Below are 288,358 nucleotides of genomic sequence, written 5' to 3'. Positions count from 1 at the left end.
TTCCACCCAGTTGAAAGTTCATGATCTTATCCCCACACCCATAAATCCATCACATGGTCCAATCTTCTTCGGCCACGCTGGCATCTTCACCCAGCTGGTTCTGGTGAGGTGCAGAGATGCGGAGACAAAAGATGACCTTGGCTTCTAGAAAAGAATGACAACAACACATTCTACAATTCTACTCCTTACTATTCCCCCTCCCAATTACTACACTAATGAAACCGCATAGGAAAATAAAAGAGAGTGTGGCAGGCCAAAGATCCCAAAAGGAATATAACTGCAGGCCTGACATCAATGATAAAAAATTAGATGTGCTATTCCCCCTCCCCACGTGAAAGGAACTCTGTTCCAACTGCCAGTTGCCTTATATTAACACGCTCTGATACTGCCCCTTCGCTTGACCAGGCATGAGCTTGGGCATGGCCAGCACATGACTCATCTGGCCTGAGGGTTGGGAGTTTAGACATTCTACTCCCCCTCCCCCACCTGAAAAGAGCTCTCTTCCAACTGCCAGTTGCCTTATATTAACACACTCTGATGCTAAGGAGTTACACATTCTACATTAATTTTCACGCTTTAAATATCAAGCCCAATCACATAGTTTCGTAGCGAAGCACGAGTACCCAGCTAGTATTGTGTGCAAGTGAAAGGAGAACTGCATGCCCTATTTTGCTGCTAGAATTTCTCTAAGCAGTTACTGCAATTTTTTACTTTGCCAGAATAAGCGTGTCCCATCATCAAGTCAGCAATGAAAAAATGTCTCTATGATTTGCCAGCTCAGCCTTGCTCTTCCTAAAATCTATTACAGAAAGGTAAAAAAAAAACAGAACTAAAGGAAAAAGTGTTTTTCATTTATAGCATTTTTCACTTTGCGTCATCCTCAATACTAGCAGCTGAATTAAGATTGCTTTCTCATAGTTCACAAAGGACTTTGAGCTGTCAGATTTAAGCAAGTCTTAAAATCCTTTTTGCAAAATGAGTTTTACTTAAAGGCTATCATCTGGTGACAGATGCTGGTGGAATAGAAATATACTTTAAAAACCCAATGTCCTGCCTCCTCCCCATTTATTAATGCTCATCTTTTCTTACAATTCAAAAGCACATCAGTGGCCCATGCTTAATGCTTTCCTTTATTAGACCAAAACAACACCTCCTCCTATTTTTCTTGAAGCCATCATCTGACAAAAAGAAAATCACATGAACTGCCAATGCATATTTCAAATAACATTTCTTAGCTTCACAGACAATAAATAAATGGCATTGACCCCCCAAAAACTTTAATTTTTTTTTTTTACCAAGACTCAGATATACATGATATCTACTTACATGATGGGAAAATTTAAATTAAAAGAAGGAAATTAAAATCTCGAAATGTAAGGGAAACTACCTCAGCTTGTTACAGCCTTATTATATCAAGCAAATAAATAGGTAAACTTTGCTTAGGAGCTTATTGAAAATTAGACCTTGTTTTATCTCTGTCCAAAGTGATATGGAAGTGATGAAACGCAGAATTAAGTAAATGTTAAACCTGACGTTTGGGATCCCTTAACTCTTGGCCATGAAATCCAATATTTGAGGTATGAAATCTCAACTTGACATTAGAATGTGAAATTCTACTGCTTGGGGTATTCTAACCCTCCATTTAAAGGCATACTTTCATAGAATAACAATAACAGTGGGAAAGAATCTTGGACGACTTCTAGTCCAATGCCCTGTTCAAACAGGAGACCCTATACCAGTGATGGCTAATGTTTTTGACGCCGAGTGCCCAAAGTGCATATGTGCGAAACCCCCAAATGCATTGCGACCTGCCCCCTGCATGCGCCCCACCCCCACACATGCATGGGGCCCCGCACATGCACAATCCCCCCCCCGCAGCCCGTTTTGGATTTCAGGTTGGTGCAGGAGGCCTTCCAAAATGGGATGCAAGGAGGGTGCACATGCATGCATGCAAAACTTCAAAATGAAATGTGAGCACCCCCTGCACATGCCCAGTGGAGACCTGAAGAGCAGCTGACCGGTGGGAGGCGTGTGCGCAGGCGCGGTGGAGCTGGGCTGGGGCGATGGCTGGTGTGCCACCTGTGGCACGCGTCCCATAGGTTCCCCATCACAACCCTATACCATTTAAGACAAATGGTTGTCCAGTCTCTTTTTTGAAAGCCTTCAATGATGAAGCATCCGCAACTTCGGAAGCCAAGCTATTCCATTGGTTGATTGCTCTAACCGTCAGGATTTTTTTTATTTCTGCCCGATAGGCAGCAATTTGACTTTTTTTAAAAAAGGAGAAAACGCAAAGCTAAAGAAACGGATGCCTTCTCTTTCCTACTATAGACAGAATTAGAGATAGGCAAGTAAGAAAGATTACCTAGCTATGAATCTTCCTTCCTGGAGAGGTATGATATGAAGCAATTGAAGCTCCGTGGGAATAAGTTAAGGAACCATCATTCAGAGAAAGTTGGATGTAGTTGCGGGTTCATTAATAACGGCTAGTCTGCCTCTGTTTTTCTGTCTTGATTGGGTTTTTTTCCATATGTCTCAGTCACAGCAACGAAATCACTTGATTGTCCTGTCGCAATATTATTTATTTATAAATAAATTTGCATAACCGTCTGTTTCACTAGATGTGACTCTGGGCAGGGTACAAGCAATAGTTAAAACAATGCCGCAACGATTAAAACAATTTAAAAATGAATTAAAACAGTCATTTAAATGTATCAGAAATATAAAGGTCTTGAATAATACTTGCATGAGATATGTATATACAATTGTAATTGTTTACAGTTGTAAAAGACATATCATATTACAGGTTCTACCTATTACCCCTGCCTACTTACTTTATGTGATAGTTCCGTGATGGCGAACCTATGGCATGTGGGCCAGGGGTGGCACACTGCGCCCTCTCTGATGGCATGCGAGCCGTCACCTCAGTTCAGGTCCACCGCGCATGCACGCATGCCTCCCGCCAGCCAGCTAGTCTTTAGGTCTCTGCTGCGCATGCGGGTGGGGTCTTGCACACATGCATGGGGGCAGGATGTGTGTGGGGGTCCCATGTGCAGGGGCAAAGGGCATGCGGGGGTGTTGTACGCATTGTATTTGGGGGGGGGTCAGGTGTTTTGGGCACTCCGACCAGAAAAGGTTAGCCATCACTGTGCTAGTTTGAGGATTCTTAGCAACTTGTTTTCCTTTGGTAAGAAAGTTAAAAAGGGGGAAAAGCAGGGTAATAGAATATTAATAATTACATCTTAAATGACAAAAGTTTTGGATCAGAGGACGCATGGCTAAAAATGAAGTTTGCTGCTCAAACACACAAGTTACAGCTTTCCTGAAGCTCCACGGGTTTTCAGTAAGCCTGATCTCCCTTGGATTTCAAGTCCTATTTGAATAGGCAGCAGTTGCAGAAGCTGTAAAATAAGTCTTGCATTTAGTTAATTAATACACTTTCATGCCTCCGCCCTTGGTTGATCTTCTAAGAGAAAGTGGCCCAGGGTAATTTGCAAGAGGCATACATTTGAATCATGCAGGTCATCTTTCTCTTGCATTCTTTCACATTTTCACCTCAGAAAAGGGAAATTGCAGACTTGGAAATGGGGTTAAAATTGAGCCACTGCTTCCTCTTTAATTTGTTTCACCCATTTTTCCCTAATGAGGTGTTCTAGAGAATTCAACTACTTATTAATGTAATGCACTATTCCATATCTCTCTCTCTCTCTCTCTCTCTCTCTCTCTCTCTCTGTCTGTCTCTCCCAGTATGCGTGCCTGAGCACATGTGCATATTCTGTTTAGGGTCCTAATATAGCTTTCCCACTCTGTATTTGCACAGACCTGGGCTCCAAGAACATCATAGATGGGGTCTGCAGCCAAGAAATACTCTTGGGGAGGAAAGCGATGGCAAATCTAGACAGCATACTAAAAAGCAGAGACATCACCCTGCCAACAAAAGTGTGTATAGTCATGGCGATGGTTTTCCCAGTTGCAATGAAGGTTGGACCATAAGAAAGTTGGACCATAAGAAAGGCTGAGCGCCAAAGAATTGAGGCCTTTGAACTATGGTGCTGGAGAAGACTCCTGGACTGCAAGATGATCATACCAGTCAATCCTAGAGGAGATCAACCCTGGCTGCTCTTTAGAAGGCCAGATCCTGAAGATGAAACTCAAATACTTTGGCCACCTAATGAGAAGGAAGGACTCACTGGAGAAGGGCCTAATGCTGGGAACGATTGAGGGCAAAAGAAGAAGGGGACGACAGAGAATGAGGTGGCTGGATGGAGTCACCGAAGAAGTAGGCTTGAGCTTAAGCAGACTCCAGAGGATGGTAGAGGACAGGAAGGCCTGGAGGAACGTTGTCCATGGGGTCGCGATGGCTGGCCCACCTGCCCCGCCCCTCCCACCTTGCCCCACCCCTCCCAGGAGTCTCCATGCAGTCCATTTTGGATGCAAGGTAAGTGCCAGGCCTGCACGGAGGCTCGGGGAGTGGAGGGAAACAGGCCTCTTGGAAGTTCCGGAAGGCTGGAAACGGGCCCATTTTTGGCCTCCAGAGAGCCTCCAGAGAGCCTCCAGAGCCCAGTAGAGGCAGCTTTCGCCCTCCCAGAGGCTCGAGAAAAGCCTCCGGAGGCTAGGGAAGGCAAAAACATCCCCCCTGCCATGGTGCAGGAGGCAGACTAGGCCACGCCCACCATGACTACACCCACCCAGAGAACTCATTGCTGAAATTTTTGAAGCCCATTGCAATTAACCTCCAAGGTGGTTTACAATAATCAACACTAAAAAAAAATCCAAATTGACCCCAAATGACCCCAACAAAACCAGGAAATAAAACAATCACAATAATATAAACAGTTCCTTTCTGTCCATAACAGAAAATTGAAGTAAAACGCAGCAGTTGAAAATTACCCCAAAACTAATATAGAAACAAGAAAAAATACAATTCAAATGCCAATTTGAACACTTTAGGACAGTGAAGAGGATTCTCCTCTTAGGGCAAGTTACTCTTTAGCTCAGAGACCATAATGGTCTTCAGGACTTCAACTTTCCTTGCCTAGACACCTGCGTAAGACAGGCCAAAACAATAGTTCATAAGGAATATAGGCTCTACTTTAACAAATGTGGGACTTCTATAAAATGATAGCTTTTTAAATGATAACCCTGAAAAAGAAAGACTCATGCTTTGCAACTTGAAATGAAATGCAAATATTTTAAGTTGCATAGTTTTCAATTTATGAAGCTGGCTAGACTCCTTTTCAACAAATAAGATAAGTAAATTGAATTTAAATCTGAGCTCCTGCTGTAGAGAATCATGAGCATAGCAGGCAATATAGAAATATTTTTTCCTGCTTGGTTACACCCAAAACAATGCATAAGGGTGCTGAAGTAATTTAACGTGTTGACTCAGTGGGATTCCCTCTCTGTTAATGTTAGATACTTGTTTCAACTATAGTGGTTTCCACCAAGGTCCTCTGTCCGGCAGGAACAGAGGTTTAATCTCATTGGTCAAAGGGTCTGACAGCTCCCTATAAAAGGGCTGCTGTCAGACTCAACCTTCACTGGATTGTTCTTACTTGTTGTACTTTAATAAAGAACTGCTGTTGCCTTTAGCCTTGTGTTCCTTTCCATTACCCAATCTAACAGTTAATATATTTAGAGCTGTGTTTTTCAAACCAGACAACTTTAAGATGTCTGGGGGTTCAACTCTCAGAGTTCCTCAGTCAGCATGGGAAATTCTGGGAGTTGATGTCCACACAACTTATAAGGTTGTCCAGATCAGAAAATCATAGATACAGATTTACAGAGTTGGAAGGGACCTTGTAGGTCATCTAGTCGAACCCCCCACCCAAACAGGCCTTACATCATTTCTGACAGATGGCAGTCCAGTCTCTTCTTGAAAGCTTCCAGTTATGAAGCTGCTATGCTCTAGTACAGTGTTGGCTAACCTTTTTCCCATCGAAAGCATGTGCATGCGCAACAGCGCGCACACATGCATGCCCAAACCCATAATACAATGTGCGCATGACACACATACCTGCATTCCCTCCCCCCATGAATGAACATGCGACTCCTCTGCACTCTGTTTTGGGCCTAGCAGGCCTCCCCAAAAACAGGCCTTGGAGGGGGGGACACACTGAACCCACCCACGCTCCCTCCGCTCCATGCGCATGAGCACATGGACCCCCCACATATGCATGCACGTCTCCCATATGTGCCCCGCCCCCTGTGCATGCGTAGCAGATATCCGAAAATTAGCTGTCTGGTGGGAGGTTCACACGAATGCACAGTGGAGCTGAGTTGGGGCAAAAGCTCACATGCCCACAGAGCATGCCACTTACGTCACGTGTGCCAGAGGTTTGCCATCAAGGACCTATGATTTTCAAGAAAACATTATTGGATTCATTTTATCCATAACAATTTCCTGAGCATCTTAGCATTTACTTTTTTTTCATGGTGACTACCTTTGAATAACCCTAAGTCAATATAGTTAGACAGATATTCTTTTTTTTCTATTTCCCCAAACACCCATGAAATCAGACATAAATTTATTATACATATTTTGACTTTGTATTAAAAATATGTTATTCTTAAATAATTTATAATCTTCTAGCCAGGCTATTTGCAGGGTACAGTAAAAGATCAAAATTGTGGCAAGACAATTGGCCTTTGTCATGTATTCCAAATGTGGCACTAGTAAGCAATAGACTGTAAATAAATAAGTACATTCTCAATAAACATACAACTGTACTGCAGTGGTGGGCTGCAACAGGTTTAACAACCGGTTCGGTGATCACGCACTTTGCGTGCACATGAGTACTTCACATGTGCCTGTGCGCTTCAGGTGCGAATGCACCTAATGCGTGTACACGCAGGGTTCAAAATACAGCAATTTGAAGCACAGCTCCTTACATTCTAAGTCTGCTCCGGTAAGTAGAATAGCAGAGGCGCAGAAATCAGCTGTGCCGTGCGAATTAGCTGAGCCAGAAAGAAGGAAGTAATAGGACAGGTTAGGGTGGGGGCAGGTGGGTGGGGCCAGCAGATCATCGGAACTACCGGTTCGCCCGAACTGGTCCGAACCGACAGCCACCCACCACTGCTGCAATGAATGATTATTTTTAGGGCAGGAACGTATGCTCCCATTTTGCAAGAATTGCTCCCTTGAGCTAATATGAATCTTAAGCAAGAGAAATATGTTGGCTTTGGAACTGTAATTTTATGACAGAAGTATCTGCAATGAAATGTCATGTTCCAGCTAATGTTTTCAGCCAGCACGTTAATATTATTATATGAGCAATTACTGTGGAGCAATTAACAGTGACAATCTGACAGTGGAAAAGAAACTCTCTTACTTACATAATTCCCTTAAAATGTAGTTCCTGGGGGTGTTATCTAGAGATGCTGCATTCTTTCCTGCCTAAACAATGGAAATGACCAATTGGGAATAGGGTACAACAATGATTTAAGAAGACTTATTTCCTGTGAGAAAGCAATGAGGTTAAGTGCAATTGAGTTGATCCTGACCACTGGATTGATTGTCAATGTCCATCATCTCTTTGTGACAATAATCCATAAAACTCCAGAACTTTCCAGTGATTTCCTTGTCCATCCATTTTATTTTTCTTTCCAATTCTCTCTGCTTCTCGATCTTGCTAAGCACAGGTAGTCCTTAATTTATGACCACAATCCAGCCCAAAATTTCTGTTTCTGAGACAATTGTTAAGTGAGTCCCCCCCCCTGTTTTATGACCTTTCGTGCCACAGTTGTTAAACAAATCACTGTCGTTTTTAATTTAGTAACACGGTTGTTAAGTGAACCCGGCTTCTCCATTGACTTTGCTTGTCAAAGGATCGCAAAAGGGGGATCACATGACCCCAGGATACTGCAACCATCATAAATATGAGTCAGTTGACAAGTGCCTGAATTTTGATCACGTGATTGTGGGGATCTTGAAACAGTTGTGTGAAAAATGGTTACAAGTCATTTTTTCAGTACTGTTGCAACTTTGAACGGTCACTAAAATAATTGTAGTGAGTCGAGGACTCCTTGTACAGTTGTGTTATCTACCCTGTTTCCCCTAAATTAAGACCTCCCTGGATAATAAGCCCAATTGGGCTTTTGAGCGCATGCGCTAAAATAAGCCCTCCCTGAAAATATTGCAACCCATCAGCAGCCATGAGGTGACCATGCTCGCTGCTTCCTGCACCTCAAAAATAATAAGACCTCCCCGAAAATAAGGCCAAGTGCTTATTTTGGGGGTCAAAAGAAAATAAGACCCTGTCTTATTTTCGGGGAAACACTGGTAATTTCTCAATTGCTTGCACTACATGCACTAAAGTATATCCACTTCTTGCAGCTGTGCCACTGTACCAGTCTCACCAAACTATCCCATCAGGGCCACCCATTCTACCCATGCCATAGTAAACCCTTTATTAAAAACCAAAAGGCACCTGAGTATCGTAATGACAGCCATTTTATCAACAGACAAACATGGCAAGCTTATAAGTTGCTCTCAGAATTCCAAATACCATATTTTTCAGACTATAAGACGCACCAGATTATAAGACATGTCTACATTTACAGGAGAAAAACAGGAAAAAAATAGTTTATGGCCTCTATGTGTTGGATTTTTGCCCTCCCAGGCCCCCAGAAGCACTCTCCAGTGCTCCACACAGCCCGTTTTTGCCAAAAACAGACCTGTTTTCATCTGTTTTTGCTGTTTTGCTTCTGGGTGCTGCAGAGAGCGAAAAAGCAACCTGTGGATGGCTTGGGAGTCTGAAAAGGAGCTTATTTGACAAAAATGGGCCATGCAGAGCTCTGCGAAGTGCTTCTGGGGGCCAGGGAGGCCAAAAACACCCATTTTCGGTCTATAAGGCACACCTAAATTTTCACTCACCTTATACTCTGAAAGATATGGTATACGCTTTGCCTGTTTCAAATTAAAGGATTTGGGTGGGAAGTGCTCTGTTCCTTTGACTTTGGGCATAGGTACAAACCTGCGGTAGAATTCAATTCTTTTTTACTACCGGTTATGTGGGCGTGGCTTGGTGGCCATGGCAGGGGAAGGATGCTGTAAAATCTCCATTCCCTCCCAATCAGCTGAGACTTGGGAGGCAGAGAATAGATGGGGGCGGGGCCAGTCAGAGGGGGTATTTACTGGTTCTCCGAACTATTCAAAATTTTCACTACTGGTTCTCCAGAACTGGTCAGAACCTGCTAAATACCACCTCTGCTACAAACCCTCTAAATTCCTAGTTGTAAATGAACAGCTCACTGGCTATTAATCAGCCATGAGTAGATGCTATCCATTTCCTCAATCCTTTTTCTGCTACAAGAAGAGAGGAAAGAATTTAATGAATGATACGTTGGTAACCTGAAACATTCCCATCCCATCTCCTGCTTTTTATCATCTTGTCTGAAAATGTGAGACAAAAGCAAGATTCCATTACAGTCAGAAACAAGTTCTGGAGACAAAATATATGCAATTACCTCCCCTCCTTACTGCAAAGTACTACTAATAAGGTAGGCATAAAGACCAATCCCCAAAGCAATGTTTGCAGAGGCAAATGGACAGGCTTATATTTTGCTTCCATTTCAACATGTCTGCCTCACATCACTATCCATTCTTCACCTGTACATCCTGCAGACCTCAGCTGCCCTCATCAAGTGTCCAAGACAAGAAAAATCATATTAGCAGTTGGAATGAGCAAAAAAATGAACCCTAGAGATCTTTTTCACAAAGCCACGATGTTTTGAGCATCAAGCCAACATCAAACTGATTGATGGAGCCATTTTTACATAGGATTATTAGGTAGGAAAAACAAGCAATAAATGCACTTTAAATGTGTTTATGTTGCAGAAAATGACAGGCATTAGACTTCTCAGGATACAGGAGGAGTTTATTTGGCAGCCAGGTTCAGAAAAGTTAGCCTATGGCTAACGTTGCGAATTTCTGAACAATATTTATTATTGATGCACGCATTCTTATACGTTCTCAAAGACAGCATAATACGGAAACACTTAACTCATATCTTATTGGTTACCTTGAGGAAAAAGCCTTATAAGGAGATGCGGGTCTTACTTCTCCTTTTGTTACAGGTATGGACTACGTGCCATTAACGAACTTTAATTTGACCTTGTGGTTTTGGACTTTTGACCTTGGGACATTTGCTAGAAAATGTTGTGGTTGATGGCTGATGACATTTCCCTGTCCCTTTAAGCAAGCTTCTAACTGTCCCTTTTATGCCACGTCTTCATTCTTATATTTAATCCATATTTTACTCTACTTTATTTCCCCCCTTCTAGACTCTATTAATACCCACAATTGAGTCTAGCCTATTAGATTAACAATATAAGCATGCAGAATACAGAATAGCGAAAAAGCAAGGATACAAGCAATACACATCTTAGGGCTTATCTTCCAAAATCACTTTCTCTACTTCTAAGAGTGAAATTTGAATATCATCTTCCTTGAGGGTATGTGGGATTAGGCTTTCTATTTAACATTAACTCCTTTTCAGCCTGTGTTTCTTTTACAGACCTCATAACGAGTTGTTTAAGCAAGGGTATTATGCAAGGGAGGAAGGCTAAACGTGATTCCACATAATAAAAGAAATAGCATTTGCTTGATCCAACCTGTTCCCGGTAGCCAAGAGAACCACACATCTGTTCCTTGTACTTTTTGACTAATAGAGGAAGCTCGAACTCGTAGTTCTTGGACCAACCAGCAGACTGCCCCTGATCTATTCATATAGAAACACAATCTTTTCCCACATAAGAAGAAGACTCCATTTTCCCCTACACACACTCCTATGTTCATAGAAAAGGCATGGGCTCAGAGGTTCTTTTCATTAGTCCAGACCTGTAAGGTTCTTGCCAAATACATACCAGTCAGGGGCTGTGATGGAACTTCTTGGTTAGGGTCCATTTGCCTATCCCTGAGAACTGGTCCTTCAAAGAGATAGTGGGAACTGGTATTTCCAGGGGGCAAGGTACATTTCAGATGGGCATTGTTCCTCTGATGACTCGATTGGTACTGCATGATGAGGGTCCGGCAGACAAATATAACCAGCATTTCTGGCCCAGGGCAGGGTCAGACTGATTAATTAGGCTTTGACGTAACTCCAGCACTCTTAACATATAGCTCCCTTTTCTCAATTGTTGCAGGGGCCCGTTTTCCCTATGGTCTGCCCTTTTCTTACAAGATTTGTCAGATAACTGACTTTAGGTGTTGGGATTGGCTTACAGCTCCGTCCCCAAGCATAAATGATGCACTGTGATGGGAGTGGACCTGTTCCACATCCTATAACTTGATTCCACCCTGTTCTCTGGGATTTTTAACATCCTCTGATCTTTCTTCAAGAGCAAGGGGGGTTGCTCGGGTATTTTCACAACATTCAAGATGTTATCACTTAAAGAGCTCGTTGCCAATAACAGCCAGAGCCACAAAAAGCTCATAATTGTCCCTCACACAAAACTTCTCCTAACACAATTCTTTTATCCTACTGAATCACTGCATCAGGGAGGGTTTATATATAGTTTAAGGAATGGCAATATCAGCTTTGGGCATTCCACAAAACCAAATCTTATTTGCTAAACATATCACCCACAATCCGAAAACTCCTATTACACTACAAAGAACCCATTCCCACGGTTCCTCAAACATAAGTGTCATCAGATTATTTGTTTTCCTCTTGATTACAATTAATGATCTTAGCCTCAGCACCCATCTTCCTCTGGAGGGGACAATTCCTGAGGGATGAATATGCAATACAACAAATAAGTACATTCACTAAAGCGAGAGATAGTACAGTTATGAATATGAATACTTGGCTTGCCATTTCCTGACAGGTGCTCAAACTTTCTAATACATCTTATATCTAATAAATGGAACGTTGTCCTCCTCCTCCAAATCTTCAGCCATACGTCGAGAAGTCAGTTTCCAGGGGGTGACTTCAGTAGGGACTCTTCTGCCCCATATATTCTGCCCATTGCCAGTAGGGCAGTTTTTAGGGGGCGTTTCTTTAAGCATATCACTTAAGGTTTTTAGGGGGCATTTCTTTAAGCATATCTTCCTGGTCTGCCTCCCAATACTCATCAGCAGCTGGCGTAACTCGAGTCCAGTGAATCCAAAACTTGGATTCCAACACTTTTACTGCAAGTGGAGAACACATGACCACAGTATATGGGCCCTTCCATCTAGGTTTCAAATTCTTCCCTTTCCAGTGTTTTACCACACTCTGTCCCCCATCTGAATATTATGACTGGAAGTTGTTAAAAATGGTGGGGGTAAGGGAGACACAATACTGTTGGATTTCTTGTATTTACTTATTCAATTCTCCCACCATTTGATTCACCCATGAGGACCCCAGCTGTCCTAGGTCCCTTATATGATTTTTCAAATTATGGCTTATAACTGGTGGCCGTCCAAACATCATTTCAAAAGGAGATTATTTAAGTTCTTTACATGGAGTATGTCAGCGTTCCAAATATCATGCAGAATTAAATCATTGTCCAAGGCAAAGTAGTCCTTAAAACTCCAATTTAATAAGACAGGCATGTTGGCATTATGCTGTTGAAATTTCAACTCTAAGGTACATCCGGTGAATTCCCCAAGTTAAAAGTTCATCATCTATCCCCACACCCCATAATTCATCACATGGTCCAATCTTCATCTTCCACGCTGGCATGTACACCCCTCTTCTTCCGGCCAGGTGTCGAGGTGCGGAGACAAAAGACGACCTTGAGCTTCTAAGAAATCCATAACAATACATTCCACAATCCTACTCCTTTCTATTCCCCCCTCCCAACTACTATACCAATGAAACAGCATAATATATATGTTTTAATTATGTGGCAGGCCAAAGATCCTAAAAGGAACAGAATTACAGGCCTGACAGGCGGCCTCTCCTCAAGAGAAAAACGTTTCCTGAAAAGAGAATAACATAAATGTTAACTATCAAAATTTAACCACCTCTTCCTCCCCCAGGGGGACCCTTTGGCTTATCAGGGAATTTCTCATGGAATTGCTTCACTAATTTATCTGCTTTCAGATCCCAACTTTTCACCCACGTAGGGACATGGATGAGGGAGGTTCCTTAGGTAGTTCAGGCATGGGAACGAATTCCATGCCACTGGTAATCTGGAAAGGAGTTAATCCGGTACTGCTGTGAACCGTATTATTATATGCTACTTCAGCGAAAGGCAGCAAGTCCGACCAATTGTCTTGCTGATAGTCCACATAACACCGGATATACTGTTCCACCATCGCATTGGCCCTCTCTGCTGCCCCATTTGTGCTGAGATGAAATGCTGAGCTGAGTCCCTGCATGGACCCGATCGATTTTAGGAATTCTCTCCAGAACTTGGCAGTGAATTGAACTCCGCGATCTGAAATGATCCTTTTTGGAACTCCATGTAGGCGATAAATGTGTTTCACAAACATTTTCGCTAATTTCTTTGCGGATGGTAGGCTTGAACAAGCGATAAAGTGTGCTTGCTTGGAAAACAAATCAATAACTGTCCAGATTACTTTATTACCACTGCTATCTGGAAGTTCGACAATGAAGTCCATTGCTATCTCTTCCCATGGTCGGCTAGGGTTGGCCACTTGTTGTAGTAGTCCAGGGGGCTTTCCCGGACGGGTTTTCATTGTTGCACAAGTAGCACAGCTTTTTACATAATCTTCCACCTCCGACCTCATCTTTGGCCACCAAAATTGACGTCTAGCGAGGTGGAGAGTTTTCAGGAATCCGAAATGACCTCCTAGTTTCGCATCATGACTCCGCTGTAGCACTTGCAATCTCATTTCTGCAGGGACGTACAGTTTGGATCCCTTCCAGGCTACACCATCATTAATCGTTAGGATGTCTTTGTTGTTGTTGAACCATGGGTCTGTCTGGAGGGCTGCTTTCAGTTCGGTTCTCAGTTTATCTTGGCTTCGACTGGTGACTTGAGCTGCCTTTTGGTGAGAAGGAGATATGATGGGGTGGAAAATTTCTTCCTTCTTACTGTCAAACTGGGGTTTTCTCGACAGTGCATCTGCTAACAAGTTCTTCCCTGCGGGGATGTGTTTAATTTCAAATTTGAACCTTTGGAAATATTGGGCCCAACGGACCTGTTTGGGGGATAACTTTCGATGGGCAAGGAGAGTTTCGAGGTTTTTATGATCAGTCCATACCTCGAACGGTATATCCCCCCCTTCCAGGAGATGCCTCCAGGTGAGCATGCTCCACCTGATCGCGAATGCCTCCTTCTCCCAAATGGGCCACCTTCTTTCCATAGTGGTGAGTTTCTTGGAGATGTAAGCGCATGGTAAGAGGTGGCCTTCTTTATTCTTTTGTAGTAGCACCGCGGCTATCGCGACATCACTGGCATCCGTTTGGATTATGAAAGGTCGCTCTGGATCGGGGTGTTGCAATATGGGTTCTTGGGCAAAGAGCCGTTTTAATTTCTCAAAAGCCTTTTGACAGTCGATTGTCCATTTTAATGGTTGGTTTGCTTTTGGTTTAGTAGGGGAAGGCCCCGTTCTTAATAGGTCAGTCAATGGTAGGGCAATTTCAGCAAAGGTTGGAATAAACTGCCTATAAAAGTTTGCAAATCCAAGGAAGCTTTGTAATTGTTTGCGAGTGCTTGGAGGTTTCCAATCTAACACCGCTTTCACTTTTTCTGGGTCCATTTCTACTCCTTCATTGGAGATACGATATCCCAGATAATCTAGCGAGGTCTTGTGGAATTCACACTTTGACAATTTTGCATAAAGTTTGGCAGCTAGAAGTTTTTTCAGGACTTGCCGTACCAGTTTCACATGTTCTTCCATGGTCTCAGAGAAGATCAAGATGTCCGCGGTACAGGTGGTCGTGTAGCACTTCATTTATGTACTGCATGAATACTGCGGGTGCTCCTTGTAGTCCGAAAGGCATGACTTTATATTGGAAGCTGCCTAAGGGAGTATTAAAAGCGGTCTTCCACTCATCCCCTTTCCGGATTCGTATACGGTAATACGCCTCTCTCAAATCCAGCTTGGTGACGATCTTGCCCTTAGCCAAGTGGTTCAACATATCTTTCATGAGAGGGAGGGGATAGGTATTCTTTTCGCATACCGCATTCAAAGCTCGTAAGTCCACACAGAGGCGAACCCCCCCATCTTTCTTTTCCCTGAAGAGCACTGGGGCCGCTACTTTTGATTTTGCTGGTTCAATAAACCCTCTTTTCAAATTGGTGTCGATGTACTTCCTCAATTCTATCATCTCTTTAGGCGTCATAGAGTACATTTTGGGCTTTGGTAAGGTTACCCCAGGTTTGAACTCTATGGCACAATCTGTGGCGCGGTGAGGTGGAAGGTAGTTTCCGTCTTCCTCACTGAACACCTCCGCCAGATCCCAATAGATCTTTGGGACTCGTTGGATTCCCGGAAGTTTAGTGTCTGCTGCGGTTGCTGCAGGTTCTGGATGGGTTGGGCTGTTAGGTTCCAATGTTCCTGGGTGGCCTTTTGGTTCCACTGGTGGTAACGGCCCAAGTCCAATAGTCACCTTTCTAACGCCATCCTCCCACTTTATGGTAGGTTCCCACTTGTCCAACTATGCAAGCCCTAGGATAACTGACTCCTGCATTCCAGGGGCCACGATGAATCTGAGGAACTCATAGTGGCGGCCTATCACCAGTTTTACTAACTCAGTGATCTTTGTAGCCGGAGCTCCCCCAATTAGGGTTCCATCCACTTGCTCAAACAGAATGGGTTGTTTCAGGGGTCTGGTGCGTATACCTAGTTGCTCCACTATTGACATGCTGATTAAGCATCGGGTGCAGCCGGTATCTATAATCACCCCAACTTCTCTTTCTACCCCCGTTTTCGGTATTTGGAGTTTGGCTTTTATTTGGAAGGGGCGGATAGGTGCACTCACCATTGGGTCGTCTTCTGGGTTTCCTTCCTCTTCCTCCTCTGAAGTGTCCAGGGCGTTTTCAGTGACTCCGCTCTCTGCCCCTGCTGGCTGTTTTGCCAGACGACTTTTTTCTGGTGGTTTTCTGGGGGTTTTCTTGACTGTGCTGGCAGGTGGTTGGCGTGGTTGTGGAACTGGAGCTGGAGCCCAGCATGTAGATGCCCAGTGGCCAAGCTGACCACAACGGTAGCACTTTATTTTGGGGGCCCAGGAACGAGGGGTTGGCGGGAGCTTTTCAGTTTGCTGCCTCTGCGTTCGGTGGGCTAACGTTTTTTTTTCAGGGGTTCTGGTACCAGGCTTTGGATAGGTATTAATCTCGTGGTCCAGTATGATTGCAGTGGTGTACCATTCTTGGATACGATCTGGGGTCCCCCTTACGGCACAAGCTTGTTTCAGTTTGGGATCTAAGGCCTTTTTGAACGTATAGACCAATAGTCTCTCTGGCCAGTAACGTAGTCTTCCAGCTATTCTCCGGAATTCCCAAACTAATTCTTTGACCGGCCGACCCCCCTGTCGTAATTCCTGGATCTGGTCTTCAGCATCTACCTGTTGGGCCACATCGTAAAATCGGGCCCGCATCAGTTGGATGAACCCCGTTATGTCATCTAACTCAGGAGCTGCTTCTTCATGGAGTTCCGCTATCCATTGTGCTGCCTCTCCTTCATTCATCCCCTCTGCTATTTCTTGGATCAGTTCTCGATCCGTCAGGTATTGTGGGCCTACTTGGTCAACGTATGCCAACACTCGATTCATAAAGTAAGCTAGTTTGTCTCGGCTGCCATCATAGGTTGCACGGAACCTTGGGGGTGTGGGAGGAGGAGGGGGTGCTGGTGGTTGAACCGGAGCAACCTGTTGGCCTGCTGCTTGGGGTGGTAAGCTTCTTTGTGGGGCCACACCCATCGGTTGGGCAAAAGCCTGCTGAGGCATTGGTGGGGGGGCTGGGCCCTGTGGTGGTCCCATTCCCTGGCTCTGCCTCTGAGCAGCTATTTGGGGTGGCGCCATTGGTTGGGAAGGGGCAGGCGTCCACTGGCATTGAGCCCATCCATGACCCGGGAAGAAAGCCCAACCTGAATTGGCTTGATTGATGGGTCCAGAGCCATCGCTTTGCAGAGGGGGGGAGGTGAAAGTGTTCCAGGCCCCTTTCGGCTGGTTAAGTTTTACTTCCCAACTTTTTTTCACTCCAGGAGGGGGGGGGTGCTGATTCGCTGATGGCTGTGTGGAAAGAACCAAGGTCTCCGCTCCACTGCGCAGCCGTTTCTCTGCTGGGAAAGGATAATGTGGGCTTTGCTAGGCTCCACCCGGGTGGTTCTGGGGGCCCCAGGGGTTTTTGTTCACTCACATTTAGGCGTCGGAATTGGTCCGGAAGGCCTATCAAAGACTGGCTGCGTGATAGCGACTGAGATCTCCATTCATTTGCTCTTCTCCCCATGCTCCAGCCGTCTGTCAGAGTTCCCTTGGGGGGGGGGCCCTCCTTCCAGCAAGCATTCCTGAGAAGCAATAAATCCCGAAACTTCCTCCCACAGATCAAACTCAGTCTGTGAGGGAAATCTTGGTTTCGGTTCCTTTCGCCGGGCGCCCTGCTGAAGCTCCCTTTGCTTCGCCTCTGCCTGTTGAACTATTTCTTTAGAAGGTGCATAGATGGTTTCGACAAACATAAGTGATCCATCATCCTTAGCTTTCTCTGCTGCATTCTTTCCTTCCTCCATCTTCACTGAAATTTCGTCCTGCCCAGGGTTGGGTCAGAGCTGGGATTCAGTACCCCGATGAAAGAAAATTTTTTTAAGGGAGAGTTGAAATAATGTCAGCGTTCCAAATATCATGCAGAATTAAATCATTGTCCAAGGCAAAGTAGTCCTTAAAACTCCAATTTAATAAGACAGGCATGTTGGCATTATACTGTTGAAATTTCAACTCTAAGGTACATCCGGTGAATTCCCCAAGTTAAAAGTTCATCATCTATCCCCACACCCCATAATTCATCACATGGTCCAATCTTCATCTTCCACGCTGGCATGTACACCCCTCTTCTTCCGGCCAGGTGTCGAGGTGCTGAGACAAAAGCCGACCTTGAGCTTCTAAGAAATCCATAACAATACATTCCACAATCCTACTCCTTTCTATTCCCCCCCCCAACTACTATACCAATGAAACAGCATAATATATATGTTTTAATTATGTGGCAGGCCAAAGATCCTAAAAGGAACAGAATTACAGGCCTGACAGAGTACATCTCACAGACCAGAGAGCTAAGGGAAAGGCATCTACCCATTTAAGGTGGGTTTCAAAGCACACCTTATCTTTTCCTTAACAATGCAATTCACACATTTGCTTAATTTCTTTCCTGAGGCCGTTAAAAGACCTCTTTCCCTATAATCAGCAGTATTGATATGCAAAGTAAGGAAGGCATACAGAGTCAGTTCAGATGTTCACCTTTTCATTCTTTGCCCTCTCTAATGCACGGATTAAAGCCCATAATTCTGTTACTTGGGCACTAGTGCCTTTTGGGAGAGGTCCACTCTCAAAGACTTGGGCAAGAGAGACTACTGCATAGCCTGCATAATGTTCTCCCATAGTAATGAAGCTTGATCCATTATTGAACAAGTTATAGTCTGCATATTTCAACGGCACGTCCGTTAAGTCTGGTCTGCATGAAAACTGACTCTCAATGGTTTTCATACAATTATGCTCAATTTCAGGTCCTGGTATTGGCAAAAGGGTGGCAGGGTTTAGGGCATTTGTTTGTTTCAAGTTCACTTGTGGATTTTGAGTCAGGAGTGCCTGATATTTGTAAATTCTAGGGATTGTTAACCATAAATGTCCCTTCATTTCTAAAATTCCTTGAATTGCGTGGCTAGTGTAGATATTGGTAGGCTGTCTGAAAGTTAATTTATTAGCTTCCTCCATTAGGAGAGCAGTAGCAGCCAGCCTTTTGCATCAACTGTTCGGATAGATAAGCCACAAGTTGTTGCCAACTTCCCTTTTCTTATCAGAGCCTGAGATAATTCTGACTTTAGCGCTTTGTACGCCTGTTTCTGCTTTAAACCCCAAGCAAGGGTTCTTTTTTTTCCACCACCACCCCCTTCGTAGATGCGTAAGGAGGTTTGGCTAGAAGCGTGAAATTTGAAATCCTCATCCTGCAATATCCTGCTGCACCCAAAAGTCCCCGTTGGTTCCGCAATTTGGCACACAGCTTCTTTTCGCTCATGTCCTATTGCTCTCTATCCTTGACTTATGGTGTACCTTAAGTATTTAACTTGGGGCTTTTCCAGCTGAGCTTTTTGCCTTGGGGCACGATGTCCCTTGTCCATTAACAGATGAAGTAATTGATTGATTGGTATTTTTTTTTCTTCAACAAATCTCCTTCATCTGTTTGGTTACTGAGATATTATCTACATATTGGAGTAGCACATTTCCATCTTCGCAAGGCTGGAAATTTTCTAGGTCTGAGGCAAAGGCTTTGCCAAAAAGGTAGGTAAATTTTTAAATCCTTGGGGAAACCTAGTCCAAGCAAACTGCCTCTTTGGCCTGTTACTGGGTCTTTCCTACTCAAAAGCAAACATTTTTTTGTTGTCTCTATGTATTAGAGATGGTGAAGAAGGCATAGGCGGACAGGCATGGCTAGAGGCTTCACTTGTATAATTATTGGTGCATGATGATACGCATGGCCTGGTGGATTCTTGAACCACCATTACTCACCATATCTCATCTGGGGGAGTGCCTCATTATTAGAGCCATTTTATCTTCCTCAAAGGACAGTGTAGCTCCGATTTTGCATAGGATATCATGACCCAAAAGAGGAACTGGGCATGCAAGCATGTCTTGGGACATTCTTGTAGCCAGTGGCCTTTTTTTCCTTACACCAATTACATTGACCTCTGCTTTGGGCTTTGGAATTATTTGACAATGCAACTGTCAGCAATTCAGCTTTACGTTGCATCCTGTCATCTCTCTTTCTTTCTTCTACTTTTCACAAAGACCTTTCATGCAATTTCCATTTTATTCAAGCCACCCAGACCTACATGCACAAATACCCTGAAACAACACTTTCAGGCCTGGGGAAGAGTCTGTCCCTTTAAATCTTCAATTTTCTTTCCTTGGGAAACATGTGGCTCATTCTCCAAGCAGTGGGAAAACTCAGAGAGCAGTTTAAATCCTATCATTCCCAACAGCTTCAAGCCCCAGCTGAAAAGCTTAGTTATTTTGCCAGCTGGTTAAACATATCAAAATCAATCGAACGCCATTCAATTCTACATGTTATTAGTATAGATACACACCTAAGAATTACATCAAATAAATCAAGTCCAATTACCTAGATCTTCCTATTCAATAGGCTTTATCTTTTTATGACCTGCTAAATTTCTTACTTTTGCTTGAAGTTATGCCCGTTGTTCTATCTCCTTAAGCACTAGATTGTTAATACCTGTCTCTGCCCTGGGTGTTCTGTTTCTAATTTGGATCTCTAATTTTTAAAGATTGAAACCTTTCTATCTTGATCTCCCAGCCCGCGCTGGCATATTTTTAAAGATCAAGATGTATAGAGACAATGTATAGAGATGTTTGTCCACACATTGTTTGCATTTGGCCAGGGTTCTAGGTTGGATCTTCCAGCCCGCGCTGGCATATTTTTAAAGATCCAGATGTATGGAGACTTTCATTAACACATCGTTTGCATCTGGGTGGGGCTCTTGATTCATTTGATGGTGGCCAGAATCTAAGGCCCTATTCAAAGGCACCCCAAACCTTGGCACAATGTCTTTTAGTACACACAAAACCAAGAGATTTCTAAATCCCACTTTCTGGGAAAATTGTGGGGACATCTATTTGCCACACAGCATCTGGGAGCCCTGTAGAAGGACTTCCAAAAAAAGTTTTCATCCTGTCTTTGGGTTGTTTTGTCACAACAGAGACAGGCTGCAGCAACCTGTTTAACAACAGCATGTGTGCCTCTAACTACTGATCCCCGCAACAACCTCCTCGACAATTCTTCCGGCAGGTCCCCTTGCCTCCCACTCTATTTAAGAGCCTTGGCAAGAAAAAAATGTTTCCAAGTTTCCTTTTGCCTTTTGAAGTTCCTTCTTCTCTGAGGTTTTGAGCCCTAATTAATCTACGCTTTGTATGCTCATTCCACAAGTTCAGAGATGCCTTTCCTGGCCACCCTTTTTTCCCTAATGTCATCTGCAGAGTGACCAATGAAGATACAACACAATGCAATTGCAGAGTTGGAAGGGACCTTGAAGGTCTTCTAGTCCAACCCCCTGCCCAGGCAGGAAACCCTATACTGTTTCAGACAAATGGCTATCCAACATCTTCTTAAAGACTTCCAGTGTTGGGACATTCACAACTTCTGGAGACAAGCCATTCCACTGATTAATTGTTCTAACTGTCAGGAAGTTTCTCCTCAGTTCTAAGTTGCTTCTCTCTTTGATTAGTTTCCACCCATTGCTTCTTGTTCTACCCTCAGGTGCCTTGAAAAATAGTTGACTCCCTCTTCTTTGTTGCTCTTTTCTGCATTCTTTCTAGAGTCTCCACATCTTTCTACATCGTGGTGACCAAAACTGAATACAATATTCCAAGTGTGGCCTTACCAAGGCCTTATAAAGTAGTATGAACCCTTCACGTGATCTTGATTCTATCCCTCTGTTGTGCAGCCTAGAAATGTGTTGGCTTTCTTGGCAGTTGCTGCACACTGCTGGCTCATATTTAAATGGTTGTCCACTAGGACTTCAAGATCCCTTTCACAGTTACTACTGTTGAGCAAGGTACCACCTATACTGTACCTGTGCATTTCGTTTTTGTTGCCTAAATGTAGAACCTTACTCTTTTCACCATTGAATTTCATTTTATTAGATAGTGCCCAATGTTCAAGTTTGTCAAGATCCTTCTGTATCTTTAGCCTATCTTCCGGAGATCATACTGACCATTCTCTTATTTTCTTCAACCTCAGGATCTAATGTGGCATATTGCCTAAAGGTTTGATAAATGCATTCTAGGAATTCCCCTGGATTTTCATCCTGTTTCTGTTGAATTTAACAGACCTTCCCTAAATTCTTAACTTTTGTTTGAATCCTAACAAAACTAGGGTCCAATAGTTTTGCAGCTGAATGTACTAGGTTCCTAATCTGGTTCCTTCAGTAACCATGTCCAGTCTGGATTTTTTTTACATGATCAGTCTGCAAAAGCTTATTCATGGTTACCTTCACCAGCCTTCTTTTCTCTGAGGTTAATAAAATTTCCATCAGACTTTGTATGTCAGCCGAAGCAGACAGGTGAGTTCAGAAAAATGGATGCAAAAAGGACATGCATCTCATCTGGATTTTCTCTATAAGCAGGAATTTGATTTTTCCAATTACATAAATCAGCCATTGAGAATGGAGCATATATCCACACCTTACATAGCTCCCCCTCAGCTTCTGGCAATAAAATTCCCTTAGGGGCAATTTGAGGTTTTTATCTCAACTGCTCCCTTGGACCAGGTTTGTGGTCCACTTGATCTGTCCCTTCGATAACCTTTTTGGTTTTCTTTCTCCTGGCCCCACCTAATGGGACCGTTTGTTCTTTCTTTTTAACAAAACAAAAAAACACTTAAACACATCATCAAGGACAACCGTGCAAGTTAAAACAGACAGGAACTAATTGTTTCTTTGAGACTCTCTTTTTCTTTTTCTTTCCTCCTTGAGGCTTGTACAATAGGGGTGAGGATAATTTCTCTGCCAGGGACTTTACTAAAACTCTCTCAAACTTTTTTTTTTCTCAACATGCATTGGAGAGGCATTTGAGGAACGCTCCCCACCTTCCCATGTTCTATTTCTAAGACACTGTCACCGACCTGGGCTGCCGGAATACCACGGTCGCCTTCAGGAATTGTGATGACTTAACCACCCACACAAACCTAGAGCCTCATTAGGATACACCGGTTCCATTTGGAAGGGACGCTATCCCGGGCTCAGGGGGGTGATCGGGCCCCCTCTTCCACTCCTAACCGAGTGGGTCTACAATTATTTTGATACTTGCCTGCAGGCATCTTCTTTCTCAGCCGGCGTAATTTTTATTAACTTGTCCTGACCTTGGTCAGATTCTTGGATCGGTGGTGTCCTCCGGATGCCCAAGAGGGGTCATCGGCCCCCTTCCAGAGAAAGATCTCTATGGCGCCTGAAGAAGGGCGAGATGGCCTCGATGGGGCACCAGTCGGTCCATTCCATCCTCAGCTAAATATCGCTCTAAGTCCTGCCCCACGGTCGCCAGAATTGTTGCAGAAAATGACAGGCATTAGACTTCTCAGGATACAGGAGGAGTTTATTTGGCAGCCAGGTTCAGAAAAGTTAGCCCATGGCTAACATTGTGAATTTCTGAACGACGTTCATTATCAAAGCACGCATTCTTATACATTCTCAAAGACAGCATAACACGGAAACACTTAGCTCATTTCTTATTGGTTACCTTGAGGAAAAAGCCTTATAAGGAGATGGGGGTCTTACTTCTCCTTTTGTTACAGGTATGGACAACGTGCCATTAACGAACTTTAATTGAACCTTGTGGTTTTGGAGTTGACATAGGGACATTTGCTGGAACATGTTGTGGTTGAAGGCTGATGACATTTCCCTGTCCCTTTAAGCAAGCTTCTAACTGTCCCTTTTATGCCACATCTTCATTCTTATATTTTAATCCATATTTTATTCTACTTTATATTGTTGGAAGAAATGTCCTTCTGGGTTCAGCTCCAAGTGGGGAAAAAGACACTGGAAACATGGTGGCTGCTTGGAAAGATGGTTTAATGGTGGACAGGATCACATGGCTTGAGCTCCTGAAAAGAAAAGGGGGATCACATGCTTCCAGATGTTGGGTGAAGAAGAAAAAAGAGACTGAGATGCTGAAAGATCCTGGTTTTATGTCCTCTCTGGCCTTTCATCTTGAGCTTGTATTCTGATTGGTTGTCAGACTCCCAGGGTCTTAGCTAACTTTGTAGGTTGTGTGTCTTTTGAGTCCATGTTTGGTTGAGCATTGCTTCTGCCCAGGTGCCCTGTGGTGAGATGGGTAAAGGGCTAATACTATCATACCTTAATCCCATCACCCTGGAGCTGAAGGGGGAGATCTTCGTTATGTAGAATAGACAGGCCCAGGCTTTTTAATGGCACATTGACAAAGGTGGGGGCTACGAAGAGTGAGTCTGCTTGCTGCCTAAAAACATGTTTCTCCATTTCTCATCCAGGGAAATACAATATTCTGCCTTTTCAATATTTCCCAGGATATTTCATTTTTCTAGTAGAGGGGTGGGTTTTAACTTCCTACAATATAAAGCACAATGAGTCCATCAGTATTTTTAGAGAATAGCCGTGGGAGTACTTGGGAAGGGGGCTATCTAGACTACTGGAAGTAACGGAGGAGTAAACTTTTAAGAGCAGAATAGAAGGAAGATCTGAGAGGCTCTGCTCATGGTCACTCATGCCTTAGTCACCTCCAGATTGTACTCCAGATTGTACAAAGTTAAATGGGCATTTCCTTATTAGAAAGCAGCCAGAAAGCCAAAACAGAGAGTGAAGGGAATAAGGAAACAGAGAGAGAATGGATAACCTAAAAAGAGAGAGGAAAAAAGGAGATGATTGAGATATATAAAACAGAAGAGAAACAATGTCTGACCAATGACACCCAGCATGTAGCACTCAGAGTTTCAACAGGCACTACTGCTGGTTTGCTCGTGTGCACTTTGTGTGCATGCGCAGGGCAATAAAAATTGTTCTGCGCAGAAGCAAAAAACAAGGCGGCAGCGCCTATGGAGGTGCCCGGAGAACCGGTTCGGGGTCGTGGCAGGCCTGGGTTGCTTCCAGTTCCAGCGACCCAGGCCGCCAAACCACTACCAGTTCGCCTGAACTGGCCCGAACTAGTAGGAACCCACCACTAGTAGTACTCAATGGAACTACATCTATGGAACATCAGCATGAAACTTGATTGCCCCACTTGATTCTCTCTTGCTATTAGAGGAAGGGGAAGAGAAATTATCTCGGATTTTCAAGATTCCGATATTATTCTTTATAATAATAGAATAACAGAGTTGGGACTACATCTATGGATTCATGGCTGGTTGATCAACTGTACTCCGTGTGTTGTCCTCAATGAAGTTCTATCTAAATGGAGGGAAGCCTGCAGTGGGGTACCCCAAAGTTCTGTCTTAAGCCTGTTACTTTTCAACATCTTTATAAGTTATCTAGATGAGGGGATAGAAGGGGAACACATCAGACTTGCAGATGACACCATGCTGGGGGAAATTGTTAACACCTTGCAAGATAGGCTCAAGATTCAGAAGGACCTTGATAGATTTGAACACTGGATCCTCTCTAAAATAATGTTCTACTCTGTCAAGATCCTTCTGTATCTTGAGTCTCTCCCTCTGGTGGGAAGCCCCCAGCCGCCACCACTACAATGCACTCTGGCTACCTGATCACTTGTCTGCCTGCCTGCCTGGCTCTGCTTCTTGCTACCTGTAGCAAATTGTCCCTGCAGTGAATTGGCTATGTTGAGTTGTGCTGTAACGACTGGGTGGTGAGTCGGCAGAGGAGGGTTTCCCCCCCCCCCAATTCAATTGAATCAGAATAGAGTTGGAAGGGACCTTACAGATCTTCTAGTCCAATCCCCTGCTCCAGCAGGAGACCTCGTACCATTGCAGACAACTGGCTGCCCAATCTCTTCTTAAACTAAACCTAGACTAAAGTTGCAATTTTAAAGTTGCAAAACATTTTCCCAGGAGCAAGCCCCATTGAAGACAATGGTACTTACTTCTGAGTAGACACGCATAGGAATGTGTTGTAAATATGACCTTGAGGTGAGCTCAAATCAGTGGTGGGTTTCAAAAATTTTTGGAACCTACTCTGTGGGTGTGGCCTCCTTTGTGGGAGTGGCTTGCTGGCCATGTGACCGGGTGGGAGTGGCTTGCTGGCCATGTGACCAAGTGGGGGTGGCTTGCTGGCCATGTGACCGGGCAGGTGTGGCTTGCCGGCCATGCGACCGGGTGGGAGTGGCTTGCTGGCCATGTGACTGAGTGGGGGTGGCTTGCCGGCCATGTGACCGGGTGGGAGTGGCTTGCCGGCCATGTGACTGGATGGGAGTGGCCAAGACGATGTCACTGAATTCTTTGCCCCAATGGATGATCTACAAAAAGAAGATATAAAAAAGGAAATGTATTATTTTGTGCACTTACTACTTAAATAAGATTAAAATAAGTACACAAAACAATAAAAGAGCTACTTACAGAAGGTAAGTAGCTTACTACTTACTACTTGTATTTCAAAGGGAATAAATACATATTTAATTTTACACATGTTAACAGCTGTTGGAATTGTGTTTGCACAACAGTGGAAAAAAACAAAGATATGAAAACGTATAAATATTAGAATGTGCAGGAATGAATAAATTGACAATTAAAATCAAGAAGGCTTCAAATACTTTTTCACGTGGGATTTGTTTTATCAATTGCTAACAGAAACATCAATTAGAAATCTAAAAGTATGAAAGAAAACACCAATTATGTAAGGAAAGGTCACTAAAATGTATAAGGAAATATTATTAGTACTTGATCATTATTAATGTGTAGATAACTGTGGGACATTACATACCCACACACACAAACTATGACAGTGCCAGGAAAACACCAAAAAATAACAATTTCCCCCCAAAAGACTGCAGATGAAACCAGTTTTTTCCCCTAACCCTAAGAACAGGAAAGACAAAGCCACTGGAATAAAAACCATCAAGGCACTGTGGGAAATTATAAAGGACAGTGCCAGGAAGCTCACAGAACCAGCAACCACCTCACAATTACCTAAACAATGAGGTATCACACAGAAACACACAAAATCTGGCAAAGCTGCCTTGCACCAACCTGGCCTGCCCATAGAAAAGCAGCCACCTTGAGACACATAAACCATGCACCAGCCTGTGCACTTAAAAGCAACATATTGCATCATAAATAAAACATTTGCAAAAAGGAATAACATTTCTTGTAATAAACATTCTATAAACAATAAATAAATAAAAATTCCCTAAAAATAATTAAAAACCACCAAACTCAGGGAACACCAAGGACCCCACTGTCGTCTCCCCTCCCCCACTCCTCTTCCTCCTCTCAATATATCCCACTCTTTCTAGCACTGATGATGATGATAATACCTGGTTTGGGTAATGAAACGTCTGCAAGAAAACAAGCAAGCTCAGAGAGCACCAAGGACCACCACACAGTCATCGCCCTCCTCCTCCACCTCCTCCTCTCTGTATGCCCCATTTTTTCTAGCACTGATGATGACACCTGGTTGGGTAATGAGATGCCTGCAAGAAAACCACCAAGTTCAGAGAACACCAAAGGACCCCACAGTCCTCTCCCTCCTTATCTTTTTCCTTTTTGTCCTTCGACTTCTCCTCCTCCACCTTTCCCCACAACCCCATTCCCTTCTAGCACTGATGATGTTACCTAGTTTGGTAATGAAATGTCTGTAAGAAAACCACCAAGCTCAGAAGGCAGCAAGGATCCCACTATCCCCCACCTCCTCTTTCTCCCTCTCTTTCTCCTTTTTGTCCTTTCTCCTCCTTCCCCCCCTCCCTTCTAGCACTGATGATGTTACCTAGGTTAGGTTACTGGGCAATGTGTGTGTGTGTGTGTGTGTGTGTGTGTGTGTGTGTGTGTGTGTGAGGCTGGAGTTACGGCCCCCCCGCACCCTCCCTCCCGGGGGTCAAAGCACCTCAAAGGGACAGGCAGGCTGCTACAGCTCCACTGAGAAGATATTTCTGAGAAGAAAAACTTCTCTGGTCGGGCTGCACTGGAGCTGGTGGAGCGCCGGCAACAGCCTGCCTGTCCCTTTCAGGAACTCTACTGAGAAGACATTTCTGAGAAGAGAAATTTCTCCGGTCGGGCTGCGGCCGTGCGATTGGAGCAATCACGTGGTTCATCTCACTGACTGTCTCCCTGGCGACGGGCCGGCGATTGCCGGTGCTCCACCAGGTTGGGCGCGACCAGAGAAGTTTCTCTTTTCAGAAATGTCTTCTCAGTGGAGCTCTGGCAACCTGCCTGTCCCTTTGAGGCGCTTCAACCCCTGGGAGGGAGGGTGCGGGGGAGGGCATAACTCCAGCCACAGACACACACACACACACACTCACATTGCCCAGTAACCCTAACCTTCATGCTCTTATCCGCGCTCTCCTTGGCTCCTCACGACTGCAATAGATGTCCAGAATCAGCTTTTGGGGCTAGGGTTTCCGGCCCTTGCCGCTTCTGGACGTCTATTGCCATCGCGAGGAGCCGAGGAGAGCGCAGAGAAGAGCGCAAAGGTTCTTGGTGCTCCGGGAAGCCGCGAATTGGCTGGGAGAGGCGCGGGGCTTGGTTTAGCCTCCCTGGACATTGCAGCAGCAGCCCCAAGTGCGCCGATCTCACCATTTTTTGCATCAGGGCATGCTGCAAGGGGGGGGGGAGTGAAGATCTTTTCCAGCTGGTGCAAAGGACGTCCCCGGACTTGCTTTAATGAGCACGGGCCCGCACCTCCACCACCAACAATCCGGAAAAGGTCTTTACTCCCTCTCTCTTGCAGCATGCCTTGCAAGGTCCCCGAACTTACGCCGGCCGCACTGCGTAAGCTCCCCCCGCTGTCCCCCACCCCCATGCTTTCTGGCGGCCCTGCACTATAAGCGAGCCCGGGATCCTTGCAAGGCCGCAAAAGGTCATAGTGCAGGGCCATGGCAGCCCACCCCCACCCCACACTTAGTTGCAGCTTACTTACCTCCTCGGAGTCAGCAGGCAGCAATAGAGCGCCAAACAGGAAAAAAAGGTAAGTGGGTTTAGATAGGGTTCTTAGAGGCGGGCGGGGCAATTGGTGAGGTAGCCAATTAGTGAGCAGTGGGCGGGGCTAGGATAGTGCAGACGGGTGGGGGAGCGAGCAATGGAGTGGCTTCTGGATGGGCGGGGGTGAGTGAGCGAGTGAGTGAGTGACAGGGGCAGGGCAGGAACTTACTTCCGGGTCCATTGACCATCCGGTTCACCTGATCCGGTGCGAACCGGCAGAAACCCACCACTGGCTCAAATTGTATTTTGAATTTGTTAGGTGTCTTTATTTTAATATGTATAGTAATTAATAGGATCAAAGTATTACAGAAAAAGCTTTCGTTAAAAATTATTTTATATTTATGCATTTCAGGTGTCTATTATATGTTTTGAAACTTTATTTGCTGTTTTTTCATATCCCTTCATATTTTTTTAAGTTCCTCAGTACTTCTACTGTCTTTCCTTCTTTTATGTTTCTCTTTCATGGCTGCCATGTTCTTTGGAACCTTCGTTTAAATCAAGTTAATGGCCTTTTAGGCTTCCTCCGCATGAGTAGGTGTTCACTTTTTGAATAGTAAGAATCATAGGTCACAGAGGGGGGCATCAGGATTTTAGAGATGCTTAGGTGGGGCATGGCCAAAATATGGTTGCGAACCACTGCTCTAGAAAAAGTGCAGAGGAGAGCAACAAGGATGATTAGGGGACTGGAGGCTAAAATATATGAAGAACGGTTGCATGAACTGGGCATGGCTGGTCTAGTGAAGAGAAGGACCTGGGGAGACATGATAGCAGTGTACCAATGTTTAAGGAGCTGCCACAAAGAGTAGGGGGTTAACCTGTTTTCCAAGGCACCTGAAGGCCAGACAAGGAATAATGGATGGAAACTGACCAAGAAGAGCTTCAACCTGGAAATAAGGAGAAATTTTCTGTGAGGACAATCAACCAATGGAACAAAAGTTGCCTTCGGAAGTTGTGGGAGCTTCATCACTGGAGGCTTTTAAGAAGAGATTGGACTGTCAGAAATGGTGTAGGGTCTCCTGCTTGGGTGGGGGTTTGTGAAGGGCTGAAAGGGTTAACTTCTTTATTGGCTTGCTTTTTAATAATAACTTTTTTAATAACTTTAATTTATAAACCGCACCCTTTCCTAAACAGGACTCGGGGCGGTGTACAGTCATGTTAAAACAGAATAAATACACAATATAGATATACTTAATATACAAATAGTTAACAAATAATTAAACAGAGGAGGTAGGATGTGGATTGTACAATATTTAAATTAAAATACAAATAAACATTAAAAATACCCTTAAAATACCCTTAAAAACTACCCAATAAGATGTTTGCCAGGAGGTTGAATGGGACTATAAGTCAGTTAAGCCAGCTAATTGGAACAGGTGGGTCTTAAGCTTCTGTCGGAAGGAGCGGAGGTCGGTGGTAGTTCTGATATCGGGGGGGAGGTCATTCCAGAGGGTTGGGCCCATCACAGAGAAGGCTCTACTCCTGGGCGCCGCCCGTTGACACTGCTTCGTGGACGGCACCTGGAGGAGTCCCTCCCTGTGAGAGCGGATTGGTCGCAGGGATGTATGAGGTGAGATGCGATCCCGCAGGTAACTAGGTCCCGTGCCATGGAGCACTTTGAAGATAGTAACCAACACCTTGAAACGCACCCGAAAAACCACAGGCAGCCAGTGCAGCTCGCGCAGGAGCGGTGTTATATGGGAGTATCTTGTCCCTCCCATGATGGCCCGCGCGGCCGCATTCTGAACTAGCTGTAGTCTTCGGGTGCATCTCAAGGGGAGCCCCATGTAGAGAGCGTTGCAGTAGTCCAGGCGAGACGTCACCAGCGCGTGAGTGACCGTGCGTAAGGCATCCCGATCCAATAGGGGGCGCAATTGGCGCACCAGGCGAACCTGGTGGAACGCCCCCCTTGCCACGGCTGCCACATGGTCATCCATCGACAGCCGGGCATCAAGGAGGACGCCCAAATTGCGCGCCCGTTCCACGGGGGGCAGTTGTTCGCCCCCTATGGCCAGCGATGGAATCTACTGGTTGAACCGGGGCGCCGGTAGCCACAGCCACTCAGTCTTGGAGGGGTTGAGTTTGAGTCTGTTGTCCCCCATCCAGACCCGAACAGCTTCCAAGCACCGGGACATCATTTTGACGGCCTCGTTGGGGTGGTTTGGGGTGGAGATGTACAGCTGTGTATCATCAGCGTACAGATGGTATCCAACCCCAAAACCACGGATGATCTCACCCAGCGGCTTCATGTATGTGTTGAACAGGAGGGGCGAGAGAACCGACCCCTGCGACACCCCACAAGTGAGTGGCCTCAGGGTCGATCTCTGCTCCCCTGCCAACACACATTGCGTCCGGCCGGAGAGGTAGGAGCAGAACCACCGTAAAACGGTGCCCCCCACTCCCATCCCCTCCAGCCGGCGCAATAGGATACCATGGTCGATGGTATCGAAGGCCGCTGATAGGTCTAATAGGACCAGGATAGAGGAACAACCCCTATCTCTGGCCCTCCAGAGATCGTCCACCAACGCGACCAAGGCCGTCTCCGTGCTGTGACCGGGCCGGAAGCTGGACTGGCGCGGGTCTAGATAGCCGGTTTCCTCCAGGTGACGTGGGAACTGTTGTGCCACCACACTCTCTACAACCTTCGCTAAAAAGGGAAGGTTGGAGACGGGACGGTAATTAGCTAGCTCCACCGGGTCCAGGGAAGGCTTCTTGAGTAGGGGCCTCACCACCGCCTCTTTCAAGGCGACCGGCAAGGACCCCTCCCCCAATGAAGCGTTCACAAGACCCAGGAGCCAGCCTCGTGTAACCTCCCAGGATGCCAGTACAAGCCAGGAGGGACACGGGTCCAATAAACATGTGGTGGCTCGCAGTCGCCCACGTAACCTGTCCAAATCCTCGGGGGCAACAGAGTCAAACTCCTCCCAGCGTGGTGCCTCAAGACTTGCTTCCGACATCTCCCCTGGGCCACTGAAGGGGGCCCATCCACTCCGGATCTGAGCGATTTTGTCCTGCAGATATTCCCCAAACTCCTCTGCTCTACCCTGCAGAGGGGCTTCCCGCGGCCTCTGTGATAAGAGGGAGCGGGTCACCCGAAACAGGGCGGCAGGGCGGTTATCTGCGGACGCAATAAGAGCGGCACAGTGTCTACGTTTGGCCGCTCTCAGTGCCACAAGGTAAGTCCGTAAATAGGATCTTACCTGTGTTTGGTCAGATTCGGAGCGTGAGGACCTCCACCTGCTTTCTAGGCGTCTCTTGTGGCGTTTCATCACCCTCAGCTCCTCGGTAAACCAAGGAGCCAGGGTGGTTCGTTGCCGCAAGAGAGGCCACAAAGGCACTACCCGGTCCAAGGCCCCAGCAACCGCCCTATTCCAAGCGGCCACTAGGTCCTCCGTCCGGGAGTGGGACAGGGCTACAGGAAGTGGCCCAAGCTCCGTCTGGAACCTATCCGGTTCCATCAGTCGCCTGGGGCGGAACCATCTGGGACAGTCAGGTTCCGCCTCCCCGCGGTGGGGGGTAGCGCCGGGGAAGTCGAGCCGGAGAAATGAGTGATCTGACCATGACAGGGGTGTAATAACCAAATCCCCTATTCCCAGATCACTCGTCCACTGTCCAGAGACAAAAACAAGGTCCAGTGTGTGCCCACCTTCGTGTGTGGGGCCCTGAATTAATTGGGTCAGGTCCATGGCTGTCATGGAAGTCATGAACTCCCGAGCCACCTCGGATGCTTCACCCGTTGACGGCAGGTTGAAATCCCCCATAACCACAAGTTTGGGGGTATCAACCGCCGTCTCCGCGATCAGCTCGAGGAGCTCAGGCAGGGCCGCTGATGCATAGCGAGGAGCCAAGTATACAATCAGCAAGCCCAACTGCCTCCCGGGGCCCCATTTCACACCAAGGGACTCACAACCGGATATCTGCGGCACAGTGAACTCCCTCGGTTCCAGCCCTTAAACTTTTTTAAACTTTTTTTAAAAAGCCCTTAAACCCCAGATTTTAGAACAAGCTTTGAACTGTTAAAAATGTTGATTCCTATTTCTACCTATGTTACTTTTTGTCCTAGTTGCTATTTCAATACAATACAATAGTAGAGTTGGAAGGGACCTTGGAGGTCTTCTAGTCCAACCCCCTGCCTAGGCAGGAAACCCTATACCGTTTCAGACAGATGGCTATCCAACATCTTCTTAAAGACTTCCAGTGTTGGGGCATTCACAACTTCTGGAGGCAAGCTGTTCCACTGATTAATTGTTCTAACTGTCAGGAACTGTCAGCTGTCTTTAATATCTTGGTTTCCTTCGTTTTCCCTGTAATGACTGAGTGACTTTAGTAGCCAGTGGTATATAAATAAAGAAATATTTGTAAGTATTCTGTAGTGGGAACTGTTAAGTGAGATTTATCCAAGTGCTGAACAATTCAGCTTCATGGTAACAATAAGCAGTTTTAAAACCCTCTGTTGAGCCATTTTGTGATCTAGCCTATCCAGTTATTTTTAAACATATCTGAAAAATGGCAACCAAAATGCAATTAAGTGCCAAGAAGTATTTAATTCAAAGCAATATATTGAAGTACATTTCTGCACCATTTTAATTGGAAAATACACTTCTAGTTATGTTTATTGCACATTTGAAGCTGAACTTACCTGAATAAAATATTAAGTATATTGCTTTGGAGTGCAATGTGCCTAAAATAATGGCAGACATAATATTTTAAACCTTTACACACACACACACACACACACACACACACACACACACACACAGTCATCTGTTTCGGAGAGTTAGTCACATAGAAATGGCACATAGGTTTAAGAATAAGGTTATTTTCCTTATTATTTTCCTTACTAAACTACAGGTGCAACATCTGCTACTGGAGTAAGATCAAGATTACATCGACTGCAGGCCAATTAGTGGCTGTGAGTGGTATTTCTCATTCTTTCTCCTTTTCCTGTCACTTTCAATCATTTAAGCCCACAAGCACATGGGCTCATCTCGTTATAGTATGCTTTACCATGGCTTGTGAGGAGGCACGGTGACTGAGTAGCTTAATGGTGCTGGGTATGGTCTTTGCTCCAGCAGTTGAAATCCAAGCACTATGCGATGGAGTGAGCTCCCATCACTTGTCTCAGCTTCTGCTCATCTAGATGTTCAAAAGCATGTTCTATGTGAGCATATAAATAGGTATCACTTCAATGAAGACCAGTGCTGGTACTCTGTGCAGGCAATCAGATTCCTGCTGGGTCTGAACCTTCCCGCGACGCCCATTTGGGCTTGGATCATGTCACACCTTTCAGACCTGGAAGCCATCTTTTACATCTGGGCCTTCAGGCCTGCCACATTTTCTACTATGGTAAAATGGGAGGGGGGGATTATATAGGGCAAGGGTAATATGTAGTCAAAATAACATTCTTTTCTCAGAGAGTCAAGGCCACGCCCTGCAGCTGCGATGAGGTGACTGGGAGGTATCTCAAGTTTTGGATGGTGCCTGATTGGGCCATGTGATGGACATGTGGGTGCTGGGCAGGGACTTGAACTTTCTTTTGGGTGGGAAAAACCTGGAAACTTTCAGATTCGGGTTTTCCCAGAGGTGCCAATATGACACCTCTAAAAAAATGGAACTTTGAGGAAACTCAAGCCTCGGAGTCTTCTTTCATTGGGGCTGCTACTTGGAACCCTGACAACACCCACCAACTCACAGATTTTGACCACCCTTCACAGATGCCTTTGAAGACGTTATTAATCACCAACCTATATCCAGCTGCCGCTTTCAGTCAGTTCCTCCTGACATGCCAAAAACTCTTCCCAAAATAATAGCTGAAACATGAATTGCAAAGGAACATTAACAACAGTGACAGCCATTTCTGTAACAACAAATCCAGTGGTGGGTTCCTACCGGTTCAGACCTGTTTGGGCAAACCGGTAGAGGATTGGCGGCGTTGGTCGCTGAAACCAGCAGCAACCCAGGCCTGCCACGCCCCTGAACCGATTCCCCAGGCGGCGCCATAGTTTCCCCGGGGCGCCATCTTGTTTTTCAGTTCTGCACATGTGCAGAATAATTTTAATTGCACTGTGCATGTGCATGAAGTGCACACATGAGCAAACCGGCAGTATTGACAGCCGAAACCCACCTCTGAACAAATCTTATCTTAATAGACAATACCAAAATCAAAGTTTCTTTTCTTTTTTTCATCACAAGCACAAAATCCAGAAATGATATCCAAAATGCCTACTAGACAAACGAGTATGCTTTGTATTCATTTATTACTTTTTGGCAGAGAGAAACCTGAAGGCACCCTAGGTGGTTGCAAAATATGCCTTTTTTTAGCATCAGTGACTTGTGACGTGCGGTAGAAAAACAAATTTAAAAGCTGATATCAATCCTCTGGTGCAGTTAATCCTCGACTGACAACTTTTTGTTTAATGACCACCTGTAGTTATAATGGCACTGGAAAAAGTGACTTACAACCATTTTTCACATTTGCGACCATTGCATGCATCCCCATGGTCATGTGATCAAAATTTGGTTGCTTGGCAACTGATCGGTATTTATGACAGCTGCAGGGTCCCAGGGTCATCTAATCACCTTTTGCAACCTGACAAGCAAAATAAATGGGGAAGTCAGATTCACTGAACCATCTTATTACCAACTTAACAAATGCAATGATTCACTTAACAACTGTCCCAAGAAAAGTCGTAAAATGGTGAAAAGCTCACTTATCAGCTGTCTCATTTTGCAAAAGACATTTTGGGTTCGATTGTGGTCATAACTTGAGGCCTACCTGTACTTCAAATAATTTTTTTTTTAAAATTATATCCTACTGAATTTTAGTTTTACAGAACTGTAGCTATTTCTGGGCCTCTTGCACAAAAGTGTCAATACGTCTGTCCACTAACTTCAGAGAAGTTTGCCTAATTTGCTGGTCTATTTATAGGCCATCTCATCCTAGGGCAGCGATGGCTAACCTTTTTGTCGTTGTGTGCCAAGTGTGCCTGCGCACACCCATAATGCAATGCATGTGCAATCCCCCCCTGCACGTCCCCATGCATGTGCACGCAACCCCCACATGCACCCCACCCCCACGTATGCACGTGGGACCCCCAAGCATGCACGTACAACCTTTGCATGTGCACTGCGCATGCATACACAACCCCCACGCATCAGAGGTGGGTTCCTACTGGTTTGGACCAGGTAGTCATTCGGCTGCCCACACCTCCGAAACAGTTCTATTGGCGGCGCCTTAGTCAACACCATCTTGTTTTTTGCTTCTGCGCATGCACAGAAGCAATTTTTCACTACTGCGCATGCACACAAAGCACGCATCAAGTGAGCGTGCACCCAAAGCGTGTCCCTGAGCAAACCAAGAGTAAAAGAATCCGGAACCCACCCCTGCCGTGCATGTGTGCAAAGCCCCCTGCGCTCCTCAACCCCCCCACACACACACATCTCCCACATGTGCCCCGCCACCCGCACATGCGCAGCAGAGACCCTAAAACCAGCTGGCCGGCAGGAGGCATGCGCACATGTGTGGTAGAGCTGAGCTGGGGCAACAGCTCGTATGCCCGCAGAGAGGGCTCTGCATGCCACCTGTGGCACATGTGCCATAGGTTCGCCATCACTCTCCTAGGGATTCAGAAACCATTAGAAGGTTTGCTACACAAACCTCAATCTGTCTATTCAGTGTGCCTCCAACGGAGTCTTTCAAGGGGCTGTACCCAGGCCAGAGTGTCTCTGGAAACAGCCTTGGTTTGCTTTCCCTGCCTTTCTTTTGGAGGAAGACTTTTTTTTTTTTCCACCTATCTTTTTTTTTTTTTTATAATAAAATTTTATTGGGTTTTCAACATTTATAGGGAAAAGGGTAAATGGACAGGTCTACAAATTTTGGCAGTTGCAAAATGTGAAAGGCGCCCCTCCCTCCATACCCATAGTATACATTTATATATAATGCATTGGTATATAATTGATTACAATCAGCATATTAGTTCTATTACTAAATTCAATCAGATTAAACATTACAGTATAAAATCCAAGTATAATTCCATTATCACTTTCGGTCAATTTATAATAATATGATTTTCTTGTTTATTTTTGTGATCTGAGTCTTCTTGCTATTGCCCCATCTCCCTCCACTGGCAGAGCTCTGGCCCCTCCCGTGTCCTGCGTGTCCGTTGTAATGTCTGGTGTTTTCTCTAGGAGTGTTTTATTTTTTTCCATAAAGGCCTGCGCCTCTATGGGTGAATTGATTCTGATTCTTGTCTCCTCCCAGAATATCAGCATACCTTCAGGCATCAACCATCTAAACCACACCCCTTTCTGGTATAATTTATTCGCTAATTGCGAATAATTCTTCCTTTTTTCTCTAATCTTCTTAGGGATCTGCTTCAGAATGGTTATCTCCATATCATGGTATGTCAATGCTTGCCCCCTTTGTACACCCAGAATTTCATCTCTTGTGCTTTTTCTAAGAAATTTAATGTGAACCTCCCTGGGTACATTGTGTGTTCTAGCATAAGCTGAGTTCACTCTATAAACCAGGTCTATATCCCACCCCATCTGTTGTTTTTCTTTGTGTGTGTAGTCAGCCAGGATGTTTGTCATGATGTCCCTTATGTTTTCCCCATCTTCTTCTATAACATTTTGAAATCTAAGATAATAGGACATTCTCTCAAATTCTAATTTCATCTGTTGGATGTCAAGATCTTTGTTCCCTTTCTGCACAGCTTCTACCACCCCCTTCACCTCCTCCACCCTCCCTTCCACAAGGTTCAGTCTTTGTGAGTTCTTATAAATTTGGGCTTGATTTTCTTTAATTTCATCTTTCATTTCCCTTAGCTGTTTCTTGATTTCCTCCTGGCCCTGTAAAATTTGTTGAAGCATTTGTTGAAAGTCCATCTCTGTAGTCTTGGGTTGCATCAGTTCTGTTATCTTTGACTGTGTGGCTGGACTGGATGTTGCAGATGTTGGAGCAGACGTGGCAAAGCCAGGTTTTCCAGGAGGTGGTCTTTTGGATGCCATCCTTTATAACGTTAAAAGTTCAGTCCATATATAAGATAAACAGTTAGAAAAGAAGGGTAGCCAGGTGAATTCCGGGAGCAGGAGAACCAGGCAGAAGAGAATCTCTCTAATAAGTCTGGCAATAGATGAAAAGTTTCCCCTAGAAAGTTCAAAAAATACCAATCCACAAGAGTTTCCTCTGGGAGACACGGAGACAAAGACCGGAAGCCTGAATTTTAAAGGTGGAGTCAGGTTTCACAGTTCATAAAGACAACGGAAGTGTGCCATCTTGCCCTGCCAGTTTTGGGCACAGAGGCATAACAAAGTTTTTAAAAAAGTTCCAGAAGTCCTCAAATCACAGTAATATATAAAATTAAATTGAAAAGAAAATCATCTCAACCTGGGTGAGGCTTCATTCGTTGGCTCTCCCCCCTCCTCCTCCCCCGGGGGCTGAGAGCAAAATTGTTCCTCACCGCTTGTCCAAGGGGGGGGGGAAACCCCCCTCCCTCCAGCCGCGCCTCCAACTTGCTCCGAAAGTTGTTTTAAAGAAAGCTGAATAATCCTTCGTGCAGAATAGGGAGTGAAGAGAGAAGCAACCTCACCGCACCGCAGCTGCGTCCTTCTATTGTTGCATTCTCCGGTCGGCTTTAGCGAGGCGCGAGGCGCAGAAACGCGAAGCGCCCTCCGATCTTGCTCCCCGGTGCCCTGGGCGCGCGAGAGACCTCCCGCCGGCCGCCGCCGCTGCAGGAGACCCCCGCGATGCCGCCCCTCCGGCAGGACCCCTCTGCGGGGTGTCCTGTGCCCCCCAAGGAGTGGGGAAGCCCACCGGGGAGCCGGAGCGGGCAAAGAGCTGCCCGTCGCCGCCGCCGCCGGAACCGGAACCAGGAAGACTTTTATTAATCATTTGGAATGAAATACTTTTGAGCTCTACTTCCTGGTGTCTTTGAGTCACAAGAGACAATCTGTCTTAGAGCAGAAAATACACGTAGCTTAAATGCTCATTTCCTCAATACAGCCACTGTGTGACTGGGAAATATTGAAGTGCTTCAGTAATGCACCAGAGTGAAGGCCTGTCATGACATTTCCTCCTGCAAGAAAAAAAAATCGGCTTTTTCTTCGGATGGTGAAACAAAGACTTGTCTTCCTGCATCTTGGTTCTTACATTTACCAGGTGTTGCCTAGACTGGCATGATACAAATGTTTGTTTTTCTCTTTCTGTCACTGTTTGTTTGTTTGCTTGTTTGGTTTGTTTATTGAATTCATATTGCTGCCATATGAAGAACAGTTTCAGGAATTGGGTATGTCTAGTTTAATGAAAAGAAGGACTAGGGGAGACATGATAGCAGTGCTCCAATATCTCAGGGGATGCCACAAAGAAGGAGGAGTCAAACTATTCTCCAAAGCACCTGAGGGCAGAACAATAAGCAATGGATGGAAACTAATCAAGGAGAGAAACAACTTAGAACTGAGGAGAAATTTCCTGACAGTTAGAACAAGTAATCTGTGGAACAACTTGCCTCCAGAAGTTGTGAATGCTCCAACACTGGACGTTTTTAAGAAGATGTGGATAGCCATTTGTCTGAAGTGGTGTAGGGTTTCCTGCCTAAACAGGGGGTTGGACTATCAACACTAGCTACCAGAGTTTTCACTGTGGTCCTCTGTTCCGGCGGGAACAGAGGTTTAATCTGATTGGCTAAGAGGTCTGATAGCTCCCTATAAAAGGGTTGCTTTCAGACTGAACAGTCGCTGGATTGTACATACTTGTCTGTCTGAATAAAGAGCTGTTGTTGCGTTAAGCCAGTGTCTGCCTTCTCATTGCCCGATCTAACACTGGCGACGAAGATGGGATCGAGAGGCAGATAGGCGAAGAAACAAACAATGAAACATCCAGCAAGTAAATCCAGCCCGGAGCTTCGGTGCAGCATCGAGCTACCATTTTGAGCGGCAAATTCGAATCGCCTCATCCAAGAATGGCCATGCACGCCCCGCCACCTCCGTATGACCCAATGTCCGAACACTGGGAATCGTATATGTTACGGTTTGAATGCTTCCTCGAGGCAAACGACCTTATGGGCGTCCCCGACTCCCGTAAAAAGAACCTCTTCCTAGGATACTGCAGCAGAGAGGTCTTTGAGACCATGAAGGACTTATCGGAGCCAACTCCGATGCAAGCGGTTCCTTGGGCAGTGTTACAACAGACTCTAAAAACTCACTACGCACCCAAACCATCGAGGCACGTTCGCCTCCATGAATTCAACGTGCGAAATCAACAGGAGGGAGAATCCATAAACCAATATGTCGCAGCCCTGCGAAAAGCAGCAACATATTGCGAATTCCATGACCTGGACGACCAAATTTTAGACCGCTTAATCTGCAGCATGCGGGACATTAACCTACAGAGATGTCTGCTAGCCAGATCAAATATGTCTCTGCAGTTTGCACTCGACGAGCCGAATCTGCAGACAAATCCACGGAAGCATTACAGCAGCAACACAATGCGCCACAAACCGCGCAGAAGCAAACGTGCGTACATCACGGGGCCACTGAACAAGAACCCTCTGACAGCAAAGAAGATGACAGCTACCGCATGCGCAGTAGCTGCACAAAACCAGCGCAAAAATTTAACTCGTGCCTACCGCCCTGCGCTAGCTGCGGAGGGGATCATGCCCGGTCTACCTGTCAATTTCGGGACGCGACCTGTCAGCATTGTGACAAGAAGGGGCACACTGCCAAAGTGTGCCAGAGCGAACTCCCTGCCACCGCTTGGCAGCCAAAACCCCATCCAAACCACCAACAGAGGCCCAACCCAGGGGCCTGGCAGAAAACTCAAGGGTGCCCAGAAAGAGAACCTAAGGTAACCTATCAAACCACGATAGAGCAAGTCTGTACTAGGCGGCCAAAACAGCTGAAGGTCACAGTCCTCATTGAGGATGCTCCCTGCGAGCTTGAAGTCGACACTGGATCGTCCCTAACGATCATATCCTGGTTGACCCTGAAGCAGGCCATCCCGAGCCTGAAAAGACAGCACCTTCACACCCCAGACATCAGTTTGCGTGACTACCAGGGGAACCAAGTCCCCGTCGTGGGCCAAGGCACCTTCCGAGTGCAGTTCAAAGACATCAGTGCCAAGCTTCCCGTGACCGTGGCCAGCGCACTGCTACAGAGCCTCCTGGGGCTCAATTGGTTTGAAGCCCTGGGGTTGGAAGTCACCGGAATCAACTCCGTAAAGGACGGCGGCGCCGAGGCGATTTTTAAGGAGTTCGAGGACATCTTCGGCTCCGGTCTTGGTAAGCATGTGGGGACGCCAATCTCTTTTAACTTGGACCCCAACATAGTGCCTATCAGGCTCAAACCCAGGAGCGTACCTTTCGTTCTCCGCCCTAAAATCGATAGGGAAATTGATAAGCTGGTGAGCCAGGGGATCCTAGAGCCAGTTGACCATGCACGCTGGGACACCTATAGTGACCCCAGTCAAGCCAGATGGGTCAGCCCGCATCTGCACGGACTATAAATGCACAATAAACAACGTGCTACAACAAAGCGCATACCCTGTGCCCATTGTACAGCACCTACTACATTCACTAGGCCCAGGAAAAATGTTTGCAAAATTAGATATGGCGCAGGCATACCAGCAGTTGCCTGTAGATGGTGCCACAGCGGAGGCTCAAACCATCGTGATGCAGAGGGGTGCATTCAAATGCCACCACCTGCAATTCGGAGTTAGTATTGCCCCTGGGCTGTTCCAAAGCGTCATGGAACAGCTTTTGCAGGGGATACCAGGAGTCGTACCTTATTTCGACGACATCTTGGTATCAGCTGCAAACGAGGTGCAACTTTTAAAAAAGAGTTAGGGCTGTTTTGACCAGAATTCGCGAAAAGGGCCTCCGGCTCAAAAAAAAATGCAAAATTAACATGCCAAGGATCGAGTTTCTGGGATACATGATTGATGGCTCTGGGATTCATCTGACATCACAAAAAGTAAAAGCTATCCAGGAAGTCCCTACACCTCGCAATCAGGTCGAGCTGCAGGCATTCCTCAGGCTCCTTAACTTCTACAGTGTCTTTCTCAAACAGAAAGCCACCGTCGCTGAGCCTTTGCATCGTCTCCTGTCCAAGAACGCCAAATGGTCCTGGGGCCAAGCCGAGGCCACCGCATTTGCCACGTTCAAACGCCTTCTGACTGCTGACTCCCTGCTGGTCCAGTACAGCCAGACTCTGCCACTGGTGTTAACTTGCGACGCATCCCCCCTTTGGCATCGGCGCTGTCCTCAGCCACCGCATGCCCAACGGCACGGAAGCCTTTATTGCCTTCTACTCGCGAACCTTGTCTTCCGCTGAAAGAAACTACAGCCAAATGGACCGAGAGGCTTTGGCTGTGGTAGCAAGAGTCAAAAGGTTCCACGAGTACTTTTACGGCCGAGACTTCGAACTTGTGATGGATCATAAACCATTGTTGGGGCTACTGGCTGGGGACTGACCTACCCCGGTGTCTTTGTCTCCGCGCATGACCAGATGGACTGTTTTCCCGGCGGCTTACTCCTACTAACTGGTTCACCGCCCTGGTTCCACATTGGGACATGCTGACGCATTGAGCCACTGTCCCCTACCTGAACTGCTGGCCGACCCCACTCCCGAGACACCGATCCTACTTATTGACTGCCTGGACTCTGGACCTGTCTCGTCCAATGACGTTGCCCGTTTTTCTGCTAAGGACTCCACTATCAAGCAGATTTTGAACTGGGTGTGGAGGGGGTGGCCCAAGGAGCCTGTTGTGGCTGAATTTAAAATGTTTTTTACTAAACGCAATGAGTTGTCAGTAATCAAGGGCTGTTTACTGTGGGGGGACAGGGTGGTCATTCCAAGCAAACTGCAAAAGGCAGTATTGGAGGCATTACATGTGGGACATCCTGGCATTGTCAGGATGAAATCCTGGGCTAGGAGCTACGTCTGGTGGCCTAACATGGACAGGGGGATAGAAGAGTGGGTGGCTACCTGCACTCAATGCCAGGAATCCAGACCAGCTCCCCCAGAGGCGCCCGCTAAGGAGTGGGAGCACCCTCAGGCACCCTGGTCTAGGGTGCACATTGATTTTGCTGGCCCCGTTCATGGCCAAATGTTCCTCATAGTTGTGGACGCATATTTGAAATGGTTAGAGGTAGCCCTGATGACCTCTACCATGGCAGAGGCAGTCATCAAGGTGCTACGGAAACTTTTCTCCACACGCGGCCTGCCCGACATCTTGGTCTCAGACAATGGGCCCCAATTTACGGCCATGCAATTCGAGACCTATGTAGCATGCCAGGGAATCAGACATGCCCTGGTCGCGCCATTCCATCCAGCTTCCAATGGTCAGGCGGAGAGAATGGTGTGATCGACCAAAGAGGCCCTCGCCAGAATGGGCCCGGGAGATTGGCAAACACTGGTTGATCACTATATATCACGCCAAGTGCCACCACCAGGAAAAGCCCCTCTGAGCTTCTCATGGGTCGCCGACTAAGGTTCCACTTAGACCGGCTGCACCCAAACTACTCTGCCACATCGCCCCCAGACTCCACAAGCAAGATTCGAAACTTTAGCGTAGGGAATTCAGTATATGCCCACAATTACGCTGGGGAGGCTTTGTGGATTCCTGCTATGGTGATAGGCATCACCGGGCCTCGCTCTTATCTATTAGAGCTAGACGATGGTAGAAATTGGAGGAAGCATGTTGACCAACTCCGTGGTCACCTCTCCCACTCCAATCTTAAAACACCAGATGAAAATCCGAAACAAATCAGTCAAGGCCCTACCCAAAAGGAGCAAACGCTCACTCCTTCCACAGCCAACTCAAACCCGAGGGTACCGGAAAACTTATTTAAGTTTGTTGCAAGCCCACAGCAAGCTCCAAGCGAGCAAATCCAGGGAACTCCAGCCGCGGCCTGGGGTAAGTTCCAGCAGGTTCCACAGAGCAGAGCTGGAGAGCAGACAGGTCCGTCCGACCTGCCTGAAGAACCGGTTCCAAATGAACTGCGCAGGTCTGGTAGAGCGAAACAAAGACCCGCCTACTTCAAAGACTATGTGACCAATAGGAACATCCCAACCAAGAGGGGAGGGGTGTTAGATATCAACACTAGCTTCCAGAGTTTCCACTCTGGTCCTCTGTTCCGGCGGGAACAGGGGTTTAATCTGATTGGCTAAGAGGTCTGACAGCTCCCTATAAAAGGGTTGCTGTCAGACTGAACAGTCGCTGGATTGTACATACTTGTCTGTCTGAATAAAGAGCTGTTGTTGCGTTAAGCCACTGTCTGCCTTCTCATTGCCCGATCTAACAACCTCCAAGGTCCCTTCCAACTCTGTTATTCTATTCCAGTGATGGCAAACCTTTTTGGCACAGACAGGGGAATTCTGGGAATTGAAGTCCACCTATCTTAAAGTTGCTAAGATTGAGAAACACTGATTCAGGAGAGCTGTTTTTCTCAGGCCTTAACAGATGCCGACATTTGGTCAAGCTTAGAAGCTGAGCCCAGCTGGATCTGGTTTGTGCTGAGAGGCAACACCTCCCATCCCCAGGCTGCAGGCAAGACTGAAAAAAATATTCTGGAAAGAGGAAAGGCAAACCATTTCTATAACATTACTGAGAAGCCTCATAGATGTGTTGAATTCCACTTGTGCACACCTTGACTTTTTCCTGTAGGCTATCTTCTACTGCCCTCTGCAGGTTGGTGGAAACATTGCAATAAAACAGCATTCTGCTGCAGCCACACCCACAATACTGTACTGTAAATATATCACATATTTTTTTCCCCTGCGGGTGAGGAGAGGGGACTGTCATCAGAGAATAACCAAAAAAAAAAAAAAAACCCACCATGTCAGGATGTGGAAGCATGTGGCTACCCACATCCCAAAACAAATGCATGACCAACCAGTCATCTTTGCAAAATAAATAATGCATTTCGAGATATATATTTTTTCAGGACCTAGAAAAAGCATTGTCCCTCATAATCTTTCCTGAATTTCTGTGGAATTCAGCTCGCCAGCTGAGACTACCTGAAGGCCACAGGTGATGTTTCAGAAATTCTTGCAAGTATTTATATATTTCTTCTCTTCGCAGGGATCACAAACACTCCATTCTGTGCAGGAGTATTTGTACATCAAAGTAGATGCAGACCTATGATCATACTGTAGAAAATTAGCACCCGCCCTCTCCTAGAAAAATGAAATATCCTAGGAAATATTGAAAAGGCAGAATATTATATTTCCCTGGATAAGAAATGGAGAAACATGTTTTTAGTCAGGAAACAGACTCACTCTTAATAGCCCCCACCTTTGTCATTACTCTACATAACAAAGATAGGATTAGCCTTCTACAGAAACTCACCAGATGGCATCTGGGAACTCAACCAAGCTTGGGACTGAAAAAGACACACAGCCTACAAAATTAGCTAAGCCCCTGGGAGTATGACAACCAATCAGAATACATTTCTTACACAGGAACAGGAAACAGAGAGGTGGGCCCAAACAGAGAATTAAAAACCCAAGAAGTCTCAGCAAGCCCCTTTTTTCTCTTTTCTTCTTCACCCAACATCTGGAAGCATGTGATTCTCCCTTTTCTGTTCAGGAGCTCAAGCCATGTGATCCTGTCCACCATTAAAAGCATCTTTCCAAGCAGCCTCCATGTTTCCAGTGTCTTTTTCCCCACTTGGAACTGAACCCAGAAGGATATTTCTTCCAACAATGTCATCACAGTCATCTCTTTAACTTTTTTGAACCATCCCCTGCCTAGATCTTGGGTTGGGTTAGATTTTCACATCTCTCCTCCCACCCGTAATAACTGTAACACTCACCAGTAAATGCTTTGGTATTTGTCTTAATAGCTGTGTTTATATCCTATAACACTGTAAATTATTCCTCCTTGTCATTTTCCTGTTCTGCTTTGGGTAAAATGGCTTCAAAAAGCAGCGCTCTTTCCTCCCCACTCACCCACATTGTAAAAATAGGAACATATTTAAGTGAGATGAAAATTATTTTTAAAATATCAATGACCTTCAAATAAATGGCTCTATAATTTTTTATAAACAGTTGTAAGAAAGTTAGCACCCACCCCTCTCCTAGAAGAATGAAATATTTTAGGAAATATTTAAAAGGCAGAATATTTCCCCTAAAAGAGAAATTTAAAAAAAATCTTAAAGGTAACAGAAACAACAGCTCCCTGCCCCCAGCAGATATTTTGGTGCCATCTTATCTGCAAGACAAAAGACTGGGTCAGTCTGTCTCCAAAACAAAAGTCCTTTAGCTCCAGGATGATGGGATTATCCTTCAGGGCAAAGCCATTCAGCCACAATAAGAAATTGCCCTTCATTGCATCACTCAGCAAGATTCAACCAATCCTAGGACACAGCCTACAAGATTAGCTAGATCCCCACATGGCTCCCTGGGAGTCTGACAATTAATAGGATATATTTCTTGCACAGGAACAGTAAGCTCTAGGGCAAGGCCCAAGAGATGGTGTACATATATCCCTTCCTTGGTGTCACTAATTGTTAGTTTACCTTTTATTTATTTTTATTTTTAGCTGGGCCACCCAGGGATGGTCACCCAAGCCAAAAACATATGAGTGAGGCTTTCATTGCACAGTCATAACTACCATCTTGAATTTTTTTTTTAAAAAGCCTCCCCCCAGGGATGGGTTTCAAAATGTTTTACTACCTATTCTGTGGGCATGGCCTATTTTGTGAGGGTGGCTTGATGGTGATGTGACTGGGTGGGCGTGGACAACTTGATGTCACTCACCAGGAGATGTCATGGATTGGGTAAAATGTGGTAAAGCTCACTTACCAACGCTCTTGCTTAGCAAACAAAAGTTTAGGCTCAATAGTAGTCATTAGTCAAGGACTATCTCTGCCTTGCTCTGCATGGCAGCCTTGTCCTAGTAAACTCCTTCTCCTTTCTGGTAATTTTCCTCTCTGTTAGAGGCACCACAATAATCCAGACAATGTAAGGTTTCCTGCTGCAGCAGGAGGTTGGACTAGATGACCTCTGAGTAGCCTTATAGCCCTAAATTGCTGTGGAATTTTTCTTTCTTTCTTCCTTCCCTCCCTTCCTTTCTCCCTCCCTCCCTCCCTCCCTCTCTCTCTCTTTCCCCCTCTCTCTTATTTTTAAAGCTTTTTTTCCCCTTGCCTAAACCAGCAGGGGGAAAAAAACATTTTAAAAAAAAGCTTCTGATGAAGCTTCTGACGGGAGGTTTGGGGGCGTGGCCAGGCCACCATTACTATTCGGTACGCCAAATTTTCACTACCTTTTCTGGCTTACCGTACCAGGAGGAACCGCCTCTGCCTCCTCCCTCCACTTTGTGGATGTCCCTGAGTATAATAACAAATCTTTGAATTTAAACTTTTGTAAAAACTCTCTTGAATTAGAATGTTTGGCAGTGCTTGCAATTTTGATTCCAAAGAACAATCCCAGAACTCAGATCACTATAGCATAGCTTAACATTTTTCAAAAAAAAAAAAAAACAGCACAAGAATATACAACAGCATGTGTCTACTTCGAGACAGTGTATTTTCATATTTTACATTTTCTATCAGGAAATCCAGTTTTGCGAGTAGAGGGGATTTTTAGATATTTTCTGCCATCTAGGGCATCATTCAGATAGTGCACCTAAGATAATTTATATAGATGGACAGATGTCTCCTAAAGACATCTGTATTTGAGGCTTCAATCCAGCGTTTCTCAACCTTGGCATCTTTAAGAAGCATGCTGGCTTGGGAACTCTGGAACTGAAGTACCACATTTAAGTTATCCAGGTTCAGAAACAGTGGTTAGGTCTGTGATAGTGAACCTATGCCACGCATGCCAGAGGTGGCACATAGAGCCCTCTCTGTGGGCACGTGTGCCATTGCCAGTTACTCTTCTGGTTGCCGGCATGCACATGCACACTGGCCTGCTGGTCTTCACGAGTGCAGGAGCACCAGAAAATGACCTGAAAAACTGCCAAAAACCTGAAAATGGCCCAACAAATAGCCAAAAAGACGTTTTCAGGCTGTTTTCAGGCCTTTTTTCGGGCGGTTTCAGGCTGGTTTTGGCTGAAAAACGGGCTGAAATGGCCCCAAAAATGGCCTCAAAAACAGCTCCAAAAAGCAGGCATATGCGCGCTGGCCAGCTGGCCTTCGGGTTTCCAGTGCGCGCATTCATGCACATGCATGCGCATTCAGGTTTGGGCACTCGGTGCCGAAAAGGTTTGCCATCACTGGGTTAGGTCATTAAAATTACAATCCGATATGTGTGTGTCAAAGTTTAAATGCCAATGAAGCTTGGAACTGGGAATCCCAAGAATTAAAGGAATAAGGTCTATAGAAATTATATTGAAAATCAATTGTCAGATTTAGAAGAAAGCTTTTTTTATTCTCTTTCGGTTAGGGCAGTGGTGGGCAACCTTTTTTTTCAACTGAGCCAAATCTCGCCAAAACCACGATTGAAATTTATTTTGAGAGCCTCATTTTTAAAACCGAAAATACATAGGATGGTACACTGTTTTTAGTTTCAATAAACTCTGGCATTTGAAGCACGCAAGTCTTAAAGCTGTCAAGTTACAAGATCCTTGCATCCCTAACCCTTTAGGAAAAAAACCCTAAGGGGTCTTCAAACCTGACAGCTTGAAGACTTGTGGACTTCAACTCCCAGAATTCCTCCTCCAGTCATGTTGGCTCAGGAACTCTGGCATTGAAGCATGCAAGTCTTAAAGCTGTCAAGTTGCAAGACCCTTGCACCCCTAACCCTTTAGAAAAAAAACCCAGGGTCTTCAAACCTGACAGCTTGAAGACTTGTGGACTTCAACTCCCAGAATTCTGAGAATTGAAGTACACCAAGGGCAAAAATCATATTAGCCCAGGGATCTGCAAAATTGGCTCTTAAGACTGGTGGACTTCAACTCCCAGAATTCTGAGAGTTGAAGTCCACCAAGGGCATCAATCATATTAGCCCAGGCAGGGATCTGCAAAATTGGCTCTTAAGACTGGTGGACTTCAACTCCCAGAATTCTGAGAATTGAAGTCCACCAGTCTTAAAACAGCCACCTTTGCAGACCTCTGTGTTAGCCCAAAGCCTGGCGCTGGGCGGCCCTTGCTCCCCCATTGGTGGAGCCCCAGGAAGCGAGGAGGGAGAAAAAGAGACGGAGGCCAAGGAGCTTCTCCCCCCCCCCCCGCAAAAATCTTATCAGGGAGCCAGCGGGCAGTAGCAAATTAGCTGATCATGCGGCGTGATCGGCTAATTTGCTACTGCCCGCCCGGCTCCCCGGTGAGATTTTTGCTGGGAGTAGGCGGGGGGGAAGCTCCTTAGCCTCCGTTTCTTTTTCTGCCTCCTCGCTTCTCGTCCCCGCCTGACTTCAGGATCCTCCCTAATCATTGTGGGTCGAAAAGAAAAAAGGGAAAGGGGCGCTTGTTTTGAAGTGCCCGAGAGGAGTGAGGGGAGCGGGCGCCCGGCACACAGAAGAGCCATATTAAAGTGTGTAAAGAGCCGCATGTGGCTCGCGAGCCGCGGCTTGCCGACCACTGGGTTAGGGCAATCAACCATGCCCATTGTTCTCTGGATTACATCCCAGAGTTCTAAATGAGATGGCTGTCAAGCCTGCAGCCATCTTTTCTTTGGGATCTTTGGCCTGTCACACTTTCTATTATTCTGCTATGCTTTTTCTATTGTGGGAAAATGGGAGGGGTGGTAGTACGGAGTTAGATGATATGTAACCATGACAAAATTCTTTCTAGAAAGCCAAGGTCATCCTTAGTCTTTGCACCTCTGCATCTGACCGGAAATGGATGGGTGGAACTACCAGCATGGCAGTGGGAGATTGGACCATGTGATGGACTTGTGGATGTGGGGGGGAGAGAGATCTTGAACTTTCAACTGGTGGGGAAAACCGGGAAGCTTTCAGATTCGGGTTTTCCCAGATGTGTCAACATGGCTCTCTTAATAAATTGGAACTTTGACCAATACTTTGCCTTGGATTCTGATTTAATTTTGGATGCTATTTGGAACCCTGACACTGGCAGATGTGATCTTGAAACCACTGAACCATATTTTTCAAAGATCCTGGAGAACTGAGGAACTACCAGAGGACTGGAAAAGAGCTCATGTGATTTCCACCTTCAAAAAAAAAAAAAGGGGGGGGGACATAGATCCAGGAAACCACAGACAAATCAGCCTGGGATGATCCTGGAAAAGCTAATCAAGCACACCACTACCCGACTTCTGCAGTCACTTGCTGCTGGACGCTGCAAGACTCACCACACCAGTGGAGCCACAAAGAAGAGGGAATCAAACTATTCTCCAAAACACTTGAGATATTGGAACACTGCTATCATGTCTCCCCTAGTCCTACTTTCTATTAAACTAGACATACCCAGTTCCTGCAACCGTTCTTCATATGTTTTAGTCTCCAGTCCCCTAATCATCCTGGTTGCTCTTCCCTGCACTCTTTCTAGAGTCTCCACATCTTTTTTACATCGTGGTGACCAAAACTGAATGCAGTATTCCAAGTGTGGCCTTCCCACTTGGCATTATAAAATGGTATTAACCCTTCACTGGATCTTGATTCTATCCCTCTGTTGAGGCAGCCTAGAACTGTGGTGGCTTTTTTGGCAGCTGCTGCACACTGCTGGCTCATATTTAAATGGTTGTCCACTAGGACTCCAAGATCCTTTTCACAGTTACTACTGCTGAGCAAGGTACCACCTATACTGTACCTGTGCATTATGTTTTTGTTGCCTAAATGTAGAACCTTACTCTTTTCATGCAGGGGTGAAATGCTACCAGTTCGGGCCAGTAGTAAAAAATACTAACAAAAGTTTTTAAAAACCATTCCGATAATCGCATGTCGCACAGCTGATCCTTGGAACTTTTTTTTTTACTTTTTAAGCATTTTTTTTAAAACTACAGGCTCTCCGGAAATGCGGGGTTGGGGGGTCCGTTTTTGCTCCCAGCAGGCTTCCCTGAAGCCTGCTAGGCCAAAAATGGGGGTGGGTTGCTGAGAAAGAAAGGGAAGGAAGGAAGATAGGGAGGGAGGGAAAGAAAGAAGGGAGAAAAAAGAGAAAGAAAGAAAAAGAGAGGGAGGGGGAGGGAGGGAGGGAAAGAAAGGAGAAAGAAAGAAAAAGAAAAAGAAAAAAAGGAAAAAGGGAAGGAGGGAAAAGACCCAGCTTCAGAGGATAATCCAGGGCTATAAGGGGCCTCGGGGTCATCTAGTCCAACCCTGCTCCAGCAGGACATGGTTAAAGTGAGTTTCTGTTTTTTGATCCCCCAGTTACAAGACTACATAGCCACGCTCACCCAATCACATGACCTCCCACCAAGCCACACCCTCCAAGCCACGCCCACAGAACCGGTAGTAAAAAAAAAAAAAGATTTCACCACTGCACCCATGGGCAATATTGTAAGACAACAGACCAAACATTTCTTCAAGAAAAAAAATGCATAACAGATTAGTTCTGAACCATACAGAATGGACATTTGGTAAGCACACATTTCAAATAATTTAACCCACTTCCCACCTGCAGTGCCTGAAATCATTCCAGCTCTTTCTGCGGATGCTCACGCAGAGCAAAGCTCTCTCAGATCTCATGCTACCACTAATTCAAATTCAAACCAATGCTAGAGGAGAGAGAGGCCTGTGTTTGGCCTTCACAAGGAATGAAGTGTGTTTCTTTCCAGTGGAATGGGGGGGAAAGGGGGGGTTGCAGACCATAATGACTACAAATCAAACTGCCTTACAAGAAGATGAATTGTTATTGTTGTCTGTTTGCATGGGAAATGTGGCTGCGATACTGATAGGATTTGAATGTGCACATCTCATTTTTCCAGTAAAATTAAAAAAGCCAAATTCCCATTGGAGGGCCTTTTGGGACCCAACAGATTCCCTGAGTAAAGGGACGGCTGGCAACTGATCAGACCAAGGCTGGGTCTCCAATGTGCTATTGGTGGGCCTTTCTTGTTGAATGCTTGCACAGACCCATCTCCTTCCTTGTCCAATTGTAGACTCATAGAATTGGACAAGACCTTAAGGCAGGGGTGTCCAAACTTGGGAACTTTAAGACTTGTGGACTTCATCTGCCAGAATTCATCTGCCATGCTGGCTGGAGAATTCTGGTAGTTGAAGTCCACAAGTCTTAAAGTTCCCAAGTTTGGACAACCCCTGCCTTAAGGGATTCAGCCCACCTTTATTTAATCTGTATTTTTTAAACGGTTGGCAGCCAGACACACCACGGCATAAGAAGCCAGCCTTACAGGCACAAAGGGGGAAAAAAATATACATCAAATTTAGGTAAATAAATAAATAGAATGCCTCTGAATCAGGGGTGGGCTTCAAAAATTTCAGCAACGGATTCTCTGCCCAGTTGCTGGGTGGGCGTGGCCATGGTGGGCGTAGCCTAGTCAACCTCCTGCACCATGGCAGGGAGCTGGGGCATTTTCGCCTTCCCCAGGTTCTGAGGTTTTCCTCTGGGAGGGCGAAAACTGCCTCCTCTGGACTCTGGAAACGGGCTCATTTCTGGCCTTCCGGAAGGCCCGTTTTTCCCTTTCCCCAAGCCTCCGTGTGGGCCCTGCACTTACCTCGCATCCAAAATGGGACACATGGAGACTCCTGGGAGGCGGGGTGGGAGGGGCAGTGTGGTGGGAGGGACCAGCCAGCGGTGAGATTTGGAGGTTCTCTGACCTGACCATAACGTTAGCTACAGGTTCTCCCGAATCCAGGCGAATCTGTAACAGCCCATCCCTGCTCTGAATTGCCTACGAACCTCGAGGTATTATCCAGAAGTGGAGATGGCTAAAACCTTTGAAGTACCTCTCTCCTTCCTGTACCACACAAAGACCAGAAGGTCTTCCAAAAATTGCTTAGAGTTTAAAAGCAGAAGAGAAGCCACAGTTTAGTGAGCTGAGAAATTTGGGCTAAGTAAGGGAACCACCAAGAGGGTAGGGTAGAAAGAGAGAGAACTGGGCAGGCAAAAAAGGGGAATAAAGTTTTTTTGTATTTTGGGCAGCATGGTAGGAAGAATTGACTTAGTCTACAGCAGGAGTGTCAAACTCACGTCGTCACCAAGTGACGTATTGGAACTCCCCCCCCCCACTAAACCAGGTGTGGGCCTGGCCAGTGCGTGATGCATCCTGCCTGTGGGCCAGGAGTTTGACAGCCCTGGTTTACAGCAGGGGTGGGCTGCTGCCGGCATTACTGCCAGTTCGGTTTGTGTGCAATTTTGCTACACTCTCTCGCTTCGCTCGCAGGCGCAGTTGCCCATAAATAGGTCCACGCATGTGCTGAACATTAAAAAATGGGGAAAAAAACCATGCTGCGCCGATCGGGGAACCAGTTTGGAGGCATGGCAGGCCTGGGTCACTGCCGGTTCCAGCAAACCACTATCAGTTCGGCCAAACCCATCTGAATTGGTAGGAACTCACCTCGAGTCTACAGTAATAAAGAAACCCTAGACTAGAGCCTGATAGCACTTTTTCCAACTACTGTATTTTTAGGAGTATAAGACACACCAGAATATAAGATGCAGCAAGGTTTTGAAGAGGAAAATTTTTTTAAAAAGTTTTTGCACTCTGCACACCTCCCCAAAACAGCCCATTTTTTGCAAAATGGGCCCGTTTTTCCCCCCCAAAAAAGGGCATGAATAGTTCTTCGAGGGCTTGTAGAGTGCTCCTGTGGGGGGGACCAAAAGCGAGCAAAAACCGGCCCATTTTTCACAAAAATGGGCCAGTTTTTTGTCAAAAAAGGGGATGGATAGCCTTTAGGAAGCTCATAGAGTGCTGCTGGGGGCGGGGGGCAAAAAAGGGGCTGGTTTTGCTCATTTCTGCCCTCCCCAGCCCCCAGGAGCTCTCTGAAAGCCTTCTAAAAGCTATGCATGGCCATTTTGGTGAAGGGGGAGGAGTTTGGGGACGCCAAAAATGCTGTATTCAGTGTATAAGATGCACCCAGATTTTCAGCCTCTTTTTTTGAAGGAAAAAGATGTGTCTTATACTCTGAAAAATACGGTAATCCATTTTATTAAAGAGGAGCTACAGCTGACTTCATCAGATATCTAGAGTGGCAAGCATCATTTCTTACCTTGACCAAGAATTTGGCTTCAGAACATAAAGGTCCTCTGTCAGGAAGAAAAAATCCATTGGAATGTTTTAGGTCCTTTATATTTTTGCCAGTTGGTGGACTAAATTCAAAAGCCCAGAGAGGGTATAAAACTCAGGCACGCTCAGCATATCTTCCCTTTTTTTTTCTTCACCCAATATCTTCAAGGCACGTGGTCCTGTCCACCATTAAAATCATCCTTCCAAACAGCCATCATATTTCCAGTGTCTTTTTCCCCATTTGGAATTGAACCCAAATGGACATTTCTTCCAAGAACATCACAAACATCACAAAAGGGTGATACTACCTCAGGATTTCTACAACACATTTCAATCATCAGCTACCACTGGAGAAAATAAAATTAGAGAAAATGAGAAAAAAAAGCTATGATTGTGCTCTCTAATATGGACTTACTTTTTGAAAGCCAAAGAAATGAGATAGATGGAGGTCTTGAAAGCACCTCTCTTAATGCATGGCACATCAAACATCCTTTGCTCTCATACCAGTGGTGGGTTCCTACCGGTTCGCACCGGATCGCGCGAACCAGTTGGCGACCGAACCCGGAAGTAACCGGACCCGGAAGTAACTTCTGGGAACTGGCACCGGTCCTGTCGCTCAATCGCCCTTGCCGTCCCAATGCAGCTCACTCGCTCCCCCGCCCATCCGCACTAAACTAGCTAGCCCAGCCAGCCGCTCACTGATTGGCTGGAGTCCAGCCAATCAGTGAGCGGGCTGGAGGCGGCCCGTTTAAAAGCGGGTCCTCCATTTCAAAACTCCCTTCTCTTCGCCTTCCAGGAGCTTGCTGCTTCCCTCAGGTAAGCAACTAAGCGCGAGGGGGGGGCGGGAGGCTAGCTTTGGTGAGGAAAGGCCTCTAGGCCTTCCCTCGCTGAAGCGGCGGGCTGGCGTGGGCCTTGCGGGCGGCGGGCAGCTAGCTTCACCCAGGAAAGGCCTCTGGGCCTTTCCGGGACGAAGTGCCGGGCTCGGGTGGAACGCGCGGCCGTCGGGAGGCTAGCTTCGCCCAGGAGAGGCCCCTGGGCCTTTCCGGGATGAAGCGCCGGCGTCGCGTGGAACACGCGGCCGCCGGGAAGCTAGCTTCGCCCAGGAGAGGCCCCTGGGCCTTTCCGGGACGAAGCACCGGCGTCGCGTGGAACGCGCGGCCGCCGGGAAGCTAGCTTCGCCCAGGAGAGGCCCCTGGGCCTTTCCGGGACGAAGCACCGGCGTCATGTGGAACGCGCGGCCGCCGGGAAGCTAGCTTCGCCCAGGAGAGGCCCCTGGGCCTTTCCTCGATGAAGCACCGGGCTGGCGTGGGCGGCAAGCCTCCGCGAGGCTAGGCCAAAAGCCCCCCACCCTCCCCTCTCCAGCCTCGCCTGGCTGGCTAAGCCCTAAGCAGTCTTAAACAGTCTTACCTGTCCTCCTGCCTCTCTGCCTGTCTGCTGCCTGTTGCATCCATCCATCGCATCGGAGAGCTGCTGATTCTGCCTGCTGGTAAGTAACCTGGTTTTTTTTTCTTTTATTTTTTTAATGTATTTTAAAATAATATTTTATTTATTGTGCATAGAATTTTTTTAAATATTTTTACTTAAAAGTATTGAGTGTAGAATATTTTAAAATGGTTTACTTCAATTTATTGTGTATGGATTCTTTTTTTAAATTGTCTCAGACTATTTTAAAAAAGATTCTATCCAAAATAAATTAAAATAAACCATTTTAAAATATTCTATACTCAATACTTTAAAATGTATTGTGTATAGAATTGTTTTAAATTGTTTTATTGTAATTTATTGTGTATTGAATGTTTTTAATGGTTTCATTTTAAATTATTGTGTGTGGAGTAGTTTGAAATGGTTACAGTATAAATTATTGCTGGTGGAATAATGGTTACAGTTGGTACAATACCTTAAAATAGTTATAGTATAAATTATTGCTGGTGGAATACTTAACAATGGTTTTTAAGGATTTTTTTTATTTATAGAATATCTTTTTTAAATTATTGTTTGGGAATTTTTATGTTTTAATTGTTTATAAAATATATTTACTACAAGAAATGTTATTCCTTTTTGCAAATGTTTTCTTTGTGGTGCAATATGTTGCTTAAAAGTGTTCAGACCAGGTTTATATATCTCAAAGTGGGTGCTTTTCTATGGGCAGGCCAGGTTGGTGCAAGGCAGCTTTGCCACATTTAATGTGTTTCACCCTGGTTGTTTAGGTAATTCTGAGGTGGTTGCTAGTTCTGTGAGCTTCCTGGCACTGTCCTTTATAATTTCCCACAATGCCTTGATGGTTTTTATTCCAGTGGCTTTGTCTTTCCTGTCCTTAGGGTTAGGGGGGAAAAACACTGGTTTCATTTGCAGTCTTTGGGGGGGGGGACAAAAAGGAGAAAGAGGGAGGAGGTGGGGGAAAGTGGGATCCTTGCTGCTTTCTGAGCTTGGTGGGTTTTTTTACAGACATTTCACTACCAAACTAGGTAACATCATCATTGCTAGATGGGGTTGTGGGGAAAGGAGGAGGAGGAGAAGTCGAAGGACAAAAAGGGAAAAGATAAGGAGGGAGAGGACTGTGGGGTCCTTTGGTGTTCTCTGAACCTGGTGGTTTTTAATTATTTTTAGGGAATTTTTATTTATTTATTGTTTATAGAATGTTTATTACAAGAAATGTTATTCCTTTTTGCAAATGTTTTATTTGTGATGCAATATGTTGCTTTTAAGTGTACAGGTTGGTGTATGGTATGTGTCTCAAGGTGGCTTCTTTTCTATGGGCAGGCCAGGTTGGTGCAAGGCAGCTTTGCCAGATTTTGTGTGTTTCTGTGTGATACCTGGTTGTTTAGGTAATTGTGAGGTGGTTGCTGGTTCTGTGAGCTTCCTGGCACTGTCCTTTATAATTTCCCACAATGCCTTGATGGTTTTTATTCCTGTGGCTTTGTCTTTCCTGTTCTTAGGGTTAGGGAAAAAAACTGGTTTCATCTGCAGTGTTTTGGGGGGAAATTGTTTGTGTGTGTGTGTGTGTGTGTGTTTTCCTGGCACTGTCATAGTTTGTGTTTGTGGGTATGTAATGTCCTGCAGTTATCTACACATTAATAATGATCAAGTACTAATAATATTTCCTTATACATTTTAATGACCTTTCCTTTCATAATTGGTGTTTTCTTTCATACTTTTAGATTTCTAATTGCTGTTTCTGTTAGTTAGCAATTGATAAAACAAATTCCACGTGAAAAAGTATTCAAAGCCTTCTTGGTTTTAATTGTCAATTTATTCATTCTTGCACATTCTAATATTTATTCATTTTCATATCTTTGTTTTTTCCACTGTTGTGCAAACACAATTCCAACAGCTGTTAACATGTGTAAAATTAAATATGTATTTATTTCCTTTGAAATGCAAGTAGTAAGTAGTAAGCTACTTACCTTCTGTAAGTATCTCTTTTATTGTTTTGTGTACTTATTTTAATCTTATTTAAGTAGTAAGTGCACAAAATAATAAATTTCCTTTTGATATCTTATTTTTGTAGATCATTCATTGGGGCAAAAAATTCAGTGACATTGTCTTGGCCACTCCCATCCGGTCACATGACTGTCAAGCCACTCCCACCCGGTCACATGGCCGGTAAGCCACTCCCACCAGGTCACATGGCTGGCAAGCCACTCCCACAAAGGAGGCCACACCCACAGAGTAGGTTCCAAAAAATTTTGAAACCCACCACTGTCTCATACCATCAAGTATTTAACTTACCAAATCCACACACAATCTCTTCATGTAAAACACAGACATACATTCTGAAATTTCCTCATCTTTAATAAAGCTCATGGAAAATTAACAAATGTTAAGATGAAGAAATGTTTTTTTCCAAGGCATAAATTATCAGTCTTCTGTAGATTTAAAAGAATCTTAATTCAGAGGATACATTCTTTAAAATGTATCATTAACTGTATAGATTTTCTGCCTGCTTTCTGGTTGCTATATACAGGTCTGAACCTAATGAAGCCTGCCCATTAGGTTCGTAAAGATTATTATAAAGGTTATTATATTTTCCCGAAAGGAGAAACATGTTTCTAAAGACAGAATTTCAGAGCCCCAGCTCCCTGCCCCCAAGCAGATACTAAGCTGAGGTCAACCTGTAGAAATGCAGATTTAGTAATCCATTACTACCAGTAGCAAGGTTTGAACAAATATTGGATTAGCCCTCAGCCCCTTCATTGCATCAGCATGCTTCAACCAAACTTGACTTCAAGACAAACATGAACCCACATGGCCCCATGGAAGTCTTACTACAACCACTAGAATACATGACCTTGCCACAGGAACAGGAAGCTCAACTTCAAAGCCCAAGAGAGGATATAAATACCTCTCACTCTCATCTCCATGTCTTCAGCTGCCCAGGACCTCAAGCCCATGTGGTCCTGTTCATCAATAAACCATCTTTCCAATTAACCTCCATGTTTCCAGTTTCTTTCTTCTCACTTGGAACAGAACCAGATGGATTTTTCTTCCAACAACAAATTTTTAAAATCAAATTCATTAATTGATTCAAATGGGTCAATAAATGAACCGAAGATCTAACTTACTATTTCCTCTGATTCATTAATTGATCGCTGCCGTCATTAACTGAACTGAGAGGCTTCCCTAACCGTCACCTATTTCTGGCTGAGGAACTAAATGGCCTCCAAGCAGGCTGACACAGCTCTCCGATTGCAGTTGCTTTTTTTTTTTTTTTTGAAAAAAAAATCCATTTGCTGCTAGTCAGCTTAGCTTCTTCAGAGGTGGGGTAGTAATTTACAGAACTCTCCAACTGCAGTTGCTTTAAAAAAAACCACTTGCTACTAATTAGCTTAAGAGTCTTCAGCCAGAGGGAGATGGTGCAGGGATTTATAAAACTCTCAGCTTGCAAGTAACATAGATGGAAGGGACTTGAGGTCATCTAGTCTAACCCACTGCCCTCACAAGAGGCTATTTTTGATAAATGCCTATCCAGTCTCTTCCTAAAAGCTTCCAGTGCCGGGGCACCCACAGCTTCTGGAGGTAATTTAAATTTAAAACCTACAAACTACTAATATTGTTGTTGTTAGTTGCGAAGTCGTGTCCGACCCATCATGACCCCATGGACAATGTTCCTCCAGGCCTTCCTGTCCTCTACCATCCTCTGGAGTCCATTTAAGGTCAGGCCTACTGCTTCAGTGACTCAATCCAGCCACCTCATTCTCTGCCGTCCCCTTCTTCTTTTGCCCTCAATCATTCCCAGCATTGGGCTCTTCTCCAGTGAGTCCTTCCTTCTCATTAGGTGCTCAAAGTATTTGAGTTTCTTCTTCAGGATCTGGACTTCTAAAGAGCAGTCAGGGTTGATCTTCTCTATGACTGATCGGTTTGATTGCCTTGCAGTCCAAGGGACTCGCAGGAGTCTTCTCCAGCACCACAGTTCAAAGGCCTCAATTCTTTGGCGCTCAGCCTTTCTTATGGTCCAACCTTCATAGCCATACATTGCAACTGGAAAAAGCAAAACCTTGACTATATGCGCTTTTGTTGGCAGGGTGACCCTAATCTCCAAAATAAAAGCAAGGAAACACAACTTTATAGAATGCTTTGTGTAGATGCTGGCTAGCATTTCTACAAGTGGTTTCAAGGCAAATGCAAACAAACTTTATCTTTGCAAAGTACTGCACTTACAAACACAATAGTTTGTGAAGTGTAGTACCCAAAGCGCTTACAAACAAACAGTACAGTACTACAGAATAACAAAAAAGAATATTTTAAAATACTTACAGAAGCAATTCTAGCACTAGTCCTCAAGCTGGTGCAGCACAAAAACAAGAAACAGCTGCAAAAATCATGAGATATTGTTTGGCCATGTGACCAGGGACAAAAAAAAAACCCAAACTAGCGGGTTCAGGAAAGTGCATTCATGACCCCGAATGGCACAGGCAAGTCACAGAGTTAAAAATGGCGGCCACTGCAGCAGTGACTGAATCAGGGGTGAAATTCGACCGGATCGGACTGGATCAGGATGAATTGAATCAGTTCCCCAAACTGGTAGAAATCACCACTGGTTGGCCCTGCCCACGCCCGCCCGGACACCCGCTTGATCGCTGCTTGCCTCTTCTGGCCACTTGCTCGGCCGTTCCAGCTGCTCAACCGGCCCACCCAATCCGAACGTTTCTCCCTCCATTCACAGCGGAGCTGCTGCAGCCCGTCCCTTTAAGATAGGCCCTGGGAGGGGGCCAGGGGGACAATAAAGGGAGCAGCAGCTCTACTTTGAATGGAGAGAGAAAAGTTCAGATTCTCTCTGCCACAGAATTCAATGTTAAATGCAGCAGAGAAAATCCAAACTTTTCTCCCTCCATTCATAGTGGAGCTGCTGCAGCCCGTCCCTTTTAAGATACTTTGATCCTTGGGAGGGAGGGGACCGGGGGGGGGGACCATAAAGGAAGCAGCAGCCCCGCTGAGAATGGAGGGAGAAAAGTTTGGATTCTCTCTGCCACAACATTCACTATGAGCCCTTCTTGTACTCACACATTTTTCCCTACCAGGTTTTGTGAGTGTGGCTAGGTGGAGGGGTGACTGATGGGCGTGGCATCAAGTTGGCCATGCCCACTCAGTCATAGGGCCCTCCTGCCAAGCCACACCCACAGAATTGGTAGAGAAAAAATTGAATGTCACTCCTGGACTGAATCCAAGTCACGTGGCTACAGTGATCACAATTTTGAATTTCTAACGTAAGTATTCTTTTTGAATAAATTCATTCTTGTGAAAATTCACTAAATGAACGTTCATACCTGGGGGAGTAAAGGGATCTGCTGTCCAGCATGCATACACTGACCAGTTTTGAACTCCAGATTCTAACCTGTATTCTTACAGACCAGCTCACAAAGTTAATATCAGGAATTCTAGAGTGAAGTTAGATACTGTGGTGCAGTTAAGCTCCCTTCTGCATCATTGGCTGAAGAAAATGTATTTTGGAGCTCTTTTGGAATCCAGGGACCCAAGAATTAGAAAACATATTTGTGCTTCTGTCCCAAAGTCTCAAATAAATGCCAAATTATATTACGGCTGGCACTAAACTTACTAATTTTACTTTAAGCAAGGGAACCAAAAAAAATGATGTATTTTAATGCCAGTTTCACATTTTAGTGAGATGAATTATAATCATCCTTGACTTGGGTAAATTGTAAATATCCTTGAGAGCGTGAAGATTTTTTTTAACATCAAGTTATGTCATTTTTCCTCAATTCCATTTTGAGCAACAACTATAGTGCCCATATACTTGGAAATTAACATTACCCATTCTAAGTGTATAAAGCAACTATTTAAAAAATAGTAGGCCTCACTCTGGTATTGAAGCATCCCTTTCTCATCAATTAGTCGATTTATCAACTTTTTCTCTCTTTTTTTTCCATTTATAGGCCAACCATCTTCCAGGCTTGTTCACATTTTCAAAGTTTTGCTTTACACTTTTAATTTTATATGCCAGTTGTTCTTTTTCCAATAAATTCATGTTGTGTTCTACTATAGTTATTTGATTTTTCAATTCCTTTTTTTGTGTGTGGTTCCCTCTGTAATTTTATTTCCAATCTTTTTTGTCTTATTTTGTTTCTTTCCCTTATTCTTCTTTCCTATATACATTATTGCTAGTCCCTGTGTGTATGCCTTAATGGTATCCCATACAGTTTGTAGCGAGATCTTTTCCTTCCTATTCTCTTTGGGGTGAAATCCATTTTTTTCTTCGTCTTCTGTGTAAATTATTTTTCATGCAATATTGCTTGGTTTAACATCCATCTTTTATCCCTTCCATACTATTTTCATTGGATTATGATCTGCCCAGACATTGGGTTTTATTTCTGTCTGTTGTACACATGCTTTCAGTTCTCTTCATAAGGCAAGCTGTACTTTTTAATTCTTCATTTGCTTCCCAAGAACATGCTATGCTGGCTGTGAAATCTGGGAGTAGAAGTTACACACAGTTTCATGTTGCCAGGTTTGAGCAAAATTGCTCTAAGTAATTTGCACCTGAAAGAAGCTTATCCTTTATTTTTCTTTACCTTTCAGAATGGCAAAGCAAATTAAATACATGGTTTGAACAAATTATAAACAAGCCAGGTCACTGCCACCAGCCTACTAAAGATTTAGAAAGGAGCCATTCCCCTAAGCAACTCATCATCTATTGGAGCTTTCACAAAAGCACAACTTGATCAATTACACTTGTAATTAGCTTCACTGTGCTTTCTGTGTTGCTATAAATCAATGTTCACACTTTCCGGAATCATCTACTTCAATATTCCTATTTGCAAGATGTATAAAATTGATTAAGTATAGGGGACCTGACCTGATGTAAGCCCATGATTGTAAAGAAAAGTAGCTCAGCCACTTGAAAGGCCATTTCAATGATAAATTCTTCATGATGTACAATCTATAAGCCACTGGAAGGTAATTGCTTATAGGTCCTCGTTTGCAAATTCAGCATTATTTAATTACATTTAATTAAGATTCTTTGTAACTGAAATGATAGTTAAATGTTATCCTATTAAGCTGATTAAGAACACCTGCAAATGTGTAATTGATCCTCCAATACCCAACTTAATTTTAACTAAAACAAAACAACCTCCAAGCCACAAAAGTGTGTTTTCTTTCTTGAGGACTGTTAGTATGTTTTATATTTCACTTTAAAATGTATTGGGATGTGGTGGCTCAGTGGCTAAGACACTGAGCTTGTCGATCAGAAAGATCGGCAGTTTGGCGGTTTGAATCCCTAGTGCTGCGTAACTTGTTATGAGCTCCCGTTACTTGTCCCAGCTTCTGCCAACCCAAGTTCGAAAGCATGTAAAAATGCAAGTAGAAAAATAGGAACCACCTTTGGTGGGAAGGTAATAGCGCTCCATGCACCTTTGCCATTTAGTCATACTGGCCACATGACCACAAGATGTCTTCAGACAGCACTGGCTCTTCGGCTGTGAAATGGAGATGAGCACCGCCTCCTAGAGTCGGGAACGACTAGCACATATGTGCGAGGGGAAGCTTTACCTTTAACTATAAATATATGAATTGCATTCCAATGTATTCTGTGTTCCTCAGCTCTTCACAAAATGGTACCCTTTGTACATCATTCTCATCATTCCAAACACTGTAATAGGCAAGATAAGAACCAGAATATTATGGTAACAAGATTTTTTTATTTTTAAACATGTCTGAAATTGGTTCTGTGAATAAAACAAACACGAGTGAATTTATTATCAGGGGCCCCTCACCACATAACCAAAATATCAAAAACAAATTCAAAATTTTTAAATCAGCTTTTTTCATAAATGAGATATAGTGCAAAAGCTATAAAAGCAGTAGCTTGCTGCAAATAAATCTTTTCATTCTTTAATTTCCAATTTGATCAACAGGAATTCTCATCATTAATCTCCGCCATAGATATTTCGGTATAATGTTCATCAGAAAGCTACATTTATTTTTGTACATCCCCCCCCCCCCCGCCTCCCCACAGGATAAAAGAACTGGAACATCTTTTAATCATCCAGTTTTGGGAAAGATCATTAATTTGTATGCAGATCTTGATGGAAACTGATGCCACCTTGAGTCTTCAGCTTGTTTACTTGTACAATATCAAACACACACCCCTTTTCCCAGTAAAAATAATGTGCTAGGACAGGGCTGTCAAACTCCCGGCCCTTGGGCCGGATGCGTCACGTGCTGGCCACGCCCACACCGTTTAGCAAAGGGGGAAAAGTCCCGATACATCACGTGACGCAGATGTGACAACATGAGTTTGACACCCCTTTGGGTACTTGCATTTGTTATTTGTTGCTTGTGGTCTTGGGATAACAGTACATAATTCGGGCTTTCAACTGTCCATAACAGTTGAGGGCAAGCAAAGAAAACCAAAGGGGTTTGTTATGCAACCAACTGTAAATCAAAACTATTGTGGCACCATGGCCAATTCAGTCAGGGCGTGCAGTTTGTTTTTGAAAAGGAGACACTGGCTAGATTTCCCATCTCCGTTTCCAAAACTGAAACAGGAAAATGAAGGCAGTCTGATGCGAACAAATCACCCTTTCCTGCCATCGTTTTTATCATCTGAATGGTTCTGGATCCCTAATGAACTGCACAAAAATTTTAAGAAAATAAAAATTCTGGGTGGCAACTTAACAACTTGAAAATTACCTGGTAAACCTTCAGTTAGGCCAGGCGTGTCAAACTCAAGGCCCGTCAGTCGCTTAAACCATTTTAAATAAAGATTAACACCACCCCGAGAGCCAGACAAGGCCTGGATCCTTTGACTTCTGCATTCTTTGTCTTCAAAATGATGCCTTTAAATCGGAGTCTAACAATTGGCTTGAGAGGGAGCTGCTGCTCTTTCTACTTGAGTAGCTTTGGGCCTGGATTCTTTGGTTGGGCTGGAGGCCTAGGACCTTCAACCCTTCAACCAAGGACCTTCAACAGTCTAGAGCCATGATGGCGAACCTATGGCATGCGTGCCACAGGTGGTACATGGAGCCATTTGTCAGGGCACACAAGGTGTTGCCCTGTCAGCTGGCCAGCATGCGCTGGCCAGCTGACTTCGGCCTTCTTTTGAAGCTCCTGAAGCCTCCGAAGGGGGCGGGGGGCTGTTTTCGCCCTCCCCAGGGTCCTATAAAGCTTCTAGAGCCTGGGGGGAGTAAAAAAAAGCATGCCAAAATTGGGGGGGGGGGCTGGCTGTGCGCAAATGCGTTGGTGTCATGCCCATAGCATTATGGGTGTGGCACGCCTGTGCACGACCTCCCTGCACTCCTCCCCGCCTTTGGCACACAAGGCAAAAAAGGTTTGCCATCACTGGTCTAGAGAGAGACTGGGACAATCCCTTATAAAGCCGTGATGGCAAGCCTGAGCTGAACTCTGCTCTCTTTGCTGCTATATACAGGTAATCCTTGACTTACAACCATTTGTTTAGCGGCTGTTCAAAATTACGACAGTAGAAAAAAGTGACTTGCGACCATTTTCACACTTACAGCTGTTACAGCATCCCCAAAAGTCACATGATCAAAATTCAGATGTTTTAAGCAACTTGCACATATTTAGGGCGGCCACAGTGTCCCAGGGTCATGTGATCCCCTTTGGCAACCTTCTGACAACCAAAGTCAAGGGAGAAGCCAGATTCACTTAACAACCGTGGTACTAACTTAGCATCAACAGCACTTCTCTTCACAATGGTAGGACAAAAGATCGTAAAATGGAGCCTAACTCACTTAACAAACTGTCTCGCTTAGCAGCAGAAGTTTTGGGCTCATAAAAAGGAGGATCTGATTCAATGCTTCAACCACCAGACAATATCACCTTGGTTCAACTGCTGATCATCTTTGAAACAGCTTGCCTCCTGTGGTTATGACCCTTGCATTGCCCATTAGGATCACAATTTGCCTGGAAAATGACTGTAAATCTGAGGCAAGACAAGAGATCCTTGAGCATTATCAGCAAGCTTGTGTGTTTCAGTCGAGGACTGTCATATCAGTGAGTCAATAAAACAGCACAGCTGAAATCAAACACAGTCTTATTTCATATAAGCAGAGCAGGGGTGGGATTGAAAAACGTTAGTTCTCTGCTCAGTTTCTGGGTGGGCGTGGCCATGGGGGCAGGCATGCACTATGTTGGGGGGGAGTTTTCACCCTCCCCAGGCTCCGAAGGTTTTTTCTGTTCCTCCAGGAGGGCAAACACGACCTTGCCCGGACTCCGGAGACCCTCCGGAGGCCAGAAACAAGCCCGTTTCTGGACTTCCGGTAGGCCTGTTTTTTGCCCTTCCCAAGGCTCTGGAGGTTCTTTTTGAGCCTCCGGGAGGGTGAAAATGGCCTCCCCCGGGCTCCAGAGGCCAGAAACAGGCCCATTTCCAGACTTCCGGTAGGCCCAATTTTCGTCCTCCCAGAGCCTCCGCGTGGGCCCTGAACTTACTTGGCATCCAAAAGGGGTGGTGTGGAGACTCCTGGGAGAGGAGGCCAGTCCTTGTAACTACCGGTTTGGCGAACCAGATTAAAATTAACATCCGGTTCACCCAAACCGGTCCGAAGTGGTTGAATCCCACTCCTGAAGCAGAGGGACAAATTGGATTCGGTTGATTCTTTTAGCAGGGTTTTTGTTTTGTTTTCAAATTAGTGAACCACATTTTTCACTTTGCAGAGTAAATCAACTCCCCAGATTTCTCATTATTAACTATTAGTAGCTTCTGTTTCTGTCAGCTACATTATGCAAAGTGTGTTTGCCCTGCCTATCATTATTACTAACAAGCTTTGCTGCGCAAATACAAACAGCAGGATATTAGCACTACAGACTGCTTTTACCCCCAAAATACAAAATCTTAGCAGGACAGTATGAAACCACAGAATTTATTAGCCATTTTCTACATAATTGAAATAAAAGGGCACTTTTTGTAATAGGAAAAACTACCTTCACAATTCACTTTTGCTTCCGTAGCAAAAATATTCTTTTTAGTATTTCATATTCCATTTCATTATAAAAATATAATTTATAAAGTTTTCCATCATGAGCAATATCAGAAAAAAAGCTAATCATGTGTGTTTATGTTTAGAAGGGCACACATTGACATCTAGAATAATTCCATGAAGTCTATTTTACCTCCAAGTTATAAAAATGGAATGAAGACTGTCTATTTTACTAGGGAGCACTGAAAAGATATAGTTATTTAAGCCAAAATAGGCTGTACTTCAAAAGCCTGGGATGTTTTCTCGTTTCCTTTTAAATTTACTGTAAATTTTAAATCATCACCTGTAACTGCCACAGGAATCTCATCCAGAAGAAAATATGATCTGAAAGAAATTTGTCTGAGTCCTCGAAAAAGCTGACTATGGCCTGGGGATAACAGATTGTCAAAAAATTCATTTTAGCTTCTACATTTTCCCTTATAAATGAAAAACAGACAATGACAAGAAACTGAGTTGGCAAGTGTTACATTCAAGGAACTACACATCAGAAAAAGAGGTATATGTAAGGCCTCAGGTGTTTATAGTGTGCAGGAGCCAGTATAATATTTGATTGTGATCTCTTCTGCAGCATCCGTTATTCACGCTTCTGTTTCTGCAGGAGTTTTTGAAGGGTCATGGACAAATAATTTTTTTGGAACAGTGATGGATTTTTTCCATGCTAAAGGACTTCAGAACAGAACTTTTCATATCTGGCAGATTTTTAGATTCAATGCTTATTTTGTTTTTTAGGGTACATAAAAATGACACCTGCTAAACATAAGGCCTAAAATCTGACTACTTACCCTATTTCTTACAGCAAGTAGGAGATGCAGTCTCTTTAATTTAAATTTCAGATTACATACAGTGTGTATATTATAAAGACTGTTAAAACAGTAACAAATTGCCAGTTCTTTGGCATTTATAAACAGGGTAGACCATCCAAAATTGTTAATATAAAAATATTGGCAACAAGATTCTGTAGAAATTAAGAACCAAAGCAAAATGGCATATTCCAGGTCTGAAAAATATTCCACTCTGAAGATACTATAAGCATCAATGTAATATTAATTCCAATATGCTGAGCCCAGAATATTACACAATTAATGGTCAATTTTCTGACTGCTTATTTAGAATTGTAATCAAATCCCCAATAATTTATACATTTCAAGAATAATTATCCTATTATCTGTTTACTAAATGAAAAACTAAAAGTAATTATGAATGTTTTAAAACATTCCGCATACAGTATTTGAAAAATCGGTTTAGGCCCTTAAATTTCCTCATTAATTTTTACCTCTCCCTCTCCACAGATCTTCACAGGTTATGTTTACGTGAGACATTGATCATTCTGGAAATGGGAAAATAGGTTTGAATGTCGCAATGTGATAATCTTGATGGCAGCATCAACTGAAATTTTCAACCAAGATACTTTTTGCAATACTAAAAGTTTTCTTCTAACTGATTTACCTGTTAAACAGATGAAAAAATCAATTAGGATAGTTGTTATAAGAATTAACCAGATACCAATTTAATAAGCTACAGAAATTTAAAAAAATAATTCCTCCTTACAAGTCCAGACGCAAATTACAAAAAATAATTTTAATGGGTAGCAGATAGGAAAGGAAAAGCATAATTCTTCAAGTTACATATGGTGATTTTGATGTTATCTGATCTTCAAAATTGGGCAGTCATAATATCTAGAATCCAGAAATTCTTAATGGTTTCACAGAAGACACAATGCAAGAATTCAGATCTAAAATGACTAGCTACTAGCACCAAGACACTATTCATAAGCAATAGTTACTAATAAAGTAACATTTTTTACACATGGTTTACATTAAATATTGGTAGTTCTCCAGAGCCATAAATTAATACCATTCTTTTAAAATCAATGAACTTGCTGAAATTTATGATAATTCAGTTCAACAGACACTAAGACACTTAACAATCACAAAAGTTTTTATTAGTCATTTTTCTATTTAAGAATCTTCCAAATAATTAGAAGAGTGAATGGAAATTGGGGGAAACCTGAACTGTTGTGGAGTCAGATACTGAATCATCTCTTGTAGTTAAAGATTATAGATTATTTCAAAGAAGTGAGACAGATTTCCAGCAGCACAGAAGACACAGAAAAATAATTGCGTTTACTCTGCCTTTTTGTTTTTAAGTATCTGATAGACAGGCATCTGCAGATCTTCAATAGTTTCTGCAATTGGTTTGTTCAGGGTTTCTGGAAGTAGAAGAGTCAGAAAACCAGCTGATAATCCACTGATTCCAAAGACTCCAAATGGCACAGAGGGACCAAGAGATTTCTAGAAGGAATCAATTAAATTATTTGTTATGAAATAATGTAATTAGGTAGATAAGAGTTATTTTAAAAATCTTCATTGAATTGCAGTGATATATAAATAGGATATATAAATGAATGAATGCATCACCTTGTTTCCTAATACATGTTTAGCACATACTGTACATACTGTTTTGTGAAGTACAGAAAACAGTCCCCTCCAAAAAGTCAAAGGGACAATAAAGAACAAACATGACAATTCAGTGCCAGAATTCAAAGTGATGAACATATCAATCTCCTTCCTTCTCATATTCTGAGGATTTTTCTTAACTTAGAATAATTCCCCTTCCTATAAACCAGTGGTGGGATTCAAAAAGATTTACTACCAGTTCTGTGGGTGTGGGTTGGTGGGCGTGGCAGGGTGAGGATACTGTAAAATCTCCATTCCCTACCAATCAGTTGGGACTTGGGAGGCAGAAAATAGATGCGGGCGGGGCCAGTCAAGAGGTGGCATTTACCGGTTCTCCGAACTACTCAAAATTTCCGCTATCAGTTCTCCAAATACCACCTCTGCTATACACCATATGCAAATATACTGCAGGAGAAGAGAAAGCAGAACTGGGGGCAGAATTAAGCATATCATCAGCTTAAGAGTTGTTACGTTTCCACATACAGACTAAGTCTGACCCTTTCTGGATTCTGCTGACCCTTACCTGGTGCCAATTTAACTTTAGTTGCCTAGATTCCTATGCATAGGCTTGAATAATGCTTTTACGCTGCAACTTTATGGGATGATCCTTATATTCTACACATGATACATACGTAAATAATTTATGAACAAGAAACAAAGCATATTTCACATCCAATTAATTTATTCAGAAGTTGTGACAGAATAAAGACCAAGTTGCTGGTAATTCACTGCTGAAAAGCAGAGAAATGAAAAGCTCCAAGGGTTTGAGAATGAGGAAAAGATCAAGAGTAGAGATTTGAGGAAGGTTTTCTGCAAATAAATTCAGGGGAAGAAAATCTACTTGCTATATAGAAGCCTCTCCCATCAGCTGTCCCCACAGTCAATTCCTTGCTCAGATCCAAACTAGACTGATGGTCTATAATTGGATATCTTGAAAGGTTCGTTTTTAATGTAAAAAGTAGTCAGAGGGGAGGGGATGTCAAAATTGGAACAAAACCAAAAGGGCAAAAATGAGACATTTAATTCTTTCCTCTCTGACATATCTTCATCTGCCATGACACCTCACTCTACTGTCAAGCCTCACTGGCTAACCCTTTGGCCATACTACGTCCACACCAATGGTGGGATTCAAAAATTTTTACTACTGTTTCTGTGGGCCTGGCGTGGCTTGGTGGGCATGGCAGGGGAAGGATACCGCAAAATCCCCATTCCCTCCGGATCAGCTGGGACTCGGGAGGCAGAAAATAGATGGGGGCGTATTTACCGGTTCTCCGAACTACTCAAAATTTCCACTACTGGTTCTCCAGAACTGGTCAGAACCTGCTGAATACCACTTCTGGTCCACGTGGACTTTCAACTTCCCATAAACATAAGAAGGCTATGCATTTTATATGTTCATCTAAATCTTAATCAGACTTATTCAAAAGTACTCTGAATATTTACCAAAGAAATACTGGGCAAAAATGTATTAGTCACATATATATCATGATACAAATACTGGTAAAAAATATAAGCCCCACAACTATCACATTAGAATTATTGCATGTGATCAATCTTGTTAATTGATTTGAAAGTTTGATTAAACAGGATATACTGCAGACTGTATTACTTACCAAAGAAGGAACAAATGGAGCCAAAATCCCTCCAAACCTACAAATCATTGAGCATACACCCAAACCAGCATTTCTGTTTTATAAAAGAAATACCACAGTTAGTATTTATCCAAAGGAAAAAAGCAAGACTAATCTACAAATTCATGCTAAATAATGCATTTTAGTTCTTAATTGAATTTAGCTTTTAAACTGGATCAATCTCATTTTCTGATCTTATATCGCTATCCTATTATTTCCTCCACTACATAGTATTGTTCAATATTATCAACTGGAAAATATTGTTTATACTGCAAGAATTTCCTTGAATAGAAATAATGAAACTTCAACTCTTCCTCTACAGATTCTATAGAGACGCCTGAGATGGTCTCGCTCGTCTGTCTGAAACTACTAAAGTGAACAGGGGCCTCAGAGTGCTGAGCTCAGCCACCTATCTTTTAGAACAGCGTTGGCGAACCTTTTCGGTGCCGACTGCCAAACATGTGCGCGTGCTGAAAACCGGAAGAGCAGCTGCCCGGTGTGCATGGGTGCATGAGGAAGATGCTCTGACAGGTTTCTGACATGCGTAGGTGCACGGGCTAGCTGGTCTTCATGCACACCAGAAACTGGAAGACCATGTGCACTGGGCAGCTGCTCTTCCGGTTTCCGGCACACACACACGTGTGAAAACCAGCTGGTCGGTGCGCTGGAACCCAGAAGAGCAATGGGCGAAGGCTCACTTGCCCAGAGAGATGGATCTGGGTGCCACTTCTGGCATGTGTGCCATAGGTTTGCCATCATGGCTTTAGAACCATGTCCCTTCTAGCTCTCAAGCTCCATGTGGTAGTAAATGCTTCTTTGTGGGAAAGGGTGATGCCACCTGTCTTGAAAGAGGTGATATACATCACCTCCTCAAGAAGCCATCGCTGAACTCCAATTGATACTCTTTGGCTGATGGCATCTGCGTGATGCCCAATCTGCTGGGATTGTATTGGATGAGTAGAAACACCTAGAAAAAAGGCATTCCTTCAGACAATCAGGGTCCAAGTCATTTGCAGCTCTTGCTTGAGGGGGCGGTGCGGGGGAGGACTTTGTACAGCTTCATGTTATGCACAAATTGTTCCAGTTTCTGGACTGGAAGGTCCTATTCATGGTGGCTTCTCATCTCCCAATTGGTTTAACGTGACATGCTTTATAGCACGTGTGTCAAACTCATCGCGTCACGTGATATATCATGACTTTTTTTGCCTTTGCGGAGCCGGGGTGGGTGTGGCCTGCAGGCCGCCAGCTTGACACCCCTGCTTTATAGGGCGCTTCCCTCAAAATTCATTCAAAAGCTGACACTGTTCCAAAATGTAGCAGCCTTGGCACTTTCATTTCATTTGATATAATACTCATGTGACCACTGGGTTCTGGGAGATGCACCGGATTACAACAGACCACTAGATGGCATTAAATTGCCATATTTACTTTCTTCAGTGTCCTGTGCAATCGAAAAATATTTTCAAAAGAGAAGAATAATTTCAAAATGTCCTGCAATATTACCTCAAACATCATTTTATGAATAACTAACTAACTAACTAACTAACTAACTAAATAAATAAATAAATAAATAAATAAATAAATAAACAGCAGACACCATATTAAGGGATACCGTTAAAAGGCCCATTTATGGTCACAAAGATAATCAGCCAAATTAGATCTAGCGGTGAAGCCACCAGGCTAGACAGCAGGAGACTGTGGATTTTAATCCTGCCTTAGCCACGGAAGCCAGCTGGATGACTTTGGGCCAGTCTCTCTCAACCTAACCCACCCCACAGAGTGGTTGTTGTGGAGAAAATAGGAGGAGTAAGGTGTATTGGATATCTTTGTTATATATCTTTGATGTGTGTGTGTTCCTGCCTAACTCTGAAAGGCCTTGAGCAATTTCAACCAAACTTGGTACACAGATGACATACTCTCTAGAAACAAATACTGTGGGGTAAGACACCCCTAACACCCCTCGGGGTGTGTGTTATGTTAAGATACAGCCTGTTGTGCCTTAAAATGGCTTCTACTGTACTATCGTAAAATGGCTTCTACTGTACGGCACAGTGGAATTGCCAGGGTAACGGCTTCACAGTACTCCACAAGGGGGCTCTCTCTGGTAAGGTGGAAAATCCAACATTAGAAATTACGTTTGGTCCGGACATTTTCCCCCTATAAATAAATACCCAGACAACGCTGGGTTATCAGGTAGTACATAAATAAATGCGGATAATGTAAAACTGGATAGTTTTCTAGAAAGAAATCTGAAAGTACATGTAGAATGAAATATCCTTTCAACTATATTTTTTGTCCTTTCTTTACATCTTAGAGTGGCTTCTTCTCTCATTTCTCCTCCAATGTTTTAACATTAATATGGAAATAACTATGTCATGATTTGCCATCATTCACAAGAGAAGAGGAAGCTTGATCGTTCTGAGACAAGACAAACGATATCCACTGAAGAGCACTGGGCGTTCATCTCTGGAGGCAAGATATTCTTATAGAAGATACTTTTTACAGACAGCTCCGACATCTAATTCAGAAGTGTGAAGGTTTGTCTGCAATATGTAACTGCTGATGTGATTTCAGATGGCTTATATACATTACATATTGTGAGAATTTAAGATTTTGGAAATAAATAGAAAAACAACAATGTTAAAAGTCTGCTTACCTTACGACTGTGGGATACAGCTCTGAAGTATAGATGTATACAATGTTGAAGGCAGCGCTTACAGTCAATTTCCCATATAAAGCCAAAATTCTGGGACTGAAGAAAAATCCTTAAACAGAACGTAGGACAATTAAATAAACATTTCCCACCTTCTAATAAACAACAGTAGAATAATAGGCAGCTCTATTTAATAATAATAATAATAATAATAATAATAATAATAATAATAATAATAATAATAATAATAATAATAATAATAATAATAATAATTTTATCTGATTAGCCGCAACCCTCTCCCGAAGGACTCGGGGCGGCGTACAATCAAAACAGATAAAATACAGATAAAGACAAACATACATACATAAAGAACAAAGACATATACATGTGCATGGAGGAGGTAGACTCATAAGTGAAAGACAATTAAAAAACACAATTTAAAATCCCATTAAATAAATATTAAATTAAATATTTAGAAATAAACCCCTCTTTTTAGTATACCTTTGGTGCAGAGCAACCTGCAATTAGCACAAAGGGAAAACAACTCGTTTTAAATGACACCCTTACTGGTGGGCATCAGGGTGCTTGGCTAGAGGCAAGGAAAACGCCTGCATGTCATCTGGATAATTTCTCCAATGCTATAGTTCAGTGATAGCGTGTGTGCGCTTGTCTGGCCCGCAACCCAGAAAAGGAGCTGCCCAGGGGGCATGTGCATGCCCAAAAATGAACTTCCTGTTTCCAGCACATGCAGGTCTTCCAGTTACTGGCGTGTTTGCGCACACGAAGATCAGCTGGTTGATGCGCATGCTCACGCCGGAAAATGGAAGACCAGCTCTTCCAGTTTCCGGCACTGCTACACGCACTAAGGCCAGCTGATCATCATGAGCGCATGTGGGCAAGAAACTTGGAAGAGGAATGGGCCATGCCGCGGGTGCCAGGGACATGGCCTCACGTGCCACTTTGGGCATGCGTGCCCATAGGTTCGCCATCACAGGTATAGAGAGAAGCTCATGGCAAATATGATCATTTTCCCTGAGATTCTTACTAATTATCTGGTACCTTGGAAAAGAGGAAAGCAATTGAACTGCAGGATACTTCAAAGATTGCCAATGATTAAAGAAAAAAACCCTATTCATGCCTTAGCAGTATACAATACTAATAAAGTAGTATTATTATTTCTCACTGATTCTGTGTAGCAGCCTCTCAAAGTACCATTAATAGCTTTATACACTGACCCCCATTAAATTAAAACTGGGCATGCAATAAAGTATTTATTTAGCAATAATCTTATTCATCTGAAAAAGCTATTCCAGATTTGGTTTTAGTTTATTTTAAGTTTATTTTAAAAATTATTTGAACTTGGCTTGATATTAGCATACTAGGAGCACTTGTCTTTCAATATCTGTGCCAAGGAAAATTTGGTTTGCTTCAGAAAGAACATACTTACTCTTGCTATTTTCTGGTAAGCACGTGGTTAAAATGCAAGCAAGGCCTGCAAATATCAAAAAAGCAGCTGTACTTTTACGTCTTCCTGACCTAGTGCAGAAAAATTGTACAAATTTATATTGGATTTCCACAAAGATACATGTTTTAGAATATTTTTATTCATTATTCCAAACAACTGTTTTAAAAAAAGTGAACCTAAACTGCAGAAGGGCAAGCAGTTACCAACAGAACAATGTAGGCAAATAATAAATATTAATTTCTTTTCACATTTCAAGAGGAGTACCGTATTTTTCAGAGTATAAGACACACCTTTTTTCCTCAAAAAAGAGGCTGAAAATCTGGGTGTGTCTTATAAATCGAATACAGCATTTTTTGCCTCCCGAAGCCCTGCCCCCTTCACCAAAATGCCTGTGCATACCCTTTTGGATGCTTTCATAGAGCTCCTGGGGGCTGGGGAGGGCAGAAATGAGCAAAAAAATGGGCCGTTTTTTGCCCCCCCCCCAGCTCCCAGCAGCACTCTGCAAGCCCCACCCCCAAGGCTATTCATGCCTTTTTTTAAAAAAAAGAACCAGCCTGTTTTTGCAAAAAACAGGCCATTTTGGGGAGGTTTGCAGTATGCAAAAACTTTTTTTTTCCTTTTGGAAAGCTCTTTAACTGATTGATGAGAATTACATTGATCAAGCGCTGTGCCAGCAGAAACAAAGTCTTAGGTGCTGCAGATTGTCAGCGATTTCCTTCTCCAGCGCATAGATAAATACACCTGGAAACATCTACCTACCTACCTACCTACCTACCTACTCTCTCTCTCTCTCCCTACCTACCTACTGTATTTCTCTCTCTCTCTCTCTCCATCTACTTACCTACTCTCTCTCTCCCTAACTACCTACTGTATTTTTTTCTCTTTCCCCCCTCTATCTACCTATGAACCTACCTACCTACTTTCTCTCTCCCCCTATCTACTGTATTTATCTATCTATCTATCATCTATCTATCTATCTATCTATCTATCTATCTATCTATCTATCTATCTATCTATCTATCTATCATCTATCTAACTATCTATATATCTATCTATCCCTCTACCTACCAACCTACCTACTCTCTCTCTCTCTTCCTACCCACTGTATTTCTCTATTTCTCTCTCTCCCTACCTACTTACTGTATTTCTCTCTCTATTTCTCTATCCCTCTACCTACCAATCTACCTACTCTCTCTCTCCCTCCCTATCTACTGTATTTCTCTTTCTATCTCTTTCTATTTCTCTCTCTCTATCCCTCTACCTACCTACCTACACACACACTCTCTCTCCCCCTACCTACCTACTGCATTTCTCTATCTCTCTCTATATATATACCTTTATCTATCTACCTACCTACCTAACTACTCTCTCTCCCTCCCTCCCTACTGTATCTCTCTCTCTTTCTCTCCTTCTCTATCCCTATATCTGCCTACCTACTTTTTAAAAAAATGCCTCTTCAAAACCTTGGTTCGTCTTATACTCCGAAAAATATGGTAATTCATGGAGAAATAATAATTGGTGATCTAAATTTTACTCTGAGATACTTAGCCCTTCGCACAAAGTTAATTTCCTGTACTTGTGAATCCAACAGCTTCTGGGAAAAAATACTGTGAGGATAAGACACCCCTAACACCCCTCGGGGTGTGTGTTCTGTTAAGATACAGCCTGTTGTGCCTTAAAATGGCTTTTACTGTACAGCGCAGTGGAGTTGTCATGGTAATGATTTCACAGTACTCCACAAGGGGGCTCCCTCTGGTAAGGGGGAAAATCCAACATTACAAATTACGTTTGGTCCAGGCTGCTGGCTCTCACTTTCAAGGCCTTTTTGGTGCAGGACTGCAAGTCACCAAACAGCACATTACATAATAAACTCTATGTCTGGTCCAGCCACTTAGGGAAAGCCCATCCTAAGCAAGGGACACATATGATTGGTCTTTTCAACGGAACACTCTCTGCCTGCAGGAGAGTCACTGCAGGCATTTTGAACACTAACCAAAGTAACAGTTTCAGTGGATATTTGGCCATTTCAATTTAACTGAATAGTGCCTATTTCTATTTATAACTACCAACATTTAGTGTCTTATTCCTATTTTGAGTTTTATGAGCCTCGGTATCCTAGTGGTTAGAGTGCAGTACTGCAGGCTACTTCTGCTGACTGCCGACTGCCTGAAATTTGGCAGTTCAAATTTTACCAGACTCAAGGTTGACTCAGTCTTCCATCCTTCTAAAGTGAGGACCCAGATTGTTGGAGAAAATAGGTTGACTCTGTACACCGCTTAGAGAGGGCTATAAGCACTGCTAAGCAGTATATAAGTCTAAGCGCTATTGCTATTGCTATACCCCATCTATAGTCTACAAGTCATGACCACAATCGGGACTGTAATGTCCATCACTAAGTGATGCGGTCATTAAATGAGTTGTGCTCAATTTTTAATTTTTTTTTGCCGTAGTCATTAAGTGAATAACTATGATAGTTAAGCAAATCAATACAATACAATACAATACAATAGCAGAGTTGGAAGGGACCTTGGAGGTCTTCTAATCCAACCTCCTGCCTAGGCAGGAAACCCTATACCGTTTCAGACAAATGGCTATCCAACATCTTCTTAAAGACTTCCAGTATTGGGGCATTCACAACTTCTGGAGGCAAGTTGTTCCACTGATTAATTGTTCTAACTGTCAGGAAATTTCTCTTCAGTTCTAAGTTGCTTCTCTCCTTGATTAGTTTCCACCCATTGTTTCTTGTTCTACCCTCAGGTGCCTTGGAGAATAGTTTGACTCCCTCTTCTTTGTGGCAACCCCCTGAGATATTGGAACACTGCTATCATGTCTCCCCTAGTCCTTCTTTCTAATAAACTAGACATACCCATAAACCGTTCTTCATACGTTTTAGTCTCCAGTCCCCTAATCATCTTTGCTGCTCTTCTCTGCACTCTTTCTAGAGTCTCCACATCTTTTCTACATCGTGGTGACCAAAACTGAATGCAGTATTCCAAGTGTGGCCTTACCAAGGCCTTATAAAGTGGTATTAACACTTCACGTGATCTTGATTCTATCTCTCTGTTGATGCAGCCTAGAACTGTGTTGGCTTTTTTGGCAGCTGCTGCACACTGCTGGCTCATATTTAAATGGTTGTCCACTAGGACTCCAAGATCCCTCTCACAGCTACTACTATTGAGCAAGGTACCACCTATACTGTACCTGTGCATTTCGTTTTTCTTGCCTAAATGTAGAACCTTACTCTTTTCACCATTGAATTTCATTTTATTAGATAGTGCCCAATGTTCATGTTTGTCAAGATCCTTCTGTATCTTTAGCCTATCTTCTGGAGTGTTGGCTATTCCTGCCAGCTTGGTGTCATCTGCAAATTTGATGAGTTCCCCATTTATTCCCTAATCCAAATCATTGATGAAGATGTTGAAGAGTACTGGGCCCAAAACAGAGCCTTGGGGTACTCCACTGCATACTTCACAGTCACACAGTCATTAAATAAATCTGGCTTCCCTGATTGACTGTGCTTGTTGGAAACCCCCTGAGAAGCTCATTAATGATGATCACATGACCTGGGACATTGCAACTGCTGTAAATACATGCTAGTTGCCAAGTAACTAAATTTTGATCACATGACAAAAAAGTCTTTAAGTGTGAGGAACAGTCGTAAGTCTTTTATTTTCAGTGCTGTAGTAACTTTGAACCATTGTTAAATAAATGGTTTTAAATCAGTGACTACCAGTACTGCAATTGGAACAAACAAAAAATGTTTGTATTCAAAAATAAAAAAATGGATCCAGGAAGCAATAAACTAATCAGTCTGGCATCAATACCTGGGAAACTCCTGGAAAATATAATCAAACAGTGGATTTGCAAGCACCTAGAAATGAGCAAAGCTATTACCCTGTTTCCCTGAAAGTAAGACCTGACTGGAAAATAGGTCCTAGCATGATTTTTCATGATGCTTGTAATATAAGCCTTACCCCCCCAAAATAAGTCCCAGTTAAGATTGTCAGCCAGATGGATGCATTTAGTACCACGTTTCCCCCAAAATAAGACCTAACCGGAACCCTAATGCAACTTTTGGAGAAAAAATTAATATAAGACACAGTCTTATTTTTGGTTAAACATGGTACTAGAACCCAAAGTGTATTTGTTAAAAACAGATCATGCCAGGAAAAAAAACCTTATTGCATTCTTTGACAAAATGACTAAATTAATGGATCAGGGAAATGCTATGGGTACAGTTCACTTAGACTTCAGTTCTGCATTTAACAAAATAGACCACAACCTGTTCTTTGGTAAGACAGAAAAATGTAGGATAGAAAGCATCACCATCAGATGGATTTGTAGCTGGCTGACCAACTGCACTCAATGTGTAGTTCATAATGGAACTACATCTACATGGAAGGAAACATGCAGTGGGATACCTCAAGGTTCTAACTTAGGCCCAGTACTCTTTAACTTCTTTATAAATGGTTTAAACAAGAGAATAGAAGGGGAACTCATCAAATCTGCTGATGATACCAATCTCAGGTAGGGTGTGTGGGATAAATTAAAGGTAAATGTTTCCATCGCACATTGTTCCCAACTCTAGGGGGCAGTGGTCATCTCCGTTTCAAAGCTGAAGAGCCAGTGCTGTCCAAAGATGTCTCTGTGGTCATGTGGCCGGCACGACTAAACGCTGAAGGTGCACGGAAAACTGTTACCTTCCCCCAAAGGTGGTCCCTATTTTTCAACTGCATTTTTACATGCTTTCGAGCTGCTAGGTTGGCAGAACCTGGGACAAGTAACAGGAGCTCACTTCGTTACATGGCACTAGGGTTTCGAACCGCCAAACTGCCGACCTTTCTGATCGACAAGCTCAGTGTTTTAACCACTAGCAACACTTTAGAAGATACAGTCAGGTACAAAAGGATCTTGATGCACTTGAACATTGGGCTCTATCCAACAAAATGCAATCCAGTGGCAAGAAAGATTTTTTCCCCTATACATATGCATTTCATTTTGAGAAAATCAAATGCACAAGTATAGAATAGGTGGTACCTGGCTGAAGAAAAGTGGCTATGGAAGGATCTAGGTGTCGTAGTGGACAACCACTTAAGCCAGTGGTGTGCTGCAGCTGCCCCAAAACTATTATAACCCTAAGCTGTATCAACCGAGGGATAGTATCAAAATCAAATGAAGTGATAGTACTGCTTTATACTGCACTGGTTAAGATTACACTTGGAATCATAGGTGGTAATCAGCCGGCTCTGACGAACTGGTAGTGGACTGGCTGGCCCTGCCCCCATCTATTCACTGCCTCCCAAGTCCCAGCTGATTGGCTGGGTCTTTTGTTGCCCTGCACATGAGAATAGACCTGGAAAGCAGGTTAGTGGGGTGGGGTGGGAATGGAGATTTTGCAGTATCCTTCCCCTGGAGTGGGGTGGAAATGGAGATTTTGCAGTATCCTTCACCTGCCATGTTGACCAAGCCATGCCATGCCCACCAAGCCATGCTCACAGAACCGGTAGTAAAAAAAATTGAATCCCACCACTGCTTGGGATACCACATCCAGTTCTGGTAAACCACAATGCAAACAAGATACTAAGACTCTAGAAAGAATGCAGAGAAGAGCAACAAAGATGATTAGGAGTCTGGAGGCTAAACAGTATAATAAATAGTTGTGGGAACTAGGTATGTCTAGTCTAATAAAGAGAAGGACTAGGGATGACATGCTAGGAGTCTTCCAATATTTGAGGGCTTGTTACACAGAAGAAAGGGTCAACCTATTCTCCAAAGCAACTGAGGCAGGACAGATGATTTTTAAAGAGAGAAATTTTGTGACAGTGAGAACAATTAATCAGTGCAATTAATGGCTTGCCTCCAGAAATTGTGAGTGCTTAATCACTGGAGGTTTTCAAGAAGAGGTTGGACAATTACTTGTCCAGAATGATATGGGGTCTCCTGCTCAAGCAGGGGATTGGACTAGAAGACCTCCAAGGTCCTTTCCAACCCTGTTATTCTACATCCTTTTGTAAAATAAAAAGAAGTGTGAGATGTATTAAGTCATTTTTAAAAATCTTCATTCATAACAGAATTTCTGAGCAGATTTGATACATTTTATCTATGCTGAAAATGTATATAAATCAATTAACATATAGAAATAAATTCAAGAGAGATGTTACTCTATACCGTGCTATCTAATATTGATCTTACCAAGATTTCTCAATGAAAAACATGCAGAGTGGAAATGCTGGAACTTCTACGAGACCAGAAAGAGCCACATTTAAATAAAGATTTCCTCCTAATTCACCAGCGTTCAGTGTTAAACCGTAATATACAAAGCTGCACACATACCTAAAGGTATTAATGAAAGATTGGTTATTTTAAACATGTACACAGATTATGCAAACTTTAATTACTTGTATACTAAATGAAGAAAAATATACAATAGTGAAGCAGTGAAGTTATAAATCATGTACTAAGTATGGTATTTTTAATTCCATTCAATTGTGTCCAATTTTTGGAGACTGCCTGGACGAGTCCCTGCAGATTTCTTGGCTAGGTTTTTAATTGGGTTGCTACTGACTCTTTCTATGAGGCAGAAAGTGACTAGCGCAAGATCACGCAATTGGTTTTGAGCCCAAGGAAGAACTAGAATTTAGAGTCTCCCAGTTTCTAGCCTAATGTCTTAACCATTGCACCAAACCAGCTCTGTGAGAGTTCGCATACCTTCACAAAATTTGGAAATTATTTTTCCCACTAGAATTTGGATTAGAAAATCAGTGGATAGAAATCAACAAATTTGCCATACATTCATGTAGGTTTGCTATCATAGACTATTCTGGTTTTACTTCAAGGCAAAGGATGCTATAACATGAATGATTCAGATCATTGGTATTTGATTCAAAATCTGACTGTTTAAAAACAAGTGCAAAATGGTTACACAAATGTTTGTTCACTGACAATGATCAAACAAGAAATTGTTTCTGACTGATTTCTTTTTAGGTGTTTTTAAAATCTGAAATCCATTGACAAAAATGAATTTTTTTCTAGGGTGGTTTAAACCAACATGGTAAGACCAAAAAAGAGGTTTTGACAGCCAACAAATAACAAGTATTCCAACCATTGTATTACTACTTCTCAACTGTAAAACCACCTCTATAAGAATTCTTCAAATACACCAATAAGTGCCGTAAATAATAGCTTTAGACATCCAGTAGAAATTCCGAGGAAATATCAAAATGTTAAGGATACCAGTTTTCATTTCAACCAGTTGCAAAACATTTAGCTCATTCCTTCATGTTTTCACATTTCTGATATTTCTAGTAGAGATGAAGGAAAAGCCTTTATCCACAAAAGGAAAAAAAGACAAGAGTATAAGATAGGTTTCGTTTGGAGTAGCTCAGCAGGGGTAATTGCCTATTAATTATTCTTATGTTTCTGGCTCATTAGTTTAAATTTGTTTTATCTGATGATCCTGGAATTCTAATAAGTCACACTAAGTCCTGAAAACCTGTTTATCCCTTTTATAGCTGCTGCATTATCAGCATACGGTCCTCTTTTCTACCACCTTATTCTGAGAAGAAACCATTATGAAGGGGAGATGGCATTTCCTCCTGTTTCACTATCAAGAGAGGAAAGAGACCAGGAGAAAACCAATCATGGCCTCCAGCTATGGGCAGAATTTTGTTGAGAGGACTTTGGGAAGATGACACTTGGGCACAATGGAAATAAGCAGGGGTGGGCTTCAAAAATGTCAGCCAAGAGTTCTCTGCCCTGTTGCTGCATGGGCATGGGCATGGTGGGCGTGGCCTAGTTGGCCTCCTGCACCACAGGGGGAGAGGGGCATTTTGCCTTCCCAAGGATCCAGAGGCTTTCGTCGAGCCTCTGGGAGGGCGAAAACTATCTCCCCCGGCCTCTGGAGGTCCTCCAAAGGCCGGAAATGGGAGGGCCATTTTTCCCCTCCCTGAGCCTCCGCGTAGGCCCTGCACTTATCTCGGATCCAAAATGGGCCACGTGGAGACTCCTGGGGGGGAAGGGGAGGGGTGGAGTGGCTGGGGCCAGCCAGGGATAGGATTTGGAGTTCTCCAAACCGGCCATAATGTTAGCTATGGGTTCTCCCCTGGAAATGAGTTCAGGATACATTGTGACAAAAGGAAACGACATGAAGATGATTGTCAAGAAATATTCAATCTTGCACAGTGAAATTCGGAGTTATACTCCTTTTTGGGAAGAATTTGGAGGCAGAATGCGACCGGATGCATTGTTACACTGGGTTCATCAGGCACACAAAGCCACCTATTTCTCTAGGCCCTATCTTGTTAGAAAAAGATCTGGGGTACATATACCTGATGAGTCCAAAGTAATGATGACATTGGCCCTATACTGGTCAATGTTTAGTAAGGTGTCATGCAGGGTATAGATAAATTTCCCCCTCGTTAATAGAGGTCTGGAAGTTATATAAATCTTTGTTAATGAAGGCATGACAGATGGAACACCGCATCTGTGTGGCCTGAAAGTGTACAAAAAGGAAGGTGGACCATATATATCATTCTAAAGATAAAGTCTTTGTCGAACAGTATCATTTGATGGTTTTATCCAATTAAAATATTTTTTGTTTTTAAAAAGGGACTCTTTTTAGCTCTTATTCATATAAGCATATAACCTTAGGAATGTACAAAGAGCACAGATCCAAATGAAAGCCAATACAACATTTACTTATTTTTCTTGCTCATGGCAGTCATCTCGGTAAGATTTGTATCATGATAATGAAGTTACCAAAATTTGGAAAATGGAACAAAAATTCTCAAATTCTCTACCTATTTTGTGAAGTGATTCCCAATAGCCAGGAAACAACTGTTTACCATTTTCCCTTAATATTATTCTGATTACTTTGAAATGAATTTATCTATGTGGTCGATAGGACGTGGTGGCTCAGTGACTAAGACGTCAGCTTGTCGATCAGAAAGGTCGGCAGTTCAAATCCCCAGTACCGCGTAACAGAATGAGCTCCCGTTACTTCTCCCAGCTTCTGCCAACCTAGGAGTTTGAAAGCACATAAAATGCAAGTAGAAAAATAGGGACCACCTTTGGTGGAAAGGTAACAGCGTTCCGTGCGCCTTCGGCATTTAGTCATGCTGGCCACATGACCACGGAGACGTTTTCAGATAGCAGTGGCTCTTCATCTTTGAAACAGAGATGAGCACCACCCCCTAGAGTCGGGAATGACTAGCACATACACTATATTGCCAAAAGTATTCGCTCACCTGTCACACACTGATGTTGGACGAGTTTACGTGGCCTACCACTTCATGGCTGAGTTGCTGTCGTTCCCAAACACTTCCATGTTCTTATAAAACAGTTGACAGTGGAATATTTAGGAGTGAGGAAATTTCACGACTGGATTTGTTGCACAGGTGGGATCCTATCACAGTCCCATGCTGGAATCCACTGAGCTCCTGAGAGTGACCCATTCTTTCCCAAATGTTTGTAAAAACAGTCTGCATGCCTAGGTACTTGATTTTATACACCTGTGGCCATGGAAGTGATTGGAACACCTGATTCTGATTATTTGGATGGGTGAGCGAATACTTTTGGCAATATAGTGTATGTGCAAGGAGAACCTTTACCTTTTTATGTAGTCCATAATTATCACCCAAAGCTGTTATGTTTACATGGGATCATTTAAGTCAAGTCAAAATCTCTTTTTATAAATTACCAGATATACATCAAAATGACCGTGCGCCATCGAAGGACGGGATGCGTAACCAGGTTGAGGAGCCCAGGGGTGGAATCGTCTTTCTTTATGGCTCCTTTGCATGGCTTCAGTTTTACCACCAGCCTCTCTTTCCCATTGCGAAGAGCCATGTACTGCAGCACATGCTCTGCTTCTGCTGTTCTGCCTTGAGAATATAACCATCTTGGTGATTCAGGAAGCATGCTGAAAAAAGTAAACCACGAAGGAGAAATTCATACACTTAAAAAGGTTCTTTTTGAATCTGTGTACTGTACTAACAGAAAAGATTATCCAGCAGGGGAGTTTCCACCCCCTCCCATTCCTTTTCCTACAAGCATTTGGTTTTCCTAAAGCCATTTGTTTATTGGTTGGCGGCTAACTGTCCCAGGCGGCAAAAAACCCAGGACAAATCCTCCTTCAGTGAGTGGGCAGAATTGCCCGAAGAGTAACGCTGGCGGAGAAGGAGGTGCAGCCAAGGGTAAGAGATGAAAAGTCCCATTCTGATAGCAATTAGACTTATATACCGTTTTACAGGGCTTTACAGCCCTCTCTAAACAGTTTACAGTGTCAGCCTATTGTCCCCAACAATTTGGGTCCTTATTTTACCCACCTCGGAAGGGCGGAAGGCTGAGTCAACCTTGAGCCTGGTAAGATTTGAACTGCCAAATTGCAGGCAGTCGGCAGGCAGCAGAAGTAGCCTGCAGTATTGCACTCTAACCACTGCACCACCGCGGCTCATGAAAGGTACACAGAAATTTGGAAAAGATATGAAACTTATTTCTCATCTTTTACATTGATTAAAACATTCTATGACCCACAGAATAATAGCTTCAATGTTATTCAAAATTAACTGGCATGGACTTCATTTAATACGACAAGTGTACTACAACTCACATAATTGTTACACTGATTCTGATTGTAATATAATTGCAGATATGCAGAGAAATGGCTCAGTCTCACTCATCCTTGCTCAGTGGTGGGATTCCAAATCTTTTCCTACTGGTTCTACGAGAGAGCAATTCATGTGCGCAGCACTCAAAAAACGCCCTCGGTGTCAGTGCTGGTGAGCTGAGCTGTTTTTTAGTTCAGCTGAGGCACGGCAATCCACTCTGCTGCGCGAATCAGCTGAGCTAAAAACCAAAGGAATATAGGACAGGGAATGGCGGGGTGGGAGGGCGGGGCCAGCCAGAGGTGGTATTTGCCGGTTCTCCAAACTACTCAAAATTTCCGCTACTGGTATGCCAGAACTGGTCCGAACTGACTGAATACCACCTTTGCTGCTCCCTCTCCAGACTGTTTTCATCACAATGATATGGCATGCATCAGTGATCATTTATGCTAACCCGGCTCAGTTTATACCCAAAAATATGCAACTGATTTTCAATATTTCTTTTAGGAACACATTGTCAAGAAAAACTAAAATAATCTGCTTAATACTTCCTCTGATTTCATTCAGAATATAAAAATGTCAAAATTTTCTCTCTTTAATATTATCCTGTATCTTTGGGTTAGTGTTTGACACTTGTCTACTGCGAAGATAAATTATTACAAAGACTTACAAAGAAAGAAGAAAAAAGAAAACTCCTGGAGAATTTGATACAAAGGCAAGAAGACGCCAGTCTCTTATATAATAGCCCAGTAAGGCATAAACAGCTATGCCAAATGCAAATGTCAAATTTGTCAACGAGCCTGAAGATACAAACAAAAACAAAGTATTTTATAAAATGTTGGGGAAAAAACCAAGACATTTCAGCACTACACCCATACTAAGAACACACTTTATTATGCTAAGTGTATAATTTACACTGAAATCGTATTAATTATAAATTCACAAATAGGTAAACAAAAACAATTAAAATAATGAAACCAAATAATTGTAAAGAATAATTACTCATTTTCATACATAATAATATACTAATTATAGTAAAGTTATTCATTGAATAATACCTTTGTGATTTGTCAACTTCAGTCAACAAATTAAGATTAATTTACTGCGAAACATTTTTATTATTTTAAGTTCATAACATGCAGTGCAAGCTGTTAATCCTTTCTTTGTTTAAGAAATTAGATTCTCATTGTTTAAAAATATGACTTTGGGCAGATATCAATCATGACAACTAACAAGTTTAACAGGCTAAGGAAGGGTAAGGTCACAACATTAAGGTATACAGGATACTTTAACGTAACTTCCTACCTTGGGATGAGATATACAGATTAAAGAACAGGGCAAAGTAGTATTTTTCAATGTTATTAGCAATTCTAGCCACGTTTGTATGGACATAAAATCTCACTTGAGCTCAATGGAGTATACTCTAAACCTACAATCTAATACACATTTACTTAATTAAAATAATTAAAACAATGGAATTCAGTCCAAATCAACTACAGGTAATTCTTGTTGAATGACTGTTCATTTAGCGGCTGTTGAAAGTTACGACAACGCTGAACTAGAGGAATTTTCCTTGTATGATCCTCATAGTTGTAGCTTGTTGCAGCATCTCCAAAGTTAATGGGAAAGCTAGCACGAGGCAGGGTAGATAAAAATCGATTTTTCTAAAAATAAAAAAAACTGATTTTTTTAAAATCGGGTTTTTTTAGAATTTCAATTGGATTATTTTTATTTTGGTTTATATTTATATTTATTAAAATTTATTTTAATAAAATGCTTTCAGAATAAAAAATCTATCTAGATCCGTGATGGCGAACCAATGGTACACGTGCCACAAGTGGCATGCGGAGCCATTTGTCAGGGCACGCGAGGCGCTGCCCTGTCAGCTGGCCAGCGCGCATGCGCGCGCTGGCCAGCTGAGTTCACCTTTTTAAAAGCTATTTTTCACCTTCCCCAGGCTCCAGAGGCTTTATAGGAGCCTGGGGAGGGCGAAAAGAGCCTCCCCCGCCCCCCCCGGAGGCTTCAGGGACCGTCCCTGAAGCCTTCGGAACGCTTAAAACCACCCTCCGAGCAAACTGGAAGTGACTTCCGGGTTGCTCGGAGGGTTGTTTTAAGCGTTCCGAAGGCTTCAGGGACCGTCCAAGGCTTCCCTGATGCCTTCGGGCACTTAAAACGACCCTCCGAGCAACCCGGAAGTCACTTCCGGTTTGCTCAGAGGGTGGTTTTAAGCGCTCCGAAGGCTTCAGGGAAGCCTCCGGACAGTCCCTGCAGCCTCCGGAGGGCCTCCGGGGGGTCGGGGGAGGCTCTTTTCGCCCTCCCCAGGCTCCTATAAAGCCTCTGGAGCCTGGGGAGGGCGGAAAAAAACATGTAAAAATGAGGGGGGGTCGCACATTGTGCGCGCATGCGCACTGGGGGGGTCGCGCGTTGCATTATGGGTGCGGCACGCCCGCATTTGACCCCCCTGCGCTCCCCCCCACTTGTGGTACACGAGCCAAAAAAGGTTGGCCATCACTGATCTAGATAGTTCTCGATTTAAGATACATTGATAATTTGGTTTATTCAGCATAAAATGGAACTTAGTTATGTAGCATGAGGCTGTATGTTCTGTAATATTTACATTTTTGGTACACTCATTTAATGAATCCAAGCTCTGCAAGATGAGAGAACATCCACTGCATTGATGCATTCACACAATTTCACAGTAACCATGAGATAAATCATAAAGTTCAGGAATATTCTTTTATCCCATTGTTTTGCAAACCTATGTACACTACAAACTGTATGATTGTCTGAAGAGAAATGCATCTGTACCACCAGGCTCTAAGCGTGAGGAGGATGGGTAAGCAGTAAAAATTAAGTGAAACCTTCTAAGCAGCTTATAAATATAATATTAAAGAGCACTTGTCATTTCAGATCCATCATGGCAGTGCCTGTTAGCGGGCATCCACTCACCTGCTGCCTGCCACGTCCCTCACCTTGTTGTGTCACTGCCGCATCACCAGCCGTCCCATTAAAGTGAATGGGACTGTCGGTGTGTTAACAGTGGGTCAGAGGAGGAGCCACTACGGGACGGAGGTGACAGGCACTCTTTAAAAATTATGATTTAAATCAAGTTGATTTAAATCAAGCCTTTTTACTATTGATTTAGATGATTTAAATCGTGATTTAAATTTACTTGATTTAATCAAATCCACCCTGGCAGCAGGTCATAAATGGAAATCACACGACCGCACAGGATTCACCTAACAATGATATGGGGGACTGTTGAAACTGTTGTTATAAGTAGTAGTGGCCAGATGAGGTCCCATTTTACTATTCCATTACTTAGCAATGGAGTTCTCAGTGCCAATTACCATAATTAAGCAAGGGCTATCCGTAATACATAGGGACTGGTGTCTATGTCAGTTTATTAAATTGAAACTTAGGCTTCCAGAACCCCTATAAGACATGAGAATTATAGGGGGAAAATATTTGACATATATTGTTAATTTACAGTAGTGGCCAAAATTGTGGAAATCTTTTGGGAAAAGTGTATCTTTGAAGTTTGATGGCTAATAACACCACTTGTTTTTGGAGTAGGACCATGACATTATATATCAATGGAAATATAATTTAATCAAGAATGTAGTGCAACAAAGTATGTTCAATTATCTGCATTCTATGAAGTTATAACCAAATATAGCCAGCATTAAAACCCAGTTAACAGAAGCAATTATTCAATGTTGGTTTCACATTATAACAGCTGCAGAACTAAAAGACTTGGTTCACTCCATGGGAAGACATTGTAAGGCTGTAATTCATGCTAAAGGTTACCCAACTAAGTATTAACTAACATGGTGATAATTTTTGTATATCTTGTTTTTTGTACGTGTTTCACTTTTCTTCATTATAACTGCTACTCTAAGAGCAAATCTTTCAAAATGGTTATTGCATTATATTCTTGATTAAATTATCTTTTCATTGATATATAATTTTATTGTACTACTAAAAAAAAGTGGTGTTATTAGCCATCAAACCTCAAAAATACTGTACACTAAGCAACACAAGCACAGTTCACAGTAGTTTAAGACATTGTCATCATGACAAAACAAATATCAATGCTACTGTGAAAAGCAATGGGCAACAGTTCTCTTCCCCTGCCCTCGACTAAGTTTTAACTATCTTAGTTAGCTCAATGTCCAAAACATACTAAACCCCACAGCACCTGAGATGGCAGGCTGCAACTGGCAATGGAGCATCTCTTCAACCTCTCAAAGGTCATCTTATCAGGGAATCACACATAAGACAAGATAATTTAACAGGAGAAATAAATCATATAAGGAAAGTAGCCAAGAGCAGGAGATGAAACAGGAATAGACAAAATGGAAAGAGCCTTGGGAAAAAAAGAAAAATAAATCAACAACAGAATATGAACACAGGGCGTTGGTTACATTTTTAGAAGGGAAAGGAAGAGAGGAAAATAATACAGAACAAATATGAATAAGGAGATTATTTTTCAAGATGTTGCCTTAGTCCATTTTTTTAAAATTCAAATATAACTGGAAGTTTTCTTTCTTGAAAAAAAAGAAGATTGGATGCCCATTAGATCAAGTTGATGTATCAACCATCTCTTGATGATAGTTTACAGATAGTTTAAACTTTAGGATGTGGGCTTTTCATCATCAATGGGATTTCCGTTGTTCTCTCATACCATCAAAACTGCAACACAGAAATCTTAAACCTCCAACGATGATTCGGCAGCTACCACAGACAAAGGGAGGTAAAGAAGTAATTTATTGAAGTATAAGACACAACTTTTTCCCTCAAAAAAGATGGTGAAAATCTGGGTGTGTCTTATACACTGACTACAGCATTTTTGGCCTCCCAAAACCCCGCCCCCTTTGCAAAAATAGCCATGAATAGCCTTTAGGGTGCTTCCAGGGAGCTGTTTTTGGGTCATTTTTGCCCCCCCCCCAACCCCCAGGAGCACTCTATAAACCTCCTGAAGGCTATGCATGTCCTTTTTTTTTTTACAAAAAAATGAGCCCATTTTCGCAAAAAAAGGCCATTTTTGCTCGTTTTTACCACCCTCCAGTCCCCAGGAACACTTTACAATAATAATAATAATAATAATAATAATAATAATAATAATAATAATAATAATAATAATAATAATAATAATAATAATAATAATAATAATAAATAATAATAATAAATAATAATAATAAATATTTATTTCTTAGCCGCACCCTCTCCCGAAAGACTCGGGGCGGCGTACAATAAAACATAGGAAATAAATATATAGACAAACATACATATAACAAGAACGTATACAAGACATATACAAGGAGGAGGTGAGCTGATGAATAAAAACAATTAAAAACACAATGTTTAAAAATCCCTAAATAATTGAATACAATTAAAATACCCCAAATAAAAAACCCGTCAGGAGTGATATAGTTAGATCAAAGTTGAGCCAGGCCCGCTACTTGAAATAGGTGGGTCTTGAGCTTTACACGAAAGGAGCGGAGGTCAGAGGTATTCCTAATATCCGGGGGGGAGGTCATTCCACAGGGCTGGGCCCTGTGTTTCAAACCTCCTAAAGGCTATGCATGCCCCTTTTTTGACAAAAAATGGGCCCATTTTAGCAAAAAACGGGATGTTTTTGAGAGGTCTGCAGAGTGCAAAAACTTTTTTTTTTATTTGCCTCTTCAAAATCTTGCTGTGTCTTATACTCCGAAAAATACAGTATTTAGTAATGTCAAAACTTTCTACTATACAGAGGATCATGTGGTTTAATCATTCCTCCTGGCAGCTTCAACTGATAGATACATATGGATACAATTATGAATATACAGTGCAATATAGAAATCTGTGATGTGGTAAAGGTTTATTCTTCACAGACAGGGTGGATAAAAAGCAATTATTTTTTTAAAAAATCAAAAACACCTGATTTTTAAATTTAAATCAGATTTTTTAAAATTTTAAATTGGATTTTTTAAAATTTAAACGGGATTTATTTTTACTTTTATCAAATTTATTTTAATAAAATGCTTTTGGAATAAAAATCTATCTAAAGATAATTTTAAATTTAAGATACATTAATAATTTACTTTATTCAGCATGAAATGGAGCTTAGTTGTATAGCATGAGGCTGTATATTCTGCAATATTTACATTTTTGGTAAACTCGTTCAATGAATCCAAGCTATGCAAGCTGAAAGAACATGCACTGCATTGATGCATTCACACAATTTCACAGCAGAGATGACAGTTGCTCTTTAAAAATTATGATTTAAATTGAGTTGATTTAAATCAAACCTTTTTACTAGTGATTTAAATCGACTTAATTTAGGGAAATAGAAGAACAAGATTTAGACTGCACCTTCAGAAAGGATATTTTAAGGTAATGGTATTTAGACTAAAACATTGATATTCCAACAATTAATAGCTTTTAATTTTTTGATACACTAGAATTTTAACAATTGTGTTTCTTTTATCATGAGTTAAATCCTCAAATATTACCTGTCATTGCCCAGAAAGATTTTCCTACATATTCTTGTGTCAAAACAAAAGACACTAAGGACATGCCGCCATTTGTAATTCCAACAAAAAAGCGTGAGGCTGCAAATGTTTCATAATTTGGAGCAAATGCTGAAACGTATCCAAAAATGACATCCATAAAAAGCCCTGCACAAAAGATATATAATAAAGAAAAATTAATATAGTGCAATACAACCGTATCCCGAGACTCTGCTAAACACGATGGCAAATTTACAAATGGAAAAAGACAGAAAGAAAATTATTACGAGTTTTTTTTCCATAATGGTTTAAGAAAACTAGTATAATTATTATCTTCTAAGCAAATATATATTCCAGATTTTCTAAAGAAAAAGGCAAAATATTGGAGATGCAATCCTAATGAAATGTATTTCAGACGTGATGTTATTAACTCTGAATTTAAAATATTGTGGCAAGAAACAATAAATGTTACATTTACTGTGTTTCCCCAAAAATAAGACAGGGTCTTATTTTCTTTTGACACACACACACCCCGAAATAATCACTTGGCCTTATTTTCGGGGAGGTCTTATTATTTTTGAGGTGCAGGAAGCAGCGAGTGTGGTCACTTCATGGTTGCTGCTGTGTTGCAATATTTTCAGGGAGGGATTATTTTAGTGCACGCACTCAAAAGCCCGATTCGGCTTATTATCTGGGGAGGTCTTAGTTTCTGGGAAACAGAGTATTAAGAAAATGTGTGGTGCAAGATGTGACTATGTCAGGTCCTATAAAAAAATACGTTAGTTGTTTATGATATGTTTCACTGCTTTCAAGTGAAAATCCTATCTTACTGATGCCTAATTTTAATTGAGTCTCATGATATATAGGAGGTTGTCCTCAGCAACATATGTGCTAAATACTGGTCTAAAACCAATGTTCCTGCTAAATTATGCCCATAGATGGCCAAGCAGCATTTGTGCACATGTAGTCTTTGCTTGCTTCTCGCCCAAACCCCAGCAGCTTCAAGAGTTCTCTTCCAGGTATTATGAGCTGCTGCTCTCCAAAAGCTGCATTTCAGCAGAAGAAAGGTCCCCTCTCTGCTGTCCCCCAACTTAACCTAAGGTTGCCTAGACCATCTCAACTGCTGCTCAAAAGTTTTCAGCTTTCTTGGCTTAGACCAGGGGTGTCAAACTCAATTTCACTGAGCACCGCATCAGAGTTGGGTTTGACCTTGGCGTGGCTGGGGTGGGCATGGTCAGCTCGATGTCACTCGTGTTGGGGCGCCTGTGGTGGCCCAAGAGCTCTGCCAGTGAAAATGGGCTCCCAAGCTCCATTTTTGCTGGCAGAGGGTTGCAGGAGACCGTTGCAGCCAAAAATGAAGTTCGGGATCCCGCTTTTGGGCCAGATCTAAGCACCCCGTGAGTTTGACACCCCTGGCTTAGACAAAAGGCTTGAGAATAATCAAATATATCCATAATATACAATGGCTATTTAACATCTTACCTGATAGATACACAGGCTTTCTGCCCAATTTATCTGACAATGGGCCAAACAGTATATTTCCAATAAGTAACCCACCAAAATACAAGGATGAGGCCAGGTTCACTTTGTATGCTTCATGTTTGATTAAATACCACTATGGAAGACAAATTAAAAAAAGAGACTATTTTCATTTAAAGTACTACAATTCCAGCGATTGCCTCTAATCACAGTAAGCTCCCAAAACTGCTTTGTCCACTCAGTGGACAAAGTTCTTTCAGTGGAACAATCGCTTGGGGGAGGTAGGAATTTAGGTTTTGTTTTTTGGAGGTGAAAACCTCAGGAATTGGGCCAAGATCAAATTCTCAAGCTGCTCAAAGGGTTTATGATTTATGCTGAAATATAAAAATGAATGGTAAAAAGGATAGCAAGTACATTAAATAACAAAGAATAATATAAATTATTTTTGCCTAACCCTATGCTGTCATATGATTTAGGTTACTGTAACAAGTAGAAGTAGTCCTCATTTAGCAACCAAAATTGGGCGAGTGAAGCACCTGCTAAGTGGGAAATCACATGACCATGACTGTGCTTTTCTCTTCTATACCTCCACCTTTTGAGATTCGTAGTTTTGGCTGGGAACCTAAACTGCATAAAAATATTAACTCACAGAAACAAAACATACTTGCCTCTGTTGCTATGGATGTGAAGTTACTGGTAAACCTGACATGTTTTGCAAGAGCTTCTGTATTACTCAGAATTCCTTCTTGGTCAAGATGATATTCTGGCATAGCTCCCACGAGAACAATAAGCATAGACTGAAAGGCAACAAACACCTTAAAAGGAAAAAAAGACGTAATTTATGGTAAGCTCTCAGCTCTCTCTGTCTCTGTTTCTCTCTTTCATATACAAACACAGCACATTTGTTCATGGGTCATAGCTTTTTTTTGGGAGGTGGATATTGAAAACATTTCACTTACAAATTGGTCTAATATACACAGAGTTCCTAGCACACAATATTAATACTCAAATGAAAATATTATGATCAGTGACACGTATATTCTTCCTAGGAGCAATCTGAAATGTATTATACAGTATTTCATTGATATTCTACATATATTAACTGCAGTGACGTGCGGTGAGGGTTATGGCTGGTGAGGCTGGTGACGTCATCAGGAAGGCGGAGCCTCAGCCTCCTGCTCACGTGGTCCCATTCCCCGCCTTCCTGAGTGAACATTAAGGGGACCGCGGAGTGCACTGTAGCATTGCTTCCTCCACCGGCCCCAGTCCCTCCCCCCCCCTCCTTCAAGGTCTCCTACCAACCCAAAGCCCGATCCCCAGCTCTCTCGGGCAAGTCTTGAGCGGGGTGAATGGGAAAGCAACGAAAGGGGCTGCGCTTTCACCCCGCTCAAGCCTTGCCGCCTGCAGCCACCGCCCGCCCTCGCTGCCCCTTTCGTTGCTTTCCCGCGCCCGCTCTCGCTGCCTCTTTCGTTGCTTTCCCACCCGCCCTCCCTTTCGTTGCTTTCACACCCGCCCTCGCTGCCTTTCGTTGCTTTCCCGTGCCCGCTCTCGCTGCCCCTTTCGTTGCTTTCCCACCCGCCCTCGCTGCCTTTCGTTGCTTTCCCACCCGCTCTCGCTGCCTCTTTCGTTGCTTTCCCACCTGCTCTCGCTGCCTCTTTCGTTGCTTTCCCACCCGCCCTCCCTTTCGTTGCTTTCACACCCACCCTCGCTGCCTTTCGTTGCTTTCCCGTGCCCGCTCTCGCTGCCTCTCGCTGCCTCTTTCGTTGCTTTCCCACCCACCCTCGCTGCCTTTCGTTGCTTTCCCGTGCCCGCTCTTGCTGCCTCTTTCGTTGCTTTCCCACCCACTCTCGCTGCCTCTTTCGTTGCTTTCCCACCCGCCCTCCCTTTCGTTGCTTTCACACCCACCCTCGCTGCCTTTCGTTGCTTTCCCGTGCCCGCTCTCGCTGCCTCTCGCTGCCTCTCGCTGCCTCTTTCGTTGCTTTCCCACCCACCCTCGCTGCCTTTCGTTGCTTTCCCGTGCCCGCTCTCGCTGCCTCTTTCGTTGCTTTCCCACCCGCTCTCGCTGCCTCTTTCGTTGCTTTCCCACCCGCCCTCCCTTTTGTTGCTTTCACACCTGCCTCGAAAGTGCGCCAAAGCCTCCTTCGTCCCCCCCAGCGCGCGCCGTTTTTATTTCCCGCAACACCCCCCTAAAAAGCTTTCCCTATTGCCTGGGGGGTGAGGGGGGCGGCTCCTCTCCCCCCACTCCCTCCGTCCCTGCCTCTCTCCTCAGCCCCAAAGCTCCGTCCGCGAGACTCACTTCCAAGGCGAAGCCCTTGTGGCAGCGAAGCCCTTGTCGCCCCGAGCTCTTGTGGGGGGAAGTTCCAACAAAACGCGCAGCAACCACAGAAAAGCAGCAAAAAGCAGCGAGGAAGCTCCAACCGGACAACCGGAGAAAAGCAGCGAGGGGCGAGGAGAGCCGCGTGCTGTTTTCGCCTTAGATTCCTCTCCTCTCCTCTGCGCGCGCACCTTTCCTCTTGGGCTCTCTCCCGCCAACCTCACCAGCTGCTTCTTTTTCCCTGACGTTTCCCGGCAAGGCAAAAGACTTTTGCATTGCAACAAACTTTTGCAACATCATTTGCAGCTTGGCCCGGAACTCAGGCATTCTAAAACGCTTCCTTTCGCCCGTGGAAGAGCTCATGTGGGTGAAAGGAAGCCCACATCCCGCGGACTAAAACGCTTCCTTTCGCCCGCATGAGCTCTTCCACGGGTGAAAGGAAGCGCTTTAGTCCGCGGGGTGCGTGCGAGAGGAGAGAATATTCAGGCATTCTCTCCTCCTCTTGTACGCACCCCGCGGACTAAAAACGCTTCCTTTCCGCGGGGTGCGTGCAAGAGGAGGAGAGAATGCCTGAATATTCTCTCCTCTCGCACGCACCCCGCAGACTAAAACGCTTCCTTTCCCCGGTGGAAGAGCTCATGCGGGCGAAAGGAAGCGTTTTAGTCCGCGGGATGTGTGCGAGAGGAGAGAATATTCAGGCATTCTCTTCTCCTCTCGTACGCATCCCGTGGACTAAAACGCTTCCTTTCGCCCGCATGAGCTCCGTCTGGACAGTCCCTGAAGCCTTCAGAGCGCTCAAAACGACCCTCCGAGCAAACTGGAAGTAACTTCCTGTTTGCTCGAAGGGTTGTTTTAAACGCTCCGAAGGCGTCAGGGAAACCTCCGGACCGCCCCTGAAGCCTTCGGAACGCTTAAAACGACCCTCCGAGCAAACCAGAAGTCTCAGAGGGCCGTTTTGAGCGCTCCGAAGGCATCAGGGAAGCCTCTGGATGGTCCCTGAAGCCTTCGGAACCCTTAAAACGACCCTCAGAGTGACTTCCGGTTTGCTCGGAGGGTCGTTTTAAACGCTCCGAAGGCGTCAGGGAAGCCTCCGGACCGTCCCTGAAGCCTTCGGAACGCTTAAAACAACCCTCCGAGCAAACCGGAAGTCACTTCCGGTTTGCTCGGAGGGTCGTTTTGAGCGCTCCGAAGGCGTCAGGGAAGCCTCCGGACGGTCCCTGAAGCCTTCGGAACACTTTAAACGACCCTCCGAGCAAACCGGAAGTCACTTCCAGTTTGCTCGGATGGTCGTTTTAAACGCTCTGAAGGCGTCAGGGAAGCCTCCGGACCATCCCTGAAGCCTTCAGAACGCTTAAAACGACCCTCCGAGCAAACCGGAAGTGACTTCCGGTTTGCTCGGAGGGTCATTTTAAGCGTTCCGAAGGATTCAGGGAAGCCTCCAGACGGTCCCTGAAGCCTCCGGAGGGCCTCCGGGGGGACGGGGGAGGCTCTTTTCGCCCTCCCCAGGCTCCTATAAAGCCTCTGGAGCCTGGGGAGGGTGAAAAAAGAATGGAAAAATTGGGGGGGGGGTTCGTGATTTTTGTGAGCGCATGCACACTGGGTGGGCACGCATTGCATTATGGGTGCGGCACGCCCGCACACGACCCCCCTGCTCTCTCCCCACTTGTGGCACGCGAGCCAAAAAAGGTTCACCATCGCTGGTATATGAGATACCTGGCTCAAAAGTAGTAATTGTGAAAGGGATCTTGGAGTCCCGGTGGACAATCACTTACCATATTTTTGGGAGTATAAGATGCATCTTTTTTCCTCCAAAAAGAGGCTGAAAATCTGGGTGCGTCTTATACATCAAATACAGCATTTTTTTTGCCTCCTGAAGCCCCGCCCCTTCAAAAAAATGGCTGTGCATACTCTTATGGAGGCTTTCAGAGAGCTCCCGGGGGCTGGGAAGAGCAGAAATGAGCAAAAAATGAGCCGTTTTTTGCTTCCCGCCCCCAATCCCCAGCAGCACTCTATGCCTCCAAAAGGCTATGCATGCAATTTTTTTGACAAAAAACAGGCTCCCCCCCTCTGAGCAGTCTGCAAGTCCCCCCCCCCCCCCCTCAGGCTATTCATGCCTTTTATTTGAAAAAACCCGGGCACGTTTTGCGAAAAACGGGCAGTTTTCAGGAGGTCTGCAGAGTGCAAACACTTTTTTTTCCTTTTGGAAAGCTCTTTAGTTAGAGTGATTGATGAGAATTATATTGATCAAATTATTACAAGATCATTACATTACATTGATCTGCTGTGCCAGCAGAAACAAGTCTTAGGTGCTGCAGGTTGTCAACGATTTCCTTCTCCAGCACATGGATAAATACACCAGGAAACATCTACCTACTTACCTACCTACTCTCTCTCTCTCTCTCTGTCCCTACCTACCTACTGCGTTTCTCTCTCTCTCCCTCCCTCTACCTACCTACCTACCTACCTACTCTCTCTCTCTCCCTACCTACCTACTGTATTTCTCTCTCTCTCTCTCTATCCCTCTACCTACCTACCTACCTACCTACTCTCTCTCTCTCCCTACCTACCTACTGTATTTCTCTCTCTCCCTACTTACCAATTACTCTCTCTCCCTACCTACCTACTGCATTTCTCTCTCTCTCTCTCTCTCTCTCTACCTATCTACCGTGTTTCCCCCAAAATAAGACAGGGTCTTCTTTTGCCCCATGATATATGGCCTTGGGCTTATTATAGGGGGAGAGCTTATTGTTTTGGGGTTGCTGGGCAGCTGCTCCCTTGCAAGCGGGCTCCCGAAGAAATGGGCACAGCCAAGGCATGTGGTGCTCTGCCCGCTCCCCAGCTCCCGCAGATTGGCACATTAGGGATACCCCCTAGGTCAGTGCATGGAGCTCTGCTCGGCTGGAGAAGGGGGTTGCGCGAGCACCTGTTCCACTCCCCAACCTAGGTGGGTGAGCGGAGGGGGGGTTGTCCAGGGGGCTTATTTTCAGGGGTGGGTTTGTATTTTTGCCCACGTGAAAAATGTGGCAAGGCGTTAGTTTCAGGACACCTACCTACCTACTCTCTCTCTCCCTCCCTCCCTACTATATTTCTTTCTCTCTCCCTCTATCTACCTACCTACTTTTATTTTAGTTTGCCTCTTCAAAACCTTGGTGTGTCTTATACTTCAAAAAATACGGTACATATGAGCCAACAGTGTGTGACAGCTGCCAAAAAAGCTAACACAGACCTAGGTTGCATTAACAGAGGGATAGAATCAAGTGTTAATACCACTTTATAATGCCTTGATAAGGCCACACTTGGAATACTGCATCCAGTTTTGGTTTCCAGGATGTAAAAATGATATTGAGACTCCAGAAATAGTACAGAGAAGAGCAACAATGATGACTAGAGGCTAAAACAAGGAACATGTGCTGGAATTGATTATACCTACCTTAATGAAAAGGACTAGGGGAGACATGATAGCAGTGTTTCAATATCTCAGGGTTGCCCTGAGAAGAGGGAGTCAACCTATTTTCCAAAGCACCAGAAGGCAGGACAGGAAGCAATGGATGGAAACCAGGGGTGGGTTCTGGCAGGCTCTACTGCCGATTTGCTCATGCACACTGCGCATGCACGCTTGATATGCACTGTGCACGTATGCATAATGCAATAAAGATGCTTCTGCACATGCGCAGAAGCGAAAAACAAGATGGTGGTGCCTACGGGAGAGCCATTTTGGGGTAAGGCAGGCCTGGGTCACTGCCAGTTCCAGCGCCCAAGGCCGCCAAACCACTACTGGTTCGGCTGAACCGGTCCGAACTGGTAGAAACCCACCACTGATGGAAACTAATTAAGGAGAGAAGCAACCTAGAACTAAGGAGAAATTTCCTGACAGCTAAAACAATTAGTCAGTGGAATGAGTTGCCTCCAGAAGTTGTAGACATTCTGGAAGTTTTTAAGAAGAGATGGGCAGCCAGTTGTCTGAAATGGTACGAGGTCTCCTGCTTGAGCAGGGGGTTGGACTAGAAGAACTCCAAGATCCCTTCCAACTCTATTCTGATTGGACTGCAAACGAAGTACAGTTGATCAACCAGCCATGAATCCATAGATGTAGTCCCAACTCTGTTATTCTATTATTATAAAGAATAATATCGGAATCTTGAAAATCCGAGAGAATTTCTCTTCCTCTTCCTCTAATAGCAAGAGAGAATCAAGTGGGGCAATCAAGTTTCATGCTGATGCTTTTGTAATGGGTATTCATATAACCAAGGCTACATCCACACTCCTCTAGAAACATTCTAGAATCACAGGAACCAATTTTCTCCCAGAACCCTCCCACAGAACAAATTGCAGCCTCTAGTTGAATTATAGATAGCAATAGGGCCACTATTGGCACTGTTTCATGCCACTATCCTTCTGGAGGATGAGCTGTACCAGTCTTTGCATACACTCAGGACTATCAGTCCTTAAATACCTACTTTAGTGAAGAAACATTCCATAACTTCTACAGCTAATTCTCAGATTATGATGGCAATTGGGATGGAATTTCCGTTGCCAAGAGATGCAGTTGTAAAGGGTAATGTCACGTGTTCACAAGGCATAGCAACAGTAATCCTGTTGCTGTTGCAACTACAGGTCTGCACAGGTCCTTGAGAGGACCTTACATGACTGGAGTTCTAGGCCAGCAGGTGATAGCTGCAGGTGCGTGGGAGAATGCCACAGATGGGCACTTCTGAGGGCAGGTGGGCTATGGAGTGGGGACTGCTACTGAGCCAGGTGGCATGGTGTGTGTGTGTGTGTCTTGTGCTCCACAGCAGGGCTCTTTGGAAGAAAAAGCAGCAAAAGGTACCATGTTTCCCCCAAAATAAGACAGGATCTTATTTTCGTTTGACTCCTGAAATAAGCACTTGGCCTTATTTTGGGGGAGGTCTTATTATTTTTGAGGTGCAGGAGGCAGCGAGCCTGGTCACCTTATGGCTGCTGCTATGTTACAATATTTTCGGGGAGGGTTTATTTTCAGGGGAGGGCTTATTTTAGCGCATGTGTTCAAAAGCCTGACTGGGCTTATCTTATTTTCGGAGAAACAGGGTAGGATGGAAACAACTTCCGGTCTTCCCTGCCAGTTTCCCTATTGACTTTGCTTATGGGAAACTGGCCGGGAAGCTGACAAATGGTCTTCAAAGAGAAACAAGAAAGTCCAGTTGTCTCCTGAAAAGCACCTTTGGGACTCACAAATGGTAACTGTGTGACCATGGCTGGCTGCAATGTTGCAATCTCTAAACATTGACTGACTTTACAAGGCTTAAAGAAATAGTTCACCCAGCCTTGACCAAGTTTATTTCTTACTTTCCCCTCTATTCCATGTTCTTCTGGCCTGCCTTGAAGGTCCCTTCAAATTTGGCTCCTCTTTCATAGCAGCCCCTACCCTGTTGAATACCCTGCCCCAGCGATTCAGTAGGCCTCAACCTTTTCGCCTTCTGGAAGGTCATAAAAAGCTGGTTCTTCCCCCAGGCACTGGAATAGAGCAGCTGAGGGCATGTCAAGAGGATGAATATAAAACTGGTTAACTAGATTTAACATACTTGGGATGAACACATGTCCATCATCCAACGAAATTTTTTTTAAAAAAAATAAAATTAAAAAAGAAAAAGAAAGCTAAAAAACCTCAAGGGCAGACTTGATGGCCCACTAGGGTTTTTTTCCCCCTGTTGGTTTTCTATGTTTCTATGACTGAACCACTTTTTCATTTTTGTTCCATGTGTTTCTTTTCCTTCTTTTTTTAGGGCTTATTATAATAAATCCTTTAAATAAATATATGATAGTTTCTCTACTCTATGAGGCAAAGAAGAGTATGTAGGAAATTAGCACCCACCCTTCTCCTAACGTGTTTCCCCGAAAATACGACAGGGTCTTATTTTCTTTTGTCCCACGAAATATGGCCTTGGGCTTATTATCAGGGAGGTCATGTTGCTTGCCGTCTTCTGGATACCGCTAGGTTGGGGAGTGGCGTTCTGCCTGGCCAGAGGGGGGAGTTGCTAGGAGGCTGCTCCCTTGCGAGCGGACTCCCAAAGAGCCAGGCACAGCCTCAGGGGCGAAGCAGCCATGAGGTAACCACGTTCACGAGCAGCTGCCGGACAGAAAGTCTTCCGGACAGAGAGTCTTCCAGCAGCCTGCCCACCTGAGCACTCCTAGAGCAGCCGATGCTGGAAGACTCGGCAGCGGAATTTTGGAGTTTGGAACTTATGCTCGGAGCGTGGCAGCGGTGGACGGCGGTGCCGCCCTGGTAGAGCTGCGCAAGGGCTTGGTGAGGCTGGGGGTGGAACAGGCGCTTGCGCAACCCCCCTCTCCAGCTGGGTAGAGCTCCATGCACTGACCTAAGGGTTATCCCGAATATGCGAAGCCATGGGAGCTGGGGGACGGGCAGAGCGCCACGTGGCTTGGCGCTGTAGTGATACCCCCTAGGTCAGTGAATACGCTCTGCCCAACTGGATAGGGGATTTGCCGGGCGGCTGCTCATGAGCGTGGTCACTTCATGGCTGCTTCGCCCCGAGGCTGTGCCCGGCTCTTTGGGAGCCTGCTCGCAAGGGAGCAGCCGCCCGGCAACTCCCCCCTCCAGCCAGGCAGAACGCCACTCCCCAACCTAGCGGTATCCAGAAGGCAGCAAGCAACGTGAGCGCCTTTTCCCCCCGGCTCCTGCGGCTTGCCGCCTTCGGGATACCGCTAGGTCGGTGAGCGATGCTCTGCTTGGCCAGAAGGGGGGGTTGTCCAGGGGGTTTATTTTCAGGGGTGGGCTTATATTTTTGCCCACACGAAAAATGTGGTAAGGCGTTAGTTTTGGGACAGGTCATATTTTCGGGGAAAATGAAATACTTTAGGAACTATTAAAAAAGGCAGGATATTATATTCCCCTGGATGTGAAAAAGAGAAACATGTTTTAAAGACAAAGCAGCTCCCTCCAGCTTTCTGCCCCCCCCCACCTTTGTCAATGGGCCATTAAGGCCTGAGCCAGTCTATTCTGCATAACAAAGGTCTACCTACCTCAGGCAGAGTCATAATAGGCATCCCAAAGCCCTTTCATTACATCATCACCCAGCAAGAGTCAACCAAGCTTGGGACTCAAATGACAGACAGCCTACAAAATTAGCTTAAGACCCACGCCCCCTGGGAGTCTGATCACCAATCAGAGTGCATTTCTTGCACAGGAAGGGAAGCTCTGGGGTGGGGCCCAGAAAGGACATAAAACCAGGGCACTCTCAGCCTCTCTTCCCTTTCTTCTTCTTCACCCAACATCTCCAAGACATGTGATCCCCTATTCCCCAGGACCTCAAACCATGTGGTCCTGTCCACCATTAAAACCATCTTTCCAAATAGCCACCATGTTTTTAGTGTCTTTTTCCCCACTTGGAACTGGATCCAGATGGACATTTCTTCCAACAAGTACAATCTTTGGTGAAATTATTTCAATGAAAGCAGGACTTGCTGGGCCTACTTGGACTGACGTAAATTCTGCAGCCAGTTGCATTGCCGCTACAGGGAATATAACCCTGGGAGACAGAATAAATCAACCTTTTCTTAACAAACCCTTTGCTCACCTCCCATGATGCCATTTCAAATATTTAACAGGCAAGCTTATCAAAAACAAACACTTCCCCCCTCCCCCATATAATTTCTGATTTCCCAACCAGGCTGGGCAAAGCTGCAGTTCTAAATACCGAACTTTGTTCATCTTTAATGTGACACTTTGAGTATTAGGAAATGTTTCATAGATTTTTAAAGAGCAAGAGTAAAAGCTCCTGCTGCACCTTTATCTTCTTTATGACAAGACTTCTCAAACTCTAGACCAGTGAGGGCGAATCTTTTCGATGTGCAGAAACGTCATGCTTTGGAAAAGCCAAACTTTCGGGTTCTAGCACACATGTGCACCCGACAATCAACTGGCCGGCGTGTATGTGCACACAGGTTTTCAGCATTGCCACACGAAGGATCGTGCTCCGGAAAAGCGGACCTTTTGGGTTCTGGCGCGTATGCACACCTGACAATATGCTGGCTGGCGCGCATGCATGCACTGATTTTTAGCACTGCCACACGCAAAAGGACAGCTGATCATCGCACACGCATGTGCGCCATAAACCCGGAAGACAAACAAGCAAGGCTGCACGTGCCGGGCGACATGGCTTTGCGTACCACTTTGGGCACGCGAGCCATAGGTTCTAGATTATCACTAAACAAGGCATTAGCAACTGGGGAGGGGAGTATACTTTTTAAAAAGCTGGTTAGACCTAACACATTTCCAAAACTCACTTCTGTTTATCTGCAGAAAGAAAGACTGGAGGGAGGTTTTAAAAATGGCTGTCAAACCTATTGAAAAATCACAACAGTTTTATTTACGGTGTTATTATTTAATGTTAGTTGCAAGAATTTATCATTTTTATGTTTTATCATTTTATCATTTTGAATGTTTGAAAATTAGTGATGTAAAATTAGTGATAGACAAAGGGGCACAGCCTTATACTGTGGCAGTCTACATGTAAAAATTAGTCAAGTAAAAATAAGCATAGAAGCAATGTGACTTTTTAACATTTATTTTTAAAATAAACCCATGGGATTTTAAGCAATAAAAGCCATTATTAAAATGACATTGAACTCACACCAAAGTTCCTTTCAGTTTATTTATTTATTTATTTATTTTATTAAATTTATAGACCGCCCCCTCTCCCCGAAGGGACTCGGGGCGGTGTACAGACACCACATTAAAACCTAATATAAAATAGATACACTTAAAAACCAATTAAACAATAAGGCTGTACAGGGTAATAAAAGTTAAAAATTAGCTTAAAACAACCCCAAAAATTTTAAAGTACAGAATTGAGGGACTAGATCGGGATTAGGCCAGGCCCGCTAAACTAAACAGGTGGGTCTTGAGCATCTTACGGAAGGAGCGGAGATCAGTGGTTGTTCTGATGTCACGGGGGAGGTCATTCCAGAGGGTCGGGCCCATCACAGAGAAGGCCCTACTCCTGGGCGTCGCCCGCTGGCACTGCCTCGTGGACGGCACCCGGAGGAGCCCCTCCCTGTGAGAGCGGATCGGTCGAAGGGATGTATGGGGCAGGATACGATCCCGCAAGTACCTTGGTCCTGTGCCATGGAGCGCTTTAAAGATGATAACCAGTACCTTGAAACGCACCCGAAAAGCCACAGGTAGCCAGTGTTGCCCGCGCAGGAGAGGTTACGTGGGAGTACCTAGAGACTCCCGCAACAACCCGCGCGGCCGCATTCTGAACTAGCTGCAGCCTTCAAGTGCATCTCAGGGGGAGCCCCATGTAGAGAGCATTACAGTAGTCCAGCCGAGACGTCACAAGTGCATGGGTGACTGTGTGGAGGGCATCCCGGTCCAATAGGGGACGCAATTGGCGCACCAGGCGAACCTGGTGAAACGCCCCCCTTGCCACGGCCATCACATGGTCGTCCATTGACAGCCGGGCATCTAGGAGGATGCCCAAATTGCGAACCCGATCCATGGGGGCCAGCTGTTCGCCCCCAATGGCCAGTGATGGACATAGCTGGTTGAACCGGGGTGCCGGTAGCCACAGCCACTCCGTCTTGGACGGGTTGAGCCTGAGTCTGTTACCTCCCATCCAGATCCGCACGGCTTCTAGGCACCGGGACATCACTTCAACGGCATCGTTGGGGTGGTTCGGGGTAGAAATGTACAGCTGGGTGTCGTCAGCGTACAGATGGTAGTCTACCCCGAATCCACGGATGATCTCGCCCAGCGGCTTCATATATATGTTGAACAGGAGAGGTGAGAGGACTGACCCCTGAGGCACCCCGCAAGTGAGTGGCCTCAGGGTCGACCTCTGCCCCCCTGTCAACACACATTGCGCTCGGCCAGAGAGGTAGGAGAACCACCGCAAAACGGTGCCCCTCACCCCCAGCCCCTCCATACGATGCAATAGGATACCATGGTCGATGGTATCAAAAGCTTCCTTTTCTTTGATGATCACATTTGCATGTTATAGTATTGACTTTATTTGTAATTATATGAGCCCTATTTGCAATGAGACATTAATGAAACACATTTCTGATAGGTTTAGATTTAACTTGGTTAAATCTGGTGGGGCAGGGTGGAGGATATAAAGCAGAAAGTGAGCAAGCCACAACCTGCATGCAACAGTCCCCCGTCTTTAGTTAGGCCTCTTCATGTGACTCCCTTAAGCCACTGAAAAGCAAAGGAAATAGGCAAACTAAAACCCTGGATAGGTAGAATGTCCTATAAAACTAAGTTACTTCAAAAAAAGAATTTAGGGTCACAAAATGTAACTTGACTTTGAGGTAACTAGTCTTTGTTCAACGTTTTTTAAAAAACAACAAATAATCATCGAGTCTTTTATGGTAAATAGGTTGCCAAAGTCATCTCCAGAACAACGAGATTGGGAAGAGAAGGTACCATGAACCCCAATAACCGAATCAACAGTAGATGAACATTCCATTTTCAACATGATTCCATATTTCTCCTGCAATATCTCTATACAAGCAAAATAAACTTTTATTCAATTCTTATGTCTTTTCTCTAAGGTTAAAGAGGGCTTGCACAAGCACTTCCCTTTATTGTGCCCTCACTGCAACTACCGTTATCTTGTGGTCTAAAGTTATGTTGAGAAATTGTAAATGGGATGAGTGGGCTTGAATTTGTAGTTCTCCTCACTTGTAGCTCAACACGCTAACAAATCTTCTGGAAACTTCCATTTTCTCCCAATATTCTACAGCTCTCAGAATTGTCAGCCAATAAAACAATATTGACAAGGAATTCTGAAAAAAACATAATCCAAAAGAGCTGGAGAAAAGTTCTAATACCCTATAGTTGGATTAATAGACAAAGAGTCTGATAAACACACTGTTTAAAAGAAAAACACATTCTTATGTGCCATTTTTACCATTCATATGTAGATTGACAAATGAGAAATGATAGTTTCTATCATTGGGCTGTCAGACTTTTAAACACAACGACAATCACTCCACGCACACGCAGAAACCTATGACTAGTTTTTCTTTTCCTTTTCCTAATTACTTGCATAGAGATTATTCTTTATACTTTGTTTGTTTGTTTATTGGATTTATATGCCACCCTTCTCCCAAAGGACTTAGGGCGGCGTACAACATTAAAAAAAACACATATTACAAAAGTTAAAAAAGAAATTAGATAGAGTATCCAAAAACAAACCCAATTAATATGAACAATAACATTTTAAAAATTAGATTAAAATTAACAATTACATCAATTATTTATTTTATTTTGTTCAGCCAGGCCGGCTTGCTGGAAAAGCCAACTTTTTAGGGCACATCAGAAGGACCGGAGGTCAGGGATTATGCGAAGCTCCGAGGGCAGCTCATTCCAGAGGGAAGGCACTCCCACAGAGAAGGCTCTCCCCCTGGGGGTCGCTAGCCAACACTGTCTTGCCCACTGCACCCTGAGGAGCCAACTCTGTGGGATTGCACTGGACGGTGGGAGGCTACTGTTTATGTTGTTTGTATTTGTTGTCATGGATTGCACCAGTGAGGCTAAAACCAATTTCATTGTGTACATGATGTACAATGACAATAAAGGCTATACTATACATTTGTTTCTCACCTTCTCTGTTGTACTATATATGTGCACCGGAGAATACTTTCCTACACATAAATATCCCTGTAAAATGTATACAGCACAAATAGGTTGAAATATATTTTAAGTAAATATATGCACAATCCAGACCGCATTGGGGGAGGGGGGGACTGACAGACAGACAGAGTGGCATGAAATATTCATAATTGTAACAGGCAGTCTTACAACTCAATGGTGTTTGGGGGTTGGGAAGTTAGTCATTCCTGTTTTCCACTGGCAACTTCTCTGCCAGTGCAGTGCTAAATTTGTGAAACTCATCCGACCACTCATCTTAATACACTATAAACCTGGGTAGCTCACAGCAGCAATAAAAACATGTAAGAAGCAATTTATAACAACCAAGCAAGTACAAGAAGGGTGCTTCATCTTGTCATGTAAAATCGAGTGAGGCAGCTTCTACTCCACCTAAAGATGGAGATAAACGATTTCTACCCTCGCACACCCTTTCCAAGTGATGCTCTACAGCAGGGGTCTCCAACCTTGGCCATTTTAAGCCTGGCGGACTTCAACTCCCAGAATTCCGTTGTGCACACGCGCGTCGGCCAGCTGATCATCGTACGCGCAGGCGCACCAGTGAGCTAAGGTGGAAGACACCCCCCTTACTCCTCAGTACTTTCTCCCAGTCTGAATTGTGCCAGGAAAAACGGCCACCCAGGAAAGCTGCAAACCCGCTTTTTTACGATTCCCGAGTCCAAGGAGGAGCTGCTAATCGCTCCCCGCGAACGAGAGGAAACGAGCCTTCCCTCCCCCCCCCCCCGCGCGCGCCTCCAGCCGTCTTGACGGACAGAGGAGCGTGGGTTTCCTGCCACGCCGGCCACCGTAGGAGGGCGGGCTCCATCCACGCCGTTGCCTTGACGACAGTAACTACGCACTCTCCCCTCCCAATTATGCGCTCGGCGAATGGGAAAGAAGGGGGTGGGACCGAGGAGGACAGCAAAAGAGTTGGGAGCCCCCCCCCCCCGCCTCAGCCCCCGCCCTCACCTGTAGCAGCACCAGGAAAGCGGCGAGCTTCTTCTGCTGGGGCCCGAACTCCCCCACCAGCCCAAAAGCCTCATCCAGATCCATGGCTCCGTCGGGTCACCGCGCTGCATCCCCGTCACAGTCCGCCCCCACCCCCACTCCCCAACCAGAAAGAGAACGGCGGGCTCTGGGAAGCGCGGAGCTCGCGCCTCTCCTCTCCCCTCCTCGCCTCTGCTCTGCCGTTGCTTTCCGGAGGTGGTGAGGTGGCGGCTCAAAGGAACGCTCGCGGCGCCCTCTGCCGGCGGCCGGTGGGCAAAACAACGGCCAAGTCGCCGGCGGGGGGCGGGGCTCGTATTATGAGCACGCGAAGGGTTCCGCTTCGCGCTTGCGCAGAACGCGCGGTTGGAGGGCTGAGGTTAGCTTTTCGGTTACGTGGCCTGGTGATGGGAAGCGGGTTGTTTAGGCGGGGGCGTATTTCGAATGGAAGCTCAGGTGTTACGACCGATTGTGATCATTTATGGATGCAAAAGGGGAAAAAAGGAGTTGTGTCAGTGGGATGTGCGATCTGGTCTAGATACTAATCTAATCTAATTCACTGTAAAGGTAAAAGTTCCCCTCTCACATCTGTGCTAGTTGTTCCCAACTCTAGGGGGTGGTGCTCATCTCCGATTCAAAGCCAAAGAGCCAGCGCTATCCGAAGAGTCTCCCTGGTCATGTGGTCGGCATGACTAAAAGCCGAAGACACACGGAACATTGTTACCTTCCCACCAAAGGTGGTTCCTATTTTTCTACTTGCATTTTTACATGCTTTTGAACTGCCAGGTTGGTAGAAGCTGGGACAAGGAACGGGAGCTCACTTCAGTATGCAGCGCTAGGGATTCGTAAATGCACAAAGGCAAATATGTATTGCTTTCACTAGATTATTGGGCTGCCGTTTTTAATGAGAGGCAGAGGACAAGATCTATCACATTCTTTTTTCTGGTCTTTTTTTTTCTTTTTGTGCTAAATTTCCTTTATTACACTTACAACTTAAAGTACAAGTATCAGTAACAACACATTAAAACAGCTACAAAATAACATCCACTAATAAGTGAGAGCAGAACTGAGCTCTTAGGTGGCCAGTAAATTTTGTGAGGCCTGGCGGTTGTTGCGATGATTCTTTGGCAAATCATTAAATGTTTAAACATTTACCAGCACAATGTTTACAAGTAGTTAGGATAGCTGCAATAAACAATAAAGTTTGGGAAGACATACAGTATGGGGACATCAGTAGAAAAATTAACCAGAGCATTATTTTCATAAGAAATCTCATATCCTTTTAGCTTCCTCTACCAGTTTGATTTTGCTTTTAAACTTTACTTTTTAAAAAAAAATTAAAACAGCACACTGGAAAATATATATCTGGCTTTATACATATTCCATTACCTCGGAAATCAGACCTGGATACACTGGAAAGTGTAATGATCACTACCATGTATCAATAATTCAGTTCCACTTCAGTTGTGTTGGATTCTCAGAGGCTGCCTGCAATTTTCTTGGCAGAGTGTCCCCGAAGAAGTTTGCTATTCCTCCATCCTAGGAATACAGAAAGTGACTGGCCCAAGGTTACCCAGCTCACTTTGTGCCCAAGGCTAGACAAGACTAGAACTCATGGTCTCCCAGTTTCTAGTCCGATGCCTTATCCACTACACCAGGGGTATCAAACTCACGTCACAGCTGCATTACATGACACATCAGGACTTCGCTAAATGGGGCCTGGCCAGCGTGTGATGCAGCCAGCCTGTGGGCTAGGAGTTTGACAGTCCTGCACTACACCAAAGAGGTCCCACTTTAGTTCCACTATAAATATATGCAAGTCCTGAATTATGACTGGAGAGGAATGTGTGGCATTCTAAAAGTGGAATTCTATTTCCTATCATGCTTAATCGGCACAATAAAAGACTAAAGAATTATAATTTATAATCTAACATGTTGGACTATATATTGCAACATATGTTTGTTCTGACCTAGGGTTCACAAAAATCATGAAGCAGACTCCTTGTCCCGACAAAACCCCTTTTTATTAAGCTAATGTGAATTCCTCTCATTCACATCCAGCAAAGTCCCGGCAAACACTTTCAAGGGTGAATTTACAACCACAGACCTTATCAGGCTTGGAGAGTTGTCAGGCCGGCAAAGCTGTACCAGAAAATAATTGGCAAGGAGTCTCTGAGAGTCATGAACAAATCTTCACACTAATTAAACAAACTAATTGCCTCCTGCAAACTCCCCTCCCTTTCTCTTTATTCCCTATGGGAGGGGCCATTCACCTTCCACCTGTGACTTTACTCCCAAGTCTACCCTGATTTCTGAGGAGTTTTTTTCTTCTGGCAGCTCTGTGCATGCTCACTGGGAACAGGCTCCAGCTGTTCTTCTGCCCCACTGATCTCCGTCTCCAAAGGCAGCCGATAACTGTTGGACGGCCCTGGCCCCATCTCTGCCTCCGATGCAGAGCACTCGTCAGAGCCTTCCCCAGATTTCAGGACTGGCCCATGTTCCTCCCCAACCTCCTCACTGTCTGAGTCTGCCACCAGCTCTGCTGGTGGGCCACAACGTTGCCCTAGTGCAGGGGTGTCAAACTCACGTCATCACAGCGTCATCACGTGATGTATCAGGACTTTTTCCCCTTTCACTAAACCAGGCATGGGCATAGCCAGTGTGTGATGCATCCCGCTCGTGGGCCGGGAGTTTGACAGCCGTGCCCTGGTGTTTCACCTGAGTAGTGTTTCAAGACAACAGACAGATTAGATTTCTTCTTTCCTGATCAGAAGCGCCTATTCCAGTCAAGGTGGTTTCAGAGCAGTGCAGTACTTTAGAGCAGTGCCTCCCCCCAACCTTTTGGGCACCAGGGACTGGTTCCATGGAAAGATTTTTCTGTGGCTTGGGCGTGGTTTTGTGTTCTGCCTGCATCCTGCGGCCTGGTTTCTGGCATGCCACAACCCGGTGCCAGTCCTTGGCCCAGGGCCATGAGGGTGACGTGTGCCAAAGGTAGCATGCAGCAACCTCTCCGTGGGTACGTGAGTCATCTTAGTTCAGTTCCACCATGCATGCGCGCAGGCCTCCCACTGGCCAGCTGGTCATTGGGTTTCTGCCATGAATGTGGGGAGGGGGGCACACATGCATGCACAGGGGGTGGGTCACGTGCAGGGGCCCATGCATGCATGGGGGTCGTGGGGGGCTCTGCACACATGTGTGGGATGCACGCACATACACGGGGTTTGGGGAGTGCGGGGGGAATGCATGCATGTGCAGGGGTGGGGCACATGCGCAGGGACTGCACATGCATTGCAAGGGGGGGAGAATCAGGCACACACATGCACCTTTGCGCATGCACACATGTGCTTTGGGCACTCGGTCTGGAAAAGGTTAGCCATCCCTGAAAGCACAGAAAGCAGGTAATGAACATATACAGTTGATTGTAGAGGTTTACCCATTTTTTAAAGAAAAATCCCTGCCTATTGTCTGCAACCAAACCTCCTGAAAGGTTGGACATGTTTGCAAGGTAACACACAAGAAATTGTTGGCTCTCAGATCATGAAGCTTGAATGTTCTATTTAAAATGCACTTTTTAGAATTACCTTTGTAGCATTCATGAGCAACCTGCTACAAGCTAAGACCCAAGCTGAGAATTTAAATGATTTCAGCTAATAGAAATCAAGAGAAAATAAACAAAAATTAAGGAATTATTCATTCTCATCCTAAGGAGTAATGCTGGAAATTGGTTGCTTTCAATCCAATTTACTCCCAAACTCTTAAGGGAACCAGGATTCTTAATCCTCACTGGCCTTAAGTTCATTGGAGTAAGGATGAGACACAAATGTAGTACAGAATATCATTATACATAAGACCTGAGTTGGTAGAAACCAATTTATCTGTTACTAACTACAAAATTCTATTATAAACAGCACAAGAAAAGGTTACTAAAGGCAAAACAAATTCTAAATTTACAAAAGGAAACAGGACAAACCACTTAAGGGCAAAAAGGGCTGAAATAGAACAAGGGTTGTGGTACCTTAAAAAGTGGTTTGCAAAAGCAGATAATGCAATTGCAAGGCAATTTTATGTACACAGTAATCCTTATTACCACACTTGGAACAAGAATTTCTATTTTAGGTCAGTGCTGCCATAAAACAAGTCATCGCATCACCAGCCCCAATTTTATGACCATTTTTATTGAAGCTGCTAGTGAATCAGGTGAGCATTAAGCAAGTACAACTTCCTCAGTTCACTTTAAAAAAAAAAACTGGCTGGGAAGATTGCAAATTGCAATTGGGACCACAGGCTGCTGCAACTGGTCATAAATTCAAGTCTTCAGTGAAAATTAGTCGCAGATAAGCATGTGGGATTCAACCTTTGAAAGAGTCCAATTTGTCATTATTCTTACTGTGATTAAATGCTATTAGTTTATTTACCACTATTAGTTTGTATTGCATAGAAATGAGACACGACAAACCCACTGGAAAATACCCATTTTATTAAGTTACAATTTTAAAATATAAGCCTTAGCATCTTCAAAAATAGCAATTATGAAGATACGGTAGTATCAGTACAAAATTTTAGAAAAAGACATATCTTAGTACTACAAATACATAAACAGGTTTACAGTCAATTATTACACATAGAAAAGTTAGCTTTAGCCTTTAAAATTATGAATCCAAATATTGAAATTGCATTTGTTAAAAATTACTAAATAACAAGTCCATTGTTCCCTTTTGCATATTTTTTGCATAATACTTGCTAATACATTGATACCTAATGATGCCCTGTATCTTGGTTAAAGCAGGTAAATCAGTATGGCATAACCATTACATTATATTTTAGAATTTATCTTGCCATGAAGCTGAAAATAGGTTGGATGATAATGACAATGGCATTTAGCTCAGTGAAATATGCCTATTTTGAATATTATACTACTAGCAGTTTCATGGAAACAAGTCCTGAGTCTTTCCATGCCTCAATGCCTTTGCTGTGGGAATTTGTAGAGGGAGATATTTCTTTAAGGTGCATCCATATTTAAAAAGTTTCTGCTTTATACATTACTTTTTGGAAGAGGGGGGTACATGCAAAAATGAAATCTGGGTGAATTTCAGATGTTTGGGGTTTCAATCTCATTATCCCTGAATATTGGCTATGCAGGCTAGAACTTCTAAGAACTAGAGACAGAAACATAAGTACCTACTCTGGCAACACCAGAGGAATGAAAGGTGGGCAATCTGCAGGCCACATGTGACATTCTCTCTGCTCCATTTTCCATTCCTAAGGCAAGGGTGTTAAGGAGTGAATAATTATCTTACTTTACCGTCATTTAAATTTCAATCATTTAAGACTGAAATTTAAAGAAGCTACTGCACCACTGAAAACTCTCACACACCCACAGAAACAGGAATATGGTCAAAATGGATGAAGTAGCAAATTTTCAGCTTTTAACACTACACAAGGAAATGCAACATGCTCACAAAACATAGCCCTGACAATATCACCAGCCATGGCTCTCTGGTTTCTAGAGAGGAAACACTCTTTATTCCCCAAAGCTTCCGAAGTATCTTCTACAGCAGGGGTGTCAATCGTGCTTGCTCCGCCCCCACCCACTTTAGCGAAGGGGTGGTGGTAAGTCCCAATAAGTCATGTGACGTTGCCATGATGACACAGGTTTTACACTCCTGTTCTACAGTAACACGGATAGCAAGAACTTAAAAGTAGCCAATAAACCTACCTTTTGCACTGCGAAATCAAATTTATTTGATGTGACCTGATAATTTTTTTAAAACCTAAAATGCCAACTGAAGAAGTGTTTAAATCTGGTCTGATGTGGTGGAAGAGGCAAGTTGGGATGACTATTATGCCTGACTTAGCACTGTGAGCTTTTCTATATAAAGAGACAAATGTCCTTAAAGGAAACATGAAATTAAGATGAATGTTCTCTTTCTTATCTAATACAAAGTTTCCCAATCAAAGGTCTAGAGTAAGAGAAAACTAGTGAAACGTAAATGCTAGGACATATTGTATGCCTTTTAATCACATTCTATTCTTCCTGTACTCAACATAACACTAATAAATACAATGAAATGTAAAAGCAGGTTCTCTTTCTGAGATAAAATATATTTCTGATGCCCAAAATAATATAGAAAGTATAATTTATTTTCTTATATTGGATAGACCTCCAGGATTCCACACTGAATTGTTAGCTCTTCTCCAGAGGACACTATATATATTTGCCTGATTATTATTTTTTTGCAAGTTTCTTCTTAAACCAAAAACTGAATCTTCCTTTGGGATTTACTTACTTTTGCTTAAAGCCTAGTTTCAAGTGGAAAAAAACCCCCATTTTTTCAAGTATTATTTTTAAAATATTGCTAGGATTTATAGCTATGATAAGCCAAAAACTATCAACTATGAATTTTATTGTTAAATACTATTTAAAAAGCACGACATGATTTCTTACATCCAGATGCAATACTTAAAGCATGTTATCCTAAAAGAGAGGAAGACTTTTTTGACCAGCAAAGGCAAGTCATCTTTCAAGAAATTAGCAAAGAGCAATGTTTTCCAAACTACCACTTCAAAAATCAGACCTTTAAATACATGCATGGCTTTAAAGGAATTCTAGATTTTGCTGCGAGAAAAGGTTTAAGTAAGCAGTCAATGTCATCTGTACAGAGTACGGCTTTGTCTAGCCTACTAATCAAACAACTGAAGTACTCTAGTTTTCTCCTATCCCTTACACAGCCCAAATAAGAACACTTCAGCTTGGTTATAGATAAATAAGTCACCCAAACAACACTTAAAAACACACACAAACATGAAAGATTTCTGAAAACACCTACAAAATTCAATTTTTTTTGAAAAAAAATTTTTTTTTCAAAAGTGCTGGTTAGATGCCAGTTATCATATTAAATTTGTGCAACACATGATAAAACATATTTGACTGCAGAATTTGGTGTGTTTTTTTCTATCCAACATATTCCTATTCCTTTTTACATACAATAGGCAAACTGAATTCAATTTCGAAGGATACCTTTGAAATCTTTTAACCTGATTCAGTACACTCATAAGTAGTAGTTGATAAAAAAAAGATTAATTAGTAGAACAATATTTTGCATACAAAAGTTTCAGCATTCAACAAGGAATGCTGTAAATATTCTTTGCATGAAAATCTGGACAGCAGATCCCCTACTGGTGCAGAACCTATTTGGATGGATGGATGGATGGATGGATGGATGGATGGGTGGATGGAAGGAATATAAATTGCTGACTGTACAGAAACAGACAACTATGATTTTCATTATCAGCTATGCTAAATGCACAGGCTAACTCAAACCATTACAGCAAAATACAAAAGCCGCAAAGAAACAACCTAACCCAACAGTGTCTTCATGTCACAGGGCATTGAAAGGAATTTCTAAATGAAATGAAAATGGCTGATTTTATGAGGAGGTGCAACCCTCTTCCATGACCTTAAACAGCTCTTTCGACCCAAGCCATTCAGAGGATTACTTCCAAAATATGCCCTATGTTCTTCAATTTTTCACGCTCTCGACTTGGACAACTGTGGGAATTTTAGAATACAATGTATTTCAACCACAAGTTGCCCAATATAGTACAGAAATTCTACAGATGTGTCATGTTTATTAAGCACTGGACATCAGCTAACACTGAAGCCACAATTGAGAATCTCATGAAATTATTTCATTGATGAAGCACAGAAATCTAAAGAGCTATTCAGATTCACAAAAGTTTCATTTAGTAAAAATTGGTTCCTCCTATCAAAAGAAAAAATATATATAATTTAGTTTTTGGTACTTGTGAAACCAAAGCGTAACATGCATCCAGGTGGTCTCTTCCTTTCACTTGTGTGACTGAAATAAAGCTGTGTTGAGAATATGAATCCATAAATGGCAGCTGTTTCTCAGAGAATGGGAAGAGGGCACAGGACCAGAACACAGCAGGCCTGTAGAAAACTATTAGGACAGATGTTTGCTTTTAGCTGAACGGTGTAGATTAGAAGTATACTTGTGGCCTTCTCTTCACTTTGTATTTTAGTGAGCCATATCGCGCCTGGAACAAATGAAGAATGTTTTAGAAGATTTCAAGATATCCACAACACAATTTTTAATACAAAAAAAATCTGATGTTGGTTGCTATTTCCTGGTGGGGAGAGGAGGAAATGGCATCCAGCATGAGGATATGAGTAAAGATAAATAGCAACCTGTAGCAGAATGCAATAATAGCTTTTGGGTAACTCTTCAAACAAAATATGTGAGTAAAGAAGTGAGCAACATTATTAATGAGAGACATTCCTCAAGATGACATTGGCACCAATAATCTTCATATAAGTACTAGGTTTTTAGGCATTTAAGTAAGTGGGCATTCAAATATAACCACAAACACTTATCTACTTTTACAAGAAGAAATAGTGTGCAATCTTGGTTCTCCCTCTTGCCTCCTTTAGGGTTCTTTTTCCCCTAAATCAAACCAGACTTTGCTACTTGAACAAACCAGGATCAAATTCTGGTTTGCAGTTTTCTTTCATTGAGATTCAGAAAAGGTAAGCTTCCACTTTAAAATGTTTTCAATAAAAATATTTAACGACTCCCACCTTTTTATTTAGAGCATTTCATACTGCCAAGAACAGATTTACTTGCCTCTTTGCGTCCTTTTATCGTTTTTACAGATTTCATACTTTGTGTTCGACGAAGACCTCTTTGAGCAAACATTTCATCTTCTGAATATGTCCCTTCCCTCTCTTCATCTGTTTTATCATCTTCCGAATCCTTTTTTACTGGAATACCATAACCTGAGGGGTAAAACCACAAATCAAAATACTGTTTTACCAATGATTGATCATTTCCTACTTCCTAAAAATGTTTAAGAAAATGAGGAAATTTCCCCCCTCAAAATGATTGCTATACAAAATGTGTAACTAATCGATATGCCTGAAGGTAAATGCAGTAGTAAAAAGACCCAGAAAATACTTGTTTTTTTCCATACCTGTGATAGTAAATGGCCTGGCCAAAGTGAAAATAAAGGAAAACTGGTTTATGTAAATTAAGTAGATGGGAAGAATCCACGAAGGAATGGAGATAGGAACCTCTTTGTGTAGGGTTATATGTACTCATTTAGAAAATCTCTTTGAAGCGATAGTATCAATTCCATGCCTATACCCCAAGCTGAGGGACGCGGTGGCTCAGCGGCTAAGATGCTGAGCTTGTCGATCAAAAAAGTTGGCAGTTTGGCAGTTCAAATCCCTAGCGCTGTGTAACAGAGTGGGCTCCCATTACTTGCCCCAGCTTCTGCCAACCTAGCAGTTTGAAAGCATGTAAAAATGCAAATAGAAGAAATAGGGACCACCTTTGGTGAGAAGGTAATAGCGTTCTGTGCGTCTTCGGCGTTTAGTCGTGCTGGTCACATGACCACAGAGATGTCTTCGGACAGTGCTGGCTCTTCGGCTTTTTAATGGAGATGAGCACCGCCCCCTAGAGTCGGGAACGACTAGCACATATGTGTGAGGGGAACCTTTATCTTTACCCCAAGCTAATGATTTTGGAGGCAGGCAGTGAAAAGTAGGGCCTACAAGAGTCTCTGAGGGAATTGCTTATACAAAACCTAGGAAATCAGAACTAGCCCAGCTTAATAATATACCAACCTAAGGGTTCATTGGGAATCGAGCTCTTGCTTTTCTTTTTGGTAGCAGGCAAAGTCTGGTAGTGCCTTTGTCCTATTGGCTCATCATCTGGTATTGCTGTGAGGTCATGCATACTGAAACTCCGCAATTTCTCTGTTATTGCTCCTTGACCCTGTAGTATTGAAGAGGAAAAAGGAGGTGTCATTCAATGGGAGGAAGGAGTCCTCTGTCCAAACTGATATACAGTCACGTGAAAAAGAGGGCACCTCACTGAAATTTTTGTTTCACATTTCAACATACAGCTATTTATCTTCATTTCAACAATATTGATAAAGGAGATATAATAATGATCACACACCAGTTACAGCTGAGAATTTGAAGTACCAAAACATACCCCCAAAATTGGATCAGCTCCAGAGGCTTTATAGGAGCCTGGGGAGGGAGAAAACAGCCTCCCCCGTCCTCCCCGGAGGCACTCCGGAGGCTTCAGGAGCTCCCCTGAAGCCTCCGGAGGGCAAAACACCGGTCCTACGGGCAAACCGGAAGTTCAGGAATGAACCTCCGGTTTGCTTGTAGGGCCATTTTTGGTCCTCTGGAGCCTTCAGGGACCTTCAGGAGGCTTCCCTGAAGGCTCCGGAGGACTAAAAACAGCCCTACGAGAAAACAGGTCGTTTTTTTGTCCTCCGGAGCCTTCAGAGAAGCCTCCGGAAGGCCCCTGAAGCAAGTCTGTTCCTGAACTTCCGATTTGCCCGTATGACCGTTTTTTTTACCTCCGGAGGCTTCAGGGAAACTCCTGAAGCCTCCGGAGGGACTCTGGGGGCCCAGGGAAGGCTGTTTTTGCCCTCCCCAGGCTCCTATAAAGCCTCTGGAGCCTGGGAAGGGCGAAAAATGGCTTTAAAAAAGGCTGAATTCAGCTGACAGGACAACGCCTTGCATTCCCTGACAAATGGCTCTGCATGCCACCTGTGCCATAGGTTCGCCACCCCAGTTCTATTCTATTCTATGTAAGTGATTCTATATTTATCATTGTAAACAGCTGTAGGGTGATAATTCAGAACTGAATTTGTTTCTTTCCTATCCTATACAGCCCTTGTCTCTTTCCTCTATAAAGGTTAGATTTTTTTTCTCCCTCCAAAATTAATTAAATTCAACTACTAAATCCATAATTCAGTGTGTAAATGGAGCCTTATTCAAATTATGACTCCTTCAATGTCTATTCTGTAAAGTCCAAGCACCGTATTAAAAGTCTGCCTTGATTAATGTATACACCCGTGATGGCAAACCTATGGCACGCGTGCCACAAGTGGCACGCAGAGCCATTTGTCAGGGCACGCGAGGCGCTGCCCTGTCAGCTGGCCAGCGCGCATGCGCCCGCTGGCCAGCTGACTTCACCTTTTTAAAAGACATTTTTCGCCCTCCCCAGGCTCCAGAGACTTTATAGGAGTCTGGGGAGGGCGAAAAGAGCCTCCCCCGCCCACCCGGAGGCCCTTCCGGGTTGCTCGGAGGGTGGTTCTAAGCGTTCCGAAGGCTTTAGGGAAGCCTCCGGACGGTCCCTGAAGCCTCCGGAGGGCCTCCGGGGGGGCGGGGGAGGCTCTTTTTGCCCTCCCCAGGCTCCTATAAAGCCTCTGGACCCTGGGGAGGGCGAAAAAAGCATGTAAAAATGGGGGGGTCGCGCGTTGTGTGCGCATGCGCACTGGGGGATCGCGCATTGCATTATGGGTGCGGCACGCCCGCACATGACCCCCCCTGCGCTCCCCCCACTTGTGGCACGCGAGCCAAAAAAGGTTCGCCATCGCTGGTATACACTAATACTATTAGCCATCCTCTCAATTCTGTCTGAAAGAAATTTGGTTTAATATAATCCCAGATGTGAAGGGCTGAATGGTGTCATTTAATTTTTTAATTTTTTATTTATTTTTTCTGTTCAAGTACCAGTACTTATTAGAGGTATATGGTCATCTAAATACAGCTCTAATCCATAGCACAAATGCTGACTCTCGTACCTTTGTTCTTGAGGGGGGAAAAGATAATATTAGCAATTGTAATTATTAAGTAAACACGCACACATTTTGTAAGCAAGCAAGATGAGAAGTTGTTCTGACAGCTCCAATCTCTGGAGGTCACACTGTTTGAAGCAAAGGAAATGAAATGTTTCCACAGCAGGCAAAGTATCCCTGGAAACCATAAACAAGCCACATCATTTAGAAGAAGGAACCTGTCTTCATTTCAGGAAGTTAAGATTCAAGACATTCAGGAAAGGGTGATCACAGATTAGCAAGGTTAGAATGCTTGCCCTAGGAAAGTCTAGGTTTATCTACTATAATCGCAGGAATGCCAGGGTCATGTCATTTTTATCAACTCTAATCTGTAAAGCATTAAGGGATTCAGATGGTGACACGAATAACAGCAGATAAATAACAGAAGACTTCTGCTGTTAATATACTGAATGCCCCAGTGACTGTAAAACAGCAATGGGAATACCGTATTTTTCGGAATATAAGACATACTTTTCCCCCCTAAAAGAGGGTGAAAATTTGGGTGGGTCTTATACATCAAATCTAGTCCCACCCACCCGCTGGCCCCCACCCTTTGACCTCTGTCTCTCAGCAATTTGCCTCCTTGCAGCAAACAGCCTGTTTCAGCTTCAGCACAGCTTGATTAGCAGAAGCAGCCGATAGTTGGTTGGATCGGCCTCCTGACCCATTAGCTGTGCCACCTCTGTACACCCCCATTTTCTGCCCATTCCGATCCCTGGTGCCTGGAACGGATGGAAAATGGGGCACACAGAGGCTGAAAACGGGGCTTGAGGAGGCTAAAAATGTGGCACACAGAGGCGGCAATAGGCTATGGCAATCCCTGCAGCCTGAAACAGCTGATGGTTGGGAGGCTAATCCAACCGACAATCAGCTAATTGTGCTAATCAGGCTGTGCTGAAATTGAAACACGCTGTTTGCTGCAATGAGGCAAATTGCTGAGAGGCAGAGAGAGGCAGATTTCTTTTCTTGTTTTTCTCCCCAAAAGGTAGGTGTGTCTTATACTTTGGAGCGTCTTATACATAAAAATATGGTAAGTCATGGAGTTCTCAGGTTTATCTTGGGAAGTCCTTTGGAGTTAGACAATTAGGGGCTTTGTGACCTATATTACCCACTATACTAAGCCTTGATTTGCTTACTCATAGTATCTGAGTATATCACAATTGGCTAAATTTACACAAACACACTAAGCTACAAGCAAGAAAGCCAGACAATGTTTGAATTAATGGTATATCTGAATCTCACCCAAGTCCTCTGGCGCTCTTAATTTAATTGCTGCTCAATTTAAGGATGTAATTGAAACAAACTATTCAATTGTTTGCATCTTTCCGGAGATATTTCTGACTGAAAATCAGTTTCACAATTTTATCATGAGAAAAATAGAATAAAATGAATAAAAACATGGGTTTGGGCAGCATGAATAATGTGATGTGGAACACTCTGGCCTTGCACAATCGAGATTTCTCATCATGGAAGCTCGTGGTAAAACAAATTGCTGAAAATCTGACATAAGATGAAGAAGCAAGATGAAATAATTCCATCTACCATTAAAAGAAGCTAAACTACTGCAAAGCTGTTTGTGATCTGATCAGCATTAAAATCTGGCTTCTTCTATCAATAGCCCTGTTTAAAGTCATAAACAACCCTGGTTCATGGTTCTTTTTTAACTGGTGGTAATGTGCTCAACAGTTTGTTTACTAGACTCCTTGAGCAGAAATGTGATCAGACAACTTGTGTAAACGTGTATCTTCACAATAAATAGAACTCTGAAGAACTGAGAATAATATTAGTATGTTATGGGAATTCACTGATTTCACTGATTAGATGTTCACTTTAGCATTTCAATTAATATCATCTGAAGGAAAACAGACATCTAAACTGCAGGTTCAGGAAACCTGGAAGTTTAATTATGCAACTTACATACTGAGGTTCATATTTCCCACTGCCTTTCCCACCTTAATGGGCAAATTCTGCACAGTATTTATCAGAAGAGACTTCCTAGGAATAAGTAGCTATAGCTTATATCAGTAATGGCGAACCTTTTCAGCACCAAGTGCCCAAACCAGAACACACATGCATGTGTGTGCATGTGTGCACGCCAGAGTGCCCGAAACCCAAAGACCAGGTGGCCAGTACACGCATGCCTGTTTTTTGGCTGTTTTTTGGCCGTTTTCTGGTCATTTTCTGGCGCTCTGGCATCTGTGAAGACCAGAAAACCAGAAGATCAGCTGGCGATGGCATGTATGCCCACAGGGAATACTCTGCGTGGCACCTCTGGCACTAATGCCATAGGTTCGCCATCATGGGCTTATATTTTGGGGACTTGAGTGGCCAGAGAATATTCCACTGGTGTTCTTAATAAACACAAACTACTTAAATTTTTACAAATGTTGGATTTTACATTGACTAAAGTGATCACTGCTACTTTATAGAAACTGCTTGGCAACTTCTGCTGACACCTAGATCAGCTAGCCCACTCCCCAGTTTCGTTCTATGCGCATCAATGATGAAGGGTGATCCTAGATTAAAATAGATAATTGTCTCTGGAGTTTTGCTGATAAGAAATGAATGGCAAAGATTTTGGAATTTGTTTTTAGCTAAGAGATGAGACATGGGGTAAAAAGAAAATGTGTTATATTTTAAGAGAGGGTGATGAGTTACTAAAATTGTTTATACTTCAGATGAAGTTTTTCACACATTTTATTTGTTATTTTATATTTTATTAGTATATTAGTTTTTATTTCAATTCATAATCTTTAATAAAATTGTTTCAAAAAATGATAAAGAATAGCCCTGATGTATGATGCATATACTATCTATCAGGTAGAGCAAATTATATTTTCTATTCAAAATTATTGTAAAAGCATATGCTCATGCAGCTTCCCTTTCTGTAATATTTTGTCACTGTGATCTCATTATACACACTAAGTATTCTGAATGTCAAAATACCTGGAGATACCTGGTATTTTAGGCAAATTACAAATAATTAGGAACAGGCCTGAATACATGTGAAAAGCCCAATTTGGCTGTCTACTAGTATCAGACAGCAGTAAGCATCAGCAGTTAAATTCAAGTTCATCAATTTAATTTTTCTTTCCTTACAAATTTGAATTCATCAGGGAACCCTATTAACATCCTAGCCAACCATACTGGTCACTGCTTCATGCTTTAATCTTCCATGAACATTTACCTCAACTTGATTGAAGAACAGCAGAAAGAAGTCAGAAATCCTGTGGAATGTGATTTACCACCAAGGAAAGCAACAAGAGAGAAAAAAGAGTCATCTTCACTGTTTAAAAAGTCAACTCTTATTTGAGAGAACATACTTTTCAGAATACGCTGTTTAGAAAAAGGTTATCCAGCTTTTCACCTTATACCTTTCTGAACACACATCCCCACTCACCCATTTTATGCTACATGGTAAATACACAACATGCAGTATTGTTTACCTTTACAGCGGCAGTCACTGCAGCAGTGGCAGCTAAGTTTAAGCCTTGTTTACCAAAGTTCACCATTGTTTCATAACCACGTTCTTTGGCTTGCACAATGTACTCATCAATCTCCTAGGAAGAAAAATATATGTAGTACAGGTATTAATTTAATCTGATATTGGCAATACATAACATCATATCTTGGCAGAAAGCACAAGGTAGTAATGTGTTCTGACCCCCCCCCCTCTCCACGCCTGTGAACAAGCCAGAACACAGGCTTGGCTGTTTGCCACTGTTTAATTGCAAGATAACAAACCCTTTGGCTGAGGGCCCAGATAACTCACTTACAAGAAAAACAAACCAGATATTCCCAACGAATCAAACACGGCTCTAAGACATAGACTTTCTTCACTGCTAATTTCAAACTGTTGTTTCCTGCAAATGTCCCCTCCCAATGCCTCGCCTATAAGCTCTCTTGGGAGGGGCCAATCCACACCACCTGTGCTAAATTATCTTCTATGAGCCTGCCTAGTAATTGCTGCTTTCGTTTCTCAGCCCTTCTCACTCTAGCATCAGGGACAAACTGCCTTTAATCCTCCCCACTGCTACATGCCTCAGGTGCCTCCTGATGGCCAACCAGCCCCTCTGGTCCCTGCTCTGAATCTGAACCCTGCACAGGATCCTCCACATCGTCCAGGGCAGACTCAAATGATCCCTCGCTATCCAAGTCCATCAGCAGCTCAACCGGATCCTGCTGGGCCACAACAGTAATGTAGAGGTGATATTCAGCCAGTTCGGACCGGTTCGCCTGAACTGGTAGCGGAAATTGCAGATGGGCCTGCCCACCCGCCCCAGCTCTATGCCATCCTATTTAGGCACGTTTTTGAGGCAGAAAGGTGCACACATGAGCAAAGCGCATACACAGAAGGCCGGACGCATGCATGGGAAGGCGCATGCACACTCGGCAAACCAGTGATAATAAAATGTGTAACCTGTAGTAATGTCATTCTTCATCCCCACTACATCTTAATGCAAATTTATTTTCTAAAATATCAAAAGAAATATTTACTCCACAGCAGGAGAGACAGCTTACCCTTTCTTTTGAAGAAAGAAGAGGATGAAGAAACTTTCTATATATTAAACTTGCCCCTCTTGTATATGGAGACAGCAACCAAATAACAAAAGCAATCTTCAGTTCATAATATAGTGGAAACCTGTAAAATATAAGTTAGAATTCATAATGTGATTATATGATACAAAGAAAGAGGCACGTTCCTTCTAATTAAACTGTTTCAGGGGAAGTATTTTTAGGTGATTTTTCACATACCGTATTTTTCAGACTATAAGACGCACTGGCATATAAGACACACCAAGATTTTGAAGAGGTAATTTTTTTAAAAAAAGGCTGTGGGTTCCGGCCCCCCGGTTCAACCAGTTAATCCCATCTCTGGCCATCGGGGGCGTACAACTTGCCCCCGTGGAGCGGGCGCGCAATTTGGGCGTCCTCCTGGATGCCCGGCTGTCCATGGATGACCATGTGACAGCCGTGGCAAGGGGGGCGTTCCACCAGGTTCGCCTGGTGTGCCAATTGCGCCCCCTATTGGACCGGGATGCCTTACGCACAGTCACTCATGCGCTGGTGACGTCTCGCCTGGACTACTGTAACGCTCTCTACATGGGGCTTCCCTTGAAATGGACTCGGAGACTACAGTTGGTCCAGAATGCGGCCGCGCGGGTAATTATGGGGAGTACAAGGTACTCCCATGTGACACCTCTCCTGCGCGAGCTGCACTGGCTTCCTGTGGTCTATCGGGTGCGTTTCAAGGTCCTGATAACGATCTTTAAAGCGCTCCATGGCTCAGGACCTAGCTACTTGCGGGATCGTATCCTGCCCCATACATCCCTGCGACCCATTCGCTCGCACAGAGAGGGACTTCTCCAGGTGCCGTCCACCAGACACTGCCGAGGGGCGGCGCCTAGGAGCAGAGCCTTCTCTGTGGCAGGCCCAGCCCTGTGGAATGACCTCCCTCCGGATATTAGGACTACCGCTGACCTCCGCTCCTTCCGTGTAAAGCTCAAGACCCACCTATTCCAAGTAGCTGGCCTGGCTCAACCATAATTTGATCATATCGCTCCTGACGGGTTTTTAATTTTGTAATTTTATTTAGGGGATTTTAAATTGCGATTTTAACTGTTTCCATTCATCTGTCTACCTCCTCCACGTACACGTATACGTCTATATTCTTGTGTATGTATTGTCCATATCTGTATTTTATGTGTTTTATTGTGCGCCGCCCCGAGTCCTTCAGGAGAGGGTGCGGCTAACAAATAAATTATTATTATTATTATTATTATTATTATTATTATTATTATTATTATTATTATTATTATTATTATTTATTTGCCCTCCGCGGCCCTTAGGAGCAGTCTGCAGATCTCCCAAACCCTCTGCACGCACTGTTTTTGGTGAAAAATGGGCCATCCAGGGAGTTTGGGAGGCCTGCAAAGTGCTCCTGGGGGCCAGGGAGGGCAAAAACATGATGCATGAGGGGTTTGGGAGGAAAAAAATAGGCCTCCCAAACCCTCTGCGCACCTCATTTTTTGTTAAAAACAGGATGCGTGGGGTGGGGTTTCGGGAGGCCAAAAACATCATGCTTCGCAAATGTACAGATCTTACCAAGAGATCAAGAGGTCCGTTACTGTTTCAGTAAATGTATAAAGAGCAAACACAATCCAATACATCATCCACCGCACCTAAGAATGAAAAATGCAAAACAACTATTTCAGTTTCTACCGATTAGAAAGATGAATAATTATTATTTAACAAATTAAAATATGTAGGTTCTATTTGTTTTTATGCATTTTACAAACATGCAAACAGTATGTAAGTAGCATACATCAGAGAGAAAAATAAGACCTTTTAATTTTCTATCTAGTTCTTCTAGCCAAGCTGTTCAAATCAAGTTCTGCTGACAATTTTAGACAAAGGGCAGCTGTTACACTGCTATCAGTTAAATCATAATTAACAGAATTATAGAATCTTTCTTAGTTTCTTAGACCTCAGAAATTCCAACTCTTGTTTAATGCTGGATCTGCTGAAAGTATTTCAGACATTTGGTTCTCTCTAAAAACAACAACGGACAAAGTCACTTCCTTTTTTACACAACAACCCATAGTAGGACATCTGAAGTTTGCTCATTTCTCTCCTCAGTCTTCTGTTCTCCAGGCTAGGTATACCTGATCCATTTAATAATTTCCATGGGACTTGGTTTCCAGTTCCCTCACTTTCTCATAGCAAGAATACAATACTTTATTTGGCCAAGTGTGATTAGACACACAAAAAATCGGTCTCCAATGCAGAAAGCTCTTGGTGCAGATTGATGGCACGAGGGGAAAAATGTCCCTTTGACAGTTGTTTTGGCCTGCAAAACATTTTATCAAGATTTTTGTTGTTATTTTGCCCACTAAAAGAGCCTTGGTGGTGCAGTGGTAAGAGTGCAGTACTGCAGGCTACTTCTGCTGACTGCCAGCTGCCTGCAATTTGGCAGTTTGAATCTCATCAGACTCAAGGTTGACTTAGCCTTCCAAGGTGGGAAAAATAAGGACACAGGTTGTTGGGGGAATATGTTGACTCTGGAAAACTGCTTAGCGGGCTGTAAAGCATTATATAAGTCTAAGTGCTATTGCTAAGTGCAAAAAGATTTCAGTTTGTTTCTCAACTGAATTGTACAGCTTACCCATTATATTAAAGGTAGGGAAAAAATCTCAAGTGATTTCTCTTGGTCTGAGTTTTTCACATCTCAAAAGCCTGGTATTTAAACAGATGTGTACACTTTTTATATGCACTGTACAGGGGGCAGCATAGTAACATATGGCTTAGAGTTTCTACTGAGCTACCCCACACATTTCCCTTGGAGAGAAAAACAGGTTGTCTTTAAAAAAAAATAAACCAGAGACATTAAGAAGAGAAAATGGGACTCATTCCCCACCAGCCTCAGAACAACAGACGGAATCTCCAGGGATCTCTTGGGAAGTCCAGGATTGAAAGAGTGGATATTGGTTAACTTTGACAAGATGGGTAAATATAAAACTAGAATTACTGCATAGGATGATTTCTTTATTTTGTATTGTATATTTAAAATTTAACATTTTGTCTTGAGAATTTTCTAAGACTTCAATCATGCATGTTTGCTCTGCCAGATGTTTCTATTATTTCTTGGCATGCATATGATTAACACGAGACAGAGAGAGAAAGAGAGAGAGAGAGAGAGAGAGAGAGAGAGAGAGAGAGAGGAGGGAGAAAGAGAGAGAAGAAGGGAGAGAGAGAGAGAGAGAATAATATAGCATATACTTTATTATTGCTATCTTTATTATTACAATTAACAATTCATATATAAACATAAAGCCATGATTAGTCTACTGAAGTGAAGGACCAGGGGAGATATGATAGCAGTGTTCCAATATTTGAAGGGCTGCCACAGAGAGGAGGGGGTCAAGCTATTTTCCAAGGCACCTGAAGGCCAGACAAGGAATAATGGATGGAAATGGATCAAGGAGAGATTCAACCTAGAAATAAGGAGAAATGTTCGGACAGTGAGAGCAATCAACCAATGGAACAGCTTGCCTTCGTAAGTTGTGGGAGCTTCATCACTGGAGGCTTTCAGGAAGAAATTGGACTGCCATTTGTCAGAAATGGTGTAAGGTCTCCTGCTTGGGTAGGGGATTGGACTAGATGACCTACAAGGTAAGGTTCCCTTCCAACTCTGTTAATCTGTTATATTGGAGCATTTGATGACAAATTTCAACAGTAGCAACACAGACCTTAGAACTGTACTAATAATACCAGAGTTGGAATCAGACTAAGACCTTTATGTAGCTATTCACTTTAACAGTTGAAATTCCACATTTCTTTTGTAGAAATTATGATATGGTCAATATCATGATATAGTCAATAGTTTCAATCTGTTTTGAGCCAGAAAGGGAAATTTTGGTCAGGTAGAAGGTTCTAGAATATTTGCATAATAGAAGTGCTGATGGTAACCCATGAAGACATATCTGAAAGAAGCCATTGCTCAAACTTGGGAAGGGGAAAGTTGCTAGATATTTGGCCAGTATCCAAGGCTTACTTGAAATTCAGGTCCTGCTGTAGTGTGGTGTCTTACTGATTTCCAGCTGTTACTTCATTATTACCAACTTTCAGAAAGGATGACCTTTGCATAACAAAGGGTAAAAACGAATTCATCTGGAAAGATGGACTACACAGCATCCCCCCTGCTAGGAGAATGATCCACCATCAATACAAAGATCCAGTGGGGAAGAGCTAGGTATTTAATCAGTAACTGATTATTATCCTCTAGGCTTGTGATGGCGAACCTATGGTATGCGTGCCAGAAGTGCCACACGGAGCCATGTCGCCTGGCATGTGCGACTTCGCCCGTTCATCTTACAGATTTCTGGTGTGCATGCACGTGTGACAATCAGCTGGCTTTCATGCATGCAACAGTGCTGGAAACAGGAAGAGCAGGTCTTCTGGTTTTCCGGCACGCATGTGGGCCGGCCAGCTGATTGTCATGTGTGCATGCGCACCAGTGACTGGAAGACTAGCTGGCCAATGGGCTGGAAACCAGAAGTTCCTTTTCTGGCACGTGCATGCCCCCTCGGCAGCTCCTCTTCCAGACTAGTGCGTGTGCGCTCCCTTTTCGGCACCGAAAAAGTTCCCCAACACTGCTCTAGGCTATAACCATTGTTTAGGCATTCCTGCCTGAAGTCCCTGAGAGTGGCATTGGTTATGTCCTCAAGTAGCAAGTATAGCTCTCAAAAAATTCATGTGCACCACCTCCATTGCCTTTCTCATGGCACAGATTCTCACATGCAGTCCTGGGAAGATCAGAGCTATTTGGGATTCAAAGAGCAAAAGGAACTAATTGCATCCTTGGTGGAAATGAAGTGTCTAATGATAGGAGAGGATCCTAAAATTGCCTGAAAGTAATAATTATGATACGCTTTCTATGATTCTTTGGTGTCAAAAATTACTCTGAGGTAGTTTATGGCTGTGGATCTGCTCAATCTTATTTACCTTTGTAATCCATGTTTTCTCCTTGCTCTTTTCCCCAAAAACCCATGATTTGGCATTTTTATAGGTGAGTCTGAACCCGTTTTGTTCACTTACACCAGATGACTGATCTCTTCCGAGTCTAACTTGAGTTTGTGATACAATGGCAACAGCATCTGCACATCAACATCTTGTCAGCCCCAGCGCTCTTGGCGGCTTGGAGCTCCTGTTCTGCTGGTGGGGAGATTCGTGACTGGGGCGTTTCGTGACTTGGATCGCTGCTGTGCCACATTTGTTTCCCTGCCACACCAAGAGCTTGAAGGACCTTCGGATCCTGCAGTGACTTTCATACGGAATTGCACCAGTGCACACGTGGCAAGGTAAGCCAGCATGTTCTGCCACGTCAGCGGAGAATATTGCGCATGCGTAGGAGAGGGCGGGCCACAGGAGGATTTAAATGGTGGAGGGAAGTACGGAATTACAGCCTTGACCCGTTTTTTGCATTGTGTGTTTGTTGAAAGTACCGGGACAGGCTTATAACAATTACATTTACCATAAACTACCTGCTTAGTCATCCTGCTTGTTTTCTTTGCCTGAATGGAACCTGACACATCTCTTAACAGAAGAGTTTCCTAAATGTATCTTCTCCTGCTCAGGTAAGCAGGAAGAGATTCTCCCCATTCTTGTCCTATTCAAGAATAAGAACTTTTGTTCTTGTGGAAAAGCTCCAGGAGAAAAAGAGCAAGGAGGTGTCTTAAGCAGGAAGGGAAACAGAAAGCCAGGATTCTGCTCCACCCTTAGATTTAAGCTGGAATTTGCCTGGAGATGCATTTCCCAGGCTGTATATTGGACAAGGGAACATCTCTTCCAAGGCTCATTTATTCTCTTGAACAGCATTTATCAACCTTGGCAGATTTAAGATGGGTGGACTTTGATGGTTGAGAAACACTGCTCTAGAGAAATAAGACAGAAGTTAATTAAAGTTGGAGTGTGAACTTCCATTTGTCTATTTTGCATTGTGTTTTATGCTTGATTTTCTACTTCTTCTTATTTTCTATGGTGGAGGTCCTTTAAGATACTTTCATGATTCTTGTAGAAACTTAAGTTTAGTTCCAACATTGAAGGTTTTATATCTGACTCTTTAAGGCAGGGGTCAGAAACCTTAAACCAGGCATGTCCAAAGTGCGGCCTGGGGGCCAAATGTGGCCCTTTTTCAAATTTCAAGCGGCCCGCAGTCTCTTCTCCCCACTGGAGTTATTTGTTTAGTCTTTCATAAAATACCGTATTTTTCGAAGTATAAAGATCCATCTTTTTCCCCTCAAAAAAGAGGCTAAAAATCTGGGTGCAACTTATACACTGAATACAGCATTTTTTGCCCCCCAAAACTCTGCCCCCTTCTTTAGGAGGTTTTCAGAGTGCTCCTGAGGGCTGTGGAGGGCATAAATGAGCAAAAAACGGGCCGTTTTTTGCTCAACTTTGCCCCCCGCAGCCCCCAGGAGCACTCTAGAAGCCTCTTAAGGGCTATTCATGCCCTTTAAAAAAAAAGGCCCACGAAAAATGGGCCATTTTGGGGAGAGTGCAAAAACTTTTTTTTTAATTTGCCTCTTCAAAATCTTGGTGCGTCTTATACTCCGAAAAATACGGTAGTTAATTTGCATTTAATGTTAAGGGTTCAAAGAATATCAGGCTGAATGATCAGCCCCACACATTTTCACCTCACCGAATCTGGCCCTCCTTGCAAAACGTTTGGACACCCCTGCCTTCAACATTCAAAGAGTCATTTGGCCCCGTTTCCCACAGAAAAGAAAACACTGGGAGCCACAAAACCCTTTTGACATCTAAAATGAAGCTAACACTGCATATATGTTATGTATTAAAAAAACCCGATAGTGTGTTGCATTCATGAAATCAATGAACTGCTACAGAGAAACCCCATTTTTATTTCTTCATGCAACAAAACCATTTTGAACTCCGCAAACAAAAGATGGGTCAAAAACTCAATAAATCACGTGCCAGTTGGTGTCACACATTGGCGATTGTGATGCATATTTTGAGCGACAGGGAGCCACAGCAGAGGGATGAAAGAGCCACATGTGGCTCTGGAGCCATGGGTTGCCAACCCCTGATTTAAGGTAATAAAAGACTGCTTTAAAAAACCATTTTAAAGGAGAGAATTGCCTAGTGTACACTTCACTGTACAATACGAACAAATACAACTGTAGAACTTATTTCATTTTATATCACTTTTTTCTCCCTTATTTTCCAAAACTGTAAGGCCATGGATTGTGGCGATTTGTGTGGTAGGGTTAATGGAAAGAATGTCAGGTAATGACATTTCCTAGAAGGCAAATGATGGTAGCTGGAATTACCAAACGGTATGCTCTACAGACCCAGAAAACTTCTAGGATGGTATTTCTCAACTTTGGCTACTTTAACATTTGTGGTTAAGCATGCATGGCTGGGTTGGAGAATTCTGGAAGTTGAAGACCACACACCTTAAAATAACTACGGTAGCTAAGATTGACAAACACTACTCTAGGAGATAGAAGCTTCCAGCCTATGGGATCAGTCCTGGTGCTCAGCCCCTCAAACCATCTTATAAAGTGACCCCAAGTGAAGAAGCTTCAAAAGATGGAACTGAGCTTTTATTTCCTAATGGAACTTTTTCCAAATTCCCATAAAGGCCCACAACACATTAAAAAATACCAGACTGAATATACCACTATACTTTTATCAAGAGTTACTATGAATTACTAGCATTTCTGATTGGACAAACCAAGGGTCAGTTTTCTCAGGGAGACTGGCTTTCACTTATTTTATATAAATTACTAGCTGGATACCGTGCTTCTCAACGAAACTATGTGATCGGGCTATGCAGGAGAAATTCAGTTCACAAGCTGTTGGCTCAGTGGTGGTCGGTGATTGAAACGCATAAGAGAATATTGGTCCTGATGCCTTGAGTCCAGAAGCAGTTCCATAGGTGGAAGGCGTAGGCATTTTGGTGAAGTACCAACGTTTAGTATTGTAAGGAGCCCCAGACCACTACTGAGTGAAAGAGTGGAATGTCTGCCAACTTGAACTGAGGTAACCGAATTGTGAGGCAACTGGCAGTTGGAACAGAGTTCTTTTCTGGTGGGAAGGAGTAGAATGTTTAACTCCTTAGCGTCAGAGCGGGTTAATATAAGGCAACGGGCAGTTGGAACACAGTTCTTTTCAGATGGGGAGAGGGAGTAGAACTCCTTAACATCAGCATACATATAATTACTGTATAAGAAATACTAATGATCTGATGGTCATTTCGAAAAATCCTTTCTTATTGAGTACCTAGAAGCCAATAGGAACATACGTGCCAAATTTCAAGTTTGTAGGCTTTACAGTGCTGGAGATTTTGTGATGAGTGAGTGGTACTTGTCTTTTATATAGAGAGATTTTTTGCTATAAAATGGATAGATGCTTAGAACAAGAAGGGAAACGAAACAGCAGCACAGGACTGGGAAGAAAAAGAACAGCCTGCTTAGGAACATCAATTCTCGCCCATACAATCTGTTTCTAATCATCCTCACTGCCATAAACACATGCTGAAATACAGGGTCTTATTCAAAGAGATAACCATAATCAATTGAACTAATTAAATGCAAAAAAATCCTCTCCATGATTCAAGAACAAACTCATTCTACTTCCCTGGAATACATTGAATTTTATCTATGGTAGATCATGGTGTCCTAGGAATGGTTCCCAAAAACGAATCCTCCAAAGGTGGTTGAGGGTGTATGGAGGGTGGTTTGCCTAGGCCTGCTTTACTGGCTTGCTATGCAAAGAACTCCCCAAATTGCTTCTTGTTCAGCAGGTTTACTTCCAGAGACAGTCAAATCACACTTTCAAAAGCATGATATACTATAGTATAGCCTTTATTGTCATTGTACATCATGTATAGAATGAAATTGGTTTTAGCCTCACCGGTGCAATCCATGACAAAAAATGCAAACAACATAAATAGTATAAAGAATAATCCCTATGCAAGTAATTAGGAAAACGAAAAAGAAAAAATAGTCATACGTTTCCGTGTGTGCATGGAGTGATTGTGGTTGTGTTTAAGAAGGAGGGAGACTTCTCGGAAATAGTTCACCCCCTGACAAATTTTCTATATTACTACTATTTTTCTTTCTTTAAAAATGGGGTAAAGCTACCGGTATTTGAAACTATAAAATCGAAACAGCAAATGCCTGAATATAAACAACTCAATGATCCTGCTTCCAAAATATGTAACAGCAATTCATCATTTTCCTAATGAGAAAAACTCTTAATTATTAATTATAGAGTATACCACCAGATTAAAAAATGAACAGAAAAATATCAGATATGGAATCTGAATTTAAAATCCTTCCATAGGTGCATTAAATCTTAAAAGCTGCACTATGTTACTTATTGAATAGCTTAATTAATGAAAGCTTAATACTTAATTGTACAGGGTTAATTTGAAGCAATTATTGTTTTATTTAGCAATGTGAAGACTTAAAAAGTCAATTTATTTGTAGACCCAAAATTATTCTGTGAAAAGTATTCTGCGAGATGGCACAGTGGTTAGAGTGCAGTACTATAGATTACTTCAGCTGACTGCTAGCTGCAGTTCGGCAGTTCAAATCTCACCAGCTCAAGGTTGACTCAGCCTTCCATCCTTCCGAGGTGGGTAAAATGAGGACCCAGATTGTTGGGGGCAAGAGGCTGATTCTGTAAACCGCTTAGAGAAGGCTGTAAAGCACGGTGAAGCATATATAAGTCTAAGTGCTATTGCTATTTAAATGTTTTGCCATATAAACAAATTCATGATATCATTTTTTTTGAGAAATCTGTATACTGTCTGGAAATAAATTCATTCACCCTGCTCTTAAAATTTCTCAGACTTGAAATAATAAGACTGAACAGAAATCCAAGCATGTAATGAAACATTAGATTAATCACAGAGGATTGTATTGTATTTTCAGCCTCAGTGAATAGCCAAATTAGTGTATGTGCCAGCTAAAACAACTATTCTGAAGGATTGTCTTACCTTAAAAACTGACCTTCATATGAACCTTCACAGAATGAGCATAAAGCAATGCCAAGGAAGGAGGGGTAGGGAAAAGCAGAGAGAGAGAAAAGGCAGTTTAACTTTAAAGTTGAACTTTGTGGTTTCTGGCACTTGCAGGTATGGCCCCATGGAGCTCTATTTATTGAATTAAAACTTCTAGAGTGTAGTTAGAAATAATGTTTTTGGTTATGGGCATTCCCCCCCACCCAAAAAAGTGAAGCTTGTTCTGTTTTAAAACGAAAGAGCCAATGTATCTTGTAATTTAGGAAAAAACAAATTATTTGTTCCTTCAATTCTAATCTCTCTGTCCTATGAATTTTGGCTGAAGGATAGGAAAGACCTGCTGTAAAACTGAAAGTTACATACATGTGATTTTCTGAAAGGCCATAATAGGCAGTTTAAAATGACCTTAATGAAATAAAATTACTATAGTCTGCATAAAATATATTTCACTTTGAAAAATATATATTTGTATTTATCTTGTATTTTAATTCTGGCTAGCTGCCCAGAGTCGTACTGATGAGATGGGTGACCATCTAAAGGAATATACATTTTGAAAACGAAATCTGCAATGCATAGAATTCTAAAAATGATTTACTTAAGAAATGGAATTGTTGTTATATACAGTTTTCTGATATTTAGATACTTCTAGGTTGATAGAAAAGTCCATATTAAGCAACAATGAAGAAATGAAACATTAGATTCTGAGCGAATACAATTTATTGTATTCCTTCAGCCCCCACAAAGCAGGGATGGGATAGAATGGGAATAAGAATAAGAATAGAATAGAATAGAATAGAATGACAGAGTAACGTGCAACATGTATATACCAATGTAGTATAATAATATATATGTATGTAAGTATATATATACACACACACACACCCTATACATATATACATACATACATATATGGATATGTGTGTTAGTTTATTATTTATTGGGTTTAGGGATTTCTTTTTACTTATTGATTTATTCAGCTGTATTCTGTGTTCATGGGTGGACTGCACCAAGGGAGGCTCATTCAATTTCATGGTGCACGTGTTGTGCATTGACAATAAAGGTTTGATTGATTAAATAGAATAGAGTTTCTTTATTGGGCAATTGAACACACAAGGAATTTGTCTCTGCTGCATCAGCTCACAGTGTACATATAAACAGCAGGTAATGATGCAATAGTCAAGCCACAAGAGAAGAGCCTTCTGAACTAGGAAAAGACACACCTGGTACAACAAATGTTTTACTGCCTGCTCGTTGAGGAGGCACTGTGAGTCTAGGAAGACTCCCAGATTGCGCACAATTCTTGAAGGGGAAGTGTTACCCCATCTCAGACTACAGAAGAAACAATTCCCAATCTGGGTGGCCCAAATATTCATGGTTCACTCACCTATTGTGAGATGAGCAGACATCTAAACAACTTAAATGAGTTAATTGAAATAAAAACTATATTTAAAAAATCACAATTGTTTATTTATTGCTAAAATAAGCCAATACTAAAAATTATTTCCTATATAATGGAAAGAAACTCTTTATTCAGTAATACGTGTTTAGGGCAATTATGTAGAATGATTATCACCTTTAAGATGCCAAGTTCTAAAAAGATGGGTAGAATTTGGCTGCCTAAGTCAGCAGTCTGAAAGAACACTATGTAGTCACAAAGTGCAACTAATGACATAAACAAAATACTGAAGTCCAAATACATTATCTCTGCATAGCAGATTTTGCGATGTTAAGCCAAGTAAGGAAAACAAAGTTCAGTCATGCAGTTCTTTATTTCAAGCTCAAAATGAGAACTTAAATATGAGACAAATCACATTAAAATAGTATGCAATTTCAGCTGATTATATATTTCTTAAGCAGAGAGTAGGGTTTACATACAAAAGAAACACATCCTCTTAGGATGGTAGATAGGAAGGAAAGAAATTAATAGTTTATGGTTTATAATAGATATGAACTTGGTCACCAAATTTTATGTAAGCAACCAAAGTTTGAATGACATGCATGCCTTACATTCTTCATCACAGACACACACACCCTTAGGATAAGCTTTGATACAATAAATGGAGAACAAAGGATGCATCCAGATAACACCTTCTAGGTTCCTACCCACCCATTTTTAAAACCCTTTAAGTACAAAAGGCATGGAAAAGCAGGATGATAATAAATCATTATCTAATAAATGAATAGACATTTATTACTCCAGACATACTCCAGATACTTTAGGAATTCTTGGAAAATAAAAACATGTCTGACTACAATACTTTTTCAGAAAATATAACTATCTATCTAGAAAAGAAACCCCATTATTTTAAAAAAAGTTTTTTCACAATATTATCTACTTCTAAATAAATATAAAACTCAGAATTCCTATTCTAAGTACCCCAAACACTTGTCAGACTCAGAAGGTTGTAGGCTAAACCATGCCCTGACTCCAATCTGTTTCAACTCCTATTGGCTGACTTAGTTGCTTTGCCTATTCATTGGCTGGCCTTGTTATCATGTCTCTCCCAGTCATGAATATTCTAACAAAATCCAGCTTCTCCCACTCAATTTGTTTGGCAGAAGTCAGCTGAGAAGGTCACAAATAGCAATCACATCAGTGGTGGGTTTCCAATTTTTTTATTACCAGTTCGCTCGGGCACACATGCATGTTCACGACACTTCTGCGCATATGCAGAAGCGTCCAGGAGGGTGGAGCCTCCTGACACCTCTACTGCCAGTTCACCTGATCCAGGCTGAATCACATGATTGGTTGTAAATGTTAGGATCTTTTCAGCATCATCATAACTCTGAATGGTCATTCAACAGTTGTAACTCAAGGACTACCTCTATCCTCTAAATGAGGGCTGTCAAACTCAAGGCCCACAGGCCAGATGCATGCCCAGTTTAGCAAAAGGGGGGGGGGAGTCCTGATACGTCACGTGACGCCCCTGTGACATCGTAAGTTAGAATAAGTGATAGAAATAAGAGAAGGGGAAATACTAGTGCATATACTTTTATATAATAAAATGGAATTAATGACAAGAGAAAACCTGGAATAATTGAACAATGATAGATTGCAACCTATTATAAATGTATATTATTATTAGAAATACATAAGTTGAATGGGTTTATTTTACAATGGCAGCACACACTTAACTATTGTGCTGGTTGCTTTACAACCATGGCATTCTCTTAAAAATTGTTGCCAAAAAAGGTCTGGTGAGGTCATGTGATAACCAACTGAATGACCATCATGACTTACAACCTTAATGGAAGGCGCAGTTATGGTCAGACGTAGAGGGCTACCTACACCACCATCAAAAGAAGCTTTTGAAGAACTACAGATTACGGCAGTGATGCAAAGAGTGCTTATAGGATTATAATTATCTAGATAATTATGGATACTACATAAAATTTAGTAAAAAGAATTGTACAGCTAAAACGAAGAATGCTCTATCTACTCAACTGGATATACAACCTGCTATCTTATCATCAACCTTGGTCCAGACTGGCGTATAAGAACATAAAGGAGTCTGTTTACCTCATGTCCTGGATTCCTGTCTAATCTGTACAAATGTTATATTGGTTGATGTTCTACCAGGAATTAATGAATTGTAAATATATCTTTTTCTTGAAGAGTCTGGAAGTTGCTGATTGGCACTAGGCTGCATTAACAGAGGGATAGAATCAAGGTCAAAAGAAGTGCTACTACCGCTTTATAATGCCCTGGTAAGAGCTTGACATATTGCATCCAGTTTCCACCACAATATAAACAGATATTTCCAGAAAGAGTGCAGAGAAGAGCAACAAAGATGATTAGGGGGCTGGAAGCTAAAACTAAGAATGGTTGCAGGAATTGGGAATGCCTAATCTAGTGAAAAGAAGGACTAGGGGTGACATGATAGTCCCAATATCTGAGCGGCTGCCACAAAGAAGAGGGTGTCAACCTATTCTCCAAAGCACCAGAAGGCAGGACAAGAAGCAATGGAAACTAATCCAGAGAGAAGCAACCTAGAATTAAGGAGAAATTTCCTGACAGTAAGAACATTCAACCAGTGGAACCAATGCTCCATCCTGGAGGCTTTTAAGAAGAAACTAGACAGCCACTTGTCTGAAACCTTATATGGTCTTCTGCTTGAGCAGGGGGTTGGACCAGAAGACCTCCAAGGTCACTTCCAGTTCTGTTATTCTGTAACTTTTGCTCATCAGATTATCGTAAGAACAGCTACTAAAAACGTACCCTTGCTACACAAAGATACAGGGTCACCATAGAATCAGATAATAGTTTAAAATTGATGAGCTCAAGGCAGCATACATAGCACTCTCTCCTTCAGTATCGTTCACAATCCTGTGACGAAGGTTAGAAACTTAAAGAAACTTTAAGCACAATTTCCTAACAGTCAGAACAACGGACAGTGGAACGTCTTGCCTTGCCTTCAAAAGCTGTGGGTGCTCCTACACTGGATGCTTTTAAGGGGAGACTGGACAGCCATTTGTCTGAAATGGTACAGCGTCTCCAGCTTGTGCAGGCAGTTGGACTAGAAGACCTCCAAGGTCCCTTTCAAGTCTGTTATTCTGTTATTTGTGACCTTAAGTCACTCAAGTCAGAGAGGAAGTTAAATGCAAAAATTAACATGTTTAAATATTCTCTAAGATAAATTCTAAAAACGTTATGGTTGTTAGACAGAGGTGGCCGTCACATACTGTAACAACCGGTTCGCCCAGCCCTGGAAATGTGAGTGTGCATGTGTTACTGTACTTTATTATTGTTTTTCATGCTTCTGCATTGATACGTTGTCCAGAGTTACTCTACCATATGGGAACTCATATAAATCAAATCAATCAATGAATCTATCAGTTATATTTATCCATTTGGCAAACGAATGGGACTCGAATGGGACGCTTGTGAGGGTTGTTTTCCCAGACTGGACACACCACAGCGAAGAAGATATTACAACTGTACAAAATATATAATTGTAGCACATACTTTTTCCTATTCTCCTGAGTTAACTCCACCCTCCTAGGCTTTGCAAGTTGACATGAATAAGTCTTGATGGTCATCCTTATAATAAATACATATTAAAATCAGTAAAGTAGCATACAATCTTTGCCTCCCTCCAAAAGTTATTGCAAACACACAAATTAGGTGTGATGCCTTGATATGATTGTTCCTTTTCTGGTTGCTATTGAACTACAGGCCAAGGGCTGCTTATCACAGCTTGTGGTCCTGACAGATGAGTGATTTTGCTTACCTGTATTAATTGTGCTTCACTTCTCACTTTCTAGCCTGTTTGTTGTCTTCCTTTTTTTCTCCTTCACACCCACACTTTTGTAGGCTAAGGGCAGGGGTAGTATTCACTTAACTCCCCTACCGGTTCGCAAATATGAGAGTGCGCATGGCCCGTCCGTGCATGCGCTCACCTTCCGCGCATTTGCTTTGGCTAAAAAAGTGCCTAAATGGGAGGCCATAGAGCTGGGGCGGGTGGGCGGGGCCACCCGTGATTTCCGCTACCAGTTTAGGTGAACCGGTCTGAACTGGCAGAATACCACCTCTGGCTAAGGGACTGGATGGGGTGAGGCTGCCTCTGGACATCAGCACTTTCTTTAAAATGTCAGGGTGTAACTCAATTACCCAGACACCTAGAACACCAATGTGCATGCTTGAGAGTAATCTGTGATTGCGGAATGAAGAAGCCCACTTCCTCTCAAGCTTCGGTGGCCCGTTGGGAAAAGGGATGAGCTGATTCTATTCTTGGGGAAGTGGCAGTGGAAAGCATTTCTGCCTGGCTACAGCTGCTTTCCCCGAATGCAGATAGCAACCCTAGCTTCATTACCCACAAAGCTGAAAAGGAGAGAAAATTCCTTTCTCCTTGAAGGATTTGTGGCTACAGTGAGACAGCTACATTCCGGAGCAAGCTTACTTAACTAATATGTCAAAGAGTAGCATAGGCATCAGAAATATCATTAGCTCTGAAGTACCTGAATTCTATGCAACAGCCTAAAACCATGATGGCAAACCTATGGCACGCGTGCCAGAAGTGGAACGTGAAGCCATGTCATTTGGCACGTGCAGACTTGCCCGTTCCTCTTCCGGGTTTCTGGCGTGCATGCGTGCATGACGATCAGCTGGCCTTCATATGTGCAACAGTGCTGGAATCTGGAAGAACTGGTCTTGCATGAATATGAATCCAGCCAGCTGATCGTTGCACGCATATCCGCACCAGTAACCAGGAGACTAGCTGGTTGGTGTGCATGCGTGTTCCGGAAACCAGAAGTTCATTTTCTGGCACACGCATGTGCCCTGGGTAGCTCCTCATCCAGGTTGTGGTCAAGACAAGCGCGCGTGGACGCTTCCTTTTCCGCACTCGCCATCTCTGGCTTAAAACAATACTTTTATAGTCTCTAGCAATACCCAGAGACACTACAGCCAGAGAAGAAAAACTAATTTATTATTGGATTATCAGAGTCAACATAAACAGAAGCATGCTAAGTACTTTTAATTAAAATGTGGAAAATATAAAAAGCAATTATATCGTTGTTGATTTATTATGTTCAATTAATGTTAGGATTCAGTTGATCACTTGATTAAGTAACCCCCCCTGGCTTAGCAAAATGTATGAACTCACTCTCTTCTATTTTGTACTAAGCGAAGGTCGCATTTTCCTTTATATAATATTCACATTTTCACGCATAGGTTATTTCTATCGGGACTTTTTCATATGCCTACTGCATTTTTCTTGAGTGTACACTTTTTTTGTGACTTGGAACCACTTTCCAAAACTTTGGAAAAAGCATTTTGGATGCTTATCTCTACAAACAGGTGTTGCAGCCCACCAGCGGCCAACAGAACTGGCAGCAGAGTCGGACAGTGAGGAGGTTGGGGAGGAACATGGGCCAGTCCTGGAGTCTGGGGAAGGCTCGGACGAGGGCTCTGCTTCAGAGGCAGAGACAGGGCCAAGGCCATTTGGCAGTGATCAGGTGCCTACGAAGTTAGACAGCAGTGAGGCAGAGGAACAGCTGGAGCCTGTTCCCAGTGTGTGCATGCGCAGAGCTGCCAGAAGAAAAGAACAACTCAGAAATCAGGATAGACTTGGGAGTAAAGTCACAGTTGGAAGGTGATTGGCCCCTCCCATAGGAAATAAAAGAGGAGCGAAAGGGGAGTGGGCTTTTGCAGGAAACAATTTGTTTGTTCGGTCTTTAGATTCATTTCAGGAGTGTGAAAATCTATCAGTGAATCTCAGAAACTCTGTGCCAAGTGTTTTCTTGCTAAGTACCTCATTTGGAAAATATTTACTTGGCAGCTTTCCACAATAGATAAGGTCTGTAGTCATAATCACTCCTTTGAAAGACTGTTTGCCAGGCCTTGTTGAATGTGAATGGGCGTTGGTTCTTACCTGATATGCCCCTTCTCTGCGCAAGTGGAGACAGCAGTCATGCATGGGTTAACTCAGTCAGTAACCAATAGAACTGAGTCTACCAAAGTGATGTCATCGCCTCTGAGGAGCATGCTCCCATTTTTCTTGACGAAGGAGATAAGTAAACTGCTGTGCGCTGAACAATCGCTTTCCGTCCTGTGACTTCACAACATGCTCCCAGATCTCCATTGCGAAATAGGCCAGGACCCAAATGGGTGGGGATGACTGCTGTCTCCACCTGCCCAGAGAAGGGGCATATCAGGTAAGAACCAACGCCCCATTCTCCAAAGTTGGTGGAGACAGCAGTCATGCATGGGACGTATCAAAGCTGGCATGTCCCCAGGAGGGAATGAGACTGGCCTAGGAGCTGGAAGAAAGAAGAACTTGCTGAAGGACCTGCCTTCCAAAGGCCGCATCCGCCGACACATACCAATCCACTTTATAATGTCGTATAAATGAATTAGGAGTAGACCAGGTAGCCGCCTTGCAGATCTCTTCCACCGAAGCCAGCCGTGCCCACGCTGCTGATGTAGCCGCACTGTGCGTGGAATGAGCCGTAATTTTGGATGGAGGCGTGAGGTGATGCGTGATGTAAGTCTTTGCAATGGCAGACCTGATCTATCGGTCAATCATAGATGGAGAAGCTTTCAGCCCTTTGTTGTAGGGTGGAAAGATACGAAGAGGGCTTTGCTGCATCTGAAGACTGCCGTCTTGGCGATGTAGATCTTAAGAGCATGCCTGACGTCTAGTTTGTGCCATTTGCGCTCCAGACTGTGAGATGGAGCAGGACAGAAATTTGGAAGAGTGAGATCCAGAGAGCGATGAAATGCTAAATTCACTTTCAGGACAAAGGTGGGGTCGATGCGAAGGACCACACACTCTGGGTGGAACACACACAAGTCAGCACAGATGTTCTGAAACTCTCCGTGCAGATGTTATGGCCACCAGAAAGGAAGTTTTAAGCATGAGGAGATGCAAGGAGGCCGACCTGAGAGGTTCGAAGGGCGGGTCAGTGAGAAAGTCAAGGACTTTGGTCAGATCCCACGAGGGGAATTGGTGTATGACAGGAGGACAGAGATTAGAAGCCCCCTTAAGGAACCTGCAGACGGGAGGGTGCAAGGAGAGGGGTTCGTATCAGTGAAATGAGAGAACCGAGGAAAGAGCCGACACGCCGTAAGGTGTTTGGGGAGAGTCCCTTATTAAGCCCCTGTTGCAAGAAATCCAATAGTTGGGGAACCAAAGCCCTCAGAGGGTCCTCGCCTCGAGACAGGCACCAAGCAACGAAGGTCTGCCACATAGATTTGTAGATTCTATTAGTGGCTGGGCAGCGGGAAGCCTGAATAGTTTGAATTACCATCTCGGAAAGGTTAGCCGCCCTCAACACTGCCCATTCAGCCTCCAAGCGGTTTGGTGGAACCAGCGCAGGTCGGGATGGTGAATGGAGACCTGACGAAGGAGGGACGGCATCATTGGGAGAAGCCACTGAGGTTTCACTGAAAGATTGACCAGGTCTGCATACCATGGTCGACACAGCCAATGGGGAGCGATTAGAATGAGCTCAGCCTCCTCCTCTATCATTTTCCAAATCACCCTCTGTATCAGGGGGAAGGGAAGGAAGTGGTCCACCTGCACCATAGAGCGTCCGTCCCTTCCGTCCCTGGTGTTGTGTAGCGAGACAGGTATCTGGGCAGCTATTTGTTGGACGCCGTTGTGAAGAGATCTAGAGTCAGTGTCGCCTACCTAGATGACAGCTGGTGGAAAATGCGACGATTCAGGCTCCACTCTGCCGGATCTATCGTTGTGTGGCTCAACCAGTCTGCCCTGGTGTTGTCGGATCCTGAGATGTGTTCGGCGTGGAGAGAGAGAAGGTTGGCTTCCGCCCAGGTTCCTAGGCGAAAGGCAGACTCCATGAGAGATACCGCTCTCGTCCCCCCTTGGTGGTTGACATGCGCCTTGGCCGTAGTGTTGTCTGTCCAAAGTAGCACATGTGTGTTTCAAAGAGAGGTTTGGAAATGAAGGAGGGCCAGATGGATGGTCCTCACCTCTAGCCAATTCATACTGTAGGAAAGGTCAGAGTCGGACCAGAGACTCTGAGCTATCTGATCCTCCAGGTGAGCGCCCCAACCCATCAAACAAGATGGCCACTGAGGCTACAGAGCCTATGGGCCGGCACCATGAGGTAGCTGAGACTGCGAAGTGCGCATGGGCGTCGGGGGCCCTGCGGCAAGGCTGCGAAGCCAAGGGCAAAGCTGCGGTGGTCTAGCGGCAGCGGCAGCTCGGAGGAACGGTGGCGAGGTGCGGCAACAGCGGCAGCTTTTCGTGGCTTTGGAGGCCCCCTGTGGCGTCCGATGGCTTCTGGTGGAGGCGGCAGCAGTTAGCGGCAAGGGAAAGGCAAGGGAAGGCAGCAGAGGTGGCAGCGCTGAGCGGAGCCTCCAATGGCTATTGCAAAACCACGCTGCTAGCCAGGGAGCCTCAGAAGCCCATAGGCAAGTTCGGAGGCAAAAGCCTCAAAGAAGCCCTGGCAATGTCTCTCCAGCAGCCCAGGGGCTATTGAGAATCCTGCCTCCCAAGGTCCAATGGAAGCTTATTCTCCACCTTTCCAATTTAGACGAAATTTTGTTCTTGAGTAAAAGCCAATTAAATCCAATTAGAATAGTCAATTATTAAATACTAGTTTAGGAGAAAGCGATTAGCACAGCCAGTTCCAATCGAACCAAGTCTAAAAAAGCAGGAGCATCCTCCTCAGAGGCGATGACATCACTTTGGTAGACTCAGTCCTATTGGTTACTAACTGAGTTAACCCATGCATGACCGCTGTCTCCACCAACTTTGGAGAAGGAGAGAAATTCACATTCATTTAATAAAAGGGGTTTCGTCGGAAACAGGACTCTGCTTCGTGCTTTTGGGGGAAGCCTAGGTCAAAACAGCAGGTCTGTGAAGAAGCAGCTGGTAACCTTCCAAGTTAAGGCAGAATTTTATGTGCAACCTCCACTTTCTTTCCTTCCCTGCACTCCCGCAAGGATTGCCATCACATCTAGTCTCTCCAATTCAGCCCTATCATTTAATCACTGTGAAGATGGTGAGGAGAGAATATGCTTCAGAAAGATTAAGAAGGTAGCAAAGAGGAGCGGCATTTCGACAGCAGACATTCCTCGCACTGCTTCTCAATTTATCATCAAATTTAAAAATTAAATAGTGCAATATCAACACCGCACTTAAACATGAAGTATGATTACAGCGTATCATAAATTACCAAGATTAACATCTCTTGACAAATTAAAATCCATCTTATTGCTGACATTATTACGCACGCTCAAAACCTGAATAAAGATTAATACTGAAAAGAAGTATTGAAAATTAAGTACTCACATATTCCTTGACATTTTTGGTCTTTACAGCTTTGTAGGAATAATAAGCAGGATACAGCATTCCAAAGACCAACCTATATGTAAAGGAAAATATTTTAATTGAACAAAAGCACACAGTAATCAGGGTAGCGAAGAGTACATATTACATAACGAAAAAAGGAAAAGGCGTTCATATTCAGACAAGTGCAATTTCAAATTATGTCTATTCTGATCACAGCTATTGAGCACTGCATTCTCTGGGCATCTCTCATGTGCTCATGCATCAAAACCTGCCTTTTAAAAAATACTGAAAGTTTTTTTCACTAAGCACTAAGATTTCAGATCTTTTCACACCTATTATTTTGCCAGGAAAAAGATAAGTACTACTAGCTGGCTTGAATAGGTGCTATAAGGCTATGAAAGGCTTATACATAAGGAAAAACCAAGTAGAAACAGAAACGATGCATTTCTGAACTAGCCATAACTCAGCTTTTTTTTTGTGACAAAACTGTTTGTTTCAAACAGATAATCTGTCATGTGTAACTGCTTGACTGTACAATGACTACAAATTAGAGTAAAACATAAAGGTAGACAAGTTGGTTCATTTCTCATTTTCCATGTCAGGGCAAGTGTGATGGAAGAGATCCCATTTTCCACAATTTTGTTCCTAATTACCCTAATCCTGATACTCCAAATGTAGCTGTTTTATTTTAGTACCAGATGTTCGTTATGTAAAGAAGTACCATATTTTTGGAGTATAAGACGCACCTTTTTCCCCCAAAAGGGTGAAAATTTGGATGTGTCTTATACAACGAATGTAGCCCCACCCACCCCCACCAGAAGCCAAAAAAGTGAGGCATGGAGGCAGTGATGGTCTGTGGCAACCCCTGCAGCCTGGAACAGCTGATTGTGGGTATTCTGGCAGTCCAATCCACCCGCCAATCAGCTGTACTGAATCAGGCTGCAATAAGTGCTGAAGCTGACCTGGCTGATCAGAGTTTGCAGCAACAATCACATTCAGAAAGCACACACAAGCAACTGATTCAGCAGGATTCAAAATAATAATAATAATATACAATATAATACCAAAAGCAGGTTTTCCAAGGTAGCAGTAAATACAAGAAAAACACAAGCAGTTTCACTTTCAGTTTTCACCTAGGCCAGGCTCCTTCCTGTCTCCTTGTTGCTCACATAGCAAATATTGTTTCAGAGACCAAACAGCCCTCATTGGCTGACCTTGTTACCATGTGTTCCAAGTCATGAACTCTCACACACTGACAGGAAGCTAGCCAGCTGAATACCATGGATGCTGGTAGGCAGAATTTGTTTTGCCCGCTGCCCATAACAGGCGGAAAATGGGATACACAGAGACCAAAAACGGGGCATGCGGAGGCAGCAATAGGCTATGACAATCCCTGAAGCCTGAAACAGCTGCTGGTCGGAAGGCTGATCCAATCGACAATCAGTTGCTTGTGCTAATCAGGCTGTGCTGAAATTGAAACATGCTGTTTGCTGCAAGGAGGCAAATTGCTGAGGCAGATTTTTTTTCCTTGTTTTCCTCCCCCAAAACTAAGTTGCGTCATATAGTCCGGAGCGTCTTATACGCTGAAAAATACGGTACTTCAGGGTACATACATACAAACACCTTATACTTATCTAAAACTACTGGATATGCTAAAGAATGAAATGGGAAAACATTTATTTTTCAAGGTAACCTTCCGAAATAAATCTGCTTTGGGATCCAAGGACAAGGTGTGTAACAGTATGTATTTAATTATTACTGGTATACTGGCTGGGTTCATATATTATGCTATGCCCCGGTTTATTTGAAGCATGCTTTATTGAAAATGAAACCTAAAATGTACTATATTATGGCCTCATGCAATGTGCAAACCAGGCCATTAACTTGATTATGCATTTTTATTATACAATAGCAGAATTAGAAGGGAACTTGGAGTCTTCTAGTTCAACCCCCTGCCAAGGCAGGAAACCCTATACCGTTTCAGGCAAATGGCTATCCAACATCTTCTTAAAGACTTCCAGTGTTGGGGCATTCACAACTTCTGGAGGCAAGCTGTTCCACTGATGAATTGTTCTAACTGTCAGGAAATTTCTCCTCAGTTCTAAGTTGCTTCTCTCCTTGATTAGTTTCCACCCATTGCTTCTTGTTCTACCCTCAGGTGCCTTGGAGAATAGTTTGACTCCCTCTTCTTTGTGGCAACCCCTGAGATATTGGAACACTGCTATCATGAACACTGCTAAAAACTGTAGTTGGCCAGTTCCATTATATTTTACACTGCTTTTTAATGAATATTCTTCTTACAAATTTATTTAGCTATTTTATAGGCATTGTGACAAGGAATCTGAAATTGTCAGTGGTGTCAAGCCCTATATCTATGTCCTTTTAACTTACAGGTTGTATATAATAATAAAGGAGAGAACCCACATATACTCATACCAACAGCCAAGGAACACTTGCCCCAGTTCAAAGTAAGTGGCTAGAAACTAGTTGTAGACACTGAATGGGGTTTCAGAATCTTTTAGAAACAATGAGCCAGGAAAAATATTGGATCCTTACTGATATGTGTATGTATATGAGATGAATCGTATGCCTCTCTGGATCTGTATAGACAAGCTTTCTTTTCTTCCTAGGCAAATCTTAGGGCATTCAGAGTTAAGGCATAATCAGTAGTGACAACGGATGGTTGTCTGTTAAGATTAAACTAGATTTACAAACCTCCCTCCATCTCTGAAGAAGTGATTCCTATTGGGTTGTTTTTCAACCAACCCAGGAAGGAATACAGGAAGACAGGAAGAGGAAGAAAGGTAGGTAGGTAGGTAGGTAGGTAGGTAGGTAGGTAGGTAGGTAGGAAGGTAGGAAGGAAGGAAGGAAGGAAGGAAGGAAGGAAGGAAGGAAGCCAGCCAGCCAGCCAGCCAGCCAGCCAGCCAGCCAGCCAGCCAGCCAGTTGTCAACTCGTGAAGTTTCCCTGACCTGCTCCTGAGTTGCCATAGGCAGGGGGATGGGAAATTGCGCCTTGCAACTGCACCAAAGAATTTACTCCTCAGTTATAACAAGATGTATTCAGGCTGACCAAGTCAAGGCCATCTCCATGGATACCAGCAATGCCTGGAAGGTAGTGACTTCTGCAACCCTTGAAATTATTTCGTTGGGGAATGTGACCTGGTAACACACTTTGGGGAGAGGAGGAAACAGGGTCAGAGGCAAGACATGAAGGGGATGAAGACAGAGTTGGCTTTATCTAAATAATAAAAGACCGGATTTTTATTGCTGGATGGCTTGAGACTCTTGATTGTCTTATGGCACTAGTCGGAACCCGGAAGGAAGGAAAGGAAAGGAAGAAAGCAAGCTTGGAGGTCTTCTAATCCAACCTTTTGCCCAAGAGTTCTGTAAATTCCATAAGAAATTATCCATAAGAAAAAGTACACCATTGTTCTTTTTTAACAGGAAAATATATTCATCTGAACTGAAGAAACTTCTCGGATGAGAAGTGAAACTTCTTCAAGGAAAAATCTCCATAGACATCTCCAGGCGAAAATCTATTATAATTTTACCAGCATTTCAGGATTTTTTAAAAGTTGCCCTCTTTCCATAAGGCTTTTTGTTTTTCTAAACTTAAATAGCTAGCGTCTATTTAACACTTGGGTTTCCATGGTATCCCAATGAACTATGCTTTAAATCAGCAGATGGTTGTTTTCAATTCAAAACAGAAGTTGGCAGCAGCCCAACTCTTTCAAGTATTTCCTAAGGCTTCTATGGCTGTGGAAAAACAGGTTTAGAGCAAATGTATACAATAGTTTATTAAGCTAGACTGCATGTAAAGTAATAAAGTCATAACCCATTTACATTAATCTCCAACATGTTCTGACACGAGACCCTACCTACGTTAACCATCTAGAAGCCCAACTAAATTCTTCATTGCTTGTAACCATACAGCAATATAACCTTTCCAAGAGAATAAAAACTGTAATAAAGGCAGCCACGTATTTTCTTAATCAAAGCCAAATAGCAGTTTTAAGCAGTTTCCATTTCCATCAGGAAATGGGCAAATTCTTGGTTTATACAATAACAAGATCAATTCTGTGACTTTCTCTACAAGCCAACCCCATAAACTATTCTTTCTCCATCACATTTTAAGGTAAAGGAAAAAGTTCCCCCGCACATGCGTGCTAGTTGTTCCCAACTCTAGGGAGTGGTGCTCATCTCCAATTCAAAGCCAAAGAGCCAGCGCTGTCCGAAGATGTCTCCGTGGTCATGTGGTCGGCATGATTAAAAGCCGAAGACACACGGAACACTGTTATCTTCCCACCAAAGGTGGTTCCTATTTTTCTACTTGCATTTTTACATGCTTTCAAACTCTTAGGTTGGTAGAAGCTGGGACAAGTAACAGGAGCTCATTCCATTACGCAGTGCTAGGGATTTGAACTGCCGACCTTTCTGATCGACAAACTCAGCGTCTTAGCAACTAAGCCACTGCGTGCCTCCCACCATATCTTAACTGGAAGCATTTGGGGGGGAAAGGGAGGGGAGGTTTGATGGTGATCATTTAATGTACTATCAATACATTTTTCCAATTTTCTAACTTGTAAAAATTTGCACTTTGTGAATATTCAGCATGAATGCTTGAGTATAAGGGTACTTAATGAATCAGCCTTTACTGGATGCAGAGTCGAAGGTGACTTTGGAGATAATAATCATTATAATAACTGACCAGATTATTGCAAGCTGAAGTCACAGTTGCATTGAAAGGTCAGATCTGGTATTTGTCTTGAAGCAGAGGATATTATCATTATTGTTTGTCATGGTCAAATTACTCCCAAGTGGCCTTGGAATTCTTTGTAGCTACTCCCTGCCACAGGGAGAAAGAACCTGTTCAACTGGTCTGATCAGGTGCCTTATGGACCTTGCTGGGTTTCCGAGGGAATTTGAGTAGGTCCTGAGGCTCCATGCTTCGGTTGTTCAGAACAAGTTGGCAGTGATGGCCTTAGACAGAATCACACCTATTGTTCTGACCTAAGATTAATAGAATCACAAAACAGACTCCTTGTCCTGCAAAAAAAGCCTTTTTATTTGGCTAATGTGGATTCCTGGCATTCACATCCAGAAAAAGTCCCGGCAATAAGCCTTTCAAGGTTTAGCTGCAACAACAGACCTTGGAGAGTTGCCAGGCCGAGAGCTTCTAGACGCAACGCGGTAAGATGAAATACCTGGCAAAGAGTCTCTGTGAGGCACAAACTCAGATAAGCAAATCTTCACAATAATGAGCAAACTAATTGTGTCCTGCAAACACCACTCCCCTTTTGCTCCTATTTTTTCTCTATAGGAGGGGCTACTTGTGCCTTTACTCCCAAGTCGACCCCTGTTCCTTAGTTGTTCCCTTCTCCTGACAGCTATGTGCATGCATGCATCGGGAACAGGCTCCAGCTGTTCTTCTGCCCCACTTATCTCTGACTCTGAAGGTAGCTGGTAGCTGTCAGACGGCCCTGGCCTCATCTCTGCCTCTGACGCAGAGCACTCATCAGAGCCTTCCCCAGACTCCAGGATTGGTCCATGTTCCTCCCCAACCTCTTAACTGTCCGAGTCTGCCACCAGCTCTGCTGGCCACAACACCAATATGTAGTCTCCCTTACAAATCACAGAAGAATTCCAAGAGACAAAGAGGCAGAAGACACATCTAGATCATCATCGGAGGAAAACAAAGAGCAAAACCAATCAAGCGTAAATAAGAACCTTCATTAAAAGATTACTTGTGGCAATAAAAGCCACAAAACATAGGACCCTGGAGGAAACAGAGTATTTAGATCTTTTTCGGTCAGATTTCAAGATGAGAAATACATTGAGGTAATATTGACTGTACTTATAAATAGCATTTGGCCGCACCGAGATGGAGGTAGTGCACCTATTCTGGTCTTCCTTAATGTCTCAGTGTAAGTAAACTCCAAGTATAGTAAACTTCATCCTGACCATTTTCATAATATTCTGCCTGAAGCATGACCAGGGTTGTAATGCTTGACCATGATTGCATAACCATGATTGTTGAGACCGAGAATAATATAGAAAATAACACCTAATCCTAACACAGATATCAGTATTTAACTACAGTATTTAAAGACAGCAGGATTTGCATGTTTCCTGACAAACAGGCAAAAAGGTTGCCATAAATCTTAAGCAATTGTATATAAGGACTTTTGAATATCATCAGAAACGAAAAGTTCGGTTTAGTGGAAGATAAAGATAAAACGTCTGCAAAAAACAACAACCAACCTCAGAGAGCACCATGGACTCTATAGATAAAGTTGCTGTAGCAGCTTCTTTCCTGTTCAACAGGTTTGCCTTTCCTTGTGACATTCTGTCTCAGTGACACAATATAAATTGTCTCATTACAAAGTGTCTCATTAGCTCTGTGTCTGGGTATGATAAAAGAATATTGTCCTCAAAATATACCTGTATGGAGAAATAGGTCTTTTATCTATTGCTTCCTTTGAACTCCATAAAAAAGGGTAGAATGTATAAAGTGCTCTAAAGTATTGGTAAAGCCTATCTCAGTCAAGCCATAAAAAGAAATGTCCTCCAGACTTCAACTGCATATATTTTGTTTTGTTTTGTTTTTAAATCATTGTTTGGTGACTAGTATTAACATAATTGCTAAATAACGTCAATACAGCTAAGACTTTATCTGCAATCTATACTCATATCGAGACAGCATGCATAGGGGGATGGGTTAAATAACTACTGTACTCCTGATCTTAATCAAAAGGTTAAGAAGTGATATAACACCCTACACAACTATAGGGTGAAAAAGCACACTGACTCCAGTTATACAAAGTACAAAGATCATTCTATAAGCAAAAGTTTGCTTTGCTGGGGATGGGATAGGTGACTGAAAAGTCAGATTCACTAATCCTTCTCCTCCCCCTCCTCCTATCACATATATATATGGTGTGTGTGTGTGTTGTATTGTATTGTATTGTATTATTGTATTATTGTATTGTATTGTATTATTGTATTGTATTGTATTGTATTGTATTGTATTGTATTGTAATGTAATGTAATGTAATGTAATGTAATATGCACTTGCCATCTTCATGCTGAGTTTTGGGCTTAAAGCGTGGTCAGAGCTGCCGTCTTTCTATAAATCCTCCAACCATTACCCTCTGGAAACAAATACTGGGATGGAGTGGGGTTGACACACCTCGTGTGTCAATGTTTGTGTGTGTGTGTCTGTGTGTTCCAGCATAACTCTGGAACGCCTGGGCCGTCAAGGAGACTGAGTGCAGTGTCCTAGAGTGGCAATTGTTTGTTATGTCAGTTCCTTCGCAGCTTCCTCTGGAAAGCCAGCCTTGATATTCGCCCTCCAGTAGACCAATGGGAAAGTGCCTGATGGATTTGGCAAAGTGCCAGGATCGTCGATAGGCAGGAAAGAGGAGTGCATGGGAGGGGAAGGAGAGGGCAGGAATGATGGGCATGAGAGTAGGGGGAAGAAAGGCACCTTTCAATGCCTCCCTGTCAGACAAACGCTTCAGTGTCTATAAATACCTGGGCAACACAACGCCATGTCATCAGCCAGTGTAATAATAAAATGGTGATACCAATAGATGACCACATTTTCTAGGCACAGATGTAGTGGGGCTGGGTTCGAGATTAACAAAGTTAACAGAGTTGGAATCGACCTTGTAGGTCATCTAGCCCAGGGGTGTCCAAACTTGGGAACTTTAAGACTTGTGGACTTCAACTCCCAGAAATGGCTGGGGAATTCTGGGAGTTGAAGTCCACAAGTCTTAAAGTTCCCAGGTTGGACACCCCTGATCTAGCCCAAAGTTAAAGTTCCTAATAGTTAAGACATACTTCCTCAGTAAACAATTTTTCAACAGCTTTTCTCCCAGACTAAACTTTTTCAAGCATTCATTTGAACCTATTCTTAATAAATTTTATAAAAACGTTCCTATCCCTCCCTCCCTTGCTGTTTTGCACTTCTATGACAATTGGATATGATATGAAATTGAGGTCTCTACTTCAGTCATTTGCACACTGGATTCTGCATCAGTTTCATGTGTATGTTAAAAAGGAATGGAAAGTAGAGTCCTCAGTGAAGCGGGGCATATGGCTCAATTTTCTTTCCCCAGCAATGATCGGAAGCAACCCTGAAAGAAATAGGTGGAACACTTGAAAACAGTGTCCCTCATTTCCATCTACCTAAGCTAGTCAACAGAAGAATACCATAATGATATTAAAGGCCACTGAGAAATCAACAAAACACCAGGATAAATGCATAATCCCTATCCATTCCAAAAGAAATCATTCCCCAACTGTATCAACGCCATTTCAGCACTACAAAAAGGTCTGAAAGTTGGCTGGAAAGGATAATTTTCTTCCCTTGAGGTTCTCTGGTACTGCAGACTCAACACCTTTTCAAAAGTCTTCCCTAACAAAGAAATAGGGCAGAATTTGGTCAAATCTGTTGGATCCAGCGATAGTTTGAGGGGGAACCACCTCCTCCCTTGAAACACTGGCATCCACAACAGATCCAACCACGTGTTATCTCTCAGGAGGCTCTGACTAAACTAGAAGGAAAGCGAAACTAAAACACAAGTGGCAAAATTCATAGACCTGAGAATTCTGTTCAATTTATTAGGATCAATAGGCTGAAATTCTACCCAAGTAACCAAGTAAGAACATGCCTCAATCAACTCCATAGGACAGTGATGGGTAACCTTTTCGTCGCTGTGCCGAAAGCGTGTGTGCACACCCATAATTCAATGAGCGGGCAACCCCCCCTGCCTCCCCGCTCCCAGTGCATGTGCATGTACGCCCCACCCCCACACATATGCTTGCGTGACCAACGTGCAGGGGGTGTGACCCCCCATGTGCACCCCAACCCTTATGCATGGGCACACATCTCCCACATGTGCCCCACCCCTGTGCATGCATGGCAGAGACCCAAAAACCAACTGGCCGGCAGGAGGTGTGCACGCATGTGAGGTGGAGCTGAGCTAGGTTGACAGCTTATGTGCCCGCAGAGAGGGCTCTGTGTGCCACAGGTTCGTCATCACGGCCATAGGAGATACACAGCCAATGTCATATTCCAAGCAAATTCAAGCAATCTCATCTGACACAAGGCTAAAATAATCCTCATAAATAGGCCCCTTTTCTTCTATCAGAAATTTCTATCAGTATCTGATCTGGTTAACCTACTCTTATTAGTTTTTCTTTAAGTTTTTATTATTATTTTTTAAAATATGAACATTTTATCTTACCTTAAATAGTGTGTCATCTGGGTACGCCTATCTCTGTGCAATAACCATCAAAATTTACAACATCATTCACATTGATATTAATTCTCTAATCTTAGAATTATAGTATATTAAATAGTTGGTTAACCTACTCTATTTGCACTCCACTGAAACAGACAGTAGAATACAATCTATTAAAACCTCCATTTTGTGAGTATTTTCAAAACATATGAAATGGGTAGTGGGCGTGACATCATACAAGATGTCTGTGACCTTTGCCTGCAAATATGGCAAGTTTTAACAGCAAACAAGATATGTAATGGGGTTCATTATTCCCCATGTCTGACATCAAAACCTTTCCTCACTACAGCAGCAATGATACTGAGTAGCAGGGGAGTAAACACACAGCTTTGCCTAAATCCCATTCCAATTAGGGATTTCTCTGAAAGTTCATCTTGGATGCCCATGCAGCTGATGATGTAAGTTTCTCCCAGTAGGCAAAATTATATTTTTGTGGGCATGTATTCAATTTTCAATGCTTTCCATATATAGTAGTTCCAGAATATACTTTTAAAGGCTGCTCAAAAGTCAACAAATATTTATCATAGTGATTTTTCTTCTTCTATGAGTTGCAGGATGGTGAAACATCATTCTCCGTTTGGGTAGAAATCAGCCTATTCTCTAATAGTTCCTGCCATTTCTAGAATTATAGGTAGATGATTTTCATGAAGACTTTTCTGATGATTGAAGGGAGGCTTCTTCCCAGTTAGAATTTTAATTTGGGACAGTTGCCTTTCCCCCCCCAAAAAAACAGATTATAATTTTTAGTTTTCGCATGATGGGGACCTTCTCCAAGTGCCAAAGAAGTTATAAAGCTTAGCAGCAACTCCATTTTTCAGTAAAGCACTTCAGCTGCTTTCATCGTTTTTCAGTAGCTTTCTTACTTTATTTCATCACCTACTGTAGGCTGAGTTTCCAAAATTCCTGGCATTTCTGAGTGGTGGGTATGCTAATGGTCCTTGCAACTGTTCACATTGGTACAGTTCAGTAATGGTATCCTATTATCTTCACTACCGGTTCAACAGCAGGGGCACGCATGCGCAGAAGGTCCATCATGACGTCTGGGTGGGTGGGTGGAGCCTCGCACCGTCGCCACTACCGGTTCACCCGAACTGGTGCAAACGAGCAGAATACCACTTCTGGAACAGTTGCTTGAAAACTTCTCCATCTCTAAAGCTATTCATTTGAAGATTATACAAGTGATCTTTCAACCTTAATATATATTATGATTTGTTGATTAAATCTTATGTGTCTAAGAGTAGTGAAGAATAATATAAATATATTATTGTGTAACAATGTTCTACATTCTGCTTTTAGTTAACTTCAAACTTCAATGTCAAACCAACTGTGTGTTGTTTTAAAAAAATGAGTTATTTGCATTACTCATCCATGTCTACACACTTATTTCAAATCCATTCTGCCATTTAGGGTTATATGGTTGGACACAAGCTTTTGGTTTTATAATAGACATCATCAGAGGCTTGGGAGTTTTTTCATGTCCATTTCATCAAGCACTATCATGTTTGGTAACACTATTTGGAATAGCTGTTTATTTACTAGTTCAGCGAGTTTTGACCAGTTCCATTTATTGAAGAAACTGTCTGATGCTTTACATGTTGGAATTTAAGATTAATTTTTGCATAATCAGCATCTCACATTGCACATATATATTTGATTAGCTGATAACCCGGCATTGCCCAGGTATTTATTTATAGGGGGGAAATGTCCAGACGAAATGTAATTTTTAAAGTTGGATTTTCCCCCTTACCAGAGGGAGCCCCCTTGTGGAGTACTGTGAAGCCGTTACCATGGTAACTCCATTTTGCTGTACAGTACAAGCCATTTTACAGCGGTATAGAAGAAGCCATTTTAAGGCGCAACAGGCTGTATCTTAACAGAACACATAACCCAAGGGGTGTTAGGGGTGTCTTATCCCCACAGTAGACCATGTATACTCCATTTAAGTGATAATAAGATTTAATGTCCAAATCCACTGACAAGAATAAAGGCCACTATTTTGTTTTCACAGGGCTTCAATTTCTGGGTGCTTCTTTTTTCTTTTTTTTAAGTCATAGCATCAATTCCAGAATCTGTCATATCATTACTTCAGATATTGTAAGTTTCGTTAGGGAATAGCAATATATTTAGAAAATGATTTTTCACTTATGATAATTACTATTCATTTTTATATACTTGAAAAGTACCGCATTTTTCGGAGTATAAGACGCACCAAGGTTTTGAAGAGGCAAATTAAAAAAAAAAGTTTTTGCACTCTGCAAACCTCCCCAAAACAACCTGTTTTTTGTGAAAACGGGCCTGTTTCCCCCCCCCCCCCGCAAAGGCATGAATAGCCTTTAGGGGGCTTGCAGAGTGCTCCTGGAGGCTGGGGGGGTGGGGAATTGAGCAAAAAACGCCCCGTTTTATACGCATTTCTGCCTTCCCCAGCCCCCAGGAGCTCTCTAATAGCCTTCTACAGGCTCTGCACGGCCATTTTGGTGAAGGGAGCGGGATCAGTGTATAAGATGCATCCAGATTTTCAGCCTCTTTTTTGAGGGAAAAGATGTGTCTTATACTCCGAAAAATACGGTATATAAAAGTGAAGATAGGAAGAAACATTAAGGACCCAAAGGATTAAGACCCATTCTTGCCAATTGCTTAACATCCGCATCATTATCATGCATAAATCTGATCTAAATCTGTATTAATTACTGTAACATTGTTAAGTCAAGTCTATGTCCTTACTTTCACATCTCACTAGCACATACTAAATAGATGTACACAGGTCACTTATATTCAGTCTAAAATCTTCTTTTAACAATACAGAATCTAAACCAGGCTTGCACAGCATGGACCATCTCCCCCTGCCCCCCACCCCTGAGCTTTGTATGGCTCACCAACTTTTTTTTTTTTTAAGTAATAAATTTATCAATCTCCTAAAGATGTGCTCCTGAGCACCTCCAAACCTCACCGTCCACTGCCAGATCCAGTACTGCATCCGCTAATGTTAAGAATGAGCTGGTCACTGTGCCAGGTATTCCTTTGCAGCAAACAATTATTTTCCACTTATCAACATAGCCCCTTCCCCTCTACCAGTTGTGCAGGCTTGGTTTCAACATCAGGTTGCCCATACTCCAGAGTCCTCTACCAGATACCATATTTTTCAGAATATAAGACGCACCTTCCCCCCTTAAAAGAGGGTGAAAATTTGGGTGTGTCTTTTATACCAAATGTAGTCCACCCACCTGCCAGCCCCCACTCTTTGGCCTCTGCCTCCCAGCAATTTGTCTCCTTACAGCAAACAGCCTGTTTCAGTTTCAGCATAGCTTGATTAGCACAAGCAGCTGATTGTCAGTTGGATCGGCCTCCTGACCATCAGCTGTTTCAAGCTGCAGGGATTGCCATTGCTTATTGCCGCCTCGACGCACCCCATTTTCCACCCATTCTGATCCCTGCTGCCCAGAACGGGTGGTAAATGGGGCACGCAGAGGCCGAAAATGAGGCGTGCGGAGGCTGAAAATGGGCTGCGTGGAGGCGGCAATAGGCTATGGCAATCCCTGCAGCCTGAAACAGCTGATTGTCGGGAAGCCAATCCAACCAACAATCAGCTGCTTGTGCTAACCAGACAGTGCTGAAATTGAAACTGAAACATGCTGTTTGCTGCGAGGAAGCAAACTGCTGGGAGGCAGGGGCAGATTTTTTTCCCCTTGTGTTAATCAGGTTAAACTGAAATTGAAACAGGCTGTTTGTTATTTTCTGCAAGGAGGAAAATTGCTGGGAGGCAGAGGAAGATATTTTTCTTGTTTTCCTCCCCAAAAGCTAGGTGTGTCTTATACTTTCGAGCATCTTATACTCAAAAAAATACAGTAATTGCAGCAAGCATCTATAAAAACATAGTATTACATTTAAAGCGAAAGGAAGAATGACAACCAACAGAAAAAGAAATTCTGTAGCTCAGGATTGAACTGTAGAGTTCTTGATGTTTTCCAAGCTTGACTGTTTGTTTGGAGATGTTTCATTACCCAATTAGTTAACATCAGTAAAAATTAATCACTGAGTACTGATGATGTCACCTAAGTTGGGAATGAACTGTGTGCAAACAAACAAGCTCAGAAAGCATCAAGGACTCCACAAAAATGACAACAGTTAGTCGACTTTGGATCATCTCAGAAAGCTAAATGGGACTTGTTAGTTGTGAGGTTGTGTCCGACCCATTGCGACCCTATAGACAACATTCCTCCAGGCCTTCCTGTCCTCTACCATCCTCTGGAGTTGATTTAAGGTCACGCAGACTGCTTCAGTAACTCCATCCAGACACCTCATTCTTTGTCATCCCTTCTTTTGCCCTCAATCTTTCCCAGCATTAAACTCTGGTTATTGCTTGGATGGGAAGCCACCAGGAATTTCCACAGCTGTAGAATAGTATTACTATATTTATATCTTTATTTTGTACAATTCAAAGTTAGTGTATATATACTGCTCTTTTTTTCCTCCCCACAACAACCCTGTGAGATCAGCTGGGCTGAGAGAGAGAGAGGCCCAGGGTCACCCAGCTGGCTTTCATATCTTAAGGCAGGCATACAACTCACTGCCTCCTGTTTTCAGCACCTTACCCATTATGCCGAACTGGGTAGATTGGTCAACACCTCCCAAAAAATGGGGGGAAGAGGCAATGGCAAGCCCTCTTGTGCACCAATCCTAAGAAAAGAAGTATGCAGGTGCCTCCTCCCTCTTTGCCTTCATCTTCCCCCCCCCCAATGGGCCCGGGGGAAGAAGCACCGGTTCCAGACACCACTGGGAGCAGAGCCAAGTGGGGGCTCCAGTACATACTTGCCACCAGCGGTCCTCGCCCAGGAAGGGATGCTTGGGAGTAGCCGCCGGCTCCCTCACTTTTCCGGGAAGCCCTGTGAGCTCCATGCTGGTGGAGGCACCAGTGAGAAGTGGGCCGCAAAGAAGAGGTTCGGCCTGCCTACTTGTCTGCCTTTTTCCTTCCTCCCTCCCTTCTTTCTTTCCTTTCTCCCTCCCTCCTTCCTCTTTCCTCCCTTCCTTCTTTCCTCCCTCCCTCTGTCCTTCTTTCTTCCCTCCCTCTTTCATTCCTTCCTCCCTCCCTCCTTCTTTCCTCCCTTCTTCCGCTCTCCCTCCCTCCCTTCCTCCTTCTTTCCTTTCCTCCCTCCCTCCCTCCCTTCCCCTCGCAATGGTCTCGGAACGGGCGCTGTCATCCCGGCACCCATTCCCCCCCCCACAACTACTTACACAACGACTCGGGAAATGATGCACGACACCATGTTGTTTCTCGAAGGGCTGGGCCTTTGATCCTGCCACCGCCCCCAGAGCACCCAGCAGCCGCAGCGGGCCTCAGTCAGACCCGCCCTTCCCCGCTGGCCCTCCGGCTCCTCGCCCCGCCGGACCTCGAATGGCTCCCACCGTTTCAAAAGAAAGACAACGGAGCCCCGCCCCCCGCCCCTCCCCCAACCAGCAGCAACTGACAGACCACGCCCCCTCACCACGGATTGGCCCCGGCCTTCCTCTGCCGTTCCGTTCCATCGGCGGCCGTGCGCATGCGCCTCGCTTGGCCGGGGGAGGAGAGAATGGGTCGGGAAGAGGCCCGGGAGTCTGCGCAGGCGTAGCCTTGTCCTCTTTGTAGGTTCATTGCGAGCAGGGTAAAATTCCTTTTTTTATAGGGGGGGTTAATAATCCGAATCTTTAATGGTGTGGTTGTGGCCGCCGCCCTTGTCTTACCGCCTTTGTCGTTTGACTTAGAATCCCATCCGAACCAGTTTGCATGGGATCCCGAGCATTTCGCGCAAGGCTAGTGGATTATTTTTTTTGCTCCATCCATCGCCTGGTTTGTTGTTGTTTTTTCTCCAAACCTGGGGAGTGGGGGGGAGGAAATGGGGAAAGCGAAGCGAGGTTGGCCTTAGCAATGGAGCCAATGCAAAGATGGGCTTTATGTAACATTGACCTGCGTGCTTCCGGCAAGCGCTTTGCTTTCCCACTGAATTGCAGGAAACGCGGGTGAGGATACGGCTTGCTTTCAGATAATATGGCTTCAGATAGGTAAGAGGTTTCAGATCTGGCAGAAAGGCATCATATATATGTATATTATAGAGTGCTGGGCTGGATCTTTCACGCTTGAGGAAGGCCTTTGGAAAAATTGAGTAGTGGGCTGAGAAAAATGTCCCAAGGGGTGAGCAGAGGCATCTAAAAATAATATATATAATATTATTAGTATATATAATATAATACATGAGTTCCATTTTTCCAGGTGCTGGTATGTTTTGCTTTAGGGGTTTTTTTCCCCCTCTTCTACAAAAGCTGTTCTAAGCTCTGCTTTCATTTTGTCTGTTGTTCTGTTTCGAAGATGCAACTGATAACATAGAAAAAAGAAGGGCAATGCAGGTAAAAGGAAAATGCCTTTTTTGAGGTAGGTTCATATCCAGGTGACCTGGCTACATCCATCCAGTGTTCGTCACACTCGGTAATCATTGCTTTTCTGAGATTTTTATCTTGGTCTAGTAGTCCATAGCCCTATTGCTTCTCTGAGATTTTTATCTTGGTCTAGTAATCCATAGCCCTATTGCTTCTCTGAAATTTTTATCTTGGTCTAGTAATCCATAGCCCTATTGCTTCTCTGAGATTTTTATCTCTGTCTAGTAGTCCATAGCCCTATTGCTTCTCTGAGATTTTTATCTCTGTCTAGTAGTCCATAGCCCTATTGCTTCTCTGAAATTTTTATCTCTGTCTAGTAGTCCATAGCCCTATTGCTTCTCTGAGATTTTTATCTTGGTCTAGTAGTCCATAGCCCTATTGTTTCTCTGAGATTTTTATCTCGGTCTAGTAGTCCATAGCCCTATTGCTTTTAGCTCTATTGCTTATCTTGGTCTAGTAGTCCATAGCCCTGTTGCTTTCTTGCGTACTGTTCAATCTATCCAAAGTACTCAACGAGATTCATCCGGTTTAGATATTTCAGAATCGGCCAAGGTCAGATAGGAGCCATCACATAGCTGAGTCAATAATTTATGGCTCCCCCATCCATTCCTCTAATAGTTTTAAAGGAGCCTTCTATTTCCATGATCCTTACAGTACAAAAACCCCATCTTCAGATAGTATATTGAACGATCCTCAGGGAAAGTACTTTGTGGATGGTGTATTTCTTGTTTCTCATAAGGCTGTGTTTGCACAATTCACTGAAATGCACATTTGGAGTCTACTGACTTGTATGAACCCAGCCCAGATGATTAAAGACCAGTGAGACCTGAAATCCAGAAAATTGAGTAATTGGGTCTAACAACGGTTAAATGTCTTCAGCAAGCTAAGAGTCACTGCAGATTTCAGGATTTTTGTGAGTGGGTCTTGGAATTCCATTGTCGCCTGTAATGCTTATCTCTAACCAGATAATAATAGAGGAGTGGAAGTCAAATAGTATGAAGGTTGATATTTGAGAATACAAATGTTTTGGAATGAAGGATGATTTCAAAGTGTACAAAAATTAATATTTCCTTTATGAAATATAATGGTGTTTTTTCTGTGATAATTGTTTTGGGCTCCTCTGCTATTGCTGTAGTTCTGTGAACATCTACCTGAAAAGATTAGAATTTTAAAGTCTACCAAATGTAGGATATGCCATGAACTTTACTAGGCTGTTGCATTTGAAGGTAAATGTAGTAAATGTGCTACTGAGCCCTTACATCAAATAATGCTTGAAACAGTCATGTGGGTAAGGGGCTGTTGAAATGAAAATCTGATGACTTCAGTTGTTTGAAAATGTGTGCTGCTATCTAGAAGGTAAATGTTTCTGACATTTCAGTTCTCTGGGTAACACATTATGAACTGAAAATCCATCTTAAGGCAATTTCTTTAATAGTCTAATGCAAATGTAGCAAAATGATTTACATTTTAAAGCACATTGGTTAAGAAAAAAATAAAGAATGGGAGAGAAAAAGTGTGTTTGACATTAAGGTCAGTCCCTTTTTAAAGTGGGATGTAATTGTAATCCGCAGAAAGAGAATATTGTTTTGTTTATTAAATTTATGCCCTGCCTTTCCTCTAGGACAGTGGTTCTCAACCTGTTGGTGGGGACCCCTTTGGGGGTCAAACGACCCTTTCACAGGGGTTGCCTAAGACCATCGGAAAACAGATATTTTCGATGGTCTTAGGAACCGAGACACCAATTTTATGGTTGGGGGTCACCACAACATGAGGAACTGTATTAAAGGGTCAAGGCATTGGAAAGGTTGAGAACCACTGCCCTAGGAGCTAAATTAACTATATGTAGACTCTTCTGTCATTTCACCGAAGCCCACACACAATAGATTAACCTGAGAAATAGTGACTGGCCCAGAGTCACCTGGAGCTTCTAATGGGGGGGGACGGGGACATTGCATTTGGTTTTCCTATTCAGTATTTTAACTATAAAATATGATGTTTTAATAAGTTGAGAGATGTTTAGATTACTGGTACACCATCTTTGCAAAAATGAAAACATAATTGCCAAACCAAAGCTAATACATGGTCTTATTGACCCAGTATAGCATACAATCCCATGTTAATTATAATCTTAATACAATTAGCACCCTTCCTGGAGCAATAGGTATGGAAATGGCTTGTTTTCAGTTTTTCTAGCACTAGTATGCTCTATTTCAGTGATCCCAGTCTAGCATCTATGCTACTGATTCTAAATCCATCCTGGAGTGAATCAGCAGATCCCAATTATCTCTTGTCTTCCTGTGAGCAGTTACGGTATTTTGGATTATGAATGCTTTGGGGCAGGTGTGTGCCTACATGTGCTAAGTGAGTCAGAGCTGGGTGTGTTAGTTACCCACAAAGTCGCAGCTTGTTGTCTTGATGAGACAGTAGATTATTTGCTGCTTATATTCCAATAAACCACCTTCATTTGTTTATGAATGATAGGATTTGTTGTGTAATATGAGAAGACAGATTGTGCAAAACATTTGATCTCCAGTGTGGAAACCTGAACTTTTTTCTTTCAGCTACACAAATTGGTGAAGTAGGCCGGAGTCCATGTTAGTCTAGGAATGTTTATTTATTTAAAAAAATATCCCAAAGAGACTGAAACAGCATGAAAGCTCTGTGTGCTTTGGCAGTAAAGTCTTGGCTGGTTTTTATGTCTCCCTATAAATGGACAGAAAAAGGAGCACGCATGTAAATAGCAAGGCAACGTGGTTGGTCTGAGAGACATGGCAAAGCCGTGGGGGAATGTTTCACACAAAGCATAAAATAGGGGGGGGGGGGTTTAAGCAATAGGAGTTGAGAAGCAGATTAGGTCAAATGTGATGGGAAATAACCTTATCTACGTATTTTTCAGAGTAGAAGTCACATCTTTTTCCTCAGAAAAGAGGGAGAAAATCTGGGTGTGTCTTATACACTGAATGCAGCATTTTTGGCCTCCCACGCACCCCCTTTTGCAAAAATGGCCGTGGATAGCCTTAGGAGGCTTCCAGAATGCTCCTGGGGGCTGGGGAGGGCACAAATGAGCGAAAAATGGGCTGTTTTTTGCTTGTCCCCCCCCCCCCCCACAGCTCCCAGGAGCCTTCTACAAGCCTCCTAAAGGCTTTGCATGCCCTTTTTTGACTAAAAACAGGCCTGTTTTCACGAAAACCTGGCCGTTTTTGGGAGGTCTGCAGAGTGCAAAAACTTTTTTTTTAAATTTGTCTCTTCAAAATCTTGGTGCATCTTATACTCCGAAAAATATGGTACTTGGATAAGACCAAGACCTGTCAAATGCAACATTCATTTTGTCATGGAGATCTATCACTTTTCAACCAGAAAACAGGCTGAACTTCACAATTAGCCGGAATTGATAAGCAGGGAAGTTAAGAATAAATGAGGGGATGCGGTGGCTCAGTGGCTAAGACGCTGAGCTTGTCAATCAGAAAGGTTGGTGGTTCGAATCCCTAGCACTGCATAACGGAGTGAGCTCCTGTTGTCTCAGCTAATACCAACCTAGCAGTTCGAAAGCACATAAAAATGCAAATAGAAAAAATAAGAACCACCTTTGGGGAGACAGTAACAGCGTTCTGTGCTCCTTCGGCATTGAGCCATGCCTGCTACATGACCACAGAGATGTCTTCAGCCAGCACTGGCTCTTTGGCTTTGAAATGGAGATGAGCGCAGCCCCCTAGAGTCAGGAACGACTAGCACATATGTGCGAGGGGAATCTTTACCTTTACCTTACTTGGATCAGACCAAGACCTGTCAAATGCAACATTTATTTTGTCGTGGAGATCCATCACCCACAAGCAAAACAAAAGTGCATTAACCCGAAAATAGGCAATAATAGCATATCATAAATTGATATTTGGGTTAAGGGTCCTTTGAACCAGAAAGCAGGTTGAACTTCAAAATTAGCAGAGTTTGATAAGCAGGGAAGGGAAGCAAAGAATAAATGAACTGATGGTGGCTTGCAAATTAGTTGTTTGACCCCTGAATATTGATGAATATTAAACTTGGTTTTAGTGTTATTTATTTATTTATTTTGCTTTGTGCTTAAATCATATTGCTGTAGATTATCATGAAGGCAGTATAAATATCTAGTATTTGCTCTGTGTCTCAATAGAAACTGAACCAGTAAAGGGTGGGCTGCTGGTGTTATATTTCTGGCTGTTCAGAAAAGGAACAGCAAATTATGCCTTTTAAGTTTTCGAAGTTGTTAAACTTGTTTTGCAATAGAAGTTTCTGTGCCTTACATATTCCATCTTTCACAGAGCAGTTTCTAACAGAGAAAGCATTCTTATGCACAGGAGTTGCCCTTCATGGCAATAAAGCCCAGTAGGGTTGGCTTTGCACATATTGCCTTGGTAACTGTGGAAAAATGCAATACAAAGTATTTAATTTAAAAGATTTATATGACTGCAACCCTTTAAGCAATTCTGGGCAGCTTACAACAGCAAAAGGTAGTTACAAAAGCTAAGTCGCAAAGATTAGTACAAATAATAATTAGATGCCATTTTTGTTAATACTCTGTGATATTTCACAATAGTTGAACTTTGCAATAGAAAGTTCAGCAAAAATGAAATTTAAAAAATGAAAACACAGATCCGCGTATAGCTCCAAATTTAAGTGAAAAAGTACCTTTTTAATAGCAACTTCAATCGTAATATTTAATAAAAACCTAATGCAAATTTAAAAAAGAATAAAAAGTAAAAAGTTCAGGAAAGAAAGAATAAAAAGTTCAGGAAAGAAAGAATAAAATGTAAAAAGTTCAGAAAAGAAAGAATAAATAAGAAAAATAAGGGGTAAATCAAATGAAGGGGTAAATCTATATCTATATATCTATATCAGTTTCTATCTGTCTGTCTATCTATACACACACACACACACACACACACAATTTACCCCTTAGTCAAAAGTATAAACAATTATACAAAGTAAAAAATAAAAAGTGCAGCTAAGAATTAAAGAAAAATTAGAATACAGTAAAGGACAAGAAATGTAAGATTGTGCGTGTGTGTATACATACATACATATATATATTGTGTGTGTGTATGTATATACACACACACATTCATATATATATATATGTATATCACAGACATAAGCACTTTTAGTAACGCATTACTGTCTCTTAAAATAAAACAGATGACCTCTTCTTTCCATAAACTATTGATAAATACATAAAGCCATCTATTTTTGTTGAAAGGCTCTGCATCTACCACACCCTTTCAGTACAAGAATTCAAATTAAAACATCCAAGGCAAATACCCTCTAGTAACAGGTTCTGCCATCAAATCGCTTTTACCATTAGAAATTTTTTTCTACAATTCTTTACAATCTGTTTTCCTACAGCTTAACTTCCTTCTCTTCCATGTCACAATGTTCTGTGTGATCGCCTGTCGGATTGGAAGCAGCTCGGCCCATTGAATCTTGTTTCAAAGAGATTCTGTGTTTGATTTCTATGTTTCTTTCCTTCTGCTGCAATTTCTTTGGTCTACTGGCATCATTAAGGCATCAGCCTAGAAACGCCAGTCACTCTTTGAACTTAGTCCAGTTCACAGGGTGGTTTTTGTGGAGAAAATAGGAAGAAGGAGTTATGAGATAGGTTCACCATCTTGAATTATGTTTAAAAATAAAAATGGAGGCTAAAAATAAGTACTTTTTTTGTAAAAACAAAAAAACAAAAAGTGGTGCCCTGAACTAGACTCCAGATACAATGGGACCAGAACAAGATGCCCTGGAGCAACTACTTGTGCTTTGTGAATTATATTTCGGGTGATGAAGTAATACTGAAGCCAAGTAGCATAGCCCCCATCCTATAACTCTACATTTAATGTTTGTTTCCTTACTGAATCACTTTGCAGTTCCTTTGGTTAAATTTCTTCTGTTATTTTTACACATTAGAGTCTACAGTACTGACTTCTATCAACCCAGCCCAGATAATTACGGTAGCTTAAAGAGCAGTGAGTCCTGAAAGCCAGAACATTGAGTAAGTGAGTTTTTATTTAATAGGATTTTCTTTCTGTTATTTAGGATCTGTGCTATCCTATCAAAATTCAGTTTCATCTGCCAGTGTGATAAGCATTCCCCACTTTCACAAAAATTTTGAAGACTGATTGTTGCAAGATGGCAACATTCCCATTTGATGAGAAGACATTAGTGAAGCTCAGCTTATATTCAGTTAATTATCATGCCATCCAACTCATATTTAATTATCAGCATATCTTAGGGTGCTTTGCAAGTGCTGTTCTGAAGTCAAGCTATATTATGTCTCTAGGATTACCCAATGTAAAATTAAGTTCAGACTTAATTAAGTTCAAATTTTCAGACAAAATTTGTTTTTAATCCTTGCCAAATTCTAGTAATTACCATATTGTTTTTAAGATGCTTACAGGTCAATCATCTGCCCAAAGCAATTCCCTGTTACCAATGGCACTATTCTGTTTTTTGGAAACTTTCTCTCCCTTTCCAAAAATCCTTGTTCCCTCCCAGTCATCTGGCACTTCATTTCTTCCAAATTTCGCAAAGACCATCAGCCAATTCCTTTAGTATTCTATGGAGCAATCCACCAGGTGTAGCAAAACTCTGGTTTGCAGCACCATTTCTGGTGCCTATTGTGTAGAATAGGAAATCACATAAATGACCATTATTAATTAAATGAATATGTGGTATTAATTGATTTGTTTAACACAATTTAATATATTTTAAGTAATATATTTATATTTTAAGGATATTAAATACATATTTAGTATATACATTTAATATACTCTCCCAGCATTGCTGAGAATCAAGTATTGCTACAAGTTGGTATGAAATTAAATTAATCTTAAATGTTCTGATGATCTGTAATGACTAGGATTATGCTGTCTAAATATGGGTTATGATTGGTTTGCTCCTGACCTCTTTGTTGCTCCTCCTTACCTCGCTGCTTTACCGTGCCTAGCACAGTACTGAAATGGGAGCACACGCATGTGTGTGCCAAAAAGCAGCCACCCTTTGCGCATACGTGTGCTGGGAAGATGATCTTCCAGTTTCCAGCACACACATGTGCACCAGCCACCTCTTCTTCCAGTTTCTGGAACGCATGCACACGTGATGACCAGCTGGCCGGTGCGCATTTGCATGCCAGAAACTGGAAGATCATCTTCCCAACATGCGCATGCATACTGGATGGCTGCTCTTCCGGTTTCTAGCACTCCTGTGTGTGTGAAGACCAGCTGGTTAGCGTGCCAGAACCTGAAAGAGCAATGGGCACCAGCTTGCATGCCCAGAGAGATGGCTCTGCTTGCCACTTCCAGCATGCATGCCATAGGTTTGGCATCACGGGCCTAGCACAATAATTCTCACACACACACACACACACACACACACACACACACACACACAATGGTCCAATCATTTAACATTGGAGCCATTTCTCTAAAATCAGGGCCCATCAAAGAGCTGTGAAATGATTGGTAAGAGGCAACACAAATAAACAGTACTAACACCATAAAGTTACTTCTACTTTTCTGTAATGGCCTGCTCTCGTTCTGTCTGAGTTGGGAGGAATACATGCTCCCCCCATGAGATTAAATTGGTCTCTGTTGCACCACTACAGAGCTCAGGATAAGAGTGTAAAGTTGTCATGTTCACTCAGACCCAGAAAAGCCAGCTAAATTCCCCAAGAAGACAACGTGAACGCAAGATATCTCCCCTATGATTTCAGCCCAGCATTTAAAGTTATTGTGCTCTGTCATTAACATATCAGAGGCCACATTTGTGTAACCAGGCTGGAAAACCTAGAGTTGCTTGAACCAGAACCAAATTTAGACATGCCTTGCCTTGCTTAAAAAACATTGTCTTTGGATTAATATTCTTTAGGCAGAATGTGGTGCAAGGCCTGAATCCAGATCTGTAGGTTTAATGTTCTCCCAAAGGCTACTAATTTTCCACTAGGCAGAAATATTACAGGCATTATACATCTATATGATGCACATAAAAACTGGGTGGATAAAGATCTAATTCTACTTCTGACTTAAAACATGAAATCAGCTGGGTGACCTTGGGCCAGTCACTTTCACTTAGTCCTACTAAGGAGACAATGGCAGAAGCACTTTGCCACCAACACAACAAGGACTTATCCAGGCAATCTCCAAGAATCAGGAATTATTGAATGAAAAAAATAATTATTTTATGTTGTAAGGCTAGTCCTTTTAAATAGTTTTTTTTTTCATTTCTATGAGTTCCTTTTACATTTATTTTCTCAGTGGACATCAAGAACAATGTGCTGTAGACAGCAAAGAAATCCAGATGTTTTTTATCTTTCGTTTTGTCTTACGTTTTCTTCATGGTGTGACTCCAGGAACTGCAGTTTCAAACCAAATTTTAATTAATCCAAGATTAGATTAACTGTTAATACTATAATAACATCTGAGGAATCTATCTATAGCAGTCTTCACTAACCTAGGGTAGTCCACTTGTACATTTGAGTGCAGGTCTTGTTGTCGGTGGCTCAGTGTCTCAGACGCTGAGCTTGTCGATCAGAAAGTTCAGCAGTTCAAATCCCTAGTGCCATGCAATGGAGTGAGCTCCCGTTGTTCCAGCTTCTGCCAAACCTAGCAGTTTGAAAGCATGAAAAAATGCAAGTAGAGAAATAGGAACGACCTTTGGTGGGAAGGTAACAGTGTTCCGTGCGCCTGCGACATTTAGTCATGCTGGCCACATGACCACGGAGATGTCTTCGGACAGTGCTGGCTCTTTGGCTTTGAAATGGAGATGAGCACCACCCCCTAGAGTCGAGAACGACTAGCACATACGTGCGAGGGGAACCTTTACCTTTTTATTTGTGGTTTACACATTATTTTTCCTGAGCGCCAATCATTAAGCTGTTGAGGGCATTTAAAAAAGAAAGAAAGAAAGAAAGCATTATTCCTTCTGTTCAGGAGATGCTACTTTTGTGGTTTAACCGCTAATTTCTACCTTCAGTGTCTTTTTTAATGGTTCTTGTACATAGGAAGGCAGTGAGAGAGTTAAGTCCTTTCCTATTGCAATGGAAAAGCTTCTTCCCAAGTTGCTTCTTTCTAAGAGAAACATGATCTGGAAAGGAAAGGGAGAGTTCAGCATGGCTCAGATTCAGGACTGTAGCCATGGCAGCTGAGCTTTATGGCTACACTAGTATATTACTTCCATTTGGTATTATTGGACTCCTCCAACCCTCCTCCCTTTTGGGGGGGGGGGCAAAAAAGATTATCCCCAGTGAAGGAGGCCTATAGAAAGCAGGAACATTTCTTCCTTCTCAGACTGTTAAGGTGCCTGCTTTCTCAGGGCCTCCTCCAGTATTCAAGACTGGGGTTTTATGAATATGTTAGGTTCTCTGTTTTTCTCCATCTCATCCCCCATCAGCATGAGGCTGCCAGATGTCCTCATTAGAGCTAGCCCCAAGGGGTGAAGGAAAAGTTCCAAGGTCATTTGTGGATTAATCAGATTTGGTGACAAAAGAAAAGGAAATGGTTTAAATAGTCCCCTAGTAGTCTTTACCCAAGCTGAATTCCATAGTGGGGTATGTGTCTGTGTATTTTCTGTCTCTCTCTGTTCCCCCGCCCCACCCCTTTTTCCTCATTATATTAAATGAAAAGACTCGTACTGGGTTATGGTAGGTTGTGTGGGGGGGGGGGGACAATGCTGGAGCAGCAAACCCAAACTGAGTCAACCATTGAATTGGTCAATGGAATATCAAGTGACTTTCGAGAAAACTGAAGTGACCTTTTGCTGCTGAACCTATGCTTAAGCACCCTGATCCTCACTATTTTGATTTTCAGTGACAAAACTATACAGTTAAATACACAGCAAGTATGCAAGTGGCCTTGGGAATGTGCCATTAGCTGGGTTTATACAACATAGTAGCCCATGTGTCATGGTTTCTGGAGTAAACAGATTGGATCTGTTTATAAATTATAAAATATTAAACCATAAACAATGATTTATAAAACACCAACACTATAAATATATAATTATAATTGTATATAATTATGATACATAATTATGTAAGTCAAGGTGAAGAAATTCTGGAACCCATTTGAAAGATGTTATATGGGGAGTGGGGGTGTTATATCTTCCTTTGCATTTAGGAGCTCAAGAAAACATACATATCATTATATACCCCAATTCCCCCACAATCCTGCAAGGCAGGCTGGGCTAAGAGAATATGAGAGGGTGAGTTCATATGGCTTGAGGCTGGATCTCAACCAAAAGAATTATTGGGACTCACTTACCACAGGGTGTCCATCAGCTTTGGCATCAGTACTGGTTGTTGTCCAGACACCCTGTTTCCCCCAAAATAAGACCTCCCCGGATAATAAGCCTAATCGAGCTTTTGAATGCATAAGTGAAAATAAGCACTTCTCTGAAAAAAGCCCTCCGCTAAAATATTTAAATGCATGCACAGCCGGTCCCCGCCATTTCCTTGGGAGGGGGAAAATGCCCCATGCACCCCACATGCACCTGCCATCCACACGGAATGACCTCGCAGAGGCTGCTTCCCCAAACCCTAGCTATGCACCCCTTCTCTTAGTGGTGGCCGCAAAAAGAGCAGCAGGCCCAGCAACGCTAGGGCTGGCAAGAGTGTGACAGAAACAGAGACAGAACATCTGGCCCTCTCTGGATCAGCTGATCTGTGGGCCGAGGTTGAGGGGCCTCCACCTCAAAAATAATAAGACCTGCCTGAAAATAAGGCCAAGCACTTATTTCGGCGGTCAAAAGAAAATAAGACCCTGTCTTATTTTCAGGGAAACATGGAACAAAAATCAATAATCTTCTGAGAGCTTCAAACTGAGGACATCATGCTAAGTTATGGTTCAAATATAATGTCTTAAATAACCTATAATTGGCTATGCATGTCTATCCAGTATACTAAACCAAAATGTTACAGCGATGTTTTTGTTTGCATGTTTATATGCCATCTACTTCCAAATGACTCTTATCAGTTTGCTTAATTTATTGGATGCCTTCCAAACAGTCTTGATTCCTGGCAATTGCCTAGACAAGTCCTGCATTTTTCTTGGCAAGATTTTTCAGAAGTGGTCTGTCCTTGCTTCCTTCTTCCTAAGATTAAGAGAGAGAGAGAGAGATTGACCAAAGGTCACCCAGCCAGCTTTGTGCCTAGGTTTTCTCCACTTCTAATCTAACATCTTAATCACTCAACCAAACTGGCTTTCCTAAAAAGTTTACATTTTAAGAATCTAACTGCTTTTTATATTATTGTATTCTTATACATATATAGACATAGGTATATGTACATGCACACAGACACACACAGACACACACACATCTACTGAATATATAAACATTAAAGATCAGCAGCATAAAACCTTTGCATTACTGTATATTAAAACCTAGGTAAAAAGATGGGGTTTTAAGCCATTCCTACTCTCTTGTATCAGAATGTAGCACACCAACTGCACCAAGAAATATTTTAGCTACTAAAAATAATATTTTTATATAATACAACATGATAAATATTATCTCTTGCCCATTCTATATTTTTGCTGAAATAGATGTGTCTTATCTACAGTGAAACTTGGAAATCTTGCGGAGGATAAAAATTGTGAATTATTTACAAATAGAGGATAAGGAATAATAAGGCACAATTTTGTGCGATATGTGAATGGGTGATGAATATAAAATTGATGTATTATTGAAGAAAGGAATTTGCCTTAAGGCAGCATAATCGTATCAATCCTTTCCAGATCCTATGATTGAGATGTTTAATGACTATGTTTCTATTTTTGAGCCTTCAAGAGTCATGCTGTTGAAAACTATTAGCAGCATTGACCACATAGTGGTTTGATCAATTACTGTAATCCAGTGTAGTTGATGAATTACAAAACCATTTGGCACAATGAAAACAAACAATATTCACAAACCTTGATTTCCTTATTGGCTAATAAAAAAGCCGATTCGCAAAACACAACAAATATTCTGAAGATAAAGGATCTTTTTTTTGAAGCTAAGCAAGCTGCCACAGAGATGTTCACAAATCCTAATTTATTCTTGTTCTTGGTAACTCTTAGATATGTGGCAGTCCTTTTGGCTGACAGCAAATTGGGCAAAGGTTCAGAGAGGGATGATTGTGAATCATAAGAGAAGTGTGGAGTAGTGATTAAGGCAGTGTTTCTCAATGTTGGCAATTTTAAGATGCCGGTACCTCAACTTCCAGAATGGTGATTCGCAGAATTTTGGGAGCTGAAGTGCACACATTTCAAAATTGCCAAGATTGAGAAATATTGGGATCAAGTGTTGGACTAGAACAGGAAAACCTAGATTGATTCTATCCTTAACTGTGGAAACATGACTTTCAGCTAGATACTCTACCTACTACCCTGGGAAAAACTGGAGGAGGAAATACCACATTGATTTCTTGGGCAAAAGGTGTGATAAAAATCTAACAAAATAAATAAATGACAGTAGGCTTCTCCAGGAGTATACGTATTTCGGGCTGTGGTGCTCTGGAGACGGGAACCAAGGATAATGTTTATAATGGACTATGCTGCTTTTTCAGAGATATGTAGTTTCATTCTCTTCTATCATCTACTAGTTAATAACCCAGCTTTGCCCGGGTATTTATTTATAGGGGGAAAATGTTTGGATCAAACGTAATTTCTAATAAAATCCAATATTGGATTTTCCCCCTTACCAGAGGGAACCCCCTTGTGGAGTACTGTGAAGCTGTTACCATAGCAACTTCACTGTACAGTAGAAGCCAGTACAGCAGTACGACACAACAGGCTCTATCTTAATAGAACACACATCCCGAGGAGTGTTAGGGGTGTCTTACCCCCACAGTGTTTTTCTCCAGAAAGTAAATCATCTGTGTACCAAGGTTTGGTTGAAATTGCTCAAGGTGTTCGAGAGTTATGCTGGAACACACACACACATATATATATAAGATTTTAGTGTGTGGTTCCTGATCTTTTGTACCCATTCTATAGCCAACATAATGTAGTGGTTAAGGTGCTGGGCTAGGAAGTCTCAGGTTCAAGAGCCCCCTCAAACATAAACTCATTGGGCCTATGACTTTCCTTCATCCGAAGCTGTCTCACAGGCTTATTGTACCTGCTGCCTTAAATAAATCCATGGAAGGTGAGAGGTAGAGTCTATGAGTGAGGTAGGGTTGAACATGATTAGTTTGGAGATCATTTAATATTAGACAACCTCAATGTAGTTGGATCAATTCCTTTCTCAAGGAACAGTTTGGTACTCTGCAGACAGTTAGGCTTCAGTCCTATGTCAAATTCCTTGGGTATATTTCAGTCTGTGGGACTTGCTTACTTGTGTAGACAAGCATAGAACTGTCTCTGCACAATGAAATGTACACTAACCACATGCAACAGGTTATGACTGTGGGATTGGTAGAAAAAAGGCAGCCTCTAATAGCGTACTTAAATTACACACATAAATTTAGAATGTAAGCTTGCAGGAGGGTTGAATAATTTTTATTAATCTATGTTTTAAAGTATGCAACAACATATTTTAAAAGCAGCTAATAAACATAACAGTGTCTGTAGATCATTTTAATAAGATACTAGTGTTGATATTTTTTGTTATTCAGATTAATAGTTTCCCTTTCAAATAGAATCTAGGGACATTTTGCAAACACAATTTCCAAACTGCAAGAGCTCTTTCATCTTTATAATAATCTGAAGCAGGTCATTATTATCTTTTCCCCATACTGTGCTATGCCAGAAACATTTATTGATTTGCCCAAGACCACCTAATGAAGTCCATGGTTGAACTGTCATTTGAACCTTTGGCTATCATTTCAATATTCTTTCTGCATTTCAGGTGGGGAGGGATGTTATTCGTAACGTACTATCCGTTTATCTTATGACTGCATCTGCACTATGGAACTTTCACACTTATCCTAATACTGAAATTGATCTACTCTGACCTTTGAAAAATATAGCTTATTTTATTTGCTGGCATGATTGTTGTCTGGGATTCAGTGGTCTGTTTATTGCATTTCTGCTTGAAATCTTAAGAGATAGTCCTTTGGATAACTGAAGCTTTTTGAATTTATTTGTAGCCCCTCCCGCCACTCTACTGAAAAGACACGTTCAGGTAAGGACCAACGTTCTATCTCTCTGGGTTCCTGTGCATTAGTGATGCGCAAAATGTTGGCCTGTTTGAGGTAAACCAAATTGTGTTTGCTTTGACGGTGCTCAGAGCTGGTGCACACATATTTGGTCTAGGCATATACCTGGGAGTGTGCTCAGAGTGGCAGACAAAAAGATTTTTTAAAAAAATTAATAGAAAATCTAGATAGAAAGATGTGGTACATTTGAATTATAGCACAGCAGCAAAGGAGAAAGTCTGGGCTGGTCAGATATATGCTGCTCATGAATTCAAGCAGAGCAGTTTAAGGGAAATACAAGGGTGGCACAAGATAGACTGGCACACAGGTGGTGCAGGGAGGGATTTTGTTGCCAACAAAACCTGGATGATCCCAAGTGATCTGGGTTTGAGATCAGTCAGATCACATGCCAGTTAGAAGTTGAGTTGAACTTCTATCCAAGCCACAATGTGTTTCATGTACTCCCTTAATACGCGGTTGAGAAGTCCTTTTACACATGGGTTCATAGGTTTAGCCAAATTGCTCAGATACTTTTTTTCTGTTCCCGTGATTAGCAGTAAGCCCAGGAGTTATGGTTTTGTTTTCCCGGTTTTTTTTTTTTTTTTGTCTCCTGTCTTTTGTCTGACCTATTCTGTTACCTGTTGTGCGGCATACCTAGACTCCTATTCATTATAGGAAAGCCAACTGGCGAGAGCTGGACCTACTGTGTTTCCTCTGTAATCTCTAGCTGCAAAAGGGATCTCTGGGTGACATTTGGCAACCCCAGCTCCAGCCTTTATACTCGTCTTTTGTACAATACTGGTGCTGAATTGGAGCTTTCTAGAATGTTGTGCTGACACACAAAGGATAAAACATTGCACATGTTTGATTGCATGGAACGGTTCAGTCTAGCATTCTCTGGAGTCTCCCACAGAGTCTGCTTAGGAACAGCGGGATAATGCTGTTTTTTGTGTGTGACTGAACTGGATTTATAGGAAGTGTCCAGTGTAATAGAGGTCATACTTTATGCTAATTAAGAATTCTTTTGGCTGCACATTATTTGACGGTGGTAGTATGCTCAAAAGTCACTGGCGAGATTTAGCCAAGGAAGACTTGGGTCTCCAGCTTATCTGGAACCAAAACCACAATCTGTCTGGACAGGTTGAAGTATTTTGCCTTCCGTTCTTTTCCAGAGCAAACCCTGTTAACCAGCTCTGATTATTTTTGTTTGCTTTCCCCAGGCTGATGCGGTCTTTCCAACTGCAGCAGCCACAGCAGCAGCATCACCAGGGTGCAGTAACCATGGCAAGGCTCGTTTCGAATGTTGAAAACATTACTCTGGATAGGTAGAATTTTCTCCTGGGTGGGTGTTTCATTCAGCAAGAGAAAGAGAGAGGAGGGGGGGAGGAAGAGAGAGTGATCTCAGCCCGCTGTGAGTCATCCTGCAGAGATGAGAGAAAGAAGCACAGAAGAAAAATAAAGCAGAAATAACGACCCTGTAATAATAATAATAACAAGCCCCACTTTATTAGTTCTCTGCAGAAGGAGCAGCTTGGGATGTGTGTGTGTGTTGTGCTATGCTGACATGTCTTAAGGCAAGAGGGTGCAGAACCAGGAAAAAAGTCTGTCTGTCTGTCTGTCTGTCTGTCTGTCTGTATGTATGTATGTATTTGTGTTATGGTATGCTGACAGGTTTTAAGGCAAGAGGGCACAGAATCAGGAAAAGAGGCTCCTCATGTATGTATGTATATATGCTATGCTATGCTGACAGGTCTTAAGGCAAGAGGGCGCAGAACCAGAAAAAAGAGGCTCCTCAGCCCAATAAAATGCCCCCCAGACCTCCCTCTCCCTCCCCGCCGAGCCTTGCCCTATTGTCGACAGGAGGCAACCACAGCTGTGGGCCGCCGGTCTCCTCCACCCCTCTCCCCTAAAGAATCGCAGATTTAGTTGCTCCAGGGCCTTTTTTTCTCCTGCAACAATCTCCCCCACTCCCCACCCCCACCCCGCCCGTCTTCCAGCTGCTCGCTTCCAGTGGCGCCGGAGGGGCTCAAGGCGCGCGAGGAATGGGAAAGCGGGGGGCGGGCGGTGGAAAGCGCTGCATTCCCGCTGGCCTTGTTCAAGAGCCCTCCCCCTCCCAGGAATGAAGAGCCCCCTTATTTTGGGAACGGGCAGCTTCTCTGAGGGGGGACTCCCCCCCCATCCTCTACCCTCTCCAGGAAGACGGGACAAGACCGCCGCCGCGGAGGGCAGCCGGAGTAGCTGCAGAGGCAGCTCCCCCCTCACTCGCGGGGGGGGGAGAGAGTCGGGCGCGCGCGCTCTCTCCCCCCCCGCTCTCATTCCCCTCAGCGCGCGTTTGTGTCTGGCGGAGGGAGACGGCGCGTTTGTGCCGGTCTCCATGGCAGTGGGGGGGTTTACGTGGGCGGAGTGGTCGGGGCAGCACAGCGGCTCTCGGAGCGCAGCTCTCCCCCCGCCCCCTCCGCTGTCCCCTCCCTTCCGTGTGTTTGTGTCAGCCTGGTCGCGGCGGCGGCAGCTGAGCGGGAGGCTGCCTGGGGACGCGCAGCTCTCGGTCGGTCGGCCGCGCCACGGTCGCCCTTCCCGCCTGGGCTGCGCTCCAGACATGGGCGACCCGTAGGAGCCGACGCGCCTGGGCGGTTGGCTTAGGCGGGGGAGGGGAGGGGAGGTGGGGGCGGCGGCGGCCGTCATGGCGGTCATCGCGGAGTCGCGGCCGGAGCTGGTGGGGAAGCGGTTCTTGTGCGCCGCCACCGGGGGAGAGGAGCCTCGGGTGGACGGGCGTTGGAGAGCCGGCGTCATCCGCACAGTCTCCCACCGGGACTCCCGCAGCCCCGAGTTGTCGGTAAGCCTCGGAGGAGGGGGGCGCGTCCTCCGTCCCGAAGGGGGGGGGAGAACCCAGACAGCAGCCTGGGTTCCCCGCCCTGGGAAAGCTTCGGGCCGTTTTCCCCTTCCATGATGGGAGCCTCGCAGGGCCGGAGGAGAAAGGGTAGCGACAAACACCACCACCGCCCCCGCCGATCTCCGGGGCCTGCCCTGGGCGCGCGTGCCTTGGGGAGGGGGAGGCAAGTGGAGGTAGTAACAAGACACTCCCCCCTTTTGCTCCTGGAGGAGGAGGGCGGATAAAAGGGCGACCAAGGAGCTTAAAACATGACACATCCGCTCTGATTTCCCCTTTTCTAGGCCCCGGACACAGGGGGAGAGAAAGAAGGGGGCTTACGGTGGTGAGCCGTGGGGAGGAAATCTCCTTTTTTCGCTTCTCTTCTCCCCCCCCCCATCTGATTTAATCTGGGTAGAAGAGAGCGGCTTGCGGTGTTGCCAGTGTTTTATGCCATTTTTTGAACGCTTAGAGCTCCAATCGTGGATCCAGGAGGATAAAAATTAAAAGGGACTTTAGTATAGAAAGAATATGGGGATATAGAATTCTTTATCTATATCCCCCAAGTGTGATTTTCACGGCTATAAAAATGGCATTTAAGTAAATGAAGCCCCTTTCTCATCCTGATGTTAATGCATCTAAAAAAAAAAGATTGTAAGTTTTCTTTTACAGATTTTGGGAATTGTTCATAGAAACAGCCTAAGAATGGAAGCTAGAAAGATGTCTTTGGTGCATAGGCTCTCAGTGTACATAAAAAGACATGAAAAGATACATTTCGTCAAGGTACAACACTTAATGATAGCCATAAGGTACAAATAAGCAATCAGGAAACAATCCATATCAATATAAATGTAAGGATATAAGCAGCAAAGTTATTTAGGGGAGGGGGGAAAGGTTTCGAGAAACGTTGCTGCCCCTGGTCTTTCTTGAATGTTAATTCAATACAGTTGTGTAGGTGCAGATCCTATGTGGTTATTGAGAACTGCTTTGATTCATTTTCTTACTGAAGGATTATTATTTGACTCCTGTTCCAGCCACCGTCAACTGATCAATTGATTGTGTGTTTCTTTGAAAACACAGGCATAAACACTTTTTAAAAATTGCGGGGGTTATGCAGGCAATTCTCAATTGAAGAAGTCATTGCATTTTAAGTACTATGTCCTGTCGCTAGTGTTTTCCTAATGGGTGTAGGAATGTGCATGGGGAGAGAGAGAGAGAGAAAGAGACAGAATATATTTGTGGGGGGGAAGGGCAGAAAAGCAATAATTCCCTCTCCTCTCTATGTGTATGCGTGTGTGTAATATGCTCATGAAATTTGAATATATCCACATTTTCACCTTCATTTTATAGCCTTAAGAATTCTGTTACATTTTAGCATTTAGTACCACAGTTGTAAAATTGGTATATTTTGTATTATTGTTATAAAAAAACGATTTCATGTTTTTTTTGTGTCTTAACTGCTTACTTTTTATATTAGTCAGCATATCTAAATAAAATGAACTTATTATTAGATTTGGATATTTGATTCATAGATGGAAGTATGATTTTTAAAAAATAATAATAAAGGGTGCATGTGCCTTTGTATTATATTACAATGAGAATTTTTAATACTGTTCTCAGTTTCTAAATTATTTACATTTTAGTGCAAATTTAGGTAAAGACATATATAGAGAGAGTAATCTGAGTTAGGGGTAGTTGAATATTAATATTTTTAAATAGTTTTCTGTTTGGCTCTAATCTAGGGTTAAATACAGAAATATTTGAATGAAATATTTGATCAGGGAAATAGGTCCTAACCATAAAATTTCAAAAAGCTTGCGTCTGAATACATAAATGCAATGGACATTTATTCAAGCTAATTGCTTCATTAGTAATATAACTTCCTGTCCCTGTGAAATAGAAGGTGGTTCTTAAATTTGATGTCAGTGTCTAGCGTGGGAATTCTGTTCCTTCAGAATAATGGAGAAAACAGTTAAAGAAGCATTATATTAATATAATGGTTATATAGCTAGAGTTATAGGAATGGACAAGGGATGACCTTATTTATGTACTTAACATTGAATTTATAATAGGTATTTCTACTCAACAATACAGACCACTGGAAGAACTTCTTTTTGTTAAGTGGGTATAGGATTGTAAATCTTGTAATTTGAGCATTATCCCATTTATAATCCTGAGATAGAAGTGATAGAAGTGCTCATATTCCAAGAAGTATGTAAAAATTATACAAGATACAAAGCACTACTAGTTGGGTAGCGAAGAAGTCATGAGTTCTATTGATTGCAAATTCACAGTGTATGTGTGTACTTACACAGTAGTTATGACTACTGTAGTTGTGTCCTAATGAAGTAACAATATTTTTATAGTAATACTGTACTTGGTGGTTAAACATAGAAATTGAAGAATGTGCTTTTCTTACAATTGATGGATTTACCTTGAGACAAAATGGCTTTGTAGCAATTAAGTGTCTATATTTCTTGGAAAATGCTCTAAATTTCTTGTAGCTAGAACCTTACATATGACTGCCAGATAAAAATCATGGGTGTTTTGAAAGTTAACTTTTAAGAAAAATGCATTAAAAAGACTTAACAGATTAATAATTACTGGTGTAGACTAGTGAGAAAACTCTGTCCCTATTGTTGGAATGTAAAAAGCAGGGATGGGGGTGGGTGGGTTCGTTCTCTGGAAGCTGTAATAATTGAATGCTGTCAAAGGTGGAACATCTTTACTAATCTTTCTAGGTTCCATTCTTAGGCTGTTTCTATCAATAATTCCAAAATGTGTAAAGAAAACTTAAATCTTTTTAGGTGCATTAATATCAGGATGGGAGAGTAGCTTCATTTATTTAAATACCATTTTTATAGCAATGAAAAGCATGGCCTGCTTTTGTCAGTTTTCACTCTGTTGGATGTAAGCTACAGTATCAAAAAATCAAAAGCATTAAAACCATCTGTGCCTGACTTCCTTTTTTTTTTTTTTTATGGATCATTCTTTTTTTTTTTTGCTTTGTAGGACTTTTTTTTTTGTTCTATTCATGAAGCCATTAGAAACATACTGTGGAATATTGTAAATTCAGAGAAAGATGTATATATTACTATTTCCTTTTCATTTTTAAAATATATTTTCATTTCCTGTGTTGTCTGGTGGCTGTCAGTGGGATGCTAATGTGCTGTAATAAGGAGGATGGCCAAACCAGCTGGCAGTGATCATTCCACTGCTGGCATTCACTTTCTGGAAAATAAGCATGTTCTCTTTGTACTGCACATACTTTTCCATGATCCAGAATTTGGAATTCTTAATCATCTTCATCTTTCTTTATAAATTGTCATTGAAATGTGATATAAGGGGAGTATGCCTGTACAATACATAACCACTAAATTTAGGCAACGGTATAAACCTCAAGAATGGATATTACATTTGTGTTAATAATTCAGTTCTGACTAATTTTGATCTTGATCCCCTCCTTTTCACTCCTGGAGTTTGGAAAATGGACAATTGAACAAGTAGCCAGGAACAAGTAAAGTAGTATCCAGACAGGAGAATATACATTGTCTATCTCATAGCATATATACTGCGTATAATTACAAGGCCGAAAGCAAAGGTGGTCTTCCTGACCATATCATGAAACAAATCCCTTCATTACGACAACTCACACTGAGCAAATCTTCAAAAACTACTGTTTACAGTAAAATGTAAACAAAGCATAAAGTGAAGACGAAAAAACAAAGAAACATCAGCTCTTTTTCCTTCCCTCCCCTTCTTGTCTACGGTAATTAAAAAATATATTTATTAAATTTCTGTGCCACCCATTTCCCCTACAAGGTGGACTACAAGATGTATTACAGTGGTACTGAAAGGTTTATGATACCTTTTGCATTTCCAATGCTTTGCATAAATATGACCTCAAATAGGATCTGTTCTGCATAGTCCTAAAACGAGATAAAGACAACCCACCCAAAGAAATGCGTCAAAGGTTATTACCCTTGTTCATTTATTTATTGAGGAAATTGATCCAAGATACATACTTGTGTGTGGCAAAAGCATGTGAATCTTTAAATTTAGCAATTCATTGGGAGGGGAAATTATAGCTAGGTATTTCAATCAATAGGGTGACAAATCAAGTGAGAGTATGGGATGTCCTACCTTGTTTAAGGAGTGGAATTCTAAGTATTCACCATGAAAGTCCAATCCTTATAACACAGATAGGTAGAAGTGTGTCATGGATCAAGCAAAGGAGATTTCTGAGGACCTCTGAAATATACTTCTTCACTAGCTAGAAAAGTTTACAAAACTATTTCCAAAGAGTTTGGACTTCAGCAGCCCACTATTAGGTAGATTGTGTATAAATGGAGGCAACCTCTCCCCCCCCCCCCCCCCATCTTCCCAGGAATTTTCAACTAACTAAAATCATATCAAACACAAGAGGTATAGCATATCTAGGAGGTCTCAAAGGACTTCAGGGAACCACAGGTGTTTCTTGCATTGGTGAATATCAGTATTCATGAGATCACCAGTAAGAGAATGTTGAACAACAATAGTTTTTGTTGGCAGGGTCCTAAGGAAAAAAGTTACTAATCTCCAAAAAGAACATTGTTGCCTATGTACAATTTGTGAAACAAATATGGATAAGCTAAAAGTCTATTGGAAGAAGACTCTGAATGGGTGAGACCAAAATAGAGCTCTTTGGCTTGAATAAAAAAGCTTTGTGTTTGGTGAAAGGCAAACATTGCATTCCAGCATAAGAACCTTATCTCATGTCTGAAACATGATGGTCGCAGTATCATGATTTGGGTCTGTTTACTGCCTTTAGATAGGATGGCTTACTATAATCAATGAAACACATGAATTCTGAATTGTAGCAGCAAACTCCATAGGAAAATATCAGGGTATCAGATGTCCCTGAAATAAAGTCCAAGTGAAAGTGGACCATGCAGCCAAGGCAGTGACCCAAAAGATATTAGTCATATGATCAAAAGAGAAAATGTTTTTAGAGTGGCCAAAGTCCTGACCTTAATCCTATAAAATCCTATAGAAATGTTCTGGAAGGACCTGAAGCAGGCAATTTGTGCAAGAAAGCCCAACAGCAACCCTGAAAGGAGAAATGTTCTGGAAGGAGAAATGGTGTAAAATTCCTCAGAGCCAGTATGCAGGATTGGCCAACAGTTATCGGAAACTTTTAGTTATAGTTACTGCTGCTCAAGGGAAGCATATAGTTACTGAAAGCAAATGTTCGCATACTTTTTCCATACACGCAAATATGTGGCTTTGGATAATTTTCTCATAAATGAACAAGTTATTATCATAAAACCACTCTGTTCCATTTAAAGCTATTTTTTTTCTTTTCCTCGATGCCACTTTTTTCACAAGTGGTAATTTGTTTATTTATTTTGCACACCTTGAATATTGTGGCATACATTTGAGCATAGCAAATATATTTCCATAGAATTGATATTGGAGAAAAATTGACTAATCTATTCTTAATACATATTTTTAAAGAAATATTAGGAATGTTAGGGAAGCTTTTAGGAATCCTAAAGTCAGAATTGTCTTTTAGTTTTCATTTGGCAACAGATACTGCTATGTAATTTCTCCATTGTTTATAAGCACGTTTGAGCCAGTTTCCAGATAGCTTATTTAAAATACATGAGTGCTGCTTGCACTTTGAAATCTAACCTAGAAAAGTAAGAAATAGGTTTTGTCCAAATACCATATGTGAAGATACTGTACCTTTTGCTATGTGTAGATAATTCACAAATGCTGTGGCTTCCAGTTGTATCTTCTTCATCTGCATATGGAGTTAAACAGAGAAATGTTCAATTTTATCTCAGTATTGTAATATGTCTCAGAAATAATCCTTCGTTGTTGTACACAAGTTTAAAAATTAAAATAAGAAGCCCCATCTGAAACATTATTAGAATATTTTGAGTGTTTGTGTGCTCCAGTAGAACCAAGACCAAGAACATTTCAAATATTGTACAAGAAGAAATAAAAGTAGGGATATTGGTAACCCATGCTGAATTCTATTTCCAATCTATAAAAAATTGACCTGGAGTTTTTAAAACTTCTTACTGTAAAGAATGGAAGGAATAATTAAATAAGCTTTTTTCCTGCAACCTGGCTTGTCTATACAGACAACCAAAAAGTGAGCGCAGCAAAGAAGCAACTGCAGCAGATTCACTTTAATACTGCCCATAGAGACCATGACTTTTTTTGCTCTGCAAAGGTCAGCAGCAAAGCTAAATGTTCAAAAACATAGCAACATTATCTGTAATGTGCACACTTTCCATTTGACGACCTGTCTGAAGAAGAAAACACAATATACACACAACATACAAAGACAAGTGATTACACTTTAGCTTATGAACCTCTCATAACAAAAAATATAAGAACAATAAATTTACCAGCCTTGCAGCAGAATGTTTTAAACTTACTTCCCCATGCCTTTTACTTCAGTGTTGGAGAGTATTGTACCATTTTGGGAATACCATCTGCTTCTCTCTTATATAAAACAATTATAAAACCTATTAACCTTAGCTGGTTTATTAGCATATTGTTGCATATCAGTTGAGTCTGACCATTGTCTTCTATTGTTTGGAATTTAATGTCATGGACAATTGAAAATAAAGATGATCTGGAATAGTCATTATTAGGGGAAGGATAGACTGGATAAACTAGAGAAAACATGTCTGCTCTAGATTGCAGTCTTAAGTGGAGTGTGGAAGTTTTTTGCAGATATGCCAGGATCTCTGGTGCATTTCTTTGAGCAGCAGAGGAGTTCTCTGAATGGAGATCAGATAATCTAAATAATGTCTCACCTTTTTTCCAGCCACACAATTATAACTTGTTTAGTGATAATGGATAGCCCATTACCATATTTTATCAACTCTTTTCACCCTTTATCATTCTAGTAGGCTCTGGGGAAGTTTTTATGAGTAATGCCCAATTGATTTTTTATAATTAAATCAATTTGTGTTCTTCCATTGTTTCCTTAGAATTTTTTACTTCAACTCTCTATGTCTTCATACTTCTTAGAGAAAGTCCACAAATATACTTGCTTTTTAGAAGAGTTTTCTTTCTTGCAAAGCCTTAATGTACATTATTGCATTATTGGCCTAATACTGTTCTTAGGCTACCATTTGCTTTTCTTCTTGTTGTCTTACTTTATAGATATGTCTTGCAGCTTAAGAGGAGAGGAGAATCAGCGGCTGCTCTGGAAATGACAGTACATACAGTTATTCTGGGTCATATGATTTACTAGGGAAAATATTTGTTTTGTTTACTGAAGTTGAATATCCCCTTGAATCGATTTCTAGTGTGCATGACTATATCTGTGTCCTTTCCTTGGAATCAGTATGAAAGTAACTAGCTACAGGTAATCTTCGAGTTACAACAGTTCACTTAATGAAGTTGCGACATAATCATCCACTTTTGCAAAGAATGGGTGCCTGAAGTCGCATGAGTCATGGCTCCCAGAAACTTCCAGTCTCGGTGCGCAACGTGGTTGTAAGGCAATGGGGTGCATGCCGTTTGCAAACACTTTGCTCGCCAAGACTGGAAGGCTTTAGAAGCCAGCAGGCAGCCTCTGTGAGTCAGCAAAGCTCATCCCACTCTCCTTCTGCTCTCACTGTTCCGCTTTTGGAGCACCAGGAACAGGCAAAGAGGAGACAGCTCACTAGAACTTTGCAAAGTGTGAGTCTCCACAGGCCCAGTGCCTGTGGAGATCCGGTGTGGCAGGATGGGGGAGGGAGCAATTGTGGGGAGCATGAGGATCAGTGGATCGAGGGAGGCCTTGGGTAGTCAGAAGCACCAATCCGTCCGTGCCCCCCCCCCCCCATGGCTTTCCCCACCCTGAGATACCTCTTGTGCACTTAACAACCTGCTCATTTGATCAGTGAATGTGTGGGCAAAAGCAGGGAGTTTTCACATTCATTTTACATGATTCCAACAAATCCTCGGGTTATGAATGTAATTGGCAGGCTTCATTGCATTTTTAAGTTGAGTATTATTTGTATTTTTGAATGTGGAGATACTTCTAAACTTCCCAGTATAACCTACAATTGGATTTCCTCATGACCTCCCACATAAATTATCAGGTCCAATTCTGCTTAGCTTATTTGATATTAACTAAAGTTGATTAAGTGTTGCTGCTGTTTGTAACATAGAGTGTTTTAAATGTCCTTCAAGGAATGTCAGCATGTCTGTTAAGCAGTTTTAACATTTCTGGAAATTCTATATCTAGTTCTAGAAGAAAATGTATATCACACAAAGAGAAATGCTGTTCTGATTGTCTTTGTTCCTTTCTTTTAAATTTGTGCAAGATTATGCACACCTATTTGTTCTTTGCACTTACGATTTGTTGTCAAGAGTCCCACAATCATGCAATCACCATTTACAATCTTCTCTGCTGGCTTCCCCAGAAAGTCATTGGAATCCTATAGTCCGCTGAATGATTTCCCCTCCATGCACAGATAAGGGGGGAAAACCTCAGGGCAGGTTGCAGGAACAGAACTAATATTCTGAAGATTTCTGCTCTCTCTGAAGGCTCATGAAGAATTTCCCCTCTGTGCTCAGAAAGGAGCCGGAATCCTTTGGTGGGCCACATTGCGCATAAGAGCAAAAGGACTGCCTGCTAGGAGGATTTCAGTTCTGCACAAGATTTGTACATTCAGACTCAAGCTTCTGTTAATGTAGTCTTGCAGTAAACTAGGATTAGCTCATCTGGTCGTATATCTTCTCTGGTCTAGCTAGGAATGCTGACATCAATCTTGCAGGTCTGAAAGTGAAAATCGCCCACTATCTTTTAACAGCCTGAGAATTTCAAAGGAGGGGGTCCCCTTCTGAGCCTCTTTCTCTGGCCATTATGCAACTGTGGATTATGCTTTTATTTGAATGATCCCTAAGCATTATCTTTCCTCATCTTCCAAAGTGATTCCCACATACCATTACACTTTATGTTCCCTTGAGTTTCCAAAACAGAGGTATCAATATCAAGGCCCGGGGGCTGGATCCAGCCCACGGGGTGCTTAAATCTGGCCCGTGGGGCTGCCCTGGAAACAGTGAAGGACTGGCCTGCGGTGCCTCTGCCACTGAAAATGGAGCTCGGGAGGGTTGTGTGCGGCCTTCCCTAGTTCTGCTTTCATTGGCAGAAGGTTGCAGGAGGTCATCACAGCTGAAAACAGCTTGCAAGGGCCACGGGCAGCACTCCCAAGCTCTGTTTTCTCTGGCAGAGTGTTGCAGGAGGTTGTCACAGCCAAAAACTGAGTTCGGGAACCCGTTTTTGCTTGCAGAGGGCTCAGGCTACCCGACACGAGTGACGTCGAGCTGGCCATGCCCACCCTGGCCTGCCAAGGTCAAACACAACCCTGATGTGGCCCTCAATGAAATCGAGTTTGACACCCCTGTTTTAAAAAGTGAAATTTAAAATCTAATTTAAAATCTAAATATTATTTTGAATAATATTTTTTTCTTCCTTTCAGTCATTTCTGATTCTCAGAACTTCCTGGACAAATCCCTGCACTTTTCTTGCAGGATTGTTTTAGAAATGGTTTGCCATTGTGTCCTTCCTAGGGCTGAGAAAAGCTGTTGGGCCAAGGTCATCCGTCTGCTTTTGTGCCTAAGGGGGGACAACAACCCATAGTCTCCTGGTTTCTAGCCCGTTGTCTTAATGTCTGCATCAAGCTGATAGTAAATTGTGATACAGTAAAAATAAGTACATAGTTGCAATAAATGTTTTAAGCAATATTGAGTAGGGCAGATTTAGTCTAGTTTTGCTGACCACCATGAAAACTATTAAAGAACAGGAGACACGTAATTATGATAACTTGAGGATGCAGCTCATGAATAAAGCAGAGAGGAGGTGGTGATGATGAGAAGTATTTTGAGAAAGGTTCAAAATTTATTGTCATAAAACTGGGACACTAAAGCTGTCTGTAAACATACAAGCATACATGCACACAGAAGGAAACTATAATTTGCCTTAGGCCTCATGGTGTGAATATATTTATTTATAAATCACATTTACAAAGCCATGCAGCTCACGGCAATTGTGCAGGCACAAATTACAGGGGCCACAATGGGCCTATAGGGAAAATTGTATTTTCTGTTTGTAAAAACTTGAGAAGGTGGCTATAGGAAATAGAAAAACAAGTGTTTTAAGAAAATCGGTCACAAAATTTACAAAGACTATTGTTTGTGTTCACAGAAATAATATTTGTGGATAATATTTTAATTTATTGAGTTTTTTGAGTTTCACCTGTAAAACATGGCAATCAAATTCTAGCAGATCAGCATTTTATTATATGTTGGTGCAGCCTGCGTTTTGATGAAATATTGACTACTATGAGATAACCTCTTGGATTTCCTATCAGTACTGATCTTCCCCTTTCACCTAGAAGTTTAGGTAAATTTATGGAATGCACCTTTTGCCCTTCCTCCCAGCTCCTGGGACTTTGCGTTTGCTTAGTGTGCGTTTCTTTAGGGAATCTGTCCATTAATTTGTGTGGCAGAAACCAAAAGAGCTCATGCAGTATTTAAAAGCATTGCTGAAATTCTGATAAACATTGTCAGTAATGCTTTAGCTTAATATCCTTTCTTTACAAGTTGTTGTTGTCCTTTTGGTATTTATTGTATAGAACTTGCTGATTATTTTATGAGTAACCTTTACTAGAGGAAAATAGCAAGGCAGTAATCCTAATAAAAGCATGACATGTCTGATGATACAGTAATGATGCAGTGAATAAAACAAAAAAGTAAAATATTGTGCATATCTAATTGGACATTAATACTAGGTTCAGTGGAAGTTTATCTTTTATTTCTAAGTTCAATTTTGGCTTTAAAAGAAAACTGATCACACAAACAGCAACAACTAGCAGCCTGTGTCGTTCCCATATTCTCTATTTCTCTCTCTCTTCTTCTGCGTCTCCCTCTCTCATTGTATTAGATAAGTAGTTCCCATGCTTTTTAGGCCTGTTAGTAACAATTGGATTTTTGAAATGATATAGAGGTGGGCAGTCTCAAAATGCAATGCTGATGATTTGCTACTTCAATCAAACACCTTTAGTTTATTTTTCCATCCAAATTGTATTTTCCAGTCTAGAATTATCATATGCAAATAATTATATCACAGAAATGGGGGGGGGGGCGTTATTGCCCACTGGACCAGTCTTCCAGTACTTCATTAACCAGCTATAAGAACTAAATCTGATCCAAGAGCTGAATGCACATTGGTTGGGTAATGAGTGGGATAAGGTTTAGTAAGATAAAATCATAAGATAAAACTTTCTTTCTTTAAGCTGAACTGGTTGTTCTGTTTTATTATTTCCAAATTGTTATTAATATATGAGACAACAATGTGGTTATTAATGTTTGCTGAGAAATTCATAATTTTGCTCTTAGGATGATTGATTTTAAGCCTTTCTTCCTTGCATAATTCTGTTAAGGCTTGTAGAATTTTGTTAACACTTTCTTCTGAAACCCACCAGTATAAGTGAAAGAATTGCTATAGAGCAGTGATGGCAAACCTTTTAGGCACCAAGTGCCCAAACTGCTCATGCGCATGTCCAAACCGAAAGGCGCATGCGAGCATGTGCAGCAGAGCCCCAAAGACCAGCTGGCCGGCGGCAGGCAGGGCATCCCAACACCAGCAGCGCGGCAAGAGGTAAGATCTTTTTCTTTCATGAGCTTCTGTTTTGTCAGAAAATAGAAGCTCACGAAAGAAACGCAATGGAGATCTGACATGGGGCAATGGTGCGCATGCCAGCAGAGAGGGTTCTGCGTGCCACCTTTAGCATGTGTGCCATAGGTTCGCCATCATGTCTATTGAGTTTCCAAGTGCCTGTCACTGAGTTTAGTTGCCAAGGTTGGAAAATAGTAGTTCTCATCATATTTTGCTAGATACCTTGTTTTAATTGTTTCCTTGTCTGTTGTAAAAGTAAAAAAATAAAAGTACCAGCCATATTTCTCATATCTTGTTGATCACACTGTGATATGACTTTTTTATGCTAATGCTTTCTGTGAATCTTGTATTATTAATTGATGTTTACCAGATACTGTGATTACCAGAATTAAACTTCAGCATTGTAATTAGTTCAGCATTTATTTAGCTAAAAAATTCATGGGATCTACTGTTGTAGCTTATAGGGTACACTATGCAATAAGAAGTTAATATGTGAATTTCTAAAAGTAGCATGTTAACTTTTGTATTTTGGTCTCTCTTTAATTTTCATAGATTATATACTAGTATGATAACATAATTTGATTACTTAAAAGTGTCTTCTTATATATATTTTAATTAATCGTATTTGCACAACAATGTGGCATCTTGTCCACTTTCTCAGTAATCCTTAAAATAGACTTACAAAATATGCTGATTTTTGGATGGATTTGTCAGAAGATAATTTATTTATTATGCATTATGAATTTGAATATTATATCAATAATTATTAGCTGTCCTACTGCCGTATTTCTACAGATCTACATGCATACATACATTTATACATACATATATAAGAGGGTTATAAAAGAATTAAGGAAAAGTAAAAAAATGACATAATTCAGTATCCCAGTTAATTACCTATATGTACATAGTGTGATCTGGCTGAGATTTTAAACTATGAGTTTAAAAAGTTGGTATACTACACACTTGATAGACAAAAATATTGTCTGATAGTGAGGCAGGGCTTTAGGCCACAGGAATCTATAGGAATTCAAGGAGCACAACACACAACCTGTAATTTATATATTTGGGTCTGTCATTAAAATTCAGGTAGAAAAGACCAGGGGTTGCATTATTACATTGCAAAACATATTTTGTCTTTTCTAGTCATAATGGTATGGAATGGATGCCAATATTTGAGGCTGAAACTACTAGTTGAGTTTCTAAATGGGTCTGTAGTGAGCCTTGATTCGGAGATTTTACCCAAAGCTATTTTTGGCATACTAGCAAGTATTACTTCGCCTTTCTTTGGAAATCTGACAAATTATCTGGATGGGGGAAGACATTGTCTTGTGTAACAACTTTTTCATTGCTTCCATATACTGGATGCTTTATTGTATGTAGCTTAGCCATCTCCGAAGATCAAATTTAAGAGATTGAATTTAAATTGGTTTAAATTATACAGCATAGTCTTCTCTAAACTGGTTTCTTCCCTATGTGTTAGATATACTGTACATGGTAGGTGGAAATTGTGGGACTAGTACTCACAATACATCTGGACAACAGCAAAACAAGAAAAGTATGAAAGGCTTTTTTAAACTGATAATTTCGAAGTCATTTCACTTCAGATTTTAAGTTGGATCTGTACATACTACCTGTACTCTCCACTACCTCCCTAATATATTAGGAAGCTATTCTCATTTTTAACAAAACGTAAATGCTGTGTTGTTTTTTGAGAGATCCATAAATGGCCATTGTTCTCTCTAATGTGAATGTGTAGTCAAAGGTGACATGAAAGTCTTGAAAGGGACTGGAGATTTTAACATCTTGAGTTATGGATGGGGTTGCACAATCCCAGACAGCCTTGGTATGTTAGCTTTGTCTCACAACTCCTGCTCAAACAGGAAGTGGCAGTCATAGTTAGCTTTTAGGCAATGTTGTGTTGTGTGCCAGTTGTGCCCTTTCCTGGATCTGGTCTTTCTGCCCAGTCACTCAAACATTGTGTTCTGACCTAGGCTTCCCAAGATCATGAAGCAGACTCCTCATCCCGATAAAATCTCTTTTATTTAGGTTAAAGGGAATTCCTCTCCAGCAAAGTGAGGCCACACTTGGAATACTGCATTCAGTTTTGGTCACCACAAGGTAGAAAAGATGTGGAGACTCTAGAAAGAGTGCAGAGAAGAGCAATAAAGATGATTAGGGGACTGGAGGCTAAAGCATATGAAAAACGGTTGCAGGAACTGGGTATGGCTAGTTTAATAGAAAGAAGGACTAGGGGAGACATGATAGCAGTCTTCCGATATCTCAGGGGTTGCCACAAAGAAGAGGGAGTCAAACTATTCTCCAAAGCACCTGAGGGTAGAACAAGAAGCAATGGGTGGAAACTAATCAAGGAGAGAAGCAACTTAGAACTGAGGAGAAATTTCCTGACAGTTAGAACAATTAATCAGTGGAACAGCTTGCCTCCAGAAGTTCTTTAAGAAGATGTTGGTTAGCCATTTGTCTGGAACGGTATAGGGTTTCCTGCCTAGGCAGGGGGGTGGACTAGAAGGCCTCCAAGGAGCCTTCCAACTCTGCTATTGTATTGTATTGTAAAGTCTTTCATGAGATTTCACAACTACAGACCTTTATCAGGCTTGGAGAGCTGCCAGGCCAATATCTTCCAAACGCCACGCTGTAGCAGCAATTACTTGGCAAGAAGTCAGGAACAGATCTTCACCCTAATGAAATGAACTAATTGTCTCCTGCAAACTCCCCTCCCCTTTCGCTCCTCTTTATTCCCTATGGGAGAGGCCATTCACCATCCGCCTGTGGCTTTACTCCTGAGTCAACCCCCTTGTTCCTTAACTGTTCATTTCTCCTGGCAGCTCTGCACATGCGCACATCGGGAATAGGCTCTAACTATCCTTCTGCCCCACTGATATCCAACTCCGAAGGCAGCTGATAACTGTTGGACGGCCCTGGCCCCATCTATGCCTCCGACACAAAGACCTCATCAGAGCCTTCCCCAGACTTCAGGACTGGCCCATGTTTCTCTCCAACCTCCTCAGTGTCTGAGTCTGCTACCGGCTCCGCTGGCAGCCACAACACACTGGTCATTTCACCCTTGAACTATTGCAATGGACTCTATGCAGGGGTACCCTTGAAGAGTTTTTTGAAGGTGTAGCTAGCTCAGAATACAGCTATAGAGAGTCACCTTCAGCACGATGGGTGGCATACAAATAAAGCCCTTCATGGCACAGGTGCAGGCTATTGGAGAAGCCATCTCCCACCTTGAGGATTGGCCTGCCCCAATTATGCCTGCTGCTGATCCCATTGGTTAAGGAATTCTGCTGGCAGGAACCAAGACTTTTCTGTTGTGGCTCCTGTGCTCTGGAATGTGTCCCCCAATGTTGGATCTGCACCCACTCTTTTGGCCTTCCGAAAAGGTCTGAAGACCTGACTCTGCCAACTAGCTTGGGGTGTGTGATTCTGGAGTTGGCTAATAAGACTGAGATAAGGTCTCACCTGCCGTATGCATCTTGCTCCCTTACCCAACCTTGCCAGTTTTAATCCTATGTAATGTCACTATTTATTGTTTTAACATTTACTGCTTTATATTATAATGACCATAAGCCACCTAGAATCACCTTCAGGTAAAATGGGTGGCATATAAGCGTAATAAATAAATAAAAGTCTTCCATATTGTTAAAATAAATATACTGCACATATAAACATTTCATTTGTATATCATGAAGGATTGGGTATCATGACTATGCATAGGAGAAAGGATAATTACAATTGATACTTTGAATTCTGTGTTTCAAATGGAGTTTAAGTGTTCCATCTATGTTCAGACACTATACAGTCAAATGATTTAAGACATTCAATAGTTTTATGAAAATACAATCAATTTATTTCAAGCATACAACTTAAAATACAAGAGGAACCCATGGTTTTGACTGCTTCATTTAATACTGTTACGATATTGGGCTCACAGAAGTTCTGGGGAAAAAGTGTCCAAAAGCACAAAGCCCAACTTTGAAAAAGTGAGAAATTGAATGTTAAATCTCTATAGAATCTTTGCTATTTTTCCATTTTTAAAAAAAGTGACGGATCTTGTATACCGCCCACCTTACCAAACGTGACTCTAGGTGGCATACAGACATTGAACAGAACAAAATATTAAAATAATACATAAAAATCTTAAATTTAAAACTTAAGTTAAAATAAACTAAACAGGATTGAAGGGAGGGAGCAATGTATGCACAGAGGGGATGTGGGGTGCTCGTTGCTCCATTGGCCACACCCAGTGCACTGCTTATTATTTTCAACCTATCGTTTGTTATTTTACACACACATAGAGGGGGGGGGGTGTCTTACCCTGTCTCCAGCACTCTGAGTGAAGGATTCAAAGAAGAGCTTTCTTCTTTCTCTTCTGACAAAAGTGCTGAGTTTGTAGCTCAGGTAGGAGGAAAACAAACCAATATTTGTACATTATTTGCATGGGTCCTTTACCACAAATTATACTTTGGAAATGCTTTATTAATTTTTTGCTAACACAATAATACTTTTTCAAAGTGAAAACCAGGAAGATTGTAAACTGACTGATAAGCATTTGTTCTTTTAGAGCCTATTTGTTACTGTTTACAGTAATATTTTGTGTATAAAATGGCTTAGTAAAGCAAAAATGAATGCTAAGCGAATGTAAATGGTCTTCAGTAATCTTTTGTTCTGGGGCCAGCAGTCAAATCACAGAACATAGTATTGGTTCAAGCTGTCATTGTAGGATCAGGAAAATGAAAGAAAGGGAGCTGGAGCTACCAGGCTCTGAGATGAAAGACAATGCATAATCCTGCCCTCAGTTGTTGTTTTTTGAAAGGAAGCAACCTTTTAGAACAGTGATTCTTAATTCTTAAACTGAGGGTAATTACCCTCCCAGAAGATAATTTGGGCATATCTTGGGTGAAATGGAGCAATTTGTAACTGCTTGTTTGTGAACCAAGAATCTTTGGGATTGCTGCTGCGAAGATACATGTATAAAATGGAGTGTGTGCGTGTGTGTGTTTGTATAATAATGATATTACTCAAGACAGGAAAAGTTATTCATAGTTTAAGAATCTGTTTTCAATGCTCATTCTCTCTGCAAGACTCTCTTCTTAAGTGACTATGTAGAATCATGGTGATGTGATTTCGGGACCTTGCAGCACCCATAATTGCACTCGTGGGTGGGGGAGGGTGGAATGACAACAAAGGCTGAAAGTGCTTTATGCACCATAAAACACCTTTTCCAAGGCTATCATAACACTGAATAGTCTTTTAAACAACCAGTTGAAGGGTGGACTACCTGGAAAAGAGGACCAAATCCAGGGTAGGGATGTAACCTGGGTAAATTGTCAGACAAAAGTCTCCCTAGTCCTCATGAAAATAAAGTGAAGATGGAGAGGAGATGAAATAATTCAGACTTGCACAATTCTGTTGTTATAGCTTTGCAGTAAAAGTAATGGTAGCCTACACAAATTGGATTCCTAGTCTCATTTATCTTCAAGAGCTGACAGGTCTTTGAGGGTCTGGATGGGAAAAAAACAAATTGAAATCCTGGGAAGGTGGATTTACTGCTTGTTCATCGTTGGGTGGAATAGCACTGCCTGGAAAGGAACAGACTTGAAGGTAGAATTCATCCAGAGTCCAATAGCCACATAATTAACTGCTGACTATTACTTTGGATGTATGGCAACCATTTTGTAGGCCCTTTATTGGTTATCAGTTGGTTTCCAAGTTCAATTCAGATGTTACCATGACTGCGTGCTTATCACCTGAATATCTAAAGCAGAGATGTCAAATTCTATTTCATTGAGGGATGCATCAGGGTTGTGTTTGACCTGGGGGGGGGGGCATGACCAGCTTAACATCACTCCTGGGATGGCCTGAGTGCTCTGCCAATAAAAATGGGCTCCCAAGCTCCGTTTTCAGCTGCCACAGCCTCTTACAACCCTTTGCCAGTGAAACCTGAGCTCAGGAGGGATGCATGCCCTGTCGGGGGTGCCTGGGATGTCCCGAATGCTCTGCCAGTGAAAACGGGCTCTCGAGCTCCATTTTCATTGGCATAGGGTTGCAGGAGGGCATGGCAGCTGAAAACGGAGCTTGGGAGCCCATTTTCACTGGCAGAAACACTCTGGGCTGGTTGTTTGCTGTTTCCATGCTGGTTCCCATGGGCCAGATCTAAGTATCCTGTGGGCCGTATCTGGCCGCCAGGCCTTGAGTTTGACATCCCTTTTCTAAAGGATCATATGTACCAATTAAGAGAATATGTCACAAGATCCTCTCAGGAAAAATTACTTTGGCCTTCTTTATGGGGCGGGGGGCGGGGGGAAGCTACGTTTTTTCAAATCATGGTTCCCATTCTCTGAAACTGCCTCCCTCTGGAAGATAGGCTACCCTAGCCCCCTTAGTTATTGCCTTTTGGAATATAGTAAAGACTTCTGGAGGACATTTGGTTACATATGAAATCAGATTTTGTTAAAAGTACTTATAATTTATTGGTGTTGCTTTTTTATTGTTCAAATAACTTAATCTGCTATTGTAATAGGATGACTTGTTCTGTTTTATTGCAAGCCACTGGGATTTACATTAAGTGCCACATAAATTTGATAATTGTGATTCTGTACTGTGGAAATATAGAAGGTCACACAGCAGGATGTGTGCACAGAATGGATACAAAATCATAAACTATAAAGGGCAGAAGGGATTTGGCAAATCATCTAGCATAGTCCATGCCAAGTCCAGTGCAGGAATCCACCACTCTGGTGTCTATTTAAACATTTCTGGCAAAGGCAAATCTGGCTCTTCCTTAGACTATGTGATTCTATGAAGGGCTCTTACATTAGGATATTGTTTTCATGATGCTGCTGGATTTCGTGAAACTTCCTTCCTTGCCTGTCTTCCGGAACACCTCTATGCATTTCTGCCCTGTCTTCTCCATGACATCCTTTAAGTTCCTTGAGGACAAGTGTGTCATCTTTCTGCAGTTATAGCAATCCCTTCCCTCTCCACGTTTCTCTGATGAACAAAGTGCAACCCACCCTCCTGAACTCCTGTTTGCTCTCTTTTTTTGCTGACTCAGTGCAGCTAATCACTCTATGTCTACTGAATGGCAGTTTCACAAACTAACAGATTATAGTTACAAATATAGGAAAAGCAGATAAAAAGAGTGGCCTTCTCCAGTTAGTTGTCTTTATTTTTCCTGCAGTGAACCCAAAGAAGTGATGTGATCACAGAAGTGATTCACTGATGATCAGAAACTGTATCTTCCTCTTTCCTACTTTATGGGAAATTATACACAGGTAGTCCTTAACTTGTAACAGTTCATTTAGTGACCAAAGTTACAATCGCATTGAAAAAAGTAACTTTTTTACACCGTTGCAGCATCCCCATGGTCACATGATCGAAATTCAGACACTTGGTAATTGACTCATTTTTTTATGATTACCGTGTCCCGATGTCCTGTGATCATCTTTTGCGATCTTCTGACAAAGTCAATGGGAAAACCAGATTCACTTAACAACCATGTTACTAACTAAACATCTGCAGTGATCCACTTAACAACGGTGGCAAGAAAGGTCATAAAATGGAGCAAAATTCACTTAACAAATGTCTCAGCAACAGACATTTTGGGTTCAATTGTGGTCATAAGTTGAGGACTACTTGTAATGGTTTAACATTTTTAAAACAGTATCCTCGAAATCAAGGCTTAAGTGTAAATAAAAGTACTGCATGATGTGACATCTACAGCAGAAACAAGTAATTTTAATAACATGGCATAGTTTCATAGAAATTTTCATTTTTCAATTAACCAAAGGATCAAAAAAAAATTTGTAAGTTAACCTATCGTTTTTCACTGATAATATTAGTTCCATTTGTATCTATAAATACAGACAAATCTTTGAATTAAAATCCAAACTAAAATTACTACCCTACCAAATTGCAGAATTGTGTGTAGGTGTGTGTATAAACATTACTTCAACAATGTAAACTTATTTAAGGAAAAATATTTAGAAGTATTTTAAAGAGTTCATCAACTGTTTTTAGTTCACTTATTAGAGCTGAGTATTTCTTTGGACCTGCTTAGTGCTAAGAGTTGCATACCTCCATTGATTGCTTCCTTGCAAGTGAAACCTGATCTTTAACAGATGTTTGAGAAGCTGCCAGTGTTCTCTTTGATCAGTAGGCTAGACATTTTAAACTGTGTTAATATCTTATTATAGTAATGTTAATGCATTTTAAAATGCTACTTAAAAGGAGAAACTGTTATAAACAAACACACAGACAAATGTGATTTCTTAACATATTTTAGCTATTTGTGTAAGTATTATGTATCTTTTGCAGAAACAAGCTAAAATGTACTTCTAAATTTGGATTCTGAAATTTTTGGCATTTTGATTTTCCGAGCTTTCATGCAAGTGAAATGCTTTCTTGCCAAATCAAAACATAAAGTAAAATATACCGCATTTGGAAGAGTTGACTAACATGCAGTAGCTCTTTATGAAGGTGGCTTTTTAAGCTGTATTTTAAAAATATTCAACAATTGCTTTGTTGAAAATGTGTAAGGAATCAAAGCTTCTGTTCATTTTTATCTCTGCCAGTTAGATTTCTGATGTAAAACCTGATGTGTTCTGATGAATACTTCAAAAATACCACAATAAAACACCCACCCCCAACTTGCACACAACTTTTTCCCTGTCTCCCAGGGCCTCCCGCATGTAGCATACCATACTCCTTACCTGGGACTCTATTTTTGTTTTATGACCCATGCTTCTTGGGTTATGACAACAGGACACCTGGATCGCCAGTGGTCACATGAACTCACGCTTTATGATGCAGCACTTATTAACAGCAATTCATGTCTAAATTGTGGTTGTAACTCAAGGACTACCTATAAAACTTTTCCATTGCTAAGCCATTGAATTGCTTTGTATGAGGGCAAGTCTAGAAAGTTCTGTTTCTGAGGAAAAAAAATCACAGAATTGACACTGCACAAAAATGAATTAAGTTCACCATTGATACTATTGGTTCCATAATAACACATGATTCAAATATTTTGCACAAAGTGCCTGCTGATGACTATGCAATGAATAACCATAGGCTTAAAAAAAAAACCTTCCATTTTCACAAGGTATGTAAATTTGTGCAACTAAGCCTGTTTGTTCTGCTCATACATGTTTACCAGAGTCAGTTAAAACACGTTTAATGGACTACAAGTTGCACTGAACTAGTGTTTTCTCAACTTCTTTGAAACTGTTCCTGGCTGTAGTTGTTCCACACAAACTATTTATAGAGGCTAAGTCTTCAGTCATTTCCTTGAATAAACAACAACAACTGAGCAGTATTAGTAACATCTGTGGAGTCATCTGGAGCCAAGGAAAACCACCAGAAATAATTTGCTTTTTTAATTGATTATTGAAGTTGCTCCCAGTGTCCTCAACTCTTGGAGCAACTGTTTTTTCAGTCTTAAAATAAGTATTTCTTCTGGACACATTTATTCGCCAATCAAACACAATTTAATTAACTCGCAATCAATAAACAGCTTTCCTTGCTGGCTAACAAATGAACCACATAGAAACTTAACTTTGGTTGCAGCTAAATATTGTAAGTGTAGCAGTCGCTCTCCGCTTTTTAATGCTTATTTTCCAAACAAGGAGATTAAATTTTTTCTCCTGACATTCTCATTAATAATAATACTTCTCTCACTTTTTTAGACAGCATTAAAGATTAAAACCAAATATATATTTTAAGGAGAAGATTTTGGGTGCAATAGCAGTTTTAGAATGATGCGTTTTGAGTTTTTCCTGTGGGTATCCCCTAATATGCAGTAACACTTTCATATAATAGTGTAAGTCAATAGTTTATCCTGGGTAGGAATTAAATAGTAACTGGAGGAATTTCATATATTCAGAAAAAGAGTCCTTTAAAAAGGGAACCATTATCATAATGCGTTGTCAAAGTTGGATGCTGAATTTTGGTTATGGTCATTTGTAGTTAAACATGTATTCTTCTTTCTTATGAGTGGAAAATGTTTTAAAAGTTCATTTTCTTGAAATTTCTTTTTTTCTGTTAGGATGCCTCTTTTCTAACCTCCATCTATGAAAAAGAGGGAATACATTTATCAGATTTTGATATCTATTATTTGCATTCTTTGTTCTCAAATGTTGCATTAGACTTTATACGGTTTTTTTTCTTAAATCAGAGCTTAAAAACTAAGCATGGAATAATTTAGAAAAGTTCTAAATATCAACGTGTACTGCTAGCCTTTTTGTAGTACAGCTATGCAGTAATAATTGTTTAATAAATTAGTAAACAAATAATTGTTTAATTTGTGTTCCTAGGTATATGTGGAATTTGATGATCTTGAATGGGAAAAACGAGAATGGGTTAAAGTTTATGAAGATTTTGCAGCATTCCTTGTGGAATACCAACTGATCTGGGCAAAGAGGAAGGATCCTAGCCAGTCTCAGGGATCAAAACTCAAGCATATTCAGTGGCCTGCACTGGTAAGATGCCTATTTTATTTAACTTCCATTGAGAAACTTTAGAAAATACAGTAGTGTTATTTTGCTGTTTGCAATTTCTAAATCAGTCTGTTTGTAAAAACCTCCTGTTATGAGGGCATATGATGTAGTATTCTTCCTTGATTAGAAAAACCATGCAGCTTGTTTTTTTTTTCCTTTCAATTCTAAAATCAGATTGGATCTTGATAGTGCTCTATTTGGGATGTACTGTATCTTGCTTCTATTTTGACTCTTCACTCATTTCATATTGAAAGTATTCTACAAGGTTTTGCTATTGGCATTATTCCTGCCACTTAGCTCAGCTGTTTTTTTTTCTGTCCTACATAAGGGTCAGGTATAAGTCTGCTAGCCATGTTTTTCATTTCCTGCATAGATTTGTGATGCTCTCTGATCTTCTCTTGTTCATCTTGGGGCTACTGTGCAAAGTTACTAGCTTCCAATTAAACATTGTTCTAATTTCTTATTCTCGTGAGGATCTTGATATGCAGCCTACCATGGATGAGCTGAACAGACAAAGAGACTTGGGTTGCCGTTTCTTTCTCCCAGTTGTTTTGATCTGTAATGTATTAATTCCTGAATGAGCAATCCATTGGGAACTCATCGTGCATTAGTTTAGCCAATCCCTGAATAAGGCTCACAATGTGACTATAGATACAAGCTTCTCTGAAATGATTGCTTCCCTTTCTTTTAATGTTCGGGATTCTCTTCAGTGGATTCGTTTGGTAATGCAAGTTTCCCTCATTTGTGGGCTATCTAGGGCAGAGCGGATTCTAACAAATCAGTGGTTAACGATCTTAAAAACATCTTAAGGTTTTTAAGATTTTAAACTCTAGATTTGATTAAAATTTTAAAAAATCTGAAAATTACAGTAATTCAACAAAAGGTTTATTCAATTTTCTCAGAGAATGTTTAGAAAAAGTTGGTACTAATTACCTCTAGCCCTCAACTTACAACAGTTCATTTAATGACCATTCAAAGTTCAGAAAAGTAGCATTGTCAATGGTTTTGGATTTTGCCAAGAGTTTTTGAATGGGGATGTACAGAGTAACAGAACTGTTAAAACAGTTTAAAATTATCTAAGTACTTTGGTTCATGTAAATTGATTTAATTCATAACCAATATGCTTAGATTTCTGTCCCTTGTTTTTTCATCTTAATAGTTGGAAATCTATATGCTAGTCATACATCAGCTCAAATAAACTTTTGTAATGGGATTTTCAGAACTACTAATAAAAAAGGTAACCTGATCATAAGTCACATTTTTCAGCACCATCATAACTTTGAACAATTGATAAAGAATGGTCATTAAGCAAGGACCTCTATTATGAAACAATGAAATTTTTGGAAAGTTGGCTATTTCCCCCCCAAAAAATTCAGTAATACCATTAGTGTTTTTATCTAAGGCAGATTAATATGAAATTCATCCCCTGTGTTATTAAAAGAAAATGTTAGCTAGGGGAGTCAAGTTGGTCAATCCTTTTCATGGATATTAATAAGGTGTTTCATACTTGGCTGAATGCAGGGCACAGTAGTCATTCCATTTTAGTAATTACAGACACATTGTCTTGATAAGCATTTCTCTATTTTAAGCTCCTTAATTAATGAGAGCACTCTTAAGGAAAAGGCAGGATTTATGACAAATATTGACCAGTATTTGGTATTCGAAGGGAAATAACTGCAGTCCTTAAAGTTTTCCACGCAAGTTCTCTGTTGTGATTAGATCTGCATATTCAGAAAACTGGTTGTGCTGCAAGTTACAATCAAAAGTCATAGGTGTGAAGTCCTTGGTGCTCTCAGAGCTTGGTTGTTAACTTGCAGACATTTCATTTCACAATATGCAGATGTTTCATAACCCAGCTTGGTAACATGATCCATGCAGTAATGTTCCAAGGACTCCACACAGTTCAACCCTGAGCTACCTATTCTACTCTGTTAAAGTCATAAGGCCTGACTGTCTGAGGGACCACCTTTCTACCTATCAGTATTCACAGAATGAGCATGCTCCCTTATCTAAGACAGTGTAGCCCTAAGGCAGTGATGGCAAACCTTTTTGGCATTGCGTGCCAAAAGTGGGGGGAGGGCAGGCGGTCTTGGGCGTGTGTGCCACATCCATAATACGCATCCCCCCAATGCAACCACCACCACCCACACATGCGCGCAGCCCCCGCCCTCCCCACTACTTTTGGTGCATGATGGTCCTGTTTTTTCCTCCTCCCCAGGCTCCAGAGGATTTCTAGGAGCCTAGGGAAGGTGAAAATGCCCCCCCCAGGCCCTCCAGAGGCTTCCAGCACCTTCCACTCACACCCGCAGGACCTGCTGCTCCCTGCTACCTTCAGAGGCAACCGATATCCTTGGTGGGGCAGCCGTGCTCATGCGGTTCTGGCCTGAAGCCTCTTGTCCCTCCCGCCCAGCCAACCACGGCTCATCTGCACTGGGAGGCACCTGGCAGCGCTGGTGGTCTCCCTGGTAGCTGGCGGGCGGTTGTGGGTGCAATGCCCCTGATGCCCAGCGCCTTCCACCGGCGCAGAAAGGGTATGCGGTGGGGAAACAAGTTCCCCGGGGAGGGGGGAGTGAGAGAGAGTTCGGCCCAGCAGGGTGTGTGTGTTTCCCCTGTTTGACATGGGAGCAGAGCTGGGATGAGGCGCTCCACCGGCTGTTTTCATTGTGAAGGAGGAAATCTTCCTCCGTGGACTTGAGGGGAAAGAAAGCCTCCTTTTTTCCCCTTCTCAAATTGCAGCATGTGTGGAGAGAGAGAGAGAGAGAGAGAGAGAGAGAGAGAGAGAGAGTGCGCTGGTGCCTCTCAACAAGTCGCCGAGTGTGCCGGCTATCCAGAGAGACCAATCCGCCCCTGAACCCTAATCGTAGCCGCGGTCCGGCAGGTGTGCGTGCGAGCAGGCATCACACACTCTCTTGCTCCCTTGGACTGTATGTGTTTCTTCTCTCAAACGCCACGCCACGGTGACCCACGTACCAGCCAGGCATGAAGCGCTGGCTGTGGCAGCAAGAAACTGAGCTTGGAGAGCTAATTGGAGGTGGCATGCACTCTTCCTCCCTCCTTCCCTCTCTCTCTCCAGGCATGCCGTGATTTGAGAAGGGGGAAAAGGGGGCTTTCTTTCCCCTCAAGTCCACAGAGGGAGCAGCGCTGGGCTGAGGCATCCCACCAGACGTTTTGATTCTGAAGGAATCAAGGTGGAGCTTCCCTGAAATCTCCCTCTGTGGACTTGAGAAAGAGAAAGAGGAGGGAGAGTGTATGCTTGCACTCGCCTCTCAGATGGCTTTTCTGGCAGCGCTCCCAATGGGGGAGATGGGGTTTCCTCCTCCTCCTCCTAGAGCCCATTATGAAGAAGCGCTGGCAGCCACAATGGGTGAGGAGGAATATGTGCCAGGGCTGTTGCCACTTCCTCCCCCCCAACCCTGTCTCGCCTGTCTCTTTAAATCGCGCCTCTTTGCCTAAAGGGCCAGAGCGGGACAAAGCAATTGGGAAACGATGTGTGTGTGTGAGTGTGTGTGAGTGTGACGGTGGGGAGGGAATAAGATAAGGAGGAAGAACGGAGGCACTTTGGCTCGCTCTCGCCTCCCAGACTCTGTGTCCCTCCGTCCAGCTGGGCTTTATGGGTGTACTGCTCCTGGGCTCATCAGCCTCCAGACAGACATCAGATTCCCACCCTCCAGCACCAGTTCAGGGGTTCCTCCCTCTCCCCAACATGGGAAAGGGAGGAAAAGGCGGGGCATCCCAACACAGGAACTTCTGCTATCCGGGAGGTGAGAGCGAGCCGAAAAGCCTCTGTTCTTCCTCCTTGCCTTATTTTCACCACCCCCAAACACACACACAGAGACACCTTTCCCAATTGCTTTCTACTGAGGATGAGGTCATTTCAGGGGCAGACAAAGGCGCGAATTAAAGAGACAGGCGAGCCGGGGTGGGAAAGACTGTTTCATGAAACTTTTTAGCTCCACAAATGATGGCGAGAAACGGCACCCTCACAGGTCAGCTGCTCTTGGCCCGGCAGAGCCACCCCACCAAGAAAAGTGGTTGCCTCCAAAGGTGGCGGGGTGCAGCTGCTGTGGGTGGAAGGTGCTGGGCATTGGGCCACCGTCCCTGCACGGTTTGAAACGGTGCTGAGAAAACCACAAGCCTAAAGGAAACCTAAAGACACCCTTGTTCCTGCATGCAAGCTAGGATCTCCTCTTCCCATCGGCTGCCGCTTTACCCCTCCTGTGGCTCCTGCCCAGCTCTCTCTCTTCTATCTCCCCTTCGCCTCCCCACACTTGCTTACCCATCCCAGAGAGCTTGAGCTACGCCTCCCTCCGACCCCGCCGGCATCCATGCCGGTTGTTGCAAAGCACAACCCAACATGCAAACTGGAAGTCCGTTCCCGAACTTCCGGTTTGTGCGTTGGGTTGTTTTTTGCCCTCCGGAGGCTTGAAGCCAAAGTCAGCTGGCTAATGCACATGCGCACTGGAGTTGACAGGGCAACGCCTCGCGTGCCTCAAGAAATGGCTCCACGTGCCACCTGTGGCACGCGTGCCATATGTTCGCCATCACGACCCTAAGGCATTTAGGTGCCAGGCTTTCGTAATGCCCATCCTGTGAAACGGCATCCTCTCTCTCTCCCCTCCCCCCAGCTTTAAATTGGTTGCACCCTGCGGTCCTTTAAGTGTACCTTGAAGTCCTGGCGCTTTCCATAGGAGCTTCTTTTAGGAAGCACCATGTTAGTTAACTATGTGGGAATTTAATCATTATGATAGGTGTTTTAGTCCATTTTAAAAATTTGTATTCAATATTGTTTTTAAATACATATGCTACCCAGAGTTGTTTATGAGTTGGATAGCCTGTAAATGTTTTTCAGACCTGCTTTGGCCCTTCAGTGAAGTGGGGCTAATGTTTCTGCAAGCATGTTCTAGTTTCTGGCCGAAATTAACTTTTTCCCCAGTAGAACTTTGCTCCCTCCTTCTTTTTAGAATATTTTAAATCCAGATGGTTAAGAAGCATAATGGAAAAAACTTGGCTTTTCAGGCTTCTGTTCAACAGTATTTTCCTGTTAGGCTTTGATATGGTAAGACATTCATTTGGGAGTTAATTGCCAAGCTGATTGCACTTTAATTTCCAGCCTGCTGGATCACAAAAAGAAACAAACAAAAAAAAAAACAACAGAATGAGGCCAGCCTTCTGTCTTTTTTTAATCCTTGAGCCTTTTTCACAAAGTTTGATGTTTTGTCCTCTTCAGTGTTATTTGCAGTATGTCATAACATCCCTATTTCACAGTTCCTGTGTCTTTCTGGGATAGGCTCTATAGAAACTTTGAGTCATATAATGTTCCATTGTTCATTTTACGAGGATCAGCAGCCTCTCCTGCTTTATCCTATCCTTCAGAAGATTTAAGGCACCTTTCTTACCTGTTGGCTGATCTTTATCACATTATCTTAGAGTTGCTAAATTTTCATGTCTGTATGACATTGGCCACTCCCTGGCTTGTGAAATTTCATTACTTTGTTTTGTTTTGTGTTTTATCTCTGCTGTATTCTATTTTAGTTATAAGCAGGTCATTGACTATCAGCAATCTGAAACTTGTATATTCATAAAGATGGTTGATTTGGACATTTGTTAAAAAGGCAATAATTAATTAAAATACCAATTTTACCTCCTGTATCTATGTTGTGTATATATTTAAAATAAAGAATATTTGTTTCCAATATTAATTCCTTTGAATATGCAAGAAAATGTTCTTTCTGCTCTCAGAGCAAATGGTATAAAAATAGACAGAATTTTAAAGTTAATTTAAAAAGAATTCAAAACATGATGAGTATGTAGATATGTGATCTCATTCACAACAACTGAGATGCTCAAGGAAAACATCCTGGAAGTCGTTTAAGGGCTGATACCGGACTTATTGTCACCATAGATTTCACCTCCAAACTTAAAAAGAATGGACTATCTCTGCCTTCCCCGTGTTGCAGTTCTGGATTGGATCTTTTTATCTAACTGAATTATTCAGTGGAAAAATGGTGGAAGGGAAGTAAAACTTAGCCTAAATGCAAAACAAGTGAGAACCATTCTGTATGCCAATAAAGGAGCCAGAAAGCTATAGAGAAGCAGATCCAGAAGGCCCAAAGACTTGCACGTCCTCCTTCTCTTCCTGCAGAGGTTACCACTGGGCCCCCTTTGCCTCCTTTCCATAGAGAGATTTCACCATCTCTGGCGGAGGAAAGGGACTTTGATCTTTTTTCTGACCCACCCAGGGAGTCCCCGGGGTCCCCAGGTCCTTCCCTAGGGGGAGATTCAGTGTAGGAGGCTGGTTCCCTCATTGATGAGGAAGACCTTTAATAGCTTGCACCTAGGCCCGAGAACCGTTGGCCAGCCGAGGACCAGGGCCACAATATGTCCAATGAGATGCAAGAAATCATCACTAATGCGATATCTCAGGGCATTACTGAGAGAATGAGACAGCTCGGCCACAGCCTACCTCGCCAGGCATGACCCAAGTCAGGAATGCAGGCTTCAGGTTCTAAGGACCGGGCAGGGAGGTCATCCTCTCCGGCCTCCTCGGCTGTAAGCGAGGAGTCTGAAACAGAAGAAGGGGCTCAGGAGGCCCCGGATTTGTCTGAGGATGAAAATCCTGTCCCCGATCCTCCCACCTTCTCTGGGTTGTTCAAGCCCTCGATGTTCAAGGCCCTCCTCACCAAAGCCAGGGCTTCTTCCACTCAGATGGGTCTCCCAGGCCAGCCTAATAAGGAATCCACAGAGCAGGGCAGTAAGGAGGCCTCTGGATCCCAGGACCCAGGTGCTGGCCTCTTCAAGGAAAACACCCCTCCCCAGGAACTGGTGCCAGCCCCTCAGCTGTTCTTGGATGTTATCCAGCGGCAGTGGGATCAGCCAGATTCAATGGCCAATCCGAGCGGGGTGGACAAGAAGCTTTATTCCATGGAAAGCAGCATTGAGGATCTCTTGAAGCTTCCTCTGGTAGACGATCCCATAGTGGCTTTGACTTCCAATTCTGTTCTTTCATCTAACCTGCTGGAAGGACTGAAAGCAGAGGACAAGAGGGTGGAAAAGGCCTGCCATAAGACCTATCAGGCCACCACATGGGCCATGAGGGCCTCCTCTTCATCCTCTTATTTTGGTAAGGCATCCCTCTTCTGACTCCGTAAGTTGCAATCCAAATTGCCAGCGAATGACACAAAACTGAGCCAGGATGTCAATAAAATCATTTGAATACTCAGCTGACGCTTCCCTTAATGCCACCAAATTTTCCTCGAGAGCCTTGGCCTCATATGTAACATCACGCCGTCTGCTGTGGCTTAGATACTGGCAGGCGGACATAAAGGCCAAGTAGAAGCTCACTTCTGCTCCCTTCAAAGGGGGAAAGCTCTTTGGAGAGGACTTGGATTCTGGATTAATAGAATCCAAGGATAAACGAAGGTTCTACCGGCCGTTACCAAGAAGACTGACCGCAAGGGTCACTCCTTTTTCCGCAGCCAGCCCTTTCGGAATGTAGACCCTCCAGCCTCTTCTGGAGGATTTAACCGTTCCTACTCCCAGACGCAGGATCGTACCCAGAACAGGGCAGCTTTCAGGGACAAAAATAGACAACAGGGTAGTCGTAGTTCCTTCCGAGGGGGGTATTCCAACCGCACCTTTCATAGGAATAAGTGACCATCACCGGTCTCCTCCCACAGGCAGCCGGTTACAGCTGTACGCCGACCAATGGGAGGCGACAATGACAGACACCTGGGTGTTGAACACAGTCCGTCATGGCCTCACCCTAGACTTCCTCTCACACCCTCCATGGACATTTGTCCGTTGCCCACTCCCCAAGTCAGCTCTCAAACGTCAACTAATGCAGGCAGAGATCAGGCATCTGCTAGACATAGCGAGCAGGAGGCGTGGCTGCACAAACTCTATCCCTCTATCTACCTACCTACTCTCTCTCTCCATACCTGTCTACTATATTTCTCTCCCTATCTCTCTCTATATATATCCCTCTACCTACCAACGTACCTACTCTCCCTATCTCTTCCTACCTACTGTATTTCTCTCTCTCTACCTACCTGCTGTATTTCTCTTTCTCTCTCTATCTACCTACTTTTTTAAAAAAATTGCCTCTTCAAAACCTTGGTGCGTCTTATACTCCGAAAAATATGGTAATACCCCTTCTTCCTCCTCCTCCTCCTTTTCCCCACAAGAATCTAGTGAGGTGAGTTGGGGTAAAAGAATGATTGGCCCAAAAATACATTCCTTTGTGAAGTGCATTACCATAGTGAAGTCCAATTGTTCATTTCCATATGAAGTATTTTATAATGTTGTTAAAGTTTCTGAAGGTTTTTTGAAACCATGCTGTCAAAATTGTTCTTGTATTACAAATACTATAGAAAGCACAACATTCACTAAGGTACATGAAATTAAAAACATTTTCAGTATTATGGAATGTGACTGCTTATATGAATTTGACCATGACATTAAAACAACTAAGGCATATGGTATGTCTTAGATGTAATGATTTAGAGGGAACATTGTCAGAATTGGAAAATTGCATAAAGTCAGAAAATACTAGTGTCCATCTGAGATGGCTGTGACTTAGTTTTGTGGAATATAAACATCTGTAGGTTGTAGTAATTAGAAAGTACAATTTTTATGCAGAAATATGTTTATATCAATTACACTTTCATTGTTTCTGATATTGGTAAAATAGTACAATAGTACTGAGCTCCTCCAGACGTGGTACAAGATAGCATTTCCTTGTCCACTTTCTTCTGTCTGTATATCAATATTTTTTTCCTTGTTACATATTGCTGTATGGAAAGTTGTTTTGAAAAGGATGTGCAGTTACTCAACTTCCTCCTCCTTTATAAATATTACTAGCAACGCTGTAACTTTTCCTCCAGGGGAGTCATTTTTTCCTCTTTCTCTTTTGGTAAGTTTTTAAATATTGAATAAATAGATATTTTCATAATATATAAGTAAAATATATGTTCTGTTGTCATCTTTTATTTTTTTGTTATGGAATATCTTTTTGCCGTTTTAATTATCATCATCCATACAATCTTGTTCAGAAATTGAGGTTTTTTTTGTTGGTAGTTTCTGTCTTTTCTATGAAGTTTTAGTATTTTGTTGTTTAAAAGATCCAACTGCATGATGTGTTTAACATTGACATGAAGCCTATGATTTGAAAGCATTTTGAAACTTGACAAGAGAATATTGATAACAGCTGTTTTTCTTTCTCCAGATCCCAGTAATACTGTGGATATTTTGTTTAATACTGGTTTCATACTGGTAAAAAATTGAATATACTTTGGAGTTCTTCTGTCTGGATTTTCTAGATAGTGGTCATTGAAGAATCTCTCTATCACAGGGGTGTCAAACTCTATTTCATTGAGGGCCGCATCAGGATTGTGCTTGGACCTGGGGGGGGATGAGGCCAGGGTGGGTGTGGCCAGCATAACATCACTCATGTTGGGGGCGCCTGTGGTGACCCGAACATTCTGCCATTGAAAAAGGCCCCATTTTCAGTCACCATAGCCTCCTGCAGTCCTCTGCCAGTGAAAACGGGAGCATGCGACCCTCCTGATCTCCATTTTTGCTGGCAGAGGTACCGTGGGTTGGTCCTTTGCTGTTTCCAACGCGGCCCCGTGGGCCAGATCTGGCCCGTGGGCCTTGAGTTTGACATCCCTGCTCTATCAGATAACAGAAACTTCCATTGTGTTTTAATGATTCCCTCATTTTGACTTACAAAATGGAATTCAGATATCCAAGATAATAATCTTGGTACAATGCAAAGTAGGGTCCTTTAAATTATGATGTCTGTGATAACTTGTTAGCTTTAGTCAGTTGTTTTTTCCCCTTTGCAAATACAGTTTTTTTTTACAGAAATCTACGTATCACATGTAATTTAGTCTATGGAAATTGCCTTAGAGTGAAATAGGCAAGGAGATTAGCATAGGTCACTGATAGTGTGGCAGACAAACCACTGCAGCACTGAATCTATACAATAGTAAAAGGTTTTTATTTGTACTCAATAAAAAGATAAAACAAATAAGTTTACTCAGCCAAAATGAACATTGGAAGTTGGTAAACATAACTAAAATCAAATATTACCAGGGTGCATAAAAATTGATGATTTTTTTAGATTTTTAAATTTAAATTAATTTTTTAAATTTAAATTGGATGTATTAATTTAAATTGGATTTTTTAATTTAAATCTGATTTTTTAATTTAAATTGATTTATTTTTATCAAATATATTTTTAATAAAATACTTTTGGAGTAAAAATCTTATCTAAATATAGTTTTCTATTTAAGATATATTCATAATTTAGTTTATTCAGCATGAAACGGAGCTTCGTTATGTAGCATGAGGCTGTATATTCTGCAATATTGGGACTGTCAGTGAGTCAAGAGCAGGTCAGAGGAGGAGCCACTGCAGGACACAGATGACAGTTGCTCTTTAAAAATTATGATTTAAATCGAGTTGATTTAAATCAAGCCATTTTACTAGTGATTTAGATTGTGATTTAAATTGATTTAAATCGATTTAAATCACGAATGAAATGGACTTGGTTTAAATCAAATCCACCCTAAATATTACGATACAATTATAATGACTCTAAAAAGCATTTTAATTATGGGTAATCCCTGGGTTATGAGCTTTCCCTTAGCGAATGTTTGAAGTTACATGATAAGCACTCCCTACCGTTTACAAACAAGTCCCAAAATTATGAATATTGCAGCACCATGGCAATTGTTCACTCTTATGAATGATCACAGAGGCTCTGCAACATTTGCCCTGCCTATTTCCCACCCCCCACATCCCCGGCTGGGTCTTCACAGGCACTTTGCCTGTGGAGACTCACTTACCTTCTGAAGATCACTTCTCTGTCACAGTTTCTTTGCCTGCCTCATTGCTTCAGGCTTTCAATGCATTCACAGAGAACAGAGGCCTAATGTACCACAAGATCATGCAAGATCAGTAGCACGATATCTTGTGCTACTGATCTTGCATGATCTTGTACGTTAGATCTCTATTCTCTGCGAATTGAGGCCTGGACATTTGCAAACAGATGGAAGGCTTCAATCGCTCAGGCTTTACCTCCATTTGCCGAAGCCTGCAGGGAGATTGCGCTCCTGTAGGCTTTGGCAGCCCTTTGGAAAAAGCCTTTGTTGGCACCAGTGGACCTTGGGAGGGTTGGGCGCCTCCCTCCAAAGCTCTGTTCCCACCGGCAAAGGCTTTTTGAAAACTGCTGCCAAAGCCTACATGGTTGCAATCCTCAAGTGGTTTGCTAACAAGAAATGAGGCCCCGAGGGCCGCGTGTGTCCCTCCAGGCCTCCTTTCTTGCTGGAGATCTCTTTGACAAGGTCTCCTGTGATGAAAAAGGAGGCCCGGAAGTCCACATGTGTTTTTCCAGCCCTTCTTTCTTGCAGGAGATCCACTTGATGATGCCTCTGGTACAAAAAAAGGAGGTCCACACATGTCTTCTGGGCCTCCTTCCTCACCAAAATTCCGCTTGACGAGGCCTCCTTTTTCATTACTGGAGGCCTTGTCAAGCCCTTTGTTGATGAGAAAGAAAGAAGCAGGCAAAAAAATAGACTGGAGAGGAGACAGATCTTCATAATGTAAATGCCAGATCCCGTAGATCCCTATTGAGATGCTGCCATGGCGGGGGGGAGGGGGCGCTGGATGCATTCCTCACTTTATAACCTTCTTCCTGTTGCCTACTTATGCTGTACATTGATTTACCTTCCTGGAAATGTAAGCGGGCAGGGAACAAATTGAGGGCCATCTCTTTTATACTGGTCTGAGGGGAAGGGTTTCTATTTGTTTTAACTTAACGGAATTGTGCAGGAATCCTCAGATCCTGCTTTCCTTGTCTTGCTATCACTTTAGTTCAATAAAAATTTTCTTTTAAAATGCCAATTATTTCAAGAGTTCTACTTTCTTGAGCTGAAAGGAAAGTCAAGTCCTCACCCAGCGTGGCAGGATGGGGAGAGCAATTTTGTTATCCAAAAGATAGAGGAAAGAACTAGATGAAAAGCTATACTGGACCTAATTCTTACTGAGAAAAAGTTGTACAAGATGGCCAAGTTTTGTTTCTCTCAACAAAATATTGCCAGAGATATTATATCTAAAAGTTGCTGAAACCTCAGAGTCATACTATAGAAGGCTGCGGTTTGGAGTCAAGCCAATGACTATATCTCCGCAAGTATTGCATTGACAAACGTAACACTTTATCAAGTGTTGGGGACATGTGTGCATGTTCACACAAAATTTCATCAAAATCTGTGAGGGTCGAACAGGAGTCCCAGACCACTTGACATGGCCCAGTACATCAACTGTTGTAGAAGACGATCATCTTCAAAAAGATATTATTAACAAAACATTTGTAGAGAGTTCTCAGTTAAATAATCTTTAGAAGTAGACCTGACATACTGTAACCATCACTGTCATTGTATTGCTTCTAAAAGTATAATTGACAAATATAGTAACATTTAGCTTTCTAATGTACTCATCATTAGCTACAGTGAGGCTAGATTAGATTATAATCATTGTTTCCGCAGGAATTCTTTATGAAATTCAAATTGATAGAAATATTTGCTCTAGAAATAAAGGAAACAGAATGAGCTGATAAGAACTCCTAGAACAAACTCATTCTCTCCCTCTCTCTCTCTCCCTCTCTCTCTCTCCCTCTCGCCCTGTGCGTGTGTGTGTTATATTTAAAGGTGTCTTCCACATGTTTCTAACCAATGCAGTCCTAAGCCAGTTGGGGCCATAATACCGTATTTTTCAGAGTATAAGAGCCTTGGTGATGCAGTGGTTAGAGTGCAGTACTACAGGCTACTTCAGCTGACTGCTAACTGCAATTAGGCAGATCAAATCTCACCGACTCAAGGTTGACTCAGCCTTCCATCCTTCCGAGGGGGGTAAAATGAGGACCCAGATTGTTGGTCAATATGCTGACTCTGTAAACCACTTAGAGAGGGCTGTAAAAGCACTATGAAGTGGTATATGAGTCTAAGTGCTATTGCTATAGGACGCACTCCCCCCCCCCTCAAAGTGGGGGAAAATGTCTGTGCGTCTCATACAGCGAATGTTGCCAAAGCCCGCCCACCCACCGGCCCCCCTTTGGCTGATTTGGCCTCCACGCGTTGCATTTTCAGCCTCCGCACGCTCCATTTTAGACCTGTTCCAGGCTGCGGGGATCGCCACAGCACATCACCCCCACCCTTTGGCAATTTTTGGCCTCTGTGCGTCACATTTTTGGCCTCTACACGTCCCATTTTTTGGCCTCGGACCATCTTATTTTCATCTGATTCTAGGCGGTGGGGATTGCCGCTGCTGATCAACAATTAAAAACATCTAGACTATGTTTGTGTGTGTATATATATGTGTGTGTTTGTAGTATACATACACACACATACATATATAGTCTAGAATGATTTTAATTGTTGATTACCTGATTGTTAATGATTAAAATTTATGCTAAAAGGAAAAAAATGTTGGAAAGAAGTGTGCATTTTTAATTTTGTAGCATTCTCTGATTTATTTATGCTATTATTTTTTCAGAAGTGAATCACAATTCATTGCTGGCTGTGAGCCAGCCTTCAGATAAAAGAGTTCCAGCTGCCTATTCATTTTGTTCTATACCAGCAAAGGAGCAGCAATGAAAGCATTGCTATTGGCAGTACAAAGCAGTTCCTTAGCAGAGGTACATATATTTTTCTGTTCCTCTAGAGGTTAAGGAACAAATGATCCAGGTGTGGGTGTGCATTGGTAGGTTCTGGTCTTACTCAGCTTCTCTCTTTACTCAATGGTACTTTAGCCTAAGAACAGTGCCTACCAACACAAGTTCTTTTTTTTCCCATGATGCTTGAACCAATATCTTTTTTTACTCCTGGTAATTTTTATTTAATTGTGCAATATGAACATATCCTTACAATCACTGTTAGTTTAAATATATTTTCATAATATATGAAGTAACAAACTTTATATATTTCAGTTTTCTTTAACAAGCAAAAGCTGTCTTTTTGCTTTAAACCACTGTGACTACTTTCACTATAAGACAGTACACACTGTTAACAAGCAGTAATACACTGGTTTTGTGGCTTTAAGCCAAGGTAGTAATTGAAGGTCATGGAGTGTTTTTCGATTGCAGTTCTGTATACTGTTATAGTCTGTAAGCCAGATTGGCAGGGCAAAGAAGAAAAAAGTGCCTCTTTTTTTTAAAGGGTGGAAATAGATTGGTTTGATAATTGCTGGCGGAATGTGAGTTGAAGCACATGGTGAGTGAAATACTTTATTGGAATTATGTAAGTACAAATGAAGCTATTTGTGTGTGAGGGCTTATATTCTAATGATTAATAATATTGTTTTAGAAATAATTCAGTGGTGTATATTATGCATACATTGTTATTCTAAATCAACACCTTTTTTTCTTGTCAATTTTTACTGTCAAGTAGTTGCTTGAAATTATTAAAAAAGAAAACTGCCACAAATTAGTCTCCCTAATTTAAAATCTGCCCAAAACCTAAATTGGAGCTATTGCCATGCTGAGAATTCAACTTTGGAGTTCCATGCATAACTTAAGATTTTATAGCAACTCTACCTATAAAATAAAGCATTAAGAAATGGTATTCCCTATATCAAATCTGAAGTGATATAGACTTTCTAGGACATTCAGAATTCTACCATCATACTTGTATATAATTTAAAGCAGGACTGGTAAATTCCCGCCCTGCAGGCCGGATGTGTCACGCACTGATCACGCCCAGTTTAGCGAAGGGGAGAAAGTCCCAATATGTCACGTGACGACGTGAGTTTGACACCCCTGATTTAAAGTAACAAAATTTAATGTCAATTCTGAACATTATGAGTATCAGCATATTCTGAACAATTTTCCTGGTTTCCATTAAAGAGAATGAAAAAAACATAGCAATGCAATCATTCTTCCAACTGCAGAATGTAAAGTAGGGATATTTAAAATGCTTTTTGTTTGAACAAATTTATGAAAGAATCAGATGGTTTAGGGCCATTAACCTAAATATGCATTATTGATCTAAATACATAACCAAAATGTGGGGGTTCCAAGCTAAGGGGAATGGAAATACAGGAAAAAGTATGAGGGGTTTCTTTGGCAATTCTAGGATGGCAAAGAGACGGGAAAACACTCGCAAAAATTTGGGGCATTCTCTGTGAATGGCAGGACATGTGGCCTGCATGTTGACTGTAGCTGAGGTAGGAGGAGGGAAGGGAGACACTTAAGATGATCTAGGATGAGCAGGGCAGTGGAATAAGACCACACTTGATCTGCTGAGGGTCATAGATGGACAGGTGTGCAGGTCATGCACAGGACACAACAGCAGCACCAATAGCACTACATATATCTATGTTTTGAAAGAAGGAGAAAGATAGAATAACATTCACCAGCTTTGTCCTGCTCACCCTCTATTCACTCTGGGATTCCTGCAGCCTTGTTTTAACTGAAATACGGGACACCACATGTTATGGCTTTTGCTTCTGCCAAAATTCAGCTAATTTGGAAGAGTTTGATAGAACATCTGGAGCCTGATGTTTTCGTTCTTAGTTTAAAACAAAACACCTTTCCACTCTGTGTATACTGCTTATGTGGGATATACGATTGACACCACAAACTCAGATTCAAGTACACACTTGGCCATAGAAGTTCATTAAATGGCCTTTAGCCAGTCTCTCTTGTAATCTCCCCTTCTCTCTCCAATTAATTTCGCTTTATGGGGGATAAATAGGAAGGAGGAGCACCGCTCTGAGATTCTAAAGGAGAAGTGGGATGTAAGCAAAGAAAAGAAATAGATGATCCTTGATTGATCCCAGCCCAAGAACCAAATTGCCACCAAATCCCACCCACGCCAGTCATCTCTGAACACGGAGATCAGATTCTTCCACTGTTAGTCTTACACTGTTAGTTCACACCACCAAGTGTGAACTGGTCAGGAATCCGACAACAGCCACCATCCATTCGTAATTGTTTGTTTTGAGTATTGTACTCCCAAAAGGCATCCACATCGTTAACCCAACAAAATTGAAAGCAATGTGAGGGACCACAAGAGCACCAGGGTGTGAGGCAAGGATTGTCATTGCCAGGGCAGAAGAAATCGGAGGGGCACACCAGTGGTGGGATTCAAATTTTTTTACTACCGGTTCTGTGGGCATGGCAGGCTTGGTGGACGTGGCTTGGTGGGAGTGGCAGGGCAAGGATACTGAAAAATCCTCATTTCTTCCCGATCACCTGGGACTCAGGAGGCAGAGAATAGATGGGGGTGGGGCCAGTCAGAGGTGGTATTTACCGGTTCTCTGAACCACTCAAAATTTCCACTACCGTTTCTCCAGAACTGGTCAGAACCTGCTGAATACCACCTCTGGTACACACCTCATTAAATGGTCAGAAAGGCACTTATCCAGCCTGCTCACTGGAGAGAAAAAGGAACTTACTTAAACCAAAAGGGGTCACTAAACACAATAGTTTTGCCTATCATAGGAAAAATATTTTTTTATGTTCCGAGTAAAGAATGCTACTAAATTGTTTAAAAACTTTGGAATATTATGTGGTACATTGGGTTTGTTTCTCGTTCCCTTTCTGTTACAAAAGTAAATCACATTTTTAAATTTGATGACATAATTTAATGCATTGTTTTATTTTCTCATTCTTTGTTCTTCAACATCTGCTAACTTGCTGTAAGGCAGCTGAATCCGTAAATACATTTTCAGATCAGTGTTTGCAATCATATCTTCTTTCCTTTGCAGTAGTGCCAATGAGCTGGAATGAACTTTAAAATCTAATGTATCTGTTTCCAAATATTGTTACTCAAAATAAAACTTGAAAGGTCTAGCTGCTCTATCAGTTTTGAGAATAATATTATTCCAGGATTTTCAAGTAGCATCATATGACAATTTGGATTTTAGAAATTAAATGCCCTTTTAGCTAGTGAAGAATTTTCTATCTTGCTTTATAGTAGTCTTCCTATTCGGGATTACAATACACATTTTTATCTCTGAATAGGTCTCATTTCTAATACGCTTTGGAGTAATTCAGGAAAGTGGAAACTTGATATCTGGATTTTCTGTTTATAGATATTAAACATGAGCTGTCAGTCTGCCTTTGTAAGTAGTTAAAATTATGACCCCATGCTCTTCGGCCAGGCCAGCCATATGAGTCATCCAGCAATGTGACTATCCTGGAAGTGACTCCAACACCACCTGTGATGAGGGATTAGTTACAGTTCAGAGCACCGCCTCTTCCCTTCTTTCAACATGTTTAAGCAGCGCGATTGCTCCTCATTTTGAAGTCTTTTTTTGCTCTAGGCCAGAATGTCTGCCGAAGAAAAAGCTTTGCTCCAGATATTTTCTCTCCTATGGATTTCTAGTGGATGGTTTCCTTGTATGTTTAGAGACTGTTTTGTTATGTAAATGACCTTAGCAGAAATGATCATGACCTAAATCGGAGAAGGGGTAAGTGTTGCTGTTAAAGCTACTCTTATTCACACACACACACACACACACACACACACACACACACACACACACTTATTGGCAGAGTTAGAGTCTGCACTACCAATCTAAGATTAAAGGGAGAGGCTCTCATTTGTTAGGGTAATAACTATTTTATTAAAAAAAAAACTCTGCATATTGCTTAATCTCATTTTTGTTTTTTGTAAACATATTGAACACCTTTGGAAAAATCCACCACTAGGGAACCAATTGGAAAACATGCTGACGAACCATTTAAAAATGTTATTTAAATGTTAGAAAGCATTTTCAATCAAATAAGTTCTGTGTTGTATCTGTCTTTATTTCTAAATGTTGTAGATTAATGCAAAACAGTGTGAAAAAGTAACCAGTACATCATTCTGCACTTAATTCTGTCAAAAAATATTTGGTGTCTCTATTAAGTTTCTCTGTCACCGAATGTAATCCTTTCATAATATCTTGCTAAAGCTCTAATTTGTCTCTTTTGATAAAACTTTCAAATCCCATTTTTGTGAAGTTGTTACATTGGGTTCTGGTCTATTTAAATCAGTAAAGTAATTGTTGAAACTATACTAATATGAGATTTGAAGACTTCTAAAATACATCACAAATCAGAACATAATGTTTTAAACGATATTTCTGAACAGATTTGAATAAATAGTTCAGAACAATAATTTTCATTCTGCAGTAAGTAAATGCATTTCCGGTAAGAGAGGAAATGAAAATGGTATAGTGTTTAACACATGTCTGTAGGTGGAGGCCAGTTTGAGCAGCTGAACTTAATGTTAGGACCGCTGGCTGATTTTTTTTAAAACATTCCTTTCAAGGAATAATAATCTGGTCCTGGTTTTTTTTTCTCTCATGCGAATGGAATTCAGTGCTGCATAGAGACCCAAACAAGACACAGTTGTTCTTAGACAGTCTAAGTATAAACAGGAGGCTATTATAGTAATGTAGACAAGCCTCTGGGACTTGTATACATAGTTGCTCTCTTTCTGGTATAAACCTGATGCTAAATTATAGCTTACTAGCAGTTTTTCTATAGGATTACAAACCGTTTGTAACACATTATGGTTCACAATAGTTTCCTAAGGTCATTGAAGTACTGTAGCTTACAGAATTATAGGTGTGCAGTCTTACTTTTTATGTATTTAAATAATTTAAATATTTTCAGGAGTAAAATATATTAGAATACAAAAGTACGATACCATACCATATTCCGTTTTGCATTGATAATACACCATGAATTATATGATGCTTAAAGCATTTCTGATACAACCAATAGTGCTGTACTTAAGTTGGAATATATTTATAAATAGCAACATATTAAAATGTATTTATAACCACTTCATGTATTTAATTTATTTCTATTTTGATACTGAATGTGGCATAGATACAATTGCCCATATATGTTGTCCAGTTGTCATTTTTGGTAAGCATGCTTTTTATTCCAGGACAACTGATGAATAGTATCTAAAAATGCAGTAATGAGGATAATTTTTCCCATAATTATCTAGCTAATAATATAGCATTTCATCATCTTTAATTATCTCTTTAACTGGCACCGGCAATTGTTTACCTACTTACAGAACCTTTTGACCTTTTCCATAGGAAGGAAGGTGAAGGGAGGTCATGTTTTCTTTATAAAAATGTGTTTTTCACATTAGAAAATAACTCTCAGGAGAAAAACCAAACCACCTGATTAGCTTCTGTAATCATCTCAATCTTTAAAATAAATAATAAACTTAATGATAAAATTATATTTTTGAATTATATTTGATGTGCGTATGTAAAGTATTTCAATAAGGCACAACTTTTCTGTCAAGTGAGAATTTAATTTCTAGACTTTGTTATCTAAATATAAATGACCATGAGTTCATGAGGATTGTGAAATGAAACTAAAATACTAAAAACAACCCCACATGCTCCAGCTTTGTCAGGGTCTCAAAACATTGCCGTAGTTTCTCTGAAAAAGATCTGAGAAACCTTGCTTACCATATTTTTCAGACTATAAAACGCACCAGAGTATAAGTCGCACCAAGATTTTGAAGAGGTAAATTTTTTAAAAAAGGTTTTGTACTCTGCAGGCCTCCCAAGCCCTCTGTGCCCCTCATTTTTGTGAAAAACGGGGCATGCAGAGAGTTTGAGAGGCCTGCAAAGTGCTCCTTGGGGGGGAGGGGGGGAACGGCCAAAAAAATGGCCCGTTTTTTGAGAAAACAGGTCTAGGTTTTTCTTTTTGTTTTTTGCAAAGAAAAAAGGCATACATAGGCTTTGGGAAGCTTGTAGAGTGCTCGGGGGGGGGGCAAAATCAAGCAAAAAATGGCCCGTTTTTTGCTCGTTTTTGTCCTCCCCAACCCTCTGCACGTCCATTTTTTTTTAAAAATGGGATGCGCGGGGGCAGGGTTTCAGGAGGCCAAAAATGCTGTATTCAGTGTATAAGACACACCCAGATTTTCACCCTCTTTTGGGGGGGAGGTGTGTCTTATACTTTGAAAAATATGATAGGTCTTCTGAATAGGAATAATTACTGAAGTTGGGAAAGCAATGAGTAGCCAAAGGAATTGTGGAGAATGTGGGATGATAAATCATGCTGTTGCTAGGAGAGGCCAATGGAATAAGTAGGCAATGCCACAGCTGTCTTGATTTTTGCACTGCCTTGGAATAATCATCCATATCTTCAATTACAGAATTTAAAACACAAAAGGTTTCCTTTTTTCAAATGAAGCCAGTAGGGCTGTTACATTCATTGTGCCTCATAGCAACAGGGCTGTCTTTTTTATATGTGAAGTGCAGCAGACAACCATGGTCTTATTTATTGTTCTCTGCCCTGAGATTATTTTCAGTCAGAGCTAATTTTGTCTGGAAGATTTTAGAATTACCAATTTTGAAATCCTTCCAAAGATTTAGTATGTAACCTCCTTCTATAATTGGATATCTCTGAAACAATTAGGCGCATATATCACATTTTAATTATGGAAAAAGCCAAATATATGCACTCCATATATTGTAGGTATGCTTAAAATACTAGATGGCAAGCTACTATTAAATAGCATTTAATAGTAAATACAATTTTAGAATTGTAGGAGAGTTACAGTTAAAAAAGAATTTTGCTTTGGGCTGGTTTTATTTTTTTAATTCATCTCAGTACAAAATCAGAATAGAGCTGGAAGGGACCTTAGAGGTCTTCTAGTCCACCCCCTGCTCAAGCAGGAGACCCTATCCACTTCACACAGATGACTGTCCAGTCTCCTCTTAAACACCTCCAGTGATGAAGCCCCCACAACTTTTGACGGCAAACTGTTCCACTGTTTAATTGCCCTGAATGTTAGGAAGCTTCTCCTTAGTTCCAGGTTGCTTCTCTCCTTGATTAATTTGCATCCATTATTTCTTGTCCTGCCTACAGGTGCATTGGTAAATAAGTCGACCCCCCTCCTCTTTGTGGCCGCCTCTCAAATACTAGAATACTGCTGTCATCTCACCCCTAATCCTTCTTTTCTCTAGACTAGGCAAGCCCAAATCCTGCAACCATTTTTCATATGTTTTAGTATCCAGGCCTTTAATCACCTTGGTTGCTCTTCTACTAGGAGCAATATGATGGATTTATTTGGCTTGCAGATTACGGAATTTTCAGTCAATACTAATGTTTCAGAATTGTTATGTTTATCTTTCATTGGGTAAAACAGAATGTGAGTATTTTGTTTAGACTGTACACCAAATGGGAACCTTTGTTTCAAACTTCAGGAACAAAGCAACTGTACTTAAAAGTTTTGCTGAAACATTCCAAAATTACTGTGTTTGAGAACGGATCTCAAATTGCCTGAAGGGTTTAATTCAAACCTTGAAACAAAATTATCTCAGAATACTCAGAGGACCATTTAAGGTTGAAATAGTTGGGGCTTGTTTTTCTGCAGGGGTTTTATTACCTAGCTAGGTAAAATCAATGCATCGGTGTCTGTTCCATGCACTGACAATGTTACCTAACCAAGTAAGAATACATTTGTAGGAAAACAATCAAGGTTAGAAAAGACCAAGAACTCAACTCTAAACTCTAAAATGTAGTATTCTCTACATTTTTTTAAAGAAATCAATTATTGGAATTGTTTCTGGCTGAGATTACCTGAAATGGCTGTTCCCAAGTCAAAACATTATTTGCTTCTTTAACTATGAAAGGTGACATAAGGAAAGAAAATGTCTGACCTTTTTTACCTACCAGACTCATTATTACAAGTAGCTGTAGTATTATGTCTGTCCATGTATTAAGCTAGGTACTACTCTCTTTCCTTAGTGTTTATGTGGGCAAAGGATTAGCTGCTTAAAGAAAACTTAAAACCCCTAGCTCAGTGATGGTGAACCTTTTCGACACCGAGTGCCCAAACCAGAATGTATGTGCATGTGTGCATGCCGAAGCACCAAAAACCCAAAGATCAGTTGCCTGGGGTGCACATGCCTGTTTTTTGGCCACTTTAGAAGCTGTTTTCCGGCTGATTTTTGGGCCAAAAACAGCTCGAAAAATGGCCTGAAAATTCCCTGAAAAAACAGTCCAAAAATGCCCCCAAAATAGGCCATTTCCCAGGCCTTTTTCAGGAAATTTTCAGGCCTTTTTTGAGCTGTTTTCAACCCAGAAAATGGCTAGGAAAACAGCCAAAAAGGCCATTTTCAGGGAGTTTTCAGTCCTTTTTTCAAGCCCTTTTTGACCCCCAAAAGGGCCAGAAAATAGCCTGGAAAACGGCCCAGAAAATGGACTGAAATATGGCCACATGCATGCCATAAACCAGAAGAGCAGCTGGCGATGGTGTGCTTGCCCACAGAGAGGGCTCTGAGTGCCACCTCTGGCACGCATGGCATAGGTTCGCCATCACGGATCTAGCTTATTAGAACCATGACAGATACATTATGATAACTATTGCAACTCTCTGCAGGCAGTTATAAAAAGAGATAACAGAATACAGAACAAATAAAATGGGTTGACACTATACCAAGGGGTGTCAAACTCAAGGCCCGTGGCCAGATCCGGCCTGCAGGGTGCTTAGATCTGGCCTTCCAGGCCATGCTGGAAACAGCAAAGGACCTGCGCACAGTGCCTCTGCCAGTGAAAACGGAGTCTGGGAGGGGCGCTCCCAACACGAGTGATGTCGATCTGGCCACGCCTACTCCGCCACACCCACCCAGCCCCTGAGGTCAAACACAACCCTGTTGCGGCCCTCAACTCAAGTTTGACGCTCGCTTATACCACATATACTGTACTCCTGGATAAGCCAATCTTTGAAATCTTGCCATGTTTTAAATCCTGCTTGGATTTTGGGATAGGCTCTTTTTTAAAAAAAAACCTGCTTTGTGCTACTCACCTTGCTAAATACTCAAGAACAATAAAATGTAGCTGTAAGTTTGAATACTGAATCCATAGTAGTACTGAACATGAACGAAAAACCAGAGAAACAATAGAGACTTTCAGGAGAAAAGTTGAAACTAAGATAGGAATATATTGTTCCAATTATTTCACAAGATCTATCCTCGGCAGAAGTAGCTAGTAGTACTGGTAGATTTTGTCTGGATTTAGGTGCTCAGTAGGATCAAATTTGCTTATTATTTGAATGGGGATATTGCTAGAGAAATCTAGGATTGTAGAATAAACGAGAAGTTCAAAAAAGCATCTTGAAAAAAATGCACTTTCTTTATTGCTGCCAAGAAAACTATATGAAAATGTCCATAAAGGCACTAGGAGTTCAATTTTATTTGTTCCTGAGTGTGGTGGTGCAGTGGTTAGATTGCCGTAGTGAAGGCTACGTCTGCTGACTGACTGCAATTTGGCAGTTCAAATCTCACCAGGCTCAAGGTTGACTCAGCCTTCCATTCTTCCAAAGTGGGTAAAATGAGGACTCAAATTGTTGGGGGCAAGAGACTGACTCTTAAACAGCTTAGAGAGGGCTGTAAAGTACTGTAAAGTGGTGAATAAGTCTAAGTGCTATCTATTACTAAGGATGGAGCCTCTCTTTTATAATGATGCACTCTGCACAGAACAATGGAACATAAACTTGTCTTTAGTTGCTTCACTACACAATGACAGGTTCTCAAGTTTGCAGAAGGCTCAATGTTTGAAAATAAGTATTAAATTAAATACATTGGACTGCTTTTTTAATAAGGTGGATAATAAGATTTTAGAGAAACTGGGAAAGGAATGGAAGAAAACACAATAAAGGAGCAGTAGATGGGTCAGTCCACAGCATATCTCGTGAATAGCAACTCAGTCTATGTGGTGAGGATTATGGGGAGAAACATTTCACAGTTTTCAAAGACAAACAGTTTTAAATTACCTCACTATAAATGAAGCTAGGAAATTCCTATTACAGTTTCCAAGATTGTAATTAAGTGGCATTAAAAAATAAATTCATGAAATCTGTAGTTATTACTTCCTTAGATTGGGCCAACTAGGTGGTGCTCAACAGGTATTGACTGATTGCAGTCAGAATAAAAGTAGCTTGATCTCCAAGCAATATGTTGTATTTTAAAAGAGTTGTTTTGTATTTAACTAACAAAATAGAGCACAGCATATTTAGAACTTAAACAAGCAAGACATTTATATTCTTGTGTTTTATTTTGTCCGCAGACTTTTAAACCTTTGGTTGGGAAAAGTGTATACAGTTCTATTATTGCAGTTGAATTTCTGGTGGACAGACATCTGGATTTCTTATCTGAAGATAGTGCCTTTCAGCCCTATCAGGTAAGTGTTATAAAAGTTATTAAATCTAAATTACCTTAATTAAAACATGTAATGTGTCTTCTGCATTAGTAATGAGAAATTATTTGTAATCATTACAGACTGGAAGTATTTTCTTTCAAAAGTTGATATTATTGGGAAAATAGTATTGTTTATTTATATCCAACTTTATTATTTTTATAAATGGTGGCAAATCTTCCTTATCCTATTTTTCCTTACAACAATAACCCTGTTAGGTGAGTTGACTTGAGAGTGACTGGACCCAGGTCACCCATGGCTTATACCTAAGGCAGGATTAGAACTCACAGTCTCCTATTTTCTATGTTAAAGCAGCTTCGTTATAATATAGATAACTATATTTGAAATATCTTTGCAATTCTTTTTGTAGGATTTGCTTTGATCTCAGAGGTATAATTTTATAAACAAGTTAGAGGATTGATTGCAAGTCCCCCTTGGTCAGAACATGGGTTACAGATTCAGTGGATTGTTTTCCACAAGAGCACAATCTTAGCTCACAAGGTACTTTTTTATATTTGCCATCAAGAATAGCTCTTGTGAGGATGTTAAGATGTGCAAATATTACTACTCTTAGGAATTAGGAAAATTTAAATTTATTGGCAGTCTAAAATATAGGTCTTGAGTACTTAAACACATTCTTGGATAGGGTAGATTGATCTAATTGTCCTTTCAAAATCTTGTTAGGGTCATCCCTTGAGTTAATGGTGCACAGTTCATGGAGACTGTTATAAACAAACACTATATTCTAATTGTCATAGCACCATTTTAAGAGAATTAGTTCAACACTATTTCCTATTTTTTTATTTTGGATATTTTTATAAGTTGAATGTCAGGGCACTATGTAAAGTTAAGGGACATATTTCTTGTTTTGAAATTCATTAACTCTTGCCCAGAATTACTGTATTTTTCACACTATAAGACACACATGAGCTTTAGAGGAGGAAAAAAAGTCTGCCTCTGCCTCCCAGCATCCATCCGGTATTCATCTGGCTAGCGTGCTTGCCGCAAACAGCCTGGTCAGCTGCAACAGCGCCAGAAGACTGGAATGAAAGCAATATGATAGCATTTTTTTAAAAAAAAAATCCAGATGAGATGTGAGAGGTTATATGTTGACAGGTTAATTTATATTCTAAGCAATTTGATAGAAAAAGTAATTAAAAAATGACACATAGTAAAACAAGGCTTGCAGAGGAAAAACCAGTATAAATTCCACACTTAAATCCTACTCACCATCTTGTTACAGATTTATGTTTGCTTTTGCTTTTTGTCACTGTTGTTAGAGTATCAACAGGTACATGGGTGGGAAGATGACCAGGTCAAAGATTTTCAGAAAAAAACCTTTCATAATTATTTATTTTAAAACTTGAATAAATTTAGTAATTCATGGGAAATGAATAGCTTGGTTTTTTTAATTGCTAAGGAGTTAAGAACAGCAAGCAGAGTGGCAGTTTAATGTACAACTTTCTCAATGGAGGGAAGTAATTATTCAATGGTGGGATTCAGCCAGGTCGCACTTAGTCGGGAGAACTGATGGTTAACTTTCTAAGCAGTTCGGCGAACCAGTTGTTGGAAGAAATTCCTTTTGGTTTTTTCCACTTTACAGGACTAATCCTGTAAGGAACGCAGGAAGCAACATTCTGATTTTGTTTCTAGTCTCTTTATTGCTCTGCTTACAGAAACTGCCTCTGCGGTTAACCCTTATTACATTGTAACAGCTATACCCATTGACGTGAGTGATGTTGAGTTGGCCGTGCTCACCCAGTCAGGTGACTGTTGAGCCCCGCCCACCAAGCTGGTCATTAGGACAGAGAAACGGTTGCTAAATTATTTGAATCCTGCCACTGTTCATACTGGTTGACTAATTCTTTTTTATGCCAAGTTAATTTTTCAAAATTAACAAGCATGAAAGTATGAACTATTTTTTCCCCACAACTCTTTGTTTTTCCTTCTAGACATCGTCCATAAGCTTAACTTCTCTAATTGCATCCTTTTTGCAAAAATCCTATCTTCCCTACTTGCATTTAGGTGGAGAAAAAAAAGCTTTCGTTGATGATAATAAGAACTTTTTCTTAGCCTGACATTCTATGGGTATTTGAAAAAGCGGAGCAAATATGAAATCATGTGAGATTTTATGATATGTCTTTCACGTAGAAAGCTATCTGCTCTTGGTTCAGTTGTAAGTATAACTGTTGCCCCTGTGATAGTGAAAATAAGAGTGATTGATTACCATGCCATCAAGTCTTTTGACTCCTAGTGGCCACATAAATTCTCCAGATTCTTTCAAGTCTCTCAGTGGTGTACTCATGGCCAGTGTAACTGAGTCCATCCACCTTGTTGCAAGTTAATTCTCTTTTCTTCCACCTTTCCTGGCAGAGTCTTCTTCAAAGAGCTAAGTCTTTGCATAATGTGTCCAAAGTATAACTTGAGCCTGGTCATTTGTGCTTCAGGTGAGAATTTTGGATTGTTTTGTTCAATGACCTATCAGTTTGTTTCCTTAGCTGTCAGCGGTATTCTCCAGCTGATGGCGGAGGAGGGTCCAGGAATGGGTTGTTCAATCCTTATTTGCCCCAGAGATTGAGTCAGAATTTAAGCCACGCCTCCAGCTTCCCCTGCTGGTACCCAATTCCGACTCAGTCTTGCCCGAAAAGAGATGTAAATTTTTTTGCTGTTAGTGAAATTTTGTTTTCTTTCCTAGAATACTTTAATTTTTTCTTTATTTTTTTCAATTATTTTAATGTCGCTATTGGATGGAAGGTGTTTGAACTTGGCTCACAAGTTCTTTTCCCACCTGCTTGTGTTAGGATAGTGAATTGTATGGTCTAGATGCTGCTGGAGGTTCCCAGGTTCCTTGCAGGCAAGCTACCGGCTAGGCCAGCCATCTGAGTCCATTGTGGCTCCGTTTGACTTGCTTCCGATTACTGGCTCATGAGCGGGCCAGGGAGGTTGCCCTGCATTGCCGCTGGCTCTCGGGCTGCAGCGGGCAGACATTGAGGCTACTGGTGCGAGGAGCGCGTGTGCGGCACGCCGGCATTCCCGCGTAGCTGAAAACGGTCTGGAATGACAGGAGGGCGCAATCGGCGCTGGCTAAGACTTGTGGAGGGCTGTGCAGCCGACTGGATGATCTCGGGGCCGTTTGTTCACCAGCACCATTTGTTTTTCCTGGAGGCTTCTACCTTATGAGTATGGGGCCCTGGGGGTGGCCATTTTTGGGAGAGCTTCTTGGGCGGTGGCCATCTTGGGAAGGTCCTCGTGGCCATTTTGTTAGTGACCATGAGGTGACAGCCATTTTTTTTTAACCTCCGGGGGGGGTGTCACATGGTCGGCGGCCATTTTGTTTTCCCTTTTCTCTGCCATGAGGCTCATTGCGACTGCAGGCTCCGGTGAGGACAGTCACAGATTAACGACCAGGATTTATAACACTGTGCTGGTTACTGAACTGGTCAGTATGAGGCCTTCGGTGGACAGTTTACTACAAGACCATGGGTGATTCCCACGGTGAAAGTAGCTCTGGGGCGACTTCTGCAGCTCCTTCAAAGAGCTCCAAGAAGAGAAAGGGTTCCCCCCAGGATCCTCCTCCACTGGTGAAGCAAGCTCCCTCCGGGCAACGGGGTGCAGGGGATGGGGAGAAGACCAGGCAGGGAGGCAGAAATAAGGCCCCTTTGCCTTCGGTGAGGTCCATCCCCCCCGCCTAAGAATGGCTCCCCAAGGGCCAATTCCATCTCCCCCCACTCTTGGAGGTGGAGGATGAGGAAGGCGAGTACCATCCGCATCCACGCATTATGCCTGTTCCTGACCCAGGGCATAGGCACCGGCTGGCACCCAGGCCTGGGCCTAGTCATGACATTGGTGAATTTGAGGACTTGCCTGATAACATTCAATCTCTTATTCATCGAGCCATTGCACATGGTGTAACCCTCCAGGGTCGCCCCTCTGACCAGGCGGACGCAGAGCTGATGGAGGTCAAGCGCAGACGCATCCAGGATCCAGTTGCTCGATCAGACAGGATACAGAGAGAGGTCTCCCCTTCGCTGTGGAGCGAGGTTTCACTCCAGGAAGAGGAGGAGCAGAAGGAGGTTTGGCACCGGATACTCCTGCCTTTGCCAGTTTGTTTCCTCCTAATTTGTTCCGTTCCTTGCTATTTAAAGCCAGGAGCACTGCAGCCGATGAAATGGAGGGTGGCAAACAGAAGGAGAAGGAGGATGTGGCCGAGGCCTCAACTTCCAAGGCAGCACCAAAGAAAAAGCGTTTGTGGAACCCGCAGCGCGGAAAGAGGAAATCCCTGCACCAAAACTGTTTCTGGATGTCATTCAGAAGCAGTGGGCCAAGCCAGGTATTTTCCCCACCCCAGGTGGGAATGACGGACGATTCTATAATATGGATCCTGATTTCTCCCAGGCATTACAGGTTCCGGAGGTGGATGCTCCTGTGGCCGCCCTGGCATCCCCAACTCCCATGGTGGCTAGTGATGTAGCCGACAGTCTGAAGGCAGAAGATAAGAGGACTGAATTCATGTTGCGTAAGACCTTCCTGGCAGCAACATGGGCGATCAAGGCCGCTTCTTCTGCATCCTTCTTCAATTGTGCCACACTGATGTGGCTTGAACAAATGCAGGAGCGTGTCCCGGCACACGATGTGAGGCTGCTTCAAGACATCAGCAAGGTCATGGCTGCGACTCTGTTTTCGGCAGATGCTTCCTTGAACGCTGCTAAGTTTGCCTCCAGGGCTCTTTCTTCCTCTGTTTCAGCTAGGCAGATGGCCAAAGCGAAGTGGAAGCTGGCGGCAGGCCCATATGCAGGGAAAAAGCTGTTTGGCAATGTTCTGGACCCAATCCTCATTGAGGATAAGAACAAATGTAAGGTTTTGCCTGCCACGACTAAGAAACAGGAACACAAGTACACACCGTATACACGTAGGGCAACCTATAGAGGTACGGACACAGACTATCATTATCAGCCTAGACACTTTCAGCCACATCAGGACAAGGGGCAGGATAGGTCTTCTTACAAGGACAGGTCACGTTTTCAACCCCAGGGTAGGCGGCTCTTTCGGGGAGTCGCCCCTTCCGCTGGAATAAATGAGCGGTTTGGACAGCTCCAATTGGTGGTCGGTTGGCGTTGTTTGCCAACCGATGGGAGAGTATTACTTCGGCTCTGTGGTCCTTAACACGGTGAAGTTTGGCCTGTGACTGGAATTACTATCCGTCCCTCCGAATTCCTTTCGTACGTTTACGTCCTCCAAATGCGCACTTAAGAGACAGCTCGTGTGCCAGGCGATTGACCACCTGGTGGAGATCCAGGCGATGGAGGTGGTTCCTCAAGAGGACCGGGGCAGGGGGTTTTATTCCAACCTCTTTGTAGTTCCAAAGTCCTCTGGGGTTTGGAGGGCAATCCTTGATCTTAAACGGTTGAACTTAGTTTACAAACGGTTCAAAATAGCATCCCTTCGTTCCATCCTGGAAGGTATCAGGGAAGGTGACTACCTCACGTCCATTGACTTGATGGAGGCTTACCTTCATGTGTCTATCCTCCCTGATCACAGGAAGTTCCTTAGGTTTTCCTACACTGGCGACCACTAACAGTATAGAGCTTTTCCCTTCGGCCTTGCCTCGGCGCCCAGGACTTTTACAAAGGTCCTGGCAGCCCATCTCAGAACGGTTCCCATCAGGCTTCATTGTTATTTAGATGATATCCTCCTCCAGGAGGAGTTGCTGGAGAGGTCCCTTCAAGATCTAGGCCTAACAGTGGAGACTGCAGATGTATGGGTTCTCAGCAAACTTCCAGAAGAGACACATGCGACCATCTACCAGACTGTTGCATTTGGAAGCGATCATAGATTCCTCCTCCGGCATGGTGTTCCTGTCCCAGGATCGTAAGGCTAGCCTGGTGAAACTGGTCAACCAGGTGCAGAGAGAATGGCGTGTACCCATAGTTACCTTATCTCAGTTGTTGGGGAAGATGATTTCATGCATAGATCTTGTTCCATGGGCGAGGCTCCATGCTAGAACTCTCCAGTGGTTCTTGCTCCCTTACCAAAGGAGCAAGCGGAGCGCCTCATTCTTCCAGGTTCGATGCCCCCCATGTGAGGCTCTCCCTGAGGTGGTGGGTTTTCCCAGTGCTATCCAGAGGGTGTGGGTTCAGGAAGCTGGAGAGACTTACCCTGACCACAGACGCGAGCCTTTATGGCTGGGGGGCATTGTTGGCGACATAGCTGGCCCAGGGTCGGTGGTCCCCTCTGGACCTTACACATAACATAAACTGGCTGGAGCTGCATGCGGCTCATCTGGCCCTTCGACACTTTCAGGCCCTTGTAGAGCAACCCTAACCCTACTACTGACGAACAACGTGGTCACGAAGGTGCATGTAAACAGGCAGGGGGGGACTCACTCCAGAGCCCTCTGGGTGGAATCTCAGCTCCTGGGCCATTGGGCGGAGAAGCACTTGTTGTCCATCAAGGCATAGCACATATCCGGAGACGCCAATCACCAGGCGGACTGGCTCAGCAGGCCACGGTGGACCAGACGGAGGGGCAGCTGGAACCAGAGCTGTTTGAGGAGATTTGCAGGCGATTCGGATGGCCAGTGGTAGACCTCTACGCGTCTCCGGAAAATGCCCAGCTCCCCAGGTTCTTCACGCGGTTCCCGACTCAGGGAGCGGAGGGGAGCAGTGCCCTATGCAGCAGGTGGCCCCCGGGTCTGCTTTATGCATTTCCCCCACACACTGATTCCAGGGGTGTTGGGAAAGATAGTGAAGGAAGGGGCGGAAGTAATCATGGTTGCCCCATACTGGCCACGCAGGCCTTGGTTCGCGGACCTCTCAGGTCTGTCCATTGCCAAACCCTGGAGAATCCCGCAGGAGAAGATATCCCTATGCCAGGGGGTCCTGGTCCATCCGGAGCCGCAATGGCTCCAGTTGATCGCCTGGTATTTGAGAGGGAGATGCTAAGAGAGGCAAGGTTCTCCTCACGGGTGATATGAACCATTGTGGCGTCCAGACGCCCGGCTACGACCAGGATTTATGACGTCACGTGGTCCACTTTTTGTACTTGGTACCGTAAGGCACATGTGGACCCCAAACGTCCCTTGCTCCCGAATATCCTGGACTTCCTTCAGGATGGGCTCGATAGGGGGTTAGCCCATAACACACTTCGGAGACAAGTTTTGGCCCTGTCGACTGTCTTGGTCTTGGATGGCCGGGAGAGCCTGGGTCGTCATCCGGTGGTGAAGAGATTTCTATGGGGGGGGGCAGCCAATCTTTGGCCCCCGGTAGTTCACAGGTTCCCATCTTGGGATTTGTCCACTGTCCTCCTGGCCTAGTGGATCCTCCTTTTGAACTGCTGAGGACTGTGTCCTTGCAGTTCCTCACATTAAAGGTGGTTTTCCTAGTCGCCATCACGTCGGCTAGGAGGATTTCAAAGTTAGGTGCCCTCTCTGTCACGAAAGACCTTTGTATTTTTCAGCCTAACACAGTGGTTCTGAGGCTTGATCCCGCTTTTATACCCAAGATAAACTCCTAGTTTCATAGGGCCCAGAAGTTAGTTAATTCTCCCGGACTTCTGTCCTAACCCCTCTCATAGAAAGGAGAAATCCTGGCATAAGCTGGACGTGTGGAGAGCCCTCAGTATTTACATAAAGAGAACGGCGCCCTCCAGGAAAACGGAGGCGTTGTTTGTCTCTTTCCAGCCTCTGCCATGGGGTCACGGGTGTCCTCTTCTACCATTGGACGCTGGTTGCGAGTTTGTATTGCCAGAGCTTATGAGGCGAGGGGCAAGCTGGTACCACAGGGGATAACGGCTTATTTGACTAGGGAGTGCGGCCACCATGGCTGCGTGGAACACTCAGGCTCCAATTGGAAACATTTATAGAGCTGCGACGTGGGTTTCCCCCTCACCTTTTATTAAGCACTATAGATTGGATGCGTTCGCATCTGCGGAGGTATCATTTGGGCGTAGGGTGCTATAAGGTGTACATGTGCCCTCGGGTACCACGAACCAGTGAGTTCCCGCCCTAGGGACTGCCGCTTTGGTATGTCCCATTCCTGGACCCTCCTGCGCCATCAGCTGGAGAAGGAACATTGGTCCTACCTGAACGTTCCTCTCAGCGTGGCGCAAGACGGTACAGGTCCCACCCTAGTTATTGTTTTTGGTTAGGTCCGGGTCCCCGGGGGCTACTAATGCTGCGGGCAAGGCCTGTTCTTTCGTTTCTCTAGTTGGAGCTGCGCCTCGTCGGAATTGTATATAACAATGTTTAAATAATATGACGAATGGCATGAAAATGGTCTATTGAAATATTTACTAATCAAATAATGAAGGACTATGTCTCAACATATGTATCAACATTAGGATAAGTAATGGTGACCTGATTAGAAGCTAGAATAGGGATAGAAATAAGAAATAGGGGGAATATTATATATAATATTATAACAATGAAGTGATTAGTGGAAGTTCTCTGTTGTAGCTGGTAAATGAGTCATCACCGCCAATGTGCTGCAGTGTGACAATCGTGACCTGAAAGGGAAGCAAGGAATAAGGAGAACAATATTCAGTGTTGTGTAAGATCGTTCTGTTTATTGTTCACTGCTGCTGTGCTGCTTCACGTAGAGGTATAATTGCAAACTGGATAGCTGATTTGAATAGAGATAGCAGACAGCACATCGGCAACCATCTGTTGAGTGTGATTAAGTCCCTATATTTCTGAGGAGGATTAATGGGTTTGGAGAAGTATGCTAAATACTTAATTCTTTCCTCTCTTGCTATTTTTACCATTTCCAGTCCCCAGAATTACGGGCTTCCATTAATTAATTTTCCATTTACTATATTCATTTATTTATTCCAATTTACAAAGGCCACCAATCAATAAACTCTGGATTGATGGCAAATAACTAAAACAATATAACTGGAACAAAAACTGTACAAACAATACAAAAACCAGCACATTCTACATTCAATGGAACAGCTGAGGCTACCGTCTTTCCCTGAAAATTAAGACCTACCCTGAAAATAAGCCCTAGATGTCAGGCCAACTCAGTGCAGGTGAGTTGATTACCTGTCCAAACAGACAGAGGCGGGGTGGACCACGGAAAAGCTGAGAGACGGTAGGCTGGAGCAGGTGGATAGCTGCAGGAGGCTCATCTTTGTGCGGCGGCACCGACAGCAGATGGAGGCAGAGGCCTGGGGGGGGGGGGGGGAAGCAGATAATCTGAGCGTGCCGCTCGGGCTGCAAGTAAGCTGAGAGACATGAAGAGCATCCCAGGGCCAGCCGCCCACTCCACCCCACTATCTCTCAGCTTGCCTGCAGCCCACGTAGCACATCCAGATTGTGTGCCTCCCGTGCATCTGCCTCCATTTGCTGCGGGGGCTGCTGCACAAAGACAAGCCTTCCACAGCCACCCAACTGCTCCAGCCTACCAACTCTTAGCTTTCCCATCACCCGCACGGTGCATCTAAAGTACGTGCCTCCCCCCCCCCCCCCCCCCCAATGCCTCTGCTGCTGTCTGCTGCTTGGACAGATAATAAACTCACATGCGCTGTGCAGGCTGCATAGCCCACAAGTGCATCCAGCGGGCTGCAGCTGCTGCCGGACAATGTCAGCCCCTGGAGGAGTGGGGCGCCAGCCAAGCTGATCACCCTGAAATTGTGTTTCTCCAGATATAAGTCCTAGTATTTATTTTGGAGCACCCCCAAAATATAAGACCCGGTCTTATTTTTAGAAAAACAAGATAATCACATCTGACAATAACATTGTTCTGGTTCTGCCATGTAAGGGAGCTTGCCTATTATGGTGCTAATTCATTGCAGTCTTTAAGGGAGGCACCCATGTGATTACCTCTTTCAGCCACCACTACCCCAGCCCTTCCAGATGGAGTTGCTAAGCAATCACGCCACTGCTTAAATGAACAGAGCAAAAGAGATTCCTGCTGAAACAGAGCAGGCAACTCTGCTTCATGCACAGAAGGGAATGCCTGCGCTGGGCCAGAGTAAGGCCTTCCTCACCCCTCTGTTTGCAAGATGGAACCAGCCTGCTGTGTTAGAGAAAGGAAGCCCTTCAAGCTTCCTTTTTCCTGTGCAGTACACAAGTCCGTTCCCATCCTCCCCCCAATTCCTTTCTTCACCATGACATATCACCTCCCTCCCCTCCGCCCTAGGTTAGAAAGTCATTCTAACTTTCTAACCCGGGGAGGGAAGGGGAACTGGCACACTGTGCTCACTGTACCAGAGGCAGGAAGGGTCTTGCAACCTTCCCTGCCAGCTTTCCTGTTGGCTTTCTGAGGAAGCTGGTAAGGAAGATTGTAAGTGGCTATCACATGATCTCAAAAGGCTTGGCAACTCTTCACAAGTGTCAAGAAACCAGATCATACAATATGTTGACTGTGGAGGGCACTACAACAGCTATAATTTCAAGTAGCAGTCATAAGTCCCTTCATCCTGTCACTGAACGAATAGTCATAAGGTTTTTTTTTAAGTTTTATTACATTGATCAAACTTACATAATGCTAGTGTTAATATACTTGTTTGATTTAAAATAGTTAATGCCAATGATAATATTATTTAAACATACATAGTACCATCTTTTGGGCACTAATCTTTCGATCTGATTATTGCTTATATTCTATTGTATAAAAATTATGTATGCTAATATTCCCCCTATTTCTTATTTCTATCCCTATTCTAGCTTCTAATCAGGTCACCATTACTTATCCTAATGTTGATACATATGTTGAGACATAGTCCTTCATTATTTGATTAGTAAATATTTCAATAGACCATTTTCATGCCATTCGTCATATTATTTAAACATACATAATGATACTATCTTTCAACCTCCAATCTTTCCATTTAACTATTACTTGTTTCCCCTTATTTCTACCTCTATTCTAATTTTTCATCAGGCCATCATTATATTAAGAAAAAAAGAAAAAATATTTCCTTTTTATCCATCATTTTAATACTTCAATTCTTACTCATTTTTTAGCTTGCCTCCAATATTTCTTTCTTTAGAGTTTTATTCTCTGAAGTCCTGAGCTTATGGTCACTCAAAAGTCCCTTTCGTTCAATATTTCTCGTTCAGCAACTAAGTTGTATGGACCAACTCCCAGACTGACTGGGGATTTCTTGGGGGTTGAAGTCCACACATCGTAAAGATACTGAGCTTGAGAAATACAGCTCTAGATGACACCATGACTACTGGGGAAATATGTAGCCTGAGAATTTTCTACCCTATCCAATAAATTACTGAATTTATAGAGAACCGAGGTGGCGCAGTGGTTAGGGTGCAGTACTGCAGCCTACTTCAGCTGACTGCTAGCTGCAGTTTGGCAGTTCAAATCTCACCAGCTCAAGGTTGACTCAGCCTTCCATCTTTCTGAGGTGGGTAAAATGAGGACCCAGATTGTTGGGGGCAAGATGCTGACTCTGTAAACTGCTTAGAGACGGCTGTAAAAGGACTATGAAGCGATATGTACGTCCAAGTACTATTGCTATTATTGAACAAAAGGTAAAATTGTAGAGAACTGTAATTGCTTATTGAGCTCTGGTAGGACAAACATGTGAAGTTTTAAGGGTTTTTTTTTCTTTTGGATGTTGAAGGTAATTTGAAAGACTGGACATAAAAACTGCAGTAGGTTCAAACTATTTCTCAATAGAGAATTGTGTTATCTGATTCAGCAGTTCTAGGCAAACACTGCTATGCAATTTGTGGGCAGCATGCAGTCTTGAATCATTGACCATTTTCCCTTGGCCAAGAACCTTGGAAATGTGAAGGTGCGTCTACTTGCACATGTAGAATTTTTCAGTTTTATTTCTTGGCAACATTTTATTTTCTTGGCAACATTCATAAAGGCTGGGAATCCTTCCATTTCATGTGTATGTGGTAGAGAACTGTGGTAGAGAAACTACCACAGGAAGACAAATTATTCTTTTCATAGGTTTCCTGGCTATAAACAGTGAAGTCTGCATTACTGGGAATTTATTTCCTGGCTGCAATTTGTGAATTTAGAAATTTAACCATTACTATATTGAAAACATACACTAAAATATAGAATTTCAGTTTCTGCACACCATTTCCTTCTGCAATTAAAGTTGATATTTCAGTGCTTCTGGGCAAAATAATTTCCTATTCATACTAACTTTTGATTTTGAAATATCATTTAAAGAATTATATGTGCATCTTATCAGTTCATCCTTAATCTTGTTCTTTATTCTTTTCTATCACCTCTGTGGCATAATACATCGGATTAAGTCACTCATTTTGAAATAAGGGTCTTGGTCTTTTATGAAACATACTGCAGTTCTGGTCAGCTATATTTTTCTAGAAGATTTTAAATTTGTGTTTAAAATTATAGGAAATAAAAATTGATAGCAGATCCTCAGGATTATTATGCATACATGTAACTATTCTGTTTATTTTTATTTATTTACTTATTTATAGCCCACCTTTGTTATTTTTAGAAATGATTCAAGGCAAAAAACATATGCAACACACCACGCTTCCTTCTGTTTTAACCACAATCCTGAGAGGTGAATTGGGCTGAGAGAGGGTGCCTGGCCCAAGGTCACCCAGCTGGCTTTCATGTCCAAAACAAATCTGAACTCACAATCTCCTGGTTTCTAGCATTAACCATTAGACCAGGGGTGTCAAACTCAATTTCACTGAGGGCCGCATCAGGGCTGTGATTGAACTTGGGGGACCGGGCGGGTATGGCTGACAGGTGGTTGTGGCCATCTTGGTTGGCATGGCCTGCTTGATGCCACTCCCCAAACTGCTGGCTTGTATCCTCTTCGCACTGGGTAGAGCAGACCGAAGCCACACTGGCCCCATCTTTCCCCTTCGCATTGGGAAGACCCAAACGGCCTTGCAGGCCAAATGTCTCGTCAGTTTGACACCCCTGCAATAGACCATTACTGGCACTGATATATTCAAGTGAGAACAAAATGATGTAATACATCCTAGTTTTTTTAAAAAATCCCAAGCCTTAAAAACTGATCTGAGTCCATTAAAAATGTGAAAGAGCTGTATTATTTTATTATTTTAAAGACTCGACAAAGCTGTGTTTCTGGGACTGTTTCAGGATGACGGTAGGCTGCCAGAATAGAATTGGTATGCTGTTAGAACTTTTTTAACATCTTTTTTTTTTAGTAAAAAGGGAAAAGGAACCAGTATTTTGAAAGTAAAATAATTGAAAATTACACTGTGTAAGAAAGGTTGGGATAAAACAGGCTTAGATTAATTCCTACCAAGATGGAATTTTAGTGGTCAATAGACGTGTGTGCTCCCTGGAAAAAAGTGACCTTATAATTTCTCTGGATGGATGTCAGGCCTAGCCCAAGGACATTGTAACATCATCTAACAAAAGTTAAGATTTTATTCGCTTACATCATACAGACAAGAGGGTTTTGTTTCCCTCTGTGGCTCCCCCCCTCTAGAAGAGTGTGCTCTTCAATGTGAGATCCGCACATAGACTTTTGGCCTTCCAAAAGCGCCTGAGATCTGGTATGCCAATTGACCTGAGGCCCCAATTTTTTTGGGGGGGGAGGGTTGTCATTCTGGAAGCGGTTAATGGACTAAGATAAGACCCATCTATACCCTACTCGTATACCGTCTTTGTTAATTCTGATCGATTTTAGTATTAACATTTGTTGTTTTATCCTGTTGCTAGTAGTAAGCTGCCTGGAGTTGCTTCTAGGCAAGATGGGTAGTATATAAATTTAACAAATAAATAGGCAGAATCTTGCCAGACTAAACCTATACTCCCCTAACCTAATGGATATACATGTGTTGCCCTGCTACACACACAGACACACAGCAAGAGTTCTACATGTGTTTATTCAAATCTCCCAAACAGGTCCCCGGAAAGGTCCAGATTTCAAGCTCAGTACAGCAAGGGTCATTGGGCAACTGAATGAGAAAAATGCTTTGGCTTTGGCAAACACCTGCTGAAGTGTCTTTGGCTCTCACAGCTGTCTTCTTGATGTCTAGAGATGATATTCCATCTCTTCCTTCCCTCACCTCTGGTTCATTGGCAAGCTGAGAAGCAATAATGGTTGCAACAGCAAAAGTGCACTTCCAACTTGACAGGCAGACACCCCAGCCCACCCCATCTAAAATGTAAGAGATACCTAGAAAACAATAATTACGTGTTATCGTTTACTCTGAACTCCTCCCCAGAGGGCCCCTGGCTTCTGAAGGCATTTTGCCAGGAATCTGCCTATTAAGCGATCTGCCTTAATTTTGTGGGCCTTCATCCATCTTGCCTCTGAAAGTGGATAGCCTTTCCATTGCACTAAGTATTGCAGCTTTTCTTTATAACATCTAGAATCTAAGATTCATTTAACCTCATAGTGTCTTTCACCTTCCCCTATAATTGGGCCTGGGACATCTTTTCCAATTGGCCTTAACTTAGAGCCCTGGGCTGGTTTTAGCAAACCAATGGAATACTGGGTGCACCTTACCAATAATTTGGGCAGTTTCAGTTCTGCCATGACCAGGTTGATCCCCTGCATACATCATTTTGCGTGGCATCTCCAAATCGGGCTCTGAGCTTTCCAAGAAGATGTCAGGGTCCCCCAGCTCAGGAGACCCTTCGTCAAGTGGCCTGTTACCCATTCCGCTGCTTCTCCCTCTAGTCTTGCCACAATGGCATTCACACAAGCCACATCATTGAAGTAAGTTGGCCCATATTGATCCAGGTGAGCTCACGCCTGATTCAGGAAGAACACCAATTTCTCCAGACTATCATCAAATGTGGCCTTGATTGGCAGGGGCTCAGTGGGTCTTGGGGTGCTCCAGTATCCCTGAGACCATCCCACTCCGTAGGGAAAGGATCTGGGCTGAGCTCCTGCACCCGCCAGTTGCATTGGAGGCCTTCTGGTGATCCTGTGCCGTTGGGCTGCTGCCCATTGGGGTCCAGCAGCACCTTGCCCTGGAATTTGGCCCAGTAGGGGGATGGTGGTCCATGAGGCTAGCTGCTCCCAAGGCTACGACTCCCCCCATCCTCGGCCAGGGTTGAAGCAGCAGGGGTCGGAGAGTCATCAAGGATTGACTGGATACTGCTTCGGAAGCTTGGGCAATTTGCTGCACCAGTTCTGCTCCATGCATCTCCATTCCAACGAACCTCTCTCAGTTTTTTGACTGATGGGCTGCGGCAGGCTTCCAGGTATCTCCATTCCACCGACTCTTCCCACCACTGCTCTTTTCCCTTTCCATCTTGGGCCCCGGGTAAATGCCACTCTAGGAAGAAGCAGAGGAAACTCAACTTTGCATGCCTTCGGCACCACATCCTAGCATAGTTCCTCACACACCTGACGGAGTTCCCCAGCCACTATGGCCTCCTCCCGCACTGCTGGCTGTTTGGTCTTCTTTGCTGGTCCCTTCAAACGGGTCACCGTCTGGGTACCGAAGTCCATCTGGCCTGCAGTTGGAGCCTCTTTAACCCGGTCTATCCCTGATTTGGCAGCTTGCTCTCCTTTATGTTCCACCTTGGACATCTTTTCCTGTGCCTTCTCAACTCTTCCATAGGTGACTGGACAGGCTGCAGGAGCTCAGGACTCCTTTGTCCTTTTTAACTTTGGTAGAACTGGTGTAATGTGAGCGTTCCGACTGATGAACCCAACCAAAACAAGCACAGTCGAGACGATCCAATCTCTAAATACAAAACTTTATTGAGTACATCATTTTGGCACTGAGGGGCAAAACCAGATATAGCTATTTTCCACACAAACCTAGATAATTAAAGTATAGATTCTCCATCCCCCCCTTTAGAGCAGGTCATATTATCCAATTAAGGTCTCATTGTATTGTTATGAAAAAAAGGCTTTGGCTTTGGCAAGCACTTGCCAAAGTGTCCCTGGCTCTCATGGCTGTCTTCTTGATGAGTGGAGCCTACATTCCATCTCCCCCTCCCCTCCCCTCTGGTTTGTTGACAAACAGAGAAGCAATAATGTTTGCAACAGCAAAAGCTCATTTTGATCTTGATAGAATTATTATATTGGTATTGAAATTCTGACTGCATTTTGTTTATTAGTCCTTGCAAAAAAGTTTATATTTCATTGTGTAGTACAGCTGTTGTAAATTTAATCATCTGGCATGAAAGTAAGGAAAATGATACTCATTTTATTTCTTGACTTAAATCGTCTATTTTTAAGCTGAAAAAAGATTATAGATGGGAAGGACATATGTTGCTGACCTAATAAGAAATTAGACTTACAATTATATACACTCAGGACAAAGACATGACTATAGCAAAGCATACAATCTTAAAATATATATAATGTATTGGTAGTCTGCCTGTATCTCTGAATTTTTTAAATCTTATTTGGATTTTAAAAAAAATTATATCAGTAAGTTTGCAGTAAATAACAAGTCAGTTTTCTGTACAAACTGAATTTTCATTTATTTGAGTACATAATTGTGCTACTTTGGTATACCTTTGAATTGATTTTTTTAATGGAATATACTTTCAAGAATTAAAGAAATGGAAGCCAGAAGTAGATGGAAATAAACAGCATAAATTACAGGTTAATAAACTTCACCATGTATCTCACTGACTTTAAAACAGTTGGAAATTTAGGGTGCTGAATTGGGTTCTACAAACCAGATACCATTATTTTTTTTTTATAGTTTTAAATTTTATTTGCAAACATGTCAAATACATATACACAAAACTTAGACGTACACCACATTTACACAATACATTGCGAACAGGTACTTCCTGTTCTTTCTAATAGCAATTGCCAATCTATATTGCACATCTTATATTGTTTCCCCTTCTATTATATTTCATTTGTATTTCACCATTCTTAACCCTCTTATCTTACTCCTCTGTCTGCTATATTGGCTGATTACCTCTAGTAAGTTTAAACCACTTGGATACATATATATGTGTTAATTTTCCTTAACTACTATTTTTGGGCTTTGTTGTCTTCCTTCATTGATCCTTGTTTCTTTCCTCCATCCACCTATACCATTTATCCCATATCTGGTAGTATTCTGTTTCTTCTTTTCCCTGGATTTCTTTTGTTAATTTTCCATTTCAGCACAGTCCATAACCTTTCTTATTATTTCATCTTCGCTTGGAATTAATTAAAATAATTCCAGATACCATTATTATGTGCTATTGTTGAAATTTTAGGACCAGTTTAAACATTTATACCAACCAACTAGCACTGATCAATGTTGTTCCTAGATTTACATTACTGTGGCTTGCCACCTACTTACGTGCAGGACTGCATTCTCCAATTGGAACCAGTCCAGCCAGTTTGATCTACCTGGGAGATTCTGCTAGCGATGTCCCCTTTTACAGATAGTCCTGGACTTATGCCCACAATGGAGACCAGAATTTCCATTGCTTAGTTAAGTGAGTTGCACCCAACTTTACAAGTTAAGTTAAGTGAATCATGCGGCCATTAAGAGTTCTTTTTGAGGGATATGGGCAGACTAGAAATAAAAATGCTAAGTGAATCTGGTTTCCTCCATTGACTTTGCTTGTTGGAAGCTGGCTGGGAAGATCACATGGTGATAATATTATCTTAGGTTGCAGCAGCCATCATAAATACATGCCAGTTACCAAGTGCCTGAATGTTGATCACATGATTGTTTGGGGGAGGGTGGGGGGTGCTGCAGCGGTTATAAGTGCAAGGACTGGTTGCAAGTCACTTTTTTCAATGCCATTATAATTTTGAACGGTCCAAAACTGAATGCTTGCAAGTTGAGGGCTATCTGTATTTTATTCATTTTATTGATTTAAGTGTGTGAAGAATAAACGTTAATCTTAATTCTGTAAATGCCATTTAAATATTTTCAAGGACCTAAAGCCTATGCTGTGGCTTTATCAGACATTCCATATATATATATATATTTGGGGGTGGGGGATTGCAGCTTTTTTATCCTGGATACTTAAGAGTTATGATCAGTAAATGTTCTTGTCATATGTCCAGAGGTTGTAGAGCATTTTAAAAAGAACACAAATTTTCATCTTAATGGAGGAGGCGATTTCTTTTTTCTAAACTACAGTAGAGATGTGATAATGCTGGATAAAATGCCAGAATTCATTGACACACCATCCTTTTACAGATTTTGCTGATGATATAGCTAGCAGTTTAACTTGTGTACTTTGGAGACAGATAGTATAAACAGAGTTGGTTTATTTGACTCTACAGATAGCTTTGAAACTGTTTTCACCTTTTTATTGGTACTAGCTGATAACCCTGCATTGTCCAGGTATTTATGTATAGGAGGAAAATGTCCGAACCAAATGTAGTTTCTAATGTTGAATTTTCCCCCTTACCAGAGGGAGCAGCCTTGTGGAGTACTGTGAAGCCGTTACCATGGCATCTCCACTGCGCTGTATAGTAGAAGCCATTTTAAGGCACAACAGGCTGTATCAACAGAACAACCCCCCCAAGGGGTGTGTGGGGTGTGTTACTCCACAGTATTTTTTTTTCAGAGAGTAAGTAATCTGTACCAAGTTTGGTTGAAATTGCTCTAGGCGTTCCAGATTTATGGATGGACGGACACAAAAGTATTAAATGTAGAAATGGCTTCCATAGCATGTATCATTAAAAAGCACATGGTAATCCCAGCTACTTGTTATTAAGATTTGGACATAACTACCACTGTGTCCAGTTTCAAATCTGGATGGACAATAATCGAGAAGGAATAGGTTGTCTAGTAGATATGTTCCATTTGAAACTGAACAGAAAGAAAACTAACTAGAGAATGTTAATAAATGTCTTTAAAAAAGAGATTGAAAGCTGGCTTCTTACTCATTGAAACCAAATGAAGCGTAATGTGTTAGCCATTCCCATTTCTGTTTCAGTTCATATCTGCAAGTCTCCATTCTTCATGCCAGCCTTATTAGCTTTATTTTGTGCTGGAACCCAAGATCCATCAACTGTAGCTCAGGGAAAATGCAAATGAGCCAGAGCAACATTGTGAACAGATTTATAAATACAGGGTAAAATCCAAATCCAACTGTAGATAAAAAAATATCCTGACAAAAAAATTCATATCTCAGTGTTGTTAAATAAGGAGGCTTGCTTACCCAAACATATACTGTATCTGTACCCTTCTGCCTATCCTGCTTGAGGAGGAATTTATTATTCTGAGTATGTCTGCCAGTTTTATATACAATTTAGTTTGTAAATTTGACTTGCATTATTTTAATCCCAATTACATATTAAGCAGCTGTATAAACTGATTACATATACCTTATAAGCCCTGCCAGTAAATAAATGAATAAATTATTAATTAATAAACCCTACTTTATAAATAGTAGCTAATGAAGTAGAGCAAATCTCCCTCTTACTTTTCTCTTACATTCTTTAAAGGCTTTTTTTCAACTTCCCATGACTCCCAATTCATCGCAACCTGACTGCAAAAAATGCAATTTTTGCTTTTTGCTTAAACACCCCCCCCCCCAGCTTTGTGGAGTACATGTGGATAATCTTGCAATTTCTCCTTAGTACAGAAAGATTTTTGAATCTCACAAGCATTGTTTTTGACCTCAGTGTGTTCTTCTAGAAGAACCTCAGTTCGCAATGATAACTTATCAGAAGTGGTACGACATTGAGAATGCATGCTCGGACCTTCATTTTGGGGTGAATCAAGGGTGGTATTACTTACTTTCCCAACCGGTTGCAAATGTGAGCGTGCACGCTCAATTTGCTTGCATGCGTTCTGTCATGCATGTGCTCAGCATTCCATGCATGCACTTTGATCGTACGCGCAGCTTGCACACATGCACATGTCTTGAAAATCTGCCTATATAGGATGGCATAGAACTGGAGTGGAGGGGCAAGCCCACCTGCAATTTCTACTACCGGTTCAGGCAAACCGGCCCAAACCGGCTGAATACCACCCCTGGGGTGAATGTAATAATATCACAGTTGTGACAAGGGAAATATTTAATGGGCCATTACACAGAAGGGAGTTTAATCGATAAATATTAAATTAATGGCATTTGATAGAATATATATTGATGTAGATCTTTTTCATACATTACTTAGCTTCTAATCATTAAACAAGGAATTATAAATAACAAAATCAAAAATCATTTTTATATTCACTTTATATTTTTATAGTATTTCTATTCAAAAATTTTCAGCAAAAAACTGGACACAGTCAGGACATTAGCCAACATTGGTGGAGACAGCGGTCATGCATGGGTTAACTCAATCAGTAACCAATAGAACTGAGTCTACCAACGTGATGTCATCACCTCAGAGGAGTGTCCTCCCGCTTTTTTAGACTCAGTTCGATCCGAACTGGATGTGCTAACTGCTTTCTCCTCAACTTTCGTAGATATAATTACCTTTAATTGGATTTTTTTCTAAATTTCACCTAAATTACATCCAAATTGGGAAGAATTAGTGGATAGCTCCTCAGAGCTAATTCTCGCAATTAGCCCTGGGCTTCTTGAAGAGACTCACCAGGGCTTCTTTGAGGCTTCTGCCTCCTGAGCTTACCAGCAATTTCAGAGGCTCTCCTGCAAGTAGCGCCTCCTAGCCTCCGCTCAGCACTACCGTTTCTGCTGGCCTCCGGGCCTTTTCCTCTTGCCGCCAAGCCCTCAGCCACCTCCAAGCGCTGCCAAAGCCGCCAGCAGCCTCCAAAAAGCCCCCCCTACATGCCGCCACCCCCCTCAGTACTCCCGCCTCCACCAGATTGCCGCTGCTGCTCTCTTCAGTCTCTGCAGCCTCTGCGCAGGGCCTTCGACGCCCTCCCTCATTCTGCAGCCTCGTCTACCTTGTGGCGCCTGGCCCATAGGCTCTGTATCCTCAGCGGCCATTTGTTTTGGCACGAAGATCTCCGGCAGCCATTTTGGGTACTTCAAGGAGTTGTGAGTAGAGACCATGGCCTCATCTCCTGCCCCTGACCCACAAGGGCCTCCACCCACCAACGAGACCCTTCTTCTGGGACCCACAAATGCAGGCCTGCCCCAGAAGCCTCCCCCACTAAGCCCTCTCCTAAGGCCCCCAGGCAGTCCCATAGGGGTGCAGCCAAGCCACAGGAAAAGGACAGTGCCACCCAGGTTCCTCCCAGCAAGGCCAAGACCAACCACACTGAATCCCATCTATTTCAGGTCCAGAAGCCTACTCAGCCTAGCCCTCCTCATGACCTATCCTCTGATTCAGAGGATGATCTCTCTCCTGCTGCATCCATCATTCAACCTGAGGATGCCAGGGGCTCAGGCGATCGCGCCTGCAGTGGGGATGAATCTGAGGGTGGCAGGAACATCACTCCGAATGAAGGAGCCCCTCTACCAGGAGGAAATTTCCCTTCCTCCCCGCCGCCACTCTTACTCATCTGGCATCCAGTCACCCTTCGGTTTTTGTAGAAGAGGAACATCCGGCAAGAGATTCAGATCTCTCGGAAGATGAGGGTATTTGTCGGTTTGTTCAAACCTGCTGTATTTCGCTCTTTCCTATTTAAGGCCAAGGGCATCCCTTCCCCTAAAGCACCTCAAGGAATGGAAGCGGACTCTTCATAGACGTGGTCCAGAACCAATGGGCATCACCAGGTACAGGTCCCCCTCCCCAATACCTTGGACCAGCGCCTGTATAACGTGGGACCAGAACTCACCAAAGCTTTAGAGGTACCTTCTATCGACTTACCTATAATTGGCCTTTCTTCTCCTAACACAGCCTCAGCAGCTCCTGGGAAGGCTCTTCACCCCGAAGTCAAGAGAATAGAACAAACTCTGGTCAAGAGTCACCAGGCCTCGGCTTGGGCCATTAGGCGGGTACATCTGCTTCGTTCTTTAGTCACTCTGCTCTCTTATGGCTAGGGCAACTTCAAGTGAGGCTCCCGGCCAGGGATTCTAGGGCTCACAAGGATATTAACAAAATAAAGGCGGCCCTAGAATACACTGCACATGCCTCCTTGGACGCAGCCTGTTTTGCGTCCAAGGCCATAGCATCCTCCATCTCCACCCGTTGCCTGCTTTCGCTAAAGCAGTGGCAGGCGGAAGCCCATGCCAAGTGGAGGCTAGCCTCCTCTCCCTATTCTTCCTCCCTTCTCTTTGGCCCCCCATTAGATCCTCTATTGGTAGAGTCCAAGGATAAGCAGAAGGTCTTGCAGTTGGCCACTAAGAAACAAGAGGGTCACAGTCAATTCTTTTATTGCAGGCAGCCCTTTCGGGGTCAGGACGGGAGTTCCTCCAGCTCCCGTCTGCAACATCAGGCTCCCACCAGACAGGTTCCCTCCTTTTCCAACAGGTCAGGCAGAAACAACCAGAGATTCCAGCCTAGAGAGTCATTCAGGGATAATAACAACCGCTCCTACAAGAGGCAGAAGTGACTGCCTGGAGGATCTCCCCATAGGGGGACGTCTGTCGACCTTCACGGATCATTGGGACTGTCAAGGAATATAATTTAAACCTTTGTAATTAATGATGATGGATCGTGGCTTTTCCTGGCAGTATACTTCTGAATAAGCAAAAAATAAACCCGAAGCATGATCTAATAAAAACACTTTAATATAAAAGAAAATAAAATACAAACTTGCTAACTGAATTAATTACATCTTGGCAAAGCTATGTGCCTGCCTCTCTCGGCAGGCGAACAGAAGATCAGAAGTGAAAGTTAAGAAAGAATGTTTGCCGTACACAGTAAAACATTGTTGCAGATAAGAACTGTGACGTGCACAATAAATCTCAACACAGCTAGCAAACCAATTAACACAGTGACAGGGACAACATCACCTCATGGGTCAGGTCCACAATCAGATTCGGCCTTCTCTTGGACTTGTGCTCCAGCCTTCCGAACCACTTTGTCCCATGCCCCATATCCAGGGACCCTCAAAAGAGGCTCCTAGTAGAGCAGGCCATCCATCATCTGCTCCTCATTTGGGCCATTCAACCTGTGCCTCCAGGCCAGGTGGGACAGGGGTTCCACTCTCATCTTTTTATCGTGCCAAAGTATTCGGGACGCTGGAGAGCAATCCTCGATCTCAAATTCCTAAATCGATTCATCAGGTACAGGAGATTCAAAATGCACTCTCTCCTGTCGATCCTAGAGAGTGTGCGCAAACACGATCTCCTCACATCAGTGGACCTCATGGAGGCTTACCTCCACATACCCATTCACAAACGACACAGACAGTTCCTCCGCTTTGTCTATGTGGGCTGTCACTTTCAGTATCGAGCCCTCCTCTTCAGGCTATCATGAGCTCCAAGGGTCTTCACCAAGCTCCTATCAGTCGTAGCAGCCCACTTAGTGCCAGACCCATTCGGATTTTTTGCTACCTGGACGACATTCTCCTGTTGTCCATGTCACACAACCAGGCCCTTCAGGATCTCCAGGACAACCTTGCAGGTGCTTCAGGAGGTGGGATTCTCCATCAATAAGAAGAAAAGCCACCTTGTTCCCACCTCTCGTCTAGTGCACTTCCTGTCATTCACCACTTCCCGTCATGGGATCTAACCAAAGTCCTTGACTTTCTCACTGGACCACCCTTCGAGCCTCTCAGGTCGGCCTCCCTGCATCACCTCACATTGAAAACAACCTTTCTGGTGGCCATCACGTCTGCACGACGGGTCTCAAATCTGGTGGCCCTTTCCATCTGTTCCGATTTGTGTACCTTTCACTCAGACCACGTGGTCCTTCAACTTGAACCCACCTTTGTCCAAAGGTCAATTCGGCTTTTCATCTGTCTCTAGAACACACTTTACCTAACTTTTGCCCTAATCCCTCTCACAGTCTCCAACGCAAATGGCACAGGTTAGACGTAAGACATGCTCTTAAGATCTATATTGCCAAGATGGCCATCTTTAGATGCACGAAGCAATCTTTGTGTCTTTCCATCCCACAAACAAGGGTCTAAAGGCTTCTCCATCTATAATTGGGCGCTGGATCCGGTCAACCATAACTAGAGCTTACCTGGTGCATCACCTCACGCCTCCAACATCACAGCGCATTCCACACGCAGCGCGACTACATCAGCCTCAGTGGAAGAGGTCTGCAAGGCGGCCACCTGGGCGACCCCTTCTTCCTTTATCCGCCATTATAAACTGGATAGATACGCGTTGGTGGATGTGGCATTCAGACAGCGGGTTCTTCAATAGGTTCTTCCCTCTTCAAGCTCCTAGCCCAGTCTCATTCCCACCCGGGGCCACAACCAGCTTTGGTACGTCCCATGCATGACCGCTGTCTCCACCAACGTTGGAGAATAGGGTGTTGGTTCTTACCTGATACGCCCCTTCTCGAGGCAGGTGAAAACAGCGGTCATCCCCACCCTTTGGTTCCTGGTCTAGTTCGCGGAGGGAGTTCTGGGAGCTAGGCTGGAGTATCGGAGGATTGAAAGCAGTCGACTAACGCACAGCAGTCTACTCATCTCCGTCACAAAAGCGGGAGGACACTCCTGAGACGATGACATCACTTTGGTAGACTCAGTTCTATTGGTTACTGACTGAGTTAACCCATACATGACCGCTGTCTCCACCTGCCTCGAGAAGGGGCGTATCAGGTAAGAACCAACGCCCCATTTTCTGTCATCTGTCTGATTTTTTTCAGGTTACAGTATTTGCATCAAATAATTGAATAATAAATGTTTACTAGGCATAACATAGTGTTTCTCTGTTTTCTTTAGGATGATATAGACAGCTTAAACCCAGTTCTCAGGGATAATCCACAGCTTCAAGAGGAAGTAAAAATCTGGGTGAAGGAACAAAAAGTGCAGGAGATTTTTATGCAAGGTAATTTTGAGAAATATATGTTTGACATTTGATTAGATAAACACTCATAGTGAATTATGTTTTATTTTTTTATAAAGTAATGTTACAGTATTGCATACTACTGAATTGATGATTTCTTATATGGTGACCAGATTTAGTGGTTTGTCATTTCTATTAGTTGTTACTTCCCATCCAAATATATAGTATTTTCAAATGGTCAGGTGGCTCTTAAAGGATCCCACTCCATTTGATTAATGAGACCATTTTACTAAGTAATACTATTTTAAAAATTATTTCAAAAAATATTTTAGAGTTGAAAGTTGATATGGTTAAGGAAAACTGAATATAAGTAGTCCTTGACTTCCAACTACAATAGGGCCCAAAATTTCTGTTGTTAAGTGAAACATTTGTTAAGTGAGTTTTGCCCCATTTTATGACCTTTCATGCCACAGTTAAACGAATCTGAATTTTGATCACATGATCATGGGGATGCTGTAAAGGTCGTAACTGTGAAAAATGGTCATAAGTCACATTTTTCAGTGCCATTGTAACTTTGAACGGTCACTAAATGTACTGTTGTAAGTCAAGGCCTACCTGTATGCATTATTAGCAGTAGTTTGTTTTTTTAAGTTACTAAGTTTGTGCTATTTTAAATAAAAGAGAGAAAGGTGCACACATTAAAAAAAAACATTGAGAACCAGTAAATTCTAAAGGTTAAGGTGGTGGATGTGGACAGGGGTGAAATCTACTTATCTTCATTACCAGTTCGCAAATGCAAGCGTGATCGCTTCGCTCGCACATGCCACCTCCACACATGCACAGGACCTTCCACACATATTCAGAGCATCAAAAACAGACATGATGACATCAAGGTGGGTGGGCGGTGCCTGCAAAGGTAAGTAGAATAGCGGGGGGGGGATCCGCTGTGCCACACGATTTAGATTAGCTAGAAAGTAGGAAATCCTGCTTTTTAGCTCATATAAATCACGGGTCACAGCTGATCGTCAGAAATACTAGTTCACCCGAATCGGTTGCAGAATTTTTTTTTTACTACCGGTTTGGGCGAACTGGTCCGAACCAGTAACATTTTACCCCTGGATGTGGGGCAGTCAGATCCATGTTCTAATCCTCCCAAGGTGACAAAGCCATCTGGGTGATTTGGGGCCAGTTACCCTCTCTCATCCCTAAACAATCTCAGGCTCTGTGAGAAGCTTGCTCAGACCCTTTATCGCCCTATGCCGCATTCATGGTTTTGCTGTGTAATATAGGAGAATGCAACAGAAAACAAATCCTTAAAGTTTGGGACATACATTAAAGGAGGGAAAATTCATCTGTTTCAGGCTCAAAATACTCTCTTTTCAGTTTGAAACTCTTATTCCATGTGCATTTCAGAAGTGCTTTCTGCCTGAAGTAGGTCTATTTTGAAGTCTGCTTCTAAAATGCTGGCAGTAAGAAGTAAGCAGATTGCAGTGAGCTCAAAGTAGGATGATTTAAGGTCACAACCGTTTGAATCAAACACTTTGTATATCCCGACCAGACAATCTGCAGCTGTCAAATGGCCTTGCAAAATGTATACTTAAGGAATGCTTTTTTAGTGTATTTATTTCTTTACTAAAGAATATGAACCTTCATGGATCAGATGTAGTATCCTCATTTAAAAGTCTAATCTTAAATAGAATTATGAACACATAGGCTAGTAGAGTTGTGCAATATTTCAGATTTGATTGAATCTTCAAGAGTTGCTTTTAAATATGAACTCAGCACCTGTCTGCAACTCATTAAAATAGATTCAGGATTGTACCGTTGTTTCATGGTTGCACAGCCACACTGAAAGCCTCCCACACGCACATTAACGTAGAACCAGATGCAGTAGCTTTAATGTGTAGAAGACGGATGCTATGTTTGATGTCCTGTATGTTCCAAAGCACTTCTGAATCTGAAATATTGCACAGCCTGATTAAAAAATATCAGGATTTAGTATCTGTGGTTAAAAAAATAATAATTTCAGTTTGCCATTACAATATCTGTGTTCAGTCATTGAAACCAGAACAATTGAGATAGGAGCAAATATACCTTCCCTTAGTAGCCAAAACCATTTCCTATTTTGGCCAACAATATGTTTGGGTGGGTTTTGTTTTTTTTTAAATCCCATATGTTATTCTGTTGGGAGCAGAAGCTGGATAATGACGAGGCAGTAGGCACCATAGAGAGCTCCAGCAATTCCTTAGGTTTTTTTCTATTTTCCTCCTGTTATTTAAACCCCCCAAAGAAGATAACATTTTGTTAATTATTGTTTTAAGTCCAAATTTCCCTGCCAGTCGATATAAGATAGAGAACAGCTCAAGAACAAATTTTGCCAAAAAGACAATAACAAAGGTAAAAGAAAGAAGGTACATCAAAACCCAACAAAGAGTGACAAAAACATTCTGTCAACGTTGGTACCGAGAGCTCTACTTGTGTAATATTGGCAACATAGTCAAGGCCATGATGGCTATAACACTTGGAGACACTTGCAGTCTCAACAGTAGGGAATTCTGGGGATTGCAATTGGTTGAGTAGGCAGCATGCTATTATCAAACCATTAACCTTTCTAACCCACTATTTCAGTGGTTTCAGAACATGGTGCGTTGACTTCCATATTCATGAGCTAATTTAAGTAATAACTTCATTATATACTTGGCTTTCTATAATATAGCTTATGACACTGATAACGTATAAGGAATTACAACAGAGATCATACATATTTTTAGAAATCATTCTTTGATTTTTATAGTCAGAATGAAAATTTAAACCATTTTAAAAATAACATTCAAATTACAAAATTTCTTTCAAATTTGTGGTGGTGATATTTGGAAGAAAATGCAATTGCAGTGCAATCTTAAAGCTTTTCAGGATTCCCATCTCTTTGAAACGAAATCTTTCTGCAGATTCACCTTATCCATTCTTTTGATCCTAGTTTGGAAATTAATTTCTCCTTAAATTTTCCCTTGGTGCATTTCCCACTGTCATTTGCTGTTCCCCTAGGAGACTGGAATCCTTCCTTACCTATTTCCTTTCCTTTTGTTCTTTGTTTTTTATAACTGGATTTTTAAAAATTGAGAAGAAACATAGGAGCGGAAACTGACAAGGTAGCCCACAGAAACAAAAGAAACATTACTTATAATTTATGCAGGGAAGATCAATAAGGAGAAAGTGTTTAGGCTGAATCTGCATGCAATAAATGTTTACTTGAAATTCAAAACTACAACTTTAAAGAAGTGTTGCTAATTAACGTGTGCAATCTCTGTATCACACATTAATTTATTTAGAACTTTTGCCTTCGTTCTCCAGCCGCTTAATTTCAGGAAAGCAATGCTTAAACACTGTTATAATAACAGTGAGTCCTCAATTTAAGGTCCTGATTTAATGAACTTCAGAGGCAACAAACCAGATTTCTGTCCCCGTTTACCAAGATAATAAATAAATTTATTACATTCCAAAAACTCCTGACCTGGCAGTTAATTTTACATCATTTGTAATGTCAGGTCATTTGTGTAATGACATAATTAACCCAGATTATATACATTACCACAAATGACATAATTTGTAATTTAACAGACGTTCAGGAGTAATGGACACCCCCTCTCCCCACTGAGTCTGGTAATCTAAGGTAATGTGGAATCTTGACTTTTTTGCATTGTGCCTTTAGCATATGTTGTTTTCTATTTGCTGATAAGCTATCCCTTTTCTATTTTGGCTTGTTTTCTGGGATCTTCCAGATATCATTTTCTGTAATAACTTTGGCTGGAAATGAAATATGTATGTATCAAGGCCCTTGGCAGCCCCTAGCTGATCATTTTTTTGGGCTCAGATATTAAGCAGTGTCAGGCCCACTTAGAGTACTATAAACTACCAAGGCCATGATCTATATTAAGAAGTTGGGGGGAGGGAGGAAAACCAGAAGACAATAGCAAACTCCTTCCAAAAAAATTAAAAAGAAGTGTCCATGGAATGTCAGAAGTCAAGCTTGACTTGAAGGAAGCTTTTACAGTAAGAAATGTGACATGATAATGGTTTGGACCTACTGATTTTGAGATTGCTCTGTTTTTCAACTCTTCCCCATGCTGATACTACTAATACTTTAAACATAATACATTGTACCACATAATCCCTAGGCATATAGAATATCAGCGTAGTCTGAAGGCCATCCGTTGGATAGTCTGCAGAAGTACTACCTAATGGGGAAAAGAATCTGGAAAAAAATCCCTAAAGTATTACTCTAGACTAATTCATTTCTCTGCCTGTGTAAGATCATATTGCAAACAGTTATATAAAGAACAATTTAGTAATATTCAGTACCTTGAGCAAACTCTGATGTAGTTATGTTGGATATAAATAAATATTTATGATATGAGTTGTATTTGATTGTAACAGCTTCTAAAGTGTTTATTACTTTTCTGAATCTGGATAGATTAATTCAAAAAACTTCCGTAAAGTTATTACATTAAAGTAAACCTTAATAAATTAAAAATGTGTTAAGAAACAAGTAGCTGTTTCATTCCTTGGATAAAAACTTTGAGGTAAGTGATTACACACTGACAAAATATGATAGTCCCACACTTATACACTACTCCTTCATTAGCCATTGCTAAAATTGGTGGTACCCTAGATAGATGTAAAAATACTAAAATAACCTGAAGATGGAATTTAAAAAATAATAATTATGAATAGTGTGGCACAAGAAAGCAGTTTAATGAATCCACTTACAGTAAATAAGGATAATACTGTTAGAAGGACAGTTGATACAAAAGAATATATAACTTTAAAAAGTGTGGTTTATTCATGCATAAATTTTAAATTGACTTCTTAAAGTAAAATGTTGCTTCATCTGACATATTTGAGCTAATACATAACTTACAAGTTATATATTTAAATTTATGAGTGTAATATTCTTAACAGCACATTTAGAGTGGAAAGAAACAGACCGCTGAAGGTAAAAATAATAATTGTGCAGTCGATTTTGGGGGGAATCTTGGCAGCTGTATAAACCCAGACTTCAGGGACTAAATTCTTTCTATATGAAAGGCATATGTTTTTAGTAACATACAGTATGTTGGACAGCTTCTGTTCATAAAATTAGGGTTGCTTTTCTATTCAGCATCTTGTACTTAACATATGAGTGTATTTCCCACACCCACTGGAATCATGGCTTGCAAAGATTTATATTCCTCATCCACCCGGAAACCTAGCACTTTATACGTATATCTGCCATATTTTATCAATATCAGGAACTATCAGCACTGAATTTAAAAATAAATGGTAGCCTTTAAAAAGCATGATGGACATTGACTTTTCATTATTTGGGATTGTTTTTATAATATAATTTAACCTCTACTGCATGCACTTCTAAAATTAAAGTGTGTTGAAATATTATTTCAATAATCCTCAAATGTTATTTCCATTTTTTGAAGGTCCTTATTCTTTAAACGGCTATAGGGTGAGAGTATATAGACAGGACTCTGCCACCCAGTGGTTCACTGGTATAATTACTCATCATGATCTGTTCACTCGCACTATGATTGTTATGAATGATCAGGTAATTATTTTTTTCTCTACTGAAATTGTTCTTTAAAAGTGCATCAGCCCTGAAACTAAATATGAGTGTGTGACATAATTGGCTTTAGATCGATTTTGTAGGTACTCTGTTTTTAAAAGAATGTTTAATAGCTTAAGATGAAAATTAATACAAGACTATTTTAATTTTAAAATGTAAATCTTTTAATTGGTAATAAAATCTGGAGTTCTATTAAATGTGTCCTGATTAAATATAAACAATTCTTGGAACAAAAGCCAATTGAAGAATTAGTATAGTAATCCTTGATATTTTCAGAGCATAAATGAAGAAGTAGAATATTTTAAAAAAGCCAACAAAAGTTTTGTCACCATGATTCAGAGAATGTTTAAAAGGATTGGTTTAAAAGGATTGGTTGGCAGTTTATACTGAATTCAACATTATTGGGGGAATATTTTTCCATATGATACTGATTTAATAGCTGTACACTTGCTAGTATAATTTGGCAAGAGTAAAATGGCTTAAAGAGTCAAATAATATTTTAAAGCATATGCCAAAATTTTGGGATTAATAATTATATAAAGAATTATAAATCAATCAATCATGTGACTAAGCAAAAATATTGTGATACAAAGACAAGGCTACCCTGGATTTTCCATAATGGAAAATTATTGAATTTGGGTATTTTTGCTTTTGAGCTGGCTTTCCATCAATGTAATATGAAAGATTGTTCACCTTTACTCAAAGAAGTCAAGGTTTTGACTGTTCAAAAATTGAGAGATGTTCTGTATCTATGAGAAATGTCTTTATCCTTTTTTCAATTTCTTGGAGTTCCAGCCATTGCACCATTTCCTCAGTCATGTAATTGCAATCTGGATGTTGCCCAGTTCGATTATGATGTTGCAGCAAGCCTTAGTCGCGTGATTTGAGATTTCTGACATTCCCTGGTGGCTTTTCAAAGCAAAGTTAATAGGAAAGCCAGCAGGAAGCTGGGATTTCATGAAGTCCTCATTTAACTGCCAGAACCTTCGTGTGCTAAGTGAGGTGGTGGCAACCACAATGCTTAGCAATGGAATTCTTGGCCTGTGCAAGAATTTCTCATTTAGAATAAGGGGTGAAATCTTGACAGATGCCGGATAGATTTAAAAGAAAAGATGCCATTTTTATAAATTTAACTCCTTTAAAACTGCCCTTTGAAATTGAATTTGCATTTCCAATTGATCTTTTTATAGAAGAAATAAATAGAAAATGATTACATTTTTCCTCTAATAAAACAGGTATTAGAGCCACAAAATGTCGATCCATCTATGGTTCAGATGACCTTTCTAGATGACGTTGTTCATTCTTTGCTGAAAGGTGAAAACATAGGCATTACGTCACGACGCAGGTCTCGTTCCAGTCAGAACAGCAACACAGCTCACGTAGATATATTTGATTTTTAAATTACGTTGTCATTTTTATGCCTATATGTCTTTTACTATTTATTTGTAAATGTGTAAACCATACGTATCTGTTTTAGGGCCACTATACCCGAGCTCAAGCAAATAGCCCGAGGCCAGCAATGAATTCCCAAAATGCAGCACCAAAACAAAATTTACAGCAATTACAACGAAATGCTCGTCCAAATAAAAGGAAAGGTTCCGATAGTAGCATGCCAGAGGAAGAGAAGACAAAAGAAGAAAAATACGACTGTATAAGCCATGGAGGTAAAAAAATAATTTTATAAGGATAGTGAGAATTTTTCTTTCACAAACAATATTAAGGGTATTTTATTTCCTTTGCAGAAAATTCCAAAAATAAAAATAAACCATTTATGTCTAAAAGAAGAAAACCAGAAGAAGATGAAAAAAAAATGAGTGCGAAGAGACAGCGCACAGACAATACTTCAGACAGCTCAGAGAGTAGTGACTCTGAAAACTCAAACAAAAGATTGACCGGTTCTTCCTCAGAGCAAAATTCAGATACTGAATTGAAAAGCAAAAACATTGTAAAGATAAATGGGAAGGAAGGAAAATCCCAGAGTGACATGGTAGAAGACAAGAACCTTATAGGCAACCAGTCTCCCTGGCATGAGCTACAGGAAGATAAAAAACAACAAATGGAAAGACCAGAGTCAGCTGATTTGGAATTTCAAGAAATTTCACTCCACCGAGCTGAACTGCCAACAGCCTATGATCATAGTGAAAATGACAGCTGCATTCAAGAGTGCAGAATAGAAAACAAGCATCCCAGAGAGCGCCTACCCGATGAACAATTTGCAACCAATTGTCCCACACCAAAAAGTTACATTGACACAAATACTGAAACCAGTTCGGTTAACCAGACTCAGGAAAACTTATCAAGTAGTTTTATACAAACTGGTCAGGAAACAGCCACTCTCATCAGTGATTCTAAACACCCGTTTACAAATTCCAGCATTCTGGAAGTAAAAAAATCGGAAACTATTGAGAACTGGATTAATAATGTCAATAAAATGGAACTGATGCCATCAAACGTTGGGAAAAATATATCGGCAAATGAACATTTAAATTCTGAAACCATTCGCTGTGGTTCTGCACCTTCTTTAACTGTAATATCTCTAGCAGAAGACGGCAGAGTTCGCAAACAAACAGCCATCTCTGATGCTCTGAAGTCAAAAACCAGCCCACAAGTTGAAAATTCTAAAATCAAGCCAAACGCCTCGCCAGAAATTAAATATAAGCCTGCCCAGTCGCCTGACACTGTGAAATCCAAGGTTAATTACCTTAACAGCCATGTAATTGGAGTCACAAAGACAGCAGTTAAAACTGAGCCTGATTTGCCCAGGTCTATCTTCCATCCAATTCCACCTAGAGTTACTCCGTTAGAAGTGACTAAAAACCCTCTTTCTGTTGACAAAAAGGAACATTTCACAATTTACAGAGATCCCATTCTTCTTGGTCAAGAAACGGGAACTAATCACATGACACCATATTTACATCAGCACAATTACCCACCTCATTCCACTTCCCACAGAACTTCTTTAAATCCAAGCACTCATCACTCTGCATTAACAGGCCCACCCCATTTATTAGCCGAATCCTCAAATCCAGCTCCCTTGTCTGCTATGAACACTCATCCTCTTAGCAGTGCATCTCATCACTCTCTCCACCATCAGCATCTGCTCCCTGCCGTGTTACCAGGAGTGCCTACAGCCTCTCTGCTGGGAGGCCATCCCCGACTAGAAACTGCTCACGCCAGCAGTTTAAGTCATTTAGCATTAGCACATCAGCAACAGCTGCTACAGCATCAGTCGCCACACCTTCTGGGGCAAACTCACCCATCTACTTCATATAATCATTTAGGACTTTACCCGATCATTTGGCAGTATCCAAATGGAGCACATGCTTATACAGGACTTGGGATACCATCGTCTAAATGGGTCCATTCGGAAACTCCAGTTAATACCGAGACTACTTTGAGAAGAGTAAGTCTTAACGGTCCCCCAAATAACAATATATGGGAGAAATAATATATGGGGGTGGTGGGTCTTTGGAATATAGTGTTTTATCTAGCCAAACTTTCTTCAAGTGGAAGGGGGTGGGCGTAACTTGCCTAACTGGTAAATTTAAATAATTGTTCAGGTTTTTGTTTAGGGAAATAGACAATTACATCTATTATCCAACCTTATTGTTTGTATATGTTAATAGAATGATGTGCTGTTGATGTAAAGAGGTACAGTAGTTTCTGAATTAGATTTTAAATTTGCTTTTAAAAAGGAAAAGAAGACTGTAAATTAGAAAATGTTCATGCTATTTAAAAACTTACCAAAGTTACAGTGTTTCCCCCAAAATAAGACAGGGTCTTATTTTCTTTTGATCCCCGAAATAATCACTTGACCTTATTTTAGGGAAGGTCTTATTATTTTTCAGGTGCAGGAGGCAGTGAGCCACCTCAGGGCTGCTGCTGGGTTGCAATATTTTCAGGAAGGGCTTATTTTGGGGGGGATGGCTTACTATAGCACATGCACTCAAAAGCCTGATTGGGCTTATTATCCGGAGATGGTCTTGTTTTCGGGAAAACTCAATTCCATTTTTAAAATAATTCTAATAATTAATAATCATTTTTTTAAAAAAATACATTAAATGGTTTCTACAGAAAGAGTAGGCATATTTGTCAACATGTTCAATTGCTTTGGTTACTGTAAGCAGCTATACCACCATGTCAACCTTGGCCAAAACGGCTCTTAAATCACCATTGTCAGCTTTTCTCTAGTTTAAAGAGATATCCGAATACACAACAGCCATCACTTCCATCACAGAATTTGAAATCCTGCTAAGTTCTTTATATTGGTTTCAGTTAAAACTAATAAGATGTGGGGATCAGCCTGCTTTCTCAAACAAACTTTAGAAATAATGTCAGGGCAGATAAGAAGCACATCATAGATAAGAAGCATGTCTTTCACCAGGAAGTAGAAATTAGGTTTGTGCTGCCCCTCAGATTTGAAGACAGAAAAGGTGTATCTTGCTGCATGGAGAAATGAATGTAGCAGATGTTCACAGCTATTCAAAGTAGCCGTACCTTTTCCTAGGACCACATGGCTGCCTTCTGCAGCTGTCCTACAACCCAAGAAAGAACACTAGATTTAAAAGAGTTTGACTTTGTTATTAAATGCATATCCTGTCTTTTGAAGGGGAGTTCAAAGTGACATTCATGATGCTACTTCCTCCTAGTTTTCTCCACAATAACACTTGTCCTGGGAGGTAGATTGGGTTGCGAGGAAGTGACCGGCCCCATCAGCTGAAGATTCTGTTGCTACTTAAACTGCTTTATGTTTTACTTCTCTTTATATTATGTAAGAAAACTTGAAAGAGCAGCATTCAAAAAGGGAAGGTAAGTGTTGGAACGTAGTAAATTTAAAGGAAATTGAACCATTTTTTCTTCCACGATGTGTTTTCTGTTTGGAGTTCAAGATGTCGCCCTTCATTTTAAGTATATTGCTCACTCCGTGTATGCGCATGTGTATTATTAATATGACATTCTAGATCATAATTATATTCTTTTTTACTCAACCATTGTCTACCGTGCAACATCCCTAGGAAATAATTAAATTCTGCTGATAATTCTATGATTGTTTTTCCAGAATACTCCTAGTCCTTGGTTACACCAGCCCACCCCTGTGACCTCGTCTGAGGGTCTTGGATTGCTGAGTCATATTCCTGTAAGACCGTCTAGTGCTGAGCCACATCGGCCACTCAAATTGACATCCCACTCGAGTCCTCCCTTGTCAAAAGGCATTGTGGATCGCCATAAAAAGTAAGTGTGCATTTTTTTGGGTCCATCAATCGAGAGGTGATTCGGGGGGGGGGGGGGATAAGGCTATAGAAATAGCAGTCTTGGGTTTTGTTTCAAAACCGATTGTGTTTGTGCTTGTGCATTACCATAAAACATCTTAAGATAAATGAGGAAATTGTTACCCTGTTTCCCCGAAAATAAGACCTCCCCGGATAATAAGCCAAATCAGGCTTTTGAGCATATGCACTAAAATAAGCCCTCCTTCCAAAAATAAGCTCTCCCTGAAAATATTGCAACACAGCAGCAGCCATGAGGTGGCCACGCTCACTGCCTCCTGCACCTCAAAAATAATAAAACCTCTCCAAAAATAAGGCCAAGTGCTTACTTCGGGAGTCAAAAGAAAATAAGACACTGTCTTATTTTTAGGGAAACAGTAGTACTACATAAGGACAAATTATTTGCTGCCGTTTGTTAATCTGAAACTAAAATAATGCAGTGTGTTTATTTATTTTGTTCTATACAGTGAATTGGAGAGGAAGGGAATTTTTGAATCTCTACATTCAGCAAAACCGGAGCTAGAACAGAACAGATCACAGGTTGCAAAAGAAGGCCACTTACAAAGACAATTTGTGGATCCTCTGCAAAGATCATTTCAAGAGGCAGGGGAGAGACTGAGCAAGTATAAAGAAGAACACAGACGAATACTGCAGGAAAGCATTGAGGTTGCCCCTTTCACGGCTAAAATGAAGGCCCATGAAAATGAAAAGGAGTCTTACTCCAGAATAATGCCTTTATCATCCTCTAGTCCCAAAAGTCACGGAGGAAAACCTGAGAAAGATTCAGAGCTCTATAAAATGAAGCATTCAGTCCCACAGAGCTTGCCACAGAGCAATTACTTCACCACCTTGTCTAATAGTGTGGTGAACGAACCGCCACGAACGTACTTGCCAAAGGAAATTGCAAGCACGTGTGCTGATAAACAGAATACTTGTCCATCAACAACAACAGCTGCTGCTACTCAGTCACTCACTTCTTTCACGTCATCCCTTTCAAAACCTCCGCCTTTGATTAAGCACCAGCCAGAAACGGAAAGCTCAGTGGGCAAGGGAACAGATCAGCTTTCACAGCAAATGACATCCCATTCAGTAAATTATTTTAGAAGTAACAACGGAAGCCCTACTCAGTTAACAATTTCATCCTCTGGCTCACTCCGAACAATGCCTGCTTTACACAGAGCACCTGTGTTTCATCCACCTGTCCATCCCAACCTGGAGAGAAAAGAAGGAAGTTACAGTAGTCTTTCTCCTCCAACCTTAACTCCAGTGCAGCCAGTTAATACAGGTAACAAAGTCCATGAGTTACAGAAGCCACCAACTTTAGTACCCGAGCCAAAGGAAACACAGAGTAGTTACAAGAGCGTCACAGATCAGAAACTTTCAGCTCTATGGAAAAATAACAGTTGTCCAAATAATGAAAAAATAGAGTGGCACCTAGAAAGAACTCCTGGGAAATCATCTTCTGCCACAGCTTCTGTCATTGTACGCCCACCTTCAAGTTCAAAGTATGATACGGTGTCAGTTGTGCAGTCAGCTCCCAAAGTGCAAGTTACTGAAAGATTAAAAGGAATCAATCAAACAGTTTGCCTTAAATCAGTGGAAGCCAAAGAGAGCGGGAGAGCAATTGTGTCCAAAATAAATTCAGATGTGATCCATGCCTGCTATGAAAAGAATTTTCCAGCTGCTTCCCAGGGCAGTGTTCCCAGTTCGGTGGTACAAACCACAACTGTGTTATGCAGTACCATAACGGATGTCATCACGTCTGCGACTACTTCTGATATACCAGGTACAGGCAGTTCACAAGTGACAGATTGTCTGCCAAAGGCAGGGTTACCCTGTACGCCAGTAGACAGTGCTGCCTCTAAGCCCATAAATAAAGATGTGGCACACACAGAGGAATGTAGTGTCAGCTCAACAGCTTCTGTTGCAGTGGCTTGCAGCAAAACAGAAAGTAGCCTTCAGGTGAGCACTGGATTCTCTGGCCCATCAGACTTCGTTCACTTGAAAAAGCACAAGGCAGCATTGGCTGCAGCTCAGTTTAAAATTAACAGTACCAATGATACTGAATTGCATACTGTGAAAAACCTAATATATCCAGCCTCCGTTTCTGTAGATAGTGCTGTCAACTCAAGTACAATCAGCAAAGGAAATGCTCCAAGTGGTGGGCAAATTTCCCAGACGAGTCAAGCAAACTATCACACCAAATTGAAAAAAGCTTGGCTCACGAGGCATTCGGAAGAAGACAAAATCACCAATAAAAAAGAGAGCTCAGAAAACTCTGTCTCAGAAATGATTAAGCCCTGTACTGTTAACTTAATTGCATCTACATCCAACGATCTGCAAAACAACGTCGACAACAAATTGGCCGGGGAAAAGCTTGCGAAAGAGGAGAAACCTGCAAGGAGAAAAACAAAAAGAACGTATGAATCTGGCTCTGAAAGTGGAGATTCTGATGAGAGTGAGAGCAAGTCCGAGCAAAGGACAAAGCGGCAGCCGAAGCCCACGTACAAGAAGAAACAGAATGATCTGCAAAAGAAAAAAGGAGACCTAGAGGAAGATGTAAAACCCAATGGACTTCTCAGCAGGGGTGCCAAAGAAAAAAACAAATTGAAGTTACAGAGTGGCAACAATAACAGTAAGTACCTACTTGCATACAAGTTGGGGGAAATGGTCCAGGGTGATGTCTTCCATCCTTTCAAACAAACACATCCCAAATTCTGTATTGAGATACCAACAGAATGTCAAGGTTCCGAGTAACAGACCTAACGAAATCAAAACTTTGAGGCCTGGAGTTTCCTCAAAGTAAGAATTGATTAGGAATACCATATTGGCACAGCTGATGAAAACCCCACTCTGAAGGACCCAGGTTTTTCCCCACCCAAATCCAAACCCAAAGTTCTTGCCCCTAGGTCACACATCACATGGTCCAATCAGGTCATAGTCCTCCTTCAGCTGCCTTTGACTCCCGCTCTCCAAATACCTGGTAGGGGCGTCCTTGGCTCCCATAAGAAATAATGTTGTTTTGGCTACAAATTATCCCATGACTGCATAATTTAGAAGCAGCAATTCCAGCAGTCTCAATTGCCATTGTTAAGTGAGAATCTCATGTGATCTCAGCTTCTGGCTTCCTGCTTTCCCACTATCACTGCTTTCCCACTATCACTGCTCATCATAAGCCAGCAGGAAACATTGGAAATCGTAATCATGGCAACTATTAACTCCAAGCACCCATCTTAATCCTCCTCAGTCAATGCTGTCATAACTTTGAACAGTCACTGAAGGAATGGTCATAACCCAAGGACTACCTGTAACTTTTTGCTGCATGCGATACAGAGGCAGAATTATGGGAAATATATATTTGCCGTTATTTAGCTTTTACTATTTAACATAATGAGCTGAATTATTTTTAACTGTTTCATAAATTATGGAGCAAGCCAACAAAAATAGAAAACTAAAATTGTTTTGCTAAATTAGGTTTTGATGGAATCAGGTTTACTTGCCATTCGTGATCTGCTTGGGTATTGGCTACAGCAGTGATGGCGAACCTATGGCACATGTGCCACAGGTGGCACGCGGAGCCTTTTGTCAGGGCACACGAGGCGCTGCCCTGTCAGCTGGCCAGAGCCTTTATAGGAGCCTGGGGAGGGCGAAAAGAGCCTCCCCCGGAGGCCCTCCGGAGGCTTCATGAGCTTCCCTGAAGCCTCCGGAGCACAAAAAACCGGCCCTATGGGCAAACTGGAAGTTCAGGAATGGACTTCCGGTTTGCTCGGAGGGTCGTTTTGACTGCTCCGGAGGCTTCAGGGAAGCATCCTGAAGGTCCCTCAAGCCTTCGGAGTGCTCAAAATGACCCTCCGAGCAAACCGAAAGTCACTGGTGGTTTGCTCTGAGGTTCGTTTTGACTGCTCCGGAAGCTTCAGGGAAGCATCCTGAAGGTCCCTGAAGCCTCCAGAGGGCTTCCGAGGAGGGCCGAGGGGGGGAGCTGTTTTCGCCTTCCCCAGGCTCCTATAAAGCCTTTGGAGCCTGGGGAGGGCAAAAAAGCATGCAAAAAATGGGGGGGGAGCGCCTGTAGTGCATGCATGCGCACTGGGGGGGTCACGTATTGCATAATGGGTGTGGCACGCCCACACACTACCCCCCTGTGCTCCCCCCACTTATGGCATGCGAGCCAAAAAAGGTTCGCCATCGCTGGGCTACAGTAACTTTTAAAAAAATACTTTTTTCCTGCAGCTGGCATCCCTCGTTCAGTATTAAAGGACTGGCGTAAAGTAAAGAAGCTGAAACAAACTGGAGAATCCTTCTTGCAGGATGATTCTTGCTATGAAATAGGACCCAATTTGCAAAAATGCAGAGAATGTAGACTGATCAGAAGCAAGAAAAGTGAAGAATCGACTCATTCACCAGTATTCTGTAGATTCTATTACTTTCGCCGGTAAGTTGTATTTCCGAATGGCCACATTTTCCTAGGAGCTACCTTATAAGAAAATTCGCAGTCTAAAAAGTTGTTTAAAATTAAGAATTGTCCATTTTTGGAATGTTGCTTGTCCCTAACCCTAACCTTTCCCCTGAAGTGGGGTAGGAATGGAGATTTTGCAGTATCCTTCCCCTGGAATGGGGATTTTGCAATATCCTTCCCCTGGAGTGGGGTGGGAATGGAGATTTTGCAGTATCTTCCCCCTGTCATGCCCACAGAACTGGTAGTTTAAAAAAATTGAATTTCCCCATTGTTGGAGACCCCTGGTTTAAAAGACAATGTACCACCCCCTCCCAAAATAAAGTGGAGGGAGAAAAAAGAAAAAGAAGCTCATGGAGTTGAACAGGATATTAACTTTTGATTTATTTTGTAGGAGAGGTTTTTTAGGTTTGGAAATATTACTTTAATATTAAAACTTTAATAGTTCTCATGGTCAGGAAATTCCTCCTCTTGAATTTAAACCTTCAAACCTCTAGCCCCTGGTTTTTTGTCTTCTGTTTTATCCTTGGATGATTTGGAGACAAAATCCACACCCTGTTCCCTATGACAGCCCTCAAGTCTTGAAAGATTGCTTGACCTTCTTTAAGCTAAGGACACCTAATTCTTTTAGGCTTTCTTAAGAGTCAGCTTCCAAGCACCTCACCAACTTTGTTGCCCCTTCTCTGCACAGATATTGCTGTGTTTGTCACACAGATGTGGTCTCACTGTGTACCGTAGTCACTTCAGATTGTATGGCAAAGCTGTGAATGCATTGTTGCATCAAGAGGTTCCATTTTCTCAGAGTTCTCAAAGCCACACACTAGTTTGGGGTGAGAAGGAGTGACTAATCCTAGTCTGACTACCTTCCTTGCCTAAAGGAGAAACTAAAACCTGGGTTTCCCTACTCTTACTCCAGTACTTTAACCAATATACCATATTGCTTGTCTAACCTGTCTTTGGAGTCATTGTCATTATTTGTAATAGTCATTAACCTAATGTTGCGAAGCTTCTTCTCCAGTATATTGAACTGCAAACTATGGCATACAAAACTTTTGCTAGACTAGCTGTCTTAAAGACAGCTCATCTGTCTGGAACCCACACTGCATATCAGACATTAATACAATCGACAGGTCCAGAGATATTTCACAAGAAGAGTCCTCCACTCCTCTGCTGGCAACAGAATACTCTACGTCACTAGACTTGAAATATTGGGCTTAGACAACTTAGAACTTTGCCACCTTCAATCCGACCTAAGCATAGCACATAAAATTATCTGCTACAATCCCCTACCTGTCAATGAATACTTGACAGCTTGACCACAAAAACACACCAGCACACAAGAGAAAGAAACTTATGGTAAATTGCTCCAAACTTGATTGCAGAAAATACAACTTCAGTAACAGAGTGGTCAATGCCTGGAATGCACTACCTTACACTGTGGTTTCTTCCCCAAACCCCCAAAACTTTAACCTTAGATTGTCTACTGTCAACCTCACCCCATTCAGGGGCGTGCGTAAGCGCATCAGCGTGCCTACCGTCCCTGTACTAATATTCCCTTGTATATGTATTCATTTCATTTCTACATAATCATGTCTATACTTATATCTGTTATCTAATTCATGCTTGACGAAATAAATAAAATAAAGCAAAATGACAGATTTGTATTCCAAGGATTTGGGAAACTATTTCATATTAATATAGAAAAAAATATTTCTATAGCCAAGTCAAGCTTTTCAATAATTTCAACTTTTTGAGAATTAAGTTGTTAAATTTAAATGCTGAAAATTTGCAGATTATTCAAACTTCTTCCCCTAAGTTTCTATCAGCAAATCCTTTATTTATTTTAATAAAGCACGTAATATAACCTCATATTCTTATATTGTCTTTTGCATTACATAGAATATTGGATGATTAGAACGGACACCCATTAATATATATATATATATACACTACTAAAATCCTCATTCCCATAAAGCTTAATGGTCAATCATTGGACAACCATTTTTGAACCAAGATGTACCTCAAATCGGCTAACTTGCAGAATGGGTCCAAAATCTGGGACCCATGACTCCCATGGAATTTTAAATTAGGCAAATTTTATGAAACATTTTATGATATAAAAATTACCATAAAACTTTTTATAACATAATAGAAAACACCATGAAGCGTTTCTTCTGATCAGTGTGGACAAGCCCTGATGTTTGACTGTGCTATGTAGTTAAAATTTTGAGACAGATCCATCTCTGAATATCTCCCTGAATTTAAAGCTCTGCCATTGTTGAAAGCATTGAGGAATCTTGCAAGGAAATATCTCTGAAATCACAGTTTATCTAGTATCTTAATAAAATTAAAGTGTTTCTGAATAACTTCATTTTGTTTCTTAGACTTTCCTTTAGCAAAAATGGAGTGGTTCGGATTGATGGTTTTTCTTCTCCTGATCAGTATGATGATGAAGCTATGAATTTATGGACACATGAAAGTTATGAAGATGATGAAATGGATTTAGAAACTTGCAAATACATCTTAGAACATATAGGTGACAAATTTTGTCAGCTAGTGACATCTGAGAAAACAGCTATGTCCTGGGTCAAAAAGGATGGTAAGGTTATTCAGTTTATATTATGCAATAGAATAGCTCTTTTCATATCTTAATCTATTTGGTTTCAGCTATTCCAGATTTTATGTCTTCCTCTTTAGTGTACTGGTGAGTGCAATGTGTAGTTGTACGTAAATACTGAGCCAAATCTTGCAATACATGTTTGTGCAATTTAATTAATCCATATTCTCATATTAAAAAGTTTTATTGGTCTTTTACAAAAAAATGTCAATACTATGTGATGAATTTGTGAAGATGTATGGTTTTATTTCACACTGATAGTTGAGTTTTCCTCATAAGCATATATATCTGAAGGGAATTGAATTACAAAAAACAAAGTACATTGGAATACTCGAAATTATGATGGATGAGATGGAGGGAGAGATGCATTTTTTAAAAAAATGGTTTATAGAAATTGCAGTAGCACTTAGACTTATATACCACTTCACAGTGCTTTACAGCCCTCTCTAAGTTGCTTACAAAGTCAGCATATTGCCCACAACAATCTGAGTCCTCATTTTACCAACCTCAGAAGGATGGAAGGCTGAGGCAATCTTGAGCCGGTGAGAATCGAACTGCCAGCAATCAGCAGAATTAACATGCAATACTGCATTCTAACCAATGCGCCACCAGCGCTCTCTTAAATTATATGTATAATTTAAGTCATAATTAAGCCATATCAGCCTAAAAACCTAGAGTAAGAAGACAAAATTAATATTACCTGATACTACCGGAAGGGCAATACTGCAGCAATCCTGTGTTTGGTACAATAATCTTAAGTTTTTAAAATAAAAAAATAACATGGTGATCAAGAATGTAATGAAACATTTTAATAGCTTCCTTATATTTATTTTGATATTTTAGATATATAAAGTTAGAGAACCAAAGTCTTCATTTAAATATTTACCTTTTGATTAGAACCTGTTTTGCAAGAGAATAGTTTTATTTTATTCAGGATAATTATAGAAATTACCATAAACTATATAGGAAATATTTTGTGTGAACCGATCTGCCTCACCTACTGAGTTTACATGGGTGAAAAAGATTTCCCCTAAAATAAACACAGCTTTATATCTGGTTTCATTTACTGTAAAATCTAGAAATAATCTTTGATACCCAGCAATGTTGTAGACAGAGTTTCAAATGAGAATGTCTCAGATAGCAATTATGTTAGGACAATTCAAAAAGTGATTGCATTTGCCAGAGGCTTTTTAAAAATTGCTTAAAAGGAAAGAATGATTGGTTTTCTTGGCTGCATTTTCGTTTCTTGTTTTGGTGTACAGTTGTTTGTTTTGAAACTTCAGTACTTGGTATGGTGTTTTCTCTGTATTTCAGCCAAAATTGCTTGGAAGAGGGCAGTCAGGGGAGTTCGTGAAATGTGTGATGCCTGTGAGGCCACCCTGTTTAATATCCACTGGGTCTGCCAGAAATGTGGATTTGTGGTGTGTCTAGATTGCTATAAGGCTAAGGAAAGGAAGAGTTCTAGAGGTCAGTGCACTTTTGTAAAGATATATTTCAACATTTCACTTTTTCATTCACCTCTATTCACACGCATACTAGAACTCCCATTTGTGTGATTCCACTTTTCTTCTGGTAAGCCAATTTCGTTTACTTCAGGATATTTCTTTCAAATTTTTCACAGATAAAGAACTATACGCATGGATGAAATGTGTGAAAGGACAACCACATGATCATAAACATTTAATGCCAACTCAAATTATTCCTGGATCAGGTAAGATCACAAGGAAATGCGCTTTGTTTCCTTATGTTGGTAAAAATATAGAAGAGTTACTGATTTTTTTTTTAGTTTATGTATCACTCAGAATTTATATAGCAAATTCATAAATAACAAGACAACTCTTAATTCTAGTAAGCTCTCCTTTAATCTGGAAGCCAATTCACAGTATGTGTGAACTGGGAATCAAACAAATGCTTTTTACTGATCCCTGAAATACTTTTATTAGAGCAACTATTCTATTAAGAGTGAAAGACGCGGTGACTCAGTGGCTAAGATGCTGAGCTTGTCGATCAGAAAGGTCAGCTGTTCGAATCCTAGCACCACATAACTGAGTGAGCTCCCATTACTTGTCTCAGCTTCTGCCAACCTAGCAGTGTAAAAATGCAAGTAGAAAAATCACTTTTGGTGACAAAGTAACAGTGTTCTGTGCGCCTTCTGTGTTTAGTCATGTCGATCACATGACCACGGAGGTGCCTTTGGACACCACTGGCTCTTCGGCTTTGAAACGGAGATGGGCACCGCCCCCTAGAGTCAGGAATGATTAACACATATGTGCGAGGGGAACCTTTACCTTTACCTATTCTATTATAGGAACTAGAGGAATTATTCTTCTGTAAATCAGACCTAATGGAGACTATTACTATAAAATGAATTAGAAGCACTCATCCTTAAAGTATTAAAGCAGCCACATCTTTAGTTAGCAGATCAAAATGACTATTCATACCCATCTGCACACTTAGGCAATTTGGAAGAGATGTTGTGTTCATGCTGCATAGGTTCGTAAGCACATTGAACGGCTTTCAATATTGAGTATATTGTAATTCATTTAAATAGCAGTAAGATTAGAAGGGTGGTTGGTTTCTTTGCTTATTTTTGTTTAATTGTGGAATCATCTTGGAATCGCTGAAAGGGCTGCATTGTACACCAGAGATAGGTGGAGTCTTATTCCTCCTCCTTTTTTGAGGGAGGGGTGATCAGTTCTAACATAGGTGGATTCTTTTACCCCTCTTTCGAACTAGCAGTTCTCTCTGTCAAAACGTGGACTTTGCTGTCTTCCAAAGAGGGACCTTTGTTTTTCAAATGCAGATGGACCATTGAAACTTGTCCAGATGGGTTTGATCTCCTATGTTGTGCCATGCATTTATGAATTGATTGTTTGCCCATATATGCATTGTATTGCACATATCATATTGCTCAGTTTGTATCTGGGTGTTTTATCCTTAGGATGGACAAGCTTCTGCTGTAGTGTATTCTTGGGTTTAAAGTATACATGTATGTTGCATTGATTGAGCATAAAATTGGAGCAAATACCACTGGGCTGAAAGTTTCCCCACCAGTAAAGAGGGACAAGAGAAAGAACTAAAGGATAACCAAGTTATCCTAACTTGGGCCTTCATCAAATCCAAAAAAAAGACCCAACATGAGTTCCTCTATTACAGACAAAGAAGAGCATGACAAACCTAGCAACATTGTCATTCCATATGTTGCAGGAATATCTGAAACACTCAGGAAGATTTCCAATCAACCAATTCAAACCTATGTTCCTTCTCTATCTTTTGCTGTCTTCAGTTGGAGGGGAGATAGGTGGTTGGGTGGAATTGAAGCAGAGATAGTGTGTGCAGAGCAGGAGAACATGACAATATAACTACACAACAGTCATAAATGAGGGCCGGTCACCAAGCACTCACATTTTGATCATATGACCGTGGGAAAGTAATAGTTGTTAATCCAGTTTTTTCAGTGCCATCATAACTTTGAACTGTAGTGAAGAAAAAATTCTAACCCAAGTACATCTAGACTGCTCTGGTCCACTCCAACACTATAAGTCCAGGTGCTCCTTAGGGACAGTCCCATCTAGAGTGCTTTGTGGTAATATGCATGTGATAAGATATGAGTGATCATGACCAAAGCTTCCCAATTCAGGAAAGGACAGAGCTGGCACACAAGATGAAATTGTATGAAAGCCTTCATATCCATGGCTGCCGCCTATTCTTCAAACAGGAGAACCCATCTATTCTGTTGGGACAATGCAACCCCATCCAGGACTAGAGAAAGCAAATCCTGGGATGCAGGGAGTCTTAAAACCCTACTCTAAAATATAGATTCCCACAGCTTTCAAACAAAACCTCCAGTGCATAACTTGGTCAGACCAGAAGACATTTGCGATACTGATGCCTCACCCAACGGTTTAATACAGATGTTAAATAAGAACGGGGACAGCACCAAGACCTAGGGGATATCACACAGCAAAGCCTGTGGGCTAGATCTTTTCCCTCTTGATGTCTGTGGAGATTCTCATCAAGTTTATAGTGGTTTCAAAGGTGCTTTTTTAAAAGGCCACTGGACCGTTTTTTCCTTTGAGGAAGAAGAAAATGTTTTGTTTCTCATCCAAGAAGCTTCATCAGTTGTGATGGTGGGGAGATGGAAGGATGGGTACGGAACAGTTGAGACTGGGTGGTGAAGGGGGATGGAAGGATAGGTTCTGATAGGATGGTGGGAGGGGAATGGAAGGATTGTATTTCCTTAGCACTCCCTCTCAGAGCTGTTGAGGCCACTTGGGGGTTTATCTGTCCCCTCAGGTCAGAGGTGGGTTCCTACTGGTTCGGACCAGTTCGGGTGAGTAGGTAGTAACTTGGCCTGCCGTGTTCCTGAACTGGTTCTCTCGGCGGTGCCATAGGCCCCAAAATTGTGTTTTAGTACTGCACATGCACACATAGCACGCATCAAGCCCTGAGCAAACTGGCAGTAGCAGCAGCCGGAACCCATCCCTGCTTCAGGTCACCTGAATCAGAGTGCAATTGGCTGTGGTATCCTATGAGAAGATTCCACCACCAATTATAATAGAAAAATGGTATTTGCTCTCTGTCTATATGTAATAAGCTTCCCATGCCAGCAAAACCTGCTCTCCCTCCAACTGAGGGTGCAAGAACATAACCAAATTCAGAGAGCCACAAATAGCCAACAATCTTTACACATATGTAAAGGTAAATCACTTTTATCATTCTAATCTTCTGGGATGTAAATCAAATATTCAAGGTCATCTTACTTTTAACTATTTTTGTTTATATGCTGCCTGGCTTTGATTTTCTGGTGGTTATTTAATGCCATTTTAATGCATTTAACGTCATTTATTATATTTTAGAGGCTTATTTATTTACTTAAGCATTTGATATTAATAGCAATTGTTTTTGTTATGTAAAATAGACAGCTATTTTCTTTGTTGCCAAAAACTAGATCTAGGGAAATAAATACAACAAAAGCATGGAATAGCAGTGCAATTGTTTTTTGTCAGTTCATATATTCTGCACTTTTATATCCTTCTCCCTGAAGGTACCTCACATGATCTATTGTTCAGGTTATTCAAATGTGATATCTGATTGCATACTGTAGAAGCCATTGAGGCTCATATCCTGTTAGTCTGTGACATGGTTATGTTGAACATAACTCTTTAAACAAATATGGCTAATGGTAAAACTGTTTTGGAAACTTTCAACTTTATTTTCTTTATTGTATGAAGGTACATATAACATCAGATTATTAGCTCAAGACTATGGACACGTACAGTACATATACATGTATAAATTTATACACATATGTACATAAAAGATTGAGACTATTGTATCTAACAATTATTTTTTCCATATCTTACAGTTTTAACGGAACTTGTTGAAACATTACATACTCTTAGAGAGAAACATGAGATTAAACCCCATTGCCAGTGTGGCAGCAAACAGAATTTACAAATTGGCAGGTTTCCCCCAGTGAATGGCGTATCTCAGGTAAGGCCATAATATAGTGGTCAAGTGAAATACTAATATTTTCATATTATGTGGCATAATTACATATACATTGTTGTTAAATACTACAGTATAATATATTTTAGACATATTTTGCTTATCATCTCTTCAGCTATATTAATATCATAAAAAACCTTTTTTTAAAAATGCAAACCATTTGATGAAATTATTATGCTCTACAGATTTTACAGAATGTCCTCAATCACAGTAATAAAATTTCTCTGTGCACACCTGAGTTACAACAACAAAAGCCATCTCAAAAATCGGAAGCAAATGGCAGCGCAAGCCCAGGAAGTGACATAAATTCGGAGAGCAAGTTAAATCCTCCCGAGTCACAATCCCCACTGCATTGGTTGGCAGATCTAGCAGAGCAAAAGGCTAGAGAAGAAAAAAAAGGTAAATAATGACATAAGTTAATTAGAAAGCAACGTATCTTTATTTGACATGCTAGAATTCAGCCAATTGATAGATGCCCCATCTTTCTATTGTGTCAAATGTTCAAAATTACTAACAAAATTTACAAAAGAAAAGCAGACTGTAATAGTTAAAATATATGAATGAACGTTTAACACTAAAGCTAATTAAATCTTGGCAAAAGGATATATATTTTACAGATTTATTGAAGACTAAGTATAGTATGTTGTGCAGTATGTAGTGCAGTAGTATCATATAACATACAATGTAATACAATTTATTGTATACTATCCAGTATAAATTGTATACAGGTAGTCTACACTTACTGGCCCCTTGTTCAGCAATCATTTGAAGATGCGATGTGCTGGACAAATTATATTTATGGGCAGTTCTCAAAATTCCAGCCATCACAATGTGTCACAATGACCATGACATGGCCACATGATCAGGCACTTTTGGTAACCAGCTTGCCCTTGTAACAGTTGCCAATCTAAAACAAACAAACAAAGCTTTAAAGTGGATAAGAGATGATGGTTAGAGAGGGGATGTGTTTAAATACAGCAGTGGCATAATCAAAGTTAGAATCGGGATAGAAACTAGAGTGGGGGGATTAATAAAATACACATTTTTATATAATGAGGAGAAGTAATAATAAGAGGCGAAATCAGAATTTGAATGATGGTATTACTAAGTATACTTAAATAATATGACTGGCATAAAAAAATATTGAACTATTGATTAAATAAATAATGGAAGATTATAATTCAATATGAATATATGTATGTTTGCTAAATATAACAAATATGATTAAAATACTTTATTTGTATTAAAATGTATGACAGAATATGGTGATTGACATTAAAAATATATTGAAATATTGAATAACCAAATAATGAAGGATTATAAATTGAACAAGCAAATAATGGCAGATTTCAATTTAACATAAATGTTTGTACTATTATTAGAATTATATAAGTTTGCTAAAAGTAATAAATATGAATAATAATATTCTATTTGTATTAAAAGGTATGACACTTAGAATAGGGTGAAATTTAATAAAATATGTGTATTATTACAAGGATCATGTAAGCTTGTTAAAAGAAACAAATATGATTAATACTATTTTATTTGCATTAAAATGTATGACGCTCAGGTGCCACACTGTTCACGCATTGACATGTTTGTAGAAAATAAAAACTTTAAAAAAAAAACAGTTGCAGATCCCATGGTCACGGAATTGCCATTTGCACTCTTCCAAGTAGTTTCATGTATATTGTGAACAGCATGAGGGACAAGTTGGACTCAATGCAGCAACTGTAATTCACCAACACTTCTACATATGACCCAATGTGAAGAAATAGAACCACTATTTTAAAAAAAAAAAACCAATCCTTCCAGATGCTCCAGAAGGATACTAGAGCCAGTGATAACAGTATCTGTTGAAAAATCCAGGAGACACACCTGGTGCTGGGGTGGTTTTTTTCCCATAAAGGAGAAAGCTATTGACTTTTAAGTTTGAATAACATATGTGGCTCATTGCAGAGATGACATGCTGCCAGTTTGCACCGGTTCTGGCGAACCAGTAGTGGCAGTGGCGCAAGGCTCTGCCCACCCACGCTGATGTCATCAAGAACCTTCTGCGCATGCGCAGAAGGTTCTGGCATGCCCAGATGTGCTCGCGCTACCGAATCGGTAGTGAAAAAAATAGAATACCATCTCTGGCTCATTGGTAATGGCTTCCATTGTGCCATAACATGTAAAATTATGGGCTTTTTTAGTATTTTGTATTGATGTCTTATGTAAAAGAAGTTTTAGTATTTCTGCTCTTTTTTATGATGCAAGTTAAATAGTATTGATTGCATTCTGAAGCTTTTAATTCAATCTCTGATGTTATGTGACTAAAGCAGTAGAATTGTGTCATGCACTTCATTATAAAATACAATCTGCTAGTAGTATACCTGCTCCTTGCCATTGCATAATTATGTAACTTGTTCCCTGTCTATATATATATATATTGATTTTAGAAAACAAAGATTATCCCCTTGGAAAGCATACAAAGGAGGAACAAGAGCAAGACAACTCAGAATCACTTAATTTCAAGGTGTCAACTCCTTTGTCTCAAAATAATGAGCAGGGCTCAACATTACGAGACCTGCTGACTACTACAGCTTGCAAATTGCGCCTAGGCTCCACAGATGCTGGCATTGCTTTTGCTCCGGTTTATTCAACAGGAACAGCAGTGAGTGTGTTGTCAAAATGCTGGGTTCTAGTTGTATTAGGATAGAGAGGACCTATTTCATAGCTTAGATGTCAGTAGTAGTAGTGAGTAGTAGAGAAACAAGATCAAAAGCACCCTACTTTTGGTATTTATTCTAACCTATTCTTGAAATACTTGTCTAAATTAAAACATTTGGTCAAACAGCAACAGAGGTCTACAATTCAAAAAATAGCACATCCAAGAGATTATTTAAATTTATTGAGCTGTGTTATTTTCTCATCCCAGATTTCCCTGGGAAAGCAGCTTAAATGTACTAATTTAGTTAGTATTCAGACATAAAACAGAATTATAAAGATTCATGTTTGCATTACGAATATGTGGTTAATTTACTACTGAAATGGTTCTGTATTTATATAACAATCAGAAGGATTTGGGCACAAAGTGATGAACAATGTAATAAAACTAATACTATATTACAGTTAAACATTCAGTATGATGAGTATATATATATATATTTTAGATTGGTTAAGAAAAAACTAAAGACTGCTTAAGTCCTCATTTTATTTTTCCAATAGAGTAGCAAAAGTGGAAGGACTATGCCAAACATTCTTGACGACATAATTGCTTCAGTTGTAGAAAACAAGATACCACCAAATAGAACATCAAAGATAAGTGTAAAATCTGAAATGAAGGAAGAGCCAAAGAACAACAGAAAAAGCACTTCAGATGATAACAACAGATTATTCAGTCATATTCCACATTCATGGATTTGTAATAAGCATGTTTTGTGGCTCAGCGATCATGAAAACAGCAACAACTGGAAACTCTTCAAAGAGTGTTGGAAACAAGGAAAGGTATATATTAAAGTGTTCTTTTTAAAAAGCAGCTGACAAGGCATCAATTTTTTCATTCTTTTAAATGATATTTATTGAGGGTTTTTTTAATACTTTAAAAGGCAATTACCGTATTTTTCTGAGTATAAGACGCACCCCCCCAAAAAAAGAGTGTAGAAATGTTGGTGCATCTTATATACCAAATACAGCCCCACACCCCACATCCCATTTTTGCAAAAATAAAATGGGCTGTTTTTCGCAAAAACTGAGGCATTTTTGCCTTCCCTCAGCCCTGCTGAAGCCTGCAGAGTGCTCCTGGGGGCCAGGGAGGACAAAAACTTTTTTTTTCTTACTTACCTCTTCGAAATCTTGGTACGTCTTATACACCAGTGCATCTTAATAGTCCAAAAAATATGGTAATACATTTGTCAGTGGGAGCAGTCCTACAGCTAAATTTAGATAAAAATTCCATTACCCGATATTAGTCCCCAGTCTCTGAAAGTATGGTAGACCGAATGGAGAAAGCAGTAGTTGTTCCAAATATGTCAGTGTTATTATTTTCTGAAGAAAATGTTCCACATCAATGCTTCAGCGAGTAAAATAACTCGGTAGTAAAGAGAGAGGCTGGTTGAAAATAGTTACCAGCTGTATAGGTAACAACATTCTAATATCACCAAGGGTAGTATTCAGTACAAAGAAAATTCAAATCTTGAACTTAAATTCAGATCTTATTAGTTCTGCCAAACATGAATAATTACTTCAAATGACTGCAGTTAATTTATTATGCAGATTTACCTCTATAACAAAAAAAAATACATACAATAATCTTTTGCATCCACCATTTGGATAAATTTATATGCCCCTAATAATAGATTCAGTTAATATTTTGGCTCCATGTAGGTGTGGTTTTTTTAGTAAATAGGTTCATACCAGACAAAATTCATGAAATGTATTTACTTGTTAAATTTAAGGTTACTAATAAATTTATTAACTACTCATACAACCTAGTGGGATCACAGTTATCAGTCATTAAAGAGGAAAAATATATTGGGTTAAAGGTGAACAGCTCAATATCAATATGCATCTGTTGTAAAAAAAAAAAAAAAAGCAAACCGCATATTAGGGATAATAAGAAGCTATTAAAAATAGAGTTGCCAATATTACAATGCCCTTGTATAAATCAGTAATTGAAACTACATCCAAAACAGTGTTTTGCAAATTTGATAAACTTAAGATGTGCGGACTTCAACTCCCAGAATTCCCCAGCCAGCGATACCCATCAGGAAAACACTGGTGTAGAGTATTGTGGGCAGTTCTGGTTACTTCAAAGGGGAATATAGTGGAGCTAGAGAAGAAGGCTCCTATGCAGAAATATTTGGGGCTTTTTAGTCTAGAAAGGGGGTGAATGTCAGGGGACAAAGTTGAGGTGTGCAAAAGTATGACTGGTGTAAAATGGACGAGGAGCGATTTTGTCCTTCCCCAAAAACTAGAACTAGAATTTGCCCAATGAAGCTGAATCCTGAAAGAATCAGACCAGACAAAAAGATTTTTTGCGTGCAACATGTTATTAAATTTTAGAATTCACTATCACAAGACGATGTGCTGGTTACCAGCTTGGCTGGCTTCAAAAGATTAGACCATTTTGAAAAACTTGTGGGGCAATACCTCTTAGCCTTTATGTGGCTACTCCTGAAGGCCATCAGCCCTCAACTTACAACTAGAATAGATTTCACAGCCATTTTTAAAATGGCCATAAAGCAAGTCACTTATAGTTGTTAAACTAATTAAGTGACCCATGTGGTCATTAAGTGAATCCAGCATCTCCAGTGGGCAAAAAAATGTCACAAGTTGCAGTCATGGACCATGGGATGCTGCAACCAGTCACACCTGCAAGGTAGTCTCTGAAATGTGACCCCATGGTCACTGGGGGGGGGGGGGGGAGTGCAGCAGTTGTAACTTAAGTCAAGGAATACCTATGTATAAATCACAATTTTTAAACAAATACTACTGCTTATGGATGTTTTTATATTATGTTTTCCAGTTTGCATTAGTCTCCGGAATCCACAAAAAAATGAATGCCAGCTTGTGGAAGGCAGATTTTATTAGTTCAGATTTTGGTGATTTAAAAGCTGATCTTCTGAACTGCAAAGATAGCATTACTGCAAGTGGCAATGTCAAGGAATTCTGGGATGGTTTTGAAGAAATTTCAAGTATGTTTCTTTTTTGTTTATACCTTCAAATAATTGTATGCAAATATGTTTGTGTGCATATGTAATATAATTGAAAATAGAGGATATAAATATGATATGAAAACATAACAATTCATCCTTTCATTACATTTTAGACACAAGGTTATGTAAATAATATGTTGGATTCATTAACAATGCAAATACACAAATTGCCTTATTAATAGTTTTGCAATGTTATCTTTTCGAATGTACTTTTTTTTAAAAATGTTACTTGTACATTTGTAGGCTGCAATCCTCTGATTCTTCAAAAATAGAAGAACTGTCAGGAAAGAAATTAAGATTCCTGTTGCAGGAGCTTAATTCCCTCTTGTCAAATATAAACTAATATACAAATTTTAATAATGATAATACATGGAAATTTCTGGAAATATTCACACAAATTATGATGCATCATAATTTAAATATGAAAGTGAACAACATGAGCATTCCCACAGTAATAAAATACTAGTTATAAATAAAATTTTGGACTGTTATTAATATTAGCTGCATTTTGTTTTAGAAGAATTAAGTGTTTCATTTTGTGTATGTAATCAAGGTCTATGGCAGGGGTCCCCAAGCCCCGGGCTGTGGCCCACTACCAGGCCATAACCTATTCAAAACTGGGCCGTGCGAGAAGCGGGCTGGTCCGCACATGCAGTCAAGCTGTGTGCATTCCTTTTCTCAAAGTACACATTTATTTAGATACACCATATTGGCACTAACTAACTAGTGAAAAGCCAGTACTAAAGTTCCCAGGCTTTTCATTCCAATATAAGTTTAGGATTCTTAAGTTGTCCAACCAAGATGGGAGATGGTTACTTAGTGACGCCTCTTCTCCTTCTCTGGTCACCTAGCTGTTGGAATGTGGTTGACTCATCGGCTAGCTATGTTGTTTTGACTGAAGCAGAGGTGGGTTCCTACCGGTTCGGACCAGTTTGGCCGAACCGGTAGTAACTTGGCGGCTTGGGTCATTGGAACCGGCAGCGACCCAGACTTGCCATGCCCCAAATCCGTTTGTCATCTTGTTTTTTCCTTCTGCGCATGTGCAGAGCAATTTTTGTTACACTGCGCATGTGCACCCGTGGCGCATCCCTGAACAAACCAGCAGTAGTGGCAGCCGGAACCCACCCCTGGACTAAAGGCTCTATCCTCCTTCAGCTCCAAACTGTGTCAAATTGAATTCGTATTAGAATACCCAAAGGTACAAGCAGTCCCACTATACAATTCAGGCTTGACACCACCACTCGTGTGGTTTGATTCCCCTCCCCCCCCAGCCGGACCTCCAAGCCTCAAAGGTTGGGGACCACTAGTCTATGAGTCAGCTTGCTCCCTCCACTTAGGTGTCTCAGGAGTGGCCATTTTATTTTTTCACCCCCAACTCTCAGTTGATTTCAGAGGGTCGAACAGAACCCTTTGAAAGAGAGTAAGAAAAATGTGAGAGACAGGAGAAGTTTGAGAAATTCCAGAACACAATACAGTTAAATACCATCCAATATCGCAAGCATTTTCATAGCTCACCCCATCCACTTAACCTATGTATTTTCAGAGCGGCAAAAAAGTAAAAATGGAGAAACCATTGTACTGAAGCTGAAAGACTTGCCTTCAGGGGACGATTTCAAGACCATGATGCCTGCAAGGTATTTATTTGTTTAAATTCATTTATTGATTTACTTTATTGATTTGTTTATGAACATTTATTTGTTACCTGCCTCGTATCCAATAACTTTGGGCAGCTCACAGCAATTGTCTTTCTTTGAAGTACTCCTCTGAAATATTTTTGTTGCTTCCATCTTTATTTTTTTCAGGTATGAAGATTTATTAAAAAGTTTACCGCTGCCTGAATATTGTAACCCAGAGGGAAAACTTAATTTGGCTTCGTACTTGCCAGGATTTTTTGTACGCCCAGATTTGGGACCTAGATTATGCAGCGCATATGGTAAGTAACCTTCATTTGATGGATTGAGGTTTTTATAATGGGGGAAAAAGCCAATTTCATTTAAAAAAGCCTTCTGTCTGTCTGAGAAAATATGAAGACCTTAAAGGTACTTCCATCAAACTTAATGACTGAATTATCGTACTGGTCCTGATGATCGCCACTATTATATCTATTATTTATAAAATTATTTTAAGCTTTTTATTTATAGCTACATTTTATGTGATAGAAGTGTTTGACATACAGTGTGTTGCATTTTTTGGCTTTAATTTTATTGTAGATGAAAAATAAAGATTGGGTTAAGAAAGTGTTTTGATACATTTATACTTTATTTTTGCAAAAGGTGTAGCTGCTGCAAAAGACCATGATGTAGGAACTACAAACCTTCATATTGAAGTATCTGACATTGTGAACATCCTTGTCAGTGTTGGTATAGCAAAGGGGAATGGAGTCCCTTCAAAATCAGGTAAAATAACATCTTAATGTGTACATGTTGCCATATTAATATGTGCAGTAGAATCTTTAAATTTAGCATAAATCAGCCCAGCATAGTATTTTTAAAATTCTAGTTGTCATGAGATTACTCCATTTTAAACATGGTTTTATCATAATAGTTTGAATCCTAAGATAGGCTCATGTGGAAAAGCTAGCAAAATGTGAAGTTAAAAGTCACTGAAACATTATTTATCTACATTTTCCCTTCTTGAAATACTTAAATCTATGTTTTAAATGTTGCTTTATAATTTTTAATCAGACAGGATTTTGAAATTCTCTGTCTTTTGGTTAAATTCAATAGAAGAATGTATTAGCCATATATCAAAACTTTTCCATCTCTAGAAAGTGATACCATTTGTCAATTCACAGGGGTATTAAAAAAGTTTGAAGAAGAAGATTTGGATGATCTGCTAAGAAAAAGACTGAAGGATTCAAGTGAATTGCCAGGTGCCTTGTGGCATATTTATGCCAACAAGGATGCCGACAAAATAAAGGAGTTTCTACAAAAAGTTAGTTTGATTTATTTCTACTTTACATTAGAACTAAGTAGTCTTTGTTACAGAACTAATTATAAGGTGTGTGCCCAATTTCTAGACAATAGTAGATGAAACAGTCAGTATTATTGGTTCCATAATGTAAAATACATCCTACAAATATGATTATTACAACATGTACAGGTAATCCTTAACTTAAAAGCATTTGGTTTTTTATTTTTTATGTTATTTGTTGTTACACGTTACTTAATTGAGGGGTCCCCAACCCCCAGTATGTGGACCAGCACTGGTCCGCAGCGTTCCAGCAACCAGGCCACGCAAACAAGCAAGCGCCATTAGCGGGATACAGGCAGCATGCAAAACCCTTCCAGGTCCATAAAAAAACCTTTCTCCATGGAACTGGTCCCTCGTGCCCAAAAGATTTGGGGCCACTGATTTAATTGATAGTGAAGTTTACCACACCCAAAGTAGGGAAGCAGGCTTTTTCCTATGCAATCCAATTTTTGCAGGGGAGAAGAAGATGCAACACAGAAGTGCTATTATGAGTTCTGAAATTTAAGTGTGGCTGTCTGCATGTTCAGGAGTGCCACCTGACTCAGTGTACTAGGACATTAATTCTTCTCTCAATTAACTAATCTACACATACGCTGTGAAAAGAAGCACTAGAGATGGGGTTTGAGGAGAACTAAGCCAGAAGACAAACACCCCTTCACACGTCTTTTGTGCAACAACATGCATGTTCAGAAAGAAAGAATAATCCTTTCAAATTGATAGCACAAACATGAATTCAGCAGCAGAAAAGAAGGTAAATTTACTGTATTTTACGGACTATAAGACGCACCATGATTTTGAAGAGGTAATTTTTTTTTAAAAAAAGTTCTTGCACTCTGCAGGCCTCCCAAATCCTCTGCATGCCTTGTTTTTTGCAAAAAAAGGGGGGGGGGGGCACGCAGAGCTTTGGGAGGCTTGTAGAGTGCTCTCGGGAGCTGTGGGGGGGACGCTCCATTTTTTGCTTGTTTTTGCCCTCCCCAGCCCTCAGGAGCATTTTGCAAGCCTCCCAAACCCCCTCTGCATGTCCATTTTTGCAAAGGGGGCGGGGTTTCAGTAGGCCAAAAATGTTGTGTTCGGTGTATAAGAGATCCTCACCCTCTTTTTTTTGAGGGAAAAAAGGTGCATCTTATACTCCGAAAAATACGGTACCTTGAAATCAGAATTTTATTGTAGCTGATGTGTATTTATTTATACTCATTCCTTAATCATCACGGGTGATTCTTTTTTTTTTTCCAAATGTATTACAGGTCGCAAAGGAACAAGGTTTAGATGTATTACCAGAGCATGATCCTATACGTGATCAGAGTTGGTATGTAAACAAAACGCTCCGCCAAAGACTGTTTGAAGAATACGGAGTAAAAACATGTACTCTCATCCAGTTTCTGGGTGATGCTGTGGTTTTACCAGCAGGCGCTCTGCACCAGGTAAAGCTATACGTAACATGTTACTTTAATCTTTTTTTAAAAAGTGAAATGAAGAGAAAATAAACAGAAATGTTTATTTTCTGTGGCGGCGCAGAGGTTAGAATGCAGTACTGCCAGCTCCTTGCTGACTGCCAGCTGACTGCAGTTTGGCAATTTGAGTCTCACTGGCTCAAGGTTGACTCAGCCTTCCATCCTTCTGAGGTCTGTAAAATGAGGGGCCAGATTGCTGGGGGCAAGAGGCCGACTCTGTAAACTGCTTAGAAAGAGCTGTAAAGCACTGTGAAGCGGTATATGTGCTATTGTCCCAAAGGAGCTTCATCCAAGAAGCTGCTTCCACTCTGGATGGTGGGGAATGGAAGGATTTATATTCCTTGCAGATAGCTGGTCATCTGCATCCTTTTAGAGCAGGGGCAGTCAACCTTTTTATACCTCCCGCCCACTTTTGTATCTCTGTTAGTAGTAAATTTTTCTAACCGCCCACTGATTCCACAGTAATGGTGATTTATAAAGTAGGGAAGTAACTTTACTTTATAAAATTTATAAAGCAGAGTTACAGCAAAGCCCTACCGCCCACCATGAAAGCTGGAACGCCCACTAGTGGGCGGTAAGGACCAGGTTGACTACCACCGTTTTAGAGGGTCGCTGAAGACTTGGAGGTTTAGCTATCTCCTCTGGGTCACCTGAGTGGTGCAAATAGTTCCTGCAGTCTGCAATTTTTTTGGAAATCCATTCATACTCCCACACCATTCGAAGTGTGTTCATCCCAAAGTGCATGGCTAAAAGTCTACAGGGCTTCTCAGCCATCCAGGTCATGGTTGTCCCAACGGTGCTTTTTCAAAGAAAAAACACGGAAGTCCAGTTGCCTCCTAAAAAAGCACCTTTGGGACAACCATGACCTGGATGACTGAGAAGCCCTGTAGAAGTGCTATTGCTATTGATGTTGCTAAATCCTGTTCTAGGATTTCACTGACTTGGCCAAAGATTAACAAGGTTTTGGTTTGATTGTTTGGAATATTTTAATGCATTAGGCATTGTCTCAAAGATTGGGGTTTAAGTTTTTTTTTTAAGTATTTTCTTGTTTGCCTTCTTCGATGTAACACTGAGCTAAGGATAAATTAGTGGTGGTTCTGACAAGCTTCTAATTTGAAAGGAAAGCAGTTATAAATGCATTTATATTTTACCCCCTCTCTAAGATTACGTCATAATTGCCTTCTTTCCATAAGCTATCCTTTTTAATCTTCAAACCCATATATCACAAATTGATTTTTATTATTTTTAAGCAAAATATCTTTAAGGGGTTTCCAGATAAATATAGTTGTTGCTTTTTCTCTAATCAAGCAAGTTAATTTTGCTTTCTGCAAATTCCAGCAGAATTAGTGAAGGAAGAGAATGGTTAAACCCCAACTCTTTCCATCCTCCCCCTTTAGTCTGGCTTTTAAAGGAGAACTAGTCCTTCTCTCAGAAAGGGAAAGGGTTTGGGGTTACAAGAACCTAGAGACTTCTCTTAGAGCAGGGGTGTCAAACCCAATTTCATTGAGGGCCACATCAAGGTTGTGTTTGATTGGGGGGGGGCTTGGTCAGCTTGATGTCACTCCTGTCTGGGGTGGCCCAAGCACTCTGCCAGCAAAAAACGGGCTCCTGAGTTCCGTTTTCACTGGCAGAGGGTTGCAAGAGGCTGTGGCAGCTGAAAACGGAGCTCAGGAGCCAGTTTTCACTGGCAGAAGCACCACGACTCAGTTCTTGGCGGTTTCCAGGGCAGCCCCATGGGCCGTATGCGGCCCGGGGGCCTTTAGTTTGACACCTCTGTCCTAGAGGGTGAAGTTGTTAGTTCCATCTCTGGGGATCAGCTGTCAATCTTGTGAATACCAGATGACATCACAGAAAAGACCCCATCTTTCCCCACCAGATTTAGCCCCTCTGGCAGCAATAGCAATAGCGCTTAGACTTATATACCGTTTTACAGCCCTTTCTAAGGGGTTTACAGAGTCAGCATATTTCCCCCAACAATTTGGTCCTCATTTTACCCACCTCGGAAAGATGGAAGGCTGAGTCAACCTGGAGCCTGGCAAATTGCAGATAGCTGGCAATCAGCAGAAGTAGCCTGCAGTACTGCACTCTAACCACTGTGCCACCACGGCTCACTAGGTAGCCTGCCTAGAAAAGAAGGAGACATATGTTGGAAGTTCTCTGACACTGTGTTTCCATCTGCTCTGGCTCTGATCCCTTTTCTTTTTTATGTTACACAATAAACTTTGAATTCCTTTTAAAAATATATATCTTTAAAGATAGAAATTCTGATCCATCACTGCCAATCTGAATTGTGTTGTGTTTAAAGTTGGTGTCTTTACTGCTGTGTAATTCCTATATGGCTTTCGTTCAATCATCATACTGTAAAATAAAATCTATTTTTTTATTACGTTACAAGATGCTTTGTTTTGGTTTTGTCAGTTAAATTGTATTACAATTTGTTGACCAAAGAAATATCTTTTTGTTAGGCTTTTTGCTTAAATGAAAATGAAAATAAATTATAGCATGTAACAAATTTATGGAGGCATAATATCTGTCTGTAAATTTTGTGCCGGAAATTTCTATTACATTTCCTTTTCAATCAACTTATATAAACTTTCCAATAATAATTGATTTTTATTTTATTTTTTTGCTCAGGTGCAAAATTTTCATAGCTGCATTCAAGTAACAGAAGATTTTGTATCTCCAGAACATCTTACACAATCTTTTCATTTAACACAAGAGCTTAGGCTCTCAAAGGAAGAAATCAACTATGATGATAAGCTGCAGGTAACAGACGAATGCTTGTCACAATCCACTTTCTGGTGAAATGCTACCCTTCTCTAATCCTCTCTCTGAATCGGAGATGGCAGCAGGCATACCGCTATATTGCTTGTACAGGTAGTCCTGACTTACAGTCTGGACCAGAATTCCTGTTGCTAAGAAGGACTGTTAAGTCAGTCATGCTGACATTGCAACCTTTTTAGCCATGGTGGTTTAAGTGAATCACTCACGTATGAAGCAAATCTGGCCGTTGACTTTGCTTGTCAGAAGCTGGCTGGGAATGATGCAAATGACAGGACGCTGTAACTTTGGTAAATACACGTCAGTTGCCAAGCGTCTGAACTATGATCGTGTGGCCGTGCTGTGATGGGTGTTAAGTGCAAGAACAGGTCATAAGTCACTTTTTTCAGTGCCACTATAACATCGAACAGTCACTAAATGAGTGGTTGTATGTCAGGGACTGCCTGTATTTAAATTAATCTAGAACAGGGGTTCTCAGTTTCATTGAGGACCACATCAGGGTTGTGCTTGACCTCAGGTGGCATGGCCAGAGTGGGCATGGCCAATTCAACGCCACTCCTGTCAGCACCTGGGGTAGCCCGAGCGCTCTGCCAGCGAAAACGGGCTCCCGAGCTCATTTTCACTGGCAGAGGGTTGCAGGAGGCCATTGTTCTGACCTAGGCTTCCCAAGATCATGAAGCCAACTCCTCATCCCAATAAAACTTCTTTTATTTAGTTTAAAGGGAATTCCTCTCTAGCAAAGTCCCAGCCAACAGTCTTTCAGGAGATTTCGCAACTACAGACCTTGATCAGGCTTGGAGAGCTGCCAGGCCGATATCTTCCAAACACCACGCTGTAGCAGCAATTACTTGGCAAGAAGTCAGGAACATATCTTCACCCTAATGAATTGAACTAATTGTCTCCTGCAAACTCCCCTCCCCTTTTGCTCCTCTTTATGGGGGTGCTATTCACTATCAAATCCTGTGGCTTTACTCCCAAGTTGATCCTTGTTCCTTAGCTGTTCCTTCTCCTGGAAGCTCTGCATGTGCACATTGAGAACAGACTCCAGCTGTTCTTCTGCCCCACTGATCTCTGACTCCGAAGGCAGCTGATAACTGTCAAACAACCCTGACCCCATCTCTGCCTCCAATGCAGAGCACTCGTCAGAGCCTTCCCCAGACTTCAGGACTGGCCCATGTTCCTCCCCAACCTCCTCACTGTCCAACTCTGCTGCAAGCTCTGCTAACGGCCACAACAACTCTGGCAACCGAAAACAGAGCTTGGGGGCCCATTTTCACTGGTAGAGGCACCGTGGGTCAGTTCTTCACTGTTACCAGGGCGGCCCCACGGGCCAGATCTAAGTGCCCCGCAGGCTGTATCCAGCCCCCGGGCCTTGAGTTGACATCCCATACCTAGAAAATACATATCCTTTTCCTTGTGTTTCTAGAGAGGCAGCCCTGGACTGCCTCCTTCTTGGCATCTAATAGTCCATACAGAGAGCTGAAGTCACAGTTGTACGTATTATTATGTCTTTGAGAAGAGCAGTTAAGCACAGAAGCAGTTGAGAAATTTATATGAGCCAGCCCATCTCTTCCCCTCACTGTCTTTTTTCAAACATTTATTTCTTCCTTGATTTTCTTACAGATAAAAAATATATTATGTCATGCAGTTAAGGAAATGGTGAGAGCTTTGAAAACTCATGAACATGAAATGGAAGATATTGAAGAAAATTAAAATGCATGGGTTCCCTCCTTGGGCTCAGAAGAAAATAATCTATCGTATTTTTCTTTACGATAAAGAGTGTCTTCACTAATATAAGCTGCACGAACTATCAGTGCCAAGAAAATATGTTTCTTATATTTACTTGCTACTGACACTGCAACAAAATAGACTCTGCTTTCAGTGCTTTTGAGTTTAACTTGAGCTTTTTTGAAATGGGAGACTCTAACCGGCACTGAGGTGTTATGTATTATAGTGTAAATGGAATTTTTCAAACTGTCAAAAGTTTAAGATGTATTTATTTTTGGAAAAAAAACTACAGAATTCTATGCTCTATTGTTGATCAAATGTAAATGTGATTTGTACAGTTTGTTTAAAATAACTTGGATATTTTTCACTGCATTGAGACAGTTAACTGTGAGAGTAGGATACAAACACCAGCTATTGCCTGCAATTGAAACATTGCTGAATCCGCACAGCAGTCATGTCATGATCTGAAAATTACTGCCAAATAACTGTAAACTTTGTATCATAAAAATATATGAAATATATGCTACAGACACTTCAGTATTTTATTGAAGCTATTCAGTGTACAATTAAACATTTTCAGAAATGTGTAATTTATTTAAAATTTGTCTCATTTTGGTAAAATTCATGTGAACTTTTAAAGCTAAATATAAAACTTAATATGCTATGTAAATATATACATATATACATTCAATAATGTATTTTTTTAAAACATTGGCTTGCTTTAATTTGTTAAAAGTGCAAGTGTTAAACATGCTTTGTACATCAAAAGTTGAAAGGGGTTTTACATTTTCCATTAAAAGGACTTTATCAAGCCCTGTTGTCATTGTGCGTTTTTCACATTCTATGGCACATTTGTGAAAGATGTGTGTGCCTGGGCAGTCACTCAGAATGGCTGCAAATGTGTGTGTAATGATGACTATGTAATGGTTTTTCATTTAATGTCAATCTTTTTTTCCCTCTCCAGAGTTCCTGTGAAAGTGTTAGAGCACAGTTCAAAGAAAATTTAACTAATGAAGAATAAACATAATTCAATTATTTCTTGTTATGAATTATCTTTAACTATAGCTCTGGCTATAGAAAAAATGCTAGTTTAAAATCAGTGTTAAAAAACTGCAATTGGCAGATATCTAAAAAAACAAATTTAAACCCTTGGACTAGGAAACAAGACATAAATAACATTCTTTGTATGCTTCTGTTTTGCTACCAATAATATATATTGTATTATATATTTAAAATATTTTAAATATTTCAATACATTTTATGTTTATAATAAAGTAATATTTCCATTCTGGCTCAGCTGCACCACCATCCCCCATGCACACGCGCCCCATTTTGGGCCTAGTAGGCCTCCCTGCGCTTATCTGGGAGCCAAAATGGGGTGCATGGGGACTCCTGGAAGGGGAGGGAAGGGGCAGGGCCTACCAGCAATTTAACAACCAGTTCAGCTGAAGTGATGCAAACCGGTTGAATCCCACTGCTGCCCCTAGTCCTTCTTTTCACTACACTAGACATACCCAATTGC

General features: G+C 42.0%; 3 protein-coding genes and 1 long non-coding RNA gene across 8 annotated transcripts; 2 read left to right on the top strand and 2 right to left on the bottom strand.

Annotated features, from left to right (window-relative positions):
* The first annotated feature begins 62,948 nt into the window (after positions 1-62,948).
* Positions 62,949-66,561, top strand: LOC309392917. The gene is made up of 2 exons (XR_014175509.1): positions 62,949-64,265; positions 64,309-66,561. It is a non-coding gene; the product is annotated as an uncharacterized lncRNA (long non-coding RNA).
* Positions 66,562-67,060: 499 nt separating this feature from the next.
* On the bottom strand, positions 67,061-108,172 carry LOC309392916 (solute carrier family 22 member 15-like). Of its 2 annotated transcripts, none has more exons than XM_081954511.1 (12): positions 107,985-108,172; positions 93,717-93,863; positions 93,052-93,184; positions 91,573-91,737; positions 85,740-85,869; positions 84,163-84,384; positions 80,658-80,798; positions 74,448-74,536; positions 73,004-73,112; positions 70,330-70,402; positions 68,388-68,551; positions 67,061-67,706 (listed from the first exon to the last, which is right to left on the bottom strand). In XM_081954511.1, the coding sequence occupies exons 1-12, from the start codon at positions 108,066-108,068 to the stop codon at positions 67,703-67,705; spliced, it is 1,461 nt and encodes a 486-aa protein (XP_081810637.1). In that variant the 5' UTR covers positions 108,069-108,172; the 3' UTR covers positions 67,061-67,702. The 2 variants fall into 2 exon arrangements, with proteins under 2 accessions (XP_081810637.1, XP_081810636.1); XM_081954510.1 differs by having other exon boundaries at positions 68,393-68,551; positions 107,985-108,171.
* A 4,287-nt stretch (positions 108,173-112,459) lies between these two features.
* On the bottom strand, positions 112,460-160,123 carry REEP3 (receptor accessory protein 3). 2 transcript variants are annotated; one of them, XM_081956199.1, is made up of 8 exons: positions 159,998-160,123; positions 144,975-145,047; positions 125,766-125,842; positions 124,182-124,302; positions 123,107-123,220; positions 117,646-117,796; positions 116,645-116,796; positions 112,460-116,057 (listed from the first exon to the last, which is right to left on the bottom strand). In XM_081956199.1, exons 2-8 carry the CDS (start codon positions 145,032-145,034, stop codon positions 116,001-116,003), a joined length of 732 nt encoding a protein of 243 aa, XP_081812325.1. In that variant the 5' UTR covers positions 145,035-145,047; positions 159,998-160,123; the 3' UTR covers positions 112,460-116,000. The 2 variants fall into 2 exon arrangements, with proteins under 2 accessions (XP_081812325.1, XP_081812324.1); XM_081956198.1 differs by lacking the exon at positions 159,998-160,123 and adding an exon at positions 159,512-159,689.
* A 14,661-nt stretch (positions 160,124-174,784) lies between these two features.
* On the top strand, positions 174,785-287,648 carry JMJD1C (jumonji domain containing 1C). 3 transcript variants are annotated; one of them, XM_081956197.1, is made up of 26 exons: positions 174,785-174,808; positions 199,702-199,866; positions 223,979-224,092; positions 248,682-248,787; positions 254,217-254,341; positions 255,595-255,738; positions 255,837-256,023; positions 256,102-257,762; positions 259,419-259,591; positions 260,094-262,261; positions 263,854-264,055; positions 266,461-266,675; positions 268,008-268,160; positions 268,315-268,404; positions 272,062-272,189; positions 272,390-272,603; positions 274,646-274,860; positions 275,415-275,693; positions 277,714-277,882; positions 279,447-279,537; positions 279,706-279,836; positions 280,177-280,299; positions 280,698-280,837; positions 282,121-282,297; positions 284,962-285,093; positions 286,732-287,648. In XM_081956197.1, exons 4-26 carry the CDS (start codon positions 248,781-248,783, stop codon positions 286,819-286,821), a joined length of 7,014 nt encoding a protein of 2,337 aa, XP_081812323.1. In that variant the 5' UTR covers positions 174,785-174,808; positions 199,702-199,866; positions 223,979-224,092; positions 248,682-248,780; the 3' UTR covers positions 286,822-287,648. The 3 variants fall into 3 exon arrangements, with proteins under 3 accessions (XP_081812323.1, XP_081812321.1, XP_081812322.1); XM_081956195.1 differs by lacking the exon at positions 174,785-174,808 and adding an exon at positions 177,493-177,654; XM_081956196.1 differs by lacking the exons at positions 174,785-174,808; positions 199,702-199,866; positions 223,979-224,092; positions 248,682-248,787 and adding an exon at positions 252,398-252,415.
* The last annotated feature ends 710 nt before the right edge of the window (positions 287,649-288,358 follow it).

The sequence above is a fragment of the Natrix helvetica genome (assembly GCF_964273705.1).
Source record: "Natrix helvetica genome assembly, chromosome: 5".
Lineage (NCBI taxonomy): Eukaryota > Metazoa > Chordata > Lepidosauria > Squamata > Natricidae > Natrix > Natrix helvetica.
The sequence above is the reverse complement of the archived record's forward strand: the minus strand, read 5'-3'. Positions and strand labels throughout refer to the sequence as shown.

What these genes read in the sequence shown, in the direction of transcription:
- LOC309392916 (XM_081954510.1), bottom strand. Translation starts at nt 108,068, where the DNA reads ATGGATCTGGATGAGGCTTTTGGGCTGGTGGGGGAGTTCGGGCCCCAG. An exon ending in ATCTTTCTGGGCAATGACAG is followed by an intron (nt 85,870 to 91,572) that starts GTAATATTTGAG and finishes TTGTATCTTCAG; the next exon opens with GCTCGTTGACAAATTTGACA. An exon ending in GTCATTTTGATGTATATCTG is followed by an intron (nt 80,799 to 84,162) that starts GTAATTTATAAA and finishes TAATACCTTTAG; the next exon opens with GTATGTGTGCAGCTTTGTAT.
- REEP3 (XM_081956198.1), bottom strand. Translation starts at nt 159,543, where the DNA reads ATGGTGTCGTGCATCATTTCCCGAGTCGTTGT. An exon ending in TTCTTTCTTCAAAAGAAAGG is followed by an intron (nt 123,221 to 124,181) that starts GTAAGCTGTCTC and finishes TTTTCTTCCTAG; the next exon opens with GAGATTGATGAGTACATTGT. An exon ending in CAGTGACTGCCGCTGTAAAG is followed by an intron (nt 117,797 to 123,106) that starts GTAAACAATACT and finishes TCAATACTACAG; the next exon opens with GGTCAAGGAGCAATAACAGA.
- JMJD1C (XM_081956195.1), top strand. Translation starts at nt 177,502, where the DNA reads ATGGCGGTCATCGCGGAGTCGCGGCCGGAGCTGGTGGGGAAGCGGTTC. An exon ending in GCAGGAGATTTTTATGCAAG is followed by an intron (nt 248,788 to 254,216) that starts GTAATTTTGAGA and finishes CATTTTTTGAAG; the next exon opens with GTCCTTATTCTTTAAACGGC. An exon ending in TGATTGTTATGAATGATCAG is followed by an intron (nt 254,342 to 255,594) that starts GTAATTATTTTT and finishes CTAATAAAACAG; the next exon opens with GTATTAGAGCCACAAAATGT.